Source organism: Pipistrellus hanaki, assembly GCF_964339955.1.
Source record: "Pipistrellus hanaki genome assembly, chromosome: 12".
In the NCBI taxonomy this organism is placed as follows: Eukaryota; Metazoa; Chordata; class Mammalia; order Chiroptera; family Vespertilionidae; genus Pipistrellus; species Pipistrellus hanaki.
The window spans coordinates 12,538,555-12,826,912 of record NC_140514.1 but is presented as its reverse complement, the minus strand read 5'-3'; the positions used below and the strand labels follow the sequence as shown (position 1 = coordinate 12,826,912).

The window sequence follows — 288,358 nt, the reverse complement described above, 5'->3', positions numbered from 1 at the left end:
GGCTGTGAGGATGAAACCAAGTAATCCAGGCACAGCTCCTAGAACCTGACCCCTTGACTGAACTCTGGGAAAGAGACTGAACTAGACTGGGCTGGAGGGGGGGCGGGGGGGGGGTGTAGCAGGCTCTGAGTTCTCTTCCCTCTTCAGCTCACAATGCCAAGTGAAGCAAGACCAGCCAGTTCTTTATCTTTTCGACTACAATTAGCCAGCAATCATGGCTGGCATGTTGTAAAGAATGATGCTGTTGGCTGAAGTTTGCCCCTCCCTGACGTCAATCACAACTTCATTCTTTGTCGAGATAGTGATGCTCCAGAAAGATTGGGCTCAGGCTGATGAGAGAGAGAACTGGGTTTGAGACCCAAGACCCGGGTGCTCTTCCTGGCCTGGGGACTTGCTCCGTGACCTTGAAATTTGCATCCAGGGAGGGATAATACCACCACCTCAGCCACAAAGGCATTAATAAAAATGTACAATTAAAAAAATAAATAAAACACAAACCGGTTTAGCTATAGATACAAGGGGAGATTTTGGATCCAGCTCCTAGAGTAGAGGAAAGACAGGATTCTCTCCTTCTTGTATGCATCTATCAAATATTTTTTGAACAATTTCTAGGATTAGAGGACACAAGAGAGCAAGACATAGGTCCCTGTCCTTATGGCCTCACAGTCTGGTGTGGAAGATGGAGTGTTGTGGGCCCATGAGCTCATGAGAGCCCTCAGTAGCTGTGATCCTGCTGAGAAGACCTGGGGGTTTCTGCAGCTGCAGACAGCAGGAAGGAAGTTCAAGGGGAGGCTTGTAGAAGAGGAAATTCTGTGTCAACTTTTCACTGCCAGGTGTAAACAGTGATTCTGGCCTCCAGATTTCCAGGAAGGGTGTGGCAAATTATGGATTCACCTCCCATTCATTCACAACACATGAAAAGACCCTTTATCTCCTTCTTTGCCTTGTGCTTTATTTAAAATGAGGTGCCTGGAAAACATATGCCTGCATTAAAAACCTGCACATTGATGTTTATAGCGGTGTTATTCATAATTGCTAAAATTCAGTAGCAATCATAATGTTTTTGGTAGGCGAATGGCTAAGCTATGGCACATCCAAACAATGGAATGCTATTCAGCATTAAGAAGAAATGAGCCATCATCAAGCCATGAAAAGAACATGGAGGAACCTTAACTGCATATTACATAGTGAAAGCAGCCAATCTGAAAAGGCAACATACTGCATGGTTTGGACTCTATGACATTCTGGGAAAGGCAAAATGAAGGAGACATTAACAAGGACAGTGGTTGCCAGGGGTTAGGGTGGGGAGAAAAATGAATAGGTGAAGCATGGAGGATTTTTTTTTAAATACTATATATTTTTATTGATTTTTTACGGAGAGGAAGGGAGAGAAATAGAGAGCTAGTAATGTCGATGAGAGAGAAACATCGACCAGCTGCCTCTTGCACACCCCCTACCAGGGATGTGCCCACAACCAAGGTACATGCCCTTGACCGGAATCGAACCTGGGACCCCCCAGTCCTCAGACCGACGCTCTACCGCTGAGCCAAACCGGTTTTGGCAGCATGGAGGATTTTTAAGGCTGGGAGAATACTCTTTGTTAGTGGTCAGCAAATTCATTAGTCAACAGAGCCAAATATCAACAGTACAATGATTGAAATTGCTTTTGAGAGCTGAATTTTTCAAACTTAAACTTCTTTTAACGCCACTTCTTCAAAATAGACTCACCCAGGCCATGATAGTTTGTGGAAGAGCCACACGCCAGGCGCCAAAGAGCCACATGTGGCTCTCGAGCCACAGTTTGCGGACCACGGTGTTAATTCGGGCAGGGCCCAGGCGGTGACGAGCACCTGGTGTAGGGTGACGGGGGACCGCTCCCAGCCCTCCCCTACTGTTTCCCCACTGTGGGGAGCACACCTCACGGCAGAGCACGGGGAATGTTCTAGGCCTGGCTCCCAGCACCCTCCTCACAGAGCCCTCCAGGCTGGGAGCACCGCCAGGGGCCGAGGAGCGATTGATATTCCTGCAGCCAGTGCATCTGAGGTTTTCTCTTGGCCGGAATTCAGAGCAGGGAGAAGGAAGCTGCATCTGGGCCAAGGTGAGCCTTCCTGTTGGAAGTCCCTGGGCCTCCAGGAGGAGAAGGGCACACAGAGCTGCCAGCAGGTGGGGTGGTGGAGGGGAGTGGAGCTACACCTGTTGACCACATGGAACTCTGCCCTCCGCCTGAGGTGCCCTTCAACCCGAGAGAGTAGCCCCGGCCCGAGGGTGGTCAGTCACACAGCCTTCACCCTCACGGTCTGCTCCCCGGTGCCAAGGCCACCCCTCCATTGGAAAAGGAAGAGGAAAGAAAACCAGTTTCCCCCGAGGATCTGCTGTGGGCCGTGCTCTTTACAGTACACGGGAGGCTTGTTAATATTCCCCTTGTTACAAGTGAGAGCGCCAAGGCCAAGAGAAACAAAGGGCCTTGCTTAAGGTTACAGGGCCAATAAATTAAAGAGTTTGGACTGGAGTTGGCTGCCTTTCAAGCCCGGCTTCGGAGGCAGGTGCAGTAGGGGAAGGTCACAGGCCGCGGGCTCCCGTTTCAGCTCTGCTCTGCAGCAATTGTTTGGACCTCGGGCTGATGCCACGTTCCCCGAGCTCCGGCTTTCCTCCTCTGTGAACGGGGCTGCCTGCCTCATGGGGCTCCTCCTGGAGAAGGCTCGTAAGGACCTGGTGTGAGGTTGGGCCCACAGGAGGAGCTCGCTACCGCCAGTTATAAATTCACCTCCTTGGCTGCGTCACTTCTGCTGAAGGCCCAGCTGGGGAAGCCCGACCAGGTGAGGAGCCAGGGGTCAGTCTCTGAGACTAAGTGCTCGCTCCCCAGCACTAAGTGGCTTCCAAGGGCTCACCAGCCCTCCCTCCCCCATTCCAAAGAGGACACTGGGTCCCACATGTGCCCCTAGCCCCGGCACCCCTGCTGCGGGACTACTTAGCAGTGTTTTGGCTTTCCTCTTAGAGCCATGGTTGGCAAACTGTGGCTCTCGAGCCACGTGGGATTCTTTGGCCCCTTGAGTGTGGCTCTTCCACAAAATACCACAGCCTGGGCGAGTCTATTTTGAAGAAGTGGCCTTAGAAGAAGTTTAAGTTTGAAAAATTGGGCTCTCCAAAGAAATTTCAATCGTTGTACTGTTGATATTTGGCTCTGTTGACTAATGAGTTTGCCGACCACTGTCTTAGAGCAGCACCTTGACCGGAAGACCAGAGAGAAAACTTGGGACTGTGCACGACGCTCCTGCTTCCCAGATACACCTGACCCCAGATGAAGGAAGGACAAGGGGCTGGCTCAGAGCCAGGGTGAGGAGGAGGTAACTGGACATGTCCTTCTCCCGGGTGACAGTTCATCCTGCTCCTTCTTAGGGATCTCCAGGGAGCGCAAGGGCTGATGGTGCCCAGCTCTGCTGGTACCCAGGCCTTCTCAGACCCAGGAGTGTGGCTGAACACGCCCGCCGCTCCATGGTGTCAGCCCTGGGGTTCCCTTTAAAAACTCTGGATTGAGCACAGCCACCTCGGATGGGACCACATCACGGAGAAGCAGCCACGCCCTGAGAGCCGTTTCCCTGCCCGCCTGAGCAATGCTTCTTTCTCTATTTGCAGAATCACAGATGTTGACTTTTGATCTCTTCCTCTCCCTCTGGGCCTCCCATCAGTGATGATAGCGATTTCATTTCTTTTTTCTTTCCCCTGTAAAGAGGGAAGGCCAGGAGCGCTCAGCAAGGTTGTTAAGAGATCGGAAGGGTTATTACACACTGCCTCGTGGGTGACGATGGAGATCTAGCCCTCGAGGTGGGAAGCTAGCGGCAGTCATCAGAAGGCCGAGGGGGGCACCCTCTACGGCAGTGTTTCCTCCTCTTTCGTGTGTTTGTAAACCATCCAGGGATCCTGGGACCGGGCAGATTCAGGTTCAGCAGGTCCAAGGGGCTCCCAGGTGAGGACCACACCTAGAGAAGCAGGTGCGGGGGTTCCTCCTGTCTGCCTTGCTCCAGCCCTGAAGTGCTCTGATCCACCCATCCTTCATGCAGCTGGATCTGTGTAGGCAAGATGCTGCCAAGCAAGCTTCTCTGAGCAGACGCTTTAATGGAATTAAAACCCACACTCAGATGGTTATCACTCCTGCTCTGCGGAAACCGGAGGACATTCAGATATGCACAGATTTCCAAAGAAGGTGTCTTTGAACCAGAATCTGTCCCAACGGGTCACTGGAAGACTCTTAGTGGAGTGGGTGGGTTGAGGGGGGATGGGGGGGTCCTTCTTTCCCTCACTCCATTTCATCCCTTCAGCTCACGTGTGTGTGTGTGTGTGTGTGTGTGTGTGTGTGTGTTTTAGTGAAATTCAGCCCAATCATTGTGATATGCTAAATTTTTTTGCCATTCTATGAATGGGCAAATCTCTGAATACCCAATGAAACGTACTTTTTTCCTTATATATATTTCTAGTTATTTTTTAAATTAAGTTCTATTTATTTCGTGTACATGGGCTTAACTTTAAGAAAATTATCATTATATGATAATTCAAACGTAAGACAGTGGATAATTATCATGCACTAGAAAATAATCTGGTTGATAAAAGGATTCACTGTAACATGCCTTCAGGTGATGAGTTCTTTCTGGGCATTTAACTATGAAAATCTCGCTATCAGAGATTCTCATGTAATTGGTCTGAGGAGGGACGAGGGCACCAATTTTTTTTTTTTTAAAAGCTCCCAAGATAATTCTAATGCACTACCAGGTTTGAGAACTACTAGACTAAATGATGTCCAGTTTCCTGCATTAAGCCATTTGGATGACTTGCTCATTTAACAGCAGCACCCATCTTTGCACCCGTTGTATGCCAGAAACTATTGCATGTGAGGCTCCAGAGACTGGAGGAAATCAGCCCCAGTTCCTACCTGGAAGGCTCCCACCGTCTAGCAAGGGCGATAAGACATGCAGCATTCATTTCACCTGGAGGCCCCACAAACGGTGAAACGGAAATGCTGCCTGGATCTTACAAATGAAAGGGTCCTCCTCCCTCTGAGGGGAAGGGAGAGGGGAAGTGATGGTGATGGAGGAGATAGACTCAGGTTCCTGCATGCCTGGATCATACAGATTAAAGGGGAGGCAGAGGCAGGCCTGCAGGAACCTGTCTATCTCCTCCATCATCATCACTTCCCCTCTCCCTTCCCCTCAGAGGGAGTAGGACCCGGGTCAAATAGAAACGCTGTGGATGTGGCAGGGCAGCCGCCTGGCTCTCAGATTGGAATTCTGGGGGTGATGGGGAGGGCTCTTGGGGCTGCGGTGTGGCCTTCCAGATGAGGTGGACATTGGTGTGGGAATGCACACCCTTCTCACAAGTTGCAAAGGCCGCGCAGGGATGGTTTCCAGCAGCTCCACTGCCACACTGTCAAGTCGCTAAAGTCACTTCTGCACCCTCCTCCCCCCACCCTTTCTTCCGAAGACTTCTCCAGCCCCCACCATTGGGTGTGCTTCCCAGATGGCCTCAGCTGGTCCCCTCACTACTCTACGTCCTTCACCCCATCTAGGCTTGCCTGTCCCCACATTACCTCTCAGTGATGGTTCTGACAGTTCAGCTGAGCTGAACTCCATGTGGAGGGAGGAATGGCCAGGAGACCTGCTCCAGAGCATTTTAGGCCTCTGTTCCTACAAAAGCCAGGAGGATCCAAGAACGAGATATTTTAATCAATGCAAAACCAGGCAGCCCCAACTTCAATGGATGCACTAAAGAGAATCTGGTAAATAACATTTTGGCAAAAAACAGCATACGCCCTAAGCCTGCCCTTGACCTCGATTCTGGGCCTCAGCAAGTGTGGTCAAGTGGAGGGGGGGGTCCTCTCCCCTGAGAGAGAGAGACCCCTTCCCCCAAGCAGAGATGGCCAAAGAGGAGCTGGACTGCTTTATGAGCTGGTGTTTCGGCACTGGAACCCTTTTGTGAGGAGGTAAAGTGAGGTTTGAGAGCTGGACTATTTGAACAATGGGTAGGGTGTTGGATACTTTGAAAGTGCCTTACAGGGAACCTCTAAAACCCACTCTGTGACCTGCTTTTAATGCCTTGCAATGTCACAGTTCTTTGAAGTATTTGGATTGAATTTAGGAGATCTGCAAGGGGAGGAGCAATGATGATCCTGCAAAACAATAAGTATGAACAAACATTAACTGGAACTGTCCTCAAGTCCTCTCTGCGACACGAGCACTCCAAGAGTTAGATATTGTACTCGTTTTACCAATAAGGAAACTGGGGCTCAAAGAAGGTGAATGTCCCACAAAAGGTAAGTGGTTCGAGCCCAGATTTCCAGGCTCTGAGCATGAGGCTCATAGTACGATATCATGATTTGCATTCTGTTCGGACACAGTTTTGCTCTTATTGAGTATTAATCTTCAAGAAAGAAAATGATCTCGAAGAAGAAAGGGGGAATGGAATGGGTGCGTTAGCTGCCAGGGCAGTGCTCTTGAGTCACCAGGAGGGGGCAGGAGTCTGCCTTTTTACTAGCCGATACTTGCTCTCCTTGAAGCCCATACCTTTCACTGAGAGGGAACCCAGAGAAAGCAGGCAATTGCCAGTGTGGACTGTGCTGGAGGCAGGCTTCGGGCAGCTAGCATCTGAGAGCCAGGTGCATGGAAGAAAAGCTCTCCCTCGGGGGCCTGCCCCCAGAAGGCCGGCAGCTGCACACCACGTGAGCTCACGCAGGATTTAAACACAAAAAAAAGCCAAGATTTGGGTCCTCCCTTGGCCATTATCTAGCCTGTGTCATTTTCTTTCTCTGCTTCTGTTTCTGCATCCATGAAAAGAAATTAAAAACAACTGCCTCGCAGGAGTATTGGAATAACCAGGTAAAAGCACTTTACAAACTATGAAATATGCCCACAGGTTAGCTGAGGTGCGTTGGAATGCTGCCCCCCTGGTGTCTCTCAGTAGCACATGAGTTGGGGACCAGGTGGCCAAGTGCAGCCTATGCTGGGAGGCTGGGGGAGGGGGAGAGGCTTGGGATGGCACCGAGGTGGTACCCTAGGAAGAGGGAGATGCCACTGCCCCACTCTCTGGTCAGAGTCACCTGACCTCAGGACACTCCATCCCAGTGTAGTGTGCTTCAAGTGTGGCCTGCCCCCTGTGGTCCCATGTCCTCCAAGGAGAGCCCTACACGCAGGTGCTGAGAGCCCGAGTGTTAGCAATGTGACACAGCTCCCTCAGCCCCAGGGATCATGGTCAGAGTTCCTTCCCAGCTGGACGGCTCAGCATGAAATGCTGCTGGTGAGGCTCAGCAGGAGAGTCCGCATACCCCGCCCACACATACCACTTGTTACAGTCACAGCACTTTGCAGCTCTGCCCAGGAGCACAACTTTCTGTCCCATTCGTGGCTTGGTGCATCAGGCCAACAATCCTGAGAGGCAGGCAAAACAAATACAGCTTTATCCTCCCTCCCTCACCACTGCCCCCCTCCTCCCCCAATACACACACCTTTTTTTTTTTAAATGAAGAAGTCGGCAAGCTTAACTGATTTTCCCAAAGTCACAGTGGTTAAAAACAAAACAAAGTAAAATTCAGAACCCGGTCTTGTGGCTTTAAAACATCACCTCACAGTAATGTTTTCACCAACAGAGATTTTCCATCTCTCTCTCTTTTTAAACGTCTCAGATAGATATATAAAGTCATCACTTTCAATTCTTGTTTCATTTGATTTAATTTTATTTCATTTTTGCTCTTACCCCCAATTTGTATTTCTACTCCTCTATACACTTTTTCCTTTCCCTCTCACAAATGGGTTCTTCCTCCAATTTGGTTGGTTGGCTAGTTCATTCATTCATTCATTTGATCAGAGGCTTAAGACAGATAACAATTCTGACCAATAATGTGTTTATGATTTTTTTAAACAAGTATTTTTTTGTTATTGCTGTTCACAAATCCTGGGACCTCTGGTAATTTATACTAGAGGCCTGATGCACAAAATTTGTGCATGGGTATGTGTGTCCCTCAGCCCAGTCTGTACTCTCTCCAATCTGAGACCCCTTTGAAGGATGTCCCACTGCCTGTTTGGGCCTAAACAGGCAGTGGGACATCCCTCTCACAATCCAGGACTGCTGGCTCCTAACTTCTTGCCTGCTTGCCTTCGTGATTGCCCTTAACTGCTTCTGTCTGCCAGCCTGATCACTCCCCTGACAGCCTGATTGATGCCTAACTGCTCCCCTGCAAGCCTGTTTGCCCCTAACTGCCCTCCTCTGCAGGCCTGGGTCCCCCTCAACTGCCTTTCCCTGCAGGCTTGATTGCCCCCAACTGCCCTCCCTTGCAGGCCTGGTCTCTCCCAATTACCCTCCCTGCTGGCCATCTTGTGGTGGTCAGTTTGTGTCCACATGGGGGCAGCCATCTTGTGTGTTGGACTGATGGTCAATTTGCATATTACTCTTTTATTAGATAGGATAGAGGCCTGGTGCATGGGTAGGCCCCATGGTGACCCAAGTGGAGGCCCTGGTATCTGGGATTTATTTATCTCCTATAATTGAAACTTTGTAGCCTTGAGTGGAGGCCTGGGCCTGCCAGAGTGTGTGGAAAGCTTGGCTTCCAACTCAAGCCTCCTGCTTGCTCTGTGGCTGCAGCTATCTTAGTTGGGTTAATTTTCATACTCTCTCCTGATTGGCTTGTGGGTGTGACTTGTGGGTGTAGCAGAGTGACAGTCAATTTGCATATCACTCTTTTATTAGATAGGATGCTGTCTCCCACTCTTGCCATTCCTAAATATATTACTTGCTACTTATGCTTACTTTGTTTTATTTTATTGGCTTCTGACTTGTTTTATATTATTCTGGACTTTAATGATCACCTTGGAGCTTGATCCCTGCTTATTTTGTATTATTTGTTTATCTACTGTACATGCTTTTGAGTCCTTCATCCAAGTAGATGACAATGATGTCCATCCAGAATTAATCATTTTAGGTCAGTTCTCAACCAGCACATAGAAGTCTGAGGAAACTCCTTATAAGGCTGACAGTAAATCATTGATCCTCTTTCATCTGGATCCTTTGACAACTTTCACATACTCTAATAGTTGGATGATGAAGCAGTGGTGTCCAACAGAACTTCCACCAAATGGAAACGTTTTATATTTTTGTACTGTCCAGAGTTGCAACCACTAGCAAAATATGCTACTGAGAAGTTGCAATGTGGCTTGTGTGACTGAGGAGCTAACTTTTTAAAATTAAATTTACTGGGGCCTTGGCCAGTATGGCTCAGTTGGTTGAGGGTTGTCCCATGCACCAAAAGGTTGTTGGTTCCATTCCTGGTCAGGGCACATACCCAGATTGTAGGTTTAATTCCCATTTGGGGTTCATAGAAGAGACAAATCATCTCTCTTTCCTTCTCCCTCATCTCTAAAGTCAGTAAAAACATATTTAAGAAAAAAATTAGATTTATTGGGGTGGTATTGGTTAATAAGATTATATAGGTTTCAAGTGTTAGATTTCTGTGAAATATGATCTGTATATTGCATTGTGTGCTCACCACCCAAAGTCAAATCATCTTCCATCATTAAATATTTGGCTCTCTTTACCTTTTGTCACCCTCCACCTCCTTTCCTTCTGGTAGCTACCATGCTGGTGTCAGTATCATGAGTTCCAGTTTCCTATCCCACATATGAGTGAAATCAAATGGTTCTTAGCTTTTATAAAAAGTTTAATTAAGTAACACTTAATGCTTTAAGAAAACTTTGAGGTACTCATGAAAATTATTTTTCAGTTCATTAATGGTAAAATTTACATTAATTGTTTTTTTTTCTCACATTAAACTTTCCCATATTCTAAAATAAGCCTTATTTGGTCACATGTTTTTAAACACACTGTTGGATATAGTTGGCTAATATTTTATTTCTAATTTTTTATATCTATATTCAAGCATGAAATAGCCTTATAGCTTTTTTTTTTTAACCATTCTTATCTGACTTTGTAATAAAGTTACACCAATCTTATTACAAAGAAAAAATTGCTTTCTATTTTCCAGAACAATTTATACCTATCAGGGGATTATCTTATCCTTACAAGTGGGTGGAACTTATCTATAAAACCATCTGACGTGTGAGCCTACAGCTTTCCAGGAAGTGTGGGTCTTGGATTATAATGTAATTTTAAATTAAACTAGGTTTGCTATTTGTTCTTCCAATTTTGCAATTTCATATTTTTCCAGAATTCCATCAATTTTAGTAAGTCTCCAAATTACAATTCTTCATCATATTGTTAGTTTAAAACTTTTTGTTGTGTTTGTTTCTTTCCATATTAATTGCATGTTTATGTCTTCTCTTTCTCCCTTTCCTCCATTAATTTGTCCTGTATTTGTATATTTTATAACCTTTAAAAACACCCAGATTGTTTTATGTCTTATTGCTGTACTCTATTTCTCTATTGAAGAATTCAATTTAAGGGTCTCTTGGAGGATAGATGATTTGGGCTTACTCCTCATACGTTATATGTTTTTTCTTTCAATAGGGCACCCACAGTCTTACTTCAGAGGAGCACCAGTGGTGGAAATGTCAGGTCCCTTGGTAGTCTGGTGTCAGGAAGGGGCAAGGAGATGTTCTAAGCCCCTCAAATAGCCCAGTTAGGCAGTGATGCAGAATCTTGAGAAATACTCCCTTGGTTTCCAAGGTGCAGACATTTTCCTGGATGAGATTCTTGTGGATGGAGGCTATCAACTCTCACTTTTACCTTTGAACCTTTATTGAGTCATGCTTTTCCTACCATCTCCTCAGTTTTATTTTTTTTAAGTAGATCGCATGCCCTCTCAATATTCCTAACTTTCTGATCTTCTTTCATAAAACTCTTCCTTTTCTATAACATTTTTGTTTGTTTGTTTGTTTGTTTGTTTTTAGAGTTTTTTAAAAGGAGGTTTCAAGCGTGAGGTTGGAGATCGAATTGGGTTACCTTGGGCACCATCCTACCCTGAACTCATTGATTCTATGAAATTTAAAACGTGGTTAACACTAAACAAGCTCCATTGAGGATCACTAATGATTAAACCTTCGACTATGTGGGTGATGCCCTTTTGCCTAATGAGAAGATAAAGCACTAACCAGCAAGTTCTTAGGTGGTGTTAAGATTAGTGATTTACTCTGACATCATCTAGTTTGAACATTGCCAGCATGCCACGAAAATCCTATCTTAGTAATGACAGGAATAGATAACACGTAATATACCAGCTACTGTCCCAAGTATTTTACATACATTAACTTATTAATTTCTCACAGTAATGCTATGAGGTAATTAATATTTTCATCCCTACATTACAGAAAGGAAAACTGAGCCACAGAGAGTTTAGGTAATTTGCCCTAAATTGGAGTTGATAAATGATAAGACTGGGATTTAAACTCGGCAGTCTGGCCTCTTTTAATATATATATTATTTTATTGATTTTTTTACAGAGAAGAAGGGAGAGGGATAGAGAGCTAGAAACATTGATGAGAGAGAAACATCAATCAGCTGCCTCCTGCACACTCCCTACTGGGGATGTGCCCGCAACCAATGTACATGCCCTTGACCAGAATAAAACCTAGGACCTTTCAGTCCACAGACTGATGCTCCATCCACTGAGCCAAACTGGTTTTGGCAGCAGTCTGGCCTCTTAACCACTCTCCACACTACCTTCTGAAGCTCAGCAAAGATTATTGTGTGTCCCTCTCCCCACCCCCATATATAATTAATTATACTGTCATATCTCCTCACAGGAGACTACCAAACCTTCTCCCTTATCTCATTATCATTATAACCCGTGTCTTGGTTTTATCTTTTGCACAGTGACAAGAGTTGGATTTAGGAGACCTTAGAGATAATTACTCCTGCCCTCACTGGGGATGGAGCCCACAACCCAGGCATGTGCTCTGACTGGGAATCGAACTGTGACCTCCGGGTTCATGGGTCGACACTCAATCATTGAGCTACGCTGGACAGGCAATAAAAATATATTTGAAAGAAAGAAAGAAAGAAAGAAAGAAAGAAAGAAAGAAAGAAAGAAAGAAAGAAGGAGGGAGGGAGGGAGGGAGGGAGGGAGGGAGGGAGGGAGGGAGGGAGGGAGGGAGAGAGGGAGGGAGGGAGGAAGGGATAACTACTGTGTTTCCCCGAAAATAAGACATCCTCCTAAAATAAGACCTAGTGCATGGAAATATAAGACATCCCCTGAAAATAAGACCTAGTGCAACTTTGGGAGAAAAAATTAATATGAGACACTGTCTTATTTTCGGGGAAACTGCAGGCACCCTCTCCTGGGAGCATGCCTGCACCTTTCCCTTCTTCCCTTCTTCTCCCTCAGGCATGCCCTAAACTCTAAGGGACCCCATGAGACTTGCCACCAAGGGAGCAAAGGGCAGCAGCAGCTCATCCGGGCTAACCCCCTAAACCTGTCCCCAAGGCCCCCTTTTCTCTGACTCCCCAGTGAGCCCACAGCAGCCTCTCCGAGGCTCACTTCTTTCCCATAGCATGGCTCAAGAGCCGAAGCAGCCCCGCCTAGGCTCTTTCCTATTGCTGCTTCTATTCTAGGTCCTTCCTTGTTTCACTGTCCTCAACTTTAATAAACAAACTCTCAAAACAAAGTATTTCTTAAAAGAAAAGAAACTGAAGCCACAATTAAAAAAAAAAAAAAAAAAAAAAAAAAGGAAGTAAGCAATGTTTGAGCCAACGTACTGGTACATAAGGTTGGTGAGGAGAGCAAAGGAGGAAATGAGGGTCTTACTGGAGGGCTTGGAAATTATATGCACACGCCGTACAAAAACAAAAAGGAATAGAGCGAAACAGTCAAAGTCATAAAGATGTCAATTTTATCTATAGGATTTTAATGGAAGTCCAACAGGGTGTTGTGTTGCGTTTTATTTGGTTTGGAACTCGACCATCTGATCTCAAAATTGATTTGGAAAGGCAGAGGGCCAAGAAAAACTGAGAAGCAATTTTGAAAAAGTACAAGGTGGAAGAACTTGCCCTGTCAGGACTTATTATGAAAATATTTAGTAGTGAACACAATAGGGTTGGGGCAAAAGGATAGATCAGTAGAGCAGAACAGAGAGTGGAGCCACTGCTCACCCATGCTTGGGGACACACAAGGCAGAGGTGATGTTACGAAGCTGGGTGACAGGACAGCTGTTTAATAATTGAGTCCTAGGAACAACTTTTATCCACGTGGAAAATACGAAATTAGATTTCTACCTTAAATCATGTAGATTTAATCCAGGTGGATTAAAGAGCTAAAAGCAAAAAGCAAAACTTTGAAATGCAAGATGAAAATAAAGAAAAATTCTTTATGACCTTAAGATGAAGGGGTGCTTTTAAAACACACGCACAAAATGGAAACCATAAAAATTGATCATTTTGACTACATTAAAATTGGCTTCTACACCACAAAAGGCTACTATCACAAGGTGAAAAATAAGCCATAGCCTGGGATGAATATAACATGTAAGAAAATCACTCAAGTTAACTTTTAAAAGCTAGCACAGGGGGAGATGGACAGAGAACATAAACTATCGATTCATAGAAGAGGAACCCCAGAAACTCCAAGTACAGAAAAATGCTTGCTCTCACTATTAATCACAGAAATACAAATCAAAATAATAATAAAATACCATTCACACTCACCAGATCTGCGGAAATTTATGTCAGCCAAATGCCAATGTTAGCAAAGATACGCTTAATCACAGAGCCTCGTTCACTGCTGGTGGGACTGTAAGTTGATACCAGTACTTTGGAGAGCAATTTAGCAATAACTAATAAACTCATAGGTGGTCATGTCCAGAAATTGCACTCTGAAGCACATATCCTTGTATGTGTGCACAGGAAACATGGATTGAGCTGCGGCATGGAAACAACCTAAATGCTCATCGACAAGAGAGTAAATGCCTAAATTGTGTTATATAATGAAATGCAACAAGCATTGTTAGCACAGATAAATATCTCATCATTGCAATGCTAAAGAGGAAATGCTCATTGCTGAAGATTTTAATTCTATGTATACACTCATAGTTTAAAAGCCAGCATAATACTGCCGAAACCGGTTTGGCTCAGTGGATAGAGCATCGGCCTGGGGACTGAGAGGTCCCAGGTTCAATTCCGATCAAGGGCATGTACGTTGGTTGCGGGCACATCCCCAGCAGAGGGTGTGCAGGAGGTGGCTGATCGATGGTTCTCTCTCGTCAATGTTTTTAACTCTCTATCCCTCTCTCTTCCTCTCTGTAAAAAATCAATAAAGTGTATCTTTTTTTTTTTAAAAAGCCAGCATAATACTTTAAACTGTTTATGGATACATGTCCTATTTAATAAAGACAGAATATGCAAATTGACCATAGTTCAGCAACAAAGATGGCAGCACCCACAGCCAATAAGGAGGGGATATGCAAATTGACATGACAAGGCGAGAGGCAGAAGGCAGCTCCAGCCAGAGTGAAGGCGGTGGCAGCAGCCAGGGGAAGGAAGGCCTATTCTTGCTGCATCGGCCTCTAATCTATATATATAAAAGCCTAAGCAACCAGCCAACCGGCTGACCGGTTGATAGCTATGATGTGTATTGACCACCAGGGGGCAGATGCTCAATGCAGGAGCAGAAACCACAGGCATGGATACATGGAACAGACTGATGAATCTCAGACAGAAGGGGGGAGGAAAGAGGGTGGGAAGAGATTAAACAAAGATCTTATATGCATAGTAGAGACCCAGTGCACAGATTTGTGCAGTGGTGGGGTCCCTCGGCCTGGCCTGTGGGGATCAGGCCAAAACAGGCTTTCCAATATCCCCTGAAGGGTCATGGATTGTGAGAGGGTGCAGACCAGGACAAGGAACCCCACCAGTGCATGAATCTGTGCACTGGGCCTCTAATACATTTATAAAGATATGTAAAAATATTCATAAGAATGATGGACACTGAGTTCAAAGCAGCACTTAGCTATGGGAAATGAGGGAGGAGAATGGGATGGGGAGGAATACAGGGAGAAACTCAGCTATATCTTTAATATTTACTCTCATTAAAGTAGAAAGACCTGAAACAAATAAGGCAATCTGCTAAAATTTGTCCATGGTAGAATTGCATTTTCCATCCATTTTGAAATTAGGGGTGGCCTAGAGATTTACTTTGGCCAATGAACTGGAGTGGAAGGGACTTATGTTTCTGGCCTCATGAGCCAGTGCACAAGAGCTTTGGTTAACATGGCAGTGCAGAGACAGCTTTGTCCTCCAGTCCCTGAGCAGGCACACTATCCCCAGGCAACCCATAGAGAACATAGAGGTAGATGAGTGAGAAATAAACCTTTGTTGCTTTAAGCTACTGAAATTTGGGGATGTTTGTTACCCCAGCACAACGAAGTTCATCCTGACTGATACACCTGGAAGTGAGTCCACAAGGGTCCACTGTATTAGTCTTTGGTTTTTATCTATGTGTTAAGCTATTACAAATAAAATTCTAAAACAGTTTTAAAACTGTACTGGCCTAATCATATTTCTCAGTTCATGGCACATTTTCTTCACTGGTCTGTGCAAGGACCCACTCTTATTTAATAAGTACTTTAGACTTGGGATGGAAGCAAAGCTGAACTACAGGACATCTTCATCAGAGGAATGAATGATGAGTGTACACTCCCAGCATTAGTCCAGGTCCCCCCCACCCCCACCCCCCCTGCTGCTCTCTGCTAGCCATTAGCTTGTGGCAGCCAGAAGAAACCCCATTGTAAAGTCTTAGCTCTTCTTCAGAGAAACGCAAACAAGAATTGTGAGAAATGCAATGGCCCCAACTATTGCTGACCCTTTGTATGGCTTTTAGAAAAATGATTTCCCCTTTTGCTCCCAGTTCTCTGACGTGTCTGAGGGCAGTAGGCTTGTCCCCGGGGAGCCCCTTCCCTGCCCCCTTGGAGCCAGCACCTGCCCTCCATCCCCCCTGGACCAGGAACTGTTCCCCCAGATTCAAGTCACCTTGTAAGAAATGCTAATAAAACGTTCCCACACCTCTTGGATTCCAGGTTCCTTTTTTTGGGCTGCTTGCAAAACCCTTGGGAGTTAACCTCCCTCCACCACCACCACCACCCCACCCCCCCCCCGGCCGGAAGAGTGGGGGGAGAGGGGCAGAGTGCCGGGAGAAGGAAAAGAAACCCCTTGCTCTTGGCCAGTTCTGTTCCATGCTGTGCAGCGAAACACAAGCGGTGCCTTAAGTCACCGTGAAACGCGATGCCTTTGAGAAGTTCCGTGGAAAGAATGACATCATGACCAACCACTCCCCCACCCCACCTTTTTTCCAGTGGGAGTGAGAAATAAATAGACTGACACATTTTCCAGTCAGGGAGCAGTTCTGGAGAGCAAGTTTACCTTGGCACGGGCTCTCAGGTGGGGCTGTGAGAAACCTTATCTGTACTTGCCCAGTAAACAAGGAGCCTTCAATCTCCCTGGAGCCTTGGCCACTGAGCAGGTGACCGCAGGAGGCAGGTGAGCAGGGTGAGCTGAGGGCTGCCAGAGCCACTGCAGAGCCGGCCTGGCCCAGGAGCAGGCTGTTTTGGGTAAATATCGCCTGAAGTGTGATGGACAGACTCATGTACTGACTCTTGTTTGCCAGGAGACATGCCATCAGGTCTACCAGGTTCACAGGTAAAGTTGCCATCCCTTACTTTGATGATTCCGACCACATACGGTCACCTGGGGATCTCATTAAAACGCAGCTTCTAACTCAGGAGACAGGGCCAGAGTGGAGAAACTGCACTTCTAGCAAGCTGCCCGGTGATGCTGGTGAAGCTTGGTCCAAGGACCACACTGTGAGCTGGCAAAATCTCAGCGTTCAGGTGACTGTGTGCATTGTACGCAGTTGAAATAGTTACCACGTACGGGTCTCCATCTGCCTCTGTGACAGGTGCTGTGCCAGGTGTTTTCTGTCACCTAGCTCTTGTACTCTTGACACCAGCTCTGCAAGGGGGGCGTTCTTGTCCCTGCCCTCTCCTTGGCAGGCAAGGAAATGAAAGCTGAGAGAGGTTAATTTGTGCTATGTGTGTGCCATCTTCAAGAGATGTTATTACTACCTTCCCTTCCCTTCCCAGTGATCTGAAATAACCCAAAGACAAAAGACAATAAACACCCCATGGGAGGACTGGGTATTGTCTGCTTGTGGCAATTGGCCCTCCTGACACCTGAGAATGAGTAATTCGTTTTGTAGAGAATTATCAGGTCCAAGCACAGGAATTCAGGAAGCCTAGAATCAGCGTTTGACCTACGAAGCCCCAGCCTCCACAGGTTCTCAGAAAGGTGGACAAGTGTGGCTTTCAAACCCCTCCAGTGCTGATGTGTTCATCCATAGGACATGTTGTTTGAGGTTCTTCTTTTAAAATATATATTTTATTAATTTTTTTACAGAGAGGAAGGAAAAGGGATAGAGAGTTAGAAGCATCAATGAGAGAGAAATATCAATCAGCTGCTTCCTGCACACTCCCAACTGGGAATGTGCCCACAACCAAGGTACATGCCCTTGACCGGAATCGAACCTGGGACCCTTGAGTCTGCAGGCCAGCGAGCCAAACCCGTTAGGGCTCTTTTGAGGTTCTTAATACCAGGAGGAGATGCTTTGATGAGTCAGCTTGGAAAGAATGCCGCTTAAGGGCCATTCAGGACTGCAGGAGGGGGAGATGCCCCAGCTTGTGGAAGCACCAAAGTGAAGGCGATTATAACCAACTGACCCACCCAGAGATAAATAATTAAATGCCTCAGAGAACCTCGATGTGCCCTTGTAAAACCCAGCAGCCTCCAGGTATGAACTTGCATCATGTCTGGATCTCAAGGAGCAAGGTGGCCCTGCTGGCTGCACGCTGCACTCAGGGCCACATGGGGAAAGCCCAGGAGTCTCCCCTCAGACCCTGGAAGACCTGGACTGTGGTGGCCACTCTACTCGTCAGGCTGCTCCAGGACTCCATTCGCACTAGAACCTTATCCACAGCGGTTCCGAGATGAGACTGTGGTTTGTACAGCGGAAGAGGAAGGACCGGGCCCTCTGGAGTCCCATCACAACTCCCTCCCGGGACATTGTGACACAGAAGAACCTTCTCAGAGAGGCAAGTCCCAAGACAAATTGAAGACCTGCAATGAAGTCATGTTATTTACATATTACATCATTCTAGGAAGTATTTGAGGGAGTTTACAGAAACCACATAAATCAAACAAGGTTTAAGACATAAGAAGAGAGCCTAGCCATGTGGCGCAGTGGTTGAGTGTCGACCTTTGAAGCAGGGAAGTCACAATTCAATTCCCAGTCAGGGCACCTGCCCAGGTTGTGGGCTCAATCCTCAGTGGAGGTTGGGGGTGTGTGCCAGAGGCAGCTGATCAATGATTCTCTCTCATCATTGACGTTTCTACTTCTCTCTCCCTCTCCCTTCCTCTCTGAAATCAATAAAAATACATTTTTAACAAATAAAAAGAGAAAAGATTAAAAGGAGGGTAAATAAAAGGTGAAAGAGGACAAAGTCTGGTGTGGTCAGAATCTTCTCAAACACGGTAAGGTCCATGCACTTGGACTAAGGTACCTTCAACTCAAACCCCGACTTCTTAACCTAAAAACCAAAAGTGCAAGAAAAGCACATACAGAGCTCACTGTACATCTGATGTAAAAAACCAAAAACAACAACAAAAAAAACAAAGCAGCTGCTTCAGAGAAGCACATCCGTTCCTGATGCTGAGCTCCCCCCCCCCCCCCCCCCGCCGCCCCCGCACCGGGCCTCAAAGGGGCAAGCAGAGGACACAGTGGAATGTCACGGAGTGTCCTCGACACCAGGTCGTCTCGTGGGGGTGTTTCCTATAGCATCCCAATGCATGCCAGTGGCCATGCCAATGCCTCGCCCATGGAGAGAAATTATGGAAGACTCCAGAATGACCCCTGCTGAGCTGACTTAGTCCCAGGCTAGAAACCAGAGGCTAGGAACTGCTTTGGTAATCTGCCAATTTCTGAGCACCCCATCCCACCCTTTCTCTCTGAGAATCTGAATGTGGTCTTCTCTCCAGGTCTGGCGCACCTTCACTCAATGCATGAATCCCTGGCACTCCCAGCAAAACGGAAGACCTTGAAGGGCAAGACAGAGGACACAGGATGGAGCCCGAATACAGCCTAGGAGCAATGATCTTCCCACAGTGACGTGTGGAGCAGGGGCAAGCATGGGCCGACCAGCCGGAGGGCCCAGGGCTGCCCTGAGTTCACCACTCACTGTCAGAACTGAGAAAAGGCACCTCCTCTCTCTGGACCCTTATGCTGTTGCCCGAGAAATGGGGACGATGGACCAGCCCCTAATCTGTCCCTTCCCTGAGGGTCCCCCAGCTGCACCCTCTGCAATGCATGGCGAACGGAGGAGAGGCAATGAAGGAGCCTTGTGAACGTGGAGGTCTGTGATGGACATAAAAACCTGTCACCTGGATCCCCTTTCACAGATTGGAGGACCTGCTGCCCAGCTGAGTGAGTGGGGTCAGCAAACTGCCTCCAGCTGTCAGCTCCTTCAAGGCCGGCCTCTGTGGCAAAGAGCCCCTCTCCCGAGCCCAGGCCCTTTCCCAGGACAACCCACAGATAGGGCTGAGAGAGGCAGGGGAACAAAGGCCAGGTATTTTGTCGCAATGCAGGACCCTCGGACGGGAAATATTTGCTCCAAAGCTCCACCTAGCTCGGCTGGGATTTGTGGGGCCCTCATCTCAATTAGACATATCTCTCTCTCTCTCTCTCTCTCTCTCTCTCTCTCTCTCTCTCTCTCTCTCTCTCTCTCTCTCTCTCTCTCTCGGCCCAGCCTGCTATTCCCCTCTTCCTTCTATGGATGCTGGTCCCAAACCCCATCTCCGCATCTGCCACTGAAGAACCCAATCTGCAACAGGGCCCGGTACCCAGGGCTCCGAGGCTGTCCGCACCCAAACCCAAACAGCTGCTACCAGTGAGTTCTGGAGCCTCCTCTTCGCATCGCCTCCCCTCATCTCCACTCCCGGGCGGGTCCTGGCAGCAGTCCCTTGCTGACCCCCCTATCTCCCATTCACCCCTCCTCTCTTGCTATCAGGTCATCCCCAGGGGTGCCTCCCGCGGCTCCCTGCCATTGCCCTGCAGAAGGAGGGGAAGGCCAGGCATCCCGGAATGGCAGCCGTCCCTCACACCTGTTTCCCCTGAAGTCACTGGGAGGAGGTGTTCGTTGCCGCTTGTGACAAATCCCCAAACACAAACAAAGGTGGTACAACAAAGCGCACGGGGCGAGAGGCCTCTGTTTCTGTTTGGATTGAGGTCAGTGTTATTTCCCCGACTCGGATCCAGAAAACAGAGCACTGGTTCAGCCGCCGCGCTGCCGCCCCTGGCACGCGAGGGTAGGTGCTTGTGCGGACACGCAGCGGCCCCGGGAACAAAGGGCTGGGCGACGTGCTGGCAGCCGCCGCCACGCTGTTTCTTAACGTTCCCAGTTGAACAAATAGCTTTAAGGTGCCAGTGTCCCCGCGTGTGGCAGGGCGGGCTGTGAAGGTGGGAGACGGCGAGCCTGCCTGAGAGGGCCAGCGTAACCATCCTGGGCAGCCACCGAGGGCAGACATTCACACACCTGGGCGCTTCCAGCCCAGGCCTCGGCTGGGGTGAGACCCGGTGCAAATACTCTAAAAACGTGCTGCTGAGAGGGAGCGTCGGGATAGCAACCATATCTGGCACCGTTCTCTCCTGAGGGAACTGGCCTGGCCTCTCTTCCTCGGCAAACAAAAGGGGGCTGCTGACTCTGCTCAAGTTTTCCCGTGAACAAGCAACCAAATGAAATTGTGGATGTGGCTTTTATTTTCCCTTCTCTACTGGCCATCTGCGAGCAGACCCAACAGAGGAGAGTTTGATACTGCCCCTTTCTGCCAAGGCGGACCAGGGATGTCAGGCCCATTTTACAGAAGAGTAAACTGAGGCCAGACCTGTTTGTTCTCTTATTACGCACGTCAGACGACATCGGATGGGGTGTGTAATTCATCAGTGTTTATGTCTTCTTCTTTTTAAATGGCGGCGGGGCAATGCCATGAGAATGGCCCTGGTGCATGGGTGGGGAGGGGGCCCTGTCCAGAGTGGAACCGGGAGTGAGTGAGTCAGGACTTTGGCGCGCTCTCCCACCACCCCCAAATGAAAGAGAGCGCGAGGCCAGGAGTGGGGAACGCCACCCCAAAGACTCAAACACACAAAATGCTCCGGCTTTTTTCAATAGTGACATCAAGGAATTAAAGAATTAGCGTGGAAAACAGTCTCAGGAGAACTGCCTTTCGCCTTTCTGGTTTCCTTTCCTGAGCCGAGGCCTGGCTACAGAGGAACAAGACAGCTGGGTGCGGGCTGAGAGACAGCCTGGAGTCCTCCGGCTTCAGGAGTCGGGGCAGAAGGGGCGGGAAGCCAGCTGCCCGACGCCCTCTGTAGCTGACAGACGGTCACATCACCAGGTGCCACCCTGTCGCTCACTGGGCTTAGACTCCCTCGTTAAGCTGGTGAAAAGGCATTTGGCCTCTCTTACCGTCACCTGTCATCGGCTCTGCTCCGGCTGGCACAGGGCCTCGCGGTGGGTCAGGGCCACCTCTCTGGTGCACACCTGGACTTCCGGGCCTGGCCTGGCCTGGGCAAGGGCACTGGGTGACCGGAGCTCATGTGTAGGAGTCAGTCCCCTTCAGTCTGAAGCTCTGTCCCTTCTTAAGCAGGGAGGAAGAAAAGGATCTGCTGAGACCATTTTTACTTCCCATTGGTCACTGCAGGTCATTCATTAAAATGTTGTCGCCATATCCCAGCTGAGGACAAGGATTCTAACCAGATCCTCCATAGGGCTGTGACCAATAGGGAAAGCCATTCTATATTTTATTGATTTTTTACAGAGAGGAAGGGAGAGAGATAGAGAGCTAGAAATGTCGATGAGAGAGAAACATCGACCAGCTGCCTCCTGCACACCCCCAACCGGGGATGTGCCCGCAACCAATGTACATGCCCTTGACTGGAATAGAACCTGGGACCTTTCAGTCCGCAGGCAGACGTTCCATCCACTGAGCCAAACCGGTTTCGGTGGGAAAGCCATTCTAGTTGGGTGCCCACTGCTTGCACCCACCCAGCCCTTCCGAGGGTTCACTTCCTTCTTCGTCTTACATTGGCATGGTTTCCCTCAGACTTGGTACATTAGCTGTTAACCACTGGTTGCCTCGGAGACCACAAAGATCTTGCCTCTCACCCACCCACCCACCCTGCCTGGATGCCGCTATTGACCGAGGCCTGGGAGGTATTATGAGCAGGTCATTCTCACCATAGTGCGAATTGATTTGTCAGATCAAGTTCTCTTGCCTGGCAGCTGCCTGCGGTTATGGAGCTGGAGGGTGAACAGATGAACGTGTCAATGGAAAAGAAAAGGAAGCTTTTGGAGTTTGGGAAGCTGTCCTGTTGTTGTTGTTTTTGAGATCAGTGGGTGCCAGGGGCGGGTCGAAGAGAAGTGTGAAACAAGAGGGAATGGAAAGGGGAAGTCTCAGAACACACATTTCACATAAACCCAATTTGACCTAGTATTTAACACTTCTGCTTGGTCCCCACCCGCCACAGAAGACATGCTGATGTTCACTCAAATAATGCACAGGTGACGGAAACTGGATTGGTTTGGCTAACAGAAGTGACAGAAGTGTTTTCCTGCTAGAAATTCTGTGCATGGTCCATTCAGCAGAGCACACGGCCCTCTACTAATAAACAAGAATTCCAGTTAGCATGCGGACTGGAAGTGGTGGGCATTCCAGTGTCCCCTCCCACAATCTAGATTCTTTTGCTCACTTTCCAGCACACCCCTGGCACTTCCTCAACCCCGTGCCTTTGTTTGTGGTGTTCCTGTTCTAGGATGGCCCTTCTCTGGCTCCTACTCATCCTTTGAGGCCAGCTCAGAGGCATCCTTTCCCTTGAGCTTCTCCTGATGCCATTCATTTGTTCATTCAACAAATGTTTCCTGAGTGCCTACTGTGTGCCAGGCACTCTCCCAGGTGGTCAGCACATCTCCCCAAGACAAGAGTAATCACAGCACCCCCTCCTCCCCAAGGTCACATGCCTCTACTGCTGCAGTTATCATAGGTCGATCTTACAGGAGGCTGGCCTCTGGTCCTTCCAGTCTCCCCAGTGACCAACACCATGCCCTGCTCTAGAGGCAGCTCCTGATTTATTTAGAAAAGGAACTTGGGAGCAGCAAATCTGGAAGGAAGGATGGAGACTCGGGGTCTTCTACGCAAACTGCTCGTGCAAAGCAAGTGCGCCTTTTCCACTCAGCTTCATGATGATGTCTTGAAGCTGTTCACTAGGGCAATTTAGAAAACGTCTTAAAGCTGTGTTAGCCTTGCCCTAACCGGTTTGGCTCAGTGGATAGAGTGTAGGCCTGCAGACTGAAAGGTCCCAGGTTCGATTCCGGTCGAGGGTATGTACCTTGGTTGCTCAGTAGGAGGTGTGCAGGAGGCAGCTGATTGATATTTCTCTCTCACCGATGTTTCTAACTCTCTATCCCTCTCTCTTCCTCCCTGTAAATAACATATATATTATATATATATAAAGCTGTGTTGGCCTGTCAGCATGTGTGTTGTTTGAAATGGTTGGGGGTGATGGAGATGGGAGGGAACAGAAGCTCTCCTAAAGCGATTCTTGGAAGCAACACCTCTGGTCCATACTGGGTGCTTACTGCCCGCCAGGTGAATTGTCGAAAGGGCACGAAGGTGTAACATGGACCCAGCTATCTGATCTCCAGGTTGGGCGCCGTGTGGGTGTGAAGCACACCTGGAACTCCAGCGGCCCGGTGGGAGCTCGGGTTGCAGGTCGGGGAGCTGGCAGAGGCATTCAGAGGAGCTGCTCCTCTCTGCATAATTCACGCTGGCTCCTCTGAGGAGGAGCAGTGGGCGTGAAATCGGCAGGGACACAGCCCTGGAGGAAGCTAGCCGACATCCTGTCGATTTGAAAAGAAAACTGAAAGTGCTTTTCTTCACAAGAAACTACTGTAAGTGTATTCCTCTTTTTTCATCGCCCCCTTTTCCCCCCCAGGTACAGTGGAGTTTCTCGGGCCCAGAGCTGTGGGTGAAACGTCCTGGGGGTGGGGTGGAGGGGCCGAGAGGAATGAGGGTCATGTGGATTGTTCCGTGGCCCGTGCTCTTTGTCTAATCTGGGGAAGGTATCTGCCCGCGGGAGCCCGCCCCAGGAGCCCGGCTATAGGACATGTGTCCTGGCGATAGCAACCTCTCCTCTGGCTGTTGGCGCGCATTCCTGGGGAGCTGTGGCGAGAGAGAAAGCATGCTCGGGTCAGAGCCGGGACAGGAATGTGAGTATTTCCTTAATTGGACACGAGAGCCTTGAACTGGTTCCAGGCTTAGTGTTTTCTTTTAAGGGCCTGGACCCTAAAGATTCCATAGAGTTTTCTTTCTCTGAAAAACCCCTTTGGTTCAAAGGCCCCTCGAGAGACATAAAGAGAAAGCCAGGGCTCGCGCTCTTTGATATTTGGGAAGGCAAGAGTTCACGAGCTGCCAGATCCCAGGCTTCTTCTGGGGGCGAGAGGGTTCTGGGCAGAAAGAAGGAGGCTCCCGCTGAGGTGGCACATGGCGGGGGGTACCCACAGGTTTTAGATTGGGCCGCAGAGCTCTGATGATAGGCTGCAAAGCACTTTCCTCCGGAGCATTTATAGAAGCAATTTCTCCCAGCCTTATTAGCACCCCGAGAGCTCAAAAGAGACGTCTATTGCCTGCTTTATTGCTTCAGGAGTCTGAGACACAGAGGTCACGCAACTCGCCTGAGGATGCGCAGCAAAGCCAATGAAAGGCTGGAGGATCTGGGGTGGTGGGTTTGGGTTGCTCTGTGCTGTGGACTGCTAATTCCCAAACAGCGCATGCTCACACCCTCAGGCCCCGCCCCTCCACCCTGTGTCCAGAGCCCAGCTGGACTCTTCTGGGAGGCAACAAAGACCGGAGGGACTTGGAGGGGAAACTGGGGGGACACCAGGACCACAGCAGGGCCCATCAGGCAAAGCTTCACTATTTGCCTCTGTCCCCCCCCACCCACCCCCAAGCTGGAAACTTCGGTCAAGGGGCTCCAGGGGAAAATGGGGCGGTCTGTGGTTAAAATGAGTGAAACACTGAAGCAGATGCAATCATCTCTGCTGAACCCCCTCTTCCCCCCCCCCCCACCCCAACACCTTAAAAACAAGCTATGTGTCTGCTCAGTGCTTTCCAGCTCACCAAGTGTTTTCATAACATTATCTCATTTCAGCCTCACATCAACCCACACACATTCTTGTCTTTCAGATTTCTTATGTACTCAAACAAGTTTCACCGAAAAATTGGCTAGAAACTCCCCTTCTCCTCCTCCTTCTTCTTCTTCTTCAATCCCAGGCCTTTGACTGATATCTTTAAGAAGCTTCCAGATTCCCCCGGGTGGGAAATTTGTTTAGTATTTTGCTAGCGAGTCCCCAATAATGGACACCAGTAGTTCTGGACTTTGCTATTGGAACCCACACCTTTGTATCTAGTTTATAGTTCGGCCGTGAAAACAAACCAACAAAACCACAGAGGCCAGGGTAAGTGCAGTATTGTGGGAAAGGCACAGGCTTTAGGGCCCATAAGCCCCAGAGTCAAACACTGGCTCAGCCATTTGAGAGCCTTGCAGTCTTGCCCAAGGTACTTAACATCTCAGAGCTTCTCTTCTTCCATCTGTAAAATGGGGCAATGGCGCTTATGTCTTGAAGTTGTCGTGAGGCATAAATATGCTAACAGCTCTAGGTGTGCCTCACTCAGCAAACAGTTACTCAGTGAAGTTCCTTACAGCTAGCCAAAGGACCAGTTGCCCCATGACTTGGCAAATTAAGCGCAATGCTATCTTTTTGCCAGTCAGAGGGGAGAAAAGGTGTAGGAATGTGTTGCTAAATGAATTTTAATGGGGACATTTTTACTCGAAGAATAATTAGCTACATGTCCTGCATACATGGCACGGGAGGTAATTCTAATCCTACATAATAAAAGGCTAATATGCAAATGTCCTAATGGTGGAATGGCCACCAAGGGGGCAGACACTCAAAGCACGAGCTGCCCCCTGGTGGTCAGTGTGGTCCCACAGGGGGAGCACTGCTCAGCTAGAAGCTGGGTTCACAGCTGGCAAGCACAGCAGCAGTGGTGGGAGCCTCTCCCGCCTCCGTGGCAATGCTAAGGATATCCGACTGACAGCTTAGGCCCACTAAGCCGTCAGTCAGACATCCCCCCAGGGCTCCTGGACTGCGAGAGGGCATAGGCCAGGCTGAGGGACATCTCCAAGTGCACAAATTTTGTGGACCAGGCCTCTAGTAAGACATAAAGCTTGGTACCTTTATTATTATTATTATCATTTTATTTTTATTTTTTTTAACAGAGAGGAAGGGAGAGAGATAGAGAGCTAGAAACGTCGATGAGAGAAACATCGACCAGCTGCCTCTTGCACACCCCCTACCGGGGATGTGCCCACAACCAAGGTACATGCCCTTGACCGGAATCGAACCTGGGACCTTTTAGTCCGCAGACCGACGCTCTACCACTGAGCCAAACCGGCTTCGGCGCTTTATTATTTTTTAAATCCTAATTTTAGGTGAGGGAGAGATGGAGCTGGAAAACTGGACTTGTGTAATGTTGGAAAACAAAGCAGTTCTGATTACACTTGGATTTTTATTGAAGCAGAATTGCAAATCAACCCTTTCGTTCCTGGGACAACGGTGGGAGGCAGGAGGGGGTGCAGAGGGCTCTGACTGAGTATTTAGTTCATTGATCTGCATATAGTAGATGCTCATTAAATGTTGGCGGTTGGCTGAGGTGGTTGAGAGAGTCCAGATCGTGTACTTGACTCCTGCTGCTGACTTCTTGGCAAGTGCAATGCGAGATGTAGGGTTGTGTGGAAAGAACATTTGACCATCCCCGTGAAGGCCTGTGTTCAGGTTCCATCTACACCACTTAATAGCCTGGTGACCTTGGACCTGCCATTTAATCTCTCAGGTGTCTTCTCACCTGTAAAATGAGGAAACTGGATTAGGTGATGTGGAAGGTCTCTTTCAGCTCTAAGTTTCTGGGGCTCTAGGTAACTTCATTCCCTTGCGATTCTTTTTCTTCATTTATTCAAAGGCAGTGGGATAGGAACCTATCTCAGAGGGTGTTAAGAAGAAACAGTCATTCTGCATGACCAATGCCCCTCTCTTTAAAAATCCGAAGGAAATGCAGTAACCCAGAACAACGTAACAGAATAGCTCTGTGATCTTTGGCAAATCCCCTCATTTATTTCAGCCTCAGTTTGAATACTTGTAAACTGGGGACTGTTAGTTGTGCTGTGTCACTCTTATTATGTTCGTTGGAGAGCTGAGTTTATGAAGAAAATGCTTTGAGAAAACCGCAGGGTACTATATAAAGTATTCTGATTGAGAAAAGGCATACTTGCCATAGTTGTATCCAAGTTCAGCCCCCTGCCTCCAGTGTTTTCAAATGAATGGATGTGCCACTGTGGTCTCAGAAGGGAAACAGAAAGTGTAGATTTGGGGGTCGCAACCCAAGGCTTGGTTTCTACTCCAACGTACTGACTGAGGTGAAATTTACTTAAAATGGGCATTCCCACAGCATTTCCCTTAGGGTAGGCACCTCAGTGTTCTCCAACATAGGGACTTGTTCCGAAGGCCGGCTATCTGCTCGTGGCGGTCTTACTTCCCACCCTCTGCTCCAATCTGAGGCCATTTCGACACTTCAGGGGTATATGGGTGTGTGAGGATGGGACTCTTTCTGAGCTTTGAAAGTGTCACAAAGCAATAATCACAAATATATAAGGCAGGCAGGGCTGTTGGTACGTAAAAGTCGTGAGACAAGTCCTTTCATCCAGGTCTTGCCAGGGGTTGCTACTGGGGAGAAATGGCAAGAGGCATCAGTGCTGCTTGCCCAGGACCTAGCTCTGGGTTCCCCAAGTCCCAGCCTAGAAACCATTGGCTCCTCCTGTGGTCACCTACAACGTTATTCCCAGCCTGTGAGAAGCTCCCCATCCTATGCAGAAGGCACATCAGCCAGTCCCCAGCAGTCAGCCACCCCTGGAGCACCCCCATCGGCTCCTGTCCGCAGAAGCATTGCCCTCCAGAGGAGCAGAATTGGCAGGAAAGTCAATTTCTGATTTAACTCTCGGGCGGTGAATGGGGAGAAGTTCCTGAATTTCACTGCGGGGAGGGAACAGCTAGGGGGTTTGTCCTGAAGCTGCCTTTTCCTAGAAAGTACAGTTTTTACTCAGAGTGTATATATGAATGACTAAAGACAGCAAAAATTATTTTTAATTATTCTTATCCATTCTTTTTTATGTACATAATCAATACCCATCCATTCTTATCGATTAGGTGGGCTAATGAAAATTACACCTCTGTTTCGCCCTGGCCATTAAGCCTATCATCCTTTACTGGAGATAGGATTATTCATTTCTACCTTGTAAATGCATGTAAATGGATTCAGTACATTCGCTGCCTTTCAAAGAGCTGGCTGGCTTCAAAGCACATTTTAATTTGCCAAGTTTTTTATTACACCCCCCTCCCCTGCACACACGCACACACACACACACACACACACACGTCCTCCAAGTACACACATGGGCCAGGGTTACAAAGCCATGTTGCAGGAGTGTCTGGAGCAGAGGTATGAAGCAGTGCACTCCAGCCACGGAGGGGCAGACTCCCATTCCGGCGCTGGGGCTGTGCAGACCGCCTGCCTGGACAGACCCTTGGAGTTGCAGTCCCAGGGCAGTGTGGAGGGGTCCCACCGCCTAAGCTCTTTGTTCCTTCTCCTTGGAGCAGATCTGGGAGCCAAGGCCAGTGAGGTGTGCTGAGCAGCTCCCACCCGCACCCCGGCACCGCGCCGCGGCTGTGCGCGTGTGTGCGTGCGAGTGTGTCTGTGTGTGTGTCCAATGGAAAAACCCTGAGAGGACAGACACCACTTCCTTTCTCACACAAACAACACACTGCGTGGATCTCAGGACTAGCCTCTCGAAAGCTAACGCGACCCTCGCGGGTCTTGGTTCCCCTCAGCTCCCGCTGTTCCTTTAAGCGCTGCTCTCATTTCCACGCAGCTCGCCAGGGATAGCGGGGACGCAGCGATGGGGAAGGGGGGGGGGGCGCGCAGGCGAGGATGCCAAGAAGAGGCCTCGTTCGGGGGGTGGACGCTGCAGCAGGGTCCCGAGGTGCGGGCTGGGGAGGGCGGGCTAGTGCAAAGGAGAGCGCTGGTGCCCGGCGGCCAGGCTCCAGGGACGGCGCCCTCCCTCGGCGCAGCGCGGTCGCCCAGCGGTCACGTCCGGAGGAGGAGCGGGCCCAGCACCCTCCGCGCCCCCCAGGCCCTTAGGGGTGAGTGCAGGGAGGGGCGCCCACGCGGGCTGGCTTGTAAGCTCCGTGGCGGCATTGACATTGAACTCCAGCCCCGGTTCGTCCCTGCGTGTGTGCGCGCGCGCGGATCCACGCGCGTGTGTGCGTGTGTGAGTCGTGGGCCGGGGGGGAGGGAGAGGGTAGGCGGGGGTGGGGTGGGGGGGGACTAGAAGCTGCAGCAAACACGGCCCTCGAGTAGCCGAGCCGCGCGCGCCCCCGAGCGGCGGCCCGCAGGACCTGCAGGCGCCGGAGCCATTCATGCTTTTGGTGACGTTATTCCAGGGGTGGGCGCGGGCGGGCGGGGCCTCGAGGGGTACGGCCCCGCCTCCGCCCCTATAAATACGGCTTCCCGGGCTCTTTGTGGGGCCGCGAGCTCGGTGGAGAACCCTGAGCTCTGTCCGTCCGCTCTGCCGCCGAGGCAGCTGGCAGCGGGGCTGTCTCCTCCGGAAGCCGGACGGCGGACGCCCGGTGCCCGCACCCCGCCGCCCGCCCCCCGCCCGCCGCGCCCGCCCGCGCCCGTGCCATCCATCCTGACCCGGGACGCAGTGACCGTTGTTAAATCACAAGGGCGTGGGTCAGCCTCCCCTAGGACTTCATGTCTGTGTATTTCCCCATTCATTGGTGAGTATCCTGGGGCATCCATCTCGCGGCCGTGGTGGCTACCGGGCCCGGGCGCCTCACTTGTGCCAGCTCGGGTGCCAGCGGAGCGAGCCGGTGGCGGCGTGGCACTCACCCGCCGCCCAAGCCCGTGCAGGAGTCAACGTCAAGGTTGCAACGATGGGGGTGGGGGGAGGTGGTGCTGAGAGCATTCTAGACAAAGGAAGTGAACTCAAAGCCCTCACTCCAGGGGCGCCTGGGAAGGTGTAGGTATGCTGGGGTGGGGTGGGGGGGAGAACCAGGGGTCACGTCCGAACCCCGCTAATAAAACTCCCTGTGGGGAGGGCTGCAGGAGCCTTGCCCTGTGCTGGGGGGCTGCTGCTCTTCTCAAGCCCCCCCAATCCCCTTTTTCTTTTTGTTTGCTTTCAAGTCTTAGCGCCCAGGCCGGGGCAGCGGGGCTGAGCTGGTGCAGGCGGCGTTTGCAGAGCTCGGAGCGAGCGGTGCGGGGAAACGCTTTCCCATCTCGGAAGGGTGGAGGGCGGCGGGGAGGAGAATGTAACCCGTCTGAAGCCACAAGCAGCAGATCCAGCGCACGCTGCACCTTCCCAACCCCGTCCCTCTCCATCGCCCTTACCGACGCGCTTTTGGGGGGGCTCGGGCTGGGGAGGAGCCAGGGCCAGGCAGGGAGAGGGCAGCGGAGGTTTGCACCGGGCCGGGGATTGGGCTGGAAGGGATGCGCCTATTGCGGAGCGAGGCCCGGGGCCGCGGGGACCTGCGCCTGCGGCTGGCTGCTTCCTTCCTTCCTGCTCCCTGGGAGAGGAGAGGCCGGGGTGCGAGCGCCGGCGGCTGCGGAGCGTGCGCTCAGGTGCGGGCGCAGGGAGCCCGGCCCCGCAGACAAGCCCGGCGCGCGGCGCGCTCCCGCTCGGCCCGGGCGCCCTCCAGAAAGTTCCTGCTTCTCACTTCAACTTTCCCGGCCGGCGGGGGAGCGAGCGCCCTACTCCAGGCGTCTGCAGAGAGCCCTATGCGCTCTCGCTCTTCTGGCCGAGCTCTTTGGGGGATGGGGGAGTGGGAGGCGGCGAGGAAGGGGGGACGGCAGTCTCTCCATGACCCAGGAGGGAAATGCCCTTGGAATCCCCGCTCCTGACCCGAAACTTGCCCCAATCCCAGCATCTTCTCTTAGACCCCTTCCCTACCACCTCCGTGGGGTGGGTGTAAGCAGCCAGGTGCCATATGGGTGAGACTGAAGGCTATTGGAGGCTTTGTGCCCGTGGCCGCTAACACTTGCCAAGGCTCTAACCCCTTAGAGCTCACCGGGGTTATTATCCCTGGAGAAGTTAAGATTTGGGGTGGTTTTATAGTTGGTTGGCACTCCCCTCTCCCCATCCCCCCCTCTCCAGATGAGCTCTTCAGCATAACTGGGAGGTAGGCATTGTTAGCATCTTGGTAACAGACACACAGGGCACCTGTGGCTCAGCGAAGTGATATGACTTGTTCAAAACCACACAGCCTCTGAGTGGCAGAGATTGGGCCAGAACCTCCCGTGTCTGATCGCAGATCCAACATCGTTTCTATTCCATGGTATCCATGAAATGAAGAAGCGTTTGGGACTTCTGTTTCCTTAGATACAATCTCTCTGCAGCCCGTTCCGTTTTTAATTTTTTTTTTTTTAAACCATGTGTAAAGGCATGAAAATAAAGGGTGTTGTGTAGTGAGTACATTGACGCTGCTACCACTTGGCTCCATGCTTTCGGGACCCTGTATGTGCCTGTGGCCAGTGTGAGAGTAATGGAATGTTTGCATCCTGCCTCCAGAGTACAAAGCACTTTCACATGCCTGCCATTGGTGGGCCAGCTTGGCCCCTCTGGAAATTTCCTTTGCGATCAGAGTCCGGGCATCCTTAAGGCTTTTTTTTTTTTTTTTTTTTTTTTTTTTTTTTTTTTTTTAAATCCAGGGATGTTTTTCAAGCTGTGAGCTTGCAGCTGCTGTGGCTGTGGCTGGAGAAGGGGGTTGGATGGCAGATGTGAAGCTTGCAGAAAGCTGACCCCTTGGAGCTCTAAGTGGGACATTTTGGAAAAGAAAAGAAAAAAAAAAAAAAGCAACACCAGAGAGAAATTTAAGAAGGCAGTGTTATTGGGCTTGGTTTCCCTGAGGCTGACCTGTTATTATGATGCAGTTCCCCAGGAGAAGGGTTGCATTGGTGTTCATTTGACGGATGGCTCAGTGACCTGCTGTTTGGATTTCTTTCTAGTCCTGTCACTTAACAGAAAAACCCATCCCTCGGTGCCAGTGGAGACTGGTTAGTACAGGAGAGGAGGGAAGAGGAGGTTTGCCGGAGAGGTTTTCAGACAATGGGCTTTGTTGATCAAGTGGAGAGCCCCCTGCTCTGGCCACTTCCTCGGGGTGTGAGCTTGTTTTTCTGTGAGCTGTGTTTTGAACACCTCTCACCCTGCCTCCAGACACTCCCTTGATCTAGCAGCAGAGACCGAGAGGAGGAATGTGAAAGTGTGTGTGTGTGTTGACTTCTGGTCTGGGTTTCTTGGCAGCCCTGACTATCTGAGATCGGCCGAGATGACTGAGGTGATGATGAGCACCCCATCCATGGAGGAGATTGGCCTCAACCCCCAAAAGGATGGCCTTTCCTATCAGGTGAGTTCAGTGTTGGGTTCCTTCTAGCTCTGCGGAGCCCCGTGGCTTTCGTTGGGCCCGGTGGCAGACTTGGTTCTGCCTCCCAGTGCCACTAACAGCGGTGTGACCTCGGGGAAGTCCCCTCATGCCAGTAAGCCTCAGTTTCTTTGTCTGTAAAATGGGGCAACCATAGTCTTTACCTCATAAAATGGTGGGGAAGATTCACTATGATGATGATAGAATGTGGATAAGACATACCTAGAACCTGGGACACAGTAAGGATTCAGCAAACGTGAGCCGATGCTATTACTTAGTCATCCTGGCAGCTGCGGACTCTCCCGTTCGAGGCAGCTGAGGAGGCAGTAATCTGCGAAGTCAGTTCGGACAGAACTTCCCCTCCCAGCCTGGCCTTGGGCGGTGGGAAGGTCGCTTTGAGGGGCAGCTAATGGGGAAGGGCGCTGTGGTGGAGGGATAGCTGTGTCAAAGGCTGCTTTCTCCCGCGGGACGGTGGTTGACCAACTGATTCCAACAGAGTTCATGTTCAAACTATTTACAACTGAAGAGAGCTTTCCCCAAAGAGAGGCTCTCTCAGGGGCGCCATTGCTGGGATCTAGTTAGAAATTGTCCTGTGTGGTGGATTTAACATACTATCTAAAGGACCAAACATGTGGCGTAAGTAAGAGCCTTGGATCCTCAGCCTTGGAACGCCTGTGGTTAGCTGTGGGGCAGATTTCCGAGGAGATCCCTAAGTTATGACATTAGGAGTCTGTTTTTAAGGAAAGACCTTGGGGCTAGGGGAATTGTGTAGGGTGGCTGGCCAGGGAAAGAAAAATGGGCATGCGGGCAGGTAGAATGATGGGCCCATTCAGCAGATATTAACTGAATGTCTGCTGTGGGCCACACACTGTACAGATGATAGCGAGAGAGGAAAGGAGAGAGAGAAACATTGATTTGTTCTTCCACTTATTTATATATTCATTGGCTATTTCTTGTATGTGCCTTGACTGGAGATCGAACCCGCAACCTTGGTACATGGGGATGACACTCTAATCAACCGAACTACCCAGCCAGTGCCTCCCTCCCTCTTGACCACAGCCCTGAGCGGGGGATTCTGGTTTTACGGATGAGGAAACAGGCTCAGACTGAGTAGGTGACTTGGGTCTGGAACTACAAAGCCTTGCTCTTCTGATGGATCATGTGTTTGTATCTCGAGTTGGTTCTTGGCCGGGTTCCAGACTTGCTCCGGCTAGCCATTCCTTAGAGCCATCCCAGGGGCATTTATGTAGTCAAGGAAGAAACAAATAGGAAGTCAGGTGGGTGCGGTGGAGAGAGGGTGATCAAAGACTGCCTTGGTGAAAGCTTTTACTTGGGTAAAGTAGATTGGCAGGTGGCAGGGGCGTCACTCACAGGCATGCTGGGAGGTTCAAGAAGACCCCTTTGCTTTGTCAGTGTGGTCTATCCACGTTTTCTGGCTGGAAATAAATATTCAGGTGGCCTGAGTGGTTGGGGAGATACCCTTTCCTGGGGGTTTATATCCTCCACACCCAGAGTGGGTTTGAGCGAGACAGTCGGCCCCACAGCCTGTCGGAGGGCAGAAGTTTCCTGGCTCACCCGCTGGGGTGTTTTCAAATACCAGTTTCCAAGCCACTGAATCAGACTGACTCCCTTTGTGGTTACAGGTGAGGTTTTCTTTCAGTTCTGAGTTTTAGATTTCCATCACAGAACCTTTCCAGACACAGCCGTTGGTATGTGCGGTGTGTGCTTTTTATATTTTCCGTTTGAATGTGTCCCGGGATAAAAGGCCAGGTCCTACAGGGCACTCTTCTCAGGCCGTCATGCTGGGTCTGAGGGAGAGGGCAGGCGGCCATGGAGGACGGGGCTGCAACACGACGGGGCGAGGAAGCCTGAGTTGGGGCTGCATTGGCAGGATGAAAAGCACATCACCTCTGGGCTCCCAAAATGTCCCGGTGCTGCCTGAACAAAGGGCCCTCAGCTCTTCCCTGCGTGCTGGACTGAGGGCCACTGTCCTGATCTCACAGCCCTGCAGGAAACCTGTCGCTGCGACCTGGGTGGGGACTACTGTCCAGTTCTAAAATACCTTTCCTAGCCGGGACCGGTTTGGCTCAGTGGATAGAGCGTCGGCCTGCGGACTGAAAGGTTCAGGGTTCGATTCCGGTCAAGGGCACGTATCTTGGTTGCGGGCGCATCCCCAGTAGGGGGTGTGCAAGAGGCAGCTGATCGATGATTCTCTCTCATCGATGTTTCTAACTCTCTATCCCTCTCTCTTCCTCTCTGTGAAAAATCAATAAAATATATTAAAAACTAAAATACCTTTCCTAGAACTTTAAACCACTCTTTTGCAAGTTTCACAGAATTTCAGAAAGGTCTCTGGTTGCTGGTGAAGAGAAAGCTTGTTTTATATATATATATAATTGAATTATATATATAATATATATATTATATATATTATATATATATAATACTAGATCATTTTTTTTATTTGTTTGGGAAATCCAGCATCTTTTAAAAAAAATGTTTTATTGATCTTTTACAGAGAGGAAGAGAGGGATAGAGAGCTAGAAACATCGATGAGAGAGAAACATCGATTAGCTGCCTCTTGCACACCCACTACTGGGGATGTGCCCGCAACCAAGGTACATGCCCTTGACCAGAATCAAACCTGGGACCTTTCAGTCCGTAGGCCGACGCTCTATCCACTGAGCCAAACCGGTTTCGGCAAAGCTTGTCATATTTAACCAAGAAACATCTATTGGCCACTTGATAAGGGTAAGGAGCTGGGCTGAGCACCTGCACAGACAGGGCTCAGGGCTCATGGGGGAAGCCAGCAGATACATAACAACGGGAACCGAGGCAGACTCGTGGATCAATGCAGAAGCCATGGTCAATCCAGGTATATGTGGCAATGAGAAGGCTTGGATTGAGGTCAAACTGGGGCTGGCCTTGAAAGAAAATTAGGACTCTGAGAAGGCCCCTCACTCTCTAATAGAATTTTGTTGCGTCTCCAGATACCCCCCTGGCATGCCCCCTGGATGTCAGGTGCGGGGCTCTGCAGAGAGCCGGCTTAACAACGGCTCTCTGATGGGTCTTCTCGGGCGCTCCAAGCTAGTGCCTTCCCATCAAACACATTCCCACCGGCGCGTTGGGGATTGGCTGGGACTGCGCTTGGCCAGAGCCGTCCACTGTGCATGCTCAGGCTGGGCTCGGATCTGGGGGCAGCAGATCTCAGAGCTCTGTTCTTGGCATTCTGCCTGCGGGTAATAATAGTACATGGCTTTTCACTGAGACCTGCTTTTCCAGGGAACTGAAAGTGGGAAGGAGACATCAATCCCCACTTGGCAGATGAAATAGAATCGGAGGCTTGTGATTTGACCTTGGAACAAGGTCGTAAAGCAAATAGGCGCACTGGGCTTTGTCAGTCACTCTTCCACCCCCCAGGCCTGCGGACCAGGGAGCTTTCCTGATTTCTCCGTGCCGTGGCTGACCCCCTCCCGCACCTGTGGCACATGGTGCTCGGAAAGGATGCTACCCTGGGATGTGAGGATGTGGGTCCCGCTTTGCCTTCTCTCTGCTCAGGTCTCTGAGGGCAGGGGGTGACTGCTGACCCTCCTGGTGCCCAGCAGCCATCACCCTTCTTACACCCCTCCCCAAATCAAGGTGCCCACTGGCTCAGGGCCTCCACAGAGCAGGCACCGCCGAGACGGTGGTGGTGGTGGTGGTGGTGGTTTCAGTGCCACCCAGTCTCCTGGTTCTAAAGCTAGCCAGCCTCGCTGCCACCTCAGGACCCGCGAAGGGCCGCCTCTGTCTCATGCCGGTCCCAGCTTTGCAGAAATGCTGGTCCCAGCTTTACAGAAAATGCCTTGGTATGCCCTGAAAGATTCAGGCAAGCCCGATCTTTTTGTGCTTAGGACGTTAGTGCTGTTTTGTATAAAAATCGACAGAGCCAGTGCCTTGGTTTGTCTTCACATTTATTCAGAGAGTCGTGAAGAGAAATTCCTGTCTGCGTACTCACTTGGCATGAATGACAACACCCACCAGTTGGGTGAGTAAACGGTTACTAGAAAGTCTGAGTACATTTTGGGCTGGCTGTGGGTGGCAGCAGCTCACGGGGCTGAGTGGGAGGTCTCATTGAGGATATTTATGTCCCTGATGGCTGCACACACCCCCCCCCCCCACACACACACTGCATCTGTGGGTCTCCCGAGGTCCTGCCCTGGGATAGAACTTATGCCGTGTAAGGCCTTCTTCCTTTCCCTAATTCAAGGAGGCAGGTCAGTGCTGCTCTGCGCGGCCCTGTCTCAGGGGCTCTAAGCGTGTGGCATTAGGAATGCCTCTCTGATCGGGTCTCCCTCCATGTTGCCCACGATTGGCCCAGGTCCCGAATAGGGAGGAGGGGTCCTGAGCATTTGCCTGGAACACGGATGCTGCCACCACCCCAGCCCCACCCCCGGCACAGCGCACTGAGCTTCTCCAGGTTTACTCCCTGGCTAAGTCCCTTCTAAAGCCTCTGGGCCAAGATCTGATGACTTTATCCTTCCCTAGGCTCTTTAAATTCCTCTCGGATGGGCACACGTGTCCCTTCCCGGAGGCTCTTTGTGTTCCTTCTGCTGGTCTCGGTCACGCACTCCTACCACCTGATGCCCATCCTCCAGCCACACAGGCGGCCGGCTCTCCCTCTCAGGGAAGGATGTGCTGTCACCCAGAAGGAGAGAGGTCTTCACACACCACCGAGCCCCGTGCCCGTGTCCTCCCTGGGATCCACAGAGCTCAGAGCTTCCCTGCATCTTCCCCTGCATCTCCCACAAGCGGAGGGAGGGACATCCTGGTGTGTTATATGGTAGGGAGGAGGGACGGGGGGGTGACCTATTCTTGCCACAGCCCTGTCACTTGCTCCTGGCAGTCCGAGTGCCTGGATTCTAGCTCCGCATCAGGAGGGGCCTAAAGCTCACCTCTCCATAGACCGAATTCCAGCCTCTTCTAGCTCCCTGGCCCGACAATAGCCTGCTCCTTTCTCCCCCTCCTCACTCTTTATCAGAAGCAGCGAACAGGCTGGGCTCAGTCACTGAAGTCAGTGGTTAGAAATGCTGTCTTCACTCACGTCTACACCAGCCTGCCTTTCCCCGAGCCCCTCCCACCTGTTAAAGGCACGTGCTGAAATAGGCGATGGGCTGAGCTTCTTCTCTGAGCGAAGTTCTAAGGGAGGTTCCTGCTTCCTACCCCGCTGCCTCCGTCTCCCACAAGCCCCTGCTCACGAGTCCGTTCTGAGCATTGCCTTTTCAACTACCTGCCTCCTTCTCCTCCTCGCCCTGTGTCTCGCGGGTGACCCCCAGCTGTGGCACCCCCCGCACGTTCTGCTGAGCAGCCCCTTGGAGGCCCCACAGTCACCAGGAAAGCATCTTTCACAACATGAGACTTAAAAGGCCTCGGTCATCCCTGGAGAGACATAAAGCTAACATTCCAACGCACTTGGCAGGAGACATCCAGCCATGGACACGGCACGTTACTGGAATCGCAGCGAGTTTTCTTTCTCCTGTCCCGCTCCCCCCGCCCCCCAGCCCCTCCTTGGTACACATCATAATCATGGGATGCAAGTCAGGCGGGGAGGGCCGCCGGGTGCAGAAGCCCAGGGCGTCTGGTGCTCTGGGCGGCGTGGTGTCTGCAGCCTGCATCTTCTGGAGTCAGCCCAGGCTGTTGGGCCCCAGCCCCCTTCCTACGAGAGGTCCGCACCTTCCTTCCCAGGCCCGAAGCCTGGACACAAACATAGTGTTCTCTGTGTGGAAGGCCCCTGGGTGAGGGCCTGCAGAGGGCTAGAATTATTCCCGTGGGGGGCCCCCTCCCCTCTACCTCTCCCCCCACCCCCTGCTCACACACACCGTGATCACAACAGTGCGTCTGTAGCCCGTCCAGGGGGAGAACAAGCTCTCTTCACTTTCCGAGCCAACGTGGCGCACACTGGAACCATACAGCCGGCCTGCTCTCAAAGGGCCTGTGTTAGGCCCGACGCCTCTCAAGTGCTGGCGTGTTCATGGCGCCTGGAGCTGGGGCTGTGTCTTAGACTCTGCTTTGTTCCTGCCGTGCTCCATGCGGTGTCCTCCAGGAGCTGCTCACCGAGGGCTGAGGGGCTGGCTGGGCCCTTCCTCCCTCCCTCCCCCGCACTGAGGACCATCCCTCTACCCTGGTCACCCCATGGCATAGACTTTTGTAGGGTCAGCGTTTTCTCTCTGCCGTCCCAGTCTCCCAAGTTGGGTAGAAAGGAGGACTGTACTGTTAGGGAAAGGGATGAGTCTGGGTGGCGAATCTTGTGACTGGAGCCAAGAGCTATTCCTGAATGTCCTGAAATGATCTCCCAGGCCCGAGTCCTAAAATAATCCTCGGATGGGATGAAGACAGCCCCTCATTCACACGGAGCTCAGAGCTGACGGGACTTCACTGCTTTCCAGTCTGTCAGCCCCGTCCCACCTCTGCCGCCTGTCACCTCGCCACCTGTCCTTCCCCTGCCCCCTAGCCCACCTCAGGAGGAGTCTTAGTCAGTAAATCCTGTGGCTGCGGCTCAGCTCCTCAGCAGGGGAGGGCCCCTTCTGGCGCAGACCTGTCTTAGCAAAAAACTACAGTCAGCCAGAAGTTTCTCCAGCTGCCATCCAGCGAGCACTCTGACCAAGGGGATGTTCGGGAGCTCCCTCGGCCCCTCCCGTTGGAGTTCATGCCCTTGCACTGTCAGAAGCTCCTTTTCAGTAAACTGTGCAGAAGAGGCGCCCAAGCACTTAGCTGAAGCAGCAGCGACAGCTTGCTTCTGGAGCAGAGCAGGAATTTTATTGGAGCCAATGGAGAGGAAGGGTCTGGGCTTCTCGGTCAAAGTAGGATTGGTCTGAGCAACGAGGGTGTTCACAAACCTCAGTCCAGAGGTGGTTGGTCTCTGTTACCTGAATACCTTAAATTTAATAGTTGTCCCCAGGCAGAATTAATAGTACACCTTCTGTCTTTACTTTGAAGAGTGGAAATACTTGCTTTGCCCATCTTGAATTTGAGAGGCATCCTTCCCAAGGGCGTGCGTGTGCGTGTGCGTGTGCGTGTGCGTGTGCGTGTGCGTGTGTGTGTGTGTGTGTGTGTATGCTATATTGTAAAGGTAATATTCATTCCTTTTATAAATGTAGGAAAAAAATATAGAGACGCATAAAGAAAAGAACACCCATATTCTTATTTACTGAACCATTTTGGTATGTTTCCTTCCAGTATATTAATGTGCATTTGCGTGTTTAAAAAACTGACCTAATACAGTCTATGCTACACCTAATCTTTTTGTTCACGTACTACAATACTGTGACTGTGCTCCTGTAATTTGGTTTTCCTTGTAAACTGGCATTTCATTCTGTTATGTACCACTTCTTATCTCTGGAAAGTTAGGTGGTGGCATGTTTTGTTCTTATAAAGAGCACCGCTCCAAGCCTCATTTTACGTAAATCTCTGCCTCGTTCTGATTCGTTTCCTTGGACTAAATTCCTGGAAGTGGAGTTACTGATTCTAAGAGATTCAACATTATTAAGCCTCTTGATTACCTTAAAAACAGAAAACAAATCAAAGAGTTTATCCGAATATAAGCCTCCGGCCTTGAAAGCTCTAGCAAAGAGGATCTCCCGGGTGTCAGATCTGGAGGGATGGAGTCATGGAGGAGCTTTGTGGATCGAGTCAGAAAGGCGCTTGGTTATTTTGAAGTGGTTAGGAGATGTACATCTTCCTCTAGTTTGTTAATTGCTTATTTTGAGCAGAGATGATCGCAGTTGATGTTAGGCCATTAGCCAGCGTTGCAAAATAGCTGGTGATAGGATTCTTGTCCCACAGTGGGTGTGTGGACAAAATTACACATGTATATTTGTACAGGCTTTCCTTATCTCCTTTATCCTGTTCATGACATCAGAGTGCCATGTGACCTGAAGGAGGACCAGTGACGTGGCCTCAGCCTGGGGTCCCATGGAAGTTGGACAGATGGATGCTCCGTCCCCTGAGCCATCTTGGTATTTCCGGGGTTCCAGGTCTGGCTCATGAATGGGCATGGCTGAAGTCAAGCATGGACTGTGCTTTTAGAAGTAGATCTGAACATAACGGAGACTTGGGCCCAGGGCTCAGGGGCCCTCTGCCCAACCCTGCAGGGCCCAGGTGCTTCACAGCGAGTAAGCAGCCTTGGCCATGGTCCAGGGCCCACATACTCCTGATGGTTCAAAAAGTTCATTTAGGTGCTACACAGACAGACTTTAAAAATGCCAGTGTAACTTTACGGTTGCTACCTATAATAAGCAATACCAGTTTCCCATTTGTGTGGTGATGGTTTTATGCTTTTCAAACAATGAGTAAAGCAGAAATAGAATTGAGCCATATGGGTACATGGGCGGGAAGGGATAGGGCTTCCTGAGGCTGACATCACTCTTGTCACCACGAAGGAATTTTTTTCTTCTTCAAGAGTTGAATGTGATCCTCTTAGTTGGAAGCATTTTTAAAGGTTTGCTAGTCCTCGGTGATGAATTCTGTATTCGTTTGGTCATTTGCCCCCTTGGATATAACAGTTAAAAGGTCAGATCCTTCCTAGCTGTTTTCCTTGGCATCCGAATATTGGAGGTTTTCACGCCAGATTACTTTTTAATACACAGAATGTTCTATGTATATATTACTTCATTTTTTTTAAAGAGAATCTTTTTATTACTTCGTGTTTTAACAAAGTGTTAAAACGGGAGGACAGCTGCCCCCAGGGTTCACAGAAACTTTCCAAGGGATATGACAGCAGAGAGCATTTTCGGAAAATCAATTTCCACATCTTCAACTTCCTTCTGTTGCTTTTCTAAAATTGCATTTCCTGGAGACGGGCTTTGTCAGTTTTCTCTTCCTACCTTTCCCATCACAATTGCCCGCTTCCCCCTTTTAAGAGAAGGACCTGCCCCTTTCCCCTTTCCCCCCCCCCCAATATTTTAAGGTGCTTTCCTCCAGGATATAGAAATCCTGGCAGCACCAAACAAATGAATCATTCACAATGTTATGGTCTAGAAAGCTCCAGAAATCTTCCTATCTATCTTTCACATTAAGAAACCAATCTAAATAATGTATCATTGTGCTTAATAACTATTTATGGTATGTTTACTGATCAGTTATATACTAATAGCTGCAATAAGCCAGTTCAGAATTTTTCTAAATTAATAAGCCTTAGTGTCAGGAGACATAAAACCTTAAGTCATTTTATATACACAAATACATCTTTTTATTGCAGTGAAAAATGAAAAGCTAATGACTTAAAACTTTCAAACATAAAAATGCATTAAGGAAAATCCTATAGGGAAGTAGACTGGAAATATAGTTTTAGTTTTAAGTGGTGAAAGGAATAAGATTTGATTTAGGAGCCTGTTTATGAGTTTTGTTTTTTAAAATAGGTGATTGTTGATATCAAATTGCTGTGGCCATCTGAGTGCATTGAAAAGAGTGGCATAAAGGTTTTATTTTAACATGTTAAGATTTATATCAGAGGTTTTAGGTGTCAGTTTAGAAACACGTGAAAGGAGACACAATTTTTCAAAATTCTTTTAGGAGGGCCCCAAACAAGATTGTGGATGTTACACTGTTCTTAGGATCAGGACTGTGGACGACAGTCTCGCAGGGTGGGAAGGCACCTGTGCGCCTGTGCCAGCCTCCTGTCAGATAGAGGGAGCACACGGAGCATGGCGTTGGCTCACATAGGTGCCCTTGGATGCTGCCTGTGCCGTGGCGCCCAGACACCCTCGGGACGGAGGGATTATGGACTATGCGTCTGGGTAGCTGGTCTCTAATCTTGGCTTTGCCTCTCTCTGTATCATCTCGAGCAACTCTCGTCACCTCGTTGGGCCTTGACTCCTCTGTCTTTGGGGGAGGGTAGGTTGTATTTCCCTTTGTTATTAGAACACTGTGTAGTGAGGTGAAATCCGAAATCCTGATCCCAGATCAGCCCTGGAGTTAAAAATCGGCTCTCTTCCTTGTATCAGCCTTTCCGGTACTGAAGGCAGCTTTTGGGTTCCCTGTAAAGCTTTTCCAGGTTTAAAATGTATTCACCTTCAACCGTGACTTATAAATCCTCCTCCTGTGGGTTCTCTAGGCCAACAGTGCTCACACTCTGGTCTCAGTCCCTTTCACATTCCCAGAAATGATTGAGGGCCCTGTGGATATTTATTTATGTAGATTATATCTTCTGATGATGTCTTTTGTGGATTATGTCTTTAAAATTGTATTTATTAATTCCTTAAAAATAATAAAACCATTACATGTTAAACATAAATAAGTTTATCATAAAAACAAATATATTTTCCAAAATAAGAAAAGTTTAGTGAAAAGAAAAGCATTGCTTTTCATTTTTAAATGTGTTTGGTAGTAAATCTGAACATAACGGAGACTTGTCTTAATAGAAGATAGCTGGATTCTCATAACTGTTTCTGCCTCAATCTGTTGTCATATGTGTTATAGTAAATAAAGAAAATCTGGGTTATACAAATATGTAGTTATAAAAAGAATATGTAGTTACAAAAAGAAATATGTTTTTCTTTGATATTTCACCTAGACTCAATAAGTGATGATTCCTTTCTTTAAAAAAAAAAAAATATATATATATATATATATATATATATATATATATATATATATAATTGTTTTTTTACAGAGAGGAAGGGATAAAGAATTAGAAACATTGATGAGAGAGAAACATCAATCAGCTGCCTCCTGCACACCCCTACGGGGGATGTGCTGGCAATCAAGGTACATGCCCTTGACTGGAATCAAACCTGGGACCTTTCAGTCCGCAGGCTGACGCTCTATCCCCCAAGCCAAACCGGTTAGAGGACAAGTGGAATCTGAAACCTTCACAAATGAACATTAAAAATCTTCTCAAAAAAATCATATTTGTTAATGTCTCCACTGGCTTCATCAGAAGCTCTTTAAGTATTAGGAAACTGTGAAGCTTACAGTGGCTGATACATGTTTTCCAAAATTCTGATTTTTGTTTGAAAGCTCAATTTTTATCACTGGTAACAAAGACCATCAGTCATTTCCTTGAAGTGAGAGGCTCATTTTATTCACTTTTGAGAACATGTCTGCTAAAAATAATAAAGTCTGGATAATCATAGTTTGTTGGTCATTTTCTCAAGTAAAAATAGTGTTCTGTGGAAAAGTGGCTAGTTCAGCTTACAACTCAATCACATTAATGCTTTTTTTTTCTCCTCAAGACAACCATTGTGCTTTACTATGCAGCAAAGGTGTTTTAGGCTGACTTTCCATTTCATCACATAGAATATTTAAAAAAACAACATGCACTTAAGAGTCAATATTTAATAAAAAATTTTAATTGTGGCGAAAAATAGAATGACTATAAATATAGTTAATATCACTGCATTTATTAATTCTTGCTAAGGGGCCAGCAATTTCACCTACCATTGTATTTCATATCACTAGTACAAGTGTCAACCCAGGAGAAAAGGCGAGTAACATCTTAGTATTGTTAAGAAAGTATATAATTCCATGGACACTCCCTCTCTGAAAGAATGTAGGGAATTGAGCTTTGAGAACCACCGCTCTAAACTGAACAGAATATGTCTGACCAGAGGACAGCAGGGCCTTCGCCTTCCTGTGAGTGTGGTCGGCCTCCATGAGAGGAGTGTTCCGCTGGGAATAGAGCCCTGTTTACTTCAGGGTGTTGTTGTGTGTTTCTTTTTTTTTAGCATCAATACTGCAGTCATGACCAACTGAAATGTCCAGGCCTCTTTTACAGGACCTACTACCAAGCAAGGCTTCCTGCTTGGGAGTGGGGAGAAAAAAGTTTTAACTTAAAGACACGGAAATCAGCTGCTGACCTCAGTGTGGGACAAGGTGGGTTGGAGGTGATGGGTATCATCCGAGTGGAGATGTCTCACAGAGTGTGGGAAGGTGGACATGTAGCTGTGGACTGGGGAGCCAGCAGCCTAAGATGGACAGGCGAAGTTAGGAAGCTGTGTGAAGGTGGAGAAATCCTAGAATGACTCTGAGTCCACGGAGGCACGGAGAAGATGAGATTGGACCGGTGAACCTGGGCAGGGTCATGAGGATCAGGAGAGTGAACGACCCAAAGCCAGCTGGCTGGCCAGGTCGTGCGCTGCAGAGGTGGTGCGGACTGAGGCTGAGTGAAGGCTGTGGGCAGGGCGGTAACGAGGTCCTAGAGACCAGAAAGAGTTGTTCGCATACAGGGGTGGGCTTGGTAGGGGTTAGGAAGGGAACCCCGGACAACGGTGGGAAGGCTGTGGGAGGGACCAGGCCGGGTCTTCGAGATTTTTGTCTCCAAAATGAAGAATGAGGGAGTGGTTGAAAATGGAAGCCACATCCATCCGGGCTTTCTGAGAGAAGGGGGTGGGGCTGTGGGACTTTTGGGTAGCACCAAAGGAGAAAAGAGAGAAAGGGATCTGTCATTCTGCAGAGGCCCAGAGGTGACTGGGAGGCGTGTCCTCTTTCCAAAGGGCAATGTTGATAGTATAGTTCAGGGGTCTTCAAACTACGGCCCGCGGGCCACATGCGGCCCGCAGAGGAGTCTGATCCGGCCCGCCAGGTTTTTTGGGCAGTGAGCGCAGCCGAGGTGTTAACAGTAGGAATTAGTAGTTCATATAGTCCGGCCCTCCAGCTCTCTGAGGGACCGTGATCTGGCCCCCACTTTAAAAAGTTTGAGGACCCCTGGACTATAGTTGATAGAATGTGGGTATTTTTCAATCATCTAAGCCAGAGAACTGCAGTTTTTTCTCATCAGCCTAGAGAACCTGGAGAACATTCTTTCACATTCCAAAAGCCCCCGTCAGCCCGTTCTGGCCGGTAGAGTAATCAGGAGTAATTAGTGCTAATTAATTGGAATTTGGAACTCTCATCTTGCAGGATGGGTGTGTGTGTGAGAGATGTTTATGAAAGGTGGTGTTTATCCAGGGGATTTCCTTTTCTTTTAAGGCAAGGCTAGAGGCTTAAGCATCTTTAATTCAAAGGAAGGAGATCCAACAGTTGTTATTGAGCCTCAGCTTTCTGTTGGAGCCTCCTATAGGATCAGAAACACCAGAGCAGGGGAGGAGAGGGTTGAGGTGGCTGTTCCGTAGCCGCCGTCAGGCGAGATCTGAGCCAGGTGAGAGTCTCAAGGATGGAGAAGAGGGTGACTTGCATCTCACCGGGAACTGGAGAATGTTCTTCCCTCCCTGAATCTGGGCAGCAGCCACTCTGCCCCTTCGCTGTAACTTTTCTGTTCTTACCAACCACATTTCACTTTGAAAAGTCAGTAAAATGTAAACAATAATGATTGCGGTGATGATAAAATAGCAGGATGGAAGTATTGCAAAGAACATATTTCTTGCCTTCTTTTTGGGGGCCAAAAAGCAGGATATGCTTTTCATTTTAATTAGTTGCTGCTGCTCATTCACTCAGCCTTGGGAACGCAGGATACGGGTAGAGATCTGCCCGTGGTTAGAAACCAGCCCCTCCCTCCTGGGAAGGAAGAAACACACAGAGCCAGTACATTGCTGTTCTGCAGGAGAAGTGAGAAACCCAGACTCCGGGGATTCGAGGGGCAGGAGGGGCCTGACTTTCCCATGCAGTAGGCTGAGGGAGAGGCACAGAATGGAAAGACCTCCAGCTCTAGAACTTCCACCGAGAGACCAGGATCTGGATAAGCCAGTGGCTTCCATCCCAGCTGGCGAACCCAGGCCCTGTGGAAACAGGGGCTGGGAGGGAAGCAATGAGGTCAAACCATTTCTCCAAAGAACTTGGCCTGGAGTTGGTGAGCACAAGCCCAGGAGAGGTGCTGACTTGCTCCTGTCCTAAGCCATAGCGATTGACTTCCCAGCCCCTCACTTTGAACCAGTGGTTCCCAAGGTGGGGCACACACCCCACCTCCCGGGGCAGTTTGATTTTTAAGGGGGGCAATTTGAAAATGACTTATTAACAGTGAATTTTTTTTGCATTTCTTATGGTTCTAGGGGCCTCGTATACAGTATATTAAATATATATTGTGACATATGTATGCATTTCAGTTCTCTATTTTATGTTTTGAAATGTATCTGATATTTTTTTCGCATCCCTTTATATTTATTATTTCTTTTTTTAAAATATTTTTTATTGATTTTTTACAGAGAGGAAGGGAGAGGGATAGAGAGCTAGAAACATTGATGAGAGAGAGACATCAATCAGCTGCCTCCTGCACATCCCCCTCCCCACCGGGGATGTGCCCACAACCAATGTACATGCCCTTGATCAGACTCGAACCTGGGACCCTTCAGTCTGCAGACCGACGCTCTATCCACTGAGCCAAACCAGTTTTCTGCATATATTTATTATTTCTTAAACAATTTCTTAGTGATTTTTTCCTCAGGACTTAACTGTCCTTTCGTTCTTTTATTTTTCTCTTTCATGGACGCCATGTTCTTTGGAAGCTTGTTTAGACCAAATTAATGGCCTCTTAGGCTTCCTCCACATGAATAGGAGCTCACTTTTATTTTCTTTTTTTTAAATTTATTTATTTATTTTTTACATTTTTTATTAAATTATTATCTGTGTACATATTTTAATATTGCCCCCCCCCCCCCGAGCTCACTTTTTTAATAATAAGAATTATATGTTCCCAGAAGCGGGGTGGTATCAGGATTTTAGAGATGCTTAGGTGGGACACCGCCAAAAAAAGGTGGGAACCACTGCTCTAAATGGTCCCTGGAGACCCCAATTTTAACCTAATAAGAACCATCGTTAGGAATTTAAAGTTCACAGGACACATTCACAGATCCCTGTATTTTAGTCTTTCCAAAGCCCCATAAAATGGAAATTAGCATTAACCCCAATTTATAGAGGAAGGGCTGGGGCGGGGGGGGGGGTCTCCACTTCTTTGAGCCTGACAGGTACCATGATGGCACTCAACATGCTTGTTTCCACAAGTATCATGGAAACCTTGCAACAGTGCTGTAACGTGGAAATCCCCTCCTCATTTTACTCAGGAGGCAGCTGAGGCTCAGAGAAGTTAAAATGATGTGGCCATGGTCATGGAGACGATATGCCTTGGGGCCAGGTCACAGCCGGGTGTTCAGACTCCCGTGGGAGTGGCCATTGCCCAGAGCAGGTCGGAGGTGACGTTTTCCCCCTTTGGAACCAGAGAGGGGAGAGGCAGACACAGAAGCAGATCCCTCTCAGGTCCTGGGGGAGCTACCTGATTCTTCATCGCAGGCCCTCTGCCCGACCTCCCTCCCCTTTCCACCCACCCCGGCCCAGAGGAGCAGGGCGGTTAAGCTCCCGAGGTCTCAGCTTGCAGAGCTGGTAATGAGCCCTTTGTGTCCAGCGAGCCACCTTGCATCCCCTCCACCTGCCGGTGTCCGCTTTCCCCGCGAGCATCTCTCAGCTCTCTGCCGAGCCCTCCGCCCTCTCTGTGGCCAGCTCCGGCTGTTTGTCAGGGGCGATGGCTGAGGGACGCGCACAGGCACACAGGGGGAGGGCCGGTCCGACCAGCATCGCTCACATTTTCCACCCCAGGTGCCAGACATCTCGCTCCTCTCACTACCCCAGAGACGGCCAGGTTTAGGTCACCTGGCTTTGAGGCAGACAGCTGATAGCTAGGCCCCCAAATTTCAGGCCTTTGGGGCCCTGGTATTGCCTTTCAGGCCCCCTCCGGGGCTGAAACGGGAGCTGGCTGACTGGCAACTCTTATACTTAAGCCAAAAGCCTGCCGACCAGCTCCTCATCTGCAGAGCTCGCCCTTAACCCCAGACTTCGCTGCTCCGAGGCTGCCTGGGTTGGTCCACCAGCCAACACCCCGAATTTGCCTGGACGGTCCTGCTTTCATTGTCCTCCTATGTGCACGCTTATGTTTGTGCTGTCCAGTGCAGTTGCCACATGTCCAAACCTATTATATTTAAATATATCCTATACATTTATGTGAATACAAAGGAAAGAAAATTAACATGTTTAGCCTTGATTCAAGCGCTCAGTGGCCACGTGTGACTAGTGGCTACTGTTGGGCAGCGCAAGTAAGAAACGCTTCCATGATCACAGAAAGTTCTGTCAGACAGCTCTGATCTACAGCCAGAAACTCTAGTGTCCCCGCATCCAAACCACATGCCACAGGCCGTTTCTTGTCTGGGAAGGGCCTAAAGTTGACCTTTTGACTGAACCCACTTGAGTTCCCAAAACGTCAGGGCCTCTTGGCATCTGAGGTCACCCTGCAAAGGATGCCCGAGATGTGTCTCCCATAAAATTCACCAGGACCATGTCTGTGTGCCCGCTGTTTCTACACAGGGGGATACCTGGGGCCCGGGGTATTCTTGATGAGTTTGTCACTTCATTTATAAAAGAGGGAACATGGTGTCCATTCGTTTAATCCAGACCATTGACCCCGACAGCCAGCCGAGGTTGCGAGCTGGATTTAGGAATCCAGCACTGGCAGAGGGAGGAAAGGGCAGAACTGAGAGAACCACAGCCTGCCCCTATCCCCTGCCCCCAGGCCTTCACCACCCTATCGTCTGCGTCGATAGTTATGTAGATATGCAAACAAGTTCTTCGGTTGATCACTTCCTGCACATTTCTTTCTTTTCTTTTTTCCTCTTTTGCTTTTCCTTGTCCAGAGAGAAGGGGCGCTTTGGGTAAGCGGTTTAACCAGAAGCCGTTTCTTTTTGGAACAGGGGCCGTTCCTTATTCCCTGCCAGTTCCTGCAGGCAAACGGCACGCCGGGCTGGCCTGCCGCCCCAGCCCTACCTGTCATGTGCTTGGCAAGGCGGACTTGAGTTCTTTTTTCCACTGCCTTCCCCACCCCGTCAAATAGCAGTGGCAACCTCTCATTTTTCTGCTGCCCAGATGATTAAAAAGCATGACTTAGTGGAAAAATCTTGACCTCCTTAGGGTCAGCCTCTTCAGCAGCTGCTGGAGATAAGAGCGCGCTGGCGAGATCCTGCTCTCCGCGAGGCTTTCTGTCTGTGCGCGGGGAATGAGGAGCTGCTGGTTTCTGGGTGCCTTTTGTTTGTCTTTGGAGAGAGCTACCATTTTCGGGGTCATAAATGGGTATTATCTGCTAATAAAATAAAATCTCTGATGGAAGGGTTAGATTATCACAGTGATTGTTAAAAATGTAATTAACAGGCTTTGTAAAAAACAAAGTTTTAGTGCGTGTGTGTGTGTGTGTGTGTGTGTGTGTGTGTGTGTGTGTTTATGGCGCCTGCTTTGAACAATTCAGGGAGCAAAGTTCTCTGGCAGCTAAGCAGTATCAGAAGTTCACTGCTCAGACTCTCCCCCCCCCGCCCCCCCCCAAGGACGTCAGAGACTTAATTGTGCAGCTGCTGGTATGAGAGGCATTGTGTGGAGTTATGTTAATTGCTGCCTTAGCATGGCTGCCTCTTGTTGGCAAATTGAACACTTACACGGAGTCCTGTTGAAACTGTTCCAGAAAGGACATTCAGACGTGACTTGAGCATGGGTCCTCAAAGGCTTTTATTATATTTGTATTTGCCCAGCACTTGTACCCATCTAGTGAGATAGGAAGGTCACTTTGCTTCTCAAAAGGAGAAACTGAGGAACCGGTGATAGAGGGGATTTGGTTGGGGTTCAACAAGGGATGTCCAGGACATGATGAGAATCTGGGGTCTTTGGCAGGACACTGTGTTATCTAAAGAACACATGACTTGAAGTCCTTTAGGTCTGAGTTTGGGTCCTGGATCTGCTACTTCCTAGCTCCGTGGCTTTGAGGAAGTCGCTTGCCCTCTCTGCACTTCAGTTTCCTCATCTATAGTATAGGGACCACACCGCTGTTTACTTCAGAGGACTGTTTCGAAGATGGAGAATCTGATCTGGGATGTGCAGATACGCCTGGCATGTCTCCGTCTTCCATCATCATCATTTTAACACCCCCCCCCACCCCCCACCCCCCACCCCCGCCTATTTTAGCTAAAGACCTGCTTCCAGCTTAAAACAAACTTTCCTGTTCTCCACCCTTATTACCCTCCTCCTCCTCCTCCTTCTCTTCCTCCTCCTCCTCTTCCTCCTTCTCTTTCTCCTCCTCCTCTTCTCCTCCTCCTTTTCCTCCTCCTCCTCCTCCTTGTCCCTGTCACTCTTGCTCAGATGGGTGACCACAGATTCATATGGGAGTCACAGGGTAGGCACAGCCCTGGGCTTGCAGTCACAGGGTCAAGGTAGGGGGCTGAGTCTGTCCTGGGCCAGGTGTCCATCTCCTCTTGATATTTCACAGCTCTTTCTCACGTCCTAAAGAATTAGAACAGCTGTCCGGACTGGGAAGCTCAGCTGCCCGGAGGGTCATCATGGGGCCCCCAGCAGCCGAAGGAGCCATGGAAACCAATAGTCTCGCACACCCTCCCTGGTCAGTTTTCTGTCTGTAAAATTGGCATGTTCACCCAGGGGCATCAGAAGGCACAGGCATTGAAAACAGAAGATCTGGGTTTGAATCCTGGCTCGGCCTTCAGAGCCTCAGGGTCTCCCTGCTCTTGGGGGTGGTGCGGCCGAAAGGAGGTGATGTCTGAAAGCTTCGTGGATGGTAGCATGCTCTCCACTCGTTGGGGCTCCCCTCACTCACGCTGAGCTTGTGCCTGGAAGGGCGCCTGGTATCTTCGCACACGGGGAGGGGCTCCCTCTGCACAAGACGTGAGGGGCGGCCCAGAGAGGCCCTGGACCCTCTCCTGGCTCAGCACCGGCGGGTCTGTGTGCACAGCACCGTCCGGGGGCAGGATTGCGGGGCTGGCCACATCAGGGGGAGAAGGCCCGCAGTGGGGTCAGCCTGCCCCGTGCTTTCTTCCAGCCCCACTCCCCAAGTCCCTCCCTTGCCTTGTTTTCCTCCTGGCTGCCATTAGGGTACTTTTATAAGGCTTGTTAAGTCTTTAATGATGCCTGGTTGTGCAGCTGGCTTAAGGCTTAATCCCCCAGCAATAGGGCTTTATTGGATAAATGGTTAATAATCACTTGTCTGCAGGGATTGGGGAGGAGGTTTCGGTGAGGCCCATGACTCCCAGCAGCCCTGTGTGATCTGTGACATGTTGGCGACTTGACTGGGACAGCACTGCTTGGGGTTGGGGTACAGGAAGATGGCACCGCAGAAGGCCTGGGGAATGGAGGCCACCTGTCTGCTGCCTTGGGCCTGTCGGGATCTGAGCCAGGCATGTCTTCACATGTGTGTTTCTCCCCACCCACTCTCGGTTTTGCCTTTCTTTTTTTTGCTACTTAACGAGCTGTGTGACCTTGAGCAAGTCTCCTGACCGCTCTGGGCCTCCGTTTCCTCAGCTATCCATTAGAGAGGTTGGAAGAGATGGCCTTGAAGGTACCCTGTGATTCTGAGGGCCCCAGGGTCCCAGACTGAGGCTCCTCTCTCCAGCTCTGGGACATGTCACCAAGGACTGTGAATGCAAGGGACCAGCAGCCCATCGGATTAAGTGCTTAAGCTGCTAGGCAAGGAATTGGGTCAGCTGTAGTCACAGGGCAGGGTGTGCGAAAGGAAATACACAGAGGTCTCGATTTTATGGTCTGGTTTGGGGTTTCTCCCACTTCTGGGCAGGACACACAGTAGGCAGGCATTTTTAAAAAGGCTCGTTGATGGGACTCTGGAGAGAGAAGTCAGTTCTTTCAGGTGTGGAGCCATCGAGGAGCCAGGAATTGCTCACAGATGAAAAGGGAGCCTGGGGTTTTGTCCCCAGCCTGCCTGTGGCTGGCAGCCGCAGCTCAACCCTTACTTGGCCTTGACTGTTCAGTTGAAAGGAGATCAGGACCCACCTATGGGAGGAGCGGGGGGGGGGGGAGGGGGGGGTTGGTACTGGGGCCCGGGCACTCGAGTCAAACAGACCTGGGTGTGAATCTCCTTCCACCACCCATTTCCAGGCGACATGGCCTGGGCTTTCTCTAAGCCCGGGATTCTTTAAGAAACACCTATTTGTCAGTATGACTAGTTCAAAATTACAAATGTAAAGCACCTGGTAGCTGGCTTATACAAGGTGCCAGTAATGATCCTGGCAGGAAATTTTTTTTTTAATTTAAAAATTGATTTGAGAGAGGGAGAGAAACACTGATCTGTTGTTCCACTTATTTATGCATTGATCGGTTGATTCTTGTATGTGCCCTGACCAGGATCGAACCTACACCCTTGGTGTATCAGGGCAACACTCTGACCAACTGAGCTACTGAGTGAGACCTGCCAGCCTGGCAGAGTGAAATGCTTGCTGTAAACAGAGATGTGGCTTACTGATGATGGTTACATGGTTTCAAATCATTTTATCAGAAATAAAATAAAACAAATAGTGCAAACAGAGCTACCACACCTTTTAGACTTGGGGGTGCTGCCCTGTAACCTTTCAGCTTCAAGCTGAGGGATGCTTTCCCTTGTTGCCCAGAATTCACTTCCTGGTTGCTGTACCCCTGCCTAGCACCGTCCCTGGCATACCGCTTTCAGGGGTCTTCAAACTACGGCCCGCGGGCCACATGCGGCCCGCAGAGGAGTCTGATCTGGCCCGCCAGGTTTTTTGGGCAGTGAGCGCAGCCGAGGTGTTACAGTAGGAATTAGTAGTTCATATAGTCCGGCCCTCCAGCTCTCTGAGGGACCGTGATCTGGCCCCCACTTTAAAAAGTTTGAGGACCCCTGGCTTAGATCTGTATGTGACCAGGCGCTCGCTCTGCTTTTATTTCAGATCTTCCCCGACCCGTCAGACTTTGACCGCTGCTGCAAACTGAAGGACCGCCTGCCCTCCATCGTGGTGGAGCCCACAGAGGGGGAGGTGGAGAGCGGGGAGCTGCGGTGGCCCCCCGAGGAGTTCTTGGTCCAGGAGGACGAGCAGGACAACTGTGAAGAGACAGCGGCAGAGAACAAGGAGCAGTAGATCCCCACAGGCTCCCGCGGGTCACACCAGACAGCATCTGTACCTGAACTGTGTTCTTTCCCATTGTGATGGATGAAGAGAGGGGGCCTCCGTCGTTCTGAAACGTCAGACGAGGCTTCCGTTTTGCTGGAGAGTTATCACTGAGTTGGTCTTCTTTCCCTTTCTTTTCTTTTTGTTTTTGAACTATGTCGAGCCGCCCTGGAGCCCTCCGGGGCCCTTTGCAAGGCCTTCTGAGAAAGGAAGCTGCTTCGAGCAGGGGCTGGGGTGTGGGGAAGCTTTGGTTTTCGAGATCAGTATCTGAACTCAGCACCCAGAGGCAACGGTGGGATTCCAGGGGGCCCTGCGGGTGAGGGGATGGGGCGTGCACAGCGAGCAAGGAACATTTGGGCTAAGAGAACAAACACGGGAGGAAAGAGAAAACGCACTGTGTAAGGAAAGCATTGAGCAGAGAGGGGCAGCCAGGAAGGACCTGCTTCTCAGTGAGCCATCTCTCTGCCTCAGGGGCATCCGAAAACCAAGTCTTCATCTCTCTGCAGCTTCAGCCTCCGCCAGCCTTGGCTTTCTTTTCAGGTGTGCTGCCTGTTACAGGGGAGGCGGGGAGAGGATAGCAGTGCACCCTGGCTGCCTGCAGAGCCAGCTGGGGTGATGCTCAGGAAAGGCAAAGGCCCCCTCATTCCTCCTCCACGGCCCCTCTGCCCCGCTGCTCCGGGCTGTGGCAGGCGGACCTACCTGCGCTAAGCTGGAGTGGTTGTTTTCAAGAAGCAGTGCTTTTGAGCTTCTCTCCCTTTATTTATCCTTTTTGCTCTGCCTCCCACTCAATGCCCCCACCCCCACCCCCCTTCGCCCTTTTGGGAGTAGTGAGAGCACTTCCTGCCCTTGTCGGAGGACTGATGTGGACACTTGGGCATGAAGGTCCCCCCACACGTGCTCCCAGTCTGAGCAGAGGCACAGAGCGGGTGGGGAGGGGGAAGCTCTCCCAGGCTGGCCCTCCTCTCTCCTTACCATGCCCTCCCATCCCCCGGCCAAGCCATGAGGCCCAGGTGGCTCCCAGCCCCGCGGGGGGTTCCAGCCAGTCTAGTCAGCGGCATCAACCACTCCGTGTGGGCTTGGGGCCTGCTTTCCCGGTGGGAGCTGCATGAAGAGCAGAGGAGACTTTTTCTGTTTCTTGTTGGGGAGGTGAGCTCATTTAGGTACATCCCGAGAGCTGGCGAGGCCCGGGAATTACTGGATGGGTGAGGAGGCTTCTGTGCAGCCGCCTGGGGATCGAGTGGGACATGAAAGGGTGTCCTGAGGTCCCTGGCTTCTCCCCTGGCCTTCCTGGGTGCAGGTGGGAAGATGGCGTGGTGCGGGGAGCATTGAACGGTGGTCCTCCTCACTCCCCACCTCCCGCCTTTCCCCTTCAAGGGCACGGTTCCCTGAGAAAGTTGGCCTTGGACTTAGAGCTTCTTATCGTAGTTCAGAACCACCAGGAGCCGCACGAGGCAGGACGCTCTTCATCTCTATCTCAGAGCGGACGGTGCCGCCCAGAGGTGGGCTCCAGAGCAGCCCTGGGCTGAGCTCTGCCCAGCGAGGCCTCCAGGTGAGCCCTCGGGTGTCCAGTCAGTCCAGGTTGCCCGGGTTCGGACTTGCAGCAAGGTTGTGTCTAATACCTCAAGGTTTGTGCGGCTCCGGGGAAGGTTGGGCAGGAGGACCAGGGGGTGCTGTTTGATAGCCAGCAGGGTTTGGTTCTGGGCGGCCGACACTCTCCCATCACCCCTGCTCCCCTCCTCTGTGTTGACTGCTTGTGTTCCTCACACCCAATCGATGGCAATAACTTTCTTCCAGCTCCTCGAGGAAGTGGGAGAGCCTGCAGCCTGCCCTGGGGGTGTTTCTCTCTCGCTCTCCCTTTCCTTCGGTTTTGGCTGCGGAGACCCTTCCCTCCCACTCCCAATCCCTCACGGCAGCATTTCTCATCCTGTGCCTCCCTTGTGGACGGGGTCTCTCGCCTTTTAAAACCCTGTGTCTCCGTGTCCCCTTCCAATGTGCTCCCTGTATCATCTGTCCGTGTGATGGGAACGTGCTTGTAAACTGCATAACAGACCTACTTTGTGTACGTGTGTGTTTATGGGGGTGGTTTGTTGTTTTTGCTGGTCGCTAGACCCCTTTGTATGACCATGTGGAGTCTGAGCAGGTCAGATGCTGACAGCTAAAGTCAGGCCCCTCAGCGGTGAGCTTGTTGGGGGGGACCCAGTCACGCTTGGACACGTGGCTGAGCTCCTGTCTGGCCTCCTCTTTTTTTTTTTTTAAGTATCTTGTGTGTATTTCTAACTGATCGTATTGAAAAAACAAACTAGTATTTCAGTAAACATGCCTGTTGTAAGATGAACCTCCTGTAACTTCTATCTGTTCTTTTTTGAGGCTCAGGGAGAAACTAGCTTTTTTTTTTTTTTTTTTTTTCCAAACTACTTTTTGTCACTGTGACAGTTGTAAATAAAGTTTGAAAATGCTTTCCACTCAGTTCTGGTTTCCTTCTTTCCTTCCTGCCCCATTCCAGCGGAGACAGTGCGAGAGAAACCAAGGTACAACTCTCAGAGGAGGCTGGGGAGATCCTTACGTATCTCACCTGCTGGACCTTCCAGGGGAGCTCATCCACGGCTTTATTTTATAACTTGGCTGAATGCAGGCAGCCTGTTTTTCTGTGCCTGTGTTCCTCAACTCTGGATACACATCAGAATCACCAAGAAATATATTTTTAAAAAATATATAAATACCTGTACCCTACACCCTGGAGGTGGCTTTCAGTAGGCTGGCATGAGGCTGAAGCATTAGTATGTTTTAGAATCACCTGGGAAGGTTTTAATACACAATTTCAGACCACTATTCTAATGGAAGAGAAATACCCAATATTCTATATAATAAAAGGCTAATATGCAAATCAACCGATCAGCAGAACGACCACCAGTCACTATGACGCACACTGACCACCAGGGGGGCAGATGCATTGTCCCCTGGTGATCAGTGCGCTCCCACAGGGGGAAAGCCACTCAGCCAGAAGCGGGGCTCATGGCTGGTGAACGGAGCAACAGTGACGGGAGCCTCTCCTGCCTCTGTGGCAGTGCTAAGAATGTCTGACTGGTGCGGAGCAGGCCTAAGCCATCAGTTGGACATCCCCTGAGGCCTCCCAGATTGCAAGAGGGTGCAGGCTGGGTTGAGAGGCCCTCCTGAATGCACAAAATTTGTGCACTGGGCCTCTAGTTTATTATAAGTTTGTTTACAAAAAATTAGGGGTGAATGGAAGGGTGTGTATGCAGCTAAATAAAGTGCCAGCACTCATTAAAACCATTTATTGAGTGCTGACTAATTATTGGGCATTTTGAGAGGTTTGGGCTAAACAAAATAGCAATGGTTCCAGCCCTGTATGGCATTGCTGTAGTGTACATTTCAATGACAAATATGGTGAATACAAGGCAGGAAAAACAGGGTGCTCTGATCAATATATTAAAAATTGACTGTATTTCTTTATAATAGCAATAAACAACCTGAAGTTGAAATTTAAAATACCACTTACATTAGCCTCAAAAAATATAAACTTTAGTGATAGATCTTCAAATGATGTGCAAAATCTCTTCACTGAAAATTACAAAACACTGCTGGGATAAATAAAATAAGACCTACATAAACAGAGAGATATACTATGTTCATTGATCTGAGAACATAATGTTAAGATGTCATTTTCTCCAAGTTGTCCTATGGGTTCAACACATTCAAAATCCCAGCAAGCTTTTAAAATTGACAATCTCTGAAGTCCATACGGAAATGCAAAGAACCTAGAATTGTTAAAACAATTTTGAAAAAGAACACAATTTGAAAAAGAACAAAGAATTCAATTCAAACCTTATTACGAAACTACAGTTGATCAAAACAGTGAGTAGCATCTAGACAAACAAATAGATTCACGGAACAGAATAGAGAATCTAAAAATAAATGCACACATAAATGGTCAATTGATATTGACAAAAGTGCCAAGGCAACTCAGTGGAGAAAGGTTAGTCTTTACAACAAATGGTGCTGGGACAATTGGATATTCACCTGCAATAGTTCCAGGGGATAGGAATGTCTGTCTTCACTTCTGTTTCCATGGTTTTCATGTAATTTTCTAAATATAAAAAGTATGCATTTATAAATAAATTTCTTTTTCATGGTTGGCCAATAGCTTCAATACCGTCCCTATTCCACCCCAGACTGCAAGGGGGAGTATTGAGTGGCACCTGGTGACCTTTGTTGTGTTATTCAAGCTGACTTGCATTCAAGTTCTGCTCTGCCCCTCCATGTGTCAATGGGAGCCAGTTTCTTAATGTCCACAATCCTCAGTGTCCTTTATGAGACAGACTAGTCCTCCTGTACAGGGGTGTGAAAGTGAGCATTCAGTAGGTGCTACACAAGTCAGGATTTTTTTTTTTTTTTTCTCTTTCCCTTGAAGATCTGGTGTCTACGAAACTAGTTCCTGCCTTCTCTTCCCACTTTTTGCTCCGGGATATCTGTGAACGGCAAAGTCAAGGGAAACTTCAAGATGAAGACATTTCCCTGTTTGCAAACCCAACTTCCTTAGTCTTTACTGTGGGGAGGGGAGGTGGCGAAAGCAGGGAAAAGAAGGGAACTTTATTTTTTAAATATATTTTATTGATTTTTTACAGAGAGGAAGGGAGAAGGAGAGAGAGTTAGAAACATTGATGAGGGAGACACCGATTCAGCTGCCTCCTGCACACCTCCTAATGGGAATGTACCTGCAACCAAGGTACATGCCCTTGACCAGAATCTAACCTGGGACCCTTCAGTCAGCAGACTGACGCTCTATCCGCTGAGCCAATCCAGTTAGGACAAGAAGGGAACTTTAATGCCTTCTCCCCACCAAATTAGTGGGGAGGGAAGTGGGAGACATGACCTATTAAATAGGCCTGAGGCCTGGCTCCTTTGTGATCTGTTTGAAGCGATGGTTGAGCTTTGTGTATATTATTCATTGAGGAGAGCTTTCTGGCAGGGATTGGGGAGAGCTTTCAGGCAGAGATGAACCCAGTACAAAGGCTCCACGGTAGAAATTGACCTTTTTGAGGAATATCTGTGAAGCTGGCATGGCTGGAGTACAGAGAAAGAGCAGTAGCTGAGGTCAGATACTGCAGAGAATCACTATTGCCCACAGTGAGAAGCCCCCCGGGGGAAGGAAGCAGGCTCGCCAGGCATCCCAGCCCCTAAAAGTCTACCGGTCAGTCCATCCAAATTTACCTGACTCATGACATATGGCAGTCAGTATGGATGGACCTGAGGCACTACCACATCCTGAAGGGACTTCTGGGTCATCAACGGAAGAAGTAAATGAGGTAGAATTCAGTTCGTTCGTCTGTCCTCCAAATACTGAAGGGAGCTTGCGGCTAAGAGAACGGGCTCTGAGATCATACTACCAGATCTGTAGCTCAGTCCTACCTCTGACTAGCTACGTCAAGTTACTTGGGAAAGTTACTTTTGTTTTCTGCACCTCCCTTTCTTCACCTGTAAAACGGGTACATAGAGTAATGGTGAAGTTTAAGTGCATTATTACAGGTAACATGCTTGGAATAGTACCAGGCACATAATAAGTGCTCAAGAAACAGTAGCTAGAATAATGGTGGGCAGAATACCGTAATGCCCCCTCTCCCAAAGAGGCACATGTCCTAATCTCAGGAACCTGGTTGTTACATTACATGGCAAGTGGGAATGAAGGTTGCTGAATCAGCTGGCCTGGATTCGGGGAGAGCTTGGATTATCCAGGTGAGCCCAATCTATCACAATTGTGTTTGCAATGAAAGGGGGAGGCAAAAGAGAAATTTGTAGATTTAACATTGATGCTTTTGAAGATGGAGGAAGGGGCTACTAGCCAAGCAATTTAGGTATGCCTAGAAGCTGGAAAAAAGAGCTAGGAAATGATTCTCCCTAAAGTTCCCAGAAACACCTTGATTTTAGCCCAGTGACACCCATTTCGCCTTTCGGACTTCGAGAACGGTAAGATCATAAATTCATTTTAAGTCATTCGTTTTATGGTAATTTGTTACAGACACAATTGGAAATGAACACGGCCATTGTTTTCAGAGCTACAGTGATGATGATGATGATCGCATAGACCAGTAGTTGTCAAACTGCGGCTCACAAGCCACATGCGGCTCTTAGGCCCTTGAGTGTGTCTCTTCCACAAAATACCACGGCCTGGGCGACTCTATTTTGAAGAAGTGGTGTTAGAAGAAGTTTAAGTTTAAAAATTTGGCTCTCAAAAGAAATTTCAATCGTTGTAGTGTTGATATTTGGCTCTGTTGACTAAGGAATTTGCCGACCACTGACAGACATTTCCTGTGTGGCCTCCCAAAGCTGGTGGCAATGAACAGAGGGGGTCCCAGGCAGGTCCGGGCCACTTCCCAGCTGTGAGGCCCACACCATCCTAAGGCTCAGCATCTTCTCTGGGCGTCACTGGGCAGAGGTGTCTGTCAGTTGGCGGGTAGGAGGGGCACTACCTCACTGGGACTGTATAAATTTGAGGCTGCGAAGCCCTTATTCTAGAATTTTGAAAATTAGTCATGTGTGATATGTTCATCAGTAATAGACTATGAATCAGAAGATTCCTCAGAATACTCCCTTCTCTCCGTTTATCTTGATAGAAGGTCCTACTTTGAAGTGTGATTCATTTGGGGTATTTACTTTGCCATCCCTCCCCACCCCCACCCCCAAGTTCACTATTTTCAAATATTAGTTACCATCTACAGAGCGTTGGCCTACAGGTTTGCCTTCATTCTTTCTAATTCTCACAATAGTTTTAAAAAGTGTGGATTTTCATGTTTAGAATTCCCCCCCCCCCCAAAAAAAAATACATTTAGCAACGATGGAAATCATACAAGATGGTGAAATTTGGGAACTTCATCTTCAAGCCCCATTACAGTAGCAATCAATTATTTGCATTTTTGTTTCTTGCCAGTCATTGTCCCTCTTACTTACCAGAATGTGCTTAATGAATACATTTTTTTTTCCCCATGAAGTAGGCATTTTACATGTTATTTTATAGATGAGGAAGCTGAGGTCAGAGGGCTTCAAAACACACCAACTCTAGCCGAAACCGGTTTGGCTCAGTGGATAGAGCTTTGGCCTGTGGACTGAGGAGTCCCGGGTTCAGTTCCAGTCAGGGGCATTGAACCTTGGTTGTGGCCATATCCCCAGTGGGGGGTGTGCAGGAGGCAGCTGATAGATTACTCTCTCTCATCGATGTTTCTGACTCTCTATCTCTCTCTCTTCCTCTCTGTAAAAAATCAATAAAATATATTTAAAAAACAAAAACAAAACAAAAAAAACACCAACTCTGGAACCAGAAAGAGCCCGCTTAGAATAAGAGGTGTGCTGGTAAATGTGTAAAAGCTGGCTTCCCAATGGGGGAACAACAGCCCTGATTTGTAGCATTTGCCAATTTCTCTGGTGTAGACGCCCTAAGCGTGGCTGATGCCATGGGGCAAGCTACTCAGCCTGCTGCGCGTTAACTTCCTTCTCTGTAAAATGGATGTAACTCCAAAAACCAGGGCGGTGCCTAGGTCAGAGGCCTGTGTAAATGCTGGCACCCTCCCTTCATTCAGGAAAGAGAAATCCTCCAGAGAGAAATGTCTGGTACAGGATTTTTCAAACTGAATCACGAATCCTTATTGGATTGTAGAATCGATGTATTTGTGGATTGCAGCTATAATTTTTTTTTTTAAGAGAAGAAAAGAATAGGGAAAAAAACAACAACCTAGAATAGAACAGAAAACAACCTGAGCGCAGCAGGCGTGGGAAGAGTATGTGTTATTCCCTGAAATCTTTGTTTTACGCCTACGTATGTACAGGTGTGTGTACTCGATCACGGTGAAGGTATGTTTCTTGCTGTAGGTTGAAGCCAGAACAGTTTGAATTCACTGGGTTAGTGAGCCTCACTTTCTAGAAAGCGGTGCTTTTACCTTGTAGAGGGGTGAGGTGAGAGGGAGGCTGGCATTTCCTTCTCTGCAGAGAAAATGGCGCTCCCAGGGCAGACCCTGGGTGGCCAGTGTAGGATGTGTGTTTGGGGCGACAGGGGTTGGGCCCCAACACCCTTGGCCTCTGCCATGGCCAGGGTAGGCTCCAGGCAGCCCTCAGATTGCCTCACCAGCACCAGAGGAGGGAGGTAACCGTGCATGGGGGAGGAGGAGGAAGCTGCACAGGAAATCCTGGCTGCAAGTTCGCTGCTGCTGGAACCCACCACAGCAGCTACCAGACAACCAACAATAGTGCCGTTAGGTAAAAATAACCCCTGGGGTCTGTGGCTCTGCCATGCAGGGGCAGGGGCATGCTGTCTAGAGCTGAAACGTCGCCAGGCTGCAGCTGGGGTCCTGCTGCTTGGCGCCAGGCATTGCCTTGATTTCCTGATTGCAAATTAGAGGGCAGTTTTCCAGGTGCAGGTCACTGGGGCTGGTGCCAGGGATGGCCCCTTGGCCCAGGGTCCCGGCTCCTCTGCTCTCTTGCACAGGTAGGTATGCAAATGCACTCATGCTACGACCTTACCTTCTGAATGCACCACCCCTCCCAGGTGGATTTTCATCTTAAAAGAGGGTCCCAGGAGCACCTCCCCAAAGCTCCTCTCACTCAGGGGGATGTTGGGCACCGTGAGGACAGAGGCCAGCCTGGTAGCCCTCCAAGGCTCTCCTTGGCCATGGCAGGGTGTGACCCTGGGCTGAACCCAGAGCCCCTGTGTAGGCTGAAGAGAAAGGTCCCGGGCCCCTCCGTGCCCCAGCTCCGCCAGCTGTCCCTCCTCCAGCACTGAGGACTGGAGGGAGGAGCTGAAGGTCACACCCAATGTCACTTTACCACAACAAAGCCCCGGAGGATCTGCAGCCAGCTCTGGGACACAGAGAGGGCTCCCCTGTTTGTTCTGGCCTTGAAGTGTGCTCACCGGCTGTTGATCTAGTGAGAGCCTGCTTCTCAGCTTCCCCTGCCCATCCCAGAAGCACCCATATCTCTCAAAGACTCACAGAGTTCACCCGACACTGTGCCCTCCGTTTGCCACTCAAATACACACATCTGATCTTTCATTCATCTCCTAAGCGGCATTTTTCTAGCTGGGCGCATGAGTAGAGTTCAGGAGTGTGTGTGAATTTGGATGGGTTTAAAATGGCATCTATTGATATATTTTCATTAACCACCAAGTAATTTAACATTCCCTGCTGTGAGGAAGGTAGGCAACCAGCCACCAGTGTCAGCACACCTTTGATTGACTTCAGTAACAGTCAAGTGGCTTTTCATTCTCTCGGGACACTGGCAGCTATTATGAATTACCATCTGTAGGTTTGGCCATCACACCTCCTGCCCGATCGAGTTAGGTGAAGCATTAATAAAGGAGGACACGTGATTTGATCACAAATGTGTTTTTAAGAAATCTTTTGATAGCTGTATTGCAGCATAATTGATTTTCTTTGCAACTCTCCGCATTTTGTTTTATTCATCTAAAAGCATTATTCTAAGAGGATTAAAACTCCCTCAAGTTGCTGAAAGGATCCAGGACACAAAAAGATTAAGAACCCCCTGAGGCTCTGGTGCTGGGGCCTGAGCTGAGCTGGAGAGGAGTGTGCAAAAGTGAGGAAACCTCACCCAAACCCCAGGGGCTGAAAACCAAGAGAAAAACCCACGAGCAAACCAACCGCTGCAAACTCGCTCGGGTGCTGGGCAGGCGGAGGTCACGCAGACCGAGAGACACTTGGGGAATACCTGGGAAGGCCACTACCTCATTTCAGACTCTCAGGGGATGGGCAGCCACCTCTGACCAAAGAGGAGGGAGCCCATCCACCTGCCCCATCCGGGCTCCTCCTGAACATCTCAGGGCCCCGGGGGGACGGCTTCCGTCTGGGCCTCAGCCCTCGGCCTGGGAGCAGTCCCCTCTGCCTCTGCCTGAGACGTTTCTCAGAACTTTCGGTGCTAAAACCAGGAGTCCCGGGCAATCGGTAAGACGGTTGGTCACCCTGTTTGGACAACCCCACCCCCTTCTGACCTAGGACTAATTCAACTGCCTGGAATTTGGGTCAACTTATTCCCATAAGCACCTTTTCTGTCCGTTTGCCCACCTCTGTTTGTACCTCCCTGGCTCTGGCTCTCTTCCCTCCTGCCCTATTTCCCAAGTTGGTCAAAGTCCCCAGCTCCTGCCTGTCAAGTGCTTTGACTTCCAAGGGCCTGCAAAGCACAGCTTGCTCTTTGTTTCTAATGGAGGCATAATTTACATAAAGTGCTCAATTCCCATGTGAATAGCCCGGTGGAGGCTCACACACCCATAAAACCACCACCGGGGTCTAGATATAGAATGTTGTCACACCCCAGAAGGCTCCCGAGTGTGGCTTCACTGTCAATTACGCCTCCACGGAGTGACCACCGCTGGGACCCCACCGCCTTCATGGAAATGGAATCCCGCCCTCTGTAATGCGCAGGTCCTGCCAGCGGTGCCAGCGTTGACAGCCTGGCCGGGAGGAGCCCATCTCAGTAGCATCATAAACAGGACTGGACGGAGAATGCTGGGGAACATTAGGCCTCGTGGCTGAAGGGAATAAACAGCCTCATTTTCAATTCAGGACTCCAGATCTCCAGAGACTGGGCTCAGGAAAACAGAATTGAGATTCAAATCCAGAATCCCAGGGCAACGACCTTCCTTCAAACCTCGCTGCCTCCTTAAGCCTTGCAAAAGCCAGGGCTGAGTCCTGCCCGCTGGAGGTTCGTGCCTGGGAGAGGCCGAGTGGGCATCCTCCGTTTGCCCTGCTCCTCCTCTGCCCAGGGGCCCCTGGAACCTGAAACTGCAGGGCTGCAGAGCTAGGTGCTCCATGCTCGCTGCACATCAAAATCACGGGGGAGCTTTAAATCATGCTCAGTGCACAGGCCTCACCCAGACCAGTGAAATCAACGTCTCTGAGAGGAAGAACCAGGCGCCACTATTTCTTAAAACTCCACAGGCGGTTCCAACTTTCTCAGCCACGTTTGTAAAGCAGAAGCACTTCCTGATCCTTACGTGTGGGTTCACGGGGGCTCTTGCTACAAATGCAGGTGCGGGTAGGGCCTGACATTCTGCATTTCTAACAAGCTGATGCTGAGGCCAACCCCACTGGGAGGTCCAGGAAACACACCTAGAGGAGCAAAGCTATTCTGCCCCATTCTTCCTGCCTCCTAGTTCTTCTTCATAGAAATGGGTATTTTGCATGGATTCATTTTCGGTTTGTCTCCTGAACATAAGGCTCACCCATCCACCCAAATAATTATGTATTTACCCACCTTTCCTAGGGTAAGGGTACCATGATTTACCCATGTGATCACTATGGGCTAGATATTATCATCAACAACTTTAAGGGCAGGGGAATAAGGAGGTTTTAAAAATATGACAACATAGGGTGTGGGGATGGAAAGAGATTAACCAAAGAGCTTATATGCATCCATGCACAGTCCAGGGGCACAGACAATGGGGTGGTAAAGGCCTGGAATGGGGTGGGGGCTGGGTGATGGGGGAGAAGAATGGGAAACTGGACATCTATAATATTGTCAACAACTTAAAAATATATATGACAACATCGAGTAGAGACAGGGAGCAGGGATAGAAAACTTAATCACATCCGCTGGGGCTTCCAACAGAGATTAGAAAGAAAATAAAGGTATACGATGTTCAACAAGAAAATGGATGAGAATTTGTCATAAATGATTAAAAGCAACCGTCCAAGTATTTGAGAAGGCCATTAAGTCTCCCCCAAAAGATAAACACACATGTAGACACAACAAACTAAAACATAGAAAACCTAAGACAAGAGGGACATCCTGAAAGCAGCCAGAAAGAAAAAGACCATTGACTTCCGTGGAATTAACAGTAATGGACTTCTGAAGCCCTCACCCCTCCCAAAAGGAAAACACTTGGAGATGTGACAGTCCCATTTTCATGATGAGGAACAGGAGCTCAGAGGCCCACAGAGCTGTTGGGAGCTTTAACTCCCAGGTACAAAGGCTCTCGTGGCTAAATCACCTGCCCCTCCCTACCCACCCCTCATAAAATTTGTGAGTACTGCATCAACCTTTTGGATCTAATTAAAAATTGACCGTGGAGGTCCAAATCTCACTTAGTCAAAGTACAAACTTCTCTAGAAAAGGGTCCTGCCATCTTTCTAATCTCTGCCTCCAATCACGTGTTCACTTCTGAGCCCCCTGAGTCCTTGTCTGGCCCAGTCAGACTTTCACCAAAACTTCTTTCCATCATCTCTTCCTTCCTCACCACTGCCACTGCCCACCCCTGCCCAGCCCACTGCCCCAGCCCTGGACTATGGCAGGGCTTCTCACCTAGAGCAGTGGTCGGCAAACTGCGTCTCGCGAGCCATATGCAGCTCTTTGGCCCCCTGAGTTTTTAGCAAAGGCCAGCTTAGGAGTGCCCTAATTGGGTTAATAATAATGTACCTACCTATATAGTTTAAGTTTAAAAAATTTGGCTCTCAAAAGAAATTTCAATCATTGCGCTGTTGATAGTTGGCTCTGTTGACTAATGAGTTTGCTGACCACTGACCTAGAGGGTTAGAGAGAGCTGTCCAGCTAGAATGCCCTTAAACAGCTCCCCCCCAGAACACCACAGTCCCAGCTTTTTTCTCCATCCTTTACCCAGCACCAGCAGGTAGGTTGGGGTGTGGGATCCCCAATAGTCCTGCCACCAAAGAGAATTTCCCTATAGAGGTGAGGGCTATATCCCCAGCATTGCCATAGCAATTTAAGAAGCCATCTTACTGTCCCTTCACCGAGGGCAGGACAGATGACAGCAGATAGCAGACAGCAATGACGCCCAGCAGGACTTCCCGGCTAGCTTTGCCCATTGTCATCTTCTTGCTGATAGGGACCAGCAATGAGTAGAGCAGGTTCTCTTTGGAAGCCTGTGTCTTCGTGGCTGGGGGGAGGGAACCATGCATGAACTCTCCGGGAGGTGTGACTAAATCACCACCGATGAGCATACGGGGCCATCATGGGCCAGCAAGCCAGCTGTCCAGTGGGGGCAGCCTTGTGTGATAACAAGGAAATGAATTTTAGAGTTGGAAAGCCCCTAGGTTCAAATCCCAATTCCCCCACCACTCACTAACCGGCCCTATGACTTAATTCTCTGTGTTTTCATTTCCTTGCCTGTAATTTGGAGAAAGACAATAATAACTCTGTAGAGTAATTATTGTAAAGATCAGGTATGTATAACGTGTGACATCTAGCATCTATCAGGTTTAAAGAATTCTCTGCCGCCGCGAGGGTGGCAGGGACCAGGGCATGTGGAAGGGGTCAGTGAGCTGAGCCTCTGGCTCACAGAAGGTGCTCACCAAATGTGGCCTGTCTTCTGTCCCTTTCTTGACAACCATCCCTCTGATGCAGACCAAGCCATGTCTCTGCTCTTCCTTTATTCCAGGTAACAAAGGAGTGTGTGGTGGGGCTGAGATCAGGCTGCCAACCCGTGCGCCCCCGCCCCGCCTCCCCAAGGCCACCCTTCCTGGGAGCCTCCCTTGACCATTTGCAGCCTGCACCTTTGCTAAAATTCCCAGGACCAAGGGACGTCTAACCCCAGGAGTGCAGTGGTTCTTGTAGGTGAGAGAGAAGAATGTTGGCCTGTGGACTAGTTCACGGTGGCCCCAGCTCACAGGCTGCCAGGGATAATCACTGTTTATCAACTCAACTTGTTGGAAAAAATGACTACAATTACATTTTACACATCAACAGAAAGGAGGGAAAAAAAAAAAAAGAAAAAAAAAAAGAAAGCCCATTGGAATTTCTGAGTCACTCTTCAGAGCCTCTAAATTACTCATTCATTTGTCATGACCCTTCTCCTTCCCGCCTCCCCTCCCGTGCTGGGGAAAGGGCAGGGCACTGCACCCGGCTTTTGCCAGGTGCTTGCCAGCCTGGCCAGATGTCCCTGCAGATCACCTAAGACTTGGCCCTTTCAACAGCCGCCAAAGAGTGAATTATAAAGAGACCAGTGGGGCGTGGAGGGTCTTTTACCGGCTCAGTGCTCTGGGCTCCTGGTGACTCGGGTGTGTCACTCACACACAGGTACAAAGGCTGCGAGGAATCACGTTGACAAGGAGACTTGGGGCCGGCATTTGTGCCAAGATGTAAACCTTCAATGTTTAAAAAACCAATTGCTTCCCTTAGAGAAAGGGTGAGAGGACTGAGAGGTGTCTCCTTCCCACCCCAAGCCTTGTACCTCTTCTGCCTCCAGAGGTGAGCCGACTAATACATAATTTGAAACAATCCATATGCCCCCTAAAAACTGGGCATAAGTTAAACTCTGGTCTCTAAGATCGCAGGTGAGATGTTCAGAAACACTGATAGTAAGAGTATTTTGGGGATTCCCCACCCCTTCGAGGATCTAAGCTTCCACTTTGGTATTATGACCAGTGGTCGGCAAACTCATTAGTCAACAGAGCCAAATATCAACAGGACAATGATTGAAGTTTCTTTGGAGAGCCAAATGTTTTAAACTTAAACTTCTTCTAACACTACTTCTTCAAAATAGACTCACCCAGGCCATGGTGTTTTATGGAAGAGCCACACTCAAGGGGCCAAAGAGCTGCATGTGGCTCTTGAGCCGCAGTTTGCTGACCCCTGGTATAGACTTTCTCCCCATAAATACTACACATGGCACACCCAGGGATTTCACAAGCTGCTCTGAGAGGCAAGGTGTTGGGGAACCCAAACTGACCTGGGCAGACATATTATCTGAAAAAGCAACAAACTCGGCGGTGAACTTGCTGTAAAGTGTCCTTCTATCTTAGGAACCCCTCTCCCACTTTTCCCCTTCTGTGTGTTTTCTAAGACTTCTCCTCGACAAGCAGGCCCTTTGCTTATAGAAAGAGAAGCAGCGTGGGTACTGAGGCCTATGGGCCCCTGTCCCAGGTGGTAACGCCCCCGGGTCTCGCCTTTCAGCTCATTCAGATACCGAGACATTCTTTCCAAAGGAGGCAATCCGATCAGGCCAACCTCAGCACAAAGTGCCCACTGTCGGGGCCTGATGCGTGGCCTGGCCTCTCCCAGGTCATTCCATGTGCCCTGACGACAGGACTATCTCTCCACCAAGCCCACAGTCCCTGGTGCCCCAAAGGGAATGCTACTGAAGGGCAAGGTGAGACAGGTTTTCAGGATGAAAATGCACACTGTGAGTGCTGCTGGAGTCTTGGCTATTGTCCATTCATTCTTGGATTTGGTCATTAAACCCGTGGGCTGCAGTGGGCGGTGAGCAACAGGCCCGGGCTGGAGGAGGCTGTTTACCAAGCAGTTTTATGCCCGCCAGTCTGTCTGTGAACTTTGGACCGCTTGTCTACCACCGCAGTACAATAATTATCAATAATGATAGTAATGATTTATTTCTTACATGTGTATGACATTTTACCTTGTGGAAAATGCTCATGAATCTATTTTGATTGTGATAAAATATACATAAAATATAGCATTTTAACTGTTGAGTGTCCAATGCAGTGGCATTAAGTACATTTGTAATATTGTGCAACCATCATCACTATCCATTTCCAGAGCTTTTTCATCATCCAACCCAGGAACTCTGAACTTTCTTGTCTCTATGAATTTGTCTGTTCTAGGCGCTTCATATAAGCTGATCATATAACTCATATATATCCTTTTGTGTATGGTTTATTTCATTTAGCAAAAACGTTTTCAGATTTATTCATGTTGTAGAATTTCATTCCTTTTTATGATTGAATAATATTCCATCATATGTACTGGTATATGGTACTGCATTTTGTCTATCGGCTTATGGACATTTGGGTTGTTTCCAGCTTTTGGCTGTTGTGAATAATGATGCCATGGACACGTGTGTGAGAATATCTGTCTGAGTCCCTCCTTTGAGTTGTTTTGGGTATTTCCTAGGAGTGGATTTTCTGGGTCATATGGTGATTTTATTACATTTTCCTATTTATAGTGCAAGAAACAACTCTTACTTGATTATAACCAATTAAACACGAAGATACTGAAGCTCAGATAAGTGAAGGGAATGAAATCACTCAGTGGAGGTTGCTACTAACCCCCACTTCACAAGGCAATCATCTTACATTTACTCCTCCAGCAAGAGGGCATTTGGGAAGATGGGATATTTTTCTTGATAATTCATTCATTCAGCAAATCTTCATTGAGCACCTACTGTATGCTTAAGCTCTGGGGACACAGAAGTGAACAAAATAGCAGGAAGTCCCTGCCTTTGTGGAGCTAACATTCTAGAAGGAAGAGAGAGACAATCAAATAAGTAACAAAACATCTAGACTCTAGTGGGCCTGACAGTGATTGTAATGGAGAGAATGAAGCAGGGGATAAGGAATGCTGAATGGGGCTGGGAGTGCCATTATAGACTGGGTGGACATAAGAGTTCTCATAGGGAAGGGAACATTTTAGCAAAGACCTGGAGGGTGTGAGAGAAGGAGCCCCAGAACGTCTGGGAAGGGCATTCCAGAGAGAGAAAATTGCCAGTGCAAAGGCCCTGGGCCAGGAGTGTGCCTGGCCAGGTGAGTCACTCTTGTGGCCCTGGAGGGTTGATTCTTCTGTACGGCATCAAGTAGTCTCTTAGACTTGCCACTGAAGAGGCAAGTTCTCAGGTCCCAGCTCACACTGACCCTCTCCTAGGAATCACAAGGGTGGCAGCTGTGTTTGCTCTTCCTTGGCCTGTCGGGTTCTGTTTTCCGGGAGATTTTGCTAATGGTCTGGTCTGTTCTCAGGTAGAGCTGCGATGTGGCCCCTAGAGCCATGGGGTGGCCCGTTTGCACTCCCCCCTCACCTACACACACCGAAGCGGAGGAAACCGTTGGTGAAGAGATGGCGAAGCGGATGCGCAGAAAGGGGAGAGGAAGGCCTGAAGCAGAGATAGATCAGCATGATAGATAGACCAGAGGGACTGACACAAAGACTGGGGATGGGTGTCGGGAGAGAGCCTGTCTTTGGGGTTCCAATAGTTCCAGGTTCCTGTCTCTCCCTGCAGAAGCCCCCCTGGGTTCCTCCCCTCGGATTTCACCAGCTAGCCCATCTCCATAATTACTTGGACTCCCACCCGCCCCTTTGTCTCTCCTAAGTGAGCTCCAGAGCCCACCTTCTGGGATTCTCCTTCTTGCTGCTCATTCTTCATAAGCCAGCAAGCACTCTCTCTTTGGCCATCTGTGTCCCTGAAGGAGTGGGACTCCAGGCCAGCCCCTGCTGGCTTTAGGCAGCAAAGAGGACACTGGCCTGGACTCAGAGTTCGTCCTCCAGCTTGTCCACGTACTAGCCACACAACCTTGAACAAATCATGTGAATTTCTTGAGACTCTCTCTTCACTTTTTTTTTTTTTAAAAATAAATATATTTTATTGATTTTTTACAGAGAAGAAGGGAGAGAGATAGTTAGAAACATTAATCAGCTGCCTCCTGCACGCCTCGCACTGGGGATGTGCCAGAAACCAACGTATGTGCCCTTGACCAGAATCCGCAGGCAGATGCTGTATCCACCGAGCCAAACTGGCTTCAGCTCTCTCTTCACTTCTAACGTGGAAGTGGGGGCTGTAACCACCCCGCCCTGCCTGCCTCTCCACATTGCTGTGAAATGACTTAGACCTATATGGACAAGTTCTCCCGTTGTCAAATGCTATGTAAATGCAAGTAGTATGACCCTGCCTAGATCAACCCCCTGTCCCCCCAGCCCCTCAGCCACAAGCTCGTGACTTAGCTGGCTTCCTTGGCCCGGTGCCCTGTCACTCAGCCCTGCGGCTGAGCCTCCACCTCAGTCCCACCCAGCCTGGGTTCCACCCAGCTTCTCTCTCCTTCCTGTTTCCTCCTTCTCTTACCTTTTAAGTTTTCCTATTGAGTTGGTTACTCTGAATCAGTCCACCCTTCACTGGCTTCTCAAAAATCTGCATTTTTTCCCTAAGCTCCTTTGCTCTATTAAAGTCCCCACCTTCCCTGAACGGAGGGGCCCATCTACAACCCCACCCACCCTCGCAGAGGCTCCCCACCACCTCTCTCCACCTGCCTCCTGCAAGCCTGGTGTCCTATCTGTTCTAGAAAACACTCAGAGACTCTGAACCCTACGCTCTTTCCCCTTCAGAACCGTCACACGTGCTGTTCCCTCCTCCTGGAATGCTTTGCCTGACCAATCCCTCAGGGAGGTCTTTCTTGATTCCCAGATCCAAAGGGCCCCTCTCTCGCCCCACTCATGCTCCTAGAGCTTCCTCTTCCCCTTCACAGACTTGGCATAGTTGTAAATATATAGTTACCTGTGTGATTTTTGTTTAATGTCTGATTTTCCACTAGAATGAGAGAAGGATCACATCTACCTTGTTATTTCTATCTAATCACCTGCAACCTAATAGATTTTAAATAAAAATTTCAAAATGATAATCAACTAACACATGTTCCTTCATACCCCCCAGTTTGGTACATTTTTCCCATTGGCCTAGAATGCACCAATCCTTTCCACAGCCTCCATTCTTTCCCTCCTAGAAAACTCCTACTTATCGTCATGACCCAGTTAAAAAAGCCCATCTCTACAATTCCTTCCTGCGTCCCTCCTTCTCTGGAAGCTGATAGTCTTTTCCTTCTTGTGGTATTTTAGTGACTTGCTTGGGGACCTTCTTCCTACTGAACCTGAACTCCACGGTCATGTCCCTTCCTTCCAGTGTTGGTCATGCTTTTGCTGGGCAATTAGACAAATAAATGAGCTAACGTGAGCACCTTACTTAGCTGTAATGTTAGAGTAATGAATGTACATTGAGTAATGTACATAGAGTAATGAATTGCTCAACGTATGTGCTGAACTTGGATCACCATAAAGTTCTTAGGCTGCGCTCCCTCTGGCCAGAGCTTTTGGGATCTTCTCTAGTTGGGTCTGGAGCAGGTCTTCGACGCAGGCTACTGGGTGGGCTTCCAGAATGGGGAAGGCCACGGCATTCTCTGCTCCTGAGGAGTGGGAAGGGGAGGTGCCAGCCCCATGTCCTCCTCCGCCCCAATTACTGGTGAGCTGTTTTCCTGGAGGGGGGAGAGGAGGGGCTAATTCAGACCCCAACTGGCAACCATGGAACTGTTCAGAGCCAGCAGGCCTTTGTTCCAGACTGCAGAGGGTAGGTAGAGACCAAGGCTAGGATGGAACGAGGCGAGAGTCTGCACCAAGGATGAGGAAATGAAGACGTGCTTCACAGCCAGGCTCCTGGAAAGCAGTTCCTGGAATTTTCCAGCAGCTGCTCCCTCCTGCCCGAGGCACTGGTCCTGAGGAAGGGCCTCTGCATTCTCAGGACTGCCACTGTGTAGTGCGGGTCCTGGCCCGGGCAGCTGGGTAGGAGCCCGCTGTGTTGGTTCACGTCTGCTGACCAAGTGGAGAGAAGAGCGGGCCTGGCAGGGCCCGGGGAAGTCACCCGGGAACACAGCTGAGGGCCCCCCACCCAGCACAGCCCCGCCCTGCTGTCCTCAGGCCCACTTTCTCTTCCCCTGACCAGCTCCCCAGCCTGAATTATAAGGAGGTAGGGGTGGAGGTTGGGGGCGGGAATGACCTTTGGAAAAGAACCACCTACCATGTGTTAGGAAATAGTGCTGGAGAGTGGGCAGGAGACCGCTGTCCCAGGTCAGCGCAAGGTTGACCCTGTGCATAATAGTAACAGTAGAAGCTAATGCTTAGGAGCACCTCCAGAGCACCAGGCCAGTCACTTTACCTTACACAGCTTGTCCTGTTTAAGGACCTACACCTCCTCACATGTTTCCTAAGCCCCTGCATGCAGTGGTTGTGGGTATAGTGTAGGAGGCTCCTCTCCTGGGCCACCTCAGCCCTCTGAGCCTCACTGACTCTGGAGCTCTGCGCTACTGGCTTCGCTCCAGCTGTTTCTGGGACAACCAGCTCAGCAGCGGTTCTGACAATTTTCAGGGGATGCACAGTACACCTCTCCTTCCTACCTCTGGGCTCCTGTGTTTCCTCTGAGGTGTGAGATCCCAGTAATGGGCCTATACTCACAGCCCCAAAGGGTGAGGGTAGGCAGACCTTTGACCAATGGATGCAGGACCCTAGACACAATTCTTCCCCTTCCTCCCCCCTGAATGGGCTGTCCTGAGACTGAGCGCTTCACACACCTCTGGGAAGAGGGCCCCATCATGTCAAGCCATCGGTTTATTCAATGTAAGCGCGGGCCAGTCCAATAGCAAACTGAATGTTGGTTCTTCTTGCTTCCTGCCTCTCCCCACTTTTCGTTTGCTCTTGCTTCCCAAAAACTCACCCCCCAATAAAGCATAGCATATCAGTGTGTGCCTCTCGCTCTGCTTGCTGAGGCAGGCTGGTGGGGAAACAGATACGAATGCATTTGGCTTATGCTAAGGGGAAAATAAGATTGACAGGGAATTCGGGGCTGAACATGATGAGTTTTATTCTGTGATAAGAGGGAGCTGTGATTTGCAGAAAGACAAATCTCATGGGTGGGTGGAGGCGAGACATGAGAAAATGGAGACAGAGTCCAGCTGGTAACCATGGCACGCATCTGGGAAGAGCTGGGCTGCTCGGGCAGCTTTGGGGTAATACTTTCGGGGTGGACTGTGGATGACCACTCTATTCTGAGGAATCTTTTGAGACTTGCTTGAAGCTTTTTAGGTGGGAGCAAAATAAGCCTGAGTCGAGAGCCAATTTTTCCCATTCCTGGGGTAGACAGTGATTTGTAAGCAAGAGAAGGACATGCTAGGATTTGCATTTAAGAAAACCTTTCTGGCAGCCTGAAGGAGATGAAGGGAAAAGATGGGGAGGGCAGAGAGAGACCCAAGCAGAACCCACTGCTTCTCTAGAGAAGGGAATGAGGACCAGCTCAGGCAGCAGCCATCGCAGGGGTTGGTACACCAGGTTTGGAATCCATGGACTTCATGTGGGCAGAGGAAGAGGGAATAGGGTGAGTGTGAAATGAACCAAGATTTCCCATTTGGGCTTCTGGGTGGTTCAGAAGAAATGAGATCCACCTGAAGCCATTAGAGGGGTTACCAGAGGCCAGGAGTTTGCAATCACACCTTCTTGAGTCCTCAGAACCAGAGGATCAATTCCAGGAAGGAGGCAGCGCTGGGACCCGTACAACCTACCACTTACCCTCTGGGAATCTGTCTGCTGGGCTTTTTCTGCCACTGGCTCAGTAGGACGTCAGCATTCACATCAAGATCCTGAGCATCTGCATCTTCTTTTGCCCATGACATCACAGACTTTCTCCGGTTCGAGGAAAATATTTCTCTGTGTAAATGTGCCATCTGGTGCCCTGATGACTTTGGCATTTTTAAATGTGGTAGGCTGCCTCAAATTTACATCAATAGCTCTGGTACTGCCATTCTATTAGTCTAGGATCAGGTCTGTCTCTTTTGAATGAAAAAAATGTTAGTGAAGAATTTCATTCATAAAATGTTGAAATGGCCTCCCTCTTTCTCATTGAACGATCCAGAGAAATGTCCTCAAGGCCCACAGAGTCTATGTTTAGTCCCAATCTGTGATCCACCCTCTTATCTATTTTCAGAAGAAAATGTTCCTCCATGAGCTATCTACCACACATATCATTCCCCTCTCTTTGATGTAGCAACATGCCTTCTGGCAGGAGATCTAAGAACAGTAACTAAGTGGACTGTTGGAACCATGACTTTTGGGAGGAAATGTACTTTGTCCACACCAGGGTAAAGAAAGAGTTAAATTTTTTTTAAAACCCAAGCAAGTGAGACTCATTTACTTCCTCTCTCTCCTACCTCCCTGGGCTGTGAATTTGAACCAAGAGTAAATAGTATCTCCAATGAGCTTGTCCAAGTAACCAAGTGCCTTCCCCCTGCCAGGGGTCCAGGAAAGCCAGGAACTGGGGTTCTGCAAGGATTCTTGTTTCCCCCCAGGATAATAAATATTTGGGGCCCAACCCTGACAGCTGAAGAAGTCGTAAATTTTAAATGTAAACCTCACAGTTTATATATTTTGCAAATTGTTGGCACATTCTCTCATTTCCTCTATCTCCTGTGTGTTTCACACATACATGTACACCAAAGAAAGCCAATGAACTGTACTGGTGAAGTCACATTCAGGGTTTGTTGTAATTCTTAAAGACACACACACAAAAACAGCAACAACAACAACAAAAAACAAATTACCCCCCCCTCCCAATATTAACTGAAGGTAACAGAGATCCACCTCAATATGAAACCCCCTCAACTATTAGGTGAGAAAAAAAAAAAAAATCTGAAACAAAGGGTTAAATTATGTGCGCAATGAATGCCATACAAATGATCTACCAAGATGCAGGCCCTACCTGCCTCACAAAGCTAAGAAAATGCTAACTCTGGTCTGTCTCCTGGCATCAGATAGGCAGCTCTTAAATGATCCCAAATACCAAAACATGCCCAGGCCGTAGTTCTTAAGCACTGATGCTGAAATTTCCAAAATAACAAACCCCAAAACAGTTGGTTTCCAGCAGTGCATGGATATGTTCAAGCCTGATTCTGTACAAATCTAGGGGAAAAGAACAGAAGAATCTAGAAGGAGCAATACATGGGGAGTGCTGGGGAGAGGGTATGAGGGGGAATTGGTGAGGATAGGAGAGCACTGAAGTAGAACAAAATTCAAATGATGGGGTGAAGATAGAAAAAGTCTCTTGAAGATTAGGAAGAGTAAGTATATTATTAAAAAATAATTCTCAGAGAAAGGTAAAATCATGACGCGCATCCTATATAATAAAGAGCTAATATGCTAATTAGACCGAGCAGCCAAACGACCTTCTGGATGTCCTTCTGGACAACCTTTCGGACAAAGATGGGGCTTCGAGGGCCGGGCCTCTTGCACAAATTTCGTGCATCAGGCCTCTAGTACAGATATAAAATTGTACATATTCAAGAATTTATTTTTTTCATGATAGCAACCAGGCAGATGTTCAAAGGAAAAGTCAAAAACACACAAATTTATATAGAGTGAAGGAATGTTAAGATGAATTGGAGATAAATGGAGATAAAACTGGTTTTAGGAAGTCAATTAAATCTCTATCAGTTCAGAATTTACGGACCTGTCACTTACAGAACATTGCAAAATAGCTAAAAGACAATGAACAGTAGAATTTGAGAAACGAAAGGGTATGCTATAGACAATGCATAGTTTACTACAATATTCATAGATGTTTGTTAAGCAGAAATTGTTTCTTCGGGGGCTTGCAGTGGGCAGGGACATCCCTTCCCAAAGAGGATGAGGTTGTGGAGTGGTTATATCCATAAAGGATCAGGGTAGGGATGTTGATGGGGGCTTCTAAGGCAAGAAGAAAACAATAGATGCAGCCTAGTACTTTCATGATTTATTAAATTTCTCTCTCTCTCTCTCTCTCTCTCTCTCTCTCTCTCTCTCACACACACACACACACACACACACACACACACACACACACACCCTAGCACTAATGTGGAATCAGAATATGAAAACTAGTAGAGACCTCCTTGATCTAGTCTAGGCTCCTCATTTCATGAATGAGACACTAGGCTGGAATTTGCTCAAGGTCACTCAGTGTCTTAGTGGCTATGGGCTTGGTTGTTTAAAGTATGTAGCCTAGTGGCCATGGCCAGGTGGTGGCAGAGGATCCACCCCTTCCTCACCCTCCATAACACCCCCACCTCCACGTTTGCAAAGTTTACTAGCATCATCAAAGTGCAGTTTTCTCGGGAAGAGTCTAGAATGTTCATCATAAAGGTGACCTTGGCTTTACATCATACTCAGCAGTACACAAGATACACATCTAAATCTAGTTATAACAAACATGGTTGTCATGTGGCTACCTTCATAGAATTTTCAAAAAGCTTTTTTTAGAGGAAACATTTTAATAGCCCACATCTCTTAAATTAAAAAGGAAAAAAAAAAGAGGCTAAGAAATTTGAACAATGCATTCCTTTTTTCCCTGTAACAAGGGAAGGCATTCCAAACAATTCCCTTGTTCCTTCTAAAGTTAACTGTTTCAGCATTGAGTTGAAATTTTCTGTTGTGAGAATGTGGCGTACAGGAATGTGGTTTAATTACTCAGTGTATGTGTGCATTCTCTTTCCACCCCTTCTCCAACTCTTGCCCTGTCCCCTCCCACAGCAGAAATGGCACTAGGGGCCTTTATGGGTGGTGTGGGGGAGGGGGGGAGTGAGAAGAAGGCACTTCTTCCCCATAGCACACTAGCAAGGGAGGTCAACATGATCAAATGGCCATCAGACTGAAAGATTTCTTTTGGGATTCCAGCTGTCCCCAGTCCCCACTGCCTCCCTAGCTTTTGTTCCTGCACGAATCCAGGGCTGGTGATGCAGACCTTGCTGTAGAAAGTAAGTCAATGAATAGAAGAAATTGAAATGGGACAAACTGAAAATGAATTTCAGGCATGGTGGTCAAGAACTTGTTTATCTAATGTATGTACTCTACATTGATGATCATCAGTTCATCCCAAAGCTCCTGGGAGTGGATCTCTCTAGCTGGGCATTTCAAATAAGGGTTAATCTACAAATCACAGGCACTCCACTCAGAAAGAAGCAGACCAGGGCCAAGGCAACTGGGAACCAAGCAGGGGTGAGTGGACCTTCCTGGGGCAAGGCAGCAAGGACAACAGGGGGGCTGCCAAGTGCTCCTCTGTACCTCACCTCAGGGCTACTATCTGCTTTAGGAGTGAACTTTGCATTCAAATGTCCATCTTGGAGACTCTCAGAGCCTCTGGTGTGAGTGCTCAGTGGCTGCTATTATCAACAGAGATAGTGAGGACAAGAAAAAGCAGAGAAGAGAAAGTTTGGATATAGTGAACCTGGGGAGCCTGAAGGACTCCTGGATAGATATATCTCTAGACCACAGGAGAGAAAGTTTGGATATAGTGAACCTGGGGAGCCTGAAGGACTCCTGGATAGATATATCTCTAGACCACAGGACGGAAGAGTCCGGAATTCAGAGGAGCAGGCAGACTGCAAATATGCAATGGGAGAGTCATCCATGCCAGTTGGGCATGGGTCAGAGTTTTCTATCCAGCAGCTGTGGGGTGTTGGTTAGGAAGAGACTGACCCCGCATCCTGCCTCCACTGTTGTGCATAAGCATTGAGTGAAAGGCAACTGACTACAATTAGCAAGCGGAATACAAAGGCCCCCTGCCCACCACAGAAGGGCTCTCAGCTGTCAATCCTCACTTTTCATGGAACACTGTGGTCCCTGTGGGTGAGTGGGATGCTCTGATTCATCCAGCAAAGGATGGCAGTGTTTGTGAGGCTGTCATCCGGTAGCTGGATTTTCTGTCCATATTAGGCTGGGAGTAAGGGTGTCCTTCTGGGCTCTGTAAACCACTAGTGGGTGATCCGATCCGTTTGCACCTGCCACATCACTCACCGATGACTTCAAGCTGCTGTGGCAGCCAAGAGAAGACAAGGAATGTGTGGGCAAGGCATTGAGTCACCTGTGTATCTGCCCTCTGAAGACTCAGAAATGCCCACTCTGTGCATCCTGAGTGATTCTGTGCCAGGTTCCCAGACAAACATCGCCCCCAGCTTCCTCCTTCCCTCTTTCTTTCTCTGTACTCAGCCCTGCCTACTCTCAGTGGTCCGAGTCTGCACTCAGTCCAAATGTCCAGTCATCTGCCTCCAGGGCTGGGAGATTTAAGAAAGGGGTCTGGGCTCCACGAAGCAGTAAGACCTGATTGGTAACGAGCCCTAACTAAGGAGGTAGAAGACTTGGGTTCTGATTAGTTGCATGGCATCTCTCATCTCGCTGACCCTGAGTGTCACCGTCTGTAAAATGGAAATGATGGAAACGACACTATTAACATCTAATGGTCTTTTGACAACTAAAAGAGAGGATGTATTTCAAAAGTGTAGCATGTACTGGCAGCTGACACTTCTGAGTGTTTACATTTTATCAGGCACTCTTCTAAGCATTTACACATTTACTCACTCGTTTAATCCTTACGGTCCCTATAACAATCCCTAGGACCAATTATCCTAACAGATGAAAAAAAGTGAGATACAATGACGTTACCTAAATTGTCCAAGCTCCCAGAGCTAGAAAGGGGCAGAGCCGTAATTTTCAATCATTCAAACGCAAGTGGCTGAGAGCCCACAGGCTTAGTGTTTATAGAGTGGGTGGTCCTCAAAGTGTGGTCTTTGGGCCAATAGCTCAGGAAGCAGCAGCAGCAGCAACATCTAGGAACTTGATAGAAATGCAGGTTCTCAGAACCCACCTCAGAGCTACACACTCAGAAATTCCAGGCTCCACCATCCTTCACTAATTGTCAGTCTCTCCAACCTGTGACATTGACTCTTACTTATTCTCTGCCTCACTGAGGAAATCAGGAGCCTGAGACCCTGTTCTTGAGACCATCTTCATCCAAACTCTTCTCTCCTTTTGAGAAAGGAGACCTTTGCCCATGGGGTTGCTGCTATCCCATGGGCCCACCCTATTGTACCCAGGCCTGTCCCTTTTGCCCCTAAGCCCCTGACCCTGGTCCTCACTCCCAGTGGGACTTCCCAGCAGCGGCTCCCATGGAGGACCCCTGGCCTGATGCCTCATATGTTCTCTGTGGGCTTAGAGTCAAGATTAGGTCCACATGCAAAGAGGTCAAGGCCTCCAAAATGTATGCTGAGGACTCTTGCCAGGTGAAATTCAGAATGAGACTTGTTGGGGACATCTGTCCATCCATCCATCTGTCCCTTCACCAATACCACAATCCCCATTACTGTGCTGTGCAGTGCATCTTAATGGTTGGTAGTGTGAGTCTCCAACTTTGTTCTCCTTTTTCAAAATTGCTTTGGCTTTTCCTCCTCACATAAATTTTAAAATCCACTTCCTTATACCTCCGGAGACTTCTGCGATGATTTTGATGGGGGTTGTGTTAAGTTTATAAGCCAGTTTATGGAGAATTGATAGCTTAACTCTGGTGAGTATTCCAATGCATAAACATGCTCCCTTGAGGAGGCTGGAGGATGCTAAGACCCAGCCTAGGTATGAGGCATCTCCCGGCCCAACTCTAGCTAAAACATCTGAGTGATCTTGGAAAAGTCACTTCCCCTCTCTGGCCCTCTATTTCCTCCATTGTAAAATGGAAAGGTTGGGTTAGATAAACTGCAAATTCCCCTTTTAGCTCAGATATTCTGTGATTCCCAGTGTTACTTTGAACTGGCCTGCCAGGAACATATGCAATGTGATTGGGTCTCCTCTCCGGACCTATCTGATGAGATGGCCCTACAGACACTGTACCAAAAAGGCCAGCTCCAAACGAAAGAGTTCATGTGGGAGCCCTACTGAGTCAAGAGCTCGGGGGCTGCAGCCAGCCAAGTGCCCTTTCTTATTCTTGGGGCAACAGGGGCCAGATGAGGAGTCCCCCAATGACAGCCCTGGTAACCTGGTGACTCTGGAGGAACCTCTTGTTCCCTGGTGTATATGGGGTCCCTGAAGACCCCGTTGCTTCTGATGGATGTTGGTGTCCCTGGTAGATCCAAGTGTCCCTAGAAGACCCAGTGTCTCTAAAGGAACCTGGTGCCACTGGGAGATCCTGGTGTTAACAGAGAGCCCTGGTAGATACTGATGTCCTTAGTAGATCTGGGTGACCCTCAATACCTGATGTCCCTAGAGGTTCCCAGTGTTTTTGGAACACCCAGGAACATCCAGTGACCCTAATGGATCCCAGTGTCCCTGGTAGAGCCAAGTTTCTCTGGAGGACCCCGATGTCCATGTGGGCTCCAGTGTCCTTGGTGGATTTGGGAGGCATGATGGACGCCAACGTGTCTGTGACAAAGCAGCAGACATGGGTTTCTGTTTCCTCAGCCCAAGGAAGCAGAACAGACCTCTTCAGGAATGCAGGAGAGAAGGGGTTCCTGCCCCCATCCCACCCTCCTCCTCCTCCTGGCCAGGCGAGGGGGAGAAAAGCCAGGTGGCCCCGAAGTGCTATTTATAGTGCTAAAACGCTGGAGGCAACCCAAATGCCCGGCAATCAGAGACCGCTTAGACAAAGTGTGAGACGCAGGGGCCCTGGAATCCAGTGTAGCCACGAACAACGACAAGTATGCGGGTTATGCATCAAAGTGTGCAATAGATAAAATAACGTCAAATAAAAATGTTGAGAATCAAATGGCATTTGCATACCATTACAGGGATGCTAACATGTTTAGAAATTCCATTGACAGATTTGGAAAGAAATCAGTAGTAATGCAAACAGCCTATGATTGATAGCATAATCCAGCAGCTGCTCGGCTGAGGCGCTGTCCTAAGTGTTTTGGGAGACCCAGAAGGGACTGTGGCTCGAAGCTTGTCCCAGAAGGACCTCACAGCATAGTTGAGGGTCCATCACCAAGCATGAGACTGTGAGCAAACTCTGACCAGAGGCTGCTTCTGCAGTTTTCTGGAACCCGGGCTCAATGGTTTGGGGCCTCAGGGCCAGGGTGTGCAGGCCAAACCCCCTCCAGCTGTGCCTTCTGGAGTCCCCCAGATTCCTGCTGGGGCATGGGGCTCCAGCTCTTTGCCACTTGGAGCTCCTGTCCTTTGGGTGGAAGGAGCGGTGGGTCACTGCTCTGCGGTGGGTCTGCTGCCATGAGAGCAAGGGCAATCCAGAGGCCCTGCTCGGCCAGCAGCAGTGGGCCAGGCTGGCTGGCAGGGCCCTGGGTTCTGACTCAGGCTCCCCTGGCCTGCTGGTGATCTCAGGCGAGTCACTTCATACCCCGACTTGGGCTTGCACCGCCCTACCTGGAGGGCTTGTGCGGTGCTTTACAAAGCACTTAAACTTTCACTAAAATAACGGCTTCTGTGATGTCTGTTTATGGATGAGAGACACAGGGAGCCTCAGGGATTAACCTGGGTCCCGATCCTAGGTGCTTCCAAAGGGCTAGGGCTTGAGGGTTTCTCCAGAGTCAGGTATTCACTCTCAGGACAGTCCCAGCCTGACCTCTGGGACCAAGGAGAGCATTGGCTTGATCTCCGCAGAGTGACCTACGCTGGTACCTGCAGATACGGTGTTTAACTCAGCCCCCTGTGGATTCTAGGGGCTCAGTGGGTCCTTTGGGTAGGAGGCTGAGGAGCCAGGCTCTGTGTCATAATTACATCACCCCCCTGGTTGATAGTTAATTAGTTAATTACTGTGGGAGAGGCAGAAACGCCAACTCTAGGCTGGAAGCAGCACTTAAACCATGAGTAACTCTTGTTAATTCTGATACCAGGTCTGTTCTGCTGGGAGCACGGGGGCGAGTGAGGCTCCCAGAAGGCCCCTGGATGCCCAGGGCAGCTGAGCACTGGCCAGCTTCCAGGATGAGGGGGCAGGAGAACAGGCATGAATGGCTGGGGTTGAGGGTTTGGATGGTGCCCAACTAGGCTAGGTGGGTTTAGACACCATCCCTCCCCACCCTGGGCTGAAGGAAGACCCTGCCTGCTTCCTGCCTCTCTCCTGAAGGAAGTGCTACCCACCCTTTGGAATTCTTCCTCACAGACCCTTCGGAGGCAAAGCATTCCATCTTCCAGCCTCTCTGGGTGGCTAGCAGAGCAGCTGGTGGTCGCAAAGAAGCTATGAGACTAGGTAAGAACACAGTCACTTTCGTTACTTACAAAATAATTATCATAAAGGCAGAAATGATCCCATTAGTGTTGGGAGACATGTCAGGCTGTGCCCACGCCCCCTCACATCATAAGGGATCAGAAGATCTCTCCTCCAGCCCCCAGCCACTGCCTCCTCAACGACCTCCCCACTTCCTCAAGGAGAGGCGACCCTATAATTTATCATCCAACCTGGCAGGGTTGGAGAGCGAAGGAAATGGTGCTATTCATCACTCCCTCAGGCAACAGGCATACACCATGACCAGCCCTGGCAGACCGGTCACCTTTCCTCAGGAGGACATCCAAACTGCTCTCTGTGGCACATGGAGTCCTTCAGGACAGGCCCCTGCTGGCGCTGCAACCTCGTCTCTGGACACATCGCTCCTCCCCCTGCCCCCCAATTTATCTCTTTTAGTTCCAATCCACTCTCTCCCCACCTTTGCATATGCTGTTCCCTCTGTCCCCCCCTTTTTAAAAATATATTTTCTTGATTTTTTACAGAGAGGAAGAGAGAGGGATAGAGAGTTAGAAACATCAATGAGAGAGAATCATCCATCAGCTGCCTCTTGCGCACCCTCTACTGGGGATGTGCCTGCAACCAAGGTACATGCCCTTGACTGGAATCGAACCTGGGACCTTTTAGTCTGCAGGACAACACTCTAGAGCCAAACCGGTTCCCCCCTTCCCCCCCCCCCTTTTTTTTAAATCCTCACCCGAAGATATTTTTATTGATTTGAGAGAGGGTTTGAGAGAGAGAGGGAAACACCCCAACCAGGGATTGAACCCACATTCTAGTATGTGTCCTGACAGGCAACCCTTCGATGTACAGGGACACTCCAACCAATTTAGCCACACTGGCCAGGGCAGGAACCTCTTTGACCCACATTCCCACTCCTTCCAACTTATTTCAAACTATCTTCCAATTATCAGTATAAATAGCACTTCCCCTCAAAGCATTTACCAACCTCCACTTCCACTTTCAAGTCTGGGTGAGATGCTCCTGCTCGGTGTGTCCCTCTGTCCACCCCTTATCACTGCACTTCCTCCCTCTCTTGCTGGTCCAGTCTCAGGTCTCCACTGTGGCTCCATGAGCTCAGGGACATGTCTGTTTTGACCACCATTGTCTTCCAGAGTATCTTCCCATACAGAGTGATGCTTTGGAGTGAAGCAGCTTATCAGAACTCATGCCCTTCTCAGAACTTATACCCCACCTTGGTGAGAATGAGGGGTGTTTTCACCAAGCTGGGATATTTTCATTCAACAAGTGGCAAAAATCCAGCTGGTTTAAGCTAAAGTGATAACATTTTGATTATAGGTTTCAAATGTCAGCAGCCAGTTTGGAAATCACTCCCCTGTAAGTGGTGGCAAATTCCACTTAAAGCTGACCCTGGTCTGGCTGAAGGTCATAGCCGGAAAATCTCCCCTCTCTTTGTGACATGGAATCACTTGAACTCTCTAGTCCTTGGGAATCCTTGGAGCATTTTATTTTTTTAAATACCGATCTTTAGTCTCAAGAATAATAACATTTTAGTACTATTTCCAGGTTGCAAACTATTTGCATGTAAATTAACTTTTCTTCCTCACACAACCTGGCAAGGAAGCAAGGCAAACCCTCTTACACATGAAGAATGGATACCCAGAAAGGGTACATCTTTTGCTGGAGGCCTCACAGCCAGCACACAGCTGAATCTGGAAACCTATCTGGGGGGCAGTGCCCGGGGGGAGGAGGGTGCTGAGTACAATCCCAGAGCTCTCTCCCCCATATGTCATTGTCAGCTGAAATCATGTTCTCCCATGTTTTATTTTCCCCATTCAGTTATAACTATTTAAGATAAGATATTTATTATTTTCATATTTACATATTTTCATATTCCTACCATAGTTTCACATGCTTCTATTGTAGAATGTAAGTTCAAAGGAGGCAAGGACTTGCCTCTTGTCCGCAGACACATTCCTGCACATGGTGAGTGCATGATACATACATATTTATTGAAGGGGATTATTTTTGTATTGCAGGGGAGAGGCCCATGACAGAGCTTGTGGGCACAGAGGGTCCTCAGTGGATGCTTTAGACCCATGCAAAGGCAAACACTGGCCCCTCCAGGAGGGTGATTCTGCGAGGTAGGTGTTCTGTGAAGAAGGCTGGCTGCTGAGACTGATTAAAGAGCCTAGATATTTGGGAGGTAGTTGTGCCCTCATCTGTACATTCCACCTATTGAGAAAGAAAGGTCTTAATAACAGCAAATGCTAGGAGCAGAGATGAGGCAAAGCCCGGGGCTCAGGCTTTGGAGCACTTAAAATGCCCTCTTCCAGGGCAGAACAATTGATTTCACAACAAGATTGCAGCTCAAAATCCTCCCCTGTAAGAAAGTGTATCAGGAACAGGAAAGCTGGGCATGAGAGGGCAAATCAAGACTATGAATCGAGGATAGAAGGCTTATGTGCTGACTTGAGAGTCTAAAGTCAGGAGTATCTGATTGGGTCAGGCCCATTGTTGGTCAGATTGCCTGGACTCGGTCACTTCCCTCCTGCAAGTCTTCGTATCCTATGGTTATGTCATCTCGGTCCCATCAGAAGAAGGTGCTGAGCTGGTGGTATTAGAATGGATACTAGTTTCCTAAACCATTGGCTGATTTGGGGAAGGCAGGAAGAAATAAGAAGACCTGAGCCCAAAACACTCAAACCTGAAATATTTTTCTATAGACTGCCTGTTCACAGTGTCCCTTTCTGGAGTGCTACCCTTAAATAATAAACCCTGGGCCTAAGACAAAGAGCGAGTCCGTGTCGGGTGGCAGCCAGCAAGCCTCCCTCCTGTGGCCTGTGATCATCTGTTGGCAAGGAAGGAAGCCTTGGCCCTCACGTCAGAGAAGCAGCCAGCTCACTCAAGTGGATCTGAGCCTGGCCAGGCACTAGGAATGTTAGAGTTTCTTTGCTCCCACAGGTGACTCATGGCCTGGGCTGTCATTGGGACCTCAGATGTGAGTAAAGCAGACCTTGAAAACCATTTGGGGTCAGGAGTTGGTGGAACTGTGACCCGGGATGGAACTGGGAGCCTGAGCACACTCAGTGAGGGGGGAACCTGGTAGAGAAAGGGGTGTCATTTTAGAGGAGTAAGGTAGACCTCCCAGGAGTGAGGCCCGGGATAGGGGAGGGAAGAGAAGGTGGGCCTACTGGAAAGTTCAGGGAAATGCTGCCACAACTCATCACTTCCTCTCTACCCTGACACCATGTTGGAAAGTTGGGCTCCGTTCAAAAAACTACCTAAAATTAAAGGACTTCAAAGAGCATCTGATCCTGTTCTTTCTTCTACAAAATGTGGGAAATGAGTCCCCAAAACATTAAGTGACTGGTCTAAGGACTTCCTGCCGTCAGAGGCAGAGCTGTGGGGAGAACTGGCTCCGACTGGTCTCAGGGCCCCTCCTTTACCACACTCCAACCTGACAGGATGTTGTGTAGCCGGCGCTGAATGGAGCTGGAGGGCTGCCAAGTCTAGGACAAGAAAAAGCATGTCAGAGGGTATCAGGTGAAGACAAAAACACAAACACCAGCATCCTGGGGGATGGCAAAAGATTGTGGGAAGAGACAAGGAAAGGCAGACTCTAAGAGTTGGTTATATATCAAGGACAACTTGATGAATAACTTGCCCAGGGACTTACTGTAGTACTCATCGTGATTTAATATGAATATTTGTTCTTACAGGTGTTTCTCTCACTAGCCTGTGAGTCCCTTGGGGCAGGATCTATGGTTTTCCTTTTAATTCATCATAAAATCCATGACTCAGTTAATGTCTGGTGGGGGAATGAATTAAAGCATGCATGCATGAATATCAGTAGGGCTTATGGGACAGGATTTCCAGAGTTCCATCCTCAACTCTGCCACTTACCAGCTATAAACTTAGGCCAGTGGTCAGCAAACTGCGGCTCGCGAGCCACATGCAGCTCGCTAGCTGCGGTTTGCAACTCTGTTGACTAATTAGTTTGCCGACCACTGACCTAGGCCAAGGAACTGAAAAATAGGAGTAATGACAGTACTCACTATAAAGACGGTGTGAGGATTAAATGAGATTGGAGATATGAAGTGCTTAATAAATAGTAGCTATTTTTGTGATGACTTTTTTCGGGAAGCAGAACCAAGGAGGAAATTGAATTAGATGAGCCTGGAGGGTGGCATACAGCTCCGGAGGAGTTTAAGCTTAGGCCCATTGTGTGTCTTGGTTTCCCTCATCATCTCCACTTTCCTTTCCCCTTGAAAACCAACTCATCTTTATTTGAGAAGATCTTTATTTGAATCTTCCTGATCTTTGTTTAGAAGATCTTCATTTGAGGATCGGGGCTACCTTCCCTGTGTCCAGTTTATATGTTGCCATATTAACACTTGCTTTAGTCTAAGAAAGATACATTAGAACTAATCACGTGTTGGCGAGAATGTTGAGAAACTGGAACTTTCATGTTGTAAAGGTGCAGTGTGAAATAGTACAGTGACTTTAGAGAAGTTTGGCAGTTTTCTGTTTTTGTTTTTTGTTGTTGTTTTTACATATGAAGTTAAAAATACTTGTACCATGTGATCAAGAATTTGACTCCTGCCTGGCCTGTATAGTTTAATGGTTGAATGTTGACCTATGAACCAGGGGTTCCTGATTCAATTCCCAGTCAGGGCACATGTTTGGGTTGGGGGCTCAATCCCCAGTGGGGAGTGTGCTGGAAGTAGCTGGTCAATGATTCTCTCTCATCATTGATGTTTCTATATCTCTCTTCCTCTCTGAAGTCAATGAAAAAAAAATATATTTTTTTAAAAAAAGAATTCTCCTAAGAGAAATGAAAACACATGCCCACACAAAGACATATATACTGTATATTCATCACAGCCATATTCATAATAGTTCCAAAGTGGGGAGAAAAACAAATGCCCCTCAGCAGATGAATGGATAAAATATCCTGTGGCATATCCATACAGTGAGATCCTACTCAGCAATAAGAAGGAACAGACTACTGACACATGCAGCATCATGGATAAATCTCTAAAACACCGAGAGAAAGGAGCCTGGTACTAGAGAAAAATACTCCATCACCCTTTTAGATGAAATTCTAAAACTGGCCAAACTAAATTACAGTGAGAAAAAGCACGCTCGTGGTTTCCTGGGGTGGCGGGGCAAGGGGCGATTTGGGGTGATCGAAATGCTGTTTTCTGATGGATGGCATGTGTATGGCTGTACATACATTTGTCAAAACTCATAGAACTGAACACTTAAAATGGGAGCAATTTTTGTATATAAGCTCCATCACAATACAATAGGCTTAAAAAGAGAAAGCAACGTAACTTGCTTGCAGTTGTCCACATCAGCAGGGGCTGCTGGGCCCTTAAAGAGGAGTCTGTGTGCATCAGCTTAGGTGAGCTGGCCCTGGGGAGTAAGGGAAAGGATGGGTGGGCCCCACACAAAGAACTCAGAGGCCAAATCAGCCACCGGCGAGCAGAGACATAAACCAGCCAGAAAGTAACAGCTTCTAGCAGCAAGTGGCAGTGGAAGGGAGCAGGGGTGAGAGAGGGAGATGGGAGGTTGCAGGGCAGCGGGTGGCGAGTGGAGGCCTCTGCCAAAGAGCTCCACGGAGGCAGTAGCTTCTCTTTCTGGAGGCTGGATCCAAAACACTGCCCAGTTCCCTGTAAAGAAAGACCGCGGTCCCTGTAAACTGGATTTTTATAGCAAGCTCAAGAAGCATGCTTTCCACCCAGGGAAGTGAGGTGCCCACTCTCTGGCCCTACCCCTGCAGGCTTGCTTGATTTAATTGGGTTCCTGGAGGGCAGCTTGTACTGAGTTGTCTGAATCCCACATGATCTTAAGGTCCTCTGACTCTGACCATCATCTCAGCTTGTCATTTGATTTTCAGGGCTGTGATACAATAGCAAAGTGCCAAAGATCAGTGATTTCATTGCTGGCTACCATGCACTTACTAGGCAGCAATAGTGTGTAGTTCAATTATTAGGAATGTCCTGGGGAGAAAGATCAGTAGAATGATTGCTTCTCTTGAGGCCTTATGATCTACTTAAGACACAACTATCTTAGGCAAATATTTGAGAACTAGAGGCTCAGTGCATGAAATTGGTGCACTGGGAGGGGGGTCCCTCAGCCCAGCCTGCGCCCTCTTGCAGTCTGGGACTTGCTTCTTACCATCCTGCTCAATGCTCCTTAGTGCTGGAGGTGGGAGAGCCTCCTGCCACCACTGCTGCACTTGCCAGCCGTGACCCTGGCTTCTGGCTGAGCATTGCTCCCCCTGTGGGAGCACACTGACCACCAGGGAGGCAGCTCTTGCATTGAGCGTCTGTCCCCTGGAGGTCAGTGTGCATCATAGCAACCGGTCATTCCACTGTTGGGTCAATTTGCATATTAGGGCTTTATTGTATAGGATAATTACAAGGAAGAAAAGAATGAATTAATGACTATATATTCAAGATCTTTGACAATAAAGACTTTGCCACCTCATGGGAATCAGAATATGAGGAGAGGAGGACTATGACATTAGGTCACTGCATGTTTGGGATTTCAGCATGTAAGTGCTTGGGCTACTTCATATATATAGAAACACTGGCCCCAGATAGGGCCTTGATACAGCAAGGCATTATTATTTTTTTAACTTTGTTATCTTTAAAATAAATGTTAGGTAGATTTATTATTAATATATCTGACCATGATAACATTGAATGACAAGGTTTAGAGAAATGAACACCTGGATATGACTCACACCAGCCACCAGCACAGAGCTGTCATGAATCTAGTCAAAGGTTGACCTCTCCCCTGTAAGTCACCCACACGCTGCTCTGGGAGGCCAGGCTCAGGTCTAGGCTCAGCGCTTTGCCAGCTCTGCCAGGGGTCAGAGCCTCACGTCCAGGGACTAAAGTTCATAGCCCGTAAGGCCATGCATGTCAGCTTTTAGGATGGAAAGCCCTGGGTTAACTCCTCCAAGGTACATAGGCGCATGATGCCATGGAGACGAATTTTCCTTACTCTCTATCTACTCTTCTATTTTCTTCTTTGAATGACCTCAATCCAAGCAACCACTACTTTTCCAACCACATCTGGTATAAAACATGCAGTTACAAAAATCCCAGCTTCCACCAGAAACAACTAACATATGAGTCAGTACAGAAAAAAGAAATCTATTTAAGGACCAACACATGACAAGGTTATATCGATATGTTTGCCCATATGAAAAACTGTCCAATAGATTTGTTACTCATTTTGAATTTTTTTTGTATCTTTTTCCTTACAAAAATGTCATAAAACATAGTTACCTCACTTAAAGAAATAAAATATAAACGATATTTATTTAAAATTATGATTTCACCAACTTGATGTTCATTTTTTACTTGACTTCTCATTACGTACAACACTGAAAATGTAAACTTTTTCAAATACAATGTTTTCCTTTACGGTAAATTTAGAAAAAAGCTTTTTAAAAATTAATAAAAGTGCTAAGGCTTTTTGAAAGAATTGAGCAGAAAGAGCTATTTTTTTTTTCCAAATAGAAAATTGCTTTTTTTAAGATTTAAAAAATAAAGTATGCACTCACTGTAAGGAAAAGACACATGCACACATGCACAAGTTCACGTTCTCAATGCTGGTGGCACATCCCATCACCTGGGAGTTTTAAAGGACCTGAAGCCTGGGCCCCACACCCAAGAGATTCTGATTTAATTGGTTTGGGCTGGGGCCTACATGGTAATAGTGACTTAAAAGCTCCCTGGGTGACTTAAATGTACAGCTAGGGCTGATCTATAGAGAGGCATAAGTAAGAGAGTACCACCCATACTCCCATTCTCTGGAGCTGGCTCTTTTTGATTTTCAGTGAGTTCTACCAGATGGGTCATTGGTGCGGACTTTGGGAACTGGATCAAGAAGTGAGAACATTGGTGTCTATACCTGTCAAGGAGCATCAACTGGGGTGCTCCAGGTTTCCTATACCAGAAGAGATCATCACTCCCATTGTCCTGCCTCGGGAATCAGGTTTTAAGACCTGTGTGGCCCTATTTGTCTTTATCTCCCAGGAGCCCAAAGAAGCCAGAAAACCCAAACATCTAGGTGGCATTTAAAGTCTGTGAAACAAGACTCTGGGAGACCTGGAATGGGAGATGTAGGAAATTCCAGGGCTCTGGGCATCCTCCTAAGCTTGCCCAGCCACCAGCAAAGGATACTTCACTAAACCCAGAGCTTCTCCCATTTGGTTGACTTGACTAAAAGCAGGGACACAGGCTTGGAAACACAATGGTCTAGTGACATGGAGAGGACTCACATCAGAGGAAAGGTGGTAGTGGTGGTGGTGGTGATGGTGGTGGTGGTGATTAGAGATGGTTTCCAAGAATGGAAGAATCTGAGAAACCCCCTGTGCCCCCATGTTCCTGACACTGCCTGGAGTTCATCAACTGTTCCAAAAAATTGGTCCACCTCAAGCCCAGTTTCAGCCCTGAACTTGGGCAGCAGACCTGGAGAATGAGAGTCCCACTGTATTTATAGAATGAGATATGAGGCCAGATTGGTGAACACAGGGAGTCCAACCACCCACTTCCCAAGGTGTTGAGGGATTATTCAGGCAACAGAGCAAGGTGTTGGCAGTCCTGGGAGCAGAGCAGTTGTCTCCTGACCACCAGCCCAGTAGCCTTTCCTACCACCCTGGGGCTGTAGCTCATTTGTCCTTACCTTGTGTTGTGCTGGAATGTCTTGAACTATCATTTACATTTGCTACCATTTAATTACACATTGGATATGAGCTTTGAGGTTTTCTGTTTCTATTCTAAGACTGTAAAAAAATTTTTTTAGTACTCACATCAGGATATTTTTCCATTGATTTTTAGAGAGAGAGAAGGAAAGGGAAGAGGGGGAGAGAGAAAACATCGATGTGAGAGAGACACATTGATTGGTTGTCTCCCACACACTCTCCCAAGCCTGCAACTGAGGTATGTGCCCTCGACCGGGAACTGAACCTGAGACCTTTCAGTCCATGGGCCAACACTTTAACTGGGCAATAGCAGCCAGGGCTCTAAAACTGTAAATTTGGGGGGTGGGGAATGAAGAACAATGAGGCAGTAGCAATATTAATAATGGTGACAATCATAATGAGCAACATGTATTGAGGGTCTCATATGAACTTGGGTATTTTTCTATGTGCTTTGCACATTCAGTTCATTTAATCACACAGTGACACTGAGATGCAGGTAATTATATCAATCCTTATTTTACAGATGTGGAAACTAAGACTCAAGTGCTTCAGCCAGGGGTTGAGCCCAGGCCGTCTGAATGTGCCATTGGGAAGGCTGGCACTGGTGTTTCAGCCTCTATGAAGCATCTGGGGTTCAGTCTCCCCAGGGAGTGGAGGTCAGGCTCCTGGGTTCCCAAGGCTGGGGAACAGTTCAAGACCGAGCAACAAGCAGAAAGGGGTGGAGAGCAGGGGGAGGAGGCTAGCTGGCTACCCTTTTGTTTAGGGCACACACATACCTTGCTGATTAGCAACGATGGGAAAGGAAACATACACAGAGGGCCCTTGACAGCTTAATGGGGTTTTAGAAAAATACACATCTATATTTTTAAACTTTTTTTTTCCATTCAAACATTTTTAGCTTCATGTTCTGGTCTGAAATAGAAACTATCTTAGATAACTCTTCATCCTTAGGCTCCCACATTTGGAAAAGGTCTTGGCTCAGCTTGGGTAAGAATGAGAGAGAGCAAAAACACAAGCTTAGTACAGCATCTGGCACACAGGTAGTAGATGTTTAATTGATACTGCATGAATGCATGGGTCATTGATGGATGGATGGATGGGTAGGTGGGGGGAAAACATGGTTATCCACAAGACACTCTTCAATCTCTGTAGACTTCCCTGAGCTCCTCCCTCCCCTCCAGGCTGCTCTCTTTTGTATCCTCATATCACCTAAGGAGACCATTTCTCCTCACCCATAACATCCCAGTCAGAATCTCTCATTTCTTCCCATCTTGGGGTTTCATCCACATTGTCTATAAAGAAATGCTCAGGTCTCATCAATCTTGAACAAACCTAGGTTTGCTCTTGTTGCCTCCGTAAGCTACCAGATTCTCTTTACCCTTGCACTCTGACCAACTGTCCTTGGTTTTCCTCTGACAGGGAATATGGTGTAAGGGAAGTGGAGTTGAATCTACTAGGTTTGCATCTGGTCTCCACCATTAACTGCTCGTTTGTGTACATTTGGGCACCTGATTCTGAATTGTTAGACATTCATCAGTAGCGTGAGAATAATCATCTCAATTTTTTAGGGTTGTAAGGAGTTAGCATGGCCATGTGTGCCAAGTGTGTGGCACAAAATGTGTACTGGAGGATTCATTTCCTCACTGTTTTATTTCCTTCCTTCTTTTCCTCCCTCCTCTCTTCTATTCAAGGCACCTGACTAGTTTAAACAACAGCAAGTTGACTTAAGCATGATTTTCCTCCTTCTGTCACTCCTCAGCATGATCTACTCCAGGCTTTCATCCATAGAGTATTTTCAGTTCCACTTGTCTGTTTCTCGAAGAGCTCAACTGCTTTCACAGTTTCATGCTTCTGCTCATAGTGAATCAATCACCCCTGATTTTGCAAAGCTAGGACTGACTCTTCTAAACCTCATGCCCCATCCTCTACTCCCTGGAGACATCTCCCCCCGGAGGTCCTGCATGCAGCTGCATTCCTCTTTCTTCCCAAGCAGGAAACACTTGATAAACATTGACATGTCCAATGTCCCTGAAGGTGGTAAGGAACAGGCATGATGAATGGCACCACCTCATCAATCATGACAGCTATGAGACACAGGATGTACTCTCTCTTAACAAAAAACGATATAAATTGGGAATGCTGTGTATGAACCAATATAACGGAGTTGGAGTCTCTTGTTAATATTGGAAACTGTGGCTCCCAGCAGGAAAAAGGATGGGAACAAGGTGGAGCTGAGCTTGCATGTGCGGCCTTAAGCCCATTAGGGGGATTCTGGACTGCCATCTTGGGAGAGCTCCATCTCTGTGCATAGAGGGAATGCATTTATCCCTTCCCTTAGGGTGAGCCTTAGGCCTTGGCAGTGCTCACAAGCACCTCCCACACCCCTCCTGGACTATTTTAATGCCTAGTTTGCCCCAAACAGTCCCAGTTCTCTGCAGCAATAACCCTGAAGCCCCCATAAAACACTTGGAGACTTTGTATGGATGGCCCCACCCCCACCCCTGGGCCCAACTCTCTTCTTGGAGGACAGGACCTCTTGCCACTGGCCAGGCCCCTTGCTCAGCTCCCCCAGCTGACCCACTAAAGAAGGGCAGAGGGCAGAAAATAACTCATGAGAACCAAAAACAAAACCCCATTGGAACCACAAATGGAAATGGCTTAGGGAAACAGGGTCCTGGGATGCTTGGGCTATTAATAAAGCCATGTGTGCCTCAGCCCTCTTCTCCCAGGGAGCAAGCCAGGCCAGCTCAGGGACAGGCATGTTCATTCTAGGAAAGACCCCACTTTATCAGATGAAATGTGCTCCAGACCCTGTTCTCTCTGCAAGCCCCTCCCAACACACACACACACATGCACCTTTCTATCAGTCTTCTAGGCACTACATTACCTTCAACCCCCTCTTGGCTCCAGTAAGGGAAGAAGGCATGGGAACAAAGGGTACTCTACTAGGGCTTGGAGACTTCTGAGGTCTTGGTCGGAGGTAACTATGTCCTTGTATTTATTCTCTATGACCCTGAAAAGATTGAACTACCAGGACTTGTACTATATTCTCATCAAGGATAGACAGACAGATGACACATACACTTGCTCACAGATTAGTAGGGGATAAAAAATCTCTAGAACTTTCTTTCTCCAAAGTTGTCTGCTGTGTGCAGCTTGAGTAGCCGATAGAATAATAATTTCCACTTCTTGCTTGAATTTTCTACCACTTCTCTCTTCTTTACTACTCCTCCCCCATGCCCTGCCCCAGGATCATGGGGAACCCTAGGGAATACTCTGGAATGGACTGCTGCCTGCAGAGCTAGCCCTTCCCAGCTCGCATCTAGGAAAACAGCATGTGAACTAATTGTCACCTCAGCCATGAAGAAGCTCTGAGTCACAGGCTCTAACAGAGATTCTGAGAGGGAGAGGGGACCCCAGGTGGCCGTCCATCCAGCCCCCCGCCCTCAGGCAAAGAAGGTGTCAAGTCTGTTGTGTGGATGAGGCCACTGACACAGCAAAAGCCCCTCTCTGGAGGGCTACACTGCTGCTGGATCCACCTGCTTCCTGAAAATGTCACAGCCTTGGACTTTATCCTGGCTTCTCGCCTCCTAATATTCACTAAACCAACCTGGGCAAGGGAGGGGGGCAGAGCCATGACTTCCCATCCATCCCACCATCCACACAACATTTAGTGTGGTCAGGAAAGCCAGAGTTAGCCGCTCTCAACCTGATTCAGGAATAGCGCATATCTTTATTAACATAGTCAGGAGCTTAAGTTCCATTCAAACCACCCCATGTGGTGGGAAGACCTGGGTAAAGGTTTCTATTCTGTCCTTTGCAAGTGGAAAGGTTGACCTTGGGCCACCGTCAATTTCCTGATCCATGTAATGTAGACACTATTGTTAAGCTCCAGATTCCTCAAACAGCAGAACAGATGGCAGCAACCGCTCTGCTTTGTACACGGTAGATGCCCTTTTTTCACCACTGGACACCTGAGCACAGCTCTAAGCTCATCATAGGCATAGAAAATTGTCAAAGAAATGAACAATGAACCCATATCAAACTATTATTTCGACAGGAAATGCCTTCAACATAGCTCCCTTTCATGTTAAAGCTGGTGATTTATCTCAGTGTTGGTTGGGCTTTGGTGGCCTGGAGCATAAGAAGGTATAAGCTTTGGTTCAGGGACAGCTGTTTGGATCAGAACTGTCAGACTAGGCCACTTGGTGTAGGACCAGTGCAAGCTACCTGTGTTGTGAGCGCTGCTGTGTGTTGGTGTGGGCACTTCTCATGCTTCATCGCAGCAGACATTATAACAGAAGTACCTTGGCCATGCAAGTTGCAAGTCCCCGGTGGTAGGCAGGGCCACAGGAATAGTGCACATTTAGCAGGTGCCAGGAACACTGCATGCCCTGTCACATTCGATGCATACAGAGAGGCTAAGGCACTTGCTAGAAGTCACCCAGCTATTAAATGGAGGAGCCAGGATTTGGAGCCCAGACTCTGACTTGAAAGCACTTGCTCTTTACAGCTGTGCCTATTCTGAACCACACGCAGAGCCAAAGAACCAGCCACAGATAGCCAGGGCTGGGTGGGCCCCACCCAGACCCCTATCTTGTGGATGAGGCCCAGAGCCTCTGGCTTACAATCCATCTTCAAAGTTTGCTGTTTGTACAGCCCTCCCCATTCCTTCTCCATTCTGCTGGCTGGAGCTAGATCCCCTTCACCCACCTTCCCACTGCCCCACGGTCCCTCCCAAGGCAAGAAAAGTAATTTAGAAGAGACAGAGATTCAATGCGTCCTAAGCACACCATCATTTGTGCTGGAGACTGAACAATGACTCACTCACAGCACAGAGACTCGCAACAGTAGTAACATAATAAATGGGTCGCCATGAGGGATAGTAGAGACTCATCGTCTTGAAAGTTTAAAATTTCGATAGCTTGCATCCTTCATGGACAGCTGAGGCAAAGCCGAAAGGACAAAATAGCTCCAGGATTCTTAACCTCATCAGACCCCACACGTGCTTTTGTAGCAAATAGTTTATAATACCCATATATTATCCTGAAATAAAATTCATGAAAATATAAACCACCTATATACTATATCATTTCAAAATTTCAATTTAATGCTTTAATTATAACACAAAAGAAGAAATAAAACAATATTATACATATATAATATATACATATATGTGTGTGTGTGTGTGTGTGTGTGTGTGTGTATACACTCATACACACACAACTCAATATGTGATTGCCAACTACCATTACACTAAAAGACATACTGAGAGATGTCTGGATCTCTATGTGGAATCACTGTGAGACAGCAGCTACCCATGTAGACTGATAGCCGTGTGTTGTCTTTTTGGTGTCTCTAACACCAGGAGCAGAGTTGCCATTGGCGATGTGATTTTCCAAAGCAATGAACAACTCTTAGAGTACTGATCGAAATCAGCACAAGTTCCCCTCCATGTTCACAGTAGTTGTATTTCTGGAATATTCAATGTTTATTAAAACCACACAAAATACTTTGCTTTTATATATAATATGGAATTAGAGGTTCCAAGCTCAGACACCTGGGGTTTTCAGTACATGAATGTCTAGAGAAATAGTGGAAAGACAGGTGGGTTAGAGAACAGTTGTTTGTACAGGACTGGCCCATGCATGGCAGGACACCTAGCATTTGTGGCCCTGACCAGCAAACAGGAGCAGCCCACAATTTTCTGGAACACTCCTGGAGGCTGAATTGCCCCCTTCAGAAGAACTTGATTAGGTAAGCTTTCAGGTTCCCCCTTCCCAGCCTCTGCCAACGGAGAGTCCATGGGATGAAAGGCTTTGGGCTGGATGATGGGGCCATTGTGAAGGGGAAATTCAGATAAACACACTGTCCATGCCCTACAGTGAGGTGGGGGAAGTGGTGAAGGGAGAAGGAATAAGAAAATGAAACATGTAGTTCCCACCTGGCTTTGAGCATCTGGGGACAGGAGCTGTGAGCTTAACTCTCCTTTTTAACCTCCCTTTGGCCCTAGTATGGAGATTTGCTAAGTCCATGTTGCCTGTTGGATGAAGGAAAGTCAGCAGGTTGGAGGCTACAGAGGCTGAGCCTCTGTTTGTATTATGTTGCAGAGATGATTGAAATGAAAAGTGGGTTTTGGTGGTGGTGGGAGGAAACATTCTCTTGGTGACAACTACTGACCAAGAGTGTAAGGGAGACTAGGAATCAACCCAGTGACTGCAGAGTCAGCGGGTCAAGGAAACCAGGAAGGAGCTCTAAGGCATCCCTCTCCCCCAACATGCATGCATGCACACACTGGGTTGCCCCCTCCACCTCCCAAAGGGCATGCTCTTCAATTCACACCAGATTGTCCTCTGGGTCAATTGTCCTCCTTATTTACAGATTGGGGCCAAAGCTACTGCCACACCAGCCAAGAAGCATCTTGCTTGCCTCCCAAGAAGTAACAACCTATCCTAGGCTTGACCATCCTTGAACTTTTCAGGTAGAGGCTGTGCTGGCCAGAGGGAGGAGAAAGCAATGCTTAGATTATCTGCTAGGCTGAGCAACCCTTGCTTAGGGCACCAGCCAAGCAGGGGAGAAAATGTATTTTTGGAAAGATTTTTTTTAAGCAGCAAAGTAGTCATCAGGGGAACAATCAGAAATCTGCGGCACCTCTCACATTCTTCTACGATTTAGTTCTAGTTTTATTTTTGAACTACGTGTGTGTGTGTGTGTGTGTGTGTGTGTGAGAGAGAGAGAGAGAGAGAGAGAGAGAGAGAGAGAGAGAGAGAGAGTGCGTGCATGCTATAAGCTTTTCTGTGCTTAGAGTGAAGCACCCTGCAGTTAATGGTTCAACCTTTGGAGTCAGACTGGCGGCCTCTTATTAACCACATGACCTCGGGCAAGTTACCACTTCTTTGTGAGTCAGTTTCTCTCTGTATAAAATGGGATGATTATAGTACTTTTTTTCTAAGATTGTTAGGAGGATAAAAAAAGAATTAATATACGGGGGGGAAAAGCATATAGTACAGCACTAAGCATATTGTAAGTACTATGTAAGTATTTGCTATTAGTGGTAGCATTACTATTAATGCCACTAAAGGTCTTAGTCTGGCCCTAGGAGAGAACATGGGAACATGGGAATGCTGTATGCTCCCACACCTGCCAAAGAGTCAACAGCTCTTGAGTTTCTGAATTTTTTGTTACAAGGATTGAGAAGAAAAAAACACACAGGGGATTTATGGGTAGGAGGAGTTTAAGAACATTGGTTTATGTCAAGTGCTTGCTTTCCCTCTTCTAAGGAGGACCTTGATTTTGGGCACTGGGAGTATAAAAATGGTTTGTAGACTAGGAAAAATCACTAAAAGAATCCCATTTCTGGAAAGTTAGGTCAAAGTTGGCTAGGAGTCATTGGAGTGGTAAAGAAGGTACTTGATGACTATGGCCGGGCTGCCTGAGGTTAGCCTTCTGCGTGTCTGGATGTATGTGCATGTATGTGCATGTGTGTCCATGTGTGTGCATGGGTCTATCAAAGCATTACTGAGGTGATGGGCTTCAGCTACAGGGGCCATTGAGCCATCTATCCCTTTGGCTTTAAAGAGCAAACATTAACTTTGGGCACATCCAGACAGTGATGATTTTGCTTATCCTAACTTCCTAGAAAATTGGATCATTTACTCAACAACAGGTCAAGACCCTACCTTGTGCCAGATGCCACGCAGAGAAACTAAGATATGGACATGTACTGATGCTAGGCTCTAATCGGAGCACATTTGATCTTCATAGTAGTCTTATGAGCTAGCTATCACTATTTTCATCATTCCAGGGGAAGAAAATGAGGCATAGTTCTTTAATAACTTGCCCAAATATACACAGTTTATGATCAGAGCTGTAATTTGAACCCAATGAAACTGGTTCCAGAGTTTATGGTCTTAACCTCCAATCTTTGCCTTGGGGCTTTGACCATCCAGGCGCTTGAGGTGTGTGTGTGTGTGTGTGTGTGTGTGTGTGAACAATTAACAGGTAACTCAAAGAGGAGCTATAACTTATGTCCAACAGTGAAGCTGAGGGCCTCATAGGAAAACAACCAGTTTTAATGTCCAGGTCTCTTCTCTTTGCAACTCCATCAGAGGATGCTCTTGTTGTTCCTACTACAGCTTCTTTAGATGCCTGCCCCTCTAGGATTTTACCTTTTGCCATTTTCTGCTGGAGGTATAATAATCACCTCTACTGCAAAGAGAACTCTCCCTACCCATAGACCCCATGGGAGCAAACCTAGCCCTTCTTTTGCTGTGTCTATGTTGATTGGGGAGGAGGGAAAGACTAGGGATTGACGTGGTTCCTTCTTTAAGTCCAGTCACTTGATTTTTTCTGGAACTAGCAATGGCAAGTGTGAAGCCACCTCTCCATCTAGCCCTATGTGGCAAAGGAAAGGACATCATTGGTGGTGAGTACAATGTAGACTCTCCCATCTGCCACTGTATTTGCTCTTGGGACTTGAATCTAGCAAAGAGGTAAATCGTGAGATGAGGTGCTAAGAACTAGCTTCATACAGCCAAGCCTTAAATACAAGTGAGTCTGTCCCTGTAGGAATGAACTTCCAGTCTTTAACAAGACCACTGGCACAGTAGCCATCCGGGAAAATTGCCTTGGTGGCCTGTGGGTCCTGTTGGCTTTGATTCCAATCTGCCTCTCCTAAGCCCCCTAAGAACTTGGAGCAGCCCACTTGCTTTCTGGTTTTCCATCCTGCCTAGACACCCACTCCAACTGCATTCCTGAGAGTTTTGGTTGCAAGCAATAGAACCCAACTCTGGTTCACAGTCATTGGAAGGGACCTGGGTCACTCACAGAATCAACAGAAAGGCTAAGGAACAGGGTGGAGCCAGGAACCAAGGGTGGCAAAGGCTCGGCTAAGTCCAGTAGTTCAAGCTACTGCTGCCACAGACACAGCCACCACTGCCACAAGACCCCCTGCTGCCCTGCTGTAGCCCATCAGCCCTGAACACTTAGCCATCCCCCAACCCTCAACTGCAACATGGCTGCCAAGAATAATCCCTCACGGGCCCTTGAGACTTTGCATGGTGTCTCTAGATTTCAAGTGCCAGGCAGGCGCCTGCGATTGACTGCACCTAAATCCCTGCGAATATTCCAGATATCAGGGCTAAAGAAAGGGCTCTCTCCCCCGCACTTATTTTGCATAGTTGGGAGAGCCATGCTGTTCATCTGTTTGATTAATTCCCTCCAAGAAGAAAGGGTTAGGAGGAGACAACCTTATGGAAAAACCCTGCCCTATTGCAAATTCCCCTGAAGGGGTGACATTTTCTTTGTTGGCTGGAAAAAGGTATCCAAGCTTCTCCCATGGGTTCTCTAACACACAAACGAATAGGTTTCCATGTTAGCTAAACTAATTTAAATATAATCTTTGTCATTTGCAGCCAAAAGAATTCCGAATCAGTACTTTTATCCCCCTACCTGTGGTTCTCAGCCAGGGATGGCATAGCCCCTGGGGATGTTTGGAAATGTTTGTTTGCCATTTGGTGTATGTTGGCTAAGGATGCTGAGCATCCCGAGAGCCACGGCACAGTTAAACACAGGCAGAACCGCTCTCGTCCAAAAGCCAATAGTGCCGCTGTTAGGAAACATGGCACCTGCAATGGAACATGACAGATTGCACCGATCAACCTCTTCAACTCCGAGTTCCCACTGAGGTTGGCTGTGGCTTCATTTTTCTCGACACAGTGCAGAGCTGTGACTGATTCTGCATGGTTGGCAAAACCACACATGTGCCATTCCTGAGGAAGACCAACTAATTTTTTTTACAGCTAAAGAGATTGAGACAAGGAGAGAAAGCGTGAGTTACCCCAAGTCACACAGCTCAGTCTAGAGCCGTTCTCTGGCCCCGCTGCGTGCTCTCACTGTGACATTCGGCGGCCCTTGCTCTTTTCACCCAGGCAGGCTTGGGAAGTCCAGACTTGCCTTCAAAGTGTTTCCAGGAAGATTTCGGGGAGGTTCACTGGCTCAGGGCAGGGCCCCGGGTGCCAGGGTGCCACCTGCAGAGGCAGACAGTAAGTGGGAGAGAGGCTGTCTGCGAAAGAGGCTGAACTCTGTGGGCAGAGCTGGCACCCAGCAAAGGAATAAACAGGGAGCTGGCCTCTCCCTCAGGGGAGAGCAGGGCTGAGGATGATTTGCAGAGACCTGGAGCAGTTGTTTCAACCAGATAATCACACAGGAACTAATTAGCACCGCCTTTGAGCACAGCCTTCTCTGGGCTGCAGGATGCTCAGCGGAGAAGAGAAACCCATTAATTACTTTATCAGGAAGCACTGATAAGTACCTGAAAAAGAGGTACCTGTCCCAGGCTCCCAGCTAATTAAAGAGGGCTGCAGGATGAAGGGATGGGGAGAGCAGAGCGCTCACGTTGATCCTCAGCCTCAACTGCGGCCAAGACACTGAGAGCAGCTAGGGGCTTCTGCCCGCCAATTCCCCCCAGAGACTCTGCCCTAGCAGTTTAGCAATCCTCGCCTGGGTCTTTGGGAATCAGGGAGTCTGCTGGCTGCAGTGCCCACCAGACTGGGGGCGGAGGGGTCCTCAGCAAGGTGTCTGGTCTATTTCCTGAGACTCCACACAACAGCCCCACTAGGATGTGCTGTGCTGTGTGCATCTTCTCCTTGGCATTATTAGCATGCCATGCCCATCTTGTGGGGTGGAAAACAAGGCTCAGAACACATTCTGTCTATAGTCAGGGACCTCTCAGGTAAGGAGAGGCAGGGGACCAACTTGAATCCAGGTTGCTTGCACCATGCTACATTACTCTGTAGGGTGTGAGGCTCAGTTTCTAGCCAGTAGACCTGGGCTCTAGTCTGGGGCTCCTTCTTCAGCTTTTGAGGTTGATCCCATCATTTCTCAAAGCCTTGGTAACCTCATCAGTGAACTGGGGCCAATACCACCTGCTTAGTTGGTTACAAGGAGGAGCACTATGCCACAAGATTACACACTCAGATCACCTAGAACAGAGCCTGTGGGCCACTAACTCTTAATGCACCGGTTTGCACACTAATTTCTAGCTGCAGAAATTTTAGTTCAAATGACATCTTACAGAAATGACCAACATGCGAAGAGCTAAAAGCGGGACTTCTCTGGGGGGAGCCTGGCTCACTCCCTGCTGCAGAGACCCAGCTGAGCACACACAAGTTTTCAGAGCAGTTAGACAGGCCAGAGCTAATGGGAGCAAGACACCCTGCTATCTCAAGGGTCTCGGAATAAATGCCCCACCTTAAAACAAGTGGTGTCCTTTTATCTCACAGAGGACCTTAATGACTGAGAAGGGCTAATGGATTTATATATGTCCCTCTTGCCTTATTCTCAGATGGTCACCTGGCTAGGAAAGAGGGAGGGAATATAATATGCATAAACAGGACCAAACTCGTGACCTTGACATTCACTGCTATACTCTAACCCACCCCTCTCCACCCCCCCCACCCCCACCCCCACCCCCCCGGCTAGGCAGCCAGTGGTCCGTTAAGGCAACAGTGCATTTTGTGTAGACATGTTTGTTTTAGGACTTCCAGGAAAGTAGAGGGGGTGGGGGAAATCACATTATTAGTAATAGCATTGCTCCACCTTATATGGTAGCTTAGAGAGGTTGGAATGCCTTTTCTAAGGACACATCTGAAGATAAGAGTAAGGTCTAGAAATCCTGAAGCCTGGATGCCAGGAGGTGAAATGGTATGGGTACACATCCTCATTTCTCAGAAGACCTGGAGAGGAGATGCCGCTACCCTCCCCGCACCTGCACTCAGCTCTGCCCTGCCAGGAGGTAATTATTTTGTTTGCCAAAGGTGGCCCAGACTCACAAAGTGAATTTGCCTTCTGAGGTCAGGATTGAGGGGCTGGGACAGGAGCATTTATTGCAGATTCTTCCTTCTGGGAATGTATCTGTAATTATAATAGAGGACATTTTAACCCATGGATATTTGATCTCCTGCCTCTGCCCTCTCCTCTGTCAAATCGGCTGCTCAAAATTCAACTACTATCCATTGAATGTCCAGATGTCTACTCTGGGCCTGATACTTGCAAGGCACATCTCAGGTGTTACTTCACTTAATCCTCAAAACTGCTGGCAATTCAGAATCCTTGTTCCAATTTATGGACATGAAACTGAGGCTCAAAGAAGCTTGGGCCCTTAGCCTTGGCCTCACAACTACTGAATGGTCAGAATTTGAGACCAAGTCCTTCTGAGGTTAAGTCCAATGCTCTCTAAAGCCTTCCCCATGAAAACTTTCCAGAGAAATCCTACCTGTGTCCATCATTCTAGATGCTGCCCAGCAAAACAACCTGGAAGCACTGAACAGCCTAGAAGATTCAGCCTAGAAGGTGATAATGAGAGAATGGGGAGACCTGAGCTCTAGTTGGTTCTAATTTTAATCAGCTAGCTAGCTCACTTCTCTAGATCTCAGTGTTCTCAGCTATAAAGCAGAGGGAGTGGCCTTCTGAGCCACTTCCTGCTCTAACCCCCACTGATGACTGCCTGTGTATGTCTGAAGGCAGCTGTGCTTGGTTATGTCTCAGTCTGACATGTTGACATACCCACAGGCTTTTCTGCCCATGCTCAGTCTGTCCCCAGGAAGGATGCCAGGCCTGCCTCCTTCATCCTCCTGAGCTGTGGGTCCTCACCTGGTTTCCCAGCTCAAGGTGCCTGAATTCTACTCTAGGGAAGTTAGAAAGGAATCAGAACCCTGGAAGGTGGAAGGTGGCACAGCCCCCTGGTGGTTGTGGAGGAGGCAACTGCAAGTGCCTGAGCTGAGGACTTCTCCCTCAGCCCTCTGGTGCTCCCAACAGAGCAACACTTGGGCTGGTTTTAGTTTGGTTGTTGTTAACATTTTTGTTGTTGTTGTTAATTTTTTTAAAAAAATGTTTAATTGAGAAAGGGAGAGGGAGAGAGAGAGAGAAACATCGGCTGCCTTCTGCATGCCCCCCACTGGAGGCCAAGCCCACATGTGCCCTGACCTGGAAGACAACCGGCAACCTGCTGGTGCATGGGACAATGCTCAACCAACTGAGCCACGCCGGCTGGGCTCTTGGGCTGTTTTAATAAAAAGGTAAATGCATGCTTCCCTGTGCTCATTTTGTATTTTCCGGTGTGTGTGGAAATCGTCGAGTTGTTAAAAAAGAGTCAAATATATTGTGAGGTGCATGATGGTATTGGAATAAGAATTCCAATACCATCATTCCAGGCTCTGGAAGCATCACCCCTCTCTAAGGGGTTCACAGCAGAAGCAGATCACTGGATTGGTGTACAGGCTACAAGGTGGTGAGGAGGGGGAGAACCACATAAAGGGGTCAAGTTTATCCCAGTAGTTCATTAGCAAAAGAAGACACAGGGAGGTGCTAGGGAACAATACGAACAAAACAGACCTGGCCCTTGTCCTTGTGGAGCTTAGCATCATAAGGGAGTAAACAGACAATAAATAGGTACAGTAATAAATATGTAATATCAAATTGTGAAAGTGCTAGAAAGGTAAGCAGAGTGTAAGGGGAGGTGCGGGGAAAGGCTTCTATTAAAGCATGGCTGTAAAAGAAGCTCAGTTTGAGATGAAAGTCATGGAACCATTGGTTTAAGTGATGGGGAAAGAGCCTGAGTCAAGGTCAAAGGCCCTAGAATAGGGGCCCTGGACTTTTTCTATAAAGAGTCAGATAGTGAATATGTGAGGCCCCATAAATCTCTATATTGCCTGTGTTCCAATAAAACTTTGTTTACAAAATAGATGCAGACAACATTCTGCCAATTTGTGCCCTAAAATAAGACAGCACTGGGTATGTGCCAGGAAAGAACAAGGCTGGCCAACAGGGAGCAAGAAAGTAGTGTTTTGAGGTGAGCTAGAGCAACAGACAATAGTAAGGTTGTGGAGGGTCTTGTAGATCAAGGTAAGGAGTTTGGGTTCAATTCTAAGTGCCCGGAAAAGCCACAGCAAGGTTTTAAAGCAGCAGAGATTCCTCTGGCTATTGTATGGGGTTGGAGAGAAGAAAGGAAACAGGAAGACCATCTTAATCCAGGGAGACTTAGCCATCAAGTGGACATGACAAAATGTAGATGACTTTGAGATAGGATTTGGAGGTAGAATCGGTAGGACTTGCTGATGGAGGTATGTGGGGCTGGAGAGAAGGGAGCTCAGGTTTCTGGATGGAGCAAGTAGGTGAATTTACTGAGAAATAGAAGATAAGAAATGGAGAGTCTAGGGTCAGGGGTCAGGGGATAGATTTGGAGAAGCAAATCAAGAGTTTAGTCTCAGACAGGCTAAACTTGAGATGCTTGTGAGACATCCAAGGATTTCAGAGGAGGGGGTAATGGGGCTCCATGATGTACCTCCTTCCCTGGTTCCACGTGGCTCCATCTGCCCTGGCTTGGCCTTTGCCCTGATTCCCTGGTGGACCCACCCCAACCATAGGATGGCCTCCCCATAGTCACAAAGCTTCACGGCCACTGCTGTTGCTTTATCTCCTGACACTGCTGACCAACCCTCCAGGGATAAGAGTCAGGCTTCATCAAGATTTCCATGACTCCTGTCGTGTCAGGGGGCTCAGTGACTCCGGAGCCCAGGCCCAGCCCCCCTGGGCCTCTGAAGTCTCCAACTTCCCAACTGCTGTTCAGGGGGGCCCAGTGACATGACCAGAAAATGCAAAAGGGCAAACATTGATTAATGTAAGACAGATGATAGGAAGGAACTGGCAGATAAATAGTTCGCCTTCTGCCCTCCAATAACTTTCAAGAGGTGGTGGTTCCATATGGCCTCACTGGATGGCTTGTGTCACCAACCAACTACACATTTCTTGAGAAGCTGTAGCCAGTTCCACAACATCCCACCTCATGTTTCTTCCCTCCCTCTCTCCCTCACTCCCTTCCCTCACTTTCTCCCTTCCCTCCTTGCTTCATTACCCCTTTCCCTCAGTCCTGCTTTCCTGGTAGTGCCTCCTCCAATGAAACATTTTGCCTCAACTCAGTGTTGCAGGAGACTGGGCTAATATGAGGGGTTTAGGTGTTAACTGTGGTAAGAATCATTTACTTATTTCACAGACACTAAAAAGGACTTGCTATATGCCAGGTATTGTTCTGTCCCTCAGATGGTAACTCCTTTTATCCTCAGAGCAAGCCTAAGAGGAAGGTATTACTGTCATCCTCATTTTACAGATGAGGAAACTGTGACAGTGTAAGCAGTCATTTGGATTAGCGCCATCCAATAGAAACATAATGCAAGTCATATATTTTGAAGTTTTCCAGCAAGCGCATTAAAAAAGTAACAAAAATGGTAAATTTATATGTAATAATGTATTTTATTTAGCTTAATATGTACAAAATATTATAAATTTTACATGTAGTCAACATTAAGCATTTTTTATTGAATAGTTTATTTGTTTTTATTTATTTAGGAGGAAAAAGGAAATATATATATATATATTTTTTTTTAATCAGACCACAAGGAAAATATGTCACAGTCCTGAAACAGCAAACAGACAGGTTGTAGTATCATTTCAAGTAATAAGTTGGTAAAAGACAAGGTCTTATCAAAACAGTAAGGTGCCAAAGTTGGGGTAGGAATACTGCATGTGGCAAAGGCTCCAAAAAAAGTGGTTTTAATTTAATTTAATTTATTTCAATCACAGTTGATATTCAATATTATTTTATACTAGAGGCCCAATGCATGAAAATTCGTGCAAAAGTAGGCTTTCCTTCCCTTGGCTGCCAGCACCAGCTTCCTTCCGGCACCCAGGACCTGGGCTTGCTTCCCTCCAGCTCCACCTCCATTAGGAAGGATATCCTGAATGACATCCGGTCTAATTAAAAGTATATTACCCTTTTATTATTATAGATTATTACATATTAGTTTCAGGTGTACAGAATAGAGGCTAGACATTTACATAATTTACAATGTGATCACCCCAATAAGTCTAGTACCCACCTGGCACCATACATAGTCACTATAATATTATTGACGTTTCTTCCCTATGCGGTACTTTGCATCCTCATGACTCTTTTTTTTTTTTTTAATATATTTTATTGATTTTTTTTTTGCCCCCCTCCCTCCCTCCCACACAACCCCTCCCTCCCCAGAGTTTTGTGTCCATTGGTTGTACTTATATGCATGTATAAAAGTCCTTCGGTTGATCTATTATCTCCCCCAGATCTTCCTCCCCTCCCCGCTGTAATTTGACAGTCTACTTGTTGATATACTGTCTCTATATCTATTTTTTGGTTCATCAGTTTATAATGTTCTTTATTATCCACCAATGAGTGCGGTCCTCATGACTCTTTTGTAGCTACCAACGTGTACTTCTTAATCTACCTTCTTTCGTTCATGTAAGTCCTTGAAATCCAGTGTGTATTTTAAACCCACAGCATCTCTCACTTTGCACGGGCCCCATTTCAAGTGCTTAATAGCCACTTGTGGCCAGTGACTACCCGAGGGGACAGTGCAGAAATAGCGCGTTGTCTTGGGAGTAGATAAGAATGTAGAGAAGGAAGAATGCCCTCTAGTTGGAACACACCGGGCATTCCAGAGGGTGACTGGACAAAAATAGTTATCAGGAAACCACTCTCCAGATCCTCCACGTCCATGGCCCTCTTTCCTAAAATGGAGTTACCTGGGGATAAGACTGAATTCACACATGAGGGCTCTCCCCACTTCAGGAAAGAAGGTCAGGGAGGGGTGGCGGGGGGGCACCCAACATACAGGTCAAATCCCTGGGCAATTCCATACCCATAGGGTCTGCTGCACTCAGTTTTCATTGAATGACTTTGTTCTTGCTCTTACCCTCATCAAAGAATGCAAACGCTGAGGCAGAGGCCCGCTAGAGCAAAAATAAAAAGTATTAAATGCTAAAAATGGCTTTTTCCATTTTAAAAAAAGGTGATCAATAAATTACTTTGAAACATAAGAAATGATACGGGGTAAAAAAATCTGTGGAGGAACTAGGAATAGTAACACACCTTCAAGGAGATAAAAGGATGGAACGTTTCTAAATGTTAAGTGAGCTCTTACATTTTTAAGTGAATCATAGTGGGTATCAAATCATAGTTCATTGGATACATTGAAAAGTGTGGTGTAACAGCTTTAAATGTCAATATTTACAATATGCCAGAGATTATCCCTCTCTGCAGCTATTAAATTTAAACTTAAACAATATTTAGACTTCATTTTTAAAATGTACTGGAGGTGGGAGTGGATAGTTTTAGAAAATTATATTAGGGATACATACATAAGCAAGCAAGGGTGAATGTCTATGCTTTTTCTCACTTCTCTACACTGGCCCCCGGACTTTCTCAATATTTGGGTAATGATGACATCAAGAGGCAATAAAGACGGGGACGTGAAGGAAATGGGGAGGTGTTAGTACACATTATCAGTTCTGAGCTGAGCAAGTTCTAAAGATCTAATGGACAGCATATAGACTACATTTGATAGCACTGTATTGTATACCTGAAATTTTCAAAGAGAGTAGATCTTAAATGTTTTCACTATAAAAACTGGATCTTAAAAAGGCAATGAAGAAATAAACAACCTTTTCTTCGGAACTCTGGAGAGTAGGTGGGAAGCCAATATATAATGATTGAGTGCCCACCTTGGCCCTGGGCCTAGTAGAGGCTTTGTGTCCGTCAATCTTTATTGTTCACGGTGGGCACGATTATCCCCATTTTACTGATAGGAAAATGAGGGCTCAGAAGGGTGAATGAGTGGCTGATGCAACTTACAGCTGCCTTATGCTTGATGATTCAGCCCAACTCTGTATTAATTCAAAACCAGTGCTTCTCCATTGTTCTATGAAGCCTCTAAAAATCAGAGAAGTACCTGAATCCACCTTAGGGTTTTTTTCTTTCTCTGACCAAAACAAAGGCTCTGTCTAATTCTTTCCTCCAGTCATAACATTCCCTAAGGCCAAGGACATAGCGCCCTCTAGCGATGGGGCAGACAATTGGAGGTGAGCTGGTTAGCTTCCAAGAGAGCTTGTCAGGCCCCTCCCATTTCCCTCCACAAGAGAGCTTGTCCCAGACTCCGCCCCTCCCCAACTACAGGGATCAAAGGAAGGGAGGAAAACAAGAGGCAAAGGGCTTGACGCTGGATGGGGATTTTGGTCAGATGTTGAGTTTACCTGGAATGCCCCGGGCTATTTTGGGAAGGCAGACATCCTCGGGGAAACAATGAAGTGGGAAAGAAAACAACTAAAGCAAAATCCAGAGTCCAGTTTTTGCCAAGTCAGCCCCATGCGGTCCACACAGGCCCTGGAAGTCCAAGTCAGGGAAGGGCTGAGGCCTCAGGTGTCCGGGTGACTAGCAGGAATGTGAGTTGTAGGAAAAGGTGGTGACAAAAAGGAAGATCCTGGGTGAGGTGAGAGGGGAGCCCAACCTGGCCCGAGGTGGAGGTTCTGCTCCATCATTTGTTAGTGGGATGACCTTGGGCAGGTAGCCTCCTGTAGAAGACAGGAAGACTCATAGGGTTGCCTGGGATTTCTGTACGAAGGCAAATTAAAAGCCGGGACCATAACATGTTTTGTTAGAATGCTGACAACTACTGGTTGTTCCTGCTTGAGCTCCAAGGGGACTAGTTAGTACTATGTAAACCAAGCATGTCAAACCCATAGGCTAACATGGGTCAAATAAACTAGGCATGCGGCCTGCGGGCCACAAGTTTAACATGCTTGATGTAAACTGCGACTGTCCTTAAAGCTCACATTTCTCAAAAGGAACAAGGAACACACCCATCCTTTAATGCAGCTGCTGGAGGAACCAAGAGGAAAAGCATTTTCCATGTTGTTCTCTTTTCCACCACCGTGGAGAGATACACCCCTCTTCTAGGTCCTGCCTCCTCTAAAGAGGAAAGACCCATCCCTCTTTCTTCCTGAGTTTTGAGAATTTCTGTTACTGTGCTATAGGGACCAACCTGACCCTCCTTTTGTCCGGTCCTCTCCTATCCGGCGAGGGTACACTGTGCCTGGAGTGGGGGTGAGGGGATGTGAGAGAGGGAGTTGTTTTCCAGAGCGGTTCTAACCGTGGCCAGTTGGTGCAAGCCTGACTTTCCAGCCACGAGCCCCCTGTCCTCCAAGTTCAGGATCCAGCAAGTCATACCCCCAGGGGCTGACTGTGGGCAAAGCTTGGCACCTTGGTCAGACTTGAAATTCCCAACTGAGACATTTGTGCCAAGGAGGCTACACTGCTCCTCAGATCCCTCCTAGGGACCTAAGGGAGGAGAGAAAGTCTTGCCTTGGTGGGTTAGTGTCCATGGGCGGCCATAATACCACCACAAACGGGCTGGCTAACAACAACAGGAACCTAATCTCTCACAGCTCCAGAGGCTAGAGGTCCAAAATCAAGGTGTCCCACACAGCCGCGCACCCTCGGATGGCTCCCGGCGTTCCTCGGCTTGTGGTGGCACAAGGCCAGTGTCTCTCTCTGTCTTCATATGACCTTCCACTCGGTGTGTCTGTCTCATCTTCCTCTCCTTTCCTTTATGAGGACATTATCACTGACTTTAGGGAAATCCTTAACTTAAATCTGCAAAGACCCTATTTCCAAGTAAGGTCACCAGGTGGTAGGTCTTGGACATATCTTTCTGGATAAAATTTAACTCATCACACCTGGCCTGGGGTTACTTTAAAATCCTGGCTTGTTAGCTTTGTGACTTTGAAAATGCTAGAGAGGGGGGTTACAGAGGCAGTGAAGGGGAAAGGCTTGCAGGCCAAGGGTCAAGACAGAAAATGATAAAAAGCAGAGGCAGGAGAATCTTTCCTTTTTTAAAAAAAATATATATATTTTATTGATTTTTTACAGAGAAGAAGGGAGAGGGATAGAGAGCTAGAAACATCAACCAGCTGCCTCCTGCACACGCCCTACTGGGGATGTGCCCGCAACTAAGGTATATGCCCTTGACCGGAATTGAACCCGGGACCTTTCAGGCCGACACTCTCTCCACTGAGCCAAACAGGTTTCAGCAGCCGGAGAATCTTGTGTCTGGAGTACCTTGCTCCCATCCTGCCCCATTTCTCATCCCTTCCCTCTTTGCAGCACCCCAGACTCTTCTTTTCCAGAGGAGGAATGAATGAGCCACCTCCTTCCTGAAGCATTCAGCGGAGCTGGGGAGAGCACATGCAGGAACCCGGGTGGCCCAGGAGCTGAGCCAGCCCATCCTGGAAACAGACATCTGTCTGTGCCTTTGTCGGCCGAGCCCCTGGCCCTCACTGCGATGGGGGAATGTGACACCTTGACCCTGCACAGTCCTTCTGTTATTCAGAGGGAGGTTAGCGCAGGTTGTTGGGATGCAGTGGGTAAAAGTTATAAGCTGGAAGCTTGGAGTATTTGGGGTGTCTTGCCAGTACCTATTTCCAGACTCATAGAACTGAACATACACCAAGGAAGGAGGAAGAGGTGGTGGCTAAAGGGCAGGCTCTGAAGTCAGACTGTCTGGAGTCAGCACTACCTCCTGGCCACTTTCAACTTCAGGCAGGAGAAATGGGCTTAACCTCTCTGAGCCTCAGTCTTCTCATCTGTAAAATGGGAACGGTGAATGTACCTGCCTCACACAGTTGCAAGACTTGAATGAGGTGAGTGAGGCACGGAAAACACAGTGCCTACCACAGGGCAGCTGCTGTAATTAAAGGAAAAATCATCATAATGGTGTTGATTAGAAAAATAACAAAAAGACCCCAGTTGCCTTGTTGAACAAGATTCTCCAAAGAGCAAAGTTTTTAGAAAGGGGTCGGCATTTGAATCACGTCAGCCCCGCAGCCACAGAAGTGCTGACAAAGCACCAGGCTCCTCTCCTTTCTGGTCTTTTTGGTTTGCAGGCGTGCTCCTCTGTCTGAGAAGTAGCTTTCCAGCTGCGAGATAAACACAATGGACTGGGAGGTAGACATTGTTCTCCAGCAGCCTGGCCCCAGCCCAGCTGGAGAGAGCATTTCCTTTCCAGCATTCCAAGTGGTGACTGTCCCAAAAGATGGTTAAAAATCAGCTTGCAGTGGCAGCCGAGTAAAAGGCACTGAGCTCCAGAGTGTGGGGCAGACAGGGCATCCTGAGTTATTACATAAGCACGCTCACATCTTATGTAATCCACTACTTACTACCGTGTTTCCCCGAAAATAAAATATCCTTCGAAAATAAGACCTACTTACAGGTTTCCTTCTGAGTGAACTATAAGGCATCCCCCCGAAAATAAGGCCCTCGAAAATATTGCAATAAATAAGTCATTCAAAGACAATTTGCGCATGAAAATTAATGACTACATTGAAAATAGAATGGAGAGAAATCAGCGTGGAAACTTTGTGAACCCTAAACTGCAAGAAGTTGTGACTTGGGTAAAGAATTCATGGGAGAAAATCACTGACAGTTGCAATGCAAATGCACTGCGAGCAGGCTACCATGACAAGAAGTACTCATTTAAAGACAGTGCTATTGCTAAACATGAGAGATTTGGTCCACTGATTCTGAAAGAAATGGAGTCACAAGAAATTCACCAGGAAATTCAGGAATTGGATTGTTATGATGATGTTCCAGAAGAGGATGACATGATTGTCATTGAATAAATGAGTAAATTCTTGATACTGTAGGATTCACAGTTTGTCTGGTTTGTGTTGACAACTACCGTACTACCGTACCGTATACAGGTAATACATTTTCTTTATTTTCATTTAACAATAAATGTGTACCGTATTCTTCTTCATGGAAAAATAAGACATCCCCTGAAAATAAGACCTAGTGCATCTTTGGGAGCAAAAAATAATATAAGACACTGTCTTATTTTCGGGGAAATGGGTTAGCTATGTGTCTTTGAGCAAATTACTAAGTCTCTCTGAGCCCATCACACAGGGCGGCTGAGAGGTTTAAATGAGATGATATTTACCAGGAGCCAAACACCAAGAGATGATTACTGTATGATTGTCCTCCCTTCCCTTCCTTCCATTGCTCCCAATATGAAGCAAGATCTGGGCAGCCAGGGTGATGTGGTCCCAATCCACTGTCTACATACAAGCTAGGATCTTAATGGAGCCCAAATATATTTAAGACTTATTTTACCATGTGATTTATTTTACCCTGTGAACAGATTCATGTGAAAGTTTTAATGTGATTCAAGTGTGGAACCATTTATTGAGGACCACAAAGGTGAGTCCAATGAGACTTACACTCTCACAATAGCTGCATGTCTCACACACACACCACACCACACACACACACACACACACACACACACACACAGAGCAGCTGGCAGAGCCCACTCCCTGGTTAACGTGATGGGGCATTGCCAGCATGGGGCTTCGCTGGCCAATGAGGACCCCATTGTCTGGGGTCAGAGAGGACTTGTGTCACCTGACTTCTGCTACAGTGGGTCCTGTCATGGTCTAGGTCTTAGCACCCCATGTTTTCTTTGCATCGTCTCATCTACTCCTCAGACAACCTGTGGGTCAGGTGCTATCAGTGTCTCACCTTTATAGGTGAGAAAACAAATGCTCAGGGAGGGAAAGAGACTTGTCCAAGGTCATTCTGCTGCTCAGTGATTGGGCCAGGACCCTGACCCAGGTCTCTATGAGCCTAGAGCCCTAGAGTCACCATTTCTACACAACTTTCATATTGAAACTGGAAAAACACACACCTTAGGAATCAGTCCTCTGTGTGTTTTTGGACCATCAACATGGCATCACCTGCGAGTTTGTTAGAAATGCAGAGTCTCAGGCCCGCCCCAGCTCTGCTGGATTAGAGCCCATGTTATTTTTGCATGCACCGTCACACCTGAGAAGCCCAGGTCTAGGTTAGATGTGGTCCGATTACTAGTGTCCAGCATGTTCATAGGAAAGAAAAGTGTTCACGGTCAAGTGAGTTTAGGGAAGAGCAAGTTGAACAAAGCCAAACTGGCCTCCCTGTTACTGGATCTCTTGGTGCCTCTACCAAGGTGATGTGTACATTACGATGTGCTAATTGGGGGTGGAGTTTACAGTATTCCTCCAATTTATCTGACCTCAGAGACCTTTCTTTTCCTTCTCCGTTTTCTTTTTTAGGCAGGATGCAGAACTAGTGTACCCAATACGTAGCTTTGCGGAACGACGGAGTTAGACCAGCTGCCTCGGAGCACAGCTGTTGTAAATGAGGTTTCAAGAAGTCGTTTTGCCCAAGGTGGCAGGCAGCTGAGTCAGCTGGCGGCTGTGTGGGACTGCGTGGGACTGCGTGTCAGGCCTGCAGACGTTGTGTACTGTGTTCTTTCCAGGGCCTGGCTCTGGGAGGCCCAGAAAGTTAACTTTGATCCTGACCCATCGCCTCGCAGTTATGAGGAAATAACCAAGCGCCGTGATCAAGCTCGGCGAGAGGAGTTGGAGTCAAACAGGTTAACGAGCTCAGCTCCAGAGTCCAAACCGCAGGCCCGAGATCACAGAGCTAACAAGTATCCAAGCAAAGGAGGGAACACAGGTGTGTCTGGTCCCAGTGCTCAGGCTCCCTCCTTCCCTGGAGGCAGGGATCCTTCCAGCTTGGCAGCCACACCCGGCAGAGCCCAGATTGTGTGAAGGTTGAGTCCTGAAGAAGGAACCGGGCCTCCTGGCAAGCCCTCAACTGCAGGATTACAAAAAACAGTGAGTCACAACCCAGCGCTTGGGAGATAGCAAGGACAGCGTGCATGTGTGTGGGGGGGGGGGGGGGGGGGGGGGGAGGGGAGGGGACGTGCGGGAGGGGATGGGGATGGGAGGGGACATTTCTGGATTTCTAAAAGAGGGCAGGGATTGAGAGGTGCCTACCACTGGCTGAGGCTCTCCGATGTGAAGGGCCTTCTCTGGATCTCAGAGGCAAGTCTTCCAGTCGATGCCAGTTTGGTGGTTGGGTAGAACAAGGCCATTTCCTTGTAGCAGAACAAGCCCTGCATCTGGGCATATCAGGGGCAGGGCCAGTGAGAACCAGTGAGGTCATGGAAGCATCCTCTTAATCAGCCAAAAAACAACACACTAACATAAACCCTCAATGGTTCACCTCCTCTGGCTGCACCTGCCTCTCTTCCCTCTGGGCCTCCTCCTGGTTTCCCTTTGCTTGGACGCCCACGACTCTTCGGTGTGATCCTTGAGCCCATACTTGTAGGTACAGAGTGTGTGGAAGTCAGTCCACCCAGCCACAGTCGCTGGAGGGAGCTTCTTTGGAGGAAGCAGGAGACAGAGAAAGTGCCCTCCCCAGTGCCAGGCACTGAGCTTGGCACTTAGCATGGTATCTCATCTCCCAACAGAAAAATAGGCGAGCACTGTCTATCCCCCCTTTCACTGGTTAGGAAACTGAGTCACCGAGGGTCAAGGAGTGTGCCAGAGGAAACTGAGGTATAAGGCCTCAGCTTGTGTGCTCTACCACACTCTTGGGCAGGGGAGGTCTTAGTCTGAGGAAGCAGACGGAGGGAAAGGAAATATCGGGGGGCAGTCCAGCTCTGGCCTTCCCACGCTCGGCCCCTCAGACCCACCGTGGAACCATCGAAGGTGAGACTCTCAGACCAGATCCTAACTTAGTGAATCTGCATCTCCGGCTGGTTGCAGCTTGTTGAAGCTTGCCCAGTGATTCCAGTGCGGTCAAAGTTGAGAACCAACCTCCTTGCTTTATAGATGGGGACACCGAGCCCCTGGAGGGGAACGATAACACCAGTAAGGGGCCCAGCAAAGGGGCTGTTTCTCCTCCAGCCAGGACTGGCAGCTAGGACCACCTTTCCCACGGAATAAGTGTGTAGCCTTGAGCGAGCCATGTAACCTCGGGATGAAAGACTTAAATATCTTTAAATTCTCTCAATGGTGTAGGTGTTCAAGAAACACTAGTCTGCTCCCTACCCTACCCCCTCCCCAAATCCAGCCCACTTTCTGCTATACAGGGATGGACAGAGAAGATTCTGAGCAAGGGTGGGACTGAGATTCTGACCATCCTTGAGCCTTAAGGACAAGGCAGGGGAGGTCTTAGTCTGAGGAAGGGCTTGGGATGCCCTGGCGGCGTTGCCTGTCCAGAGGGGTCCTGGGGAAGGACCCGGATGCCATAGGTTGACTAGTGAGAGGTGACTGGGGAGCCAGCAGGGAGGAGGGCATTGGGGTGAGACCCCTGCTTCTGACCAGACAGGCAGCCCAGAGTGGGTCCAGCCCCTCCTACCAGGAAATGCAGGTGGAGCCACCAGGTGGGCAGTGGCGCTTTGTCTTAAAGAGTCTGGCAAGGTGCCCTCCAGGCAGGGACAGCTGAAAGGCAAGGTAAAGCACGCGCTTCCGCTCCTGCCCGGGCCTTGGCTGTATAAATAAACGACGATTAAAACCCTGGTATAAATATCCTCAACAGTTCACGGTGCTTGCTGCCAGCCCAGTGGGATTAGGGGAAGGTGACCAGACGTCCTGCTTTTGGCGGGACAGTCCCAATTTTTTTTTTTTTTTTTTTTTTTTTTTTTTTTTACAGAGAGGAAGAGAGAGGGATAGAGAGTTAGAAACATCGATGAGAGAGAATCATCGATCAGCTGCCTCTTGCACACCCCCCACCGGGGATGTGCCCGCAACCAAGGTACATGCCCTTGACGGGAATCGAACCTGGGACCCTTCAGTCCGCAGGCTGACGCTCTATCCACTGAGCCAAACCGGTTTCGGCGACAGTCCCAATTTTTAACAATTTGTTCTGCGGTGTTTTAAAAGTCCCAATTTTTTCTTTCCAAAAACGCCGCAGGACGCGGGACAAATTGTTAAAAATCGGGACTGTTCCGCTTTTGGCGGGACAGTCACAATTTCTAACAATTTTTCCCGCAGCGTTTTAAAAAAGTCCCGATTTTTGAAAAGATTGGAAAGATTGGAAAGATTCTTTCCAAGACGTGGGGAAAATTGTTAGAAATCGGGACTGTCCTGCCAAAAGCAGGACGATCTAGTCACCTTAGAAGGGGGACTTTCACTTCCTTGGTCATCTGTTTCTTTGATATTTAGCTTGTTCCTAACAACCATTGTACTATTTTTGTCATAAAAAAGAAGAATGAATTTTGAAAACGCTAGTGTAAATATTTGCAGAACACCACCACATAGACTTTCGGGGACAATCAGTCATTTGGAGGAAGATTTCCAAATCGTAGCAGCCTCAGGGTGCAGGATTACTTGCCCCCTTAGCAAATGGTAGCTCCATGCAGGAGAGGGTAGCGGGAAGAGGCTCCAGAATATGAATGTGCTGGAGAAACATCACTGATTCATGCCCCAAGCCTGGCTGTGTCCAGGTGTAACATAGTGAGGAGACAGCAACAGGGAGCATTTCAAAATGAGAAGCTCTGAAAAGCAAAGCAGGGGCAGGCTAGGGGCACAGGTTCCACCCCTCTGGGAAGTGCTCACCCCGATCCTACTCCTTTGCCCAGCCTGACACACCAGGCATGGGAGTGCTGAGCAGAACTCTACTGGGGTATCACATCACGTTAGCTTAGGGACAACCGTGGGAGCACTGGGCCTGCCGTCCACTGAGTGGGCAGAGGTGCTAGAAGACGTGGGTCTGCCTAAGTCACGGGTGAGCTTGAGTCTAGTGCTTAACATACACACTTTTCACACAATATGGTCCCCAAATGTAAGACAGTCAGCTCAATGCATGTTCAGCCTAAGTCACAGCGCCTGTCCCCATGCTGGTGAGGACACTGGCTGGTGGGATTTAATGAGAGAGAGTTTGTCAGTCTCCAGCATGGTACCTTATCTTTTTGTTGTTGTTTTTATCATATTTTTATTGATTTCAGAGAAGAAGAGAGAGAAACATCAATGATGAACGAGAATCATTGATCAGCTGCCTCCTGTACCCTCCCTTCACACCCCCAATTGGAGGTCGAGCCTTTGACCTGGACATATGCCCTGACTAGGAATTGAATGTGAGCTCCTGGTTCATACATAGGTTGATGTTCAACCACTGAGCCAAGTCAGCCTGGCCAGCACAGTATGTTCTGAAAGAGAGGTCGAGGAGATTTTGACCTGCACACTCCTTCGTTGTGCCTTGAATTTAGAGAAAGTACCTCCGAAGGGTGGGATCCCAGCTCCTGCTTCATTGGCTGCCAGCATTCCTTTGTTCTCTTCCCATCCAGCTCCAGATTCTGGTCCCCAGCTTTTGACACCACCTGAGGCCTTTGCCTGGGATGGAAGGCCAGCTGCCCCATCACGGGGGCTCCCTGGAGTATCTGGGTTGGATCAGAGGCCACCAGAATTTGGGGGGTTCTTCCAATCCTGCCATGGCCACAAGGACTCGAGAGCCGGGTAGTTAATGGAAACGGTGTCGGCTTTCTCAGGGAACTCAGCTGGAAGGATTTGTGTTTAAGGGTGCCAATCCCTTCCTAGTCACAGGAATCTGAACTATGAAGACACTGGATTGGGGACAAGGCCCTGGGCTCGGAGACAGATAAGTGTTTCTCTGGAAAGGAATCTTGGCCTCCTGCAGACCTGGGAAGTGCCAGGGCTTAGCTCCTGCGTGAAGGTTGCTGGCGCTGACAGCTGGGAGCCAGGGCTCTGAGGCAGCTTGTAGCGCAAGAGCCCAGGAGCCAGAGGTCCTGGTGCGGGAGGAGCCCTTCCAGCACTGTTCTGCGTTCTGTAGATACCCACGGGCTGGCCCCTCTGAGGGCTCCCTCTTATGGTGTCAGAGCCATTTCCCAAGCACCTGCCACATTTATCAGCTCAGGCTGAGTGTTGCTGGAGTGCAGAGAGAGGGCAAAGGGAGAGAAGCAGCTGAGGGCTTCCGCCCTGGCAGCTAAGAGGCCCAGAGGAGCTCGGAGAGTCCTGGGACTCTGCGCATTCCCCACGGAGTTGTCTCCAGGCTGCTGTTCAGAGCACACACTTGGGGTCTGGAAGGCTGAGACTCCAGTCCCATTCCTGCTAGATTTAGGCTGAGGGCTGCGGACAACTCACACTTGACTTCTCTGAGCCTCAGTCTTCTCACCTGTCAAATGGGGATAATAAGACCATCCTCACGAGATTGTGGCAAGGCTACCCAAGAAAAGGGACAAAAGGCCAAAGGTGTGTCATAAAGTATGAGCCTGCTGGGATAGGCTGGGCCCCCTGGTGTGGGGGCAAAGAAGGACAGGTAAGGATCCCAGACAATGGAAAGGCTCTGCTTCCTTAATGATGTCTTTTGTTTCATTTCTAATAGTGATTTTGAGGAAAGGAGAGGAGCTCCCTGTGAGGAGAGAAAGGATCTAGAACACAGGGTGGTGGTGTAGGAAAGAAGGCCAGGAGGAGCTGTGACCCCTCCTCCTTGGGGACCATGGGGTCTGCCTACATATTTTTATTTCTCACATATCAGGCCAAGACTCCTATTAATAAAATACAGTTTCCCTACTTATAAAGTGAAGGGATTAGATAGGCTGCACTTCAAGCTCTGTCTGACTACAATTTGGTGTCTCTAGACACACGGAGAAACATCCTACATATGCACACATACATGTACACATGCACATTCACCTGGATACACAGATGCTCACACTGACATACGTTCTGTTCCATGGGTTCAAGTCAGAATAAGGCAGTCTTTGTGGAAAACCACAGGCTTGAGTTCCAGGCATGGGCACACACCTAACAGCCTTTCCCCAGGTGAGAGAAGGACCAAGGCCTAGGACCACTCTCCTGTCTGGTCCCAGTGGTGAGGGGAGCAGTTGGGCCAAGGAGAATGGGGCAGAAAAGAAGAGTATGAGTATAACCCAGATGCAAGCCAGGAGACAAGGGTGTAGGGACTTGGCTTTACCCTACTCCCAGGTGCACCCAGAGAGGGCAGAGTGCCAGGCTTAGCCCAGGAAGGCCCTAGAAGACTAGCTCATGCTCAGGCCACACCTTCATGCTTGGGGTAAAACCAGGGGGCCTCAGGGTAACAGTTACAGTCACCTTCCACAGCTCTCCTGCTGCAGGACCACGCAGGGTCGCTCCGGAGGATAGCAACATTGAGTTGTTAAGCGATCCATCCATTCACCTAACACTTGTCTAAAGCAGACCTACATCCTGGGGGAGCTCAGAGCTATCTGTTCTGCACTGCCGACTTCCCAGCAGGATGAAGGAGGCCTTCTTCTAGCCTTTGAGCATATGTGAGTAGGAAAGTCCATTGGAGGACTGAGTGTCCATCCAGCCTCTGGGTTTTGAGTCTCCTTCAGTGCCTTGGAGTAGAGAATACCTCTTTGCCCAGTGCACCCCACACCTTGTCTCCACCTGTGCCTTCCAAAGCTGATGCCAGGCTGGATCACAGCAACCCAGTTTTAAATGGCACCCATGCTTCCCAGCGTCCATACCACAGGCCAGAACCAGACAGATGCTTCAATACAGGGCATAATGAACAGCCTACTGTAGAAACATGGAAGGAAGTGGTAACTCTGGCTTGGGGAATGGAGGAAAGCTTCATCAGAAAGAAAGAGATGGCCGAACCGGTTTGGCTCAGTGGATAGAGCGTCGGCCTGCGGACTGAAAAGTCCCAGGTTCGATTCTGGTCAAGGGCATGTACCTTGGTTGCGAGCACATCCCCAGTAGGGCAGCTGATCGATGTCTCTCTCTCATCGATGTTTCTAACTCTCTATCCCTCTCTCCTCCTCTCTGTAAAAAATCAATAAAATATATATTTAAAAGAAAGAAAGAAAGAGATGAACTAGCACTGAGAGATGGCTGAAGTATTGATAAAAGCCTGAGGGAATATTGTCAGCCAAGACTTGGAGGCAGGAATAAATGAGGGCTGGAAACATTTTTGGTAGATACGTCACATGGCCTCCTGACTCAGAGCCAATCACTTCCCTGTACATGGTTGAAGGAACGTGAACTTTGGAATCTAAAAGGTTTGATTATATACGAACCAGGTGATCTTAGGTAAATTATTTAACCCCTCTAAGCTTCCATGTGTTTTTCATCTTACTACCTGCATTAGCCATCTCACAGGGTCCTCTGAGCTTCAGATGTGCTATCATGTAAAGCAGCTCACCAGTGCCTACTTAGCACACAGTAAGCAATAGCTAATGTCTCCTCCTATTTCACCTTCCCTACAATGCCAAGAAGCTGCTCTGCCCCCACCTCAACACCATCCTTCTCAGGAGTCTGGTGGGTTACTGAGATGTTCCAATTCCTCAGAAGCAAGCAGCACAGAGGGGGAAGCTAGCTGTGGGCTAGGTTGGCATCACATGTACACATGATTTCCCCAATAAAAGGTGCCTTCAGACGGCATCAGGAGAGGAAGCTTCTAAGGAGAGCCAACGGTGGAGCTGGGAACCGACAGGAAGAGGGGAAAGGGGAGAGAAGAGGGAGGGTCACATTGTTTTTCATTTGCACAACTTCCAGCTCTTTCATTGCCATTGACACGACAAAGCCAAACTTCTTGGCTCAGGCTTGATTTTTTTTCTTTTTTTAAAAATATATTTTAATGATTTTTTTACAGAGAGGAAGGGAGAGAGATAGAGAGCCAGAAACGTCGATGAGAGAGGAACATCGACCAGCCGCCTCCTGCACAACCCCTCCCGGGGATGTGCCCACAACCAACGTACATGCCTTTGACCGGAATCGAACCCGGGACCTTTCAGTCTGCTGACCGACGCTCTACCGCTGAGCGAAACCGGTTTCGGCGATTTTTTTTTTTTTCTGCTCTTTATAAAAATCCTAAAGTGAAGAATGTATCTCCTTTAGAACTGTGTCTGACAGCCCAGTCCTTTCTGTCTGTGAGGGTCTAGCTCAGAGCTAGTCTGCTTTGCCAAGGTCAAAGACTGAGGTCATTGGCTCCGGCACTTGGGAAATGGAATGCTGCAGAAGGCCAGGCATGGAGGCTTTCTCCCGGTGGAGAGTGACCCTTCTAGATGCCTTTCCTGTCAGTCTTTTAAACTCCTGTCCTCCTTCACACTTCCGTGTGTGTGCACGCTCGCAGGTGCGTGCATACATGTGCATGCCTGCATGCTGTGTCCTCTGGAGGGCCACATTCTTAAGGGGGAAGCATGTCCACGTCTGTCTGCAGCTAGAACTGCAAGAATCACATGAAATGGAGATATTAGGCAATTATTCCAGTTCTTCAGTTTTAAACTACTTCTACCCAATATCATCAGACAAGGAAGGTTGGAGTAGGTGGTTCATTCTGCTCAAATTACTCATATAATAACCTTGATTTTCCCATTCACTCCATTCACTTTGGGTGCATGAGACAACATTTATCATTAATATCAGCCGGGTCAAAGAACATAGGTATTAAATAAACCTTGTAAATGAAGATAGAAGTTCCCAGCCCAGTCTCTTCACAGGTGCTGTGTTTAGTCATATATTCAACAGACATTTTTCAGGCAACAAATATTTATTTTGGCAGACACTGTGCTAGGTGTTGGGGATACAATGATAAAAAAGCAAACATGGGTCCTTGCCCAGGTAAAGCGTTTATTTTGGTAAGAAAAAGAACCAACAATCTTACCTAATAAAAGAGAAACATGCAAATTAACTATCTATCACTCCACCATGCCCACAGCCAATCAGAGTGAGTATGCAAATTAACCCAACAAAGATGGAAGTTAATTTGCATATGGAGGCAGAGCTGCTGGGAGGGGCATGAAGCCTGCTACGAGGGCAAGGGGGGTATGGAGGGAAGTATAGGAGCCATGCTCAGGACAGATGCCAGGAGTTGCTGGCTCCCAGACTTGCTGGCTCTGGGCAGGCTGGGAGCTGGGACCTGCCGGCCCACGGGCAGCTGGGAGTGAAGCCAGGGGAAGGAAGGCCTATTCTTGCCCAATATTGTGCAAGGGGCCTCTAGTAACTAAATGAACAAATATGATGATTGGAAATTATAGCAATGGTCAGAAAGAGTAAAAAACTTTTCTATGCTTTTTGTAGATAAGTTTTGATAACCGTCCACAAAATTAATTGACACCTGTGTGTGAAGTTAGAGTGCCTGTGAAGATACTTGGTGATTTACCTGGTCATCACCACTAGCCTCCGCCAAGGCCAAGGGCTCACCTCAGGCTAACTTAAATCAACAGGTTGGCAGGGAAAACCATTGGCTCTGGCCCGAGCAGCCCTAAGCCCACAGCCCAAATAGCTGAATGAGCAAGTCACTTTAGTCTTTTTTCAATATAAATATATATATATATATATATATATATATATATATATATATATATATTCTATAAAATGGGCATCACATCAACCCTACCAAACCCAAGGGTTCTTGTGAGGATCAAGGGGATAGTGGGTGAAAGTGCTCTGAAGACCATAAGATAAAGGAAGCAGTGTTGGTAAAATTTCTCTATGAAGAAGTTTAGTAAATCCAAGAGGGAAGGGAAGTGGTTAGGGAGAGGAAAAGAGAGGAATAGAGAGGAGGTGGGAAGAAAAGAGGGAAAGGGGAAGAGAGGAGTGATAAGGATTGTCCTGGCATTATCCTATTTAACCCCCATAACAACCCTATAGAAGTCTCATCCAGCCAAAACCAGTGTGGCTCAGTGGATAGAGCGTCAGCCTACAGACTGAAGGGTCCCAGGTTTGATTCCGGTCAAGGACATGCACCTTGGTTGCGGGCACATCCCCAGTAGGGGGTGTGCAGGAGGCAGCTGATCGATGTTTCTCTTTCATCGATGTTTCTTACTCTCTATCTCTCTCCTTTCCTCTCTGTAAAAAGTCAATAAAATATATATATATAAAAGAAGTCTCATCCTCATCTACAGATGAGTAAACTGAGGCACAGAGAGCCTAAGGAAGACACATTGCTAATCCGTTGGGAGCTGGGTTTGATCTGCTCACGTTCAAAGCTCTGCTCTTTACCACAAAGCCATAGCCAGTGGAGGGAAGATGACAGCCTCTCTTCTCTCTCTCTCTCTCTCTCTCTCTCTCTCTCTCTCTCTCTCTCTCTCTCTTTCTCTCTTTCTCTCTTTAACTTGAGATTTTGGGTCCAAAATTGGGCTTTCCAGGGAAATGCCAGAGGTGATTCTAGTTACAAGAAGAATGTGACAAAAACAAACTTCAGAATATCAAGAGATAATTGATCCACTGTTTTTTGTTGATCAAAAAAGGCTCTGTAAAGTTTAAATGGCTTGCCCAAAGCCAATAACTGATTTGTGACAGCATCGAAGAAAAAAAAAGGGGGGGGGAGGGGAGAATAGATTGATTGTTTTTCAAACTGTGGATACTTCTCACTAATGGGTTATTAAAAAAAAAAAAAAAAAAAAAAAAAAAAAAAAAAAAAAGTCAGTAGTGAGTTATAACCAGGAGTTTTAAAGGATAAAATAGAATAGGGTAGGAAATAGAGTACCTCATAAAGGGAAGTACTGCTTCATGATACTTCTCAGTTCCCTGTGTACTGAGCTTGAACGAAAAATCCCTGTGTGCCATCATCAAAATCTCTGAGTGTCCCAGGCTGGAGAGCAAGCATGGAGGAGGAAGAGACCCATGGGACTGACAGGATGTTTGAGCAAAATCCAAGATTTACTCCTCTGATTCAAGCAAAACAGCTCTAAAATAACCACAGGGCCTATTTATAGCTTGTGCCAAAATTACTTTTCCTTCATCTCTGGCGTTGACCAGGAGGGCTCCTCCACAGCACACTGTTCCGAGGGAGATGACAGGGGCCCAGAAAAGCCATCCTGCAGGAAGGAGGCCAGGGGCCAGACTTTTATATAAACCCCCAAGCTGTTTCCCTCGCCTTACTTCCTCTGCCTGCCTGGGGATAAGAGCAGGGCCTCGGAAACAGGGAACAGCATCCTTCACAACAGGATGTAGCGGGGGACCACACACTGCTCTCTGAGTCAGGCCACCAGGGAGCCAGGCTCTGGCCCCACGTAGTCACTACAGGGCACCTTAACCCTTCAGAGAACAGGAGCTGACACAGCTGAGGGCCTGAATGGAGGATGCAAGGGAACTTTCCAACCTGTGACCCTATGGACAGGCCTACCACGGGCTTGGGTTCCAGGTTCCTGCACCTACACCTGGACCCCACCCAGTACCCAGCACTTGGCAGTTGAGAGTAGACATCATTTCAAGGATTCCTTTCATGTCAAAGGCATGGTTGGGCTCATGCACGTGTGTGTGTGTGTGTGTGTGTGTGTGTGTGTGTGTGTGTGTGTGAAATGGGGGAGGATGTGGGTGTAGAAGAAACTAGAATAATCAGGAACCTCATCCCTGGACCATGGGAGAGGTTGGTGAGGGCCCCCAGTGTTGGTTACAGCAGTGCCAACCTTTATCTTCGCATATGTACAGGGATCAGTGTATACATGGGTATGAGGAGTGGGAGCAGAGTGAGACTAAAACTATTTATGACACCAAGGAAAACTTTCAGTCTTGATAATGGATTATAACTAAAGAGCCAACCAAGTGAGAATAGAAAAAGTAAAAACTGAACACTACAGTCAATTTCACGAGCCATTCAACATTTAGGTCTAATTTCCATATAGACCGGTATTGATTATGCTTGTCATTAAATCGCATGTGAGACTGACTTTGTTGTAGGTTTATTTGATTGCATGAAGCTCTGCTCATAGGTGGTCAACCTTCATTGAGTGTTGATCCTGATACAGAGCTGCTGCGCTCACAACTTAAAACATTCCTAAGGGAATCCTGAGAACTGGTTCCAATCTCTGCCCAGAAATTGCCTCCTTGGGAGAGAAGTGCCTGCTCGGGGCACATGGCCAGTGAGAGGTAAAGCCAAATGCCTGAGTGTGCTGACGCCCAACCCCTAATCTGCAAGGCTGGGCTGTTCACAGTCCCCCTGTCTACACCCCAGATATTCTGGTGGGAAGGACTCCTAGGAAACAGATTCCTGGGAGACATTCAGGGCGGCTCTGAAGCGGTGCCAAGACTGTCTTGCAGCTGGAGACACAAGAGTCTATCTTAAAAGACCACAGTATCCAATGAGAGAGACACACCTGACTTCTAATCCCAGATTTTCTCTTAAAAAAAAAAACCTTGGCCAAGTCACCTAATCTTTCTGAGCTTCATTTTTCACATCTCTTAAAAGGAGATCATTGTACCTGCCTACTGGACTGTGAGAACAGTGAGCAAAAGCTCCTAGCCCAGGGCCAGTAGAGTAATCTCAGCACTGGAACTTTCCCTCTTTGTAAGGCTGGCATTGATTTAGAGCTGACCCTCAGGGAAGGAAGGCCCAAAGCTGTCGATGCTCAGGGTGGTCTCGTAGCAGCTAGGGCTCCTAACTCATTGAGTTCTAAGACTCCTCTTTCTTCTAGCATGTCCTGGGGGGAGCTAAGGCAGAGAGTTGCTGCCATGGCTGCAAAGCAATTGTGGCTTGGAAAGAATCTCTGGCATGTGTCATGTGTCCTCCACAGCCATGATCCATGGTGTGTTGGAAAAGTGCTTTATTCCGGGACCAAGAGGTCAGTTTGTGGGAGGGTCGCCCATAAGTCTGCAAGCTGGGCAGCTAACCCGTCCCCAGAGCCATCTGCTCTGGATCACAGATCCAGACAGAGAGACTGGGTGGTTTGTGCCTGAGCTTAGAGAGGGCTACTAATGGCGGAAGAAGAGGCAAGGCCAAGAATTGGTGAGGAGAGGTCATGGAGTGGTTTGCCTACCCGGGTGACTAGTAGAGACAAGGGTTGGTTTGGGACACCTCAAGAACCAAGTTTTCTCAGCTCAGTCACCCAACTTCATTGGGACCCATGCAAGTCATGTCCTTTCCTTGGGCCCCACTTTCCTTATTGGTGAAACGAAGGGGTTGGACAATCTCGAAGTTCTCTTCTAGCTTTGCTATTTTTAGGCCATAAATTCCTAGTTTTCTTACAAGGCCCACAGTTCCCTATGGACAGAAGCCATAGTTAAGTAAGTTGAAGTCAATGGGATGGAGTGCAGAATGGGAAAGGGGGTGGAGAAGACAAGAAGTAAATGCAAAGGTTTTAATTTTCCCAGTTGGATGACTGGTATGTACAATGTCACTTTCTTTAATTTTCTGCCATCAGATTTATTTTGTATCTCAAGCCCCTCTTCTGGCTGATTCAGGAAAACTAGTGTAGTTACTTCCAGGTAAATTAGTTACTTCCAGGCGAATCAGTCACTTAAATAATTTTCTCAATCATTTTAGTTCTCAGCTCTATTAAATTCAGAATTTTTACTTTCATTTCCCTTCACCCTATCTGTGGAGAGAGGGAGACTATACCTCTGCTCAGTCTGCTCTGAGTTCTCCTTTGAAATGTTACATGTTCCTGTGTGGTCTTCACAGTGCCCCTACCTACCCACCTCACCTAGGCCTGCCTCTGGCCCAATGCTCCATGCTCCCACATTGTCTCTGCATTGTGCCCTCATTCCTGCCCAAGGTTCTCACTGGGAACATTTCTACTACCCCTGGAAGAGCCATTGGAAACCTGGGGTGGAGGGTGAGGTGGGAGGGTGGGGTGAGGTATTCTTTGTCTAGGCATACCATCTGCCACTTCTACTCTATAGCTCTATAGCACACCATGGATAACTTTGAAAACTCTCATAGAGTGTTGCTCAGTAGATGTTTGAGCCAATGGCTGGGATCTGAGATCTCCACAGCCTTGACCCAGCCAGGCTTGAGGAAGATCTGTGTGGGACTCCTAAATCCATGGGGTGTGGAGGGAGAAATATGTTGTCACCATCTTGAAGTAAAAATGAGTAAGATATACATGGAGGCTTCCTTTAGAGTAGAACAGGCCACAAGGAGCTGCTATAGAGCCTTTCTCCTTCTACATTTCTTCCCTCCTTCAACATACCCTTATTGGTTCTCTTCTGTGGGGTCCAGGCACTGTGCTGGCCCTGAGGGCATGGTGATGAATGAGACAGAGACGAACTCTGCCCTCCCAGAGCTTGTAAGAGTTACAGACAATGAAACAAAGAACTATGAAGAATGTGGATACTGTGATGCACCTGGGGAAGCATATGGATGTCTAGGAGCACTTGGTGGGAGAGGAGTGGTTAAGGTTAGTCAAGGGAGACATCCTGGGAAAGGGGAAATTTAAGGGAGACTGGTGTTTTAAGCCAAGAAAACAGTAGATATGAATGATAAATCCCCTGCTGAGAGATGTTGATGGTTGGAGCACAGAGGGCTACAGGACAGAGAAAGGTGAGGCTTGAGAGGTAAGCAGGTACCAGTAAGAGGCGAATGAGTGCCCCTGGTTTGATGGCATTAACTAAGTACTCACTTCCTCACTCCCTTCCAGTCTTAAATCCTGAGTGCAGATTCTAACCATTTTCATGTCTTCATAACATCTACCATGGGGCTGTGCATACAGTAAGTGCTCAATTAATACTTGTGAAGTCATTGATCAAGGATAGGGATCAATGAAAAGTGAAGGACCTAGTCCTACATACAGACCCTTAGAAAACTAAAGCATGCACTTCCAATCACATGACCTGTAAGTTTATGGCCCTGTAGTTGCATTTTAAAAACTAAAACAAAATACTTGTTAAAAACTAACAGGAATGTGTAAAATCAGCACTGGCAAGTCTCCATTGGCAGGCAGGGAAACCTGGCTTCCTGAAGGCTGCCTGGCTCCATGGCTGAAATATGCCTTGGGTAGAGATCCAGAGGTGAAAAGTCACTTGCTTCTGGGAGCAAGAAATGAACTCAAACTCAAGGTAGCAGGTTTCAGCTCTCTAGGGCAAAACGACATTGTGAGTCTCAGAGTGTTAAGGATTGCCAGGTCACTAACAGTCATTGCGATGGGAATTCAGAAGAGGCAGCCAGTCCTAGCTGGAGCCCTTAGGGGAAGGGAGAGGTTGCCAGCTCTCTCCTATGGCTGGGCCTCAGCCAGGTCAAAGGAGCCCACGGCCTCCCAGAACCCATCCTCTCTGTCTTTCAGAAGCCCACTGTCCCTCCCCCACCCCACCCCCAAGTCTTGTCCCTTCCAGCCACCCTCTTCTGCCTGGGCCTTACCACTCAGCTGTCCATGCCTCCTCGGTATACATTTGCTTTCACTTCTACACACACACACAGGCCATCCTCAAGCCCAACATTAGCCCCTATACCAATCCCTTAGTTAATTTCTCAGCAATTTAGATATGCTTAATGCAGAAAGTCTGGTTTTCTGGTTCAACATCTTCAGATATTTTCTCTTCTCACCCCTGATCTCCTTCCTTTCCAGGCCTTTCTTCCCAGCCCTCATGCCCCCCGTTGTTTGATTTAGGAGTTGAATGAGTTTTCTAGAAACACGCCACAGAACTAAATTCCTCAGAGGCAATGCAATAAATTATCTGAGATATGCATGAGTGATGGAGCCTTTTGGTAGGAGACGCTGAAGAATGCTAATCATGGAAAAACACAATTCAAGAGGCCAAATTTTACAGGGAGCAATTAGTATTAAATGAGACCATGTCAGAGGCACTGGGGCATTGGAAACTGGCTGCCCTGCCTCCTTTTGTGAGTCAGGTTTACTAAATGGAACAGAATGATATGTAACCAAAATACTGGAAGACCATTTCTTTGCTAAGGAGACCCAGCCAACAAACACAGTGGAAAAAATAGGAGATAGCTCTCTCTCTCTCTCTCTCTCTCTCTCTCTCTCTCTCTGGGAGTTTATTTTCCAATCTTCTGTTAGAGGACAGAACCTAGAGCCTTGGAAAGTTCTAGGAGTCAAAACAATCAGTGAGCAAAGTTCTCTAACTCCCCTGAGCTGGATGCAGATAAAAATGCCACTTTTAAAGAAAGAAGGAAAACTGGAATTGTTAGGTTAAATGTTTGTATTTGCGAACCATCTGTCCTGTGTTAAGAAAAGCATTTTTTTTTAATATATAAAATAAAAATCTGTCTTGCCATCTAAATGATTGGCTGGTTTGTGCCCTCATGGGGAGTCTAAAGAGAAAACTATTTGGTTTTAAAAAAAATGGGAAAAATTAGTCACTAGTGATTCACAGAGACTATAAATATGTGGCTATGTTGTTCACTTATGTATGATCCAGCTGGGATGAGCTGTTTGGGAGGAAATAGGAAGATACACAAACAGCGCTGAGAGGCAGCCGAGGCCCTGCTGCACGAGTGGTGGAGTGACCAAACCTCCCCTCAGAGCCTCCCCTCAGAGCCTCTTTGTATCAGTACTCAGTCCTGCCTGCAACAGCCAGTAGCTGCCTCTGTTAACTAGCGTTTTTCCTGAGCCACAGAAAGCTACTTTGGGGGGATATGGATACATATGTAATACCTCAATCCATTAAAAAAATTAATTAATTAAAATAAAAGAAGTGCTAGAAAAAAATTCAGTATATATATATATATATATATATATATATATATTGATTTAGGAGTTGAATGAGTTGGCCATACTACTCTGGCCAAGTCACACCGGGCTGATAGTGCTTGGGAACCCGCAACTCCCAGGAGCAGCCCTCAACCAGTGATGGAGGAGAGTGTGCGTGATATAGCCTAGCATCCTCACCCCTGGGGAGGGAGAGAGCCCAGGCTCTACACCTTTCCCAGAATTTCCCCATAGGATTGATTCTGCTCTGCTCACCCACAGGAGTAGCTGGTTAATATCACACCCTTTATTAGCTGCCCCCTCCCCTGCCCCACTTCCTCCTCCCCCTACCGGTGTGTTTCCTGCACTTGCCATAAAAACTCCTTGCCCTTGAATACTTGCCTCAGGGCGTGCTTCTGGGGGAACCCAAGCTGAGACACTGAGCTACATTTTTTCCCCTCCCTGTGGCCTAATGAGCCTTGTTATTATTAACTTCCTTTGCACCTCTTTCCCTGTACAGCACCCTCAGCCGGTCCTCTCCTCACCAGACTCAGCCCTTCACCTGCCTACACTATGCTTCCTGCCAGAGCCCTCCGTGCTTCCCCAGCTGTGTCAGTGCAGGACAGAGTCACCAGTAGGTCGGAATGGACCTTCGGTCTGGGTGGCTGAGGCTTCCTATTGGTCATGCCCTCACCCTGGGCCCCAATACTCTGCAAGTTTTCTAATCAGGTGCTATGGAGTCAAATTCCAATAGCCGATCAATAGCTCCACTCCTGGATCTGACTGTCAGTGTCCACCTCATTGTCCATTCTACCAGGAATGGAGCCCACAGGGGTGGTCAGGGCTGGTAGGAGAAAGAACACTGCCATTTCTGGGGTGCCCAGTTAGTATGTTCTAGGCTCTGTGCAGGTGTAGCCTTCTAGCAATTGGTAACAAGTAAATAGGATACTCATGCAATTTTTAAAACTAACGATTGTATCCACAATAAAAGGAATGACCTTTATAGAAATTTCAGAAAACATAAAAAGAAATGAAAGAAAAATACCACCCATATTCATGCCATCATGAAACCACCTGAGATACTAGTTTTTCTCCTCCTGCCCCTTTATCCTTGTGTAAGCAGTAGAAATCACAGTGGCTTCCTTCTCACTCAGTATTGAAGTAGGAGAATTTCTCCCATGTCTCTTCCTACTTTGCAAACATTAGGACAGAATGCTTGTCTCTTGCACATTCTATATGGTGGAGAGAGAACACCCAGTCCATTCCCATGGGATGGGTACTTTGGGGAAGAGTTCTTTTAGCATCGCCGATTGATCGGTGAGATCAACGGAAGGGCAGAAGGGGAACTGCCTCTTTGTTGTCTCTTTTCCTGATTTTTTAAAATCAAGAAGTAACTAAAAAATTGTATTTTTTTTTATTTTTTTATTTTTTTTAGATAAAATCTACCAAATACTCAGCTAGGCAAATTGAAAATAGTTGCTTCTGGAAAGAAATAATGGCAAGTCTTATTGAACTGCTTGCCTCCTTAAACCTTATTCTAGTGTAACTTCAGTGAAAATGAAACAACTTCAATGAAGGGGGATGAGACATGATTTATCGACTTAACAGCAAGCACAGGTTTTGTTATAAACTTGGTAAACATCATTTTTAAAAATGTTTATTGTTTATAGTATTACAAATAATAGTACATATGTCTCCTTTTTCCCCACTCCATTGACCTTCCCAAGGCCTCCCCTACCCAGCCAGTGTCTTGTGTAAACATCATTTTTAATGGCTCCATATTATCCCATTATTCTACATTTTATTTATCTTCCTGTTATTGTACATTCCAACTGCTTCCCAATTGTATTTAGATATTACTGTGATGAGCAACCCTGTGCATAAAGCTTTTTTTTTTTTTTTTTTTTTTTTTTTGTAAATTTGAGATTTTCTTTGTAAGAAAATGAGAGTGCTCACAGGATATGAGTGCTCATTTCCCCATACCCTAACCAGCTTTGATTAAATTTACTTTTAAAAGTCTCAATTAAGTAATGAGTGTAAAAATTATTTCCAATTTTCGACAGCTGATTAATGAGCTCAAAGACCTCCAGCTGCCCCGGAGCATGCGAGGTTAAGAAGTGGTGGAGCTGGATTCTAAGCCCAGTCTGTCTGCCTGCCAAGTCCTCATCTCAGTAGAAAGGCCTGGTGGAGAGCAGTTACCAGAGGAGTTAAGTCCTAAGTCCAACTTTTTTATTGATTAGGTAGTACTCTTTTAGTCTCAATTTCCTTGCCTGAAAACAGGAGTGCCTCACTAGCCCATCCCCTTTCACAGAGCTATAAGGACCAAATGAGATAATGAATATCAACACTCTTGAGAAATTCTAGAAAGTTCCATTTGATTATAGACTTCAAAAGGGCATGGACCCGGCATTCTATTTCCACTCAAATATATATCTGGATCTCGTGTTTATTTAGCATTCATTTATGGCAATTATTGTAGGTTAAATGCTTTAGATGAATTATCTCCTTTAATCCTCCTAACAGCCCGATCATTTCCGTATGATGGTTTCTGATTTTGAGATGAAAAATTGAGGCTACATCCCACAGCCTGAAAATGGTAGAGATGAGCTTGAACAAGGTGATCTGACTCTAGAACTTGGGCTATTAATTGTTTTAAAATGTAGGTTTTATTATTCTTCAGACATGATGAGGCCAATGGATTAGGAGATGATTTCTACTGAAAAGAGAGTTTGTTATGGTTCTCAAGAGGAGGGGCACTCCATGTCACATAGCCACTAGACTAGGGGATGTCCTAGGGTCTGTCAGAGGCAGAAGGAGTGAGAGAAAAGCATGAGCAAGAGCTTTCATTGTAGTTTTCCTGGGAAGGAATGGATTTGGCAGGTAAACAGGTTTCAAAGGTTTGGGATTAACTAGTTTGAATATTTCAGCAGCCCTCCCCCACCACCCCCTTTCTTGGGGGATAAGTGAAGGTGCTTAATAAATATATCATTTTCTCCAGGTAAGCAAGAAGAAAAAGAGACCCTTAGCAATGTTAATAGCCAGGATGTAGAGCTATGCTTGTGAAGGGCTCTTAGCGGAATCTAAGGAGTTTTCAGATTCTGTCTAGTGAAGATGTCATGAATGTTACCAGGATTCCTGACATTGTCTTCAAAAAATACATGCTTGACTCCTTACCTGACTAGGAATCTGATTTTAATCCTCTCTCTCCAGGGCCCAAATGTCTGCCTTATTCAGGCTGTCCGTCACCTGAAGAACACAATCAGGAGATTCTGGCTGTTTTTCATCCTCACATTTCTGTCCTCATCACCAAGGGCATCCCAAGCATCTTTAGTCATTTACATGTATGCACACAAATAAGAGTGTTTATTGTGCACAATGATTTGGATTGGTCTAGTTCATAGTTTATAAATGTCTTCCAGGAGGACCTGACTAACAGAGTCCTATTTAACACATTTTGCCACATTTGTCAGAATTGGGGATTCTGGGAATTGACAGGTGGAGGGCTGAATACACCTTTTGGGTAGGCATTCTGAGCTCTAGGATAGGCCTATGATACACTGACCAAATGGAGGAGTGTCCCTGTGTTGTGTAGGGACCGAAAAAGAGAATTCTCTGCCCTCAAGTTTACAAAGAATAAAAGGCAATAGAAAGAAAAAGATCCACCACATTGAATATTGTTAACATGAAGTGAAAATATATTTTAAGGGGATCATTGACAAAGGAAATATGCAAACAGCAAAATAAATATAGTATACATTTGATTCTGAACTACTGCATTCTCCAGAGGTTCCCAAGGCTCCCATCCCATCTGCTCATGCCAGTGGGATGTCCCACCTTACTCTCTATCTCCTCTCCCAGTCCAGCTCATTGGAAGCTATTTTTTTTTTTCAGAGAAAACAAGAACCAATGACTATGCAAAATTAGAAGGACCAGAAAGTAGGAGAAAAAGATGAGGATTCAACTCAAGGGAGGAGCTTAAAGGCCCACCCCTTATCCAGAGGCTGTCAGGTCCACTTCCCTCACCAGCCCCATTCCAAAAACATCTCTCTACAGTTATTCAGGGATGCCTGTTGCCATGGCTACCGGGTGACAGATGCTTTTTGAATCTGGTATATGAAGAGCTCTTCCAATTGGAATTCGACCCGGAGCAGGTGGCTATTTTTAGCCCCACATGCTGCTAATACATGCGTTAGAAAAGTCAGTTCCTTGCCTTGTACTTAAACATCGTCTTTCTCCATACCCTCCCATTTCACTGCCCAAGTAGCTGAGTCATGGACATGAATTTTTGTTTACCATTATTACAATGTGAAAGACACAAATAAGACCCCAAGATTCAGGTTATAAGAGCTGTATTTCAGGCTCAGGATACTCATCAGGAAGCCAGCACAAGCCCAGGGCAGTGTGTGTCAGCTTTCTCTCTCAGATGGAGGGCTGTCCTCTCCAGGGCAACTCTGAATGGTGATTTCCCACTTGATGCTCTGAGTTGCTGGCACCACCTTGCTCAGGGACTCTAGTGTTTGGCCCATCTTTCATTAAGGGCAAGTTCTCAATCTCTGTGCTATTATTTGCAAAACAACACTTAGGATTCTGTGTTTTTCCCATGCATATATAAAGGCAGCCTAGTCTAAGGAGATGAGTTATAGACTTCTTTCACCTCCAAATTAGTTTGACATTGAAGGGCTCACATGATGTGACCTAAAGTTATCTTTCTAAACTCTCAAAACTTGCAGACTCCAAGCCTGAAATTTCCAGGGTATTCTCCAAACATGCAGTGTACTCCCACTGGAATTCCTACATGGTTTTTAGTGCCTGTATCAAACTCCACATGCCCAAGAATTCCTCCCTACACCTCTCTCCCTACCTCTTAGTTAAAATCATTCAAGCATAGCATTCTTTCCTCCCTTTAGATTCTCATATTTCATGAGTAAATGTTTTAGAGCTTGAATCATTGCACATAGCATCTGGTGCAGTTATATGGGCATTTCTTAACTTCCCCTTAACCACTGCAAACTTTACGGAACCAGAGGGCAGTTTTTCCTCCATCTTGTATCTCTAATAGCTGATTCAGGGCTTTGCCAATAAAAGAGACTCAAGAAGTATCTGTGGAATTGAATTGCTTTATAAAAGTCTTCAGACCATGTTTCTAGTATTCTGTCACTGACCTTGAATATAACTTTCCCAGATCTCAGTTTCTGCATCTGAAAAAAAGAAATGACAATATATACTTCACTTCTCTCACAACTTTATCATTAGCACCAAACTAGCTTTGCCTTGTAAATGATACCTTCTAAGATAAAAACACGTGTCCTTTAGAAATGACAAAAAAAAAAAAAAAAAAAAAGTGAGGAAACACTGTAGGAATGCTGGATCTTTTACAATTAGATACTAGAGCTATAGAAAGCCTCATGACAATTTAAGCAGGCTACCTAAGAAGAAAAATAAGTGGGGTTAAGGTGGAGGACAAGGAGGAAGACAAAGGGGAAGGAGAAATAGAAGGATATCAATTTGAGAGTGTGGTGTGGTCACAAGTCATACACAGTCCAGTTGATGGCAGATGGCAACAGAGCGGAAATAGTCACTGATATGAATGCAGTGTGGAAAGGCAGAACTGAAATCCACTTTCTCACTACTGGCCAGGGTTTTGTCAGAGACAGAGGTTTCCCAGTCCATAAGAAGGGAAAATAGGAGAAGAGCCCCAGGTGAAAGCAGAAGAATCACTCATAGATGGAACCCAGAAATCTCAATGTTAGTGATGGCCACAGAGGGTTTTGATTCAGCTGGACTCTGAGCCATTCTTTGAGAAATAGTGCTAGATAAGACAAATTAACATTAAGACTCCTATTGGTTAGCTATTTCTGGAACTAAAACCCCAGAAGTAGGAAGTGACAATAGAAGTAAAGCATCGTAGAAAGACTGAGAAGCAAGGAAGAGACCAACAAAGCAATTTAAGAGAATACAAAATGTCTTGAAGGGGTAAAAAACATTCACACAATATCTGTATAGGAGGATGGAAAGCAGACGCAAATGGGACAAGTGGCATATATATATGCAAATGCCAAAGAGAAAAAAATAGATGCAGCTTGATTTTTGTTTTTTATTATTTCTCACAGAGGTGGGTTTACTCCTGGAACCAAGAATAGCAATATGTAGAAAAGAGGGTTTATGGAGCATGCATGGAACTCTGGACCAGTAGACACTGCCGATCCTGATGCTCGCTGAAATGTAAGAAGAGAAATAGAAACAACACAAGACAGAAGAGTCAGTGAGATTTAAAGGAGTAAGTGCTGCAATAATGACCAAGTAATTAACAAGTCTGTTAGTCAAGAGCCCTAGGGGTCAGCATGGGCTCAGGACAAGTGATCTCAGGACCATGGATAGCTCTGTGCCTATTCTGTGACTGGGATAAAGGTGCCCTATTAACACAATGCTACCTTCATTGGTAGCACTGCCTGGGTCCAATTTTGGATATTGAAAGGATCTGCTTGCCCAGTTAAGGTATGAGTCTTTAGATCTGGGGAATAGTTGTTATCTGTCTGGTGGCCTTCAATAACTCTATTCAGAGATGGGTCTGATGGTAGAAAGAAAGAGTACTGGGCTTGCAGTCAGGAGACCTTTGTTTTGCTCTTAGCATTGCCACTTGCTAGATGTATGGCTTTAGTTAAGTCTAACTTGGTGAGCTCAGGTTTCTCTTCTGTAAAATGGGTTTCATAAGTTTTTTCTCTACTTTCTATGAAGACATACTGATAAAATCAAATAAGATTAGTTATGTAAAAGCAGTTTAAACTGTAATAACCTATTTGAGAATGTGCAATTGTTGGAATTAGTCTCACAAAATGAAGAAAGGGGTATAAAGCGCTGTAGTACCCAGGCATCATTATCTCTTTGTCTTAACCACAAACCTATAAGGTCAGTTCTATAAGTATCCTGATTTTATTGTTATTTTTTAAAATTGTTTTTTAGAGAAAGAGGAAGGGAGAGGGAGAGAGAAACATCGATGTGAAAAACATCACGAGAGCAAAATATGAATGGGCTGCTTCCTGCACACCTCTTCCTGGAGATTGAGCCCAGGTCCCTGACCGGAAATCAAACTGCCAATCTTTGGGAGCTCAGGCCAAGGCCCAACCAACTGAGCGACACGGCCAGGGCTACAAGTATCCTGATTTTAAAGTCGAGAGAACTGAAGCTCAGAGAGGTTAAGTAACTTTCCCAAGGTTGCCAGCTAGTAAGGAAAGGACTGGATTCAAGACAATATAATATTTAGGAGCAGAACTGCCAGGAGAGAAGAGTGGGAGGAAGTGATTCTGCAGCACCTATCTCTGTGCCTCTAATTGTCCTCTGGTCATGAAAGAATTTGAAGACATTTGGCTAAGTTAACAGAAGAGGAGGAGGTAAAGGGGCAGCCACAGGTACAAAGAACAAACCCTTTTCCAAAAGTAAAAGCGGAAAAGGGAACAAAGGGTTACAATCTCAAAGATGTAGACAGGAGAGCAAAGTTGCAAAAAAAAACCAAACAAACAAAAAAAAACACCTATAATTAAGGTGTCGAGAGCACTGGCCAGAGGAGGAACGGCTGCTTTAGAAAAGACAAAAAGATCAAAGGTCAAAGGAATTTTATTTTCTTGCATGTGCTGCATTTATAATAAAGTGATAGACGATGTTTTTAGGGAAATATGTGAGTTTTGTAGGAAAATTATAAACACAATTAACATTTCACTATTTTTTAAACAATTTTAAATGCTAGATGATCCAACGGATAATGCATGGGAAATGCTTAAATTATGAAGTGTTATACAAAAGTGGAGTGGTACTTATTTTTATATGAGTGTATTTATAATAAAAGTGGAAAGAAAGCCAGGCCAAGGGGGCTGAGCTGAGGCTCAGCTGGGCTCTGTGGCGGTTCTCACTGCGCATGTCTTGTCCTAGAGGCTCCTCTTTATCTTGTTGAATTACAGCTCCGCGCCCCCTCTGGCGCTGAGTGCTGATGTGGTGCAGCTGTCCAACAAGGGGCCCACGTTTACCCCAGGTGTGGTATGTGAGGAATCAGATGAACAATTGCTCTGCTATGTGTTGTTGGGGGTTTGCAGAATCCCACCACGATCCTGAAAGTCCAAGTCATCTTGGAGGTCTCCCCAAAGCTACCAACCTGTGTTGGAGGAGTGGGTTCTGCGAGTGAATGGGGAAGGAGGTAGAGGAGGAATCTTACAGTTGCAGTGAAGGCACCCTTTGCTTTCCTGGGAGTTCCTAAAAGATGTGTTTGCTGTGTGGCCCTGTCTCTCTCACTGACCTTATTGCTTTTCAGGTGTCCTAGTCCTGCTCTCTCTTTTCTCTCTTCCTACCTAACTCCTTTTCCCTCTTTGACTTTCTTCCTTTCACTTTTCTCCTTCTCTTTTCCTTATCTTCTTTCTTACTCTGCACCACTGTTTTTCTTCTTTCTCTTTTCTTTTGGCCAATTACATTTTCAGAGTAGATCATGTGGGGCTGAGAGATGGGCTAAGATGTGGGATTTGCTGAAAGATGAACTGCTCTCAATCGGACGCCACACAAAGACAGCAGTTCCTGCCAACTTGAGGGTCAGGCTGTGTGATCAGAGGCCAGGGTTGCAGAAGGGATATTTGCAAGAGCCATTCAGTGATCACCTCCTTCAAATAAAAGCCACCAGTCCCCCTCCAAGAGAGCCTCTGGGAGCTCCACGCTGGGAGCTTTGGCACCGAATACGTTTTCTGCTCAATCTAACCTACTGTCTTCAAACTGCTCCCTCCCAGCCACGGGATCTGCTCTGCTCCTGGACAGGCGAATCCTTCTGGAGACTGAAGGTTTAAAGGAGAGATCCCCATTATTTTTGCCTCCACGCATTTACTTTTGAAATATTTGGTCTCCAAGCAATCAAATGATTTTTTTTTAATGACCCATTAGGATGACTTTGTTTCTCCATGTTCTAATTAATCATGGGTGAGTGTGTTTGCTTGTCAGGCTTCTCATGAGCATGAGGTACTCAGCGTTCCCACATGAGCAGGTACAATTGAGCCTGGTGCAATGCCAGTTGACATTTCAGTTGACCTTTGAGGTCTTATGACAGATAAATGTGCTCCTTCCCTCAGCTTCCCGAAATGTTTGAACACCCTTGGAGACCCCAACACCCACTATCTTCCTGGGGAACATTGCTTTGAGGTGCAGAAGATGATGATTAAAATGACTGATGATGGGGACACTAAGAACCAAGGAACCTGACATTTAAAGGGGCACTTAGGAATGGATAGCCTCAGGAAAGAGGGAGGGAGAAGTCTTACCTTCAAGAGAGAAGGAGGAAGCTGAGACTTGTTTGGTTCAGTGGTAAAGCGTCGGTCTGCGGACTGAAGGGTCCCAGGTTCGATTCCGGTTAGGGGCATGTACATTGGTTGCGGGCACATCCCCGGTAGGGGGTGTGCAAGAGGCAGCTGGTCAATGTTTCTCTCTCATTGACATTTCTAGCTCTCTAGCTCTCTCCCTTCCTCTCTGTAAAAAGTCAATAAAATATATTTTTTTTTTAAAAAGAGAGAGAGAGAAGGAGGAAGAAATTCTGGATGGGGTCGATCCAGGTTTGGTGGAGTTTGAAGCTTATGCCATTTGGGGGGCCTTCTCCAAGGTACAGGTTACAAAAGTACAAATTTAAAATGAGGTACCAGGCCTTGAGAGGTCCTGCTGCTTTAGGGCTACTAGCCAATCTGCTTCGGCCATGTCTTCTGTTCCTTGTGAGGGAGGCCCATGGCCTAAGTCTTCACCAAGCTCCAGAGTGTCAACCTGTGGCCACTGCAGACACACTGGTGATTTGAAAACCACATTTTGTCAACAACAGCCTATGGCATAGCTTTCCTCTAAGGAGTTTCCCCCAAATTAGAGAACTTCAGAATCTAAGCTCAGAAACTTTTCTAGAACAGCTCCCATGTTATCTTTGGTTCTCAGAGGCAACCTTAGGCAGAAAACGAGCTATGAATGGAATGGCTTTGGATTCACATAGACTTGCATTAACATCTCCAGCTCTGCTGCTTACTAGATGGGTGACTTTGAACCCAGTTACTCCATCTGATTCTCCCCTATAGGAAGAATCTTCCTATGAAAATTACATAATAAAATCTATGTCAAGAACTGGGCTAATTAATGAATATAAGTTTCTGTGTCCCCCTCCCCCCCAATCCAGAGTGGGGCATATGTGGGGCTGGTTCCCCCCAAACACACCCAGAAGGATTTTACATGAGGCAGGCTGAAAAAACAAGACTGAAAAATTATGCTCAACATTGACTGGGAAGAGCATGGGGAGACCAGACCACTCCACTTTAGACCCTGCCCCAGGTAAAACCAGAGAAGGTCCCCTGGGAGTTGGGTGGAAGCAGGATCCTGGAAAAGTCAGTGGACTGAAGAGCTGTGATATTCTGGTGAAGAGGTGGTCCTGGGAGAAAGTGAAGTCAGCAGTGAGTCTTCTCCCTTGACAGGGGCTGCAGGCTCCCAAGGGCCATGTGTAGGCTGCTTCACCACTCAAGGGCACACAGCCTATTGAATGTACTGAAGAAGCATGGATGCCAGTCTCTGTCCCATGAGGGACTTCCTTCCTAGTAACATGCTTGTCACTATTGGATGTGATAAGTGACATTTGTCTAAACCCTAAGATTTTACTGAGCCCAATCCCTGCTGCCTCAATCGTCTAATATCATCACACTCTTTCTCAGTGGCCCTAGGCACAGAGAGGGGAGTTCTATAAACACTGAGCACATCTTGCAGGCAGAGAGACCTGCCCTGCCTGGCTTCCAGCAGCAACTAAATATCCACAGCTATGCATGGGTCTCTGCTGAGTGCTTTTCCTAAGTACTTTGTATAGGGGTACTTAGCTATGGTTGGTACTAGTATCTTTTTACTAGTATAGTTTTGCTCAACTCCTACTGTGTCCAGTCCTTGCATCAGCCACTGCTCTGTTCCTTGGCACTAAATGTGAAGCATGAAGAACCCATTTAGGACACTTTCTGAATTATTTGATGTTTTCCAGATTCTCTAGCCTAAGGGTAGCCAAGAGGAGGCAGAGACACAGGACTATGACCCATCTATGATTTGTCACCTCTGACTTGACTTTGTCAGGAAAACTTCCAGCTAGAAGAGTGGGAGAGTTGAAAGGGAGGACAGGGAAGGATAAGATTCTGGTCCAGAAAGAAGAAAGCAGGATGCCTGGGGGCAGGAAGGATGAAGTCATTCTGCTTCTCCAAAAGTCCCTGCTCTGAGGAGTGCCCCTCTCCCAAAAGCCTTCACAAGAGTGTTAATATTAAGATCAGGGGAAGATAAACAACTCAGCAAGGATCCAGGCTGAGCTGAGTTCAGAGTTGGCATTGATATCCAAGTCCAAGTTAGACCCTGGCTTACCAAACCCAGCCAAGCCTTGAATTTTAAAATTATGGTGAGGTTTTGTTGTGATTGTTTCCAGAGAAAGAGAAAGATGAAGAGAGGCAATACTGCTTTGAATGTTCTTTCTTCATCCCAGAAAATCTCCCTTGCTGTTGGAAAGAGCATGGGGAGACCAGATGACCCCGCTTTAGACGGATCTACAATAAAAGCAAAATCCTGAATATACAACACCTCAACTGAGAAAGGATGGGGACCAAGTGCCTTAATGATAATTCATGAACAGAGGTTCCAAAGGTGTTACCTGAGTGCCAAGCAGCTGTATAAAAGCTTGAGAAAGGCATGTGCCTTCCAGCCTCGGGCTTTCATTAAAAAGCAGAGCCAGGAATATGGACACTGTCCCTTTATGCCCCTCACTGGTTGGACCGTGTTTGAAGCGCTGGGCTGACTATTGACAGAGGAAATCTTCCAGCTGGCAGACACCCTCCACTCATTGCCACTGCCAGCTCTTATTACTCCACCCCAAGTCTGGTGTCCCCAAATCCAGAGCTAATCTGACGGGTCAGAATGGTGAAAACCTACCATCTATGCTTCTCCAGGTTCTGGTCTCATTTCCCTCTGAAAAACCACCTCCATCATTCTCTGCCTTACAAGTTCAATGTCTACCTCTGAGCTCTAGAAATATGCACATGACTCAATTCTGAGACTTGTAGTTAGAATTCTTAGGAAATATAAGCTCATTTTTTGTTAAAGGTGAAGCGGAGAGGAAGTGAACCAAAGCTGTTAGAAGCAACCCTTTAGAAACATTTGCCTGAGAGGAACATCAACTTAGTCACTTGGGTCCACCAGTTCCTGAAGCAAAACCTGCCCTTGGCCCCAGTACCTTGGAGTTATATGAACCAGTAAGTTTCCTTTATGCTTAGGATAGGTTAGGTGTCTGTTCTTCCAAGCAGAGGAATCCTGATAATGCAGATAAGGGATAGGTCAACATTCCATTGGAGCTTAGAATTAAATAACAATTTTTTTTTCAAATTTTGGATCTATTTTTATTTTACACTTATAATAGTATTTTTATATTGACCTCAACTGTCAAAAACATTCAAAATAAAAAAGCCTGGATGGGGGAAGTGGTGAAAGTCCTCTAAACAACTGAAATTGGGATTATAATATTCAGGTTTTCATAAGTGAGACCCTTGGACCCACAGTCATTGTGTTTATCTCAAGTTCACTTTTCCTTTACTAAGCATTTTATTTATTTTTTAAATGATGTATAATTGACATACAGTATTCTATTGGATTCAGGTGTACATCATAGTGATTCGATATTTATATACATTATGAAATAATTCCCAAAATAATTCCTGACTCAGACTGCTTCTCCAGTCTCTTCCCCAAGCCTCCCACATGTCAATCTTGTCCAGGACCCAGTGTCCCCGGGGCATGAGAATCAGGAATCTGAGCTGCTTTCAGGTACAGGGACCTCTCCCTCCTGATCCCAGTCAACATCTCTGTGCTTTGTCCTTGATTCTGATTCTGTGGCTGAAACCCCCTGATTGCAGTGGGTTCTCTAGTCTGGAACTCTGACCGCCTGTTTGGATTTCACAGAGGTCTGAACTTCTTGGAATACACTCTGGCTACCCCTGAAGTGCCTCCCTACAGCCAGGTCCCTTCATTCTGAGAACAAGGGTCTTGAGCCAGGCAGTCTGAGGTCTACCCCTAAAGAAACTTCTCAATTCCAGAGTGATTTAGATACACCCAAATGGGAACCCTCTCTACGGGGACCAAAGGATAGAAAGGAATCTAGAAACCAGATCCTTAAAGTCAGGTTCAATAGAGTGGGGTGGCATTTGGCCGGGAAAAAGAGTTAGGTTAAAGGAGAGACGTGATTTTGTTCTGTCAATATTTATAGGAATGCCACATGGGACTAGAGCCAATGAGTGAATGTCCCAGGGAGATGAATCTGGAAGCAACAGAAGAAGGAACTACTTTGGATTGTTTTTGTGCACTTGAGAATTGCCCTTGACTTTAGCAGAGACATCCTTAACATCTTTGTCAGCTCTCAAATGCCTCTCCCTGTTTAGGTTAGCAAACAATTGTGAATGGATTCCTGGGATTGGCACCTAGGGAGACTGGAATGGGCTTGGGGTGACCTTCAGAGAGAACATCCACTGCCCAGAGCTGGAGCAAATGGCTGGGCTTCACCAGGCTGGAATTAAAAACCTTGCCCATAAACCAAGCTCAATTCCAGGGAGCTGAACTATTTCCTCACTGCGGAACAAAAGAGAGAGCCCCTCTCACCCCCTTACCCTCCTCACCGCCACACACACACACACACACACACACACACACACCACGCATGGGCTAAATCGGGAGGCAGCCATCTTCACAAGGCTGGTGGGAAATGGGGGCCCAAGTTTAATAATGCTAAACCTATCAAAACCAAACGGACATAGCTCACATCCTGTGGGCAATAAACATCCACAGGTGAAATTTTATGAGGTTTTAAAGGGAACTTTATGAGTTTTGAGGGAGCCTTCGTGTAAACTGAAACCAGCCATGGAAAAACAATATCATGTGAACTGTGGAAGGCAATATCTGAAAAGCCTGTCACTGTTACCAAACCAAAGAAACTGTTCAGGGGAACGAGAAAGATAGGCTAGACTTTATGTCTCTCCCATGATTTCTGGTGAGGTAGAATGTTCTACCAGCAACATTTTTAGCTCCCTGAGAGCAAAGGCTATTAAAGGTCTCCTGTTTCCCACACAGCACCTCGTACAATGTAGGTGCCCATGAGCACATATAAACACATGAAATATGCCCAAGAGATGGGGAATGTTTGTGAGTACTCTTACAGCAAGTCCCCAGTGTTCTTGGTGTTTTTTGTACCACAGGTAGGAAACTTGAACTCTGAGTGTTAAGAAGCTTTCCCAAGGTCACATGGTTAATAATAGCTGAATCCTAATTTGAGCCCATATCTGTCTGTCCCTAGGGTCCATGCCCTTTCAACCACATCTATGGTTGCCAGACTTTTGGATTTCGTCAACCAGTACAGTTTCAAAAACACTTAAGGGAACCCTGATTGAATTGCCAACATTTTATTGAAAGGATATTGTTAAAAATGAGAACGTTGTACTAACAGCATCCCCAAAAGACAGATTATGATCTCAAAATAAAGAAAATGAATGTATGAAATACTCCATTCCTTAAGGCACATGTGCATATGTGTGAACCTGTAAAAATATTGTCATTGACAGACACCAGACTAGCTCTTGGAACCGCTCTTTCCTGCCATGCTTTACCCTCTTGATCCCTTGTAGCTCCAAACACAATGTCCTACGCAAAGTATGTACTTAGAGTATTGTAGGATTAACCTTATTTGCTCTTTTCTGTTTGATCCTCTAAAAAGACCTCGATGATACAGGTTCTTAGCAATGTCATAGAACTGGACGACTTGTCTCATCTTGTTTAACTTTGTACTTATGGCTTAAATACAAAGTTAAACATAAAACACCTCTCCCTTCTCTTGGCAGATTTCTCCTCTTGGCAGACCCTATCAATACAGCTTCATCGTTGCCCCTCTGACCTGGAATCTTATCCTCAGAGGTTCTTCAGGAATGGGGTCAAGGAGGGCTGACTCTTCTACTGGGTGACCTTCGGAAATCCTCTCTTCTTCATGGATCTCAGTTTCTTTAATGTACAAAATGAGGCGGATTGGGCCAAAACACCTCAAAGGGTGCTCCCAATCTTGGAGATCTCCATGCCTCTCCCATCTGGCCGATGGCAGCTCCCTCTACATCAGGGCTCCTTTTGTTTGAGAAAATCTGGAATTCGGGGATGGAGTCAATGACAAGTTGGCTCTTGAGGAAGATTCTGTAATACGATCACACAGCTGTTTAGTGATTCTACATGAGTGTAAGATCACTTCGGGGTGGAATGTCAAAGTTTACCAGACATTATCTTGGACCAGTTCTCCTTTTTCCATGAGACCAAATCATTATCCTCAAAAGCATCATTAATTGTGCACATCCACGAGATGCCGGAAGGCCCCAGCTGGGAAGCAGAGGACTCGTGCTGGGGGTCATCCACCTCGCTCAGGTTTCTCCTTGGCGGGGCTTACACTGGAGGGCCTGGCACGTAGCCAGGCTGTGCCCTGGAATAAATGACTTGTCAAGTAACCAGCCACAGCCCCAGGAGGTGCTCTCACACGCACTTGGCCTTTCATTTATCTTTACAGCAGTGAAACTGGGATAACAGTTAGGCTATCCTGGGAGCCTATCTCACTAAGAGGGAAAGGTTAAATTACAGGGCCCACGTTTAAAAACATTTTTTTTAAAGACTTCTTTGCCATTTAATTTTAGAATAGTTACTCTCTGGCACCCCATCAGAACAGGGCTATTTGGATGTCATCTAGAAACAGAGAAGAAAAGGAGAGGGCTAGCCTGCTGGATTGATTGTGGTTGCTTTTTCACACACAGATCAAAAGCCTCCTGAGCAGTTAACCCTCAGCCAGGGAGTGACTCCTACAAATAGAGAGGATTTAGCATAAGCAAGAGAGCACAGCATGCAAATGCTGTGCACTAATCAGTGCTGGAGCTTTCTGGTCACCTCTGTAAAAATAACTTGAAAAATATCTATTCTGCTAAGGCCCTGAGATCTATTAGCCATCTTAATGTGCAGGAAGTAAGTTTCCCCAGACCCTTGGAGATTGCATGGCTATCCTTTCTCAAGAGAGAAACTGAGTGGGGTAAGGGGGCGGGGGGAGGTGGCAGGGGAGAGAGTCCAGGTACAAATGATCTCTTTGTCCTTGGTGATACTTTTCTATATTATCTCTGGCAATTAGTATAAAAGCAAGAGTAAAAGTAGAAAATCAGAGTTTTGGAGAAGGGGCAAGATGAAGAAGACAGAGATACAGGGAGTGATGTGCTCAAAGAAGAAATATTGGGAATGAGTAGATTCAGGGACGGCCTTCGGGGAGTGGCCACAAAAGAAGTTTGGAGAGAAAGCAAGAGCTCAGAGAAACTGACTTGGGGAAGGGATGCCCCACACGAGGAACACATCTCTGAGGGAATACCTGTGAGTGTGAGATGGGGAAGAACACCGCTCTGGTGGCATGGGGACATTCTGAAGTCAGGTCACACCTGACCTCTACCAATGGCCCAGAGAACCTGGAGGAAAGCTCCCCAACCACTCAGCAACCAGGGAAGTCGGAGGGAGAAAGCCAGTCTAAAGGCAGCTGGGGAGGAGGAAACAGGGGGAAGGAGACCTGAGAAGGAGATGTTAGGTGGAATTTAATGGGGGTTCCGGCCACCAAAGTGGAGTCCAGGCACCCTAAGAAAGAGCACGTTGACCTATTTCAAAGGGCTATGGAGAAAGAGTCAAAAAATTGAAAGGACAGAGGAAAGACTTCTATTCAGGAACCACATAGACCATCCCACCTGGTGAGCCATAAAAGCTGTTCTTCTCTTTCTGTTGACAGATTCTTTCCACATCTGTAAAGACAAAAGTGTCTTGTGTCAGCTTCGCAGAGTTAGAGACGCATTCTACCGTCTCATTTTACTCATGAGGATACTTCAGGTCACCCTGAGAGCTGGTGGAAGAGCCCTAACAGGAGCTCTCCTCCTTCCCAAACCCCAATTCCTGCCATCTCCCATCCATTCTTGGCACTCAGAGAGTGTGCTGCCCTACGCCCCCATTTTTGGAATCTGAGATTCTCCCATGGTGTCTGCCTTTCTCTCTTCCCTCAGGATCCTCCCATCTCAGCCTCTTGCTCACCTAACCTGTGTCTCCTCCTGCTGTACGTAGCAGGTCTCTGCCCTTGGGCTCACAGTGACGTCAGGCTCTGCTGGTGAGTGTGGGCCTGTCTACTGCCATCTTTCTCTGCCAGCTCAGGAGCCTCTTCTGAGACCAAAGGCACAGGGGCCCACATGTTCTCCTTCTCCTTTCAGGACAGGCATGAGTGAGGTTCTGGGCGAAAGAGGGAGGGAGTGTGGATGTGCAGGGAGCAGGAGAGCGTGCAGGCAGCTGCTAAGACCCATCTCCAGCCTCCAAGAACATTTCCAGACACACAGATGGGAGAGATGATCACATGTGGGTCTATGGGTAACAGATGTGTGAGTGCAGCCTACACTCTGTTCTAGTCCAACAATGAACAATGAGACTATCTGGAAACTGAGGGATGTGAATTTCTTAGGCTTCTGATTACGGGTTCACTGCGTGAGCCCAAAGCTTCTGTCACTTTGAGATCTGGTTAAAGGATAAGAGGATCTGTTCTATCGAAGGACAAAAAGGTCATTTAAAACAGATTCCCTTAAACCAAGACCCCATATAAATCCAAGCAGAAAAATAGAAATGAGAATTAGGGACAAGAAGTGAGGCTTCACAGGAGGAGCTGGTTTCTGTCTGAGGGGGGTTGAGCTGTCAAATCCTTTGCTCCAGAGAATCACAGGCTCCTCAGTGGCCTTGAACTGGGATGGACTCAAGGCTGAAGGACAGGCTATGAGAAATGATCCTTCTCAAGACCCAGCATGTGCGCTTTACCCATCTCTCTAGATACCAGTAACCCACCCTTTGTTCTCTTAAGGTCAATGACCCCAGTTTTCCCACTGAGACTCTCTATGTGCTATCTATTTCTTTTAAACCTAAAGAAAAAAAACAAAAACCAACTTACTAACCACCTGTTCTGAACCAGGGCTCATGACTGAGGGTCCTGGGGGTGCAAAGATAAGCTGAACAGGATCATGGCCTCCCAAAACTTAGAACAAGATCAAACTTCCTTTAATTTGGGAAGTTTCAAAGTGTTTCCCGAGATGCTTCTCCTGCATTGCTGAGGTGTCTGCTCCCCAGCAAGTCTGATTGCAGGTGACGTGAGAGCCACTCTCGGATGAAAGCAGGTGGCTATGCAGTCATGTCTGGGTCCCTCTCACTTTCCTTGTCATAGTCACTTCCTCTGTGGCTACCTGAGCCCAGTGCTGAACTGAGGCATTGCTGGTGCTCCGGGACCTCTCCTGGTGAGTCTGAGTGGTATGTCTGTGCCATGGCACATCCCCCAGGGAGGCCCAGGATGCTTCTCTCTATTTTGTCTACAGCTTTCTTTCACATCCATGGATGGGGGTGTGGAATGGACTGCCAGGGGCGGCTTTCAGAATTGAAAGTCAGTCCTGACCAAGGCCCCCGCCGGATGGTGAGAGAGCATAGGAGGAAACAAAAGTGCTTGTGTTAACAGAATGTCATTTCCCAACATGATTCAGGCCCTACGCTCAGGCAGGAAAAGGAGAGCAAATGCCTTGCCATTCATCACATCGGACACAGTTATTTTTAGAGCACACACCAGCTCGGCACTGGGCTCCAGGGCCCTGCCATGGAAGGAAATGAGGCTGGGCTGATAGAGTCAGTCAAGAATGGAGATCTTGCAGGCCTGTGAGAGGTGTGTGTGTGTGTGTGTGTGTGTGTGTGTGTGTGTGTAAAAGGAGGAGTAGGCAGGTGGCTTTCCTCCCAAACCACAGGCCCTGAGTCTGGTGCCTTAAGTGAGCAAGAGGAGGGAAACTGAGCATGGAGGTGGTCAGGGGAAATCCTTAAGGGAGAAGAGAGGGCCTGGAACTCAAGGGGGCCCAGGCACGGGTAGTGGCCTGACCTTCCCTTTCATATGTACTCAGGAAGTCCTCCCAGGTTGAGGGCAAGGCAACCTCTGTCCTAGTTTTCATAGGATGCCCTTGGCTTTGCTATCACAGCCTTGAAAACATCTGGCCAACACAAAGGCCTCCTCGCCCAGGTGAAAAGGACAGACCATCTGGACCCCGTGAGCTGTAATCAGGAGATAACTTCTGCCCCAATCAGCACCCAAGTATCCATTTTTCTAAAAGGCAAAGTCTTACCTGGGCATGGAAAGAGACCCTCTTTTTGCAAGAAACACAGAAGAGGTTTTTCTTTATTTTACCCATGTCTGGTTCTCTACTCTCTCTAGTGATGGAGGTGAGAGGGAGGCCTGTGGTTGAACTCAGCCCCGAGGCAAGACTGAGCCCAGGGGGTGGCTCCCAGCAGTTTTCCTCCCCTTTTATCTTGAATACCCTGCCCTCCTGACTTCTACCTCCAGAGATCTGTGGCCCTGAACAAAGATGTGTAAGCTACCATCCCTATCCTGACTCTAGCCAAAGGAGGAAGGGCGATGCGCTCCCCTCTAGCCAACAGCCAGGGGGAGCGCATCGCCCTTCCTCCTTTGCACAGGGCTTTCTGGATGTGCTTCAAGGTCTAGGGAACTGTACTCCGGGCTTTGTAGGGCTTTCAGGGCCGCAGGGATGATTTACTTTCCATTAATAGCTCAGCTGGCCCTGAGGTTCCGGCCAGTTTTGAACCTTCTTACTGGCAGAGAGGGTTAGAGCACTTCCCACCCAACCATTGGACAGCCTCCCATAGGCCAAGGCTACTGGACCAAGCCTCTAACCTGGCAAGTCCCTGCTACTGCCTCCTCCCAGGAAGCAGGAAAAGCTCACGTGAAGGCTTGAGAGAGCCAGCAGCACACTGAGAAAAGGAGTCTCCGTTGCCCATTATCACCCAACAGGTGGTTTATCTGCTTTGTACCATGGCCTGGGGTGGTACAGGGATAGGAGAGGACTAAGGAAGGTGAGAGTGTGAGTGTGTGTGCACGTGGGCTTGTGTGTGTGTGTGTGTGTGTGTGTGTGTGTGTGTGTGTGTGTGTGTTATGTGGGGGGATCATCAGAGGAATCCTTAAGGCCACACAGACACACATATCACATTGTACACACAGCAGGTTGAGATCACCTTCCCATTTATGTTACCTGTATCTTTTCTTCTGAAGAGTTATCACAAGGAAGTGCCATCCAGCTGTCAATTTAGCAGCAAAAACGCACCAGTCTGTGTTCAAGGACTCTCAGGATGACCAGAACATGGGCTGGCACAGGAGGACTGCCTAGGAAGCCAGTTGTCCCAATCTCATCTCTGCCACCAATTGACAGCCATTGTGACCTTGAATCAACCATTCACCTGTCTGACCAAAAGAGGAATGGCTTTGACCAAAGCATCTCAGAATAAATTTAATGGGGGAGGTGGGCTTCTAAGAAATACGCTGCCTGGAGAAGTTAGTCCTTATGCTGCTGGTGGACGCTAATAGAGTAGAATGATAGTGGCTAAAAGTTATTGATCTTCTACCAAATGCCAGGTACCATACATGTCACCCCCGATCCTTACAAAAGCCCTGTGTGGAAGGTATTATTTTCCCATTGTATAGACAGATAAATTGAGATTGAAGATGGTCAAGGTCACAGTGTGTCAGAGGCAGGACATCTTTGTGATGCCCAAGTGCTTTCTGTCACACCATGTGTGTGTGTGTGTGTGTGTGTGTGTGTGTGTGTGTCAAGGAGAACAATACTGGTTCGTTGGTTTGTTTTTCTCATACTGAACATCTTTTTAAAGTTTGTCCTTTCTCTGTACTTCATTTTTCCTGTCCCTAAAATTACTTATTATAAAAGAACTGTCATCCTATCCACCTCAAGCTGTGCTGAAAACAGTATAGAATAACGTTGATAAAGCTTCTGGCCTCACAAGCCACCATATTAGAGTCTTTTATAAGTGATGGGCAGATGACCTCATTTGAAAGCTTCTGTGGGTGCTGGGTGCTTGGAGCTGAGTAGGATGAGTCAGATTCCAGCCTACTTCTTTTCCAAGGAACCGAAACCAACCAACTTCCTGCTTCCCCACCCCCCCCCCCCCCACACACACACACACACACTTTGAAGCCCTATGTTTGCTCGTGCTTGAATGTCCCTGGGAGGGTTAGGCTATTTGTCTTGGTCCATCACGAGGTCTTTGGTGCAGTAATCAGAGGTGCCAGTATATGCTACATACTCTCTGCTAAACCTTTTCTTCTTTTCTCTTTGTCTTGCCCTGTGACTTTCAAAACCCACTGCCCGTCTCTCTGTTGCAGTTTCCCCCATCTTTCTTTTTCTTCTCTCCATTCACGCTCCTTCGTAGCTCTCTGCCCTTCTCCCTCTGGCCTCTCTGCCATTCTTTCTTCCCTTTGATGACTGGGTGGCTGACAACTGCAGAGACACCACACTGTACGCACAGCAGGTTGAGTTCACCTTCCCACCGACTGCAGCCGTTTCCATGACACTGCAGTGCAGAGTGAGGGCCCAGAGGGTTGACACAGGAGACTTCCACTTGCCACTCAGCGCGGGCTGAAGCTGAAGGAAACTGACTGAGCCCTCCGCCTACAGGAGGCGACCGTGGGAGTTCACACTTCTCCTTCTCTTCCCTCCTCACTGACACCCGAGTTGCCTATGGAGATTTTTGGGCCCCAGAGGAGCGCCAGTGCCCTGTGTCTCCTAAGGGCCACAGAGGAGTCCCGGAGACACAGGGCACTGGCAGCATTCTGGAGTAATCTGGCGCCAATCTCAACAAGGTTTACTTTTAGAGGAAATTGACAAATGAACCCCAGCCTCAAAGACTGGTCCCAATTTCCTCTGAGCCCAGGAAACTCTTCAGGCTGAAGCACCAATGAAATTGGCATGCTTTACTGCCCACTCAGCACAAATAGCTTCTTGTGCTTGGTACATGGGTGAAAGGCGAGGAGAAAGAATTGTGGAAACGAGTACTAGTAGAGGCTGTGTCCAGATGCATGGCTCTGTGGGGTCAAGGCTTTTGGCATATTCCCAGTCCCACCTCGGACTCTCTGCGTGACCTTACACGTTGTTTTCTTTTTCTGTGTCTTGGTTCCTGTATTTATAGATAGGCTTGTACCAAGAAGAAACCCATACATAACTGGAGAAAAGAAAATGCTATGTAAATAATATTAGAGATTCCCCTGCTGTTTGCTTGACAGCAGTTCGCTTAGAAGATCCAAGATCCTTTTGATCTGAGTTGAGAGGGACCAGCTGCTGAGAGATGGAGTCTGATTTAGTCCAGAGTTAACCTTCCAGACGATCTGTGTAGATAATTTGTGATGCTTCTTTGTAGTCTAAATCCAGGACAAAAGTGGAGAATATGACCTGTGGGACTGGTAACAACCGTATACTATGACTTCTGATGAAAACATTTTTTTTTTCTGTCTCATTTACATTTCTCACATTGGTCATTCTGTGCCGACTCAAGGACCAGTCCTCCCGGACAGGTACTTTGACCTCACAAAGGCCTGTATTTTTTATTAACATTAAGACACGATAGCCTCACCTATCAAGAGCTATATAAAGTTCAGGATGAAAAGTACCTAGCATTTTTGACTCCCTACTTTGAGGGGTGTTAAGACAATGTGGCTCTGTATGGCCAATATGGAAAAGGGCTAGTGTGTATGTGGGGGTGAGGAGGTTGGGGGGGAGTGCGGGGGGGTCACGCAATGTACTCACTGGACTGCATACAACTGTCTCCCTGCAATCCTCCCTCACGTCTCCACGGCCAGATTGGAGCAGCCTGTGGAAAAAATTCCTGTCTATTTTCAGAAACAGATAAAAGCATTCAGATTATGCAGTGCAAATCTCAGCCTGAAAGCGGCTGGAAAAATCTGTTCCTTGCCACTGTCATTGACCCTCCGACCCCTCCAAGTAACGACATTCAGGCCTGCTTCCCCTCCCCTCTCCTCGCCCCTACCAGCACAGACTGACCCTGTGCCGCACATCTGGTCCTTGTCTGGACTGTCAGAGAGTTCGCTCCTTGGAGAACTGGAGACAATGGACTAGAAGCTGATAAAAAAAAAAATAATTATCAACTGGTTCAAAAAGTCAGTGTTAAACCCATGTGTGTTTTTAATCTGGATGGGGGGGGGAGGCATATTTACAGAGTTGCCTGGTGGTCCACTCCCTGCCCAGGGGTCTCAGGGCAGGAGGCCCGGTTTCCAGCCCCACACCACCACCCCCTCATTTGCTGAGGAGACCTGCCATGGGGAGGACAAGTCTCTTCTGAGCAGAGCTGCCTGAGACCAGATGTCTGTCTCCCTGTCCTGACCTCCCCTCAGCATCCGAGGTTTGGGAACACGGCACAGTTCATCAGGCTGGATCTCTGGTGCAGGGGATTATTCCTGGCTTTAGGGAAAAGCCTGCTCAGAGACGCCTGCACTGTCCAGTGCACTCATGTTTGCAATAAATCAGTCATGCTCCGAAGACACGAAAATGTAAACACAATAAACCAGGCTTATGCTTAGCACACCGGGGAGCAAATATCAGTCAAAACACACCGTGCAGGGACCACTCCGTCAGCTCTATCACCTGGGAGCCACTGGGGTCTCAGCGCTCCGACCTGGAAGTGTCTTTCCTCCCAGAAGGCCTTGTCCTCACTGAATAATTCATGGCGCACCAAACTCCTCCTACAAGAGCACTTGTTTTAAGCGCTTGTTTTTCTTCTTCCGCTGGACGCAATGGGTTCACAATCCACATAGAAGCCGAACAAAACCAGCCGCCCAAGGAGCCAAGGGAGCCAGACCGGATGACTTTTCCCCAGGGGATGGGATGAGCTCCTCAGTCCCTCCTCCCTGGCTTCCTCTCCCGGGTCGCCAGCAGGAAGGTGGGGCTAGAATGGAGAAGGCACCCTCAAGCAAGAGACCTCTGAAGAGGGAAGCAGGGCCGTCCATCCGGCAGGTGGATGGAGCCGGTGGTGGCAGCAAAGGCGGTTCCCAGGCTGGAGACACAGAGGGCAGGGGTAGAGCTGCAGGCCAGATAAGATCCAGGTGCTCCCTCAGCCACAGGGCAGATGTAGACAGAGCAAGGGGACTCACCGAACCCAGCGAAGGCTCAAGGTCCACGTTCTGTTTCTCTACTTTATTTTTAAAGTATATTTTTATATACTTTAAAAGAGGAAGGGAGAGGGAGATCAAGATAGAAACATCAATGATGAAAGATTAATTATTGATTGGCTGCCTCCTGCATGCCCCCTACTGGGGATTGAGCCCACAATCCGGGCATGTGCCCATGACCGGAATCAAACCCAGAACCCTTCAGTCCATAGGCCCGACATTCTATCCACTGCTTCTCTACTTTTAAACTGAAGATTCATAGTCTTTGAGACAAGAACCAAGGAGCACAGTGGAAATGGTGGTGATGTTTAGTAAAAAGCAATGGCAGACTACTACAAGGAGAGAGAAGCCATAGCTCAAATCATTCCCTCAGATATATCCGTGAATGTTTTCTGTGTACCTCCAGGCCTTTGCTCAAGGTGGTCCCTCTGCCTGGACTGCACCACCTTCTCTGCCTGTCAAACTCCAACTCATCCTTAAAAGCTGATCCATGTTTCCTCTTCTGTAAGCCTTTCCAATGGTCCTTCAGTCAGAACACACACCCCTCCCCTTGTACCCCCGCAGAGCCTGTTGTGATGTTGCTTGTCTTTGGTTGTGTTCCAGGTAGTGAAATATGTGTCTACCAGTAGCCTTGAGGACAGAGCCTGTGTTTTATTTGTATTGTTTCCTACCCACTCCCAGAACCTAGCACAAAAAGTTTTTGTCTAACCGAATCCTAACATTTATGAATCACAGTAGAATCCAAAATGCCAGCTTAAATGGAGTGCAGTGATGTGTATAGGACCCTTCTCATTCTTTTTTTTTTTTTTTGGGGGGGGGGGTGGAGGGGGAATAAAATTCACATAACATAAAATTCCCACTTTAATAATTTTAAAGTGTACCGTTTGGTGGTCTTTAGTATGTTCACAATGCTGGGCAACCATCACCAGTAATTCTAAACATTTTCTCTCCCCAAAGAGATGCTATACTCATTAAATAGTTCCTCCCATGGTCCCTTCCCCAGCCCTAGGGGACTATGAATCTAGTGTCTGTCTCTATGAATGTTCTTGTTCTGGACATTTCCTTTAAATGGCATCATACTATACATACCCTTTTGTATCTGGCTTCTTTCATGACGATGTTTTCAAGGTTCGCCATGTTGCAGTCTGTGCCAGTACTATTTCATTGCACAGATATACCCCATTTTGTTTATCCATCCATCTGCTGATAGACACGGGGTTGTTTCCACTTTTTGGCTACTGTGAATAATGAAGCCATGAATATTTGTTTATGTGTTTTTATGTGGACATGGGTTTCTAATTCTCTTGGGTATAGATACAGGTAGGAATGGGATTGCAGGATCATATGGTAACTATATTTAACATTTTGAGGAACTAACAAACATTTCCAAAGCAGCCGCACCATTTTTTATTCCGATAAGCAACATATGGGGGTTCCAGTTTCTTCACATTCTTGCCTATACTTGTTACTTTATGTGGTTTTTGTTTTGTTTTGTTTTGTTTTTTCATTTTTTTTATTAAGGTATATATGTGTACATATCTTACCTTTGCCCCCCACCCCTTTTTAAAAAAATATATATTTTATTGATTTTTTACAGAGAGGAAGGGAGAAGGATAGAGAGCTAGAAACATCGATGAGAGAGAAACATCGATCAGCTACCTCCTGCACACCCCTACTGGGCATGTGCCCGCAACCAAGGTACATACCCTTGACTGGAATCGAACCTGGGACCTTTCAGTCCGCAGACCGACGCTCTGCCACTGAGCCAAGCCTGTTTTGGCTGTTTTTGTTTTTTTATTATAGCTGTCTCAGTGGGTGTAATATCATTATGGTTTTGAGTTGTATTTTATCTAATAATTAATGCGATTGAGCATTTTATTTATGTGCCTTTTAGCTATTTGTGTATTTTCTCTAACAAAATATCTATTCAAGCCCTTTCCCCATTTTAAAAGTGGGCTGTTTGAATTTTTGTTATTGTGTTGTAAGAGTTCTTAATATATTCTGGATACTGGACTCTTATTTTCTCTCATCTTTTCACTTTCTTAGAAGTGACCTTCAATGCATGAGAGGTACTCATTTTTATGAAGTTCACTTTATCTATTTTTTTGTGTGTCTGTTCTTTGAGCTTTTGGTGTCATATATAAGAAACCATTGCCTAATCCAAGGTCCTATGTTCCCTTCTAAAAGTTTTATAGTTTTAGCTCTTACATTTAGGTATTTGATTTGAGTTAATTATGTAGGAGGTGTGAGGTCGGGGTCCAGATTCATTCTATTGTTTGGGCATATCTTGCCTCTCCAGCACCATTGATTGAGAAGACTATTCTTCCCCCATGGCATGGCCTTCACACCGTTGATGCAAATCAATTCCTCATTCATATTTTATGCTCCTACTTTCTTGAATTCACCACTTGAAATAAGTGATGTGACATCCAGTGCTGGTCATTGTATTAGTCACCATTTTTTCATTACTTTAAAGCTCTTAATCATTTACTTGTGCCTGTCAGTCTAGATTATTTATTTTACTGCTTCAACATTGAGAAAGCTATTTCTCCATCGATCTGGAAAACCTTCTCTGCAGATCTTTAGTTTTTGCCCTATAATTTGTCTGTTTACCTGTAATTCTTAGCCCAACTGGAGTTTCCTCTATGATAGTATATACAGTATTGATCAAAATCAATCATTTTCTAAATTTGTGACTAAATAAATCTTTACGTACTCTCATATATCACACATTGAATAGTAAGATTGAATTCTGGATTCTCTCTTCTGCTGTATTGATCCCTTTTTTCAATTTTGGGATGAAAATCACTATGTTTTAATTATTTATGTTTGTTTTTCTTGGTATCTCTGATGTCAACTAGATTGACTTGCACATAGTATGTGCTCAATTAATCTTTACTGACAACATATACTAATACCATCCTAAATTTCAATCCAGACTATTTTTTTTTATTTTTAAAAAAATCAACTTTTACTTTATTTGCTGGCTGATTGAGTTACATACACTTAGGAGTCTTTATCTCTATTATCTCCAGAGCATCTCAAACTCCTTCCTACATTTACTTCTTGCCACATTCCTCTGAGAAGTACGAGAAGTTGAAATGATGGGATATGAAAATAGGGGAGTTTCCACAGCACTTTCACACATGCATGATCTCATGTTAGTCTGTGCAGCCTCCCCAAGAGACAGGCATTCTCATTGCCTGGAGCAAAGGGAAGCTCAAAGCAGTCCACCCACTCGCCAGGGTCACACAGCCTGCTTCTAAGTCCAGTATTCCCACATGTTCCTGATCTTATAAATCCTAAGGTTTCGGGCCTTTGTTATCCAGCCGCACAGCTGGTGAGCCAGTCCATATTTCTAGGCCAAAGGCTGACATGATGAAATGTTTAGAAGGAGCCATCTGGTAGCTCAGCCACAGTAAGGTCTGGGAGACACAGCACAACTCCCCACCCAGTGCTAATTCTGACCACAGCACAAGCTGTGACTGTAGAGGCATGGCAGGGTTGGGGAAACCAGACCCCCAATCTGATACAGGGCATACCAGACGGTGGGAAGGGCGCTTGAGCATCGAATGCCTCCAGTTTCAGATCGTAGATTGCTAAAGGGAAGCCAGCGTGGTGGGCTGGCATTTGAGCACAGAATGCCTCTTTTTAAATGCAGGCCTTGAGCTGACCACACGGCTCACAGGCAGAATGGCACACAGAGATGGGGCTATAAATAGCAGCTGCAGCTGGAAAGCAAAAGACGGGCCTGACCCGTGCACAGTAGAGAAAGGACCTCTGGCATCAGAAGGCATCAGTCTTGCCTGGTGCCCCCTCCCACTGCGTTGAGCACCCTTCCTCCAGCAGGCATCCTCCTTCCAGCAGACAGAGAGGGCGAGATCTCACCGGGAGAGCTGCGCGCCTGAGTGGATTTCTCCATCCCGGTCCCAGGAGTTAAACGGCAAGCCAGCTGTGGGTTTGGGGACAGCACTCCTCTGGGTCTGCCTTGCAGGGCCAGGAGCTGATCCTTTATTTATGCTGGGGTGTCTGTCTTTGTCCAGTGCTGTCTGCTTCCCCAGATTGGAAATGGTTTTGCTGGAAAAAATTATGGCACTGTCTAACATGATGTAACAAGATGTCATCTTCTAACTCTAATGCATAAAATGGATTTACAGGAAGTAGCAGGGGGAAAGACTTAGCTCTAGGGAGCACTTGAGTCAGATAAAAACCACTGGGTTTTGTTTGTGAATGCCAAAAAGCTGCATATTATTTTACTTAGAAGCACATGAAAACAGACTGGCATTTCAGGGGGAAGCACAAGATATATATGCTCCACAGGGCAGAGGAAATGTCTGCTAAGAAAACTTAAACTAACATTAACTTCACATTGCACACACATACAAACATGCCACAAACTCTACCTTTGAATCACACAGAAGCATAAAATACGCCCCAGATACTGTGCATACACACAAACACATGCCGACCACACCGTCTAACCCTCACCCAGGCACAACACATACTCACCACCCACACGCATCAGCTCATGCCTTCCAACATCATCCTAACAACGTCGGCACAAAGGCCAACACACAGGATTTTTTGGTCAAAAATTCTGTAATGCCTTGCCCTAGCTGGTGTGGCTCAGTGGTAGCACATTGGCCCACACACTGAAGGATTGCAGGTTTGATTCCCGGTCAAGGACATGTACCTAGGTTGCAGGTTCGATCCCTGGCCTCATCCAGGGTGTGCACAGGAAGCAACCAATTGATATATCTCTCTCACATATCTATCTATCTATCTATCTATTTATCTATCTATCTATCTCTCTCTCTCTCTCTCTCTCTCTCTCTCTCTCTCTCTGTCTCTCTCTGTCTCCCATTCTCCCTCCTCCCTCCCTTCCACTCTCTCTAAAAATCAATGGAAAAATATATTTAAGAGGATTAACAGAACAAATAAACAAAAAGAATTCTGTAGCCCTAACCAGTTTGGCTCAGTGGATAGAGTATAAGCCTAGGCATGGCATCTTGTTCCAGGTTCGATTTCTGTCAAGGGTGTGTATCTTGATTGTGGGCACATCCCCAGTATGGGGTATGCAAAAGTCAGCTGATCGATGTTTCTCTCTCATCGATTTTTCTAACTCTCTGTTTCTCTCCCTTCCTCTCTGTGAAAAAATCAATAGAATATATATTAAAAAAAAAAAAAAAAAAAAAAGAACTCTGTAAGTGCCTATACCACTGAACCACAGGAGTGAGCATGGACTCTGAGCTTAAACTTTCTGGTGAACATCTGTAGGTCTGTCATGAGCTTCACAGAGCTTTCTTTCACGAAGCAGCCTAATGGGAAAGACAATGTAGGAAAAGGGTCAAAGGTTTTGTGGTTCTTTTTAAATATACAGTGCTTCTAGAAAGGCACATTCCAACTCAATCCCAATATAGAGCAGGGAAGTAACATGAGGAGGCAAGGATCTGATAGGGTTCCCCTGTCATCTGTGTTTCTTAAACACTACTGTCTTATTCTGCATTCAGAGCAAGTTCTGGTGTGGCCTCTGGGGATGGTCAGTCCACCCCCACACACTTGACCTGGAAGGAAAGGGACCCATAGACCAACCCATAGTGGGTATGTTCTTTTGTTTGTTTGTTTGTTTTCCTTTTAGTCCTTCCTCACTCAGCAGTAAGCTAAAGTTAGAGAGTGTTGGTAAAATGTCATGTGTCAAGAAATGAGATAAAAAATAATTGAATTGGCTGAATGCAGCATTTCCACTGTCCTGGAAAAGCTAAGTAGATATGCAAGTAAGACCTATGAAATACTATGTGATTTCATGGTTACACATGTGAGTGAAATGCTCTTGTATTTAAAACTGTCGTTTTCCAGTATAGAGACAAATGGTAAAATTCATGCTGACAATCTTTAAATTGTAATTTTCTTAGAATGACCTTAAATAGTAAATTGAAAATGTCATGGCAAGTCTAGAGAGAGATTGCAGGGGGGGAAAAAAGAAAAACTTTATATTTGAGTGCCTCCAACAACACTTTTTTCTACTATTTGAATGTGAGGCCCCACATTTCTGTTTTGTACTGGGCCCCTCAAATTACCCAGACAGATCTGATCGTGTGTTCCCCTGTTATCATGTAAGCTCTCCCTGGGCAGGATTTAATCCCTGTCATATCCTGAGCCCTTAGACAGTGCCTGGAACATAGCAAGTAGGCTTTCCATAAATATTTGTTGAATAAATACATCAGTGAATAAGTGAATGTAAGCACAAGATGCCATGCCTAGTCATCTGAAGGCAGAATTAGTTAGAACCCATTTCATTCTACGACCTCTTTCATTCTGGAACCAGCCTACTTATTCAACCTCACCTCCAACAATGTCCTCAGTCATTCATTTATTCAACACACATTTACTGAGCATGTTTTATGTACCAGGCAAAGACAGATAAGCCTTTAAGGAGATTGGTATCTAGAAATGGGGAATGTGAATTTAGAGGGATAAAAGCAATGACGTGTCAGAAGTAGCTTGAGATGAGTTTGTGCAGGATACATGGGCAGGGCTGCTCAGTAAAACCTCGAGGGCTCTGGAAAGTGGCTGGAAGGAAGTAACACTGACTTTCCTGACGTTACCCCCAGGTTGTGATACAGCCAGTCTTCTTACTGCCCAAACTATGTCACAGAGGCCTAACCTCCTCACTCTCCTGACTCTGCCACCTCCATCCCTTTGTACATGTTGTTCAATCCAGAAAATGACTTCTCTAAATTTCTTCCATCCTGCAAGAACTTTTCAGTCCGAAATGAACTCCTCTCTTTCTAAGTGACGATAGAGGAATTCCGCCCTCCATCGTACATTGGTTTGAACTGTTCCGCCATTGCTTCCTGTGATAAATCATTCTGCAGCCCCCCAACGCCACACACACCAGTCCAGGTGTAAGCTCCTGAAGAGCAGGGAGCACCTGGATTATGTCTGCATATCATGCAGGATGTGCCTGGTCCAGCATCGGTGAAATCATCTGAGCAGCAGTGAGAGACACATGTGGCTCCTCTCCCCAAAACCATAAGCTATAAAGGCCTGCAGGTCTGAAGGGAGAATAAGTTAGCCCTTGAGTCGGCTCAACAGCTGCGAGGTCCTCTTCCTCTAAAGGCCCAGCTGTCTGGGGCTGAGCTAAGAGGTCCAATGACCTAATACCGTGTTTCCCCGAAAATAAGACATCCTCCGAAAATAAGACCTAGCGCATGGAAAGATAAGACATCCCCTGAAAATAAGACCTAGCGCAACTTTGGGAGAAAAAATTAATATAAGACACTGTCTTATTTTCGGGGAAACAGGGTAGCACTACCTACCAAATGGGAAGGAATGAATCCAGGCTCCCAAGCCCTTGTGTTCAAGCCAGTGCACTAAAACGGAGCCATCTGATGCAGATGAAAAAGCTATTAATTAAGCGAACAAAAGCTGTTTCCTTTCTGACTAGCCTGGGCAGATGTTTTCTCTGGACTCAGCTTTTCCACAACGATCACCAAGAGTGCCAAGACACCAAGTCAAGCTCGCCTCCTCCTAGCTTCTGAGCCCTAGCATTTGCCCTCCCATGTGGGGTGAAATACTGAATTGCAAAGAATGGTCATTTACCTTGTGCTTCTTCCTTCACTGGGTCCCAGGGGGCCAGGGCTTGAGGCTTGAAATGTGTTGCCTCAGACAACACAAGGTTGGCCAGCTGATTGAAGGGGATGAGCTGATGGAAGAAGTGGCCACACCCTCAGAAGCAGACTCTGTGGGGTTAGTGGGGTCATGACTGTGAGCACCAGTGAGCTCAGGACTCATTGATTTCAGTTGAGCATTTATTGAGCATATACGATAGGCCTAGGCCAAACCTGAAGGGGAATTCATAACTTTTTTTTTCCTCTGGAAAAAATAAGACAATAAGGAGAAGAAGAAGTGAGCAGGAGTATAGCCTAATGTATAAGGTCTCTGCCACTCCCCAGATACTTAGCCTTGGGCAAACTAAATCTCAGTTCCCTCATCTGTACAATGAGATTGATAATAGTGCTTCCTTAGTATTATATTTAATACATCATGGAGATTATATAATGTATTAAATATAAAGCTCTTAGCTAGTGGAGCCACAGGTGTTCAATATGTTTGGAGGATGATGATGATGATGAGGAGGAGGAGGAGGAGGAGGAAGAGAAGGAGAAGGAAGAGGAGGGGAAGAAGAGGAGGATTAAAAGAGGAGGTCCTTGTTTTTTTGTGGAACATGGGAGAAATATCTGATTGCAACTATATCCTTTTCCCAAACTTTTTTTTTTCTATCTCAAAGTGCAAACAGGAAGGTCTTGTACCTGTGGTCAATATTCATTGGTGATGGAGATGCTGAATTGATGATCCTGGGTTGGGACACCAATGCTTCAGCTGAGAATAGACTCTGGGAGGCAGGATTAGAGCAGGGGGTCAGGGCTTGTGTGGGAAAGCTGTGGCCAGTGTCTAGCCAGAGAACTAGCAAAGGCCTAGATGAAGAGGAGATGAGGGTCAGAATCTACAAAACACCAAGTCAGGTGCATACAGAGTTCAAGCTTGTGCAAAATCTCACACATTCAATTTCCAGTGATTAAAATGGACAACTTTTAAATTCCACACTGCGGAGAGGGATCAAGCAATTCCTTGGTATCCTCGCCCAGGAGCTGCAAAGCTTTGGGGTCTCAGAAGCTGGGGTCCTCTGTGACATTTAGCAGGGCTGTTATTTTGTCCTCTGTGTCATCTCTTACTTCTGGGGCACCACATGTATTTATAATGTAGTGACAAAGGACAATAGGGGTCTTTTCTTGAAAAGGACCGACACCCATGAATGCTTTCAATTTTCCAATGGCTCATAACATTTTCTTCTTCCTTGATCAAACTACCCATCTTAACCCCTGTCTTTCTTTGTTCTGCTCTGTGTAACTGGACTTCCAATTTGGTTCACACACTGCTCCCTCTCCACCGTTTATTTGCGTTGTACCGCCTTTGCCTCTGCTAACCCTAGTAACTGCATAAAATAAATCCAATTTGATTGCTTTGTCCTTTATTATTGCTTTGCCTTTGTTGATGCTGTATGATCAGGAAACCTGGATGTGATACATTGGCTGTCAGCATCCCAAAGTAATAAATGCTCTCCCAAATCTCTTTCCGGCAGTTCATCACCAACCATCTCTTCCTCCCTTGAAATGTTTAGTTTTATTACTCCCTTTGTTTCCTGCCCTTGGTCAGCCCATGTTCTGCTGGTATCAGTTTTTCTCTTACCCCTCAGTCATGACCTTGAAGGCCATTGTCATTTCAGGCCCTCATAGGTGAGTCCTGTGGTTGTTGCTTTACTGAGTCCTGTCTGTTTTCCAGCAGAGATCCTCAATGGGCTGCAATATCTTGCTTGCAATTTCCCCACTGTCCCTGCCAGCCTTTATCTTGACGGCCAGCCGAGCCCAGGCAATAACTACTCTGTCTTCCTTATCTAGATCCAGAGCTATCTGTCTTATGACGTGAACACTCCTTCACATGCTGTCTGAGTCTTCCATCTCTTCATCACTTGTAGAATTGCTTGCTTCTGTTCAGTGCCCTGTCTCGTGTTCCAATTCTCTCTGGTAGACTTTCTCGGTTTTGGTTTTGCATGTGTCAGAGTCTGATGAATCAGGAAAGAGCTGTTTGTTTTCTACTTATCAATAGAGATGACGAGAAATGATGGAGAAATCCCATAGCTTGCTGTCACTCACCGCTCCTCTCTGGTTTGATTTTCAGAAGCAATGCTCCATGCTTTTGCTTTTACACATGAAATCTGCAAGAGTTCCAGCCTACCTTTTGCTGCATACTCCTTTGAATCTGAAGTCATTTCTGGGATCTCAAGAGCTAGCCACCAGACAGCATCTGTGAAGTAATGGTATCACATAGGAACTCAAAGTTCCAGTTCTCTCTCCCCATCCCCGTGAAGGTGTTCTGACACACTCTGGAACTTTCCACTTCCCTAAATTAAAATGAAGTAATGGTAAAAGATGGCAGCCCTTACATACACCTTCCCTCCCTGAATCTCTGTGTGCAGGGATGTGGGGTGTACTTCCTGGGGACTAGTACCCTTGAGGAGCAATAATGTGCTCACATGTTTAAACCTCCCCCATGGGTAACTTGCTCTCCATATGAAGAGTGTGTTTCCAGGACCCCCTGAAGGTTTAAAGTCTCCCTGTCTGGTTTGGAGGAGTGACCCTAGAGCGCAGGTGACTGGCAAAGTTGAAATGAAACCAGGAAGTGATCTTCAGTAAACCTCCCCCATGGGTAACTTGCTCTCCATATGAAGAGTGTGTTTCCAGGACCCCCTGAAGGTTTCAGTCTCCCTGTCTGGTTTGGAGGAGTGACCCTAGAGCGCAGGTGACTGGCAAAGTTGAAATGAAACCAGGAAGTGATCTTCAGGAGTAGGTGTTTTGAAAACCTCACGCAGAATGACAACCTCTAAAATTCCACACAGACTTCATCAGCAAGAAAAGAGGTTTTCTGTGGGGGTTCTCCCTGTCCTCCCCCCCCCCCCCCATACACACACACCAAATAAAAAATAGTGTTATTAATTTTGGTGTCTCCAAAGCAAGCAAGGAACAAAAGAAACCAGTGAAGGGCCCCTCTGCAGACAACGCAGGCCTGGGGGCTGCTCTACCCGTTCTTTTAATTTTTTATATTTTTATTGAGGAAGGGATAGGGAGAGAGAGATAGAAACATCAATGATGAGAGAGAATCATTGATCAGCCGCCTCCTAGATGCCTCACACCGGGGATCAAAATTGGTTTACTTTATTTACTGATACTTTTATTTTCAAGGTTGATATCAGATTCTTCTTATCAGACATCCTGTGCTGAAGTTCATTTATCTTTTACTCACATTCATTGTCTTCTTAACTGTTTTTTGTTTATTTGTTTGTTTTCAATTTTCTGGAAGATTTTACTTACTTTCAGCTTTCTATGAAATTTTTTTCTGACTCTTTGGAATTTTAAGAATTGTTTCTTGTTCAATGACCTTATTTAATTGCATCCCATTCTTGTTTTATAGATAAAATATATATATAAGTGCAGACCTGGCAGGGGAATCACCTGAACACGTGATTATTCAGTGAATATTTTCTGACTTCTAGTTAAGACTCTGTGCAAAGAGCTCATAGGTCTGGAGGGATACAGAGATCATGAGATGAAGTGGTTTCCTGCTTGGGAGGGTCATTTGCTCCTTGGAGGGTGGAGGTAGGAAGTAGCATAGACACAGATGAAAAGTATAACAGCTGGCCAGACTATGAAAATGTGTTGGTGAAGATTTAATGGCCCTGACTGGGTAGCACAATTTTGAAGTTCAAAATTTTAGATAAATAACAAAAAATTATTTAGGGTAAGTATATCCCAAACATTGCATGGAATATATTTATACTAAAAAAATATTGCACAGAATATATATATATATATATATATATATATATATATATAATATTTGTTGATAATATGAAATGCAAATTTAATTGGGCATTCTGTATTTTACCTGGCAACCCCACTGGTAACAAGAGAACAAATACATTTTTTAAAAAGAAGTTATTAATCAAATAATTCTATAAAACTTTTCAGAACTGAGGAATATAAATGCCCCAATTAAAAAGTCCCATTGAATATTAAGAAAAAATAAATATCAAAGGATCCACGGAATGGCATTGGATTTCTCAAGAGGAACTTGGGAAACTAGACTACAGTTAATACATTTCACAAAATTTTGTGAGAAAATATTTTTCATCCTAGAATTTGCTAATCAAGCAATCTACTAGACCAGTGTTTCCCAAAGTGTGGTACGTGTACCCCCAGGGGTACGTGAAGAGTTTGGTGGGGGTACGTGTTGCGCCGGAGTTTGGTGGGGATATGCACTGCACCGTGCTTAGCTGCGCCTAATACATCTATATACATACATATATATATACATATATATACATATATATATATATATTTATGAGGGGTACTCAGCATTATGAAAATTATAGAAGGAGTACACATACAGTATATCAAAAGTTTGGGAAACACTGTACTAGACAAGTATGAGGGCAGAATAAAGATATATTCAGAAATGCAAAAACTCAGAAGACTTACCTCCTAGGTGCCCTTTTTTGAAAAGTTACTAAAAGATGTGCTCCATCAAATTCAAGGGGAAGCCAAGGAAAAGATAAACACAAGATCCAGGCAACTTCAGAAGAACAGCCAAGAGAAAAATCAGGAGGAGACAGGCTCTGGGGCAGGGAATGGGTGGGGAATAGAAGCTGGTGACATGCTCTCCATATGGGCCTTTTGGTTCCATTTGATTTTTAAACACCGTGCAGGTAGTATTTGGTTTTCATAGCTGTTAGAAGAGAACATTTCACACAAGGAAGTATAAAATTAGATTGTGAAATTTACTCTGGTGGCATTCTGGTGACTGGATCGTGAAGAGTGGCATCAGGAAACACAGGAGCCCAGTTCAGGGACTTCGGAGATAACCTTGCTGACAAGGATGAAAGCAGAGAGTATCTGAATGCAGCCCCTCCGTGCCTTTTTATTTTATTTTATTTTATTTTAAAATATTCTTTTATTGATTTCAGAGAGGAAGGGAGGGGGGAGGGGGAGAGAATGAAGCAGATTACAAATCCCTGAGAGAGAATCATTGGTCGGTTGCCTCCTGCACGATGCCCCTCTCCACTGGGGATCAACCTAAAACCTGGGCATGTGCACTGAACAGAATGGAACTGTGACTTCCTGGTTCACTGGGCGCCTCTCTGTGTTTTGGAGGCGTGATGCCAGTGACGCCTCCTGGCTTCTCTCTGACCAAATCGTCACTCTCCTGGCTAGCCCCCACGATCTTCCCTCTGCCAGCCATCATGCTCCCCGTTCTGTGGCGATCACCAGGTGACCAGGGGTGGGCACATATGGGCACTTGCAAGAGGCATGTTATAAGATTGGAAACTAGTTGCCAAGGCAGGGGGTGGAGGACCTCCCGGGTTGCCATTACCTTAGTTACATCGCTGCCAGAACCTGGCCTCAGTGTCCAACAGCTTTATTCTTTACCCCAACACAGTTATAGGCCTGCTCCCTTACCCACTTCAGTGCCTGCAATCAAATTTCACAATGCCAGTGCTGGAAGCCGGCGCCTTCTGGTCATTTTCGTAGAATTTTTGCCAGTTACCCATAGTGTCTCTTAATCAAATTCTTCCCTTCTTCTGAATTCCTGCATTCCTTCCTTGCTTGTGCTGTTGACGTTGGCGATGGGGATGGAATTTTCCAGTTTCATAGAAACTGCAGCAGTTTTAAGGTTATGGCTGCTCAGTAAACTGTTTCTATTCCAGCCTCAGCCCTGGGGCTGCTGAGGAAACAAACATTTTATAGGATATAAGGTTTCTCTCGGAGCAGACTCCGCCGCTCAAAGCACAGATTACCATCGCATCAGTTAGCTAGAAAAGCCCTCCATTATGGTTTGATGTGGGTTGTTCTGACTAACGTTGCTCATTTTGTAAAGAACTGAAAGAAACTAAGGTTGAGAGATGTGGGCACTTGGGGATGGGGACAAATAATAGTGCAAGATGGCCGTGAAAGCAGCAAGACATTGTCAAGTGAGCAAAGCAGGTTACAAATCCCCGAGTACAGAATGACCCCATTTTTCTAAACGTGTGTGTGTGTATCTGTGTGTGTGTGTATTCTCATGTGCATGTACATGCGTGTGAAGGCATACACAAAACTAGGAACATTCAACAGCGATCCTCTAAGACTGGGGGTTTGATGAAAGATTTATACTTCCTTCATTTTTGCTTGCCTGGTTTTTCCAAATGAACATGTGTTATTTTGTAATAAAAAAAACAACAACCCGAAGTTATTTAAAAACATAAATAAAAACAGCAAGATCCTAGGCAAACACCATATGTTACTGAATTCCAAATACCCCAACATGAAGGGCCAATGACTGGCCTGGCTGGTGGGGGGTCCTCAGAACTGTGGGTGGGAGGGAGAGAACTTTTCCCAGGTGGCAGCAAAGGATACCAAACTGAGCAGCCAGCAGTTTCACATCCCTTTCAAGAAGTCAGGCCCACAACCATCAGATGCGTGGCCAAAAATCTGACAAAACAAAAGAGACAGAGGCATGTATAAAAGTTGCACTCAGAGCCAGAAACATCCAGACACATTCATAAGCTCATCCATGGAGCACCCGCTCTGGGCCAGCGCTGTGCTGAGAACCAGGGCGTTAGGAGCAAGGGCCACCAGGGTGGCCCCTGGCCAGGTTACTGTTCACGTGCTGCTGGCAGAGCTAGGATGTAGGTTAGCCTGCCTGGCTTAAGGTCCCCCAAGAAGAGGAGCCACGTGCTAGGCTCTACCTGGAGGGAAGGGGGACAATGCTGCAGCAGTGAGGGTCTGCCCCACTCGGACCCTCGATCCAGCCTCCATACTGCACTTTCTGCATTAATCCACGTTTCCAGGTTTGTTAGAAAAACCCCTCGGCTCTAGGGTGACTGTTACGTTTCATTTCTAAAAATGTCTTAAAAAACTATAATGTACACATATACAAACCACTTGTATATACATTATCTTCACAATAATGTGAGTAGGATAAAGTAGGTACTGTCACCACAAGAGAGTAAATTGAGGCTCAGAGAAAATAATCACCCATTCTTCGATAGTGGTTGGGTCACGGCTGGTCTGTTGTGTTGTTCTCAATGCCTCAACTCTGATGCTATACACCTGAAGATCACCAGATCCCACAGGTTAAGGTCTCATGCCGGAAACCAATCATTGTCTCACTAATATTATAGAAAGAGGCTGGTCAACCTTGAAGCTCTGAAAGGTCAGAGCCAACCACACCCCATCTAATTGAGACAATAGTAACTGAGGCAACTTCCCCATCTTGTAATTATGTAAATCCTTACTGATATGATAATCCGCTTATTACCTGCCTAAAGGCTATGGGTGTTTCCCAAAGCTGCTTAAGGGTAATGGGTGTATCCCATAGCAGCCTCAATAAAAGGGATAGTAAGGCCAGAGCCTAGAGAGTCTTCCCACTAGAGGTTGACTCCTGCCTGGCCCCTCATTTGTCCCAAATTAACTCTTTTCTAGTCTCTTCATTTTAGTGTGTGGCCTCCTCCAGAAACTGGACCCTGAGTGGACCCTAATCATGCTGGTCGTGTTAAGGGTTCCCACAGTCTCAGTCTCACAAGATTAAGTGCCCCTCATTTCAGATGTCAATCTTCGATAGCAAGTCCAGGTCATTAGCTGTACTTCTGTCAGGTTCCCACGACCCCTTCCTTGAATTCGATTAATTTACTGCAGCGGTTCACTTACTAGATTATTATAAAAGGGTATGACTCTGGAATTGCCAGATGGAACAGAAACAAAGGGCAAGGTATGTGGGAAGGGGCTTGAAGCGTCCATGACCTCGGGTGTGCCGTTCTCCCCACATCTCCACGTGTCCTTCAACAGAAAGCTCTCTGGACCCTGCCCTTTTGGGTCTTGTGGAGGCTGCATTACGTAAGCAAACTTGTCTCAATCATTGGCCATTAGTAACTGAGTTCACTTCTAGTTTTTCTTCCTTCCCCAGAGAGGTGGGACTGAAGATTCCAATCCTCTAATCACAGAGTGGTTCCCCTGGCCACTGGCCGCCATCCTCAGGTTACCTTGGGTCTTTCCAAGAAACCACATCATTAATATAAAGAGACCCCAAGGGTTTTAGGAGCTCTGAACCAGGCCCAGGGAAGAAGAAAAAAAAACACATATATTCTTATTATAAATCACAGTAGCACAGGCGGGCACATGGTTTTCTGGCCTTTAGTTCAATACTCTTCCCACTGTCCTCTCTCATACTTGTTTTTTTCATTTATCCACTTATTTCCCCAACAAACATTGATTAGTATCTATTACATGGGAGGCACCAGGCTAAGTACTGGGGATTCAAATACAAAGTCATTTACACGTTCAACTTTCCTGTGTTCCGATAATCAAGTATGAGTCCCAATAATTACACTCCAGTCTCTGACCCAGATCGATGATTCTCAATCTTCAATGCACTTAGGTTGCCTGGGGAGCTTTCAAAAATATCAGCGCCCAGGCCCCATCCCAAACCAATCCAATTATGGTCTCTGCTGTTTTAAAAGCTCCCTAGGTGATTCTCACGTGTAGTCAATGTTCAGAACCGGTTCTTGAGAGTAAGCACAAAGTGTGACCATTTGAGCTACCTTCCGGGAAGCAGCAGAAGCTGCAAATATTTGTGAACCACCTAATTTTAACAGGATGGTTCTGGACGCTGCTTTTGAACTGCCTGAGATCAGGGGTTCCTCTTTTGCCATCAGGTACTCCTTGTCAGGTGGGAATTAAGTTGACTGTGGTAGGGGATGACTTTGAAACAGGATGGCCCAGAAAAGCCAGTTTTCCGGACAGCATCCAGAGGCCTGATCTGTGCCTCCACTTCAGGCTGGGGAGAGCTTGCTTTAAGGATAAGGGATTTGCCTGGCTCCCCATCACCATTACCGTTTTCTGAGTTTTTATTATGCAAGTAGGGAATATATGGGTAGAAGAAGAAACCGAGAAGAACTAGAGAAGGCTTAAAGAGGATCTTATCCAAGCTCCTGCTTTTACTAGGAAATTGAATCCCAGAGAGAGGAAATGACATGAAACAATTAGAGAACAGTGCAAAACAGGACATGATTCAGTGCCAGAATGTGGCTGCGGGCCAAACTGCTTACTCTCAGTGCTTTTGAGGACTAATGGTTCACCATGGGTCATAGTGTACTAGCACTTTCTTTCTAGGTTGATTGACATTCACATTTTCATTTCCCCAGGGCACTTAGCTGGAACAAATTCATAAGCCAAATTAGATAAAGGTAGGCAGGAGAGGAAACAGGGAAGCGAAAGCCATTTCCATCTGCTAAGCATTTACTGCCTTACAACAAACAGCTCCGCAGGCACAAACTATTTATTATTCTCATTTTACAGATGAGAAAACTGAGGCCCAGAGAACTTAAACTAATTTGCTTCAGATCACAGAGTTGATGAGTAGCAGTGGAACTCGACTGAGCCTATCTCTCTCTACCATATTTACCATTTAGGAAACCACGGCAATAATTCTTAAATTCACTTATATTGGTAACGTGCCTGTAGGTCTGTGAACTGGATTGCATTTTATGGTGACAAACTGAGGATTGTGGCATCTGCTATTCTTTCCATCCACACTTTTGATCTATTTATTTCTATTTCCCTAATTTGATTGCTGTGACCAACATAAGCTGAATATGATCATCTAACATGCATGGCCTGGGGTGGAAGAGGTAGAGAGAGAAATCAAGAAGTAGGAAGTTAATCCGAGGTGAACTCTGCAACCTGAATCAGAAGCCTAAGGCCATTAAGAACGGAGCAGCCACAGTAGACAATTTCCCACAAAAAAATGCAGGGAAAATGGGAATGTGGACTTTTTTCAAGACAGTTTCACTTTATCTAGGAATCGAAGATACTATCTTCTAAACACACAGACACATAAATGATGGCAATGGGGGTACGTTTTTTCTTTTGAGGAAACTCCTGGAAAGAGGCTTGGGCTTCCTGACCATCAGGAGTACAGTCTGTTTTATTTCACCAGTATGAACCAAGCATGCTACATCCGTCAAAAGGGCTCTGTGACCTTGAGTGCAACCATCATTGTTCATGGCCTTATTTATAACAATAGGGCAGCTTCCCCATGCTTGCCTCTTCTTATCTGTTCAAGGGCACTTTCTCTCGACACCAGTCAACAAAGTAAACTAACCTAGATTTCTGAGAAATTTGAATCACACTCTTATGTCTGTGTGTTGGTTTGCATTATAGAGTCTGGGACATTTATGGCTGTTAATCCTTGATGATGAGGCTTAGATATTATCAACCCAACTATAGAGAAGAGAAGATAAAGGAAGGAACACTCTATCGAAGGCACTGGTTCAGCATCAGATGAACTGACTTGGGTGTGCATCTTGGCTTCCCCACGGCCAAGTTCTTTAAACTTGGCCAGAGCCTCTGCACTTAACAGTTTTATTGAGGGATAGACACATAGCATAGCATACTTCACATATTTGTGTAAAGTATGCACTTTGATAAGTTTTGATATATGTGTGTACCCAAGAAACCATCACCCAGTCAAGATAATCACAACCACGACCCCCTCACCCCACACAACGTTTTTTCCTTTGCAGGCCCTCCTTTCTACTCCTCTTCACTGTTTTCCCCAGCATCCACTGGGCCACTTCCTTCCTGAGTGCAGTAGACAGAAATAATGGGCCCCAAGAGGTCCTTGTCCTAATTCTCTAAACCTGTGAATATGTGCCTTCCATGAAAATATGGGCTCATGTCATGACAAAGATGCTTGTAAGGGGAGGCAGGAGGGTCAGGGACAAAGGAGATGGGATGATGGAAGCAAGGGTTGGAGTCAGAGAGAGGTTTGAGGAAGGAGGAAGAAGCCATCAGCCAGGCATTCAGATGGTCTTTAGTACCTGGAAGGGGCCAGGGAGGCACACTTTGGCCATGCCTTTTCTTCCCCCACATCTTCCCCCTCCAGGGGAGCTACCTTTGCCTTTCTCTCTCCTAAGCTCCAAGGGCCCTTCTGCCTCGGCTACTTGTTTCCTGAGCCTACACAGCCCAGCTGGGTCACTTCTACTACTTCTGTAACTTTCTAACATTTCTCTGATAATTTGAAATTAAAAAACACACACACACACACACACACACAAGAAAAAAAGAAAGAAGGAAAGAAAGGAAGGAAGGAAGGAAGGAAGGAAGAAAGGAAGGAAGGAAGGAAGGAAGGAAGGAAGGAAAGAAGGAAGAAACTGGAAGAGGCAAGGGAATGGATCCTCCCCTAGAAGTTCCAGAAGAATGCAGCCCTGGCAGCATACAGGAGTGCTGACACCATGTTTTAGCTCAGCGAAACCCAGCGTGATAGGCTGTATAATGGTCCTCAAAAATACCTAGGTCCTCATTCCTGCAGCCTATGAATGTTCCCTTATAGGCGAAAGGGACTTTCCAGTGATATTAAATGAAAAAATTTGATTTTGAGGTGGGAGATTATTCTGGATCATTTGCGTGGGCCTTAAATGTAATCACAAGTATTCTTTTAAGAGAGAGGCAGAGGGAGATTTTACTGTGGTAAAGGAGGTGATGAGATGGAAACAGAGATTGGAGTGGTGTATTAAAAGACAGAAAGGGGCTACACACCACGGAATACCAACGGCCATTAGAAGCAAAAAACAAACAGGGGAAAAAATACACCAAAACCAAAACAAAAACACACACACAGAAAAAACAAAACAAAAAAAACACAAAAAACAACCAAGTGCGTGGCCAAAGCACACACACACAAGGAAATGGATTCTCCCCTCATAGCCTCCTGACTCTGTATTTCTGACCTCTAGACCTGTAAGAAAATAAATTTAAGCTACTAAGTTTGTGGTAATTTGTGACAGTAGCAGTAGGAAACTAATACATTGAGCCTCAGTTTTACATCTGTAAAATTAGAACAGTATATCATTTCGGCAGTTATAGTAAAATTAAATAATTGAGTTTGTGGCAGATGGAGTTCCTTTCCCATAATGTCCCCTGTTCCTTTCTCTGCAGCCCTGAAGCGCGAGGTCTTTGACGTAAGTCACTGTAGCAGAGGAGGGCAGTGTTAGCAGGGAGATGTATTTGTTTGTAGGAGCTCTGCGGACCTGTGAGCTCGTTCTGGGGAGGGACAGTAAGACCTAACCCTGCGGTCGGCAAACTGTGCCTCGTGAGCCACAAACGGCTCTTTAGCCCCTTGAGTGTGGCTCTTCCACAAAATACCACGGCCTGGGAGAGTCTATTTTGAAGAAGTGGCATTAGAAGAAGTTTAAGTTTAAAAAATTTGGCTCTCCAAAGAAATTCCAATCGTTGTCCTGTTGATATTTGGCTCTGATGACCAATGAGTTTGCTGATCACTGACCTAACCAATTGTAGTTCAGGACCCATAACTCTACAGAGCAGGTCCCTGGGTAGAGAGGGCAAATAGATAGAAAACCACCAAGGGAAGTAGGATACGGAGAAGGGTTTTGTTTTACACTGCAGGTCTTATCATCATTCAGATAAGGTGAGGCCAACAGATTAGAAGATTGCCATTGAAAAGATAGCTCTTTACTTGGAGGGAAGGTGGTGGTGGAGGTGGATGGAAAGAGCTTAACTAGTAATTTATATGCACATATACACAGCCTATGGACACAGACAAGTGTGGTGAAGGCCTGGGATGGGCAGGTGCGAGGTAGAGGGGGCCATTGGGAAAATAAAAAAGAAAAGGGGATATTTGTAATACTTTCAACAATAAAGATAAATTTAAAAAGAAAAGATAGCTCTTTACAGTTCGAGGAGGGGGCATACTATACCACTGGGGAGTCCCACAGGGAAGCCCCAGGCTCAGTCAGGAGGGTAAAGCAACAATGCCTCACAAGAGAATATCTTTTCCTCTGTTTATTCTCTCCCTTCATCTCTGACGTCAATAAAAGTATGTTTTAAAAAATCAATGGGAAAAAAAAAAAATCAATGGGAAAAACATTCTTGAGTGAGGATTACAACAAAAAGTTCACATTCATTGCTCCATGGCCACAACATGGTTTTCACAATCATATCAAAGACAGGAATACCTTTTCTTTAGGTTCCACCACTTCACCCCAAGAAAGGCTACGCAGGGGTCCTCAAACTTTTTAAAGTGGGGGCCAGATCACGGTCCCTCAGAGAGCTGGAGGGCCGGACTATATGAACTACTAATCCCTACTGTAACACCTTGGCTGCGCTCACTGCCCAAAAAACCTGGCGGGCAGGATCAGACTCCCCTGGGGGCTGCATGTGGCCCGCATGCCGTAGTTTGAAGACCCCTGGTACAGGCTAAACGGAGAAATAAAGAACCCTGATAATTCATTCCAGTCAGTTAACCTTTACTCAACATCCATTGTATTCAAATGTGTGGAGTTCTTTTTCTCAGTTGGCAGGTCTGCTCCATTACAGAGATGCAGAGATAAAGTATTACATAATTCCTGATTTCAAAACCCATCTCCAGTGCCTTCAGGGGTTTCCCCATCTCCCACATCAAGAAATTTAAAAAATGTGTAGGAGTGGGGGAAAGAAAAGTTAGAGATCTTTTATTCTAGCAATCTCATTTGAAAGATACAAATCTGGCTTAAAAAATAACAACAACAAAAAGAACAAAACACAAAAAATGAAAACAACAAAGGAAACAATATTTTAAAATGTGGCTCAAGTTCACAGAGGTAACTAACTGGTGTTTCCCTATTAGAGTTTATATTCCTTTTCTAACGCAATCTTATCCAAATAAAAAGGGAATCTGCTAATTGACCCCCACGTGGTTGCAAAGATGGCAGCACCCACAGCCAATAAAGAGGCCAATAAAGAGGGAATATGCTGACTGACTGCCATGCAGGTGGGCCCAGGTGCTCCATGCCTGCCTCCAGAGTCCCCAGTCCCCTGCCACCCAGGACTGACCCATGGCACAGGCAAGCCTTGAATGGCAGTTGCCCAGCCACCTAGGGCTGCCTGAGGCTCAGGTAACTAGGGCTGCCGAGGCTTGTGCTGCTGGCAGTGGCAGCAGCAGAGGTGTGATGGGGCATCACCTTCCCCTGATCATTGGGTCGCCTCCTGCCCCTGAGGGCTCCCGGATTGTGAGAAAGGGCAGGCTAGGCTGAGAGACCCCCCACTCCAGTGCATGAATTTTCATACACTGGCCTCTAGTCTTAAATATTTCAGTATTTCTGAACACAGTTGGAGAGGTTATGAAGCTGACTTAGGAAAGGGGCACAGCAAGTTGGCTCCCAGGAACTTGGGGATATAATTTAGTTATGTTGAAGCTATGCATCCCTAACCTAGGTATTCATTATTGTCACACCATAAATATTGTGAGGACAGGAACCTTGTACTTCCACCCTCTTCCCCTTGTTGAATGAACAAATAAAATTCCCAAACACACACAAATGACTGAGAGGCTATATGTGTGATGTGTGGCTATATTACATTCTTTTAAAGGTTTTAATCAGTGAATACTTGTTGAAGGTCAGCAGGAGGAAGGAATTGTTTTGGGGAAAAGAAAAAAAAAAAAAAAAGGTTTAGCCCTAGCTGGTTTGGCTCAATGGATAGAGCATGGGCTACCAACTGGTCCATTCCAGTCAAGGGCTCATACCTGGTTGTAGGCTGATCCCAAACCCTGATCAATGGGGTGGGCGGGAGGGAGGACAACCAATCAATGTCTTTCTCACATCGATGTTTCTGTCTCTCCTCTTCCATTTTTTTTAAAAAAATATTGGAGCTGAAACTGGTTTGGCTCAGTGGATAGAGCATCGGCCTTTGGACTGAAAGGTTCCAGGTTCGATTCCAGTCAAGGGCATGTACCTTGGTTGCTGGCACATCCATATGTGCAGGAGGCAGCTGGTCAATGTTTCTCTCTCATCGATGTTTCTGGCTCCCTATCCCTCTCCCTTCCTCTCTGTAAAAAAAAAAAAAATTAATAAAATATATTAAAAATATTTTTAAAAAATATTGGAAAAATACTTTTGAGGGAGGATTAACAACAAAAGGTTTCATCGGTCCCCACCGAGCTTTCTGTCTAGCAGGTTAGGGACAGCCCTGCCCCATAGAAAGTGATGAGTACATCTCACCAGGGTAGGTGAAAGGCTGCTGCGCAGAGACCTCCCTGCTCCGGGGAAGCACTGCACCCGCTGGGGTTTGCGTCCCAGGAACGCTGCTCCCTCTGGTTGGCCCCCCAAATCCGCCTTAGTGAGTTGGCTTGTAAATTGTTATTTTTAAAAAAATATTTTTAAAAAATATATTTTATTGATTTTCCACAGAGAGGAAGGAAGGGGGATAGAGAGCTAGAGACATCAGTGAGAGAGAAACATCAACCAGCTGCCTCCTGCACACCCCCTGACCGGGATGTGCCCGCAACCAATGTCCATGCCCTTGACTGGAATCAAACCTGGGACCTTTCAGTCCGCAGAACGACGCTCTATCCACTGAGCCAAACCGGTTTCGGCTGGCTTGTAAATTAAATTCCTCAGATTTGTTTTCCATCTGAAACTCTACAAGCTGACGGGCCTTCTGTCCAGTTGGGACCGGGCCCCCTGTGAGTTGTCTCATTTCAATGGTTTCTCCTCCCTACATCCCAGCCTCCCTAGGTCCCGCCCCGCCCCGAGGCCGGGCGAGGAAAAGAGCGCGGGCCCTTTAAAGGAGCTCGGCTGGACCGGAGCCCAGGGTGCCCCAGGCCCGCCGCGGAGCGGGGGGCGGGGCGCCGGGGACCCGGCTTCCCACGCAGCCGGGGACGCCGTCGCGTCACGGCGCTCGCAGCCAATCAGAGTGAAGTCTGTTGGGACGCCTTACTAGGGCGACGGTCGGGACGCCTCCCGCTCCGGGATGAATTAGCGGCGGGTTCGCCCGGAGGTTGTGACCCTCGCGGATCCCCCAGCTCGCGCACGCGCCGCCTGCGGTGTGGCGCGTCCTCCCCGGCTGTGGTCACAGGTGCGAGACGGGAACTGTCAGGTGGTGGGTTACGGCGCGCGCGGGGGAAGATGGCGGCGGCCGCTGGTGGGAATCCCTGAGGTGATGAGGGGGAACGGCCGTGCGGCGGGCTCTTTCCTCTGGGGCGCGGGCCTCTCGGGCGACGGCCCGGGGTAACGGGCACCTGGCCGGGAATTGGGGCCCTGACGTAGCAGGTATGAGGGAGCGCGGAGAAGCGACTCCCGGAGGCTGGAGAAGGCATGGGGGGCTGGGGTCGCGCGAGAGTCGGGGGCGCGGGGGCCGCCGGGATGTGGATGGAGGGCCTGGCGACTGGTCCTTGTTTACAAGTGAGCATCAGCACCTTCCTGCGCCACACCGGGGCGGGCCTGGCAGCTGCCCGGCCCCAAACACATTGTAGGAGCTCCACCGCTTTTCATCCCCGTGCAAAACGTCCAAGAAGCCGCCCTGCGCGAGTCTTGGGTGTGAGCCGTCGAAGTAGGGCCTGGAGATGCCAGGTACCAGACACCTACCTGTGGGTTCAGAGTGGCAGGGACAGGAAAGGAGAGGTAGGCCTTACTCAGGTCAAGTCTGTGATCATGAAGGTATATTCTAACTTACGCTTGCCCATTGGAAGAGAAGACAGATAAAGGCAAGGGAGGGCACTTCGGTGTGGCTTTCGTGATGTTTGGCAACCCTGCCCCTGGTTCAGGTGGGTTCATGGCATCTGCCTTCCAAGCTCATGAACGGTATTCCATGTGCACGTGACTGTAATTAACGCTGAGGATTGGGATTTAGGTTGAGGCCAGGAAAGTATTGAAACTAAAGTATTGGTAAAGGTCAGAGGGAGGTGAAATATTGTCCAGTCATTGTCAGGAAATATCAAGAGGCGGGTGAGCTTTCAAAAGTCTAAAACTTGTCCCGATGGAAGTTCTTTTTGCAAAACGTATTTTTTAGAGTAGAAGAAAATGACTCGTTTTGAAGTTTCCCCTCTTTGTAAAGTTTCTGCGGCCTCATTGTACTCTGATGTGACAGATTAGCATAATCTGAAGGGACTGTTCTTTTTGGTAGCAGGCTTGATTTCGTGGAGTGCCTTCCTCTGTTATGGAGAAAGCACAGAGGCACCGTGTGTTTCAGCCATCAGTCGCTCTTTGGTGACTGCTGTGTGTGCCTGCTTAGAGTGTCTGCTGTGGGCCAGACACTGGGACAGCGAGGCGTCGCCTACCTTTTCACTTGAGCAAATGGGGTAGGTCATCTGTTCCCACCAGGTTTTTGGGCTGGCTGTTGCTGACAAGAATAAACCATGCCAAAAGCCCAAGAAGAATCTTCCTGACTCGATTCTTGGAGGTTTGCTCAGTTTGACTTGGGGTTAGGTATGGTTTCCAGTTCCTACTGTGCCATTTAAAATAGCTTAGGGACGTCCTAACCTCTCTGTTAGTAACTTACCTCTGAAATGGGGATAGCATTTTTGTCCAAATGATCTCATTGTACTGTTGTGAGTAAAAAAACAACTATATGTTAACAGTTGATATTTATCAGTACACTTTTACCCTGCCAGGCACTAACCCAAGGGCTTTATATGTGCTAACTCAGTTACATTGTCCAGTGGCTGGTTGTGTCATCTTTGTTTTGCAGAGGAGAAAACGGAGGCGCATTGAAATTTAGGTTGTTTGCCGCAAGTCACACAACTAGCATTGTGATTCCAGCCTATGTTCTTTTCTACCATGCAGATATGTTACATGTTAAGAGGATATATATGAACACATTTTTCATTGAGGTAATTTTGTTTGTGATCTTTTAGTTGTATAAATAATAACTGTGACTCACTCCATTGGCATCTAATAGTGATTTATATGGTGATTACTAAGTTACTTTAGTTAAGTGCCATATTCATTCTACCTTTGATATCCATTATTTTAAAAGGTATTTTGAAACAAAGAGCTGTGACTGATTTCTAACAGGAAGCACAAATCAATAAGGGATGTTTTAGTTTTTATTAAACTCTTTAAAATAATTTGCTGGTGGCTTTTAAAGGAAAAGTTAACTCCTTAAGTTTATATTTAAAGAAAAAAATTCTATGAATAAAAGAGGCAGAGACATCCCCCCCCATTGAGTCTTTATGGAATTGCCCTGCCAAGTCCCTGGGATGTAAAGATTAAAGCCTGACCTTATGCTTCAGGAGGCCAGGGAGAACCCTCGGGTCTAGAAGTTTGTAGGCCAGTGAATGAGATTAACAAATAAATGATTAGCTAATGCAGTATGATATAGTTGTAGTGGGTACAGAGGGCTGTGGGAACACATTCAGGGAATAGTTGCTTTTGCTGGAGTGGTGCTGACCAAGAAAGGAAGAGACTGACTGCAGGAGAAAGGGAGAAAGGGCTTCTAGGAGGAAGCAATGCAGTCCAAGGGGAATAAGAGTGCTTGAATGTCTAGGGGTCAGACCAAAGTTTTGCAGGAGTTGCTGAGAGAGAAGCCAGGAAAGGAAGGGCCAAGTTGTGAATTCTCAGCTAAGAGAATGACTTAATCCTATGGGCAGTGGAAAGATCTTAATCGGATGGATGACAGGGTGAAAGACAATGTAAGGAGGAGGCCAGTGAGTGAAGGACAGTTTCCACACTCCAGATAAGAGACAGTGAGGGAGTGAACCAGGGCACTGGCTGTGTTCAGAGTCCACCACACACACTTTGAATGGAAGATTGTGTGGAAAGAATAATGAGGTGGGGGGAGGGGAACACCTGCTGATAGAAAAGAGAAAAGTGAGTTGTTTTTTCTCTAACTGTATGGTTAATGATGGGAGATATTGTTAACTGATCTAGGAAAAAGGATGGAGCAGGCAGTTTTTTGGTACTGGGTTTTGAGAGTATTGTAAACCCTTTAAGGTTGTTGGGTCAAAAATATGTAACAAATCCAGGTTTATAACTTTCCTCTACGTCTCTGATTTCTGAGATTATAGAAAACATTAAGTATATGGTAAAAAAATCTGCAATGTCTAGCATAAAGTTGGCTCCATTGGAGATGGGAGAAAAGCCACACAAAAGGAGTGGGAAGAACTATGTAAGTCATGTTTGGGGTAAATGCAAGAATAATGGTTATTTGAGTGGTTTCCTTTTTTTTTTTTTTTTTTTTTTTTACATTGTTTTTATTACATTTATGCAGAAGTTATAATACGGAACTAATCACAAATGAATTCTCTAGTTCTAAAGCTAATCTCCACTGTAACATTCATAACACTAGAGTTGTCTAGCACCCAACAGACATGCATTCTAAATCGACTGCAAGGTGAAATTGCAAATCTTGCAAAGATGCAGGATTTTATTCAGAGCGAGGTCGAGAACTGCTCAGAACATAAGTGCTAATGATTCCATTTAGTTGAAGTTCAAAAAACAGATACAGCTATTTCCTGGTGATAGATGTAGTCAGAATAGTGGTTCCTTTGGGTGGTGGTGGTGGTGGTGGCCTTCTGAGGGAGCCTTCTGAGATGTTGGGAAATGTTTTATATCTTGAGATGAATGGAGATTACAGGGGTGCATGTACATGTGAGAATTCTAGTTGCAAACCTAAGATCTGTGCACTTTACTGTTATAGTTTAATTTAAAAAGAGGCATTAGTCTAGTGAGGATTGGCAGTGTTAGGCCAATTAACTTTTGATGAAGAAAACCAGCAGGGTAATGATGAGAGAGGTGTTTATAAATTTTTTTTTGAAGTTGTATCAGAGGCTCTGGAAGAATAAATGATGAAATGTATCCAGTTGTTTTTTTTTTTAAATGACTTATTTTTTAATTTTTAAAAGTTTAATTTTTGTTTATAAAAGCAGAGTCTAAATTGTTGAGGGTAAAAGTGACATTTTGCCTTTTGTTTTGCAAAGGGCAAATGTGAGGTCAAGGTTGTCATGTTGTGCCATTTCTACAACTTTTCACAAAATTACTCCTAAACTCTACCACTTGATTAGTTTCTTGTCTTAAGAATTAGTGCATAGTTGCAAGTGTAACTTATACTTTGGTAAATATAAGATACATTATGGAAATAAATTTACATTTTGCTTCTCTTTTTGGGAAAACACAAATCAAATCTCTTATCATTAGGAAATGTGTCCCTGTTTAGGAGAAATTACTGTGCGGACTTTTCCCCTATTATGCTGATTGCTCTTGGATAATGAGGACTAGAATTAATTAATTCCTTTGGCTGCAAGATTTTGAATGGTATAGTAGAGCTAAGAAAAGTCTTTGGTGAGCTGCCTGTAGCAGTGAGGTAAAGCTCAAAAAAGGCCTTTGTGGCCTCAGTCTGATTTGGCAGAAAGTGTTCATTGTGCCTCTGTACCTGCTCCTCTCCTTCTGGCAGGGCCATGGCGATACTCCTGTGTTAACTGGGCAGCAGATGGAAGGACTTCTGAGGAGCAGCCGTCAGTGAAAGCTGTCTGGAGATGATTAACCAGCAATCTTTCACAGTTCAGGTTTCTAAAAAGATAAATGGTTCACTTCCCCAGAGGAAGTAAATTACTGTTCTAAGGATGATAAAGGAAGACTTAGGCTATGCATAGTTTTCCATATCAAATGGAAGACCACCTCCATTTTATAAGTGTACTTGAGGCCCAGCTTGCAATTGAAATTGCTCAAGGAGGCACCCCTGGGGTGCCAGGACCTTGCCTGACTCATGCAAGGCTGGCTGCCAAGGGAATCAGGCTAGATCAGTGCCTGACTCTGCATCCCCCGGCCACCCTGCCTGTGTCTGCTCCCGGGCCGACTGAGCTGCTGTGCTGGCTCAGGCAGGCCCTCCTGTCTCTGTCTCCACTCTGGGCCTCACCTGTGCGGGCAACAACCTCCTGTCTGGTCATGACAGCATCCTGGCCTAATTTGCATATTATCTCTTTTTATTTATCTGTATATATCTGTATAGATATATGCAGATGTAGATAGTTTATCCCCTTGGGAAAACTTGTGGAGCAGGGAGATAGCATGCTGGTGAGCTGGTATCCAGTGATGTCACAAAGCAAATGATGGATAAAAGATAGGAAAAAGGGAATGATGAGGGAAGAGAAGTAAGTGGGGCCCCCATTCTTAGGGCTCTGTGTGGCTGGAGTGAAAGTATTGTGTTTAACCTGTCACAGTGACACCTCCCCCACAGGAATGTGTAGGTATCTTGGGGGAGGTAGCTTTGTCTGTGGCTTACTGTTTCTGCTGTCCTGTTGTAATACAAGCACTTCCTTAGAATTATTATTTTTTTAAATATTGTTCCCAATAATAAGGGCAGTGCATCATGCATTTGTCTTATATCATAAGTGTAATAATAATAGTTTTAGGTTTTTTCTGTAGATACTCATTGGCTAATTGAAAAAGTTCCCCTTTGTTTCCTTTTTCCTTGGGAGTTTTTCTCAAGAACAGGTATTGAATTTTATCAAATAGTTTTTCTGTATTGATTCTTATGATCATATAATGGTTTTTTTTTTCAGTTTTGTTAATATTGTGGATCACATTAATTGATTCTTGAATATTGAACTAAACTTGTATCCCTGGATTAAATTCAGCTTTTTATATATTGCTGAGTTCTATTTGCTAATATGCTAAGAAATATTCATATATCGGTCTATAATTTTTGTGTTTTTTTTTTTGTACTGCCCTTTTCTTGGATTTGCATCAGGATAATACTGCCTTCATAAAGTGAATTGAGTAGTACTCTATTCTTGTGTTTTCTGGAAGAGATTGTGTTAATTCTTTAAACATTTAGTAGAATTCTCTAATGAAACAAAGTGGGCCAAGCAATTCTTTTCTAGGAAAATTTTTTAAAAAATATATTTTATTGATTTTTCACAGGAGGAAGAGAGAGGGATAGAGAGTTAGAAACATTGATGAGAGAGAAACATTGATCAGCTGCCTCCTGCACACCCCGTACTGGGGATGTGCCCGCAATCAATGTACATGCCCTTGACCGCAATCGAACCTGGGACCTTTCAGTCCGCAGGTCGACGCTCTATCCACTGAGCCAAACTGGTTCCGGCTTTTCTAGGAAATTTTTAATTACAAATTCAGTTTCCTTAATAGTTACAGGGCTATTCAGATGATCTGTTTCCATTTTGAGTAAGTTGAGAGCTTTTAAGGAATTGGTCCATTGACACACAAAGTAGGACTCCTGGCTGCTAGGCAGGGGTGGAAGATTCATTTTCTTCTAGTCGTCCTCTGATGCTACCTTGCTTTCGTACTGTTCCCCACATGGTCTCCACTGTCACCCTTGGGAAGAGTGAAAGTCCTGACGGTACTAGACCTTGTCTCATACCATCTCCATGGGGATAAGAAGGGATGCTTCATGATTGTGTGGGAGTGAAGTTCAGGCTCTCTAGGTGGTCCCCATAGACACGGTGGCAGGGAAAGTGGGTCTTACTACCTACCACCTGGCAGGGAAGGAAGTCTGGCCTTTGATATTACCCCTGCAGGGGTTGGAGGTTGGGGTGGGTCATGCCAGGGGACATTACAGCCTAGTGAGAGTGAAAGTTTAGGTTCCCTCTTTGGCATTTGCTGTCATGGGTCAGTTTTTTTCTGTAGGGGTGTGTGTTGTGCTTTTTTTTATTATTTTATTTTTTCTGAAGTGCAGTGGTTGTTGTATAAAAGTTATCTGTTTTGCTAAGCTGTTTTTTTTCTTGGTCCTTTGGAAAAACAGGTACTTTTTTTTTGCATTGGCCCTCTTTAGCATTTCTGGATTACTGGCTTCTTCAGCTCTGTCCATGTGATATATGATGCAAAAGGAAAATCTAGGGAACTCAACATTGTGTTGTTCCATGAATCCCAAGGTCCCTAGCTAGTTCACCTTCTCTCCACCTTCACAGTCTTCTTAGGGAAAAGTACATTTACTTGATTTTACTGGAGGTGCAAATTAGATTAGGATTACTTTTGTTGACTTTAAACAAAAAGTCAACCAGGTATTTCTTCGGAAAAATTGATTTATTCAGGAACAACAAAGAATTGCAGTCTAAAACATGCAACCATGGCGGGCCATGTGCAAATCTGCTAAAATAAAGTAGAGGAAACTCCTATAGAGGGGAAGAGGATGTTGGGAAGGCTGCTTGCTACAAGGAGTTCTTCTTATTGTGCTTTACCATGATGTAGGACGCGAGAGCTTCCACTTATGGCCTCCTTACTTCATTTTAAATGAGGTTTCTTTTCTGTTCAGTAATTTTTTATGCTTGTGTAGGGAAGAAAACAGAGTGGAAATTAAGACACTTAATGAAGTTAATTTTTGGGTCAGTTACTTGGAAGTGACAATTTAACTACAATATGTCTTTACCAGAGAGTAATTCTGAGGGTCACTGTTCAGTAAAACCAAACTCTTACTAGTTTTAGATCTCTTAGGAAGCTTGACTATCTAATGAATTAATTTATTTATAAATTCATAGTAAGCCTAAATTTCTGGCTTAGTTTGTGATAGAGAAAAGTTTATCTTAATGAAAAATTGGTTTTACGGAGGGGACTAGCTCAGTTTTTCTAGTGGTTGGTAAAGATCTTGAAGGTGTGTATTATTTTCTAAACAAAGAAATAGGCGTGTGCATAGTGACTGAGAGATATGTAAGGAGAATTTGTGAAAATCTTTGAAATGTACCAAAAGGATTACTGGGTGTCTTCTATGGAAATGAATTGATATCTAGAGCACTTTTCCTAGAGATCTATTCTAGAGTGTCTGTAGCTTTTGCTGTTTTTTAATTTACCTTCCAACTTTATAATTGTGAATAACTGACAGCAATGCAAATAACTCTTATCCTTAGACTTGCAAATGAAATTTGTAGGTTGGAGGTACAATTGATTTCTTTTCCTCTTTTGTGTTTGAAGCCCTTTTTTGGATCTATTAAGCAAACCCATATCCTCATTCCCCATTGTTTCTATGTTTGCGCTCTTTGCATTCGCTTTTGAATGAGATGGCACATCTTATTTGTTTCATAATTAATTAATGAGTTAAGTAAAATCATAGATAGTTGTTCGTTTATATATATTTTTTTAAATATATTTTTTATTGATTTTTTACAGAGAGGAAGAGAGAGGGATAGAGAGTTAGAAACATCGATGAGAGAGAATCATTGACCAGCTGCCTCTTGCACACCTCCTACTGGGGATGTGCCTGCAACCAATGTACATGCCCTTGACCTGAATCGAACCGGGACCTTTCAGTCCGCAGGCCGATGCTCTATCCACTGAGCTAAACTGGTTTTGGCTCGTTTATATTTATTTCTCTTTTTTTTTTCAATTATAGGGAGACACAGTTACCTTTTTGTTTGTTTGTTTAAATTATCTTTTAACTTGAACTTTGAACTTAGCCTAATGGGCTTGTGTAGCATTTAGTACTGTCATTGTGACTTGGAGAAGGGAATTTTTTTTAAATTACATCAGTTTACCCACTATAAAAAGGGGTCCAGGGTGCTGTTTTTCTGCGGTGGTGGTTGTGAGGATTAAAAGAGATGTTGCAAGTAAAACACTTCTCACAGTACCTCATACATCTTAAGAACTCTGTTTTTTATTATTAGAAATCTGTGACTAATTTTATCTTCCTGAGACTTAATATCTTAATCTGTAAAAAAATAAAAATAAATGAGGGGATTTTTTACTTGGTTGTTAGGTTGCAAAATGTCCTTGGCACTAACTGGAAAGAATGGAAGAATGTAACTGACAATAGTTACTTTTGGAAAGAAGAATATTTTTAACATGCAAGTGACCTTGCAGCTCCGAGTAAGGGAAATGTAGAATTTAACCTGGTGGGATTTAAATGTAGGGTTTGATCTGGTGAGCAATTAGTTTAGAAGAGCAGCCTGCTAATTCAGTTCAGTAAACATTGATGGAGATGATCCTGCTCTGCCTGCCTTTGTACTAGGAGGAAACATTAGGACTAGAAATGTGGCTCAGCAGGGTAACAGAATTACCTTTTGCCTTAAAAAATTGGGAGGGTGGATCCTGTTGGATGGAAGGCTTTAGAGGTGAGTAACTTGATAGTGTGGGCATGCTCACCAGGGAGTAGGAACTGGAAAGGGCTGAATTTTGCTTAAGCTAGGATTTACCTTTTCGATTTTTAAAGACAATTTCTGGGTGAGTAGGGATGTGGAGTAATTGAAGAAGAGAGAGGAGCAGGAAAAATGGCTTAAGGGTATATCTGTTTAAATTGATTATTCCCTTTGACCCTTAGTATTTACAAAGGTTTTTATTTAAGGATTTTTTGGAGAGTTTGAGGGTGAGAATGGACAGGGGCAGGGTAGAATTGGTGAATTGGTTGAGTCAATTACCTTGTTCTCTCCTTAGAGGCTGAGAGAATTTAAGCTTATCAGAAATTAGCAGTGATTGGGCATGATCTGAGCCTTCTATGGGTTATGTAATTGGAACAAGTTAGGGAGTGGTTCAATCCAAGGGCATCTTCGGCTACTACTGTGTGTCCCTGAAAATAAGACATCCTCCGAAAATAAGACCTACTTATAGGTTTCCTTCTGAGTGAAATATAAGGCATCCCCCTGAAAATAAGCCCCCCCCCCACCCCCCCTAGGCTAAACATGAGAGATTTGGTCCACTGATTCTGAAAGAAATGGAGTCACAAGAAATTCACCAGGAAATTCAGGAATTGGATTGTTATGATGATGTTCCAGAAGAGGATGACATGATTGTCATTGAATAAATGAGTAAATTCTTGATACTGTAGGATTCACAGTTTGTCTGGTTTGTGTTGACAACTACCGTACTACCGTACCGTACACAGGTAATAAATTTCCTTTATTTTCATTTAACAATAAATGTGTACCGTATTCTTCATGGAAAAATAAGACATCCCCTGAAAATAAGACCCAGCACATCTTTGGGAGCAAAAATTAATATAAGACACTGTCTTATTTTCGGGGAAACAGGGTATTAGTTTAGGATAATGAAAATAAGCCTCAGTGGAAAATGTCTATCTTGTGAACAACAAGGAGTTTACTAGCTTGGTATGCTGTCCCAAACTCTATATTCCCTTTCTTCTCCCATTTGTCATCATCACTGTCTGAAAGAGTTGAGACTTTTTCTGAGAAGCTAGGAACGAAAGGATGAGATGATGTGTGCAGTGTGGGGAGAATAAATTGTGATGCTTCTGAACTATGGACCATTAACAAGGCAGTTCTTAGTTATTGAATGTACTTTCTAAAAGCTTTGCGTAAGTATTTGTAATGGTTTTTATGTCTAGAGTATTCATCCTGCTTTATGAATCTGAACAGGAAGCTTCTGTGAATAGATTATTCACAGTTCTGTTTATATTGCTGTTGTTGAAGTGTTCTATAGTTGTTTCATAAACGTTTCTTTGAAAAATAAACATTTCTATTAGAGAGATGCATTGTACGTTTCCTGTTGATAGAAAATAAAATGGTACATTTTGGTCAAAGAACAAAACCTGGCATTTCTGTTTTGAATTTGGTCATATGATTCTTTTTGAATCTTCATGTTAAAAATGAAGTACCATTTTGTTTGAAGTCCAATGATCTGGAGTTCAGCCCTTTTGATGCTGTGTACAATGTCTTGCTTTTATTTAAATCAGATAGGTGCTTATGTGGGACCATTAGCTGGTATCCTTTGAGTAGTGAAGGCTTCGAGGGTAATTGGGGTATCCTAATTATGTGGATAACTCTGACAACTAATTTTGGCCATATCCTCTTTCATCTCTAGATTCATATCTGTCCTGTGTCTGTTTGAAATCCCTGGTCATTGCCTTTGGTCTCAACTGGGCTAGTATTAAATTAATTCTCAATTCAAGCTTCATTTTCTACCTGGATATGTCTGCTTTTGTCTTATTTACTCATCTAGACTTGAACCTTTATACTCAATATGTTCTATTGCTTCTTTGGTGATGCTTTTGATGTTTTTCTCTACTCATCTTTATGCTTGTGTTATTTTTATAGCATACAATTTTAACTTCCATTTATTGTGATTATGATATAATAAAAAATATATCTGGTCATTAACCCTGGCTCCAACCACAGAGCTTCAAAAACCCTTGGAATTTCTCAAGTGGTAGGAGTATCTTTTGTTCTTCATAATAAATCATACCTGAGTTTATACTACTGAAGTGACTAAGGGTGGTCTCTATAATAATTTCCAGGGTAGCGTCTAGTCACACCAGAAAGACTTAGCCCTCCATTAGAGGGTTGGAGATTTTTTAAAATCATTTTTTTTAATTAAAAAAAAACAACACCTTTATTGTTGAAAGTTTTACCTATGTTTCCCCCCCACACCACCCCCTCTTCCCTGCCAATGACCTCTTCTAGTGCACCCCAATCCCCCATCCCAGGTCTTCACCACCCCATTGTCTTTGTATGGGTTATGCATATATGCATACAAGTTCTTTGGTGGATCTCCTCCTATCCACCCACCCACCCTCACTTTCCCTCTGAGGTCACAGCCTATCTTTGGGCTGGGAGAGGGACTGGAGTTTGGTCCGTAGCCAGTGATTTAATTAATCATGCCTATGCAATGAAGCTCTGTATATATACTCTGGGACAGTGGAGTTTTCCCTTGATCAACCCATTGATCTGCTGGGAGAGTGACATCTGAATTTGTCCTCCTAGACCTTGCCCTATACATCTTCCATTTGGCTGTTCCTGAGTCTTATCTTTTATAATAAAACTATAATCGTTAACGTATAATGTTTTCAGTGAGCTCTATCTATTCTAGTAAATTAGTGCACTTGTAGAAGAGTTGTGGGAAGCCCAAATCGTAGCCAAGTTAAATAGAAATTCTGTTAGCTTGTGGACATTAGAAGCAGCAATAGCCTTATTGGGTACCTTGCCCTTTAATTTGTGGGATCTGATGCTAATCCAGGTAATGACTGTCAGAATTGAATTGTAGGATACCCAGTTCAGATGCACTGTGCTTACCCTCTGTCAGGGATTGTGGTATGGTCTTTGTTGTTGTTAATCCTTATCTGAAGACGTACTTAGAGATGTTCTGATTATGTGAAATTAGCCCACATGATTATGAAGTTTGAGACATCCCATGATCTGCTGTCTGTAAGATTGAGAGTCAGGAAAGTCAGTGATGTAATTCAGTCTGAGTCCCAGATTTCAGTCTGAGTGCGAATGGTGTGAATAAATCCCAATCCAAAGGCCATAGAAGATGAGATGTCTCACCTACCCAACTCGGTGAGATGGGAAGAAGGGGGTGAATTCTCCATCCTCAGCCTTTCGGTCTGTTCAGATCCTCAACAGATTGGATGATGCCACCACACTGGAGAGGATAATCTGTTTTTCTAAATTCATCAATTCAGATGCTAATCTAATCCTGAAATACTCTCACAGACACACCTAGAAATTAAATTGTTTAATTTGGGTACTCACTGGTCAGTCAAATTGACACATAAATTAGCCACTACAATGTGCCTCTTAGTAGTAAAAGGAATTGAAATTAGCCAGGTAGCAGCAGTGAGGGAAGTCAGTAGAAACCTCTACCTGACAAGATAGAATCTGCATATCTCTGTTACCTACAACAATCTCAAAAAGAATTGGAATGCGGTATGGTGGAAGGGTGTGCTATAAACAAAGCCAAGTTCTTCCTGTTTTTCCTGTATATGTGACTATGAATTACAACTGGGAGTTAGAGGATATTTGAGAACAAAGAGTTCTGCTGGACCCTCTTGGAGCCTGATAAACCTTTACAGTTGTATCATCGCTTTGAAAATGAATACAGACATTTTAAAACAACTTGGTTTTTATTTAAATATTGGTTATACATAGATTCAGGTTTGAATTCTGTTATAGAAGTTGATAATTTTCTTTTTGCCACTGGGTGTTTTTATGAAAAGCTATTGGAGTATGTCACAAGTTTTTATATACTCTGCTTTTGTAAAGATATAATAAAGTTGCTTAAAATTATTGGGAGGACTTATTGTGCAGTTGGAAAGAGCCCAAGCGTTCTGATAATCTGAATCACTTAACTTACACATAAGAACATATAAGTATTATGATTTTATAACCTAATCTACTTTTAATTCCTTCTGAATATTTTAATGTATGTTTAAACAAAATAATATTTTTAAATTAACATGCATACTTTATACAACGATGCAATACTTCTCTATTAGCTGGAATACATGCTAAGTGGTACTTTCATTTTCATGATTCTTTCTGATAGAAGATTTCTCCTAATATTGTGATGCCCTCTAGTGAATTCAGCCTTGCAGATAAGAAGTTTGTGAGAGGCAGTAATCAGTATAATAAAATCTTTAAAAGGAAGATTCTAGTAATTTAATTAGAACTTTTCCTATATGCGTTGTTGAGATGGCAAGTTTCTGTCTCTGGAAATGTTTAGGCATAGATTTAATAATCTCTCATGAATTTCATTATTGTTGAATTAAGTGTAATTAATGTTCCAGAGACTTAAAAATCTCATTCAGCTTCCAGGTTCTAGATATGAGCCATTAGTCATCATTCTGAGGTTTGTGAAAGTTTCAAAGGTAGTATTAATTATGGATGTGACTTCAAGTAACTTACTGGGTGTACTGGTTAATAATAGCGGATTTTGTAATCAAAGAAAACACGATAATTTAAAAAAAATGTATTTTATTGATTTTTTTACAGAGAGGAAGAGAGAGGGATAGAGAGTTAGAAACATGGATGAGAGAGAATCATCGATCAGCTGCCTCCTGCATCCCTTTTCCCCCACTGGGGATGTGCCTGCAACCAAGGTACATGCCCTTAACCAGAATCGAACCTGGGGCCTTTCAGTCCACAGGCCGACGCTCTATCCACTGAGGCAAACTGGTTTCGGCAAAACACGATAATTTTAAGAGAAACATCAAAAGTGCCTTATTCAAAGTAATGTCTGTCACTAGCTACACATTTCCCCATCTTTCAGGTAATTTGTGGATACCGTCCCAATAGAACTTTTCTTGTTTTGAGGCAAATCATTCAGAGACCAAATTTTCAACTTCGTATGTTTTGAAATGCTGCTCGGAAAGTTCGTGTGCCATCAATTGAACAAGTAGTAATCTGAAGGAGCGAGGTCTGGTGGGTTAATACTTCCCAGCCAAGATCTTTAATGGGTTTTGAAGTGTGTAAGGGTGCATCATCATGAAGCAAAATTACTTTGCCGTGTCTTCTGGAACATTCTAGTCGTTTCATGATCAAAGCATGGTTCAAATGGATTATTTGTTGTCGATAGTGATCAGTATTAATGGTCTCACCTAGTTTTAGAAGCTCATAATACACCACACCTTCCTGATCCCACCAAACGCAGAGCATCCTCTTCTTTCTGAAGCGATTTGGCCTTGCAATCGATGTTGATGGTTGACCTGGATCAACCCATGATTTTGTGTATTTGGGATTCTCAAAATAAGTCCACTTTTCATCGTCAGTCATAATTCAGTGCAAAAAAAGACTTTTTTGCGGTTGAAACAACATTTTACTGATGACTTTTTGGTTTTCCATTTGTCTTTTGTTCAATTGATGTAGCACCCATTTTCTGTCTTTGATCGGAAATTGTTTGCTGAGTAACATTTAATCTTTCTGTACGTTGTTCTTGAGTTTGACATGCATCTTCATCCAATAATGCTTGTAATTGGCCTTCAAACTTTTTTGGTTGACTTGGATGTCTTTGTCTTTCACACAGAAATAATCTTTTTTAAAGTATTTAAACCAGTGTTCACAAGTATTTTGAGATGGAGCATGTCCACCATAAGCTTCCCGAAGTATTCAGCAGCACTTTTCTTCAAAATAATGAATTAAAACTTTCCGCAAATGTTGTTTTTCTGGCATGAAATTGGATATTTTTAAGTGTAAAAATATCTATGGTGTTAACACCTTCAGCAAATTTGACATGGGAAGTTTTGAAGCTTGTTGTCAATACAACAAAATAGCTTACTTATCAAATCACATAGCATATACATCAACATATGTATAACTCCATCTATTGAAAAAAATCCGCATTATTAACCGGTACACCTAGTATTTGCATCAGTTTGGAGAAAACAACAATAGCTAGCCTTTATTGAACATTTATTCTGTTTCTGCAGCTGCTCAAAACACTTACCTTTATGTCATTTAATCCTCACAATAATTATGAGGTAGTACTAGAAAACCATGCACTGGGTGAGAGGCCGGGGGTCTCTCAGCTTGGCCTGCACCCTCTAGCAGTCTGGGAGCCTTAGGGGGATGTCTGACTGCTGCAGAGGCGGGAGAGGCTCCTGCCACCACTGCTGCACTGGCCGGCCGTGAGCTTGGCTTTGGCTGAGCGGTGTCCCTGGTGGTCAGTGTGTGTCATAGCGACTGGTTATTCCACCATTCAGTCCATTTGCATATTAGCCTTTTATTATATGGGATGTTACTAGGCCAGCAATTAAGACCTAGAGAGTTAGCCGGGACCGGTTTGGCTCAGTGGATAGAGCGTTGGCCTGCGGATTGAAAGGTCCCAGGTTCGATTCCGGTCAAGGGCATGTACCTTGGTTGCGGGCACATCCCCAGTAGGGGGTTTGCAAGAGGCAGCTGGCAGATGATTCTCTCTCATCGATGTTTCTAACTCTCTATCCCTCTCTCTTCCTTTCTGTGAAAAATCAATAAAATATATTAAAAAAAAAAAAAAAAAAAGACCTAGAGAGTTAAATAATTTGCCCAAAGTCAGTAAGTGATGGCACCATGGCCAGTTTATATCAAGCAATAGTGGGCAGGTTAAGATTTTTAATTGTTTACAGGTTGGCAGTTCTCTGATGGGCTATTTACTTGTCTGTATCAAGCTAATTATGTTTGGCTATATTATTTTTACATTGCTGCACTTAAGTGTATGGTTTTTCTTGAGTTTCAATAACAGATGTAGTAATTTAATAATTTGTACCTAAATGTTTAGTCTACATAAGATTTTTGGCCCATAAGGTGCTTGCTTTAAAGACTTATTTGACAGATAGAATGATACAGCCTTACTTTCCTAGTTTACTTTATGTAAAACATTCCTTCTTTAATGTTTAGAGAATCTACTGCTCATTTCTGTGGTAAAGAATGCTTTTGAGGGCATTTATAACAGGTTTCTTTTGGCTTTCAGAGTCATTTACTATCTCCATTGTATTTTAAGATTAATATAGCTCTTTTCCTTTTGGTTTTCATCACTTGTAGAAACAGATTTCTTCAGTTGTTGGTAAGTTAAGTTCATCAGATCAGGAGCTGGCTTTTTGATACCCTATTTGTGGTGTACTCAGGTCAGTGTTTGGTTGTACAGAGATAATAAAGGATATATCTGCAGTCTAAATATTAGAAAGCTAAACTATAAGCACAAAGGAATGCTGTATTGTGAGATATAAGGTAGTTTCTTTTTTCATTTCTAGATACTTGTCTGGTGTTAGTCTATGAAACAATTTATTTCTAAAAAGCATTTTTATATATTTCCTAACATGTATATAGTAAGTTACATATTACTGGTGACTACATTAATGGTTACCATTGAGGTTAGTTAATTGGTGGGCAGCATGAATTAAGGAGATTTAAGGAGATTTCTGGGTTGCAGGTTATATTCTGCCCTGATCTGGGTGTACTCACTTTGTAAAAATTCATCAAGCTTTACACTTAGGATTTGTATACTTGACTCTGTCCTCCAGTTTTAAAAAAGTAGAAAGTGTTTTGTTCTCCTTCATGGGAGTATGTCTATGCCTTTTCTTTCTCCCTCTTAGTCCCTCAAAGGCATGCACCTCCTAAACTCTAAGGGACCTCATAAGATTTGCAACTAGGGGAGCAGTGGGCAGGTACACCTTGTCCAGGGCTAATTTCTGAACCTGTGCCCACGGCTCCCTTTCTCTGACTCTCCATTGAGCTGACAGCAGCCTCTTCCAGGCTCACTTCTTTCCCATAACGTTTCCAAAGAGCCAAAGCAGCCCAGCCTAAGCTCTCTCCTGTTACTTCTTCTAGCCTAGGCCCATCCTTGTTTCAATGTCCCCAGCTTTAATAAACATACTCTTAAAATAAAAAATAAAAAATATGTAAAAAACAAAAAGACTGAAAGTATGCAACCAAAATAAAATACAAAATAGAAAAAAGTGAAAGAAACAAGGACTGACTGGATTGGGAACCAGGAGGACTGGGTTCAAACCTTAGCTATACCGCTAAAAACTATTATTTTAGGCAATTCATTGATGTTTGTGAACCTTAATGATTGTATCTGTAAAATGGAAATAATGCCTGCTTTCTATATTTCAACTACAGTTAATATTTGAAAGCACACTGGGGACTAGGAAATGCTCTTGAAAGCAGTATTTTTGTTAATACTTTTACATTTGTTATATTGTTACTCTCACATAAAATGGACCCCATATATATTTAAAAGTAGTAAAAGGACCAATAATTGAAAGACATTTTGATAAACTGAAGCAATTTTGTTCCTAAAAAAATATAAAATAGTAGAGCAATTTAGTTGGCTTTCCTCTTTTCTAGTGCTAAGCCATTCAACAAGTAGTAGTCCAGTTTTTTCCAAGTGTGCTGGGTCTTATGTTGAGGCAATAATAGTGAACAATATCAGCATGGTCCTCAAAATTGTGGAGCTGTAGAACTAAAATTTGAGAGGGAATGATAGGAAAAAAAAACAGGGACAAATAAAACAAGTTGTAATGAGAGCCATAAAGGAAGTAATAAATTGAGGCAGAGAGGAACTACAAGGGGAACTTGCTTCCAGGAATGGGTCAGCCTTAGTGAAAGCTGACACCTGAAAGGAGGAAGGGAGGGTAGTTAAGCAAAAGTCTGTGAAGACCATTCTAGGCTGCCTGGACAATTTGCCTAAAGCCCCCGAGGCAGTAAATGACCTATTGGATTACTTGACTGAAGAGAGTGGTTGGAGTGTCAGTGAAGGGGAGTGGGAGATGTTATACTTAGAAAGATAGGTAGGAACCAACTTTTAGAAAACTTGTAGATTTTGATAGAAGTTTGATTTTTACTCTAGCTTAATGTAAGACCATTAAGGAATCTTAAGCAGGGAAATGATATAATTCGATTCACATTTCAAGATTTTTATTTTTATTCTCCCCCCCCCCCCCCCCCCCCCCCCCCCCCGCAATATGGAGAAAGAACTGACTATGGGTGGGTGGGGTTCTGGTTTGGCTACGAGTGAAAAAAGGGAAGTCAGTTGTAGTCCAAGCAAAAGATGATGATGACTTGGATTATGTGGTGGCAATCAAAATGAATGGAAAATGTTAGCTTTAGGATATATTTTGGAGGTAAAGTTGACAGTCTCTTGCTGATTTTATTGGCTTTGGAGAGTGAGGGAAAGGAAAGAATGAAAGGTGACTCTTAGGTTTCTTGGGCGAGAATCTGAGTAGATGCTATTACCATTTATGGAAATGGAGAAAAACTGAGGGGTAGAGGGAGAGGGAGGACTAATTATGACATTTACTCTGAATATGTTCAGTTTGATAGAACTATTAGACACCAAGTATCAGGTAATCAGCTAAATCTGAGAGTTTGGAGCTCAGAGGAGAGGATTGTGTTGGAGATATATTTTGGAAAGGTCAGCATGGAGATAAATAATGTAGAGGAAGGGTGGAGGAGGAAAAGGACTGAAAGAAGATGACCAGTGTCTGAGTGGTAGGAATCCACAGCAGTTAGAGGTCCAGTAGAAGAGGAGGAGCCAACCAAGGAGTGCATGAGAGAGGGACTAGTGAGGTCAGAAGAAAGCCAGGGGCGTGGTATCACAAAAGCCAAGAGAGGCTAGCATTTCAAGGAGGAAGAGGCCATTCGTGTGGGAAGCTCCCAAGAGACAGAATAAAATGAGAACAGAGAAGTGGCCATTGGACTTGGCAGTGTGAAAGTGGACTTTTTTTTGCTGAAGTGGTTTCAATGGAATGATAGAGAAAAAAAGCTGGACTGTAGTTGACTGAAGAGGGAATGGGAAGAAACATTGTGTGTCCTTACAGTGCATTCTTTGTTGGGTAGATAATCACTTAATGTATATGAGGAGTCTAAAAAACACATTCAACAAGCTTGGGGGTTTGCATTGTCCATAAATATAAATGGCCATAGGAAATTAGCTTTTGCCTCTAAATAAGTTTTCTGTAGGTAGCATTTGATTGTTAATTTCAAATGTCCTGAATTTCATAGGTGTCTTCTATTTTAGAGTAAAATAAAATGTTCAGTCTGTGTTAACTTCTACAGTTAGTATTATATTAAGTTGAAACTTGGAGTCTTTATCTTTTCAGGAAAGTAACTATAAGCCTTGAAAATCATGCAAGGACTACTTCATTTTGAAACACCTAAAAATTCATTTTGGTTTTGTAATTACAGTGTTTCAGTAAGAGAGACATCTAAACAGGGATTGCATTTGGCAATTATGTGCATGTTCTTTTTCTAAACTAAGCAATGTTTCTGTGGTTTAGATTTTTCCTTTAGAAATAGAATTTTAATCAGTATAGGTTAAACTTTTCCCCAAGCATGTTATAATTAGCACTGGCTACAACTTAATCCTAAAATGTGTATAATTTAATATTTTATGAGTACTCCTGCCATTAAATGAAAGCAAAAAGGAGTTATTTGGATATCCAAAAAATTTCCTAGCTTGTTTTTCCATAATATGGCTACTTAAAGAGAATACATTGCCTGTATGGTCCTGTCACTGGGAATGATATTACTTATTTTAGAGTTATATGGTCTTAATATATCATGACAGCTTATTCATATGTTCTTTTGAGTATACTGTGTATTAATGCAGTTACTGGGAAAACTATTGTAGGATATACTTTCCAAATGTGTTTGGTCTGCCAACTCAAGTCCACTGCTCTGGCCAACACAAATTTAAAAAAATAATTTTTATTGATTTTTAAAGAGAAAGAAAGGGAAAGGGAAAGAAAGATAGAAACATAGATGAGAGAGAAACATCATCATCGGTTGGCTGCCTCCCATATGCCTCCTACTAGGAATCGAGCATGCAAGCCAGGCATGTGCCCTGACCAGAATTGAACTGGTGACCTCTTGATTCCTGGGTCGAAACTCAACCACTGAGCCACACTGGCCAGGCTAAGGAAATTAAAGTAAGGAAATTTAAAGTATAGGCTTTAGTTAATACAGGGGTCTTCAAACTACGGCCCGCGGGCCACATGCAGCCCCCAGGGGAGTCTGATCCTGCCCGCCAGGTTTTTTGGGCAGTGAGCGCAGCCAAGGTGTTACAGTAGGAATTAGTAGTTCATATAGTCCGGCCCTCCAGCTCTCTGAGGGACCGTGATCTGGCCCCCACTTTAAAAAGTTTGAGGACCCCTGGTTAATAAAAATGCATTAGGGCATTATCTTAGAACTGTAGATAGCCTTAACCTCTGTTTAAAAACATTATTAATGTAAAAATTTAAGTCATGAAGTTTTAACTTTATGAATCACATTTTATGTAAGTCATAGAAAATTGAATTATAAGTATAAAGTAATAAAATTAACTTAACGTTCTTAACACATTATCAACTTGTGCTATTTTTCTCACTTCATTGTAGACTGGTAGAAACCATGACATATGTGGGGATTGGTATTCAGTTTACATTGGGGAACCATTGACCTAACCCAGTAGTCGGCATTTTACTCTGGTATTAGATAGGATTATGAAGTCATGGAAAAACAGGCATAACTGACATTGCTGGTAAGCGGATACAGTTTGGCTATGCTTAAACTGCTTTTCTTCTCCTCTTCCTTTCCTCCCCCATTGTCCTTTCTTTTGTGTTATGTATCATATGAAAATGTTCTCTTTTAAAAACATTAAAGAAAGATGTTTCCTCTTTGACCACCATCTTTAGTCACATCTCTTCCATAGTCATAAAAGTGGCCATAGTACCATTGGTGTGAATCCTTCTACGCAGTCTTATGTGCATTTTACATTTGTAAAATGTAGTGGGGATGTGGTTCCCCCTTTCCAAAATGATGTATTTTTTGCCTAGCAATGTATCTTGGAGAGCTGTTCATGTTAGAAAATATAGCTTGACCTTATTTTTTCCAGCTGCTGCATAGTGTTTCATAATGTTGAATGTACCATTTATTTAGCTGTTCATTTATGTTTCTGATTTTTTTGTTACACACAGTGCTGTAATGAAACTTCTTTATACTTGCAGTTCAGTATTTCTCAAGGGTAGATGCTGATAAGGAATTCATGATGTTCAAATTATAATAGCTACTTATCAATTTGCCCTCTGAAGTTTTACTGCCTCCAGTTGTGGAAGCAAAGATATTTTTAGAATATCAAAGACAAAATTGAGATATTTTGCCAGTCTGTGAGAAAAAATGGTGCTTTGTTGTTTTAATTTGCATTTTCTAAAAATAGTGAGGTTGAAGATTTCATAAATTTATCAACCATTTCTATTTTCTTATAAATTGCATATTTGAAATTGTATTGCTCATAAAGTATTCAGCTCAAATTATTATATACATAATGTTTTTCTGTATTTTTGAAATAGAACATATATATAGAAAAGTGCATAAATCACAAGTATACAGCTTAGTGAATTTTCATAAAGTGAATACACCATGTGTAACCATAACCCAATTCAAACAAAGCATTACCAAAACCCTTGAAGCCCCCTGGTGGCCTTTCCAGTCACTACCTGACCCATCCCTTCCTGATAACCATTATCCTTACTTTTACCTTATAGTTTCTTAATGCTTTTGAACTTTAGATACATAGACTCACATAGGACATACTATCTTCTTTTATGTGTTAACTTTTTAAGTACATTTTAAGAATTGCGTCATAGTTTAGAAAACTATGACTATACAGATAATTTCTTCTCTCATTATAAACTTCAAGAGCTTAGTGTTATTTTTATATAACCCTTGATGTCCTTATCCAGTTCTAAGAACTCTCAGAGTGGACTCCTTCCCCCTCAACTCTGTTACTGAAATCTTCTTACTGAAATCCCCTGCTTTTATTTTGGGTAGATTTGAGGTTTGATTCCATTTTGCTCTTTAACTGATCCCTGTGTTTTATCAAAATAAGTAAACTGTGGTTTTATTTTGTCTAAGTTCTCTCTAAGGAGAATGCCTGCTTACCCTGTACTTTTCTTTTTCTTTTTCTTGTTGTATGGGGGAAGGTGGTATTCTTGTATGGCTTTAGGAAGTATGAAACTACCTAGTTGGTCCTTGCTTGTTATTGTTTGGGTCCTTTTCCCAAACAGGTAAAGGTGTCAGAGCAAACTTTATACGTTATCATTTCAGCTTCCCTTGCCTGCCTTATGAATTCTTAATTGATCTGGAAAGATGTTTTAAGTTCTATTTGGCTTACTTTTTTTTTTTAATTTCTTTTTTCTATTTTGCTTATTAAAGGAGTACCCTGTAGTCTTCAGAATACCTTGAATATAAATTCTAAAGTAAAAGTTTTAGTGATTTTCTGACATTATATTTTAGCAAAGACTTTTATAAAATATTTAGCAAAGTAAAGATGAATAAAGTCACTAATGGTGACATCCTTTCAAATTTATTTTTTAATTAATGATCTGCTTCCTAAGAATTTCAAGTGATTTACAGTAAGACGTGAGATAATGCCAATAAGAATACAAATAAAGGATTGTAAGAGGAGAAGATAATTATGACATAATCTTTGCTTCTGTAATTGAATGTTAAATTTAGCTATGAGCCTGTGTTTTGAGACTTGAAAGGAAAACAAATTCAGTTCTCATTGGGGAATGAAGCATACCATTTTATCAGGCGAGACAGATGTGTTTATGTTATTAAATTCTGAAAAATGCAGAAATGTTCATCAGAATCAGGTCATGCAAATTAGCATGCATTTGGGGATTTAAAAATGTATTGGAGCCCCAACCGGTTTGGCTCAATGGATAGAACGTCAACCCGATCAAGGGCATGTACCTTGGTTGCAGGCACATACCCAGTAGGGAGTGTGCAGGAGGCAGCTGATCGATGTTTCCCTCTCATCGATATTTCTTTCTTTTCTTTCTTCTTTTTTTTTTTTTTTTAATAAATCTTTATTGTTCATATTATTACATATGTTCCTCTTTTTTTCTCCCTCCATTGCTCCCCTCCACCAGGTTTCCACCCCACCCTCTGCCCTTTCCCCACCCCACATTGTCCTCATGCATAGGTGCACAGTTTATGTTCAGTCTCTTCCCACACTCCCCACTCCCTCCCCCCCCCCCGAGAATCGTCAGTTCACTCCCCTTCCATACTTCTGATTCTATTATATTTACCAGTTAATATTGTTCATCAGATTTTTTTAAATTCCCTTGGTTTTTAGATTCACTTGTTGATAGTTACGTATTTGCTGTTCATAATTTTTATCTTTATTTCTTTCTCTTCTGAAAGAACCCCCTTCAGCAATTCATATAATTCTGGTTTGGTGGCTGTGAACTTCTTTAGTTTTTTTTTTTTTTTTTTTTTTTTATTAGTGAAGCTCTTTATCTGGCCTTCGATTCTGAGTGATAGCTTTGCTGGGTAGATTATTTTTGGCTGTAGGTTCTTGCTATTCATCACCTTGAATATTTCTTGCCATTCCCGTCTGGCCTGCATGGTTTCTGTTGAGAAATCAGCTGATAATCTTATGGGTGCTCTTTTATAGGTGCTCTCTCTTGCTGCTTTTAATATTCTCTCTTTGTCTTTTGCTCTTCGAATTTTAATTATGATGTGTCTTGGTGTGGTCTTCTTTGGATTCCTTTTGTTTGGGGTTCTGTGCACTTCTGGACTTGTAAGTCTATTTCTTTCACCAGGTGGGGGAATTTTTCTGACACTATTTCTTTCAGTATATTTTCGGTATCTTGCTCTTTCTCATCTTCTGGGACCCCCAATAATTCTGAGGTTGGTTCGCTTGAAGTTGTTCTAGAGGTTTCTTACATTATCTTCAACTTTCTGGATTCTCTGCTTTCTTGCTTCTGTGGAGGAGTATCTTCTGGCTCTTTATGTTCCAAATCTTTGACTTGATTCTTGCGATCTTCCATTCTGTTTTTAGGACTCTGTATAATATTTTTCCCCCAGACAATGCATTATTTATTTCTTGTTGATCCCTTATTTCTTATTGATCCCCTATTATTTCTAGTTGATCCCTTTTCATATCCTCATAGGTCTCGTTTATTTTATCGGCCTTTTCTAGGAAATTCTTGAAAAACCTTATAAGCGTGGTTTTGAACTTTATATCCAGTTGCTTTTTGTCCTCCATTTCTTTCATTTGTGATCTGTTTCCTTGTCTCGGCATTTTCACAGCTTCCCTGAGTTGGTAGCCTTAAAAGTCTCTGTGTTCAGCTTGGATGGGGCGGAGTTTCAGGGTGGAGCCTACAGCCTTGGCTTCCGTCAGCCCTGCCCCACGAGGCTCCTGAGTCTCAGTATTCCTCAGGGTCCTTCAGTACTCGTTGCAAACACCTATGAGAGTAAGGTGCCCTTGAGTTTCGCACACTACCATACAGTCTAGGCTAGGGGTGTCGAACTCAATCAGAGAAGGCCAAAATCTAAAATCCAGCCTAAATCGCGGGCCGAATGGTTTACTGAACAGTCATAAACTGACAATGTCATAAACTGACAGCGGAGTGCAGTGATGACAGCGCGGTGCGGGCCACATTGCAAGGCCTGGCGGGCTGGATTTGGCCCGCGGGCCTTGTGTTTGACACATGTGGTCTAGGCTCTCCCCCAATGAGCCTGGAACTGGGGTTCAGTTCAGTTGGAAGTGGGGTTCAGAGCAGTCTGGAGCTTTTGTCTCCTTCCTGCTAGGGCAATCCAGTGGCACAGTCAACCGCCCGTTCTCTGCAAGCAATGTGCACGCCTCCGGGACTGCCTCTCACCTCTCCCCTGGGTTTCCGCCTTATAGCCCAGGCTTCCTCTGTATGAGCCTGGGTCCCTGGAGTCTGGCCTAGAACTGGGGTTCAGTGCAGTCAGAACTGGGGCTCAGAAATGAAAGCGTCTCCTGATCTCAGGACTGATTGGGTGCGAGCCCATGGCAGGCACAGTGGGGCTGCGATGAGCTGGAGTGGCAGGTAGGAGATACAGGCGGTATTGGACTGTGGGTTTTGGCCCAATCCCTGCAGAGCACCCAGAGGGACCCCACCCATGCATGAATTTGTGCACTGGGTCTTTAATATATATATAAAAGCCTAACGGTCTTACCAGTAGCTATGACATGCAATGATCACCTGGTGGTAGAAGCTCTGACCGATAGCTATGATGAGCACTGACCACAAGGGGGCAGATGTTCAATGCAGGAGCTGCCGAGCTGCTGTGACTTGGCAGCTGTGGTTCTTGGGTGATGCACTGGAAACCTGAGAGGAGGGAGCCCGATTCTGGGGTGCATCACCTGAGAAGAGCCCTCTTGAAATCTGGGACACCCTTGGGGGAAATTGGAGAGCCAGTTTTGGCCCAATTCCCACAGGATAGGCTGAGGTACTTCACTGGTGCACAGATCTGTACACCGGGTCTCTAGTTATTTCATAAGCAACAATTGATCTTCGTCTTTACACTTTTATTATACGGATTTGATTTTGGCATCTGAATCAAAACCAACGTACTGCTTATTTATTTTGGGAAACTCATAAACTTGTCTCATATATTTGTCTCAGCTGATTGCCAAGGGTTGTTTTTTTTTTCTGATAGTATTTAATTTGGGATTAAAACAAAAGTAACTTTAATCTGGATTAATTATGTTCTTAAAATTTTTATAATTAAAACATTTTAAATTATAAAGTAATGCATGTTTATCCTTTATTAAAATTAGGCTAATATAATAGTACATGAATTAAAAAGTAAAAGTTCTGTTCCTTTTCTGTTTCTACTAAAGATTGGAGAGAAGCTGCCTATGTCTTTTTTGTTTTGTTTTGTTTTAATCTTTGTTGTTGAAATTATTACATATGTTGTTGAAATTATTACATATGTTTCCTTTTTTCCCCCCATTGAACTTTCTCACCCTGGTCCCCTTATCGTGTCCATTGGTTTTGCTTATTGCATATAAGTTCTTTGGTTGATCTCTTACACCCACCCTCCCCTGGCTTCTCTCTTAAGGTTTGACAGTTTGTCCCATGCTTCTGTGTGTCTGGGTCTATTTTTGTTTATCAGATTATGTTGTTCGTTAGATTTCACATATGAGAGGGATCATGTGATCCTTACCTTTCTCTGACTGGCTTATTTTGCCTAGCATATTGCTCTCCAGGTCCATGACATTATAGAGGTACATCTATAATGCTTTTCACCCAAAGAAGCCAGAGCCTCAGGAAGCAAAGCTGAGGGTGGTAGGAACACAGACAATTCTTGGTCCCGTGTAAACAAATTGTTAAGCACTTATGGTCTTATTCTATTTGTACTTTGAACCATTTTGTACATATGTCATTAAGCTGTAAGTATTGGTAGAGATTTGGTAATATATTATCCAGGTAAACTTGATTTTCTATTAAGGGATTTGACCTGTTTCATTGTTTGTCTGACATTTTTAAAGCACTATGACATTTGAAATAGTATTTGTTTCCTGTTGTGATTATTTTAAAATATTCAGAGGTCTTGATCACTGGAATATCTTTTTTTAACATACATTTCAGGTCATTATCATTTTCATAGTTTAATAATTTTTCCAATAGCTTTATTATCCTGAGGTAAACCATATATTTTCTCTAATACAGTTTAGGTTGTAAAATCAAATGTTTCATTATTTTAGACTATGCTTCCAACAGTTTAATTTAAAATATCAGTATTATGTTCTTCCGGTTATGAGGACCCATGAAAGTACAGCTGTCCCTCAGTACCCAAGGGTATTAGTTCTTTGGACCCTTGTGGATATAAAAATTTGAGGATCTCAAGTCTCATATAAAACTAGTGGCCCGGTGAAATTTGTACCATGAGGCGGGGGGTGGGGGGGGGGGATGCGGGGGCTCAGCCCGGCCTGCACCTTCTTCAATCTGGGACCCTTTGGGCAGTTGGACATCCCTCTTGCAATCCAGGACTGCTGGTTCCTAACTGCTCACCTGCCTGCCTGATCACCCCTAACCACTCTGTCTGCTGGCCTGCTTACCACCTACTGCCCCCTCCCCCCCACGCCAGCCTTCTCACTCCCAACTGCTCCCACACCCCTTTGCTGGCCTGCTCACCCCCAATGGCCTCCACCTTGCTGGCCTGATTGCCCCCAACTTCTCCCCCCTGCCAGACTGCTCGCCCCCAACTGGCCCCCCTGCTGGCATGCTTGTCCCAACTGCCTCCCTGCTGGCCTGATCACTCCCAACTGCCCTCCCCTCCTGGCCTGATCACCCCTAACCACCTCTGCCTTGGCCCTGCCACCATGGCTTTGGAAGGATGTCAGGAAGGTCTAATTAGCATATTACCCATATTACCCAGACTAGAGGCCCGGTGCACAAAATTCGTGTGGCGGGGGGCGGGTGGTGGGAGTCCCTCTGCTCAGCCTGCACCCTATCCAATCCGGGACCCCTCGGGGGATGTCCCAGGCATTGGGCTTAAACTGCAGTCGGACATCCCTCTCACAATCCTGGCCACTGGCTCATAATTGCTCACCTGCCTGCCTGTTTGGTCACCCCTAACTGCTCCTTCCTCCCCCCTCGCCTCCCTTCTGGCATGATTGCCCCTCACTGCCTCTGCATGCGGGCCTGATCACCCCTAATTGCCCCCACCCCCAGCAGCCTGGTTGCCTCTAACTGTCCCTCCACCCCCCTGCTGGCCTGGATGCCCCCAACTGCCCCCCCTGCCTACCTAGTTGCCCCTCATGCCCCTCCCGTCGGCCTGGATGCTCCACACAGCCTGCTGTTCAGTGTCTGGTTGTCCCTCACTAACCCCCCTGCCAGTCTGGTTATAGGCAGCCATCTTGTGAGGGCATGACAGTCAATTTGTATATCACATCTTTATTACTATATAGAATTATTAATAATGAACTACAATGTTTGCCAATGACTGATTACTATAATCATATTGCATTCATTTCCCTTACGCGCCTTATGCGCAGGCGCACCATTTCTCTCCAATATTTTAGCAGCCAATTGCCACGTCATTAGTCTTGGACTGACTTGTTTGATGTGCACAACAGGAAATATTTCGCTTTCAGAGAACAAGAAAAATAGGTTTATTTGCATTACGCTTGTTTGTGCAGTTATTTAGTTTCTGGTAAGTTAGTGTTCAAGAAAAAATATTAATTTTTATTAAAAGGTTCTATTTTATGTGAACAATTACTCATTTATTTCTGCCCTTTGTATTCAGCATGTCTCTATTGAAATAAACCTACATTTTTATGAAAATTGAAGCTTTTTTTTTTTCCCTTCGGCCCACATAAATTTAAACCTTGTTTATTTAGCCTTTGAGTTTGCATGCTTACTGTAATCCTCTCATTAAAGGTTATTATATATATCATTCTGAGATTGAATTTGAGCAATTACATATATCGTAACGAAATATACCTTTCCTTTTATGTCTTTCAGAATGAGGGTGTCATGGAAAGGGATTTACTTCATACTCACTCTGTTTTGGGGAAGCTTTTTTGGAAGCATCTTCATGCTGGGTCCCTTTTTACCTTTGATGCTTATAAGCCCATCCTGGTATCGCTGGATCAACAACCGCCTTGTGGCAACCTGGCTCACACTTCCAGTGGTAAGTTACACACTAGAGAAGGAAATTATCAAAGTGGCCCAATGTATAGATTTTTACTTTGTTAGAGTCAGATTTAGTCAAATGTTAGATTTAAGTCTTTCCTGTTATATAAGAGGTGCATTAAATTTAAAGGGAAACAAAAACTAGAAAGAAAAATAATTGTCCTTTGAAGTAAAATATCTAATTGAGACATTTATATTTTAATTTAAATTTTTTTTCATTGAGATATGTGTTAAATATAGCAAAATATACAAATCTAAAGATACAGATTGAAGAATATTTGTATCATCAATTTTGCATCATCAATTTTGCATTTCCATTTATTTACAAAACAATGACAAAAATTAAGATTTAGATAAATATTTTTTAAACTCCTGATATTGATGTGATTGCTTTAATTCTTCCCAGTAACCACAAAATTTAAGAATAAAGTGGTTTCCTATCTGTGGGCTAGGTCAATAACATATGTAAAATGAAAGTATATACAAAACATGTAGTGAATTCTTGGAACTGCCAGGTATCTCTGCAAGCTCAATGCATGCTGCTGTGAGCGTTCTCCCTCTGATCCTGAGCTGGGGACTCTCAGTAGGATTCCAGTCCAGACTCCTCCCTTGTCTGGGACTGCAGAGGCTTCAGCCTTCTCTGAAAATGGACATGTATGCAGTTGTCCTTACCTTGAATAGGCTGTCTATCTTTCGTGAGTGTTACGTTCTTTCTTTTTCTTGAGTAACACCTAGAACTTACTATTACTGGTTTACTACTTGTTATGGTGGGTGTTATACTCAAACAGGAGAACTAGAAAGGAATCCTCTTCCTTCATTTGTTGAAGGGTCTTCTTTACCTGCTTCTTTTGAATTGAGTTGTCTATTTCTCCTCAAGCAGATGCCATTGTTATGTTTGTAGAGAGGAGAGTATCATGCTGATGGTATGGACCTCTCAGGTAGAGATTGATTGGGAAATATTTCTTTATTTTTTTTATTTTTTTTATTTTTTTTATTGATTTTTCACAGAGAGGAAGAGAGAGGGATAGAGAGTTAGAAACATCGATGAGAGAGAATCATCGATCAGCTGCCTCTTGCACAGCCCCCACTGGGGACGTGCCCGCAACCAAGGTACATGCCCTTGCCCGGAATCGAACCCGGGACCTTTCAGTCCGCAGGCCGACGCTCTATCCACTGAGCCAAACCGGTCCCGGCGGGAAATATTTCTTGATGCAATGGTGGTATACTTACCTTGATAGAGCAGATATTTCTTAAAAGTTTCCTGTAAATTTAATTTTAATAAATCATTTACAGTGTGCCCTTTTCATATTTAAAAAGGAATCCTCTGATGAATAATTTTTTGAAATTAATTTGTTCCTTGTTTACAAGATTAATTTGTTTTAAATTATAGATATTTGTTTTATGAAATGTGATACTGTTTAACTATAAGTAGCCCCCTGCCTCTCTCTGGTCTCCTTTCTCTTATCTCTCTTCTGTATTTGCACTTTAAGCTGTCTGTTTTACAGGCACAGGGAAAGAGACAGCATACTTGTAGATAATAAACAATTGTGGTATGGTTGCATATTTAATTCACTTATTAGGAGAAAAAAGAAGATCTTGTTGAAAGGAAAAGTCAAAGTAAAAATTCCTGTATAAGGATGATCAGAGTTGCTGACCACTTTTGTGGCAGATACTGTGTTTAGGAGGATGGCTTCCTTTCAGGGGCCACTATTGTCCCCATTTTATAGAACAGGATATAGAAGTTTTGAGAAATTAAATAATTTGCCCAAGCTCACACACAGAAACAAATTATTTAAGCACAGATAAGATTAAATCCAGATTGCTGCCATTAGAGCCTTAAGTGATAGGATTCATCAGACTCTCATGGAGCCTTAATAACTCTTCAGTGGTAAGAAGTTCACAGGTCCCTCTTGAATGTTTCAGAGGGCGGATTAGAGTTATTTTGAGCTGAGGAATGCCTGACTAGAGGAAAAATACCTGAGAAACGGATAACTAGTAATAAAATCGGTCTCAGTAATGTGATGATTCCCTCACAGTGGAGAGGAAAGTTAGCAAGAAATAGTCGTAGAAAGCCTTCTCTTTTGGTCGAGAAGCAAAAGACATAGGTTGTTGAAATACCTGAAACAAGGTACCTATTAAAATATTTGTTGGATGAGTAGACAGACATAAATAAGTTTCAAGGTCAGACTGCCCAAACTTTGATGTCAGAGCAGGCTGGCTTCATAAAACGAGTTGTGCAATGTTCTATTTTTGAAAGAAAATTATATTTATATAATTTTTAAAATTATGGTTTAAAAATTACCTAATGCAACCTTAGTGTATCACAGTCCACTTAGAGTTAATATTTATTGCATCTTGTAAAATGTAAGAACCTTATAATCGTGTAATTTATTCTTACATCCTTTGTGCTGCGTTATCATATTACAAGCATGTCAAACTCACAGCCCATGGACCTTATGCAGCCCACAACAAATATATATATATTATTGATTTTTTTACAGAGAGGAAGAGAGAGGGATAGAGAGCTAGAAACATCAATGAGAGAGAAACATCGACCAGCTGCCTCCTGCACACCCCCTACCGGGGATGTGCCCGCAACCAATGTACATGCCCTTGACCAGAATCGAACCTGGGACCTTTCAGTCCACAGACCGACGCTCTATCCACTGAGCCAAACCGGTTTTGGCCACAACAAATATTTTTGTGGCCAAGCCAATATAATGGTATGTAAGAAATGTTTTAATAAAAATTTCATGACTTAATTTTCACAATATCCTGCTATACATAATTATTAATAAAACTAAAAGGTTTGCTAATGACTGATTACTATCATCATGTTGCATTCATTTCCCTTACACACTTTATGCACAGGCATACCATTTCTCTCCAGTAATACTAGCCCTTTGCACTCCGAACCATTCTGGACATTGGCTACCAGCTACTCTTGACGCTACTTTGCGGCGGAAACGTGCATTTACTATAATTTCATGTTCTCGTCCGACACAAAACCCGCTGACATTTCTTGTATATATCTTAGTAATTTTACGATATTTTGATTTAATTTCTTGTGCCATTTCAAGATAAAACTTCAGGGAAACATGCATGTCTCAAAAAGTTGCGTTGAAATAACTCAATTCCCTGTAATCACTAATAAACTGCAATCTCCCCTAAGAGGGGACATCCGAGTGATATGCTAGAATTCCGATATCCCCTGAGTGGGGACAGCGGAGTGCAAAGGGCTAGTAGTAAATATTTTAGCATCCGATTGCCATGTCACTAGTCTTGGACAGACTTGTTTGGTGTGTGCAAAAGGAAATATTTTGCTTTTGAAAGGAAATATTTTGCTTTCAGAGAATAAGAAAAATAGGCTTATTTGCAATACACTCAGTTTCTGGTAAGTTAATGTTCAAGAAAAAATATTAATTTTTATTAAAATGTTCTATTTTATGTGAATGATTATTCATTTATTTCAGCCCTTTGTATTCAGCATGTCTCTATCAAAATAAACCTATGTTTCTATGAAAATTGAAGCTCTTTTTTTTTTTTTTTTTTTTTTTTTTTGCAGCCCACATAAACTTAAACCTTGTTTATTTGGCCTGTGTTAGCCTTTGAGTTTGACATGCTTGAATTACAACTAGTTACAAAATTACCTCCATAATGCAATGTTATAATTTCTTGCTTTAAATAGTCATGTCCTTTAAAGAAAATTGAAGAAAAAATATAGCCTCTATTTAAATATTTTTCATATTTAGAGTTCTTTATGTTTATTAGAGTTTCCACCTAGTGTCTTGTCCCTTCAGCGTAAAGAACTGCCTTTAGCTTTTCTTGTAGTGTTTTCATTTAATTGAAATTTTCCTTATTTTGCCTTATTAACTGATTAGAGAACTTAACATATAGGCAAGATTCAACCACCACCATAGTATTATATTGGTATATATTTGAAAAAACTTATACCTAGCTGTTTAACTCAGTGCCTTGCTCACTAGTAATAGCCTATCACAGTGGAGAACCTTCTAGTTAAGAAATTTATTGATCTCAAATCCCCTATAGGTAGGTTACAGAAAACTGACATTATAATTTTGAGATAGTATACATCTCTGTTCAAAGAAATGGAGAAAAACTGTCAAGGTGTCTTTTATGATTGTTTATTTCATATTTTTCTAAGGTACTAAAGGAGTTTTTTTGAAGAAAATAGGTCACATTTTATCTAGGAGGAATTTAGTCATTTCCCCCTGTAGTAGGTATACTTTATTTTAAGCAATCCCAGAGTTAAAATTTTTTTACTAAAAATAAATTAGGATAAATGCACTTAGACTAATTATTGCTTACATAAATAATTACAAAGTGATTTCATTGGCAAGGCTTTTTTCCCCCTTGTACTTTTTTTTTTTTTTTTTTTTAAGGAACACATTTTTTAAGTTAAATGAGGTACTGCAGTAAAAACTTTTTGATTCTTAGATGAAACTTAGCAGTAAACTAGTCTAACTTACCTGTTGTGCAAGAATTCTTCCTAGAGCAATCTGTGGAGTGAACCTTTCAGTCTCTCTTGGTACATTTGTATAAGTAGTGCATGTCTTTTGTATATTTCATTTTTTGATTATACCATTTAATGTAGTACTATTGGAATCAAACTTTTCATGTGCCCAGAGCATTTTAAAAAACCCACATATTTTTTTGATTTTTTTACAGAGAGGAAGGGAGAAGGATAGAGAGTTAGAAACATTGATGAGAGAAGCATTGATCAGCTGCCTCCTACACACCTCCTACTGGGGATGTGCCAGCAACCAAGGTACATGCTCTCAACCAGGATTGAACCTGGGATTCTTCAGTCCACAGGCTGACACTCTGTCCACTGAGCCAAACCGGTTAGGGCTCAGAGCAGTTTTTGCTTTTCAAAATTAAATCTTTTCAATAGTCCAATTGTTAAGAGCTCTGTCCTTTCACCATAAATCATGACTAAGGAATTTAAAGGTCATTTTCTAACTACCCACCTAGGATACAAGTCTCTTCCACAGACTATGGATTTCATTCCAGTCCTAGAACAAAAGAGGTGTTTAACAAACACAGACTAATGGATATAATTTCTGTCTAGACTGCTTCTCTTTAAGAAAGGGGTGCTCAATGTTTGATGAATGACTTGGGATTGCAAGGCCTTAAGTAGCTAAGGATTTGAGGAGCTGGGCTGAAGCTCTGCTGAAGAGAAAGCAGATGAGGAATGTCACATAGTAGTTGTTCTTACCTCAGATTTAATAAAGATCTATTGGAATGATAAATGAGAGCATAGGACATGGCAAAATCTTCAGTGATCATGAGGGGAACCTCTCCTTGTAATGTTTTATACACGGTGGAACTTTTAGAGGTAGTAAATGGTACATAAAAGATCCTCAGAAATTGCTCCTGTATTTCTAATTCTAGGAGAAATATTTGCCCAATTAGGTAAAAGTCATGAGAGTTGTAGTACTTAGTTCAACAGAAGAAATACAGCATTATGAAATTTACAAGATTAGTTTCTTATTGCTGAAGAAATAGTACAAATATGAAACAGAAATAGTACAAATATGAGAACAGTGTCTTTTTGTTTTATCCATTTAATCTGGATTATTTGAATTTTAAAGTTCTTTATACACTTGACAGCTATATCTTTGTGTAATGTATTTGTTATTCTGCCTTGCAGGAGCGGTAAATAATGTTGACTAGATATGTCTTGTCTGGTATTAAAAATGATGTAACGTGAGCTTGAGATCTAAGCTGCCCAAAAGGTTATATATAACTTTCAGGCACATCCTGATTGAGTGCTAAGATGGTAAGGGAGAAAATGTCATTGATATGCTCCTGGACAAATAGTCTGGAATTTTTTATTTTGACATTTTTCATAATTAAAAGCAAAAGATTGTTTTTGGGATCCATAGAAAACATATGTTAGAAATTGCATGTAAAAGGTTAGAGTTGAGGTTTTGAGTTTATAGGCTTAAAATATGAAACTTTTCTACAGTACAATACAATTAATAGTCTGCTTCCTTTTTCTAACCAGTTAAGGAAAGGATATCCTACATTTCAGTTCTTTGCAAAACAGGGGGAACTGATCCAAATTAACCTTGGATGGTGAATGTATACTCTTGGTCAAGACATACAGTTAGTGATTCATTTTGGTAGTTGATGGTCCTTTATACTTACAAGTGGAAAGAGATATTTCTTACTATGAGTCCAAGCAGAGGTCTCTGCCATGATTCTCTCTATGAAGTCTTCTACATAGGGACTTAACTTCCCAGAGGCTTTGGATTTATAATTATTTGAGTGCTTATGGACCCTTTTGAAAATCTGATGAAAACTATAGACATTTTGCCTAGCAACATACTTATGTACAATTTCAAGAAAGGGTACATGTTTATTGTCCTCCTGAAAGCCATCCTTCTAGAGTTTAATGAGTGCCAGGTCAAATACCTAGGCCATAATGTGAATCTTAGTCAAGGAAAAGTAACTTAATGGGGACCTGTGGGATATCTATAGCTGTGTTACCTCAAATGATCTTTTGTTTTGTTAATCCTCACCTGAGGATATGTTTTTCATTGCTTTGCAGAGAGAGTTGAAGGGAGAGAGAGACATCTACTCGTTGCCTCCTCATGCACCCTGGGTTGTGGGGTAGGGAGTGAACCCCACAACCCAGGTACTTGCTCTTGACCAGGAATTGAGCCCATGACCCTTTGGTTTGCAGGCTGATGTTCTAACCACTGAGAAACACCTGCCAAGGCTGATTTCTTTTCTTTTTTTTAAATTTTGTTAAAATTTTAACACTGTACTTCTTTGGACATATAACATTTCTAACTTATTTTTTTCCCTTTTCCTTTTAGCTAACGTTTAATCTTTTTTTTTAAAATCCTATTTATTCTTATGTTGAAGAACTAGTGTTGTTTTGTATCATAATCTTTAAAAAAGTAGATTTTTGGGTGAAATGTAACAAACATACTGAAAAGTTAATAAAACATAAACACATATAGTTTAATAAATAATTTTAAAGTATAACTATTAACCAGGTCAAGAAATAAAGCATTGCTAGCCTTCCAGCAAGCTACCTACCTAGCTTCCCAAAGCACAACATCCTCCTACTTGATAGAAGTAGCCACTAACCTGACTTAGAAAGGTAGTTATTTCCTTGCTGCTTATAATTTTACTACCCATCTATTTACCCCTAAAATTTCTTAGTTCCTGTTTGTTTTAGAAAGTTTTATGTAAGAACACTTGTTGTATATATTATTTTGTTTGCTTTGCTTCTCAACATTGTTAAAATAACAGATATGTGTATTTGCTTTTGTGTTAACCATATTATTGTTATGGTCCTTCATTTATTTTCATATTGTATTATATTCCATTTTATGACTGCACCATAGTATATTTGCTACAATTTGATCAAAGTTTTCATGATATTGTCAAGGAACTTTTTATTTTCTTATCTGCATTGGACCAGTTTTCTCTCCATTAATGGGAAGTCAAATAATAGTGAAGTCATATATTATCTAGTAAATTCATTACATGTAAATTAATTGAAAATTTAAATGGGGACTAAAATCAGTAATCAAGTTTTCGTATTACATGTTGAGTCTCTTTCAACACTCCAGTCTATAGTATAGTATACTTTTCTATTAAATATTTTATATCTATTATATGCTGGCCATCAGAAAAGTTAATTAAAATATACAGCAACTGTTTGAGTATTTCCTGTGTGCCAGGCACTGTCATAGGTGCTATAGGTGCAGCACTCTAGTAAAAAGAGTTATATTTTATGTTTTATACATTGTTAAATAAACAGATATGTGTATTTGTATGAAAAAAATTCTTGACTTTTTGTCCCTTTACCCAGGGTTGACTTTGTTGACTATCCTTTCTATAAAAGAAGTAATAATCTATAATAATAAAAGCTTACTATGCTAATTAGACTAGACAGCTGAACAACCTTCTAGACAAAGCTGTGGCTGCGAGGGTCTAGCCCCTTGAATGAATTTCATGCATCGGGCCTCTAGTCTTATATATTTATAGCCTTAAAAATTACACAGTGGAATCTTGTATGCCTTTTTCATTTTAACTTAGTATATTCAAGATTCTAATGAAAGTTAACATTTTTTTGTTTTTAATTCTTTATTGCTTAAAGTATTACATGTAATATTACATATGTCTACTTTTCCCCCCATTGACTTCTCCCCAGCCACCACCACCCCCCAGCACATGTTCTCACCTCCCTAGTGTCTGTGTCCATTGGTTATCCTTTATGCATGCATACAAGTTCTTTGGTTGATCTCTTACTCCCTCTCCCCTTTGCTGCCTTCACTCTGAGGTTTGATGGTCTGTTCGATGCTTCTATGTCTCTGGATCTGTTTTTGTTCAGCAATTTATGATGTTCATTATATTACACAAATGAATGAGATCATGTAATATTTATCTTTCTCCAATTGGCTTATTTCACTTAGCATAATGCTCTCCATATCCACCCATGCTGTTGTAAATGGGTATGAGTTCTTTTTTACAGCAGCATAGTATTCCCTTGTGTAGATATACCATAGTTTTCTAATCCACTCATATGCTGATGGACACTTAGGCTGTTTCCAAATCTTAGCTATTGTAAATTGTGCTGCTATGAACATAGGGGTGCATATGTCCTTTCTGATTGTGTTTTTGATTTCTTAAGACATATTTCTAGAAGTGGGATTACTGAGTCAAATGGGAGTTCCATTTTTAATTTTTTGAGGAAACTTCATACTGTTTTTTTTTATTTTATTTTATTTTATTTTATTTTATTTTATTTTATTTTATTTTATTTTATTTTATTTTATTTTTTTATTGATTTTTTACAGAGAGGAAGGGAGAGAGACAGAGAGCCAGAAACGTCGATGAGAGAGAAATATTGACAAGCCGCCTCCTTCACATCCCCCACCGGGGATGTGCCCGCAGCCAACATACATGCCCTTGACCAGAATCGAACCTGGGACCTTTCAGTCCACAGACCGACGCTCTACCACTGAGCCAAACCGGTTTCGGCTTTATACTGTTTTTTCACAGTGGCTGCACCAGTCTGCATTCTCACCAGCAATGCATGAGGGTTCCTTTTTCTCCACATCCTTGCCAGCACTTGTTATTTATTGATTTGTTGATGATAGCCATTCTGACAGGTGTGAGATGATATCTCATTATCATTTTGATTTGTGTCTTTCATGTACTTTGAGCTTGTTTTCATATGTTTCTTACGAAAGTGGGCCTTCTATATGTCCACTTTTGAAAAGTGTTTATTTAAGTCCTTTGCCTATTTTTTGATTGGATTGTTTATCTTCCTTTTGTTAAAATGGATGAATTCCCCACAAACTTTGGAGATTAGGCCTTATTGGATATAACATTGGCAAATATGTTCTCCCATGCAGTGGGCTTTTTTGTTGTTTTGTTAATGGTTTCTTTTGTTGTGCAGAAGCTTTTTATTGCGATGTAGTCCCATTTGTTTATTTTCTCTTTAGTTTCCATTGCTCTAGGAGTGTATTGGTAAGTTATTGCTTTGGCATATGTCTGAGATTTTGCTGCCTGTGAATTCCTCTAATATTTTTATGGTTGCCCATCTTACATTTAAGTCCTTTATCCATTTTGAGTTTATTTTTGTGTGTGGTGTAAGTTGGTGGTCTAGTTTCACTTTTTTTGCATGTATCTGTCCAGTTTTCCCAACACCATTTATTGAAGAGACTGACTTGACTCCATTGTATGCCTCCTTTGTGAAATATTAATTGAGCATAATAGCTTGGGTCGATTTCTGGGTTTTCTGTTCTATTCCATTGACCTATATATCTGTTCTTGTGTCAATACCAAGCAGTTTTGAGAACAGTGGCTTTGTAATACAGCATCATATCTGGTATTCCAATTTGTTGTTCTTTCTCAAGATTGCTGCATCTATTCGGGGTCTTTTTTTATTCCATATAAATTTTTTGGAGAGTTTGTTCTAGATCTGTGAAATATGCTGTTGGTATTTTAATGGGGATTGCATTGAATCTGTAGATTGCTTTGGATAATATGGACATTTTAATGATGTTGATTCTACCAATCCATGAACATGCCATTTGTTTATGTCTTCCTTTATCTCTTTTTTCAATGTCCTATAGTTTTCCAAGTACAGGTCTTTTACCTCCTTAGTTAAGTTTATTCCTAGGTATCTTAATTTTTTTATTTTATTTTTTTATTTTTTTATTTTTTTTTGTGCAGTGGTAAATAAGTTTTTAGTTTCTTTTTCTGTGAGTGCATTATCTATAATAATAAAAAGATGGGGCTGTGAGGACTGAGCCCTTTGCACGAATTTCATGTATCGGGCCTGTAGTTGGTGTATAAAAAAGCCATGGATTTCTGGGTGTCAATTTTGTATACTACTACATTGCCAAATTCATTTATTAAGTCTAGTTTTTTTTATGAAGTTTTTAGGGTTTTCTATGTACAATATCTTGACAGTTTTACTACTTCTTTTACAGTTTGGTTGCCTTTTATTTTTTCTTCTTGTCTGATCGCCGTGACTAGCACTTCCAGTAGTATGTCAAACAGGAGTGGTGAGAGTGGACATATCTGCCTTGTTCCTGTTCTAAGGGGAAATGATATTAGTTTTTGCTCATTGAGTATGATGTTGGTTGTAGATTTGTCACATAAGGCTTTTATTATGTTTAGGTATGATCCCTCTATTCCCAATTTGCTGAGAGTTTTTATCAAGAAAGGGTGTTGGATTTTGTCAAATGCTTTTTCTATATTGATTGGTGTGATTATATGTGATTTTTGTCTCTCAATTTGTTTATGGGATGTATCACATTTATTGGTTTGCAGATATTGTACCATCCTTGCATTCCTGGAATAAATCCCACTTGGTTATGGTGTATGGTCTTTCTAAGGTAATGCCGGATCTGGTTTTCTAGGTTTTATTGAGTATTATAGCATCTATGTTCATCAGAGATATTGGCCTATAATTATTTTTCTTTATAGTGTCTTTACCTGGTTTTGGGATTAGGGCGATGCTGGCTTTATAGAAAGAGCTTGGAAGTGTGCCTTCCTCTTGAATTTTTTGGAATAGTCTAAGGAGGATTGGTTGTAGTTCTTCTTTGAATGTTAAAACTCCCCTGTGAAGCCATCTGGCCTGGGCTTTTGTTTGCTGGAAGTTTTTTGATTACTGCTTCAATTTCCTCCATAGTTATTGGCCTATTCAGATTTTTTTTTTTTTTTAACTCTTTCTGATTGAATTTTGGAAGGTTGTGTTTTTCTAGGAATATGTCCATTTCTTCTAGGTTGACCAGTTTGTTGGAATAGAGTTGTTCATAGTATTTTTTTTTTTTTTTTTTACAATCCTTTCTATTTCTGTGGGGTCTGTTGTTACTTCACCTCTCATTTCTGATTTTGTTTATTTGGGTCCTCTCTCTTTGCTTCTTGGTAAACCTGCTAGAGTTCATCAATCTTGTTCATCCTTTCAAAGAACCAGCTCTTGGTTTTATTGATCTTTTGTATTGTTTTTTTGGTCTCTATGTTATTTATTACCACTCTGATCTTTATTATTTCCTTCCTTCTGCTCACTCTGTGCTTTTCTTGTTGCTCTCTGTCTAATTCTTTAAGTTATAGAGTTAGATTATTATCATTTTTTTTTTTTTTTTTTTTTTTTTTTTTTTTTAGGTAGGCCTGACATGCTGTGAACTTCCCTCTTAGGACTGCTTTCACTATGCCCTGTAAATTTTGGTTAGTTGTGTTTTCATTGTCATTTGTTTCCAGGATGTTTTTTTTTTTTTTCTTCTTTGATCTTGTTGGTAACCCAATCATGCTATATAATAAAAGGCTAATATGCAAATTAACCAAACAGCAGAACAACCAGTCACTATGACATGCACTGACTACCAGGGGGCAGACATTTAATGCAGGAGCTGCTCCATGGTGCTCAGTGGCTCCCACAGCAGGAGCGCCGCTCAGCCAGAAGCTGGGCTCACAGCTGGTGGTGGGAACCTCTCCCACCTCTGTGGCAGAGCTAAGGATGTCTGGCCTAGGCCATCAGTCGGACATCCTCTGATGGCTCCCGGATTGCGAGAGGATGCAGGCTGGCTAAGGGACAACCTCCCCCCCCCCCTCCACACACACACAGTGCAAGGATTTTGTGCACCGGGCCTCTAGTTGTTTAATAACATGCTACTTAAGCCTCCAAGTGTGTGAATTTTTTTTTTTTTTAATTGTTTTTACTGTAGTTCATTTCTAATATTATGTCATTGTGAACTGGTCAGATGCTTGATATTTCAATCTTCTTGAATTTGAAGAGACTTTGTTAGTATCCCAATATGTGATCTATCTTTGAAAATGCCCCATGTGCACTTGAGAAGAATGTATATTCTGTACCTTTGGGGTGAAGTGTTCTGAAGATGTCAATTAAGTCTATTTGATTTAGTGATTCATTTAGGATTGCTGTTTCTTTGCTGATTTTTTTTTGTCTAGAGGATTTATCCAGTGATGTTAATGGGGTATTAAAATCCCCTACTATGATTGTGTTGCTGTCGATATCTCTCTTGATATCTTCCATTTTTTTGTGTATTTGGTTACTCTTGCATTGGGTGCATATATATTTACCAGAGTTATATCCTATTATTGTATTGATTCCCTTGTTATTTAGTATTATGGCCTTCATTCTCTTGTTATGGCCTTCACTTTGAGGAAACTTACCCCAGGAAAGTTAGCATTTTTTAATTAGGAAACTGCCAGAAACTTAAATTAGTAAAACTAAAAATAGAAACTGTGTCTTCATATTCTCATTCTCCTGGATCAATATAGAAGATTCATGGGAAACCATAACGTTAATTTGTTATGTATTTTGTTTTTGTCATAGGCATTGCTGGAAACCTTATTTGGTCTAAAAGTGATTTTAACAGGTGATGCATTTGTTCCTGGAGAAAGAAGTGTTATTATCATGAATCATCGGACAAGAATGGACTGGATGTTCCTGTGGAATTGTATGATGAGATACAGCTACCTCAGGTTGGGGAAGGTGTGCCTCAAAGCAAGTCTCAAAAGTGTTCCTGGATTCGGTAGGTTATTTACAAATTAAGTTTTTCATTCATTTTATATAGGATGGATGTACCCACCTAAAAAAAAATAACTTACTGAATAAACTCCACTGATGCATTAAAGCCATTCTCACTTTTTCTTAGTGGATCATAACAGATTACTTTATTTGAATCTATTTTTGAAACATCTTATGTAGAAAGAAGAGGATAAAATTGTTTTCAAGAAAGTAGATATGGTTCCAGAGGGACCAACAGTAACTTTTTTTTTTTTAAACTCACTTGAGGACATATTTGATTCAGAGAGAGAGAGAAAAAACATTGATTTATTGCCTCCTGTATAAGCCCTGACGAGGGATCAAATCACCAACCTTTGAGTGTCTGGAACAACAAGCTACACCAACCAGGATGATAGTTAGTAACTTTTTATTGCATGTAAGGCTTATGGTAATTTAAGCCAGAAATTGGCTTGTGCTGATGAGGTAAATACATATTGAATACCCATTGATTTTAAGCATTATATGAGGTACTGGTATTTTCTTTTTATATATTTATTTTTCAATTACAGTTGACATACAATATTATTAGTTTTAGGTGTACAATATCATGATTAGACACTTATATATATAACTTTTGAAGTGATTGCCCTGATAAGTTCAGTATCCACCTAATATCATACATAGTCATTACAATACTATTGACTATATTCCCTATGTTGTATGCTATAGCCCTGTGCCCGAATTTGTTTCTGTATTGTTGTTCATTTATTTTTTAGATTCCACATATAAGTGAAATCATACGGTATTTTCTTTTTCACATAGTAGTCTAGATCCATCCATTTTGTTGCAAATTACATTCTTTTTTATGATGATTCATATTCCTATATATATGTACCACTTATTCTTTATCCTTTCATCTATAGATAGACACTTAGGTTGTGTTCATATTTTTACTATTGTAAATAATACTGCATATATCTTTTCAATTAATGTTTTAAATTTCTTTGGATAAATACCTAGCTGTGGAATTGCTGGGTCATATGGTGGTCTCTTTCTAACTTTTACAGTAGACAAACTGTATGAACAACCTAATTGTGAATTGATAGGTAAATTGATAATAAAAGTGGTATATATACTCACAATAAGGAATATGATTTAGCCATAAAAATAATTAAATCCTGCCATTTGTGACAACATGGATAGACAGTGAGGGTGTTAGGTGGAGACAGACGAGAGAAACAAATACATATGATCTTACTTACATTTGGAGTTAAACAAAAGAACACTGAACTCATAGATACAGAGAACACATTGGTGGTTACTAGAGGCTGGGGGTTAAAGAGTAGGCAAATGGGTGAAAGTGGTAAAAAAGCACAAACTTCTAGTCATAATAAAGGACTGGGAATAATGTACAGCATGATGAGTATAGTTGATAATGCCATACTGTCTGCTTGAAAATTACTGAGCTAGTGGATCTTACACATTTTCATCATAAGAAAAAAAAAATTGTAACTGTGTGGTGTGATAATAGATGTTAACTAGACATATTGTGGTGATAATTTCACTATATACCAGTGATTTTCAGCCGGTGGGCTGTAAGAATGTTTAAAACATGCAATACCTGACTATTTAGTTAAGGACATTGATCTCTTTTCCCTTAGACTGTCAAATTAAAAATGACAACACAATAGCTATCTGGTGTGAATGAACCAAAATTATGCCTTTTTTTTTTTTGTCATATCAGCAAAAAAATATATTTTTTGGTGTGCTGTAAGATTTTAGTAATTAGTTTATGTGTGCCATGTAATGGAAAACTTGAAAATCACTACTATATACACATACGGGGTGGGCAAAAGTAGGTTTATAATATGAGTAAATGAAACAGAATTTTTTCTTATCATATTTTCCATACAACCAACTATAAACCTACTTTTGCCCTCCTGTATATGAAATTGTTTTTTCATATCCCAAAAGTAATACCACATCAAATTACATCTCAATTTTTAACAACATGTATTGTTTTATTGGATGATTGTGAGGATTAAATTAAATGCAGTAGAATAGTATTTGCTGCTGCCTTTTCTTTCTATATTTCCATCTGGAACATTCACTTCTTGTCTTACAGAGATTCGTATTAGATCTCTGATTTCTCCAGTGCCTCACAGACCTATATTCTCTTTCCCTGATCACTTCATCTTTATTTCCACATACTCTGCACCACCATAGCCATTTTTATCATTGCAAGCCTGTCTCTCCTCTTGCCTGTGTTCCTATGTAAGTCTGTCATTCTTAGCTTTTTCATTTCCCTATTTTCTTTTCTCACATGAGTTTATAAGCTTCTCACATATTGTATCTTATATATTGTAGGCTCTTAAATATTTGCAGTCTTAATAGGATTTCATGAAAATGCAAACCATTAATGAGAACAGATTTTTGGATTGGAGAGAAACAAGATTTTAGTATTTTATACTGACTATAGCAAAGTAAATTAAGCAGGGCAAAAGTGTAGGCAGCAAACAACAAAATCAAAACAGAACTCGTGCCCTAACTGGTTCGACTCAGTGGATAGAGTGTTGGCCTACGGACTAAAGGGTCCCAGGTTCGATTCTAGTCAAGGGCATGTACCTTGGTTGCAGGCACATATCCAGTAGGGAGTGTGCAGGAGGCAGCTGGTCGACATTTCTCATCGATGTTTCTCTATCCATCTCTCTTCCTCTCTGTAAAAAAAATCAATAAAATATATTTATATACATATATATATATATATATATATATATATATATATAACTCGTTTGCAAATGAGAGTTATTACAGTTGGAATTTGCAGGAGGAAATGAAAGAATGGGAAAAGCATGAATGCATCTTAATGGTCACAGCTATATCTGGCTTCAGACTCTGCTAGACTTAGCTTGTTGACAATTTGGCATGACTGTAGGGAATATTTAATATTGCTATTTATAATTATTTTTAAACAAATGTTTGCCTACCAGATGTTTGGAATATAATGACTAAAGGAAAATAATGTTTTGTTTCTATAGTGCCAGGTTGGAGAATGTGTGAGGAGTTTGGAATTTGTAAGTTCTTTTCTTAAAGTATAAAAGTAACAGACTTATGAAGCAGCCAGGAAAGAAATCATTAAGAGTGTTTAGATTCTAGATCAAGTTACAAAGAGTTTGTGTAAGTTAACTAAACTGCCTAGAGTTTGCTAAGATATATGTAATTAGATTTTAAGAAAAAATGTTCTATAGTTAGATGTCTGCTGTTTCTAATGATGATGCACACATAGATTCTAATGTTTAACCAACTTTGAAAACACTTAGCAAAAATCTAATAAAATGAAAAATTAAATCCAAAGGTGGCATAAAAAGTACATTTGCTTGGTGAGTTTGTACCAGGAAATGCATGTGCCATTTGTGCCACCCAGCTCTTGCTTCTTGGTTTTTCTGGATCATTAATTAATCACACTAGAGTAGCAGAAGAGTTTGAGACTTTTAGAAAGCATAAAGTGGTAAAGAGATTGTGATTTAAAAAGTGACCAAATCATGTATTAAACTAAAAATCTTCCCGACAAAGTAAATTGTTGTATAATTCAATTCTAAAATTGCAACATGAACTATCAGAGAGAGAAATTAAGAAAATAATTCAATTTACAATTGCATCAAAAAGAATAAAATATTTAGGAATAAATTTAACCAAACAGGCAAAAGCTGCAGTTTACCTGCAGTTGGAAAACTATAAGATTGAAGAAGTTACAAATAAATGGAAGGATATACTATGCTCATGGAAAGAAAGAATTAATATTGTTAAAATTTCCATACTCCCTAAAGCAAGCTTTAGATAGATTCAATGGCTTTTCCCTCTCCCCCACAGAAATGAACAAATAATCCTTAAATTTAAAACCACAAAAGACCCTGAATAGCCAAAGCAATCTTGAGAAAGAATAACAAAGTTGGAAGTATAATGCTACCCGATTTCAAACTAGATTACAAGGCGATAGTACTGAAAATGACATGGTACTAGCATAAAAATAGCTCAATGGAACAGAATAGAGAACCCAGAAATCCATGCCTATGTGATGTTGAGAAAACTAGATATATACATGAAAAAAAAGAAAAGAAAAAATAAAAAAATAAAAGAAATGGATCACTTTTTTAATACCATATACAAGAATAAACTCAAAATGGATTAAAGACAAATTAAGTCCTGAAACCATAAAACTCCAGAAGAAAATAGGCAGTAAATTCTTTGACATCTGTCTTAATTTTTTTTGTTTTGTTTTGTTTTGTTTTTGGAGGAGGTATGTTTTCTCAGGCAGTTGGGGGCAGGGAGGGAATAAATGGGAATATATCAAACTAAAAGTTTTTTGTTTTTTTAAAAATATATTTTATTGATTTTTCATAGAGAGGAAGGGAGAGGGATAGAGAGTTAGAAACATTGATGAGAGAATCATCAATCAGCTGCCTCTTGCACACCCCCTACCAGGGATGTGCCCGCAACCAACGTACATGCCCTTGACCAGAATCGAACCTGGGACCTTTCAGTCCGCAGACCGATGCTCTATCCACTGAGCCAAACCGGTTTTGGCTCAAACTAAAAGGTTTTGCGCAGCAGAGGATACCATCAAAAAAATGAAAAGATAATCTACTGAATGGAAGGAAGAAGATATTTGCCAGTGATACATCCTATAAAGCATTAATATAAAAAAAAAAGTAAGGATATTACAACTTAATACCAAAAAAAACCTCCAAACAATCTGATTTTTAAAATGGCAGAGGACCTGAACAGACATTTCTTCCAAGGGGACATACTGATGGCCAATAGACATATGAAAAGATGCTCATCAGGAAAATGCAAATTAAAACTACAATGAGATATCATCACACACTTGTCAGAATGTTATCATCTGTAAATCAACAAGAGTTAGAAAGGATGTAGAGAAAATGGAATCCTCATGCACTGTTGATAGGAATGCAGATTGGTGCAGCCACTGTGGAAAAGATTATGGAAGTTCCTCAAAAAATTAGAAATAGACTACCATGTGACCCAGCATTTCTACCAATAGTATTATCTAAAAAAATCTAAAACACTAATCAAAAAGATATATGCACACCTATATTTATTGCAGCATTATTTACAATTATGAGTGAGAATTGCATGGCGCCGCCCACCCTTAAGTCACGGGTCCCGCCCTACCTCCCTCCCTGGGTCCCACAGCAGCCATTACTGGTCTGACCCTGTCTCCCTCTCCAGCCCTTGAAGCAGCCAGGGCCATTGTTGATCAGGCCCTCCCCCAGGGCAGGCACATGGAGGCCCCAGCGATCCCACCCCTGAAGCTGCGTGCTCAACCTCCTGTTGTCCGGTCCACCCATTTCGGTGTCTGGTTAATTAGCATATTTTTCTATCTACACTAATAAAAGAGAAAGATGCAAATCTTTCATACAATATTTTTAGTTTCAGGTATAAAAAGTGATTAGACTTTTAGAAAAAGTCTAATCACTGTTTTATACCCACCAGCCAATCAGGAATGAGTATGAGAAACCCACCAGCCAATCAGGAATGAGTATGCAAATTAACCCAACAAAGATTGTGTGTTAATTTGCATACACAGGAGCCCAGTGGCAGGGGACAATGCAGGCGTTCTGCACTGCCCCAGCCGCTCTGGGCCTCTGGGCAGCATGGGAAGGCGGAAAGGCGGCTCTGGGTTAGAGCAAAGGTGGTGCCGGCAGCCAGGGAAGGGAAGGCCCATTCTTGCACAAATCTTAGTGCATGGGGCTTCTAGTTAGATAGATAGATAGATAGATAGATAGATAGATAGATAGATAGCTTCCATATCATGGCTATCTATCTGTCTTAAGTGTCCATCTGTAGATGAATGGATAAAGAAGAGGTGGTACATATATATGGAATATTAGCCGTAAAAAGTAATGTAATTTTGCCAATTTGACAATATGGATGGGACCTAGAGGCTATTATGCTATGTGAAATAAGTCAAAGAAAGACAAATACCATATGATTTCACTTATATGTAGAATCTAAAAAATAAACTTAATTGCCGAAACCGGTTTGGCTCAGCGGTAGAGCGTCAGTCTGCGGACTGAAAGGTCCCAGGTTCGATTCCAGCCAAGGGCATGTACATTGGTTGTGGGCACATCCCTGGTAGGGGGTGTGCAAGAGGCAGCTGGTCGATGTTTCTCTCTCATCGATGTTTCTAGCTATCTCTCTCCCTTCCTCTCTGTAAGAAAATCAATAAAATATATTTTTTTTAAAAAAAGAATGATATAAAAAATAAACTTAATTGATGGTAACCAGATGGGAGTGGGTCCAGGGATGGGTGTAAAAGGTGAAAGGATTAAGAAGTACACATTGGCAGTTATAAAAATAGTCACAGGGGGGTAAAATACAGTATAGGGAATATAGTCAATAATATTTAATAATTGTATGGTGCTAGGTGGGTACTGGACTTATTGAGGTGTTCACTTTGTAAGTTATATAAAAGTCTAATCACTTTTATACCTGAAACTAAAAATATTGTATGTCAAGTGAAAATTACAATAAATTGAATAAAAATAAAAAATTACTACATTAATTAGTATAAAGCAAATTAAAGTTTTGGGATATTGAAACAAAAAAATAATAAAAGCAATGAAAGCGATAGCATCAATTGCTAGCAAAAGTTAAAAAAAGAATAGTACTAGAAACTAAAAGACCTGGGCTCTGCTTATGCTCTGTATCACTTTCCCATTACTGCTTGTAATGGAGTGGCTTCAACAGCACATCTTTACTGTCTCACAGTGCTGGAGGTCAGAATTCTGTCTGCTTGAGAAGGCAATGCTGATAATGTAAATGGATTTTAGAAAGAAGATAGTAGTAGCAATACCACACCACCATGTACAGAATCTGTCTTTATCAACTTGCCAGGCTCCTAGCCCTTGTCTGAGAAATTGAGGTGATAGAGGGAATGTCCTTCGATGGAAACATATGGAAAAGTCAAGTTACTGGTATATAGCCTAATTTCAAATGACATGATCAGTTGCACTGTCATTTATCAGCTCACACTTAAGAAATAAATATCATAAAAATGTACATTTGAATATTTAAAATGTTAAGAGATATCTTGATATTGCTTTATACTTAAATAAAATATACCTTGATGGCAATGAAATGGGGAGAGCAGGACTTCATAAGGTGTTCCTGTGATTTTTATGAAAGGGAGAAAAATGTTTAAAAGCAGTAAAAATTCAGTGTATAAATGGAACATGACAAGGCAAAGGCACAAAGGGGAAGAATCATATCTTCAAAGGAGAGTCCAAGAGGCTGACTGATTCAGCCATTTGTCTTCCCTTTGAGATTCCTGAAACATACAGAGCATTAGAAGAGTTTTATGGCACAGCTCCACAGATCTTGCTACTACTCCCTCCCCCAAGGGCGCAACAGATACCCTCACTTGGATGGAGAAATACATTCTCCCTGCCAGTATTGTTCAGTGGTAGAACATCGTTTACAAAGACAAAGACAATTTAGAACTGACATTTGAGGAAAATACACAGCTTTAAAGATAGTCTAGTACTAAAAAATGCCAAGTGTAGCCTCTAAGGCAGGGGTCCTCAAACTTTTTAAAGTGGGGGCCAGATCACGGTCCCTCAGAGAGCTGGAGGGCCGGACTATATGAACTACTAATTCCTACTGTAACACCTCGGCTGCGCTCACTGCCCAAAAAACCTGGCGGGCCGGATCAGACTCCTCTGCGGGCCGCATGTGGCCCGCGGGCCGTAGTTTGAAGACCCCTGCTCTAAGGAGTAGTTAATTCACTGAGTAAATGATGTCACTATGTTTAATAAGTACCCTTAGAGAGATTCAAGTATATATTGCTGTTTAGTGCACTGGTTAAAAACATCAGCTTTGGAATCAGACTGCCTACATTTGAAACCTGATTAGTTCTTTTGAATCTCAGTGTCCCTCAGTTTCCTTATCCATAAAATGAGGATGATGATTTTACCTACTTCATAAAGCTGTCTTAAGAACTAATTGAATTAAAGAAAAATGCTTTGAACAGTACTAAGCACATAGTAGTCATTCAATAAATATTTTTATTAAAATTATTACTATTGAATTTGTCATAACATTTTTTTTTCTATTTGTCCGTATATTTTGGCTACTATGAAGAAGAACCAAGTGCAAATCTTAAAAATTAAAGAGATGATTGCTGCAATAAGCTCAGTTAGTAGGTAATCACAACTAACTAAGATCAAGTTAGTGAGTTGGATGATCAAGCCAAGGGATTTTTCTTGAACACAATGCAAAATGAAAGGAGATGAAAACAGATGTTTTAACATCTAACAGAAGCTCCAGACAGCAAGGTTGAGAGAATGAAGAGGAAAAAAATATATTCAAAAATTAATCATTAAAGCTTCCAGAGGAAAGGAATTGGGTTATCTACTCCAATCAGGATGATGTCAGACTTTTTGTGAGCCTTATTAAATGATAGAAAACAGTGGGAAGTAAGTAGCTTTGAAATTCTGAGGGGGAAATGATTTGGAGTTTTAAATTTTGTTTTCAGCTTTAGTAGCCTCCAAAACTGAAAACACATTCCAGGCATTCTAAGATTCAAACATTTCTTGAAAGAAATTCCCTCAGGAGGACTAATAGAAGGACATCCTATATAATAAAAAGCTAATATGCAAATTGTCCCCTCAGGAGTTTGACCACATGTGCTGACCACGAGGGGGCAGCGCAGAAGGAAGGAAGGCCCCAGCTGGCAGCCAGCAGCCCTGGGAAGGAAGGCCCTGATTGACCCTGATCATCAGCCAGGCCTAGGGACCCTGCCTGTGCACAAACTTCGTGCATCAAGACTTTAGTAGGATATAAGAAATACTGATAAGCAAAGAAGCCAACAAACTTTAGGCACCTCCGCTGCAAGATTTTTTAGATATTTACAACAGTATACTATCTTTATTTTTCCCTAGCTGCTATTGTCTCTGTTTTCTGCTTTTTTGTCCATCTATTTGCATTTGTATGTACTATTAAGGAACCCAGCTTGCAGCATCACCCACCCTCGAATTGCCTAGGGATATTTTCCCATTGATTTTTAGAGAAGATGGAAGAGATAGGGAAAGACAAACAAATATCATCCTGAGAGGGACACATGGATTGGTTGCCTCCTGCATGAGCCCTGACCTGGGTCCACAGTGCAGCAGCTCCTGTGGCCACTGTAGGTCCAGCCCTGCCTTGCTCCCCAGGCCCCCACAGCCTGCTGGTGTGGCTTTACCTCACTCTTTGACCCCGAAGCCTGCTGGTCCAGCCCTGCCTCACTCCCCAGGCCCTATGCTGGTCTGGTCCAGCCTCCCTCTCCCACCCTTGAAGCAGCCAAGGCTGCTGCTGATCAGGTTCTCCCCCAGCACAGGCACTGGGAGGCCCCTGCTGCTCGACCCCGATGCTGCACTTGCAACTCCTCTTGTCCAGTCGACTTATTACGGTGTCCCAGCCTAATTTGCATATTACTTCTCTATAGATAGGTAGATAGATAGATATTTAGATAGAGATAGATAGATAGATAGATAAATTACTGGCTTGTTTTATCCATGTTTCAGGCAAAATTTCTGAGACCATCTTATTGGCTAAGATACCGTATTTTTTGGACCATAAGACGCACTTTTTTCCCCCCAGAAATGGGGGGGAAAAGTCCCTGCGTCTTATGGTCCAAATATAGCCTACACATATACTGTAAAAAAAAAGTTTTTTTACTTGCCCGGCTCTATGTGGTCTCTGTATGCTTGCCCGGCTCTAAAATGGTTCTAAATGCTGCTGTTTACTTTACAGGGTTGATTACATGTTTTTATGACTGTGATGTTGGATTTTAATGCACATAAAATATTTTAGGACACTATTTGTTTCAGAATCTTTTTTTCTTCATTTCCCTTCTCTAAAAACTGGTGCGTCTTATGGTCCGGTGCGTCTTATGGTCCGAAAAATACGGTAGTTCATGTGCTTGAGCCAAGCATTTCATGTTCCATAGACTGTTGAATAGACTTTAGATTGGCTGACTGCAGTTAGGTATTTACCACAGTATTTCTAGTAATTTCTGGCCAGGGAGTGATGGCTGGTGGATAAAACACAACTCTTTTAGGGCTGCCTCTTTGGTGACAAGGTTGATTTGCCTAGAGAAAGGGAATGTGATCACAATGTAAATGTGTTTGATGAATATGTTTATAGTCATTGCACATTTTCTCTTTTAAATAAAATCTAAAGAAGTAGCTAACATTGAAAATAGCTGTTGAATTTAGAGATTGAGTAGTACAGAAGTAGAATATTAAAGTCTGCTCATATACATGATTTGAGAACAATACGATAGTCTATCTCTTGTAGGTAGCTTGGTTAAAAAACCTATTTAATTATAATTGTTAAAATTTTGGTTGAGTTACTGATAATATTAGGGAAGGTTTTTTTTCTTTCTTTGATATTTTAATAGCTAGGTTTGGCTTGAAAAGAGGTTTTTGAGAATTTAGTAAACCCCAGAATTTAACAAACTCCTTTAAGAATATTTTCTGGTATGTGTGTTAATTTAACTCAAGATTTGTGCTGAGTTTAAAGTATGATATTCTTATTGTAGTAAATCATAATAAAACAAAAACTGAAATATTATATTCAATAATATGGATGTTGGCAATAAAATTGTATGTAAATGCTTGTTAAATTGATCCTAGGTTGGGCCATGCAGGCTGCTGCCTATATCTTCATTCATAGGAAATGGAAGGATGACAAGAGCCATTTTGAAGACATACTTGATTATTTTTGTGATATCCGTGAACCACTTCAACTTCTCATATTCCCAGAAGGGACTGATCTCACAGGTAAGGTAGCCTGAGTTTGGATTACAGAATTTTAAAAACTGAAAGGAATTTAGGGATTATCTAGTCCCATGGTTGGCAAACTGTGGCTCGCGAGCCAACATGTGGTTCTTTGGTCCCTTGAATGTGGCTCTAATTAGTATATTAGCTCTTTACTAAATTAGATTAGTAAGTGTTGTCCTGAAAAACAGAACCAAAAGGGTGTGTGTGTGTGTAGAAAGAGAAAGAAGTGAGGTCCACTCGCATTATGGAGGGTAATCTGCTTTACTGAAAGTCTACTGTTTTAAATATTAATCTCATTAAAAATACCTTCACAGAAACCTCTGGAATGTTTGGCCAATTTGACACATAAAATTAACCATCACAATTGGTATACCATAATTTTGGGTTGTTTCTCTGATTTGGAAAGATTTTCTAGGTTTTAACAAATAGAACCTTACATGCAATTAAACACCCTTGTACATAAAACTTCTTTATTTGAGTGCCTGGAGCTTTATATACAAAACAAAGTTCCTACTTACATGAAGCTTAAATTCTATGAGGAAAGTTATATAAAAATAATAAGTTAATAAAAATATGTTAGGTATTCATGAAGCTGTGCAGAAAAATAAAGATGAGAACAGAGTGATAGAAAATGGGCATAGTGTGCTATTTTTATAAAAGGTGATTAGATTTAGGTAGAAACCAAATGAACAAACCAGAAAACCATGTAGACATTGGGGGAGAAGGCATTCTAGGTAGAGGGAAGAACAAATACACAGACCCCGAGGTGGGAACATGCCTGGCTGGTTTGAGAACAGTAAAGTGGCCAATCCACCCATTGGAGTGGAAGCAAGGGCTGGCATTAGAGTGTTTCAGGGAGTGAGCTGACAGGACAGGAGGCTGTGGTAAGAAAGAGGGGTGCTTGTGCAGTTACCAGTAACCCCCGAATCTGGGTGTGGGTAGCTGAAGCGGGGATGGAGGGAAAAATCTACATCTCTAATCTCTCTGTCTCATTGTTTCTACCTACTCACATTGTGATTGGATGTTTTAGAACTACGGTATTTGGATTTGTATGAACAGTCTACAACAGAATTCAGTTGGTCTTCAGTTCCCTAAAGTCTGTGACGAGCGGGAAGAGCAAACTGAAGAGTAGTTAACTACTCATCCTTTTAGTGTCCCTGAGCTTCCTCATCCCATGTAAACTGTCAATAAAATAGTATTTTATTCTCTGTGCCCAGGATATTCTCCTCAGATGAGTGTGAAAGGAGCTTACTACTTTTCATGTTTAGGCCTTTACTTTTGACTTGCTGGGAAACTCTGAGTATTTAGTTATTTGTCTCAATTTCTCATTTATTTAAAAAAAACAATAACGTATCTTTTATAGGAGTGTTCTTTGAATATTTTGAATCCATATCTGGTGTTTTTAGGTATGGGGGACTTCGTGGTCTTAAATTTACTCCCAGGAAAGTTGTGTGTGTCTATGCCTTTTTCTTATGTCTTGGAATAGTTATACATTTCAGGATGCAGCTGAGATTGCAGGTTCTAACATCTGCTGTCATCAGAAGCTATTTCATGATCTCCTCCAGGGGTTGAGGCCAGATTTCTGAACACTTTACTTTTTCCAAATATATTTGCTGAATCATGGGTTTGGTTCTTCTTGGAACTTATAAAGTTACTTCATGGAATGGAAAAAAGTTTTTGCCAACAGTTAGAGCACATATTTAACTTTGTAACTGTATTCAGCCAAACCATGTTAAGATGTTTGTACAGGATGTGCTAATCATGTGCCCAATCTGTTGTGGAGTGGTTTTGGTTAGTAATATTAGCATGCTCTGAGCAAGGAAGATATATCACTTTGCATTAAAGCCCTAAATTATTGGGTTGAAAAAAAGTTGATATATGTTTGGCAGATTGCTAGTTATTTCTTCTGTATATCTAAATCCCTTTGTTTTATTAGTATCTTATATTTTAGTATTTAAAGTTTTATTAATTAAAGACTATCTTAAAATTTTCATTTATTAGGATTTTATTTCAGTATTCACTGAATATAGACTTTTATGAAATCTCTTAAAGAATTTTAAAGATAAATCTATAAATCATTATAAAAAGGTTATTAATACCTTATAAATTTTTTAGAATTCCAATAATTCTCAGATATTTTGTAGGAATTTACTAAAGTGTTTATATCTTCTCATTTGACTCACAATACTATACTATACTCAGTAATTACAGAAAAATTAACTGCCATTTTTATTAAAGAAATCCTGTAGTGTTTCCTTACCTCAGATTATCTCCCTTTATTTTATGGGTCCTAATGGTCTATTGTTTTGTTTAGAAAACAGCAAGGCCCGAAGTAATGAATTTGCTGAAAAGAATGGACTTCAGAAATATGAATATGTCTTACATCCAAGAACTACAGGCTTTACTTTTGTAGTAGACCGTCTAAGAGAAGGTAAGTACCCATTTCAAAGTGGCAAAAATTGCTAACCTTTATATATACATATTCCTTTAGAATTTACAAAGCACTTCTTTATATTTATAGATTCCATAATGAGACATTATATTTTTTCACTAAGTTGAGCCCATGTATTAAAATATTATATATTCTTTAGAAATATAAAAGATATCTTTAAAAGAACAAAAATGTTCCCCTCCCTTTTTAGAATAGACAGAAAAATGATATCTACAGTTAAGCTATCATTCCATTTTTAAATGTTCTCAAAGCAGCAAAACTGTCTTGAAAGTATCATACTTATACTATAATTCTTTATAGTTTAAAAATATTTTTATTTATTAATCCACTCCAACAAATGATTGTGGTTGGTAGAAAGGCAGTAATGCTTCTTCCATTTTATATTTAAATAAAACTGGCATCTAGGGTGGTGAGTAAAGTTTTGTAGGTCAGAGATAGAACCTCATTCGTCTGCTTCCTAGTTTGTGGCTCATGTTACTACTTCACACTTGCTTCTTCTAGAGCCTTGTCTATTGAAGCAGCAGTTGCCAACTGGTGGTCTGCTGACCACTGGTGGTCCATGAAGTCCGAAAGGTTGGCAACTGCTGGTTTAAGGAAACCTTTGGAGCAGCGGTCCCCAACCAGTGGTCCAAAAGGTTGGCGATCGCTGTGTTGAAGGGACAAGGTTATTCCATTGATGATACTGTACCCAACACCCATTTAAATGTTTGAGTTTTTGATGTTTTTATGTCAAAAACTAATTGTATATTTTACTATAGCTGCAGATTTGTATATTTATATTAATGTGTTCGTAAAAGGAACTATCCAAAAACATGCTGAAGTGTTAATTAATTTCACAAGAACAATTCAAAGCCCAGAGTCACCTAGCAGAAGAAAAATCTTGTTTGCATGTTTCTGCTTTCCACTCTAATTTCTGGCAAACCATATTGTATAATGGTGACATCTATGACAAATTATCACTTTAATCTGGCAATTGCTTCCTTGTCACAAAACTGCTTATTCCTAACATGAAAGGCCTTGAAACATTATGTAAGTATATGTAAGTATAAAGTTCTGTGTTCTTTCCTTAAATGACATTGTTGTTTCATTAGGATTTAATGTGCTTTAATATATTAAGTCTAAGCTCAGTTAATGCACCCTGCCAAAATGAGGCATCTTTACAGCTAAGTACCCGTGGTTTTAAAGAAGTATACAGTCAATCTGAAATTACAGTAAAAACTGAAAATGTGGACCCTGTTAGTTTGTCTTGCTTTCGGGATTCTGTGTTTATAGATAGTATGAAATGGATGTGTGGGCTTGACAGTTGTATTGTGTATGAAGAGCAAGTGTCCGTCCACTCATAGAACTCATGGAGATGCAGCTCTGTGTTCCCATGACAGGCACGGGAGGCACAGAGATACTAAAGCAGTGATGCTCTTTTACTTTTTCTTTTTCTTTTTCTTTTTTTTTAATGTTGTACAACTTATTGTGGTTTCCAGTTCAGAATCCCTCTTCTCATTTGACAATATGTTTTCTTATTTCTTCACATAATCTGGTATTTTATAGTATTTAATGATATTATTAAAGGTATTTCTGATATCATGGAACACATTCATCTCCTGGATTTCTCTGTTAGTATAAGTATGCTGTTAGAACACATCTTTTGCTAATAAAAATCTTTGTAAATGTAGGCAGAATCATTGAGAGCTTATTTTATAGTGGATAAAGATATATCTATAGTTCTGAAATCTGGAAAATATTTTAGTAGAGAATTGATTTATCACTGTGCAGCATGTGATTTACTTAGTCATCACTCAGAGTACTAGTCAATAACCACGGTATGCCATTTTCTTGCCAGAAGTGGCAACTGATGCCCCGCCCCCCACTATGTGCCAATAAAAGACACATGTCATGCCCTAGCTGGTTTGGCTCCGTGGATAGAGCATCGACCTGGGGACTGAAGGGTCCCAGGTTCAATTCCAGTCAAGGACACATGCATGGTTGTGGGTTTGATCCCCAGCAGGCAACCTACCAATGATTCCCTCTCATCATTGATGTTTCTGCCTCTCCCATCCTATCTTAAATTAATAAAAATGTAAAAGAAAAAAGAAAAAAAAAAAGACACATGTTAGATGATTCTATTTGCTGCAGTTAGAAAAGTAGAATGGAACCTATTTACTATAATAATAATAGAAATAATAAATATGATGACAATAATTACTTTAGCAACAGCAGTTAACATGTATTGAGTATTTGCTAAGTACCAGGCATTATGCTAAATATTCTGCCAATTAATCCTCACAACTCTACTTAATAGTTACCTATTGATATTTAACTTGTAGAGCAAAAGTGAAACAGAAATTAAGGTGAAGCTCATCAGAGTTACTGGAATATGATTTGTCTGACTGAGTAGCCATGCTCTTTCTACTATAACATGGTGCCTTTCATATTTGTAGCATGATTGTGTTAATAAAGCACCTTTGTAATAATAGTGATATGATTTTCTTCAAGAAAATATTTTTAAAAAGGAAAAAAAAGCCTAAGTGGTCATAAGATCATAGAGGGATGGTGGTCACAAGGGAGGTGATTATGATGCTGCCTGAAATAACAAGGGGAAAAGACAAGGGGAGCTGGCACAACCTAAGGAGGTGTCAGGTGGAGAGTGAGGGCAGCTCTGCTTTAGGCAGGGTTTTGGGAAGGGCTGGTGTCGTCAGTAAACAGAAAAAGTTTCATAAAAAATCAGGAGTGAAGGGGATCTTAGAGGTCACCTAGGCCCGAGTATCCTTTTAGAAAAGGAATCTGACTCAGAAAGGGCCCAGCACAATTTTCTGGTCTTTACGCCCCTGAGATCTGCTTCTGATAATTTGAAATAGAATTGTACACCTAAAACTATATAACTTTATTAACCAGTGTCACCCCAACAAATTCAATAAAAATTCTAAAAAGAAGCTGCTGTTAAAACAAATGACCATTATAAATAAATACACTAATGAAATCCTGGAGACCACATACTAAAACCAATTACCATTAAGTAACATCTTTATTGCTCACACATATAACTGAATTCATTGTTGCTGACATCCAATAGTTAGCACAAATGGGAAATGAGAGGTTTATGACATTAAGAAGTTTAGGATAAAAAGTCTTACTAGGAAGCAATGAATAAGAAAAAAATGCAAATTCTTTCTGCTCCGAGAAAGTTGGAGATGCTATATACTGTCTTTAGCAGTCTTTTAGCAGCATGGTTAGATTATTTTAGCAGCATGGTTAGATTATTTAATTTCTTGAACTTTTTGCTTTGTACATAACTATCTACTGATAATCCCAGTCTGTGTCTTGCCTATAGTGGCTATACTGTGGGGAGTAAAGATGGCCAACAGCCACCACTCTATGTGGCTCGGTTGCACTTATCTTAGTTGGTGTGTCCCCTTCCTCCCCGCCCGCCCGGCCCCCCCCCCCCCCCCCAGGGTTGCATTTCAAAGATCCTTTCTAACAGCCAGCATGTTCTAGGAGGCCAGGAAGAAAGACAGACAAACTATTACTAAAATATTGGGTGCACTAAATGCCATGTACTCTGACCTTTTCATGTGACTTTTTATTGCTGGAGACTATTTATGAAATAGGATGAGACCTTTCCCTTATGTTAAAAAATGTAATTGTACAGTATATTTTTGACATTTGCTAGAATATTTTTGGAGACCTTTTACATTTCCCCAAATTTGCAGATATCTTTGTAGCATAGCAGTTGACCCTCTTCGGGGCCAATTTTGCAAAGAATGAACCTTTTCTCTGTTTATGGTGATGAATAAATACAACAAAAGCTAAGTGAAATTTGGATACTGATAAGTGGGGAAAGCATACAGATCAACTAAAAGACTTGGTTCTACGCATTATGAAGCAGAAATGAATCAAATTTACTTCAGCAAAATTATGCCAGACCATCTGTCAAAGACCTCTTTGGAGCCATGTTGAATTTTTGAATGCCATAGTACAGCTTTAGATAATAAATGGCATTTATATTGGTTTTTCTTTGTTCTCATTTTAGTTCATTCTCTGCCTTCTCTCATAGCAAAAAAGTCTTAGATACTCACTTTAAGACAGATCTTGTCATTGATTTAATTTTTAAAAAAAGTTGTGATAGCCTTAATGAAAAATGATAGAAGCCCTATATTCTGTACATAAAATCAACCATCTAACATTTATCAAGTACCTACCTATGCCAGGCATTGAGTTGTTCACATGTTTCTTTCCCCTACCCATATAGTAGACCGCCCAGGACCACTCAGACCTGCTGAGTCACAGTCTGGTGGTGGGGTCCTGGGCTCACAGGTACCCCAAGAGCCACTTTCACACAGATCGCTGCCCTAGATGGTGGTTTGCATCGCACTACACTCAGGAGCTGACTCACTTTAGCAACTTGCCCAGGGTCAAATGGCTGCTAAATAAAGGCACCATGACTTAAATCCAGGTCTGTTTGATGCCAAAGCCCATGTTTTTCTTTTTTTTTTTTTTTAAATATATATTTTATTTATTTTGTACAGAGGAAGGGAGAGAGATAGAAAGCTAGAAACATCTATGAGAGAGAGTCATCGATCAGCTGCCTCTTGCACACCCCCTACTGGGGATATGCCCGCAACCAAGGTACATGCCCTTGACCGGAATCGAACCCGGGTCCCTTCAGTCCCCAAGCCGACGCTCTATCCATTGAGCCAAACCGGTCTCGGCAGCCCATGTTTTTCACACTTTGTAATATGTTAACAGTTTTTCTATTGCAAATGCTATAAAAATGTCATCTTGTAGGTTTTTCCCCCCTTCTCTTTCTAAGATTTCTCCTTAGTATACTTAGCTGTACTGCACATTTTGTTAAGTGGGAAAATACATTCAGGATATCCTTTTGGTAAGCTTTTATTTTCCTGGATCCTCTCTTTACCAGCCTCTCCTCCATTTCTCTAATCCTTAAAGTAAAACAAAATTAAAAAAAAAAAAATGCTGCTCAAACTATCTGTCTTTTCAAATTTTGGTTCTATTTTCCCCCCACCAACTTTCAGAAAAAAATAGCCTAACAACTTGATTTTCTCACACTACCTCACTTCATACAAAAACAAAAACAAAGGATATTTAATTACTATAAAAACAACATATTTGTTGTTTAAAAAAGGAATATTAATTACAAAGAAGAAAAAGGTATTCATAATCATTTCAATCACTTCTCAGAAATAGCCATTGCCTGCTTTGTGACACACAGTTTTACCACGTTTATTTCTTTCTTTCTTTCTTTCTTTCTCTTTCTTTCTTTCTTTCTTTATTTTACCACGTTTTTAAATAGTCAAACAAAATTGGGGTCAAAACAGATATTTTGTTTCATAAAGTTTTTATAACTTACTGTAACATACACATTTTGTTGTTATCCTTACATAATTTTTATAGGTGTGATATGTTAATGTATGCATGATAGTCTTTCAGATAGAGTGACCAGTGTTTAATCCCCTATTGTTCAAATTGTTTCCAACCTTATTAATAATACCAAAGCTTGCATGAATTTTTATATAAATGCCCACGAGTGTGAAAGGTAGCCCTGGATGATGATAAGTGCATGTCTTATGGCACATAAATAAATTCTCAAAATATACGTTCTATTGGTTCTATTATCATTTTCATAGATGAGTAAAAATTATATACACCCATTTTACTCATTAAAAAAGCTTGTCTGTGCTTAAATATCGATGTCCTATTACAGGGTTTATATTGCTTTCTCAAGTAACCTGCTGAAAAATGCTGATAACTGATACAAACTATGTTTATTTTAAAATCCCAGAATTGTGGAAGAAGCTTTGTAAGTAAGATTTGTGGCACTGCCTTTGAGTGATAACTCTCTATAGACAGTAGACTGACTATAAAGAATGTTGTTACATACACTAAAATGTTCTGTCAGATTTCCCTCTGAAGACAACAACCCGTAGTTGTCAGGTGTTAACATACTAAGTGACAGCTACGCACTAAATTTTATGTTCTTATAATGTTGTTTTGGAGCATAATATAAGCGTTTCAGTGCATGTGCAGAAATGTATGTAACAATATACTTTAGCTTCCTGTTCACATGAAAATCAAAATTTATTCTCACTGAAGATGAAATGTTGGCCTGAATCTACTAGTAAACCCTGTGGATCCTTGAATCCAGAAATTCATCTTAACAGGAGCTCATGCTTGTCTTTGTTTTTTTCTAGTGTACAATTTCATTGTGCATATATTACATTTCTTTTTTGGGTTTGTCCAAAAAAGCTATACCTTGTTTCTCCTTTATTCTGGGCATGTATCCATTTCATTATTTATAAAGGTTGTGCCTTTTCTCTTTTGGCTTTATAGATTTTTTTTCTTCCTTATTCAAAATAACCTTTCTGTATTTTTTCCCCTCCCAGTTGCTAGGACCTTTTCTCTTAAAAATAAATAAATAAATTGGTGTTTGTTTTGTGTATTGCAAGGGTATAGTTTAAACAATATTGACCTTGCTGGTGTGTGTGTGTGTGTGTGTGTGTGTGTGTGTGTATGTATGTATGCATGCACCTACAAAGCAAGTTCATGTGTCTTTACATTTTAAAAATATATTTTGATAAAAAGTCAATCCCATAAGAATATGAAACTAAATACAGAAATTGTTTACTTATTAATGATGAAAATTGTTTGAACAGCTTTCTAAAATGAACATTTTTTCATTTTATTCTGCATAATTATATTTTATATAGATTATAACATAATAATATAAAATTGTATGATCTATATATATTATTGCCTGTGTTCTGTTAACATGGGAACCCTACACTGATCATCTGATTGCTGGAAGCACCCAAACTCACTTTGTCATAGAACCTGAACTGAGTAGAACAAGCCCTGGTACAGTTATCATAAGCTGGCTGCCATGTACTGCATATAGCACAGGATGTTGAAAGTATGTTAGTGCCTTTCCAGTTCGCCTGCTTTCTCCTAACAAAGTCATGTAGGAGAGGAACACATATAGGTCCTCAGTGGCTTTAACTCCCTGTATAGAAACTATTACACTCGACCACATGGAACAAATTCCAAGTATTGTCCTGCCTGGTAAGATGACTGACTTAGAGAAGCTGTCAGAGCATACACAAAGCATGCATAAACACACAGCATGCCTATGTTAGTGTATTTATCTTGTGACAGTTATAACTTAATGCAAATACTTGTCATTGTGTGTTAGTCATCTTTTTTATGAGGAATGATAATTTAAAGAAAAATTAAAGTAATATGACCACTAACATACATTTATTTCTTAATCTTTGCTTTGTCAATTACCTTTTCTAGTTAGAGTCTCATTTGAATGGAATAACTAACAGTAATCTACAATGTGTTGGATTCTTTTTATCCTAATATTTTACATAAAAAAAATTGCTCTTACATCTGATAACAAGAGTCATGTTTGTGCCATTTGTCTTTTATTCTCTCTGTTCATGTTCCATATCTCTTTGTGGTGACCAAAATACTTTTCTAACAAAAACTTGGGCCCTGGCTGGTTTGGCTCAGTGGATGGAATGTTGGTCTTCGGACTGAGGGGTCCCAGAATCAATTCTGGCCAGGGGCACATGCCTGGGTTGTGGGCTCGATCCCCAATGGGGGGTGTGCAGGGGAGGCAGCTGATCAGTGGTTCTCTCTCATCATTGATGTTTCTATCTCTCACTCTCCTTTTCTCTCTGAAATCAATAAAAATATATTAAAAAAACAACGGGTGATTCCTTTTTATTACATATAACACATTTTAAAATGCTACAAAACACTGAGGATTTTTAGACTTCTAAAACAACCAGCCTTGGATACTGTGAAGGTGCCACACAATTTCTTAGAGGCTAAATTTGAGAAATTTGTGTTGAGCATTATTTGCTGTATCTGCATGTTAATAGCTGCTTTCTTTGAAGTGATTGATTTTATCTGCCTAAACTGCCCATTCTTTGGATTACTTTTGATTTGTATAAATGTAGTCTGAAAGTAGTTTGGGATTCCATTTAGAAACTTCGACAAAACTTTTAAGAATGTTTTACAAAAGTTTAAAAATCCTGTATTCATAGTTTATGATCCACATCTTCCCTGTTTGCTCATAGATTTGAAATAGCCTTTAGCAGAAGATAAAATAAGGAAAACTTGGCTCACTGTTCCAAAGCCAGGTGTTCAAGTATGTGTGCACAGGACTTTATTATCCAAGCTTAGAAAAGCTGCTGTAGTCAAATGTGAACCTTAGCAGTGACCTTCTTAGTCATCAAGGTCTTCCTATATTTTACTCACTGCATTGGTTCTGACTGAGTTTGGTCAACCACTTATTCCTTAAATCTGGACAACAAACTATTCCAGTCTTTGCAGACTGCTCTTAGATGTCATTCTTATAAAAGGTCTACTACTTGGCCATGATATGCTTCCACTCAGGAGAGGAACTTGATACTGTTGGTGTGAGTACATGGAAAGTACAGGAGTCCCCATTTAACATTTCCAGTAGATTCTTGGAACTGTGGCAAAATGACACAATAGCAAACCTGTTTTACCATAGGCTAAACACAAAGGTTAAGTTCCAACAGCCTCCTATCAATGTCATAACAAGACAAACTACAAAATGACATCGTTCGAGGATCTGCTGTACTTGGAACATTTTTTCTCTGTCATAAGACTTTCATCTACCGTGTTTCCCCGAAAATAAGACCTATTTACAGGTTTCCTTCTGAGTGAAATATAAGGCATCCCCCCGAAAATAAGCCCCCCCCCCTCCCCCCCCCCCCCCCCCCCCCGGCTCTGTCTCAGAATGAAAATTAATTTACCATAAACTGGTCGCTAGGGCCTCCCCGACTGGCGTCTAGCAACCAGTGACATTACGCGGAGTCCTGATGTCATTGCTGTGTGGAGGTGGAGCGGAGGTCGGAATGAGCGGTGAGCGCAGGGCGGGAGAGAGGAGGAGACTTTCACAGATGCCTGTAGAAGAACAGGAGGATTAGAGTGGATGGGACGTGGCGAAGGTGCTGAGTGCTGGTCTGTCTCTGGTGACACTACCTGATGCTCGCGGCCGCCCTCATGATGACTGAAGGTTCTCAGTCAGTGGCAGACCATGCTCCAGCCCAGATCCAGGCCCCAGCAAGCCCAGTGACAGTCCCCAGGCAGGCCCCAGGGGGTAAATGTCTGATAAAGGGGTAGGGGGGATGTCTGGTGAAGGTGTTCAGTGGCACAGGGGTGGGGGGAGAGGGATCACTTAAAATGACACAGGAGGATCAGAGAGGGCAATCAAAATGACACAGGAGGGTCAAAAGGGGTTACTAAAATGGTAATCCCCCCTCTGATTCTCCTGTGCCATTTTGATTTCCCCCTCTGATCCCCCCTGTGTCATTTTAAGTGATCCTCCTCCCCCCACCTTGATACCCCAATTCCTTTTTTTTACCCCTAGAAATGAGCGCAAAAAGAAAAAGCTACTCCGTGGAGTACAAGAAAGGAATCATGGAAGACTCTTGGGGCCAAAATCTTACTATTTTCTGCAAAGAGAAGATGTTTAGTATCCGATTGGTCCGAAAATGGCGAGCAGAGTATGGTAACCTCATTGAACAAGTGGACAAGGGAAATGCTAAAAAGCGCAAGTGTGGATCAGGTCGGCAACCATTATTTTCCAAGCTGGAAGACCTGATCTGTGAATGGGTTGTTGACAGGAGAGCAAAGGCTTTGGTTGTGAATAGGGCTCAGATTCAAGAATTTGCCCTTGCAATGGCACCACAGTTTGACATAGCCCCTGAAGACTTCAAAGCATCACAACACTGGCTGGATAATTTCCTTCAGCGAAGTGAACTGTCTTTAAGAAAATCTACCGGTACTACATTGTTTAGGTTGGAAGATACTCAAGATATTAAGCGAGCACTTGCATTCAAGTCCTTTATTGATGATGCTGACTTCTCTAAATACAATCTTTCCAACATGATTGCTATGGATGAAACTGCAGTGTTTATGGGCCAATCATCTCAAACAACAATTGAACAGCGGGTGCCTCCTTAGTGTACATTCCCTCCACTGCTTACGAAAGTGCACGTGTTTCCTGTATTTTGGCAATTCGTCTGGATGGCACTAAAATCCCACCTTTAAAAATTTCTAAGGGCAAGAAGGAAAAGATTGAATGTGTTTTGGGTGTTTTTATTCTTGAAACTGAAAAAGCATGGGCCACACAAGCAGTTATAAGGAAGTGGGTCGATTTAATGCTGCTGCTTGTTATGCGAGGGAGCCAAAGAGGACTGCTAGTCTGGGATGCAGCCAGCACTCACCGCGCTAAAGACATGAAGACATTTCTTCACGAAAGAAAAATAGATGAGATAATGATTCCCGCAGGAATGATGGCCTATCTCCAGACTCTTGATATTGCAATAAACAAGCCATTCAAAGACAATTTGCGTATGGAAATTAATGACTACATTGAAAATAGAATGGAGAGAAATCAGCGTGGAAACTTTGTGAAACCTAAACTGCAAGAAGTTGTGACTTGGGTAAAGAATTCATGGGAGAAAATCACTGACAGTTGCATTGCAAATGCACTGCGAGCAGGCTACCTTGACAAGAAGTACTCATTTAAAGTCAGTGCTATTGCTAAACATGAGAGATTTGGTCCACAGATTCTGAAAGAAATGGAGTCACAAGAAATTCACCAGGAAATTCAGGAATTGGATTGTTATGATGATGTTCCAGAAGAGGATGACATGATTGTCATTGAATAAATGAGTAAATTCTTGATACTGTAGGATTCACAGTTTGTCTGGTTTGTGTTGACAACTACCGTACTACTGTACCGTATACAGGTAATAAATTCCTTTTCTTTTCATTTAACAGTAAATGTGTACGCTATTCTTCTTTATGGAAAAATAAGACATCCCCTGAAAATAAGACCTAGCGCATCTTTGGGAGCAAAAATTAATATAAGACACTGTCTTATTTTCGGGGAAACAGGGTAGAACAGAATTTTAACAACCACAATTGGTTAATAATAAACCGAAACAAATTTTTCAAATAGTTTACCAGTTAGTTTTTGTTAGACTAATTATTAATAACTTTTCTGATCAGTAAAAACATCACTAATATATTGATTCCAATATTAGTTCCTTCGGTAATTCAAGTAGTCTGTAGCCACCTCCTATGTAACTAAACAGTCATAATAACGAAGGCTTTTTTTTAATACAGAGGCTCCTTGACTGTTGATAAGTTTATGTCCTGGTAAACCCATTGTAAGTTGAAAATACTGTAAATTGAAAATGCATTTAATACCCCTAACTTATTGAACATCATAGTTTATCTTAGCCTACCATAAACATGCTCAATATGCTTAGATTAGCTGATAGTTGGGCAAAATCATCTAACACAAAGCCTATCTACACTAATAAAAGAAAAACATGCAAATGCAAATTAACAATCACTCCACTACACCCACAAGCAACACCCACCAATCAATCAGGAGCAAATATGCAAATTAACCCAACCAAGCTGGTGGCTGGCCAAGGACCTGGAGCAAGCAGGAGGCTTGGGTTGCTCCCAGTGATGGAGGAAGTCAAGCTTCTTGCCCTGGCCGGCCCTGGCCTCTGCTCAAAGCTACAAGTTTCAATTATAGAAGTAATATAAATCCTAGATACTTGCTTCTAGCCAGTCCTGGCCCCCGCTCAAGGAGATGCTGAAAAAATAAAAATAGGAAGGACTGGGACCTTGGGTCGCTGGGGGTGGGGTGGGGGGGGGATAATCAGGCCAGGATGGGATGGCAGGGGCCATTGGGGGTAAGCAGACCAGCAGGGGGGCCAGTTGGGGGTGAGCAGGACAGTGGGGGGGGGGTTGGAGTGAGCAGGCTAGCAGGGGGGCAGTTGGGGGTGAGCAGACTGGCACAAGGGACAATTGGAGGTGATCTGGCTGTCGGGGGGGGGGGGCGGTGTTGGGGAGGGGTAGGCCAGCAGGCAGAGTAGTTAGGGGCAATCAGGCAGCAGGCAGGCAGGTGAGCAACGGGAGCCAGCAGTCCCAGATTGTGAGAGGGATGTCCGACTGCCAGTTTAGGTCTGATCCCTGTAAAACTGCAATAGGATATCCTTCAAGGGGTCCCAGATTAGAGAGGGTTCAGGCCAGGCTGAGGAAACCCCTTTATGCACGAATTTCATGTACCAGGCCACTAGTTTTATAATAAAGTGTTGAATAACTTATTTATTATGCATATCACTTTTGCCCATCATAAAGTAAAAAAAAAAATAAAATTGTAAGTTGAGCCACTCCAGGGATGGACATTGGTGAGAATTGAATTTAGGGAAGACTTTATAGGAAACGTTGAATTCTTTTTAGACTTAAACAGAATTTAGGCAGAGAGAACTGTACTTTGAATTAGATCTTTAGGAATGTGTTGCAGATCCAACAGTGGAGACAGGCCTGAGTGGAGTCCAGAGTCCATCTTTTCAAGTGGTAAGACCTATAGTTAGATAATCTAACAAAGTAAGGAAAAAAAAGAAATCAGAAGTGGTGAGAGTTGTAAAGATATCATTTATGACTCTGTAAGTACTCTGGAACTGGTGAGTAAATTATTCCCTGCTTAGTATACCAAGGAAGTTGATTATCTTCCTAAGCAGTTTACTACTTTGTTCTCAGATAAAAATAAGATCTGTTGGCTTTATCACCATCGTAGTCATCACAAAATAGTCTTCTTTTGAGATTTCTGCATTAATTATGTTCAGATCAGAGGAAGACTCAGTAAAAGTAATTGCATCTCATGTTTTTTTATATCTCAATCCACAAGTGAGGTATTTACAGACTGTATAATGGCGCATAGTAGGAAAAAGTATGATTCATCATAATTATGAAGCTTTTTCTTAGGAGAGAGTCCATGGGGAAATGTCTTAATTCTGTTTTTACAAATGGTTTTGAGACTTTTTAAAAATATCTTGCCTTTTCTGTATATGGCTGCAAATGTTCATAATTTTATATTTGCAAATTTTGGTTTGACATGAATTAATCTTTCAGCAATATTGGCCTGTTTGCAAGGTTAGATACTCATGGACTTTATGGGTTTATTCTTGAAAACATCAGCACTGCATCTGAAATAGAAGAGTCACTGAGTGCAGCAACCTGGATGTATTTGTTGACCTTACAGAAAATAGGGTCACAGGAATGGGCGTGTCAGAGCCAGATTTGAGTGGCGGGAACATGAATGTGAATAAGTAAAGCTAGAAAGTATAGATGATTCTTATAGGGAGTAAGGGCTGGAGAGTATTGGAGTAGTGAGTGCAAGGAAGCCACTTCAGGGATGATTTAGGGGAGGTGCATATTTTTAAAAGTTGAGCAAATTCAATAGAGGGAAAAACTGGAAGTGAAATGAGTTCATGATGGAGCAGATTTTTTGAAAAATTAGGAGGGGATATAAACAAAGTTAAGGGAATTCCTCATTTTCTAAGGCAAGGCTGGACATGATACTTGATTTGGTGGAGTAGGTAGTGAGGAATGAGAGATTACTTGATTGAAAGACTGTTCTCTCTGTCAGATCAGAGGTTACATATTCTGATGATGATAGAGGGTGGGGAGAGGGCAGGTTGGTCAGTGAAAGTTTGTAAGAGTCACTGTGAAAATGAGAAAAGGAAGCTGATGAAAACAAGTAAAAGCATTGCTGAGCTCTCTGACCTCCAGCCCTGCCTGACTTCCCACCATAGCTTTAAGCTCCATGCAGAGTGGTGGCTCACATTGCCCGCACTGGCCTCACTCCCTGTTATCATTCGCAACACTCCCAGTCCTTCTGGTTTGGTTCTAGTCGGCCTGTTTTTTTATGCCCGGCTCGGGTACATTGTCAGCTGGAAGTGCTTTCGATCCCCCTCCAGTCTTCTATAGCGATTGAACCACTCTTAAGATAAATCATATAGTTTGCAAATATATTTTATCTTCCTTCCTAGATTATAATTCCCTTTGGGGCAAGAATCATGGGTTTTCTAGTGTCTGTGTTTCTGTTTCTGTTCTCTGCCTAGGGCAGTGCTATTTTTTTCAATAAACAGTGAATGAATAAATCAATGAATGAAGCAAATCCACTACAACCAAATTGTATGAGAGCCATAGACCTCTATAGGAAGGTAAAGTATCTCAGGATTCTTTATCAGGTTAATAACCCACAGGTATCAATTTGAGAATATTATTTTGTGTATATATTTAACTTTCATAATAGCAGGGAACTATATTGTGTCTGTAGTTGATTACTATAACTTGGTGGCTCGAGTTTTTTAGTATCTGCCTTATTTATATTTTCCTAGGTATGAAGAGCTCACACCAAACACAGTCTCTTTACTGGCCAACTTTTTAACTATGCAGCTCTTATGTGGATTTTTCTAATTGTAAAGATACTAATGCCAGTAATGCACCACACACCCCAAAATTAGATTTCTTTTTTAAATTCCTTTTTAGTTTTTTAATCAGTGATTCTTTGTGCTGTGTTGAAGGAACTTTGGGTACCAATGTGAGTATCTTATGCTGTTGGCCTTACAAGGTTTGGCTGGGAGAGGAAAACCCACGATGAAAACAACAAAGAGGCAGCAATTATAGGAAATGGCAATGCTTGACTTCGCAAAGTATGATGGAGCATGCCTGATAATTCTTAGTTTTATGAAGCTTTGATTTCCACTGTCCAGGGGTACATAACACTTCCACAAATTGAAGATTGCTATCCTACCTAATAAAAGAGTAATATGCAAATTAACCATCACTCTGCTACACCCACCAGCCAAACAGAGCGAGTATGCAGATAAACCCAACCAAGATGGTTACAGCCACAGAGAGCAGGAGGGAGGCTTGGGTTTCCCAGTAATGGAAGAAGCCAAGCTTTCCGCCTGCCCTAGCCAGCCTAGGCCTCCACTCAAGGCTACAAAATTTCAATTATAGAAGGTAAACAAATCCAAACAGAAATGGCGGCAGCCACGGAACAAGCAGAAGGCTTGACTCCACTCTATGCTACAAAGTTTCAACTGTAGAAGGTAAATAAATTCCAGATACCAAGGCCTCCGCTTGGGTTGCCAGGGGGTGTGGTTGGCCTGCAAAACACCACAGGTCCCTTTCTCAGGCCACCCCATGCCTCAAGGGAACCCCCACCCTGATCTGGGACACCCTTCAGGGCAAACCAGCTGGCCCCCACTCGTGCACCAGGCCTCTATCCTATCAAATAAAAGAATAATATGAAGATTGACCATTACTCCAACACACAAGATCAAGATAGCTGCCCTAGGTGGTCAAAGATCCTGCCCGCATGTGGACACAAGATGGCCACCACAAGATGGCCAGAAGGGGAGGGGCAGTTGGGAGGCACCAGGCCTACAAGGGAGGGCAGTTGGAGGTGATGAACCCTGCAAGGGAGAGCAGTTAGGGGTGACCAGGCCAGCAGAAGAGGGAAGTTGGGGGCAAACAGACTGGTAGGGGATTAATTAGACATCAATCAGTCTGGCATGGGAGTGGTTAGGGGGTAGTCAGGCTGGCAGGCGAGCAGTTGGGAGCCAGCAGTTCTGGATTGTGAGAGGGATGTCCGACTGCCCATTGGGATCGGGCCTAAATGGGCAGTCGACATCCCTCGACTAAAACTTCTCAACCCTTTGCAGTTAGTCTTCCACCCCTTGTCTTCTAACTGAACAGTCCTTCAGGTGGCCGCCTTTTTTTAATGCCCAGCTCTATCTTGTCCCTTCTTGCCCTGTCACTATCACTTGACCCTGATGGACAGCCCCTTCCTCTAAAAACATCTCTTGCCTTGAGGGGAATTTAGGGAAAATTGGAGGAGAAAAACTGAGGTAGAACTAGAAGATTTGACGATTTTCTGAGATTTCAGGAACTTCAGTTCTCTTCGTTTATAAAATGTTTAGGCAATTTGTGGTTATTTCAACATGGTAGTGCTTTAAAAAAATAATGTTGAGACTAGAGAATACAGCATCTTTTGCATGTGGTTATTATAATTTCAAAGGTATTATTTTTAGTAACTATTTGTTATTGTAAAATTTCTCAGAAATAGAAAACACTAGGGGAACTTGAAATAGAATCTAGCTGTACTGAATTTAAAATCCTAAGATCTCAAGATACAGACTTTGATGTATAAAGTTATCTTTTGAAGTCCTGAAGTCTGAAAAATTCTCTTGTAATATAAGGTTTTTATATCTATAAAAATACTCTTATTAAAATGTAACTTTTCAAAAAGAGTTAAGAGAAAATGGAAACTAAATGGTATAAAAGAAGTATTGAATATAATTTTCTCCCTTTTCTAACAGTATTAATTATCTGAAGAACTCAGTTGTTAATGGTAAACATATTTTTTCCCAAACAGCTCTTCGTTTAGAACAATAGTTTACCTCTGTTAGAATTGGAACAATTTGATTTTTCCCAAAAACAATGTTTAAGAGATAACTGGCTAGTCTTCAAGTTGTCGTAGTCATTCCAAATGTTCCTAATCTTCCTACCGTAAAGATGCTAATGAAATCATACTAACACAAAAAGCCCTGTCTTGGAGCTGCCTGCAGCCTGGCTGCAGAACCTCAGCATTTCTCCAAGTGTCTACCAACACTTTCTAAGTATTTCTGTCCCACTGGTTCTGACTTCTGGTAAGTCTGCTCTGGAATTCATGCAGGGAAGCCACCTTGACCAGTCCTCTCATGTTGGCACTGACCAGGAGACACTGCTTCTCTACATGGGCATGACTCCATGTGCTTCCCAAGCTGCCACCACCCAAGGGCTAAGTGGCCCTGTCCTTCCTCTGTCCTGTGGAAATCCCTCCAGGATAGAGTTCCTTCAGCTTTTAATTAGAATCTTCTCTCCTGGGATTCAGGCCTACTCCTTGGGGAAAAACACCTTCCTCCTCTTCTGCCTCTTTTTACCAATTTCTGCTCCTGTGTCTGGGCCCCAAAGGTCATCTTCAAAGGCCTCTTTGCACTGCCTTATTACTCATGCACATAATGAGGGTGAGGAAGAAGTGGGAGAATGAATGAAGACAGCAGTGCAGCCATCTGAAGCCAGAGAGCTTCAGGGTTCCGAAACTTCCAACTCTCCCTTCCTTTAGCTCCTTCTGCACACTTAGTTTTGTCCAGCTGCTGCAAGTTAATAAAACACCCAATGAAATCCTGTCACATAAAACCACAGAAGTCTTCAAAAGTTGTTACAAAAATCTTTCCTTTCCAATGCAAACTGCTACAAACTTGAGAGTTAAACAAGATTTCGGTAAATAGGACATTTTGTAAATTCTGCAAATTGGTTATTTGGCATTTAGATCCTTTAGCAAATTGGCCTGCTTTCTAGTTCATCAGATATTAAATCTCAGCTTCACTTGGGACTTCCTATTGCCATAGCTCTTTCATGAGTATTTCAGAACACTCCTCAAATATTATGTAATGTCTTCCCATTGAAATAATTGTTCCACATTGAGTTTTATTGAGAACAAAATGTTGTTATCACGCTGGGGTTTATAATCAGTGTATGCAACACAATTACAATAGCTTCTTTAGGACATAGTGTTAGAGCACTCTGCAACATACCTGGTTTTAATCTATGTTCAATTGGATGAATTGAGGAAAGGGTGATAACTAGAATATGTATTTATCCTAAGCCTGGAGAATAAACAAGGGGTGCCATGGTGAGGAAGAAAACATAGCTACAACTATAAATGAAAGCTATTTTATGTTTTTTTTCAGAGCATATTAAAGGAGCCAACTATGAAGGATGAGCTTTTACCCAGTAATTTTATAGTGCCCTTTGGCTTTGAGTCTGCTGTTGCTCTTACAACTTTGTGTCCTTTTTGTTGTCTTTGACAATTATTTAGTCAAGAGCCAAGATGCTTTTTTTTGCTGCTCATTCAGTATTTGAAAACGGTCCCTTATAATAAAACCCAGCATCCAAGAGGTGACTCAGACTAAGTGTTCTGCCTTCTGTATGACATTTTCACTTTTATTAAATTGTTTGTTTTGAAACAGGTGATAATTATGTTTCCTCATGAGCAAGAAGAGTTCAAGGGCATCTGCCTTCCGTGCTGCCTTTCTGGTGCATTTTATTTCACTTATATAATCATTCTACTCGCTGACTACCTAAAGATGATGTTTGGAACCTGCTGTGTTTATAGAGTTACGAATTCTTCTGCATAGGAAGGGCTTTCATCCAAACAAACTCCTAATGATTCCAGAACATTTATAGCTGAAAAATATGTGGCTTAAAGTATCACTTATTAAAAATAGTTTTTGCCTGCTGTTTACCTTAAACTTCCATTGTTGACCTTAAACTACTCTAAGGCTTTTGATTTCTTTTTTTTTTTTTAAATATATTTTATTGATTTTACACAGAGAGGAATTGAGAGGGATAGAGAGTTAGAAACGTCGATGAGAGAGAAACACCGACCAGCTGCCTCTTGCACACCCCCCACTGGGGATGTGCCCGCAACCAAGGTACATGCCCTTGACCGGAATCGAACCAGGGACCTTTCAGTCCGCAGGCCGACGCTCTATCCACTGAGCCAAACCGGTCCCGGCTCTAAGGCTTTTGAGAGATTGCTTTTCAGATAAGAAATAAGATAGTTGCTTAGTTATTTTTTTACTAAGTTAAAGTTATAGATGGCAAGGAAGTCACTTGATTTATTAAAAAAAAGTGAAGAATGCAATAGAAAAAATAAGAGATTTGATTTGCCCTACCAAGAGGCAGTACACCTATTTATTACCCACCCTTATGTGAAGGTGGACCTAACATATATTATGAGAGTGATGAGGCATGGCTCATACACAGAGGAGGGAAATTAATAGGCAAATTAAAGATTAACTTCAGAATAGAATCTTGGCATTCAAACAAATCATCTTATGTTTCACTATTTGAAACTCAGTAGGAGTTTCAGGAACTAATTATCTAGCAGTGGGTAGTGACATGGAAATATATTAAATATACATAGAAAACTCAGATACTCAAGGCTCAAGTCAATTTATTTTTACACCATAAAACAAGGTTCAAGGGTGCCAGATATATTAAAATGAGAAAAAATAGAACTAATAAGCCATGAAGCATATGCCAGGATAAGGCTAATTAATATGCCATCCATTTTCTTATCTAGATAACACAAATGAAATGCACTATGATTTATAGCATTAGTACTGTGATGTTACAAGTTTAATGCGTAAAATTTCCCCTTCTTTTTAATCCTTCAACTTAGAGGTAAAATTGGAAAGCTGATAAGTAATTTGCTTTGCATTTATCAATCAGCAGGCAGAAGAGTGCTACTTTCACATTTAGGGTGTTGTAAAAACAGTTTGTATAACTAAATGTATGTATTAGAACTATAATAGAAAAAATGTTACTTTCCAAACTAGAGTGGTGATCAACTTGCTAATGTATCTCCATCACATCTGTGAAATGATGATACCTGCCTCATAGGATTATCATGGAGAACAAATTACATCATTTGTGTAAGGGCTTAGCTCAGTACCTGGACCACACTTAGTGTCCCATAAACACATCACCATAATTATTCCTAACTAGAGGCCTGGCGCATGAATTCAGCCTAGCCTGCAGGATCAGGCCAAAACCTGCTCTCGGACATCCCCAAGGTGTCCCGGATTGCGAGAGAGCGCAGGCCAGGCTGAGGGACCCCACCAGTGCACGATTGGGGCCAGGTTGGGACACAAGAGGTTAGCCAGTTGGGGACGGATCACAGGAGGGCCTCAGGGCATGCCTGGCCTATCTCACTCAGTTCCAATTTGCCAGACCCCAGCAGCAAGCTGACCTACCATTTGGATCATCTGCCCCCTGGTGGTCAGTGCACATCATAGCGAGTGGTTGAGAGGCCTTAGCATATCATTAGCATATTATGCTCTGATTGGTTGAACCGACTACTGGACATTTAGCATATTAGGCTTTTATTATATAGGATTATCTGTCCAATTGGACAGATATCAGCTGCTGAGTTTTGAGTTTAGCATTGAATTTAAGTAGAACATTTATGTTGTATTTTTTAAGGTCATCAAGTGAAAGTCTTTTTGGAACTATTTTTATTGCATTCAATAAATAATGGATTTTATTAATTTTAAAATTTAGGTTATCTTCTACAAACAAGTATTTTATATTCAGAATGTTAGGGTAACTGGTAGAAGAAATAATCAATTCTATGAAAGTTTTATTGAGCACTTGCTATAACTAGGCCTTGAAACTACAATAATTAATAAAACATAGATATATCTTTCCTAATAGCCTAAAGCCCACAGGCAATTAAGGAACACAAACATGTGAATAATTAATAGGACACTACACCATTTCATCTTTCTCTCTTTGCCTTAATTACCCCATTTAGCGTGGAGATAAATACTTATACACCTAGAAAACTGGATGTAATTTTTGCTCTTAGAAATTTTTCTTCCTCACCCCCTTCACCATAGTTCCTTCCTTCCTTTGAATGTTTCTATATCTTGTACATTCTTACATTAATAGCATAGTAATTTGTTTATTTACATGCCTATCTCTTCTGCAAGACTTAAAGTCATGAGAGTTATCATTCATCTTTGTGATCCTAGCTGCTAGCACAGGGCTTACTACCTACCCAAGCACTTAATAAATGTGGATGAATTTCACTGTCTGCTACTCTTCCCTCTCCAGTTCCTTTCCCATATTCTAACATGCACCCTGAAAAGAAGTGATGGAACATCACAGAAATGAACCAAAACTCTTTAACAAAAAGGAATAGCAAAAATCAGTTTGATTGATAAGAAAACATTTATTTTTTTCCTAGATTAATAGTTATATTCATGCATAGTGAAGCCCTATTAAAGTGACTTTCTCAATTTATAATGAATTATATTGTTTATAGACCAGAATTGAAATTATCATTATTTCTTGTATGAAGAAGGGGCTTGCCAAGCAGAGCTCAGTGTGAATAAGAATGCTGGAGTGTTGTTAAATCATTTCATACGTTATAATAGCATCCGTTTAAAAATATTCAGTTACTTGATTGATTATAAATGTAATAAATAGATGATTCTTTTATTATAAGCATATCCAATAGGAACTATTATTTGCCAACCAGCTACCAGCAGTTCCTTTAACAAAATACACTTGAAGCAATAAAATGCCATTCTTGAAGAAATCTGAAGTGTAAAATACTTCTTCTTCCCAGTTAATCCAGATTAAAGAGCTCTTGAACTCCCTAACCTTAGTGATGAGTAGCTAGAGAGTAAAAGCTTAGTTAGAAACTCTATTAATTTATAATAAAATTCAATATACCATTATATTGTGGCATATAGATCATAGATTCTGTATATCCCTTCAAAACGAATATTCAATATTTATGATAAAGCATTCACTGGTGGTTAATTTTACAAGGATTATAGATCTATTACATAAAATTATTATTCAAAAATTATTTTTAGCCAAGACCCGTTTGGCTCAATGGATAGAGCGTCAGCTTGGGGACTGAAAGGTCCTGGGTTCGATTCCCGTCAAGGGCATGTACCTTGGTTGCGGGCATATCCCCAGTGGGGGGTGTGCAAGAGGCAGCTGATTGATGTCTATCTCTCATCGATGTTTCTAACTCTCTATCTCTCTCCCTTCCTCTCTGTACAAAATCAATAAAATATATTAAAAAAAATTATTTTTAACACTTGGAAAGCTACTTTTTGTGAGATTAAACTAATTAATGACCTAAGTCTACACTCCTTTAGGAAAGATAATTACTTTTACTACTAATGTGCATTGTTATTTTAATGTTGCCTTATTTGATCTATGATTCTATATAACAAAATTAAATATTGTAGGGTAATGCTCCATGTCTCTTAAATTTTTCCTGGTCAACCATATTTGTTATTTGAAAACTAAGGTATATTTTACATTATTACTAAAATGAGGCTTAGTTTGTGTGACAAAGTTGGAGTAGATAAAAACAGTAATAGAACTGCCATCTATTTTGTATCTCCTGACTTTTGTGTTATTTAACTTCATATCAGTCTGCCTGCTTGCCCATCATCTCCTCTTCCACCTTTCTATCTTTAGCTCCTTCAGTTCATGTAAGTGTATAGCCAGGAAATACAGAGCTTTTTTTCAGTTGTCTAAATTATCTAAGGCAAAATGAAATGTCTTAAACTTAAGAGAATACCAACACTACCAAGAGAATATTATATTATACTGAAACTTTAGTAAAATATCTGATTGATTATATTTTGTCTTTCCAAAGGAAATCACATTAAAGAAAATATTTTTCCTATGCTTGGTAAAGTGTTCATTATGATTATTGGCAGGATGAATTAGAATTTAACAATCGCTTTTTAAGAAGAGTGTCCTTGGCTAGCTAATCAAGTATTTGACCATACTACTTAAATCGTAGTATGTCTGCAAATTCCATTATGGAAAAAAAAAATTAATTATTGCAAAATGGCATGTCACCCTTATATTTTACTTGGGACTGATCCAAGCATCTATCTACAATAGTTGGAGAACAGAAAATTTTGCCTAAACAAATTTCTAGGAAGTGTGTAATCCAATCCAATATAACCCAGTCCTCTCACATAGTATTTCACTCAGGTTGAGCTCTTAATCAGTGGGTTGGGCAATGATATACATTTTCTGGTCTCAGTTCTTAAATTGATTTGGCTTCTTAATCAGCTGAGCTTTCTCTTTCCCTTGCCTGAGGTGTCAGTCAGCAGCACCAATAAGAGACCACTGCCATACCAGGCTCTTTGGGTTTCCCTGTGATTCCTTCACTCCTACTCCAGGCACATACAGAAGACATTTCTGTGACATCCTTTTAGAACAGTGTTTTTCAACCTTTTTTGGGCAAAGGCACACTTGTTTCATGAAAAAAATCACGAGGCACACCACTATTAGAAAATGTTAAAAAATTTAACTCTGTGCCTATATTGACTATATATAAAGTAATTCTCTTGAATAGGAATCAAATAAACACAAAGAAAGTATTTTATAATTACTTTATTATGAAATATTAAGTAAACAAAATAGTGAAAAATTATAAAATTCTTGTCTTGTCTGCACCTACGGCACACCAGGCAACATCTCGCGGCACACTAGTGTGCCGTGGAACAGCAGTTGAAAAACGCTGTTTTAGAAGACAATTTTGTGTTTCATCAGAACATGTAATATTCTAATTCTAAAATTTTAATCATTCCATGACTCTCCAATTGGTTTAATTCCCTTCTTCCTATTTAAAAAAAATATATATTATACAAGAAATGGAATAGGTTTTATTTTTGAATAAAGTTTTAATGATTTCACCCTTATATTTTTAGTTGAGAATGTGGGAATATGATAGGGGCCTATTTTTCATTATAAACTTTATCATACCATATGACTTTTTAAGTTATATGTATATGTTATTCTAATAAAAATTAAGGAAAAAAAATGTTTCATAAATATGTTCATGACAGGTGCATGCTTTTCAAATAGTCCTGCCAGTTCACCTAGTTTTACCCCACATTTTATTATGAAAAAATTCAAGCATAAACAAAGTTCAAAGAAGTTTACCCTGCGCACCCTCCACTTACCATCCAGATTCTACCCTAACATTACTCTTCTTGATCTGTTAGATGATAACCCCTACTAGATAACTTTTATGAATTCCTTTTTTTTGCTTACTTTCCTTAATTTGTATCAAGTTGTATTGTTGTTTCATTTAGTCTTATTTCCTAAGATCCCTTTAATCATTTGTGTGTGTACATTTATAGGTATATTCACACTTTACTTCTATGAATTAACCAGCATGTGTGAATGTCTTATTTCTCAGCGCAATGTATAAAATTGTGATCTCCCTTCTATTGCTACTCTTGTTTTAGGAATTCCATTTTAATAGAAATGAAACAATACATAATAAATACTTCTCTAGGAATAAAAACAACAATGAAGCAAATTTTACTGGATATTTTTAAAGCTATCTCTACAAAATTTATGCTATTTTGGTACCTCATTATATAATTCTCAAGTATTTTAACCAAGCATAAAATAAGCATTATATACATATATATTTCCCGCATAAACGATGAACCTAAAGAGTATCACCTTGATTATTCTAATTTTCAGAAATAATTGCCTACAGATTTTCTTTCTTTTTTAAATAAAATATACTTTTATTGATTTCAAAGAGGAAGAAAGGGAAAGAGATAGAAACATCAGTGATGAGAATCATTGGCTGCTTCCTACGGGAGACTGACATGTGCCTTGACTGGAAATTGAACCACGACCTCCTGGTTCATGGGTCAACACTCAATCACTGAACCACACCAACTGGGCCCGATTTCTTTATATTCCATCAGCACCCAGTTATTTTCAGTTTTTACTGACCTTAAAAGGTATATTTTAAAATAATGTTAGAAAGCTTTATTTATTTATATAAAGTGATATTTATACCGAGGGTTTCAAATAATAGGTCTGCATAGTTTTCCAGAAGCAAGCCTGCATTTTAGGATTCTAAATTTGAATATGGTATGTTATCACTTTTCAGATATTTCTTACTACATGCCAAGAACTGTTGAAATATTTCTGGGCAATTTTTCAACACTGAGTTGTTCTGTGAGCAAAGATAATTACTGAAGTGGTAAAACAACCAAAGCAGAACACTAACTTTACCTCAGAATATTATTTCTTTTGGTTCAAGACCAACAAGACCAAAATTGTGGGTTTAATCCCATGTGGGCCAGTTAACTTCCCACCAATAAATACTTTTACATATTCACATGAATATGACTAGTTTAGCACAGACCCATTTATCATTGTATGTGGTACAACCTTCATATCTCAAAAGTTAGCAAATGCAGAAAGCAATACATTTCAATGAAAGCATTTAAGTTAACTGGTAAGGTTTCTATTGTTTTTGTTTTTTAAATTTTTAAAATATTTTTTACAGAGAGGAAGGGAGAAAGAAATGTCAATCAGCTGCCTCCTGCACACCCTCTATGGGGGATGTGCCCGCAACCAAGGTGCGTGCCCTTCACTGGAATCGAACCAGGGACCTTTCAGTCCGCAGGCCGACGCTCTATCCACTGAGCCAAACCAGTTTTGGCTCTATTGTTTTTTTTAAAGCGGTCCCAGAGACATACAAACAAAGTGATATGTGTTGCATGTAAGTTCTTCATAAATAGTATAAAGTCATTTGGTGTCTCTCTCTCTCTTTCTCTCTCTCTCTCTCTCTCTCCCCCCCCCCTTTTTCTCTCCTCCCCCTCCCTCCCTTCCTCCATATGCCTGGGGCAACCAGTCTGGCAGGGGGGTTAGTGAGGGACAACCAAATGACTGAGCAGCAGGCTGTGTGGGGCCACCAGGCTGGCAGGGGGGATAGTGAGGGATGACCAAACTATTGAGCAGTGGGCTGCATGGGGCGACCAGGCCGGTGCGGGGGAGGGGGCAGTGAGGGGCAACCAAATGACCAAACAGCAGGCTGCATTGGGCAACCAGGCCAGCAGGGGAAAATGAGGGGCAACCCACAACCCAGGCATGTACTCTTGACTGGAATCGAACCCGGGACCCTTCAGTCCACAGGTCTATGCTCTATCCACTGAGCAAACCAGCTAGGGCCTGGCAAACTTTTCTAGATATTTTAAGCTGTGAGGCCATATGGTTACTTTTGCAGCTACTTAACTCTGCTATTGTAGTGCAAATGAGTGAGTGGGTCTGTGCTCCAATAAAACTTTATTGAGAGACATCAAAATCTGAATTTTATAACTTTCAGATGTCATAAAATATATTCTTTTTACTTTTCGTCATTCTCTCACAAAATGTGCAAACACAGGTAGAATTGGCCTTAGGCCTTATTTTGCTGACCTTTCTTTATTTTGTCCCCCATATATTTTTATTGATTTCAGAGAGAAAGGGGCAGGGAGAGATAGAAACATTGTTTATCAGCTGCTGCTTGCACACCTCCTACTGGGGATCGAGCCTGCAGCTGGGCATGTACCCTAACCAGGACTCAAAGCTGCTTACCCTGCTCTAACTATTTGAAGAATTGCTGTGCAGAAAAGCTAATATATTGTTTATTTTTAGAGGATAGGCCTAAAACTCAAGAGTGGGAATTGGGGGGTTTCTATTAATCGGAGCTGCCTGTGCAGAAAAGGCTGCTTCAAGGTGTCCCTGTGTTTGAAATGTTCGCATAGTGGTAAGACATTGCTCAGCTCCCTTTTAATTCTTATATTTCATGGCCCTATTACAATTAAATTAGATCGTTTAGACAAAACTGTTTTAACGTTTTCCAAAATACAGTCACTTCCCACAGTTTTAGGACAGTGCTTAGAAAAAGTTAGGTGTGTGTGTGTGTGTGTGTGTGTGTGTGTGCGCGCGCGCCTGTGTTCCCTTAAGTATTTTAATTTAAGCATCTATGGTGCCAAGTTTGCAGACTACTTGCTAGCCTAAACATGTTTGCACACAGCAGTATTTCCTAAGTTAAATTCAATCACAATTTCCAAACATCCCTAGCCTAGACTAGCTGAAGGTATAGACTTCATTTTCATCTCATTAGGCCACCTGGAAGCTGCAATCAGTAAGTTGTCTTGGTGTTAATAGTCTTTCTGCTTCATTAAAATGTTAATTTCATGGATTTAATTTCCTTTGTAAAATGTACCACTGCAGGACACTATATGCAAATTTATTCTAAAGGAAGATCAATTTGCATGTCGCATTTTAGTATATTTATTTCTCTAGATTTCTGTGTATTGCTATTCCTAGATATTTAATATCTTTAGATACTTAAGGCAATTTCAGCCTAGCAAAATGAGCTTCAAAAGTAATTCTGAAAGCAATTTTCTCATCAGTGACATAACTTCTACTTCTAAGAGTGAAATCTACATCCTTTTTTTCTCCTTGCAGCTCTGAACCTCCATCTTTAAAAAGAGTTTCAATTGCAGTTTCAGTGAATGATCAGAATGAATCTGGATAGTGCGCGGTCAGAAAATGGATGAGCAGAATATTTTCTGTCCTATGGTGTCCTCTCCATTATCTGTGCCAGTTTAATACCATGTTCACATTTTTACTCCCCAAATCTTAAATTCTGACTGATTTCCCAAAAGGGAAGGTTAATCGAAAGATCTAACCAAGAGGCTACTGCCTCCCTGATAGACACTTAGACTCTCCTAGTCAGTGCCCTGAAACCAATGATCAGAATGATTGCACTACAGGAAGTTCAAGTAAAAATGTGCTAGTGGGCCCAAACCCTGTGGGCGTCTTAGACATTGTCTTTCGTGTATTTGCCAGTACTTTCCATCTTGCTGATTCTCCTTTTAACTGCTCTCTCCTTTCAACTCTCCTGTGCTGCCTTCCTTTGCTTTTCTGGTCTCCCGTGGAAAAGCCATTCCCTAAAGTCTGTCTCTGTTTGGCTCTTCTCTCATTTATTATACTAAAGGACCAGTGCACAAATTTTTGCCTGGGTGGGGTCCCTCAGCCTGTCCAGTGATCAAGGCCTATTGGGGGGAAGGGGCAGGAGGGAGCCAGCTGGTGGGGGGGAGGGGCCCTGGGAGGTTGGCTGGCCAGCAGGGGGGAGGAAACATGGGAGGTTGGTCACCTTGGGGGAGGGGCTGTGGGATGGCTGGCCTGGGGGAGGGGTCATGGGAGGTTGGCCATGGGAGCACACTGACCATCAGGGGGCAGCTCCTGTGTTGAGCATCTGCCCCCTGGTGGTCAGTGTGCATCATAGCAACTTGTTGACCAGTCATTCTGGTGGAACTGTCGCTTAAGCTTTTATATATATAGAATTCTTTTCTCCCTTAGACTCTATCTCCACTTTTCTGTCTCCTGAGGTTTGACCTGTGTCTCCCATAGGTGGATGGGATAATTTCATTTCAATCTATCACCTCCCCTATGTTTATACCAAACTCCTACTTCCTTCTCAAATTTCTATTCACCAGCGCCACCATCTCCAGCTAGAAATGTTCTAGGAGGTGGCTCACAAATATTTAGTTTATTCCTTTTGATGAATGCCAACAATTTGTCTTGGCCTAGGTAAACTGAATACAGTTGGGTTCTTCTCAGCCCAAATATAACCAGAAAAATATTTTCCTATTAATAATGGCCCAGTGAGATTTTAGTCATGTACCCTCAACTTCCACCAAAGCAGCATGCAGATATTCATTTTGCTCATCATTAGGCTTGGGGGCGGGGGGTCGGGGGACAAGCCATTCTTATGATCAAGAATTGCAAATCATTTGAAGTTTTTATTAAAATGAACACAATTATTCTGAAATTACTCTGTTCTCAAGCTTTGTAACAAATGGTTGGCCCAGGGCTATTGGCTGCAAATAGATCTTCCCTAGTTACTTTTAAAAATAGGAGTTTAGCAAATAACATTCCACTCTATTTCTTGGATGAGTGCAACTCTTTTTTTTTTCTCATGCATATGACTGAGGTTCAAATACAACTGGGCTAATAATTCAGATGCAATAAAAAAATAGAGCGCCCAACATTTTGGCCAACCTGATACCATTTTCACTAATTGATAATGAGTTTAAAGCCACATACCTTTAAATTTGCCATTTTAAGATAAAATTTACTACTATCACATTGATGTTTAATGAAAAGGAATGTTAACAAGGCTAAGACATTTTTTTAAGGCAATTATGACCATTATCAATTTAGTCAAAAAATATCGGTTGCCTGTAAAGAGACAGTATTGAACTAAGTGCTATCGGACATACAAAAGCATTATATTATAATACCCATTACTCCTCAGAAATCTGTATGATCTAGTAAATTTTTTAACTGAGTTCATAAGTTTTAAAAAACAATGAAAAACTATGAGATTAAAAGCTTCCTGTTTCCCTATGATTCAGTGATGAATTCCCGAGATCTATGACAATTTTTGGAAGTCTTGGGTGTTAATTTTCATTTGTATTCTCCTATTTCCAAAGGGGTCTAGCTGATTCTGAGACTACTTTTAAGTCATTCTAAATATTTAATAGAATCAACAATGATGTATTTTCAGGGACCCCATTCTACCCCTAAAGCAGGAACAGCTTAGTTTGATGTTGAAACCGACGTTGACCTTGGAACTTAGAGCAGGATCACACACACACACACACACACACACACACACACACGTGAAAATAAGTTACATCACAACAGTATATGAGACAAATTAGCCTTAGAATGATTGAGCTGTTTTCTAGGCTGAAAAATACACCAGAATGCAAGTTAAGCCTTCATTTTGAATGGCAAGTTAGTGTTTCTGAGAGAGTCTTAGAGAGTTTACTTTTGCTATCAAGTTGCCTTTCCCAGTGTGGACAATGTTTTTGTATATATAGCAATGGTTAAGAAAGGTGGAGGTTACATCCAGAGAGAGACTTAGAAGCTAGTCCAGCCAGAGAGACTGGAAGTCATACTGTGACTCTAGCTGAACCACCGATAACAGAGTATTTCTATTTCTGTTGAGAGACAGGGAAATATTGCCCCAAGAGTCACTGATGAATTTTCATAAGAATGATGGATAGTAGCAGCACCATAAAGAAAAAGCTATAGACAGAGATAAATGAACCACCAGAGAATATTCGTTTATATGGTCATTCTACTCACTTATAAACTTTCATTTTCTCTGTCAGCCTAGATACTTACTAAAAGAAAGTTTATTCATATTATTAAGTAGCAAATTTACTGTAAGCAATGTAAATTCACTGGAATAAAAGATAACTTATTTCAACTTAGGAATGTGATAGATCATACCATTTCTCACTTTATTACAGGTCAGTGAAGGAACTGTTTAAAAATTCACACGTGGCCCATAATTCTTTCAAATATAATTAGGTTTTCATAGTCATACCTAGAAGAATAATGGAAAACTTTTTCATTTCAGAACCATATGCAGAAACATACCATAATTTAGTCCTTTTCCATTGGACACATTCTCAATTAGAACAGTGTGTTTCTTCCACTGAGGGTAAACGTTGATCAATTGATGTCTTGCTTGTAATATGTTTCAGAAATGGAAAGAATTTCAGTTATGTTTGCAGTATAATTAAATTAAGATACTTAAGTTTGTCTAAATGACTTTTGCTCCCAAACTTAACATTTTGAGAGACTTTAAAAAAAAGATAATGTAAAGACCAATTGTATTCTTCCAGATTCTAACTTTTTAAATGGTGCCTATTGAGAATACCAAAGTACAATTTGGGAGCCTTTGCTCCAGTTCTTTTATGCAATGGAGTGAGCTAACTAACGCTGAGAGGCAGGAAAACTAGCTTCTAAATTTAGTCCTTTTATTCAGCCAACTCTAAGCCTCTTTGAAAGAGTACTTAATCTCTCTGATCTTCAGTTTACCAAACTGAAAATGAGAAAGTCTTCAACTGTCTCCCACTATTAAATTCTTGAATCTAATCACCAGGGCTGTAGAATGAGAATGACCTAGGTTAAACCATCCCTGCCCCTTATTGGCTTTATAACCTCAGATAGATTACTTAACCTAGGTCTTAAGATCCACTTCATGGGGTCATTGAGAGTATTGAATAAAATAACATGAAAGAGTACCTACACTTCATGTATTTCTTTTTTTTCTTCTTCTTAGTCTTTGTAGTATAGAGGAGTCATTTCTCTTATTACAGGTGTTTCTATGTTCAGAGTCACATGGAGAATACAAAGATGAGAAAGACCTTCAGCTTTCCCTTGAGGAATATAAAGTCTAATCCAAGAGATATGATTTTGACATAAACACTTAGTATAAACTAGAAAAATGGTAAATGCCATAAGAGAAACTCACAGAGAGAGTGGTGGGATTTAGAGAAGGAAGACATTCTCATCAAATCCAGCGTCCCAATGACAGGGAGAAAATTAAACATAACCTTGGATGTTACATTATTAACACAACCATGGTGATGTGTATATAAGAAGCAGCTGTTATACCTTTCAGGTTGCATCAATTTGTATTGAAAAGATAACAGATCCTGATAAGATTCACTGAGAAGGGAACATCTCCACTTCATGCCAAAATGCATCACTTGGTTTTAATTATGAGGAAACACCAAACAAACCAAATTGAGAAACATTCCACAAAGTAACTATCAACATTGGTTCCTGGAACCAAAGAAAGGACAATAGTGGAACAGTTGGCAAAATTTGAATAAAATTTGATATATAGATGAACTAATAACAAGATGTCGATGTTAATGTGATTTTGTTTAAGTGTGTTATCTATATATATAAAAGCCCAGCTACCATATGGTGGAACGACCAGAACAACCGGTCACTATGATGCACACTAACCACCAGGGGGTAGATGCTCAATGTAGGAGCTGCCCCCTGGTGGTCAGTGAACTCCCACAGTGAGAGTGCTGCTCAGCCAGAAGCCAGGCTCATGGCTGGTGAGTGCAGTGGCCGTGGCGGGAGCCTCTCCCACCTTCGTGGTAGTGCTAAGGAATGGCGAGTCAAGTGGTAAGGAGCAAGCAGGCGGGCGGTTAGGAGCGAGCAGACGGGCGGTTAGGAGTGAGCGGTCCCAGATTGCAAGAGGGCACAACACAGGCTGGGCTGAGCATTGCCCTCTCCCCTGCCACCCCTGGGGTCGCGAATTTTGTGCATTGGGCCTCTAGTGGTTGTATAAGATGCTAACATTTGGGGAAGTGCGTGGAGTTTACTGGAAGTCTTTTTAGTACTTTGCAACATTTTTTGTAAACCTGAAATTATTTCAAAGCAAAAGTTAGAAAAGAAAGATAATGGATTCTCATATAGTATAAATTCTTTGCATTTTAAGATAGTTTAACAAAAGACCTAAAAGTTTTCGATTTATATGTGAGAATTAAGGAAAGCTAAGTACCACTGCAAAGCACTTAAAATTTAAAAATATTTTACAGGTTTCACTCGACTCACAACCAAAAACTGTGCACACGAACACAGATTACTTAGATCTCTCTTAGAAAATTGCTGTCTTCTGCAGCAGGACTGTTTTCTAATAGTTGGACTTTTCGTTACATCTGAATTTCCACATGTTAAAAAAAAAAAAAGCCTAATTTACCAATTCTTTTTTCTTTCCCAGTTTATTTTTAGTAATTGCATTTTATTTAGTTTTCTGTAATGAACCAAGTGAAAAAGCAGTTGTGGTAAATAAATCATGTGCAAGGGAAAGCAATACATTATCATTAGGATTCCATTATCATTTAATTAGGCATTCCATTATCGAATTGGTGTCTCTGGCTTCTCCTGGTCTCTGACTAATCCTGAAACAAATCCTTCTTTGTGGACAAATATTAGCCTGTAGTAATTAGAGTATTCTTCTAAGCTGAGGCTTTTCATTAAATCTCTTTCTGATTAAGATAGCTCCCCAAGTACAGACTGATTTAATTTCATGTGATTTATCCACTTGTATATCAATGTCTGGTGGAAATTGTTTTTAACATCAGAGGATTAGAAATATTAAAATCATCTTTATAGTCACAGATCTTGCTGTTTGAATGGTTCTATAAACCTACATTTGATGTCACTTTGCTAAATTTAAGAGTATAACAAGTGCTGTAACAGGCTGTCATAGAAAACAATACACTAATTCTATTTTATATTAAGATATTAAGCTTAGAGTTAGTACATTCTGTGTTCCTTGCATTTAGGAATCAATTTTCATTCCAAATATTTCAACATATTAAATGTGCTGTTCTCTTTTTATCAAAAATTCAGTGTCACCAGAAACAAGCAGATTATAGATAAACATCCTGAATTAGGGGCCTCCATGGACATGAGTGTTATTTGTTTTGTTTTGTTTTGTTTTTAACTCCTTGGAATTGACCATTATTGCCTCTTGATCCTCTGTCTTCTTTCTTTTCCTCTAGTTTCCAATGGTGAACATTTAATTTTGTCAAAAGTCTATTTATGTAGTTATTTTCACTTTTTATAACAAAGCCCTTATTATCTTTACAAGAGAGTTATGACTCCAAATTGAAACCCAGTCCTTACCCTTAAGTAAATAGCATGGTCAGTAAACACTGACAGAAGACTAAGAAGCACTAAAATAAAATGAGCACAACTTAACAAGTTCAGTAGGAAGGGTAGCATGGTGGGAAAGTTGCTGCATCTCTATTATTATTAATATTGAAAGAAAAATTAAATAGAGTGAAATGCACAGACTTTAAATGTACAATTTGATGTAATATCTAATCTAGATATACCGTATTTTTCGGACCATAAGACGCACCGGACCATAAGACGCACCAGTTTTTAGAGAAGGGAAATGAAGAAAAAAAGATTCTGAAACAAATAGTGTCCTAAAATATTTTATGTGCATTAAAACCCAACATCACAGTCATAAACACATGTAATCAACCCTGTAAAGTAAACAGCAGCATTTAGAACCATTTTAGAGCCGGGCAAGCACACAGAGACCACACAGAGCCGGGCAAGTAAAAAAACTTTTTTTTTTTTTTACAGTATATGTGTAGGCTATATTTGGACCATAAGATGCAGGGACTTTTTCCCCCCACTTCTGGGGGGGAAAAAAGTGCGTCTTATGGTCCGAAAAATACGGTAGAATGTTTCTACCACCCAGAAAATTAACTCATGCCCCCTTCCAATCAGTGAGCATGCCCACAGCCCACTATGGTACCACGGATTAGTTTTTCCTGCATCATATAGTTCTTTAATTAATCAAAGTCCACATAAAAAATCTATCACTGACAATGACATGGATCAGAACAAAAGGACATTCAGACACTGCACCAACACTCTGTGTGCCTTGGCCAAGACACTTAACCTCTCTGGGCCCTGTCTACAGTGTTCCATTAGGTAATCCTCATGATTCCTTAAAGATCGTATACTCTGCTTACATTTGTAATCTCAAGGCCCCCTTCCCCCCCATCCACTTGGTTCCCTGGGCCAGCAACAAACCTGGGCTCCGTTCACCTTTTCACTCTGTGACATTAGTTCTTCTTTATAACTTTATTGGACATGTCACTTCCTTTGGCCTCTACCTTCCATTTCCAGTCTTTCCTGCCTTACAATGACCATCAAATACTCTTCCTACCTTTTTTGCCCTTGGTCCTTTCCAAACCATTCTTTCATTGCCCCCAACATAATTCTTGCTAAATGAAACCATGGATCCCTTCCTGTTAAAAATCCTGAAGTGGTTCTCCACCACTTGAGCTGTTTCTCCCCCCTGCAGAACTGAGTTCCAATTCCCAAGTTTGACAATTAGGGCCTTTACTGCCTGCCTCCAACCTGCTCTTGGTGCCACAGGCCCACCCTGCTCTCTGCCAGAGGCTCACTCTGCCCCTTCCCCTTCCTCCTCTCCCCTCCCTCCACCTATCTGTGCCTGTTCCCTCCCCCCTTACAGATGCACCTCTGGTCTGTTTAGGGCACTATGCATGCCTCTCTCTCTGGTTCTGTTGTGAACTCATGAGTGAAGTTAGGGCCCATGTTTTACTTATCTCTTTATCTTCAGCATCTAACATATGACTTTGCTGAAAACAACCCCAGAAAAATTCATCACAGAAGTGCTAAGGCTGGTGGTAATACCGGGTCACGGTCTTATTAGGACTTCATGTTGTTACGTTAAAAAAAAAATCATATGGACATTTTCATGGGTTTCTGGCCACTTTATGAAGTCTGATTCTGAGTTTTTCTTTCCAGTAGCTGTCATAGCAATATTGGGTTAAAGGTGGACAGTTTGTGGTGTATTTGGAGAGAAGGATGTATTAATAGGAGGCATCAAAGCAGTGAATCCTGTTGGTATAAGAGGGCTGATCCTGTGCTTTTTCATTTCTGTCTCAAACCTGACTTGTATGCTTATCTTTTTAGTTCTAGGATGTAGGTTACTATTTCTACGAATGAAGATCATTTCTCTCTAAAACCAAAATGACTGGTAAATATTGACCCGTGCCTAGAACACCAGTATTTATAGCCCTGTTTGTTCCTCATGGTTCACTCTGTTCTGATAGTTTTCTGGGTTTTGGCTCTGCCTTGCATTGTGGGTCAGCGTTGCTGCCCAAATTATATAATTCAACCTGTCCTCTCATCTTTCCACATGTAGGGAAGAACCTGGACGCTGTCCACGACATCACAGTGGCGTACCCTCACAACATCCCTCAGACGGAGAAGCACATCCTGCAGGGGGACTTCCCCAAAGAGATCCACTTCCATGTGCACCGCTACCCAGTAGACGCCCTGCCCACGTCCAAGGAGGACCTGGAGCTCTGGTGCCACAAGCGGTGGGAGGAGAAGGAGGAGAGGCTGCGCTCCTTCTACCAAGGGGAGAGGGATTTCCGCCGCACCGGGCAGCCTGTCGTCCCTCCGTGCAAGTCAGAGCTCAGGGTCCTCGTGGTCAAGTTTCTCTCTATACTGTATTGGGTCCTGTTCAGCCCTGCCATGTGCCTACTCATATATTTGTACAGTCTTGTTCGGTGGTATTTTATAATCACCATTGTCATCTTTGTACTGCAAGAGAGAATATTTGGTGGGCTGGAGTTCATGGAACTTGCATGCTACCGTTATTTACACAAACAGTCACATTCAAATGCAAGGAAAGAAGAGTAAGATTATGAGGTCCACAGTGTGACAACCTAGGAAATATTTGGGAAATATAAGCCTTTGTAACTGAGATGCGATTTTGCATGACTAGGTCGAATATTTCCTACTACCATCATTATTTGTTAAAGGTACTTTGCACTTAAGTTTTGTGGGAAAACATTGCCCACACGAATTTTTTTTTTTTTTTTTTAAATCTCTGAATGTGATTGCAACATGCATAGCAGGGAGCAATTGCTGTGAATTGCTCGCTCGGGCCAGAGTATTCTTAAACAATCATCAAGCTGTTCACAGACAAGGTGCGCACAAGGTTTCTCAAAGGCTCAATCCATTTTCTAATGACTGCGTACAAGAGGCAGATCTGGGGCCTTCGAGCACTGGCCCAGCTCAGCTGCTGGCACTTCCTCCTGGCCCCTCCCTCCCAGCTCCTTTCTGTGTCAATCAAACCACTGCTTCCTTCCTGCAGACCAGAAAACAGAAAACTCTTGTCCTTTAACTGACCAACATTTTGATAGAAGCCCTTCATTATTCATAAGACCATGGCGGTTAGCCTTGGGCCGACCTGGGCGTCAGAAGACCGCCTGTGCCCTTTCTCCTGTGGAGAACAAGCCTGGGCTGTCTCAGGGCAACCGCAGGCTCTCCCCTTAGAAACCTTCACTTACTTTTTAATGACAGGAACTGATACAGTTTAGTTCTTCACGTCTACTTGATTGCACATGCTCAGTGCTGGTTTCTCTACAGCCTGTCAGCAGGTGTAACCTCTTGTGTGTTAAAAACAGTAAAAACTCACTTTTTACAGGAAAGTGTAGACCGTTCCGTTGCTGCAGTCAGAAACTCTCCTTTGAAGTTGTCTCTTTTGAAATATTTCTCCAAAACCTGCCTACAAAAGGAAGGTTGGTATATTTTCTACATATGCATGGGTCTCTTTTTCCATTAAAACAACAAAACCCTTGCAGACAAGGCAATAATGGTTTATTCTAAATTACTGAACCCTTGTAGCCTTGCCAAGCTCTCTTAAAACCAAAAGAACACAAAAATGAATCCTTTTTATTTATTTTTTAATAACAAGGGAGGTATCTCATTTTTAGCACTAGGCTTCCTCTGTCAGCAGTAAAATTTAAACCCAGTTTCGATCAGTTGTTCACCTAAATATTCCAGTCATATGGAGCCGGTGGAAAACCCAGCCTCCTGAGGCATGAAAAGCACGTGGCGGTGTTTCCCCTTTACTGAAGCCGCCACTGCCCTTTGTTACATAAGGAGGATGCTCGCTAGAGCAGCAGAAAATCGGAGGGAATTAAAAGGCTTTAGTTGTTAGCAACTCCTGCCTCGAACCAGCCTCAAAAGCTGTTCATTGCTCCAAATACTCTGTTGGCATGGATGCCTTCCCCTTACTTGCATCTCATTTCTGCTCGACGGTGACTTCTACCAACACTTGAAACGTGAGGTGCGCACGTCGTGAGCTGAACTTACTGAGCGGTTTCTTTGAGAAAGTCCTGCCTGCGCACAGCACTGTGGACACCCCGTCCTCACTGCGGGAGGACGAGCTCGGCCCCGCCAGACGCACCAGCTGTCTGTAACAGCCCTCGAGGCTGCTAAACCCCCAGGAGCGCCTCATCACTTTATTGTGTGCATCTGCTGCAAGCCCAGCTGTGTGTCGTTTCTAGGGTATTTTTATTTTATTTTAATATTTTTCCTAATAAAGGAGGTTTCTAATGTAGGTTTCTCTCAGGCTTTCTTTGGTTATATTTGGAAACACACAATTAGTCTTGCCAATCAGGACGGGGATTGTCGTGGGCGTGGGGGAGAGGTGCTCACACCGCAGCCCCTCTTCCAGCCTCACCGCTCACTGCTCCCGGGGCACGTCCTCAACGCTGCACCGGTGGGAGGGAAGTCCCTTCCTTTCTCTGTTTTTTTCTCATAAAAATAACATGTTTAAGATAAAATGCAAACTTTTTAACCTGCCCAAAATTCATAAGCACTAAAACTAAGGTATAGAGACTCTGTACTTCAGAAAAAAAAGTTGCTTATTTATGTTTTCCAACACACTTGTGTTTTCTCTTATTTAAAGAATTTAAAGAAATATACGGTTTCTGATCTGGAACTTAGAGCCATCTAAGGTTGGCAGGGAAATGTCAAGTAGAAATTCATTTAGCTTCTGTGTTGTGGTTGTCACAGGAAAGACCCCTCCACACCTTCCCACATTGTCTCTGTGGGCTCAGAGCAGCTGCTAGGCACCCACTCGTCGCCCTGTCAGGCCTTCACAGGGAGCTCACTGGCCTCTGAAGTATTTAGAGAGCTGTGCGTCTAGCTGTTAAATCGTTACCACCCGATACGCTCTCAGTAACCTGCGCCGTGGTTTATAGAGGCCGTGCACCACCCACTGAAAACGGGAGCCCAGGACGAAGGCACTCATTCCTCCACTAGAAATCTCTCACCAAACAACCAAAGGAATAGTGAAATTCAGTGGAAGAACGTGGTAAACGGTTAGAAGAAAAGTGTTAGAGCCCATCATTTAAAACTCCTAATAAGCCAAAACCGATTTGGCTCAATGGATAGAGCGTCGGTCTGCGGACTGAAAGGTCCCAGGTTCGATTCCGGTCAAGGGCATGTACATTGGTTGCGGGCATATCCCCAGTGCAGGGTGTGCAGGAGGCAGCTGATCAATGTTTCTAGCTCTCTATCCCTCTCCCTTCCTCTCTGTGAAAAACCAATAAAATTTATTTTTAAAAAAGAAAAGAAAGTATATCCATATATATTTAAAAACAAAACTAATAGAACCCTTCCTTGTTTATTACACACAGGTTAGGGGGAAATAACAGCATCCACTTAAGTCACTTGGAAATGAGTTAATTCCCCCAGGGCTTGGAGCTCTGTCCCCACCCCACGCCCCGGCACTTTCACAAGAGACTCTGATTGGGGTGGGGAGGGGGGTGTGTGTGTGACTGTTGGTATTCAGTTGTTTACATCTCTTTATATAAATAATGTGCTTTCAGTGCCTTAGTTACAGTTCCCTTTCTTTTTCTTGTTCCAAGAATTTTACAAGGTATTTCTTAGGTAAGTCTCTTCGCTACTCACTGGGAGTGGTTCATAAGCCACCGAGCACCATGGTAAACGCCACTCAGATGCCACCAGGAGAGCCTGGTGCCGAGGCTCCGGGTGCCTGAGAACTAGTATGCCCAGGAGAACACGCATGGTCTCGTCACAGGTGCTCTTCAGATTAGATGTGGCCCAAAAGGTGTCATGTACTGACCTTAAATCTTTATAGCAGAAGAGAGTCTTGTTTTGGGTAATTTAGTTTTTTAAAGGGTCATTATGTGCAAAAAAACCAAGTTTTTAAAGTAACTCACAGGAGGCCTTAGTTTTCCGTGTCCCCTAGTATGTTTGTGAATTGTGTTATCTGTAATGTAAACCCCAGAATAAATCGGAGTGAATTAGAGTTTACACATGGGCTTTGTTTCCATTTTTGCAGGAAAGACAGAATTCTTTGTCTCTACACGTTGCTCTAGTCTTGTAATATGTAGTAGTCAAGAAAGACTAGTCAGTCCTTCCAAAGGTGTTAAAAAATGACTAAGCAAGGAGGGGATAGATTGCCTCCCTCACTGGGAGTCCAGAGGCCACCATTGAATTCAGGGTTAGGGACTGTCTTCCCTCTCAGGTCAGCCCTGAGGGCAGGTGTGGGTTCTATGCTAATACCAGCACCGACACTGGGAGAGGTAAAGGGGACTCCTACTCTCCCCACCTCCTACTACTGGTTTTTTTTTCTATGAAGCCAATCTTAGACCCAAACCTGGAAAATGTAAAAAATGTACTAAGCAGACAGACATGCACGGAAATCATGGAACTGAAGGATAATAGAATATGCCATCCCAAAATGTCAGTAGGCATTCAGGAGACACCACCCCAAAACATGCCATTTTGGTATATTATTCTGAGCTGTAGGCACTTGAAATAGCAGATGCAGGGAGAGGCTTTCTTTGAACGTCCCTTCTCTGCCTTAAGACGATCTCTGTGTGTACTGGACCTTGGTGGGCTGGAGATCATGGAATATGATAGATAAAATTTATCAAGGAATTTTATTCCCATAAGTCCCCTCCCCATGTGTCATCAACCAAATGTGTCTTGTCACAGGAGAAAAGATCAGAAGTGGACACCACACCAGACTCAGACCTTCCATCCCTTCCCAGGGCCCATTCACCTTTCCTAAAAGTCATTTCCTCTCCCCTAAAAGTTCTGCTCCCCCTCCCCTTTTCCTATCTAATCTTCAATTTTTTTTATATATTTTATTGATATTTTACAGAGAGGAAGAGAGAGGGATAGAGAGTTAGAAACATCGACGAGAGAGAATCATCGATCAGCTGCCTCTTGCACACCCCGCACTGGAGATGTGCCCACACAACCAAGGTACATGCCCTTGACCGGAATCGAACCTGGGACCTTTCAGTCCACAGACCGACGCCCTATCCACTGAGCCAAACCGGTTTTGGCCTAATCCTCAATTTGAAGTCACCTTGGGGAGTTGGTTTTTCCTGGGTTTCTCCCATGTATAACAAGGGACACATATTAGTAGACTCTTGTTTGTTATCTCTTGTTAATCTTATTATTACAGGGGCTTCAGCTAAGAACTCGGAAGGGCAGGGGACAATTATTTTCCTCCCTCACAGAACCTACTTAAAAGCTCTGCAGGCCTCCACTGTCTCCTGGTTGTGCAACAAGCACTCAGCTTGGAGAGTCCCCTGCGGGGAACCCCCAGCACCATCCTCTGGGAAAGAGGCGACGTATGGGGCCTGAGAGCACAGGCCTCTAGAGCCCTGTCAGGAACTGGCCTGTCCATGGCCATCTAGCCCCTCGTGTTCTTCCACTTGACTGGGTGGCCAGCCTGGGCTTGGTGCCACCAAGGATTCACAGGCTGGCCACGCCCCCGAAGAAGTGGGGGTTCCCACTGGAGGGCAGGGCCAGCCTGGGTGAAAGACCACAGGTGGTTTGCAGGCTGGCCACACCCTCGGGTTTGTCAGGAAGGACGTCCAGAATGACATCCGAATGACATCTGGTGTATCTGGTCTAATTAGCATATTACCCTTTTATTAGTATAAATTACTATGACATTATGTGCTCCCCGCCAAGCCGATTTGATTAGCAGGATCCACGTGGGGCTTGGTGCCTGCAGTCGCTTCAGCATACATCCTCTGGGGTTCAAGACCAGCTCGATAGACCCAAAGAATCTCCTTCCCACGTGGCTCAACCCAAGTCCTAAGTTGAGTTCAGTGCTCATTCCTGAACCACTTGCTTGCTGAGAAATATGATGGGGTTACTCGCTGCCCCGCCCTCCTGATGCCACCACCTGGGACAGGGTGAAGCTTGTGCCCCTGGAACATGGGGGCCTGGTGTAGGGAGGGGTTTTAAGACAAGGATGGGAGAATAAGATGATGCAGGTGGCCAGCTGTCCACTATGGAACTTTCCAAACCCCCGGGTGGAGTTGGGAGAAAACCAGGTGGCTTCCAGAGAGGGTCCTAGCCCTGCACAGCGGGACACACAGAGCCGCCCAGCAGCTTCCCAGCAACACCAGGGACACCTGGGAACCAAGAGTCCTCCTGGCTGTGCACAGGTAACCTCAACCTCATCAACAGTCCATCTGCCTGAATTCCTCAGTCATCACCATGCAGCTCCCTCAGACCAGCCACTCAGAATAGGAGCCCTCTCCCTCCCCTGGGAAATCCATTGGACACAGCTCCCGCCTCTCCCTGTCCTCTCTCCTGTCGCCTGCTACGCTTTTTCTCCCAGCAGGATCTTGCCATACCACCCATTCCTCCCTCATCTGCCTGGACAGTCAAGGTGTCACCTCACCCATTCCCTCCCCTGGGGCCAGCCCTTCCTGCTGCCTTAGTTCTGCAGGTCTGCCAGCCTCCCATCCGCTCTCCCTGCTCCAGGCTCTCCACACGCCGCTCTCAGCATGGGACTTGGTTTCTTGCACCCTCAGTGATTTCCTGCTGGCGTCAGACAGCTCGGGTCCTCCTTGGCCAGGGACTCCCCCAGGTGCATGCCTTTATCAACACAACTGGTTGCCCAAACCTCGCTGGTGCCAAACCTCATGAACCCGTCGCCTGCCCCACCTTTGCTCATGTGAAAGGTGCTTCCTTCACCTACCCCATCCAGTCACATCCACGGTCTGCTTGCAGTGGTTCCTGATCCGTGTAGTTGAAATGGCCTCCTGCCGTGGTGATATTTCTCAGCAATGCCCGCTGGACTGGATCGCTATCTTGTGTTAGTTATTTTTCAGTCTTATCGCCTCAGCTGGATTAGAAGCTTCTGGAAAGCAAAGATAAGGATGTCTCGTATTTCGCTTATCCCAAACAGCGTTCAGCCCAACATCTAATTCATCCTTTTTGCCCAATAAATTCTTAGCCATGATTCCCTGGAAGTCATTCAGAAAGGATCCTATTCTAAACTAAAGCTGGGTGCAGAAATTACCAAGTTTAAAATAACCACAAAAAACAGAGCTGCAAACCCAGCCACTGCTTTTCAAAAAATAAGAATCCAATCATGCTTGACTAATGATATAATTTATCAAAATATATTGGTATGAACTCTTAAAAGGAGCAACTTGGCTCAAAATGTGCTTTATTCTTTGCCCCTCTGCCCACATGCATGCTTTCCTTCTTCCCCAAAAACCTAGGAAGCACCAGCTTTTGGGTGTAAAGCCAACCAGACCGAAACGAAGAAGGTAAGTGAGAGGACGTCCTGTCCAAGGCCCATTCTGGTGTCAAAGTGTGGATGCCCCGGGACCAGCTGGCCACAGAGGCACTGCCCTGCGGCTCCTCGGTCCATGGCACAGGGCTGAGGAGGTGTTGCCCACAGCAGTTGGTGGGGCGACTTCCAGAAATGACTGTAAAACAACAAAGCCCACAATGGGATTTTTCCATCCCATGGCTGGTGGGGACAGTCTGAGAGAGAACACACAACTGTTGCTAATGCAAGTCACGAGGGCTTGGGAACTTGGGAACCTAGCAACAGAAAACCCAAGCGCTGCCTTAAGTTACAGTGAGAACTCTGAAAGGTAATTTGCAGGGAATTGCAGCACATGGCATGCCTTAATGAAGCTATTAATTGTACCGTGGCCATTTGATAATCCCCAAAAGTCTGGAATATTAACCCCCATGCTCTCCCCACACAGGCACTAAAGAGCAACAGGCAGATAGATTGCTGTTTGCAAAGCACTTTCGCAGACTTTATCCATGTTATGAAGACATCAGCCCCAAAGGGTTAAGGGCCGTGCCCTAGATGGCTCAGCTCCTAAGCGGTTGAGCCAGGATTCAAACTCACAACCCCATAGTCCAAGTATAGTGCCATTGAACTGCAAGCACTTCCTCATGTGCAAGGCGACTAGTCTCGGGAAGGAACGGGACATGTGGAGAGCTACTGGCTCCCTATTAAAAGCTGACTTGAGATACCTTCCTAATTGTGTGATCTTAGGCAAAATACTCAAAGCGAGCCTTGGGTTCCGTGTCTGAGAACTGGGAATGCCCACGACCCGGCTTCCTTCCATCACGGAATACTATGAGATTCTAATCAAAGAATGAGTGGGAAAGGAGGAAGGTTTCCAGCAGGTGTCTGTAAACTTACAGACAGGGCCTGGCCTCTTCCCATTTCCACAGTGGACATGCATTCGGCACAGGACAGGGCACACAGTAGGCCTATGGGCCCTGCAGTCCAATCACTTAGTGTCTGGGAACAGCTGACCCCTGGTGATGACCAGGGAATGGGAGTCCTTGGCCTCAGTCACTGACCAGCTCTGACTCTGGCCCCAGGCCCTGTGCGGAGGAGCGGTGGGCAGAAGCTGACCATTGTTCTGCCTAACAACACCCCCCATGTGGACATTTGCAGGCCCCACTCATGGCTCCTGCCCTTGACCTTCCTTTCTTCCAGCCAAGAAAGATGGCGCATTGCCCAGCCTTTCCCATCAGTGATATTTTCCTTCCCGTCTCAATAGGAAGATTGTGGGGACATTTCCTAAAAAGTGAGCAGGAAGCGCGTGGCTTGATTGATTGGCATTCGCCTACAGTGGAAAAACTGACAACATTTTAGGCCTCGCATGTGTAAGGGGATGGATGAGCAAACCACGTGGCTATCTGGGAAAAGGCAGCTTGGCAGAAGGAACCAAAGAAGGCTGAGGCTGGAGTGTACACTTCCCCCAGCTCCCCCAGCCCTACCCTCTTACCTAACCAGAGTGCAGTCAGCAAAACCAAGAAGTGGGCAATGATGCCATAATGTGAGCTAATTTATAGAGCATACTCAAATTTAATAGGTTCATAAAGAGGTGTGCAACATCACTGGTTGCCAGGGAAATGCAAGTCAAAGCACAATGAGATGTCACTTCACATGTGTTAGAAAAGACAGGAGGTAAGTGTTGGCGAGGATGTGGAGAAAAAGGAACCCTCGGGCACTGTTGGTGGGAATGTGAGTTGGTGCAGCCACTATGGAAAACAATATGGCATGTCCTCAAAGAGTTAAAAATAGAACTACCATATGACCCAGCAATCCTTCTTAGGAAAACGCTAAGTCACAGAGATGGCAGCATTACTCACACCAGCCAAGATGTCGAAATGAGCTAGGTGTCCATCGACAGGTGAATGGAAAAAAGAAGATGTGTGAGACACAGACACACCCACAACAAAATATTATTCAGCCACGGGAACATGGGAATCCTGCCTTTTGTGACTACATGTATGGACGTTATGCTAAGTGAAACAAGTCAGAAAAAGACAAATACCATATGATTCTACTTATATTTGGATTCTAAAAAACCTGAACTCGTTGAAATAAAAGTAGAATGGTGGCTGCCATAAGTTGGGGAATTGGGGAAATGATCTTGGTCAAAGGGTACAAACTTCCAGCTATAAGATAAATAAAATCTGGGGGGATGGGGAGGTTCATGTATAGCATGACAACTATAATTAACAAAGCTGCATTACATACTTGAAAATAGTTAAGAGAGTAGATTTTAAATGTTATCAACACACACACACACACACACATACACACGGACACACACAAATCATAATTGTGCGAAGGGATGGAAATGTTAACTAGCCTTATTGTAGAAGTCATTTTGCAATATATACATGTATCTAATCAAGTTTTATACCTTAAACTTGAGTATATGTCAATAATCTATACTAATAAAAACCTAGGTGGCCCTCATGCCCTCATGTCATCACAAGATGGCTGCCCCCACATTGTCATAAGATGGCCACCACAAGATGGCCATCACAAGATGGCCAGCAAGGGAGGGCAGTTGGGAGTGATTGGGATGGCAGTGGAGGGCAGTTAGTGGTGATCAGGCCAGCAGGGGAGGACAGTTGGGGGTGATTGGGCTGGCGGGGGGGGGGGGGGGGGGGGGGGGGGAGTTGGGGGTGTGATTGGGCCTAAACCTGTGGAATTGGGCCTAAACCAACAGTCAGACATCCCCTGAGGGGTCCCAGATTGAAGAGAGTGCAGGCTGGGTTGAGGGACTACCCTCCAGTGTGCGAATTTTGTGTACCGGGCCTCTAGTCTATAAAATAAAGAGGTAATATGCTGATGGTTGTGATGCCCTCATGCTGTAACGACCGTTCAGCAGAAGGCTGCATGAGCAGCGGGATAGAGTCACAGCGTTGCTCCAGAGACAGGGCGGAAGCAGGGAGGTGCGCGGAGGAGGCACCGGGCCTTTAGTGATTCATAATTGTCAGGGAGAAAAGGGTCATTTCTTATTGTATGGCGAATGCTTTGACCTTGAGTAGGAGAGAGATTGAAACAATCCAAGCAGATGCCCACTTCCCACGTAGAAACATGGCTTTTTATGCGATTATAGAGGCTTAAAGAGAAAGCCTCCTTTCTCTTGAATAGAAAGAAAACCTTCAGCTTGGCAATGTCAAGATCAAAGTTGTGGGGGAGGAGCCTGGCCACTGACCATCTCCTGAAGGAGGAGATGCAGGACCTAGCTTTGGCCTCTCAGGTCAGCACCCTGGTCCCAAAGGGGCTGGCAGGACTGGAGTACAAGTCCTTCATTTGCCCAGGACTGTGTTGTGATGCCCGGAAACAAAAGGAGGAGACCCCGTTTTTATCAGCCAACTCCTTCATTGACCCCCCAGCTCTTGTCTGTGGCCATTCAAAGAATCCCACAAACAGGACTTCCACCAACTCACAAAGTCACAAAGTCAGGGGCCACGTGTGCTTGAAGAGGCAGCCTTCTCTCGCCCTCCTCACACCCTCCAACCCTGCCCACCAACTTTCCCCAGTCCTGTTTGCCAACACCTTCCCCAGTATCCTCACAGCCAGCTTCACAGGTGCTCCCCTCCCTTCCCGAGCTCCTTTCTTTTTTTTCTTTTTCTTTTTTTTTTAAATATATATTTTATTGTTTTTTTACAGAGAGGAAGGGAGAGAGATAGAGAGTTAGAAACATCGATGAGAGAGAGTCATCGATCAGCTGCCTCTTGCACACCCCCTACTGGGGATATGCCCGCAACCAAGGTACATGCCCTTGACCGGAATCGAACCCGGGACCCTTCAGTCCCCAAGCCGACACTCTATCCATTAAGCCAAACCGGTTTCGGCCCCAAGCTCCTTTCCTATGGCCTTGGCACTTGAAGCGATCTGTATGTTTTCTCTCCCCTGGCGGGTTTCAGGCCCCTCGTGCCTGTGTGTCCTGCAGTGCTTAGTACCACTCTCTGCACTCAGGAGGAGCATGGAAAGAGCTGAAGGAAAGATCTGAACTCAGACTTGGAATAAGAGCCTCTGCTAGTGGGTGCTGGTCCTTCCGCTGTTATCTTTCCCTGGTTACTCCTCAGCCTACAAGTAGAATCACCAATTGTAAATAGTGCCCCCGCCCAGCGCCCATCAAGCCTTTCACTTGGTCCTCAGACAACCCTTCTCATCTGTGAACCGAGCGAAGGGGGGGAAGGGGATTCACCCAGGTGGGCCGTTCTGTGTCCTAGACGCTCATGTCTGAAAGGCCGGCCCACGTGAATGTGCTAGAGCCGGGGGCCCTGAGAGCAGGCCCTCCGGTCCCCGCAGGGAGACTGCTAAAAGCCCAGCGTCGGTCTTAGGGCACGTCTCAGACCTACATCTGGAGGCCATTTCAGGTCCAGCTCGCACCTCCCGGACAGCCAGCCCACGTTTCACCGTGTTCCACGTCCTTCCCTGGCCGCGCTGGCAAGCGTTCCCGCTCCGGGGTCAGAATGAGAAGCAGGCTCGCTGACTCGCGTGAACTCATTTGCTCTCCGAGCTGCTCTGCACCTGCTCCCTCCTGGGCCCTGAAGCAGCCGTTTCCACAGCAAACAGTCATAAAGGGCCGGAAGCGGCCGGGACTTCAGGTGCGGGGGCGTGAGTGCGAGCGCTTTGGCAGGGCCCATCGCATACAGATGTTTTTAGCCATAAACCGGGGGGACTGCAAAGCACTAAGCAGGCCGGTTGCTAACGACCAGACCTGCGAAGAGCATTAGGCCGACGCTCAGAGGGTGACTCAGAGGCTCCGCAGGTGCCCATGTCCACACCCGACAGCCTGGGGCTCAGGGCTGGAGGCCCCGGGAAGTTGGGTGCGCAGCCCAGGGAACCATGCCATGGAGGCAGGCCCTGGGTGTGCAGAGGGGGTGCACTGACACCCCAGATTCTCAAACCCACAGGGTAGCACTTAAAGTGATGTGTATGAGGTGTTGTGCTAGTCTACTTTCCTTGATTCTAGCACAATGCCTGACCCCTCCCTGGGGTCTCTACCAAGTTCTCAGGATCTACAAGTAAGACACAGTGTCTGGCCCGGCCGGTGTGGCCCAGTGGTTGAGCATCGACCCATGAACCAGGAGGTCATGATTCCCGGTCAGGGTTGTGGGCTTGATCCCCAGTGTGGAGAGTGCAGGAGGCAGCCAATCAATTCTTCTCTCTCATCATTGATGTTTCTCGCGCTCTTTCCCTCTCCCTTCCTCTCAAATCAATAAAAGCATGAACTTTTTAGAAAGACACAGTGTCTGTATCTGAGAGTCTCCCATTGTGTGAGGACGGGCAGAGGCACAGTGGAGGGCAGGGGGAGGTGTGTCTTGTACGAGGACAGAGGCACAACGTGCAGGGGAAGCAAGAACCTGAGCAGAAAGGAGTACTGGCCTGGGGCGGAGGCAGGGGGAGGTGACCCTCTCTGGTGGCTGGGATTTGGACAGATGCCGAAGGGAAAGCACAGGGCAGTGCAGGGAGCAGCATCGGTGAGAGCGTGGCAGTGCACCGGTACCCTACTGCCATGGTCGGCAAACTGCGGCTCGAGAGCCACATGCGGCTCTTTGGCCCCTTGAGTGTGGCTCTTCCACAAAACACCACGGCCTGGGAGAGTCTATTTTGAAGAAGTGGCGTTAGGAGAAGTTTAAGTTTAAAAAATTTGACTCTCAAAAGAAATTTTGATCGTTGCACTGTTGCTATTTGGCTCTGTGGACTTAAGAGTTTGCCGACCACTGCCCTAGAGTGCTGGAGCACGGCATGGGTTGGGTCATACACAGCGAGGAGGCTGATCTGGGAGATGGTGCTGAAGTGTAGGTGAGATCCAGACAGAGAAGGTTCCGGTATGCAGGACTAAGGGCATTTTTCAATGTTTCAGCTGTGAATTAGTTACCAAATCTTATGAAGTCAGCGGTTTTATAGACCAAACTGGGTTCTTGGGAACCTCTGGAAGGTGGGCCACCTGGGACCTTGCTCCCCTGTGGCTACATGTAGCTGTGGCCGGCCCTGTCTGAGGTGCTGAAGTAGGGACAGCCCTCGAAAACACGTGTGTACGCCAGCCTGGGGCTTGGCGGGCCGGAGCACCAGGGACCCAGTTTGGGGATTCTCTCAGCGGAAAGGCTGGTCAGGGAGGGCCCTGTAGAGGCAGGAGGTGGAACCAAACCAGATTCCTCGCTTCCCCCCTGGCAAGCCCAGCCCTGCCTGCCTGGGTAGTCATCCCTGCATCCCAGCTCCTGGTCTGAGGACACCTGCCGGGAAGGGACTCACTCCGTCAGCACATCCCTGCGCCCACCGCGGCTTTGCAGGCAGGGAGGGGGCTGTGGGGTGAGCCAGGCCGAGCTGCACTTCCTCTCCTGAGTCACAGGGACAGTTTTGTCCATTTCCTCTGCAGCCCTCCTGGGGGACGGGGCGGGCGGGGCTGAGTCATGGGAGCCCTGGGCAGCAGGGAGGAGAGCGGTGAGTCACAGCTTCACTTCTTCATCGGAAGCATATTAGAGACCAAAAGAGAATGTGTCCCTGGCCAGGCCTGGGGCCCAGCTTGCTGGTATCTGTCCGCTAAACAATGGAAGATGTGCCTGTCACCGGAAGGTGGTCTCACCTAATTCCTCGCTGGGTCCCAGGGTCGGGGGACAGCATCATGTGTGTGGTTCTTGGGTGCTTGTGTGTCCCCGCTACTGGATGCTGGGACAGCAGGGACCTGTCTCCTTAGCATCCAGTCCATTTAAAATGAATGATTAGGTGAACAAATGAGTGAATGAATACATGGCTCCATTCGGAGTTATGATTTAATGTAAAGTGTAGGTATGTATATGTAACCTGTTTAGATACATAATACGGGTTTACAGTTGTTTATATGAGAAAATGATACGATAATTAATAAATAATATAAGAATAAACTCTGTTTCCCACACAACTATAAACCTACTCTCCCCCCCCCCCCCCGACCCCCAGACCCATGTTTTCTGTATGGAGTAACTTTGGAAGAATAAGAATTCACAAAACACTAATAAATAGAGCTTGCTTCCTGGACTGAAGCTGGGGATCAGCATCTGGGATAAGAAAATATTTTCAGCTTCTCTCCCTCCCCACCCCTCCCTGTTGGCGTTTACAGCGAGGTTCATACTAACCGCATTGTTCCGCACTATCTCATGGAGGACCCCTCGTGTCTGTGTGCCCAGCCTTGGACTGGCACCTGTGTGGGGCTGCTGTTCCATGTCCTGGCTCTCTTGGAGCCCGCTCTCCGCTAGGTGGACTCCACACATGGGTCTGGGGGTGCTGGTGTGGCCCCTCGTCTCTTGGGTGTTGTGTCAGGTTCTTGAGGAGCTAAAGGCCTGCAGGGCAGCCAGCTGGGACCTGGCCCCAGAGTGGAAGGGTAGGGCAGCAGCAGAGCGGGTGCTGTGCCTGAGCAGGGACCCCAGGCAGACGGGACAGGGACAGGGCTGAGTGAGGTCAGAGTGGAGTCGAGAGAGCTGTGATTCGGGGTACACTGTGAGCTGTGCTGTCTTCCTCTATCGCCAGTGAGCTGGCTGAGCCCTGTGGGCTGGGCTGGGGCTTCCACAAGAAGACAGCATCCCCCTGGGGTGAAGATGGATGATTTATTTCACTGGCACCAATAAGCCAGAGCCTCCCTTTCCTAACCATCTTCCCTCCTGCACGGCATTGTATGTCAAATACATCTCAACAAAGCTTCAAAACACAAAATTGAGTTCCATTAAAAAGCAATGTGTCTATAGATATATAAAGCAATTTAGCTCTGATAGAAATGAATCTGAACATATCAGCCATCTCATTAAATTTGAAAGGATTACATTTGTTTATTTAAATAGAAATTATTGGATTGGTTGAAAGAGAGAAATAATACTCTGTTATATTCTGCTGATAAGAAACACATAAAAAAACAAGGGATCCCAAGAAACATATGTAAGCAATAAGGACTTCTAAGGATAAAAGCGAAAGGATGGGAGGATATATATACCTGTGCAACATGAACGAAAAGAAATCTTATATAAATAATCCTACCAGAAAAATAGCCTAAGAGCATATAAAAGAGGGACTAAAAAAATCATAATCATAGTGAGTTACTTTAGCATGTTCCTATAGAAATTGTTAGGTCATAAAGATAAGTAGCCAGTGAGGATACAGAGGATTAGAACAGCACCAGTAACAAACCTGATTTAAAAGTAGAATTTGCCACTTACTAATTAGAGAATACATATTCTTCTCAAACACACTTAGAACAAATTAGGCTGTTCTCAATTCTTTCCCTCTCCTCAGGAAAAATGAATCAAGCATAGCACTCTTTAACACAGATGAGGCGTAGAAACACAATGTTGAGTGACAGAAGGCATCCCATTTCAACATCCAATCCATCATTAGCTCTTTCCTGGGTGCCCGCCTCCTGACCTGCTACCCTGAGCATGGCTAGTGGGTCAGAGTATTCAGTGGGAAAGGCACCTAGGCTGCAAAGCCAGGCTCTGCTGCTTCCTGACCCACAGAGAAGAATACCTCCTCAGAGATTCTGTGTGAGGATGAAATGAATTAATGTTTCCAAAGAGGCTGTGACCAAAAAGCTATAATCAAAGTAAAAGGTTGATGAAGGAGAGAGACTATAGAATGAGAAGGAGAGGGGAAATGGGTCTTGGATGGGTCCAGTGGGGAGTCACTGGGCAGACCCAGGGACACATCACCGGGTTTACCTCTCTCAGTACACAGGGTGGCCGAGAGAGGCCTCCGACTTCTGCCTACTCTTGTACAAGGGCTCACAGGCCCAGCAGGGGCCAGGACCTCAGCTCCGCACAAAGTAAGTGAATTCTAAAAGTTCGCTGTTGCCAGACCGGTGTGGTTCAATGGTTGAGCATCGACCTATGTACCAGGGGGTCGTAGTTCGATTCCTGGTCAGGGCACATGACCCCATTGTGGGCTCAATCCCCAGTGCAGGGTGTGCAGGAGGCAGTGGACAATGATTCTCTCTCATCATTGATGTTTCTATCTCTCTCTCTCTCCTCTCCCTTCCTCTCTGAAATCAATAAAAATGTTTAAAAATAATAAAAGTTCCACTATTATTATCATCACCTTGAATAAACCACTTTGCCTTTCTGAGCTGCAGTGTCTTGTCTGTAAAATGAGGCTTTAACATCCCTCCAGCCCTGTGGGAATTTGAAGATTAGCTGAGATAGCTTGTGAAAAGCACATAGCAAGCCCTGGGTAAACCGTAATTCCTTCCATTCCCCTCTGCACTGTCATTTCAGGAGGCCATGCCTTAAAACCATAGGGTTTGTCTTAGGTGAGTGAGAGCCCCTGTTCCTGGAAGGCACTGTGCTAGGCAGACCAAGGTAAAGGACCATCTTTGCCTGCCAGGAACCTACTTGCTCCTTAGTACTTCCCCTCAACTAGGGGGATGAATCCTGGACAGGAAGGCACAAGGCTTGGGTCCTGGCCCAGGTCCACCTGTGAACCATGGTACAGGATTGGCCACTCTGTGTATTGAGGTAGACCAGGTAACAAACTACTGGATACATCCAGTTCATTCTCCCTGTTTCTCATTCTATCCCCTCCTCTCCCTGCTCTCATCAACTTTTCATTTTGATTATAGCTTTTTGCTCATGGTCTCCAGAGTGTGTTATTCTCTGGCACAGCCCAGCATATTCATTTCTCCCAGATGCATTTCTCTGCTCTGCCTGGAGAATGGTGATGAAGTGACATCTCCATGGAAACAGATGTTGATCCCACAGTTGCTTAGCGATGTGCTGCAGGATGATGTAAGCCAAGGTTTGGTTTCCTGAGGGGCCTGCCATCCTTTGATGTGTCTTTACTACTGAGTTGGGATGAGTAGGAGGTTCCTTCCTTTGCTTCAATTATTTTTATGAAAACTAAAAAGCAAAAATGAACTAGAAATTCACCTTTTTGGGGAGGAATCCTATTGTAAGGAGAGCAAAGTGTTGGGAGTCAGTGCTTGAATCAGAGATAGGACGATGAAGGTGATGTGTTCCACAGAGCGGGGGGAGGCCTTGGAAACTGACCAGAGGGGGAAGCTGCTGGCCAAAGACAAGTACTCAATGTCCCCAGTCCCTCAAGAGCACAAATGGAGGCCACACAACATCTCTTTAAGTACTGAAAATTATAAACCAAACCAACAGATTGTTCGATAAAATACATTCTATTCTCTGAGTTTGGCAACAGTGGTAGGCAGAATAGTGTCCCCAACTGCCCCTCAACTCTTCCTCTACCCCCCCGCCCCCCAACTAAGATGTCCAGGTCTTAATCTCAGAAACTTGTGAATATATCTCATGAAGGTTGTACACAGAATTAAGGTTGCTAATCAATTGACTTTAGGAAGGGGAGTCTATATCGTAGGTGATCTGTGTGGGCCCAATGCAACCAGTGGGGTCCTTAAAAGTAGAAGAGGGAGGCAGAAGACACTGCCAGAGTGAGGCCATATGAGACTATTTGACCAGCCATCATTAGCTTTGAGGATAGAAGAGAGCCCAAGCCAAGGAATGCCATACCCTCTAGAAGCTGGAACAGGCAAGACAACGGATTCTCTCCAGAAGCCTCCAGGATGGAATGCAGTCCTATTGGCACCCTGAGCGACTTCTGACCTATGAACTCTACTGGAAAGATGATAAATTTGTGTTGACCGAAGCCATTACGGTCACAGTAACTTGCTATAGTGCCCATAGGAAACTAATACAACAACCATGCCATGATGGGATGGCCTGCTCATGTCTAAGGGCAGAACCAGTCCTACCACTGGAGAAGAAAAAGTCATTTCTCCTCTCCCTCCCCTCCTTCAACAGCCTTTTCAAAACAAGGAAAAGCCCAAACAAATAAAACAGCCAAAACCCTCTCCTGAACCGTTTCCAGCAGGGCATGGGGTGAACCTGAGGAGGGGCAGTGAAGGAATAAAGAAGACGGACAAGAGAATACAGTTGGGGCTGGGTAGGATCACTGTGCCTGGATGGGGAAACAGTGACATAGCCTATAAGCCAAAGCTGTATTTTAGAACCAGATCACACAAAGCAAAACAAGGGGCGTGGTCAACATGTTTACAATGTTCTTGCGAGTTTCAAGTCTATTTCGTTACTCAAGCCTTGTTTTGGCAGCACCTGCTGCTCCTCCCACAGCCCATTAGCTACCTAGGATCAAGGGGGCACTATAAGGTCAAGCTTAATTGTGCTAGTAGGGCTCTGCCCTCCAAGCTGGGACTTGTATGTGGCTCTGCCACAGGTCAGTCCGAGGCTTGACCCTGTAATAAGGTAAATCGGGACTGTTTTAAAACACCGCGGACACGGGACAAATTGTTAAAAATCAGGACTGTCCCGCCAAAAGTGGGACGTCTGGTCACCTTACCCTATAACCACTCCCTAAATTCACCTCAAAGTGAAAGCAGGAGAAAGGAGGGCAGCTCTTTCGTGTTAGAACAGACTGTGATGACTCAGGCCCTATTGGAGGGGAGATTCTCGCTCATTTGCCTCTATCAGTAGCAAGCCCTGACCTGCCATACCTCACGTTTCCACCTGTGTGGTGGAATTCAGTGAACACACCAGGCAAGGAGGAGTTCTCTTTTCCTTCCCTCGGCTGTCTTGCAGTTTAGTGAGATGTCTTGCTTAGCTCTGATGGGTGTGTTCTGGGCAGTCAGGAATCCCACAGGGATCCCTGCTAAATGCTCTCTCTCTAGTTCGTCATTCTGTCTCGTGCAGGTTCAGGACACATCCCTCTCCCCCAGGGAGCCCTGCCTGAGCTCTGCGGCCCATGCTCCTCTGGTCTACAGGCCTTTAACACCCTCATTTTCTCCTCTGAGTGGAGCCACACATTACGCATGTTTAGTATAAACTCATCTGCTCAAAGACTGTCCGTGCCCCCAGCCCCTAACAGGAAGCACAATGCTAGCCACATTGCAGGTCTCACCAAATCACTGCTGGTCAACTGATGGTCAGTTAAGGTAGCCCAGGCCCTGGGCAGCTGGTCAATTTAAATCAAAGCCTGAAACAATTGTAAAGGCTCAAGCTCACCTCCTCTGATGAGTGCAGTGGCCTGTTTGGTGTCACGTTTATAGCCTCCTAGACTTACACCTGGCCCAAGGTCTGTTTCCTCTACCACCCACCCTGGCTGGGGTCTGGAGTCCTGCTCTAGGCTCTGTGTCCCCTGCGTGACCCTCACATGTCTCTTACTCTTGGGACACCTATTGACTTACCTGCCAGGATACCCTCTCCCCCACTCTGCCCTGTGGTGGCCTCCCCGCTGTCCCTCTGTATACATTGGGGTTCCCAATAGGCTCTACTTTATCCTCCTGCCGGCTCTGGGTCCGCCCTCTCACACCTCACCTTACCTAGTGCATGCAGCCTTCAGGTGCCGGCTCCTGATAACTGGCCTCTGGCTTTCATCTTTATTCATTCCTTCATGTACTCGTCCACGTTGCCACTCGTTCCCTCAGCAAATTTGTGCCGAGGGCCCGCATGCTGGCAGGCAGCCTCCTGGATATCGGCTGTGGGCTCCACGCCTACCCGAGCTCTGACCCCTGAGTCTTCACCAAGGCCCCGCCCTGAGCCCCACGTGGGGGAATGATCTTGAGTGGGGGTTTGATGGTGGCCACCTGCAGTGCAGTTCGTAACGATTAAATTGGTACCACAAGGCAGAATAACATCGGCTAGTTAGGTTACCATTCTAATCCTGATGCAATTCTATGGGGGTAGAAGCACTTGAATAAACAAATTAGCACATAAACACTGCATGTGGCTGTTTTTTAGTTATTTAAAGTAATATGCTCACAAATCTTTCAGGAAGTCCTGGCTGAGACTTCTTTCCATCCAGGAGTCGAAAAGGAATTGACATCAGTGGTTACAGTTCAGGAGAAATGGAAGCTCGGCGGCCTGGACCACGTCACTGTCACAAGCAGCCTTTGGGCAGCGACCTCAGATACGCCAGTGTCTGTGGATGTTGTAAACGCACATGGGGAGGGAGTCATCTCGCCGAAGAAGGCGCTAAGACACCGTTCCTGCACCAGTCAGCCTAGAAAGCTGCATAGTAAGTGTTTTAGTAACAAAAGTGCAGCACTAACTTCGCATTAAAATAACACGTTACGTTTACTACTGCCTCCCA

General features: G+C 44.5%; 2 protein-coding genes across 3 annotated transcripts; both read left to right on the top strand.

Moving 5' to 3' along the window:
- Positions 1-29,710: 29,710 nt before the first annotated feature.
- LBH (LBH regulator of WNT signaling pathway) lies at positions 29,711-55,930 on the top strand. The gene is made up of 3 exons (XM_084900205.1): positions 29,711-29,975; positions 32,495-32,597; positions 53,246-55,930. The coding sequence occupies exons 1-3, from the start codon at positions 29,950-29,952 to the stop codon at positions 53,432-53,434; spliced, it is 318 nt and encodes a 105-aa protein (XP_084756331.1). The 5' UTR covers positions 29,711-29,949; the 3' UTR covers positions 53,435-55,930.
- Positions 55,931-114,867: 58,937 nt separating this feature from the next.
- On the top strand, positions 114,868-271,971 carry LCLAT1 (lysocardiolipin acyltransferase 1). Of its 2 annotated transcripts, none has more exons than XM_084900185.1 (6): positions 114,868-115,260; positions 206,625-206,793; positions 219,652-219,850; positions 230,526-230,672; positions 232,987-233,103; positions 268,037-271,971. In XM_084900185.1, the coding sequence occupies exons 2-6, from the start codon at positions 206,626-206,628 to the stop codon at positions 268,537-268,539; spliced, it is 1,134 nt and encodes a 377-aa protein (XP_084756311.1). In that variant the 5' UTR covers positions 114,868-115,260; position 206,625; the 3' UTR covers positions 268,540-271,971. The 2 variants fall into 2 exon arrangements, with proteins under 2 accessions (XP_084756311.1, XP_084756312.1); XM_084900186.1 differs by lacking the exon at positions 114,868-115,260 and adding an exon at positions 178,167-178,340.
- Positions 271,972-288,358: the final 16,387 nt, after the last annotated feature.

Bases quoted from the DNA above. Each gene is read 5' to 3' on its own strand.
- LBH (XM_084900205.1), top strand. From the start codon at position 29,950: ATGTCTGTGTATTTCCCCATTCATTG. The intron at 29,976-32,494 runs GTGAGTATCCTG...GTTTCTTGGCAG, and splicing joins GTGTATTTCCCCATTCATTG to CCCTGACTATCTGAGATCGG. The intron at 32,598-53,245 runs GTGAGTTCAGTG...CTTTTATTTCAG, and splicing joins AGGATGGCCTTTCCTATCAG to ATCTTCCCCGACCCGTCAGA.
- LCLAT1 (XM_084900185.1), top strand. From the start codon at position 206,626: ATGAGGGTGTCATGGAAAGGGATTTACTTCATACTCACTCTGTTTTGG. The intron at 206,794-219,651 runs GTAAGTTACACA...TTTTTGTCATAG, and splicing joins CCTGGCTCACACTTCCAGTG to GCATTGCTGGAAACCTTATT. The intron at 233,104-268,036 runs GTAAGTACCCAT...TTCCACATGTAG, and splicing joins AGTAGACCGTCTAAGAGAAG to GGAAGAACCTGGACGCTGTC.